The 280,000-nt window shown below is 42.5% G+C and overlaps 13 protein-coding genes across 24 annotated transcripts in view; 5 read left to right on the forward strand and 8 right to left on the reverse strand.

Annotated features, from left to right (window-relative positions):
- exoc6 (exocyst complex component 6) overlaps positions 1–22,523 on the reverse strand; it is a gene marked incomplete at its 3' end in the record, with an annotated part of 48,662 nt that extends 26,139 nt beyond the window's left edge. Inside the window, exons 1-5 of the mRNA XM_079233165.1 lie at positions 22,399–22,523; positions 6,878–7,049; positions 1,399–1,446; positions 1,108–1,198; positions 361–406 (exon numbers count right to left, since the gene is read on the reverse strand). Of these exons, the coding sequence (XP_079089291.1) occupies positions 361–406; positions 1,108–1,198; positions 1,399–1,446; positions 6,878–7,049; positions 22,399–22,496 (455 nt within the window). The 5' untranslated portion in view covers positions 22,497–22,523. The remainder of the gene's footprint in view (positions 1–360; positions 407–1,107; positions 1,199–1,398; positions 1,447–6,877; positions 7,050–22,398) is intronic.
- A 26,582-nt stretch (positions 22,524–49,105) lies between these two features.
- Positions 49,106–53,226, reverse strand: hhex (hematopoietically expressed homeobox; the record flags this gene model as incomplete). Its single annotated transcript, XM_079237785.1, has 4 exons — positions 49,106–49,387; positions 49,500–49,550; positions 50,168–50,346; positions 52,869–53,226. The coding sequence occupies 4 exons, from the start codon at positions 53,224–53,226 to the stop codon at positions 49,106–49,108; spliced, it is 870 nt and encodes a 289-aa protein (XP_079093911.1).
- Positions 53,227–57,052: 3,826 nt separating this feature from the next.
- trub1 (TruB pseudouridine (psi) synthase family member 1) lies at positions 57,053–63,663 on the reverse strand (the record flags this gene model as incomplete). The annotated part of the gene is made up of 8 exons (XM_079237469.1): positions 57,053–57,462; positions 57,593–57,649; positions 57,782–57,921; positions 61,394–61,466; positions 61,596–61,677; positions 62,421–62,476; positions 63,330–63,428; positions 63,516–63,663. The coding sequence occupies 8 exons, from the start codon at positions 63,661–63,663 to the stop codon at positions 57,278–57,280; spliced, it is 840 nt and encodes a 279-aa protein (XP_079093595.1). The 3' UTR covers positions 57,053–57,277.
- Positions 63,664–65,181: 1,518 nt separating this feature from the next.
- Positions 65,182–78,814, forward strand: lrrc45 (leucine rich repeat containing 45; the record flags this gene model as incomplete). The annotated part of the gene is made up of 17 exons (XM_079233633.1): positions 65,182–65,410; positions 68,060–68,121; positions 68,193–68,263; positions 68,593–68,771; positions 70,787–70,915; positions 71,209–71,321; positions 71,887–71,945; positions 72,070–72,147; positions 73,055–73,190; positions 73,855–73,932; positions 74,057–74,168; positions 74,270–74,340; positions 74,489–74,581; positions 75,590–75,682; positions 76,952–77,125; positions 78,105–78,252; positions 78,477–78,814. 17 exons carry the CDS (start codon positions 65,182–65,184, stop codon positions 78,674–78,676), a joined length of 2,025 nt encoding a protein of 674 aa, XP_079089759.1. The 3' UTR covers positions 78,677–78,814.
- A 2,394-nt stretch (positions 78,815–81,208) lies between these two features.
- Positions 81,209–87,942, forward strand: rac3b (Rac family small GTPase 3b; the record flags this gene model as incomplete). Its single annotated transcript, XM_079237512.1, has 6 exons — positions 81,209–81,243; positions 84,094–84,165; positions 85,223–85,340; positions 86,183–86,245; positions 86,814–86,973; positions 87,812–87,942. The coding sequence occupies 6 exons, from the start codon at positions 81,209–81,211 to the stop codon at positions 87,940–87,942; spliced, it is 579 nt and encodes a 192-aa protein (XP_079093638.1).
- Positions 87,943–91,941: 3,999 nt separating this feature from the next.
- On the reverse strand, positions 91,942–102,042 carry dcxr (dicarbonyl/L-xylulose reductase). Of its 3 annotated transcripts, none has more exons than XM_079236365.1 (8): positions 101,921–102,042; positions 99,808–99,905; positions 98,664–98,818; positions 98,492–98,534; positions 98,090–98,189; positions 96,968–97,032; positions 92,788–92,905; positions 91,942–92,099 (listed from the first exon to the last, which is right to left on the reverse strand). In XM_079236365.1, exons 1-8 carry the CDS (start codon positions 101,970–101,972, stop codon positions 91,996–91,998), a joined length of 735 nt encoding a protein of 244 aa, XP_079092491.1. In that variant the 5' UTR covers positions 101,973–102,042; the 3' UTR covers positions 91,942–91,995. The 3 variants fall into 3 exon arrangements, with proteins under 3 accessions (XP_079092491.1, XP_079092489.1, XP_079092490.1); XM_079236363.1 differs by having other exon boundaries at positions 96,968–97,080; XM_079236364.1 differs by lacking the exon at positions 101,921–102,042 and adding an exon at positions 101,126–101,168 and having other exon boundaries at positions 96,968–97,080.
- A 2,929-nt stretch (positions 102,043–104,971) lies between these two features.
- rfng (RFNG O-fucosylpeptide 3-beta-N-acetylglucosaminyltransferase) lies at positions 104,972–111,115 on the reverse strand (the record flags this gene model as incomplete). Its single annotated transcript, XM_079214221.1, has 8 exons — positions 104,972–105,132; positions 105,271–105,356; positions 106,154–106,319; positions 106,963–107,048; positions 107,189–107,342; positions 107,516–107,618; positions 107,758–107,806; positions 110,663–111,115. The coding sequence occupies 8 exons, from the start codon at positions 111,113–111,115 to the stop codon at positions 105,060–105,062; spliced, it is 1,170 nt and encodes a 389-aa protein (XP_079070347.1). The 3' UTR covers positions 104,972–105,059.
- Positions 111,116–116,601: 5,486 nt separating this feature from the next.
- Positions 116,602–140,921, reverse strand: atp6v0a1b (ATPase H+ transporting V0 subunit a1b; the record flags this gene model as incomplete). Of its 10 annotated transcripts, none has more annotated exons than XM_079237355.1 (21): positions 116,602–116,728; positions 122,360–122,531; positions 122,904–123,021; positions 125,531–125,548; positions 127,828–127,935; positions 129,055–129,162; positions 131,385–131,601; positions 132,652–132,770; positions 133,297–133,387; positions 134,074–134,237; positions 134,341–134,480; positions 134,829–134,979; positions 135,783–135,995; positions 136,759–136,852; positions 138,391–138,473; positions 138,624–138,750; positions 139,125–139,207; positions 139,309–139,437; positions 139,856–139,953; positions 140,572–140,650; positions 140,805–140,921. In XM_079237355.1, the coding sequence occupies 21 exons, from the start codon at positions 140,919–140,921 to the stop codon at positions 116,635–116,637; spliced, it is 2,523 nt and encodes an 840-aa protein (XP_079093481.1). In that variant the 3' UTR covers positions 116,602–116,634. The 10 variants fall into 10 exon arrangements, with proteins under 10 accessions (XP_079093481.1, XP_079093478.1, XP_079093483.1 ...); XM_079237352.1 differs by having other exon boundaries at positions 127,828–128,028; XM_079237357.1 differs by lacking the exon at positions 125,531–125,548.
- Positions 140,922–145,457: 4,536 nt separating this feature from the next.
- Positions 145,458–168,683, forward strand: cavin1b (caveolae associated protein 1b). The gene is made up of 2 exons (XM_079238064.1): positions 145,458–146,154; positions 166,653–168,683. The coding sequence occupies exons 1-2, from the start codon at positions 145,624–145,626 to the stop codon at positions 167,523–167,525; spliced, it is 1,404 nt and encodes a 467-aa protein (XP_079094190.1). The 5' UTR covers positions 145,458–145,623; the 3' UTR covers positions 167,526–168,683.
- A 13,349-nt stretch (positions 168,684–182,032) lies between these two features.
- On the forward strand, positions 182,033–211,522 carry LOC306733176 (signal transducer and activator of transcription 5B-like). Its single transcript, XM_079214376.1, has 19 exons — positions 182,033–182,145; positions 189,210–189,344; positions 190,376–190,532; positions 191,275–191,364; positions 191,592–191,769; positions 192,247–192,377; positions 194,864–195,015; positions 195,251–195,406; positions 198,255–198,434; positions 198,684–198,771; positions 199,285–199,407; positions 199,625–199,717; positions 200,077–200,283; positions 200,595–200,689; positions 200,980–201,122; positions 201,350–201,505; positions 207,074–207,125; positions 209,010–209,117; positions 209,416–211,522. Exons 2-19 carry the CDS (start codon positions 189,217–189,219, stop codon positions 209,537–209,539), a joined length of 2,361 nt encoding a protein of 786 aa, XP_079070502.1. The 5' UTR covers positions 182,033–182,145; positions 189,210–189,216; the 3' UTR covers positions 209,540–211,522.
- Positions 211,523–218,815: 7,293 nt separating this feature from the next.
- On the reverse strand, positions 218,816–239,958 carry LOC306753871 (glycerophosphodiester phosphodiesterase domain-containing protein 5-like; the record flags this gene model as incomplete). The annotated part of the gene is made up of 15 exons (XM_079237786.1): positions 218,816–218,967; positions 219,134–219,213; positions 220,732–220,814; positions 222,579–222,726; positions 222,814–222,971; positions 223,612–223,836; positions 224,540–224,690; positions 228,528–228,610; positions 230,560–230,705; positions 231,435–231,528; positions 232,011–232,109; positions 235,059–235,118; positions 235,430–235,523; positions 236,312–236,415; positions 239,785–239,958. The coding sequence occupies 15 exons, from the start codon at positions 239,956–239,958 to the stop codon at positions 218,816–218,818; spliced, it is 1,851 nt and encodes a 616-aa protein (XP_079093912.1).
- Positions 239,959–252,292: 12,334 nt separating this feature from the next.
- LOC306753872 (aquaporin-11-like) lies at positions 252,293–256,054 on the forward strand (the record flags this gene model as incomplete). Its single annotated transcript, XM_079237787.1, has 3 exons — positions 252,293–252,884; positions 255,718–255,834; positions 255,954–256,054. 3 exons carry the CDS (start codon positions 252,293–252,295, stop codon positions 256,052–256,054), a joined length of 810 nt encoding a protein of 269 aa, XP_079093913.1.
- Positions 256,055–266,604: 10,550 nt separating this feature from the next.
- The window catches only part of rsf1b.1 (remodeling and spacing factor 1b, tandem duplicate 1), a gene marked incomplete at its 5' end in the record, with an annotated part of 19,910 nt that continues 6,514 nt past the window's right edge, over positions 266,605–280,000 (reverse strand). The window contains 13 exons of the mRNA XM_079238002.1: positions 266,605–267,515; positions 269,331–269,510; positions 270,019–270,227; positions 270,322–270,535; positions 272,242–272,309; positions 272,681–272,793; positions 272,880–272,931; positions 273,867–273,946; positions 274,036–274,140; positions 274,870–275,163; positions 275,989–279,218; positions 279,727–279,818; positions 279,931–280,000. The exon at positions 279,931–280,000 is cut by the window's right edge and continues 136 nt beyond it. Of these exons, the coding sequence (XP_079094128.1) occupies positions 266,884–267,515; positions 269,331–269,510; positions 270,019–270,227; positions 270,322–270,535; positions 272,242–272,309; positions 272,681–272,793; positions 272,880–272,931; positions 273,867–273,946; positions 274,036–274,140; positions 274,870–275,163; positions 275,989–279,218; positions 279,727–279,818; positions 279,931–280,000 (5,339 nt within the window). The 3' untranslated portion in view covers positions 266,605–266,883. The remainder of the gene's footprint in view (positions 267,516–269,330; positions 269,511–270,018; positions 270,228–270,321; positions 270,536–272,241; positions 272,310–272,680; positions 272,794–272,879; positions 272,932–273,866; positions 273,947–274,035; positions 274,141–274,869; positions 275,164–275,988; positions 279,219–279,726; positions 279,819–279,930) is intronic.

Consider the following 280,000-nt stretch of genomic DNA (forward strand, 5'->3'; position numbering starts at 1 on the left):
CTTTGGAAGAACGGAAAACATAGCTGCACTAGCCTCTATAGGTTGAAAGGTCTGGTGAACCTCTGGCCACGCCCCCTGTGCAGCAGCAATGTACCGTAGCACCATAGCACCACACCACGCCACTCTATGGTCTGATGCACTTACAACCACACCTACCTGGGATGTAGCATGGCACTCTAGTGCTACGGGAAACAATGCCATCACCACTAGTAGGTGGGGCAAGTCTGATTATTTGACTGGATGAAGTTACACTTTCCGAATCTGGGATCCTTGAGAAATGCTAAATTCTTGTCAGTGGTTTTCAATATTTGGGATTTTATGTCAGTCACACTGTGGTGAGATGCTTTGTGAGATTGGTACCTTTTGGACTCGAGCTGCTCCTTTAGTTTGCTGTACATTTCTAGCACTGCAAAAGAAAGAGAAGATGGGAAACAGGACCGGTAAGTTTGCTGCTTGAAGCATTTCGCTCACTTTTGCTCAAAATTTACTGTGCATGAAAAGATACATAGGTGTAGAAAATAAAACATACTGCACGTAAATGTTCAACCAAATAATAATAATAATAATAATAATAATAATAATAATAATATCCTCAGTCCAACTGAAGAAAAAAAGAACACAAAATACTTCAGGTTACCGGTGGGTTGGAGTTGCAGGCTGTGACCAGTGCTTGACGCATCAATCCTGCAGCATATGGCTCCTTAAGGGCTCAATTATATTAATAAAACACATCATACTCAGCTTCTAAAGGTTACTTTAACTAATCTTCAATTAGTTCGGTAATAAGTGCCGTCGATGAGTACTTATATTACTTCTGCATTAAATACATATATTATATACGATACGCGACGTAAGAAATGAAGAACTAAAACAGCTGACCTCAGCTTAGATAAGCTTTTAACATGGCCACCGCCTTGAATCTAGTGAGTCTATTCACCAAGTTGGGGAGAGTTCTCACTCAAGACAGCCAAGATTTGAATAAGTGTGTTGAACTGGTCACATTCGAGGCACACGCACACGTGTGGCCTCCGGTGGCCCACTGAGGTACCGCCTCGTCAAACACGGAAATCAAAGCGACCCCCGCATTGTGACACAAGCAGCAGCTACCTGGTATACAGAGGTGGAGCTTTTCCACTGTGGTGGCCATGTTCCTCTGCTGGACCCGACAGCGGATCACCTCCTCCGTCTGAGCCGTCACCTGAGGGACGGAGCGCACAATGGGGAAGGAGACAATGAGAAAGAGGCCACCACCGTTAAGGACTGGGTTAAAGAACGGTCACGTCTAGTTCAGAACCGTCTTCGCAGTTGACAAGCAGGCATATGTCCTGAGGACACAATGCAAAGCAGCCCTTTTTGTCCCATGCACACTTATGCATACGCGTCAATACGTGGACTTACCTCCCTCCCAGCCTCCTGCAGTCTTCGATTAGTGTCCGTCACTTGACCCTTTCAAAACAAACAGACATCAGTGTAAACTTCAGAACTCTCCCTTTATTCTTATTTTCTCTACCTATGGCTAATGCACATTTCTTATTGTCAACAAATACCATGAGTCTTATTTCTCTGCTCCATTGTTGTCCAAAAACAATGAGCGACATGGTCCTTCATTACTATGAACACACACACTGAAGTATATTTTTGACTCCATCCCACTAGAGCACCAAATTTGGATTAATCCACCACTATAAATAGTCCCCAACACATGCACTATTTTGCCCTGTTTGAGTAACCTGTGTTGAAAACTACAGGGACCAGCGGTTTCAGGAGTTAGTGGAGCAATGTGTTACATATACAATAGATTGAGGTCTTCAGGAAGAATCAATGGGTCCAGGGTGAGAGCCTCAGACGGAGATGGATTAACACTCTAGATTTGACAACAGAAAAGAAAAACGTGTCATAAAATCAGCTGCAGTTTTTTTAAAGCTGTTTTGGGAACTGTTGCAGGTTGTAAACAAACACACAAGTTTAGATTTTGAGAACTGTAAAATGTAGATAACTTGCAAGTTTCCATCTATGAATGAAAGGTCTTCCTCTCAGTGTGATGCAAACAGCATATGAATGTTTCTGTGACTGAGCGCTCACTTGTTTCAGAGACTTTCAATACGTGTTCAGAAATGTAATCTAGAATTGGTCTTTAAGATTATTTCTTATCTTCTTTAAATTATATTTTTGAATGTAGGTGATTTTCTGACATATGTGATGATGAATATGACATAATGTATATAAATGGCACACAGTACCGGTATGTTGAATATTTGGAAGTCTGGCTTCTGTTTTTGATATGCACTTTATTTCATCGTGGATGTTTTTTTTGGTGAACATCATAGAGCTTGTCTGCCTTTTGGCGTTCATCATGCATAACCATGGGATGTTCAAAACATTTGGACCGGACGAAGATCCAAATAAGATCAAAACGCAGTTCTTCAGATTTTGTTGTCGTCAGTTGAATGCTTTTCTAGAAGGTATGAATGAGCCGGGCTCGTTGGCCCACACAAGCTGTCACGTGTCTGTCCGTCCGTCCTTCCTCTCTGTCTGTCTGCTCCCCCTCTTCATGCCCTCTCCTTTCCCTCGCTACCTCCCTCGCTGCAGCTGCTCAGCCTTGTAATCAGCTCATTGTCCATGAAGGGGCAAGGACAAAGGCAGGCAAATTCAGATTAACCAGGCAGCGAGGACCTGAACCCGTCGCCGGTGCACTGGGCCTTTCATGGGGTTTAATGGCTTGTGACAGGCTCTTTCTCACAGATTCAGTGACAAACTTCTCGATTCTGGATGGGGATTTTTGAACTCTCGGCTCTTGTCACACGGCTGAGAGCCATGACCCAATTGACCAGTCGGCTTTTTGATGACAGTCCTTTCAACAGCGAAGCTTCCAAACAAGGGGGAGGGGAGGGGGTACCAACTAAATAATCACTGCTTCTATTTTTTATTTATTTTTATATAATCGGCTACAGTGCAGCACTACGGTGAAAGCAAAGGACACATATCGAGAAACTTAACCAGGACTGTGATCCAAAACAACATCATGTTGCACTGGGCAGCTAGCAGGGAGTAGAACCTATGACCTTTCCATTCTGGGACAGCGTCTGTTCTCATCAGCTACCTTGTCCCATTACAGAGAACAGAAGTGCTGATTCAAAAGGCCATCAGATTTAATATCAATTCCTGAAAACGTTATAATTCTCATCCGTTGAGTTCGGATGAGGTGAAAAGTCTTTAAGAGTCGCCAGCAGAACCTGTCAGGCTTGATCCACGTAACAGTTGAGAATTATATTATCTTCTACGATCCTAAAATGATTCACAACTTCCAGAAAAAGATGTTTAACCTATTCCTAGATATTGCTACTAATCCTTCACACTAAATCCTAATTGAGTCAGTCAAGCATCATTGAGTGATTTGTTTTACATTGGTCTTTTGTGTGAAAATGTATTTTAAAAATTGGCAAGTTTCTGATAAATGAAATGGCATAATTTACACAACAGGAAGCAAGTATTATTTTGTGTGTATCGCTTGAACTTGTTATTCTTGAAGTCACAGAGAATGAAAAAAATACTAAAACATTTTCGTAAAAAACATGAATGGCACCTTGTGCCTTTGAGCGTTTACATTATTGTCCTCCATAACTTCACTGCTGTCATTTCATGGTGGCTCTACACTTGAGGACGGCGAGGACGGCGAGGATGGCAGGGGGCGTCCAGTGATTTGCTGTATTTCTTCATATGTCGCGGGGCCTCTTTCAGTGTCGCTAGTGTGGGGAAATGAGCGAAAGATCTGTCTGAAATTTGTCTTGAGAATAAAGACAACTTGGCTTTGAAGGCTTTCACATTTGTGTACATTTCATGTACAAATTGATCTTTTCCTTGGAGCTTCGTGTTCAGCTCATTCAGGTGTGTCAGTATGTCCACAGCAAAAGCAAAATCACAAAGCCAATCTGTGTCGTTCAACTCTGGAAAATCATCAGCTTTCCTGATTAACTCCAAAAATGAGCAAATCTCCCCTTTGAGCTCCCACACTCGTTGACACACTGTCCCCAAATTTAACCAGCGGACATGAGAGTGATACAGCAAGTCCTGGTGATTAGCATCAGTTTCCTCAAGGAACTTAATAAATTGCCGATGCTGAAGTCCCCTCGCTCGTATGCAGTTAACGAGTTTCACGACTGGCTTCACTAAGATAAGATAAGATAAGATAAGATAATCCTTTATTAGTCCCTCGTTGGGGAAATTACAGAATTACAGCAGCACTGCTCACAAGTGAATAAAGAGTAAAGAATAATAAAATAAAATCAAGTAATATAAATAAATATAAATAAGCAGTGAAACAGTAGAATATTAATATACAGACAGGATAGAAAAGTATATATAAAAAGTACTTAAACGTTAACGTATTGCACGTAATATTGCAGCAGGTGAATGATAAAGTGACCAAGTTCAGATCAAAGTGTTCGATTGTCAAGTGGTCTACTGTGAGCTCAGTTGGTTGTGCAGCCTGACCGCAGCGGGAAGAAAAGACTTTTGGTACCTCTCCCTCAGACACCGGGGATGAATCAGCCGGTGACTGAAGGAGCGGTGCAGCGCTGCCAGAGTGTCCTGCATTGGGTGGGAGGCGTGGCTTATCATGGACGAGATCTTAGTCATCATCCTCCTGTCCCCCACCACCTCCACGGTATCCAGAGGACGTCCCAGCACGCTGCTGGCCTTCCTCACCAGTTTGTTCAGTCTCCTCCTGTCAGCTGCAGTGATGCTGCTGCTCCAGAAGACCACTCCGTAAAAGATGGCTGATGCCACCACCGAGTCAAAGAAGGTCTTCAGGAGTGCTCCCTGCACCCCAAAAGACCTCAGTCTCCTCAGCAGAAAGAGAAAGAGAACTACGTGATCAAGCTGCAATACAGACTTGCACAGGGCTTCCTGATGGATAATGCAGTGTGGGGAAATGACATCCATCTCAGGGGTTTTCTCTTTCACCTTATCCTGGATTCTTTTCAGCAGACCAACATTTTTCCCAGTTAAGTTTGGTGATCCATCCGTGGTGACATTGGCAAGTTTAGACCAAGGTAGCTTCAGCCTCTCGATGACACCAGACACCGTGTCATAAATCCTCTCCTCGTGTTGTCCCCTTCAGAGATTCCATTGTCAAAAATTCCTCCGTAGACTCAAAATTTTCATTAATCCCTCTGATGAAAATCAAGAGCTGAGCAGTGTCTTTTACATCGTTACTTTCGTCCAGGGCTAACGAATATAACGTAAATTACTCAGCTTTTTTGTTCAACTCGCTGGTTAAATCTTCATCAATTTGTTCTACACGCCGAGTCACTGTTCTGCGTGATAAACTCAATTTTTCAAATTTGTTTTTGCTCTCTGGACATAAGAGACCTGCTGTTTCTACCATACATTCTTTCAAAAGCGCTCCTTTAGAGAAAGGCTTGCTGGCTTTTGCCAATTTGAATGCTAGCAAAAAACTTGCCTTGGTGCTTGATTCTTGTACAGTAGTTTGGCGGAGAAAAATATTTTGCTGACTCTTTAAATTGGCTGCCAACCTCTTAGCAGTAGCCGCCCGTTCTGTCGTTGACTGTTGGCTAGCATAGTTAGCATGCTTGGCGGAAAAGTGGCGGCTAATATTGTATTCTTTGAATACTGCAATGGTTTCTTGGCAAATAAGACATACTGCCTCTGATCGTACTTTGGTGAAAAAATACTTAGCAGTCCACTCATTAAAGACTCTGCACTCACTGTCGACTTGTCTTTTCTTGGGTCCACTCATTGTGACAGAAGGGATCTCTGCAGGAGGATGGCAGGAGGCTGGCAGACAGAACCCTATATGTCACATGACATGAGCGCGCAGGGTGGCGCAGTTCCGTGGGTCGAGTGTGGTTAGTTATGTTAGTTGTACTGAGGAAAAATACTCTGCATGTAGCTGTCAGTTCATTTTACAACTCTAAAACTGTTGTAGTACAAACCCTGTCTAAGGCGACAGAAAGGGATTCATATCACCGTAATTCTTCTAAAGTTAACGCTTTACGACATAATTAAAATGGATTCTGACCGCTAAGAAGTGGAGCTTTTCAGTGGTTTGCGGTCTATTACGGTAATAAAAAAATAAAAAAGTGTCGCCCTTGTCTGTGGGATCAGTGGGGGAGGGGTGGAATTGACCAGCGCAGCACAGCAAGTGTTGTGTGTCGCTCTAGTTCAGCAGAACACGACAGGCAGCGGTCCGCACGGCGCGTACAAACTGCTGTAACGCCTCTCTGTTCCCGACTTGATTTTCCCAAAGCACAATGATGGCAACAGACCAGCATCAATGTTTCTTCATGCTTATTTATTGCCCAGCGCTCTTTTAGGCTTTTCGTGTGTGTGTTCTTCTGCAGCAGAGCCGTGTGCGCAGCAGAAGGACAGCGGTCTTTCTGCTGCAGCAGAACACACACATGAAAAGCCTAAAAGAGCGCTGGGCAATAAATAAGCATGAAAAAACATCAACGCTGGACTGTTGTGGTCATCGTGCTTTGGGAAACTGAACTTGGGAACGGAGAAGCGCTACAGCAGTCTTTACTATAACTTATAATTATTTAAAATTAAAAAAACATTTTATTTTTTTTATGTTATAATAATTATAATGCTTGGCGGGCCGAATTAAAATATCCGTATCCGGCCCGCGGGCCGTAGTTTGCCCACCTCTGCTCTATAGTGATGAAATGGAATATTTCAGAACCAGTTCTAGTTGTCTCTCTAAAATACACTGTACCAGGCCCTATGAAAGAAGCACATATTTCATTTGATTCTTTAACAATCTAGCTGAGATTTGGCAGCGCACGTGGGTAGCAGAACAAAGTGTCCTGCTATCGGCTGGTCTGGCCAGTAGTCCTCTCTACATTATGTCTCCTACCATCAGTTTCTCAGCATCAGCGCGGACTTTGAGGAGCTCCGTGATGGCGTCCACAAAGCCCTGGTGGTGGAAATTGCACATCTTCTCAATCTCGCGGTCATGGTTCCTTATCCTGGCATCCAGCTTTTCCATGAAGCGCTTGTGGGCATTGGGCTGGTCATCGTAAATAGACCTGGGAGAGGCGAGGAAATGGGAGTTGATAAATTAAATGTTCATACTTTGTAAATGTCAATGATGGAGGTTAGTTAATTCTGGAAAAGCTGCATGTGTTGGTCAGTGTGTGTTATGGTGTGCATTTAAAGTATTTACAATAGGGCACAATTCATTTTCATACAAAAAAATACAAAATATTCATACAAAGATAAGCATTAAAAATCAAATGGCCCTTTCGTACTAAAGCTACACAAATAAATACTTTCTTAAATGTAGAAGGGGCCACTTACAGTGACAAACCCACAGAGGACCATCACCAGCTCCACAGTTCCCCTCAGGTCGACAGAGTTTCATCACCGTACAGTTCTCAGCAGCAGTTTTGAGTGATACATCCCACCAGCCCAGCACCAATCAACAGACAGACTAAGTTAGCAACCAGCCGCTGCCATAAAGGAGCATTGAGCGGTTAGCAGAGCCAGACACTTTTCTCAGGAGTTGGTGGAGTCCAAACGAGAGCAAAAAGGAGAGTGAATATATTTATTTATTTGCAGCCCCATCAGCCGCTGCCAAGGCAACGACTACTGTTCCCGTGGTTCCCGCTGAATGTTGGACTTCTCACCAGGGGGACCAAAACAGGACTCCACACTAACCCTAATGTTCCCCATGGAAGCAGAAAGCAGGTTTGTACTGATTTATGGCTGGAACAATGTGAGCGGTAATAAGGGAAACTGCTTTGGCGGAAACATTGTGTCAAAATCAATGAATCCCCAATTATTATCATTGTCTTGTGGTGCATTTATCACAACTTCATGGTTGTTGAAAATGAATCAGAGGCTACAAAAGGCTGTCTCGGGCTTTGTTAGAAGTAAGTTTGTGATGTAAAGAAAGGCAAATAACGAGCATAGAATGAGAAGTCAACCTTCTTCACATCCTCCCTATATGACACCATACATGGTCATGGGAAATGGACTGCCTTTACATGGTAGCGGCGACTCCACGCACGTCACAAGTGTGGCAACATAAACCATTTCCTGAAGACAATCTGTATTCAACAACCTAAACCCAAGAGATGTACTGTCAGAACCACATGTATTGTGAAACAGCTCCCTGCATCAGAAATTATACTCAAAACCTAAACTTTGCAAATGCATTTTTTTTCTCTTAGTTTCAGCTTGGGCTGGGCGGTATGGCCCAAAATATGTAACACGGTATCATTTTGAAGCACAGTTTATATCACAATATATATTGTTTTATTATTTTTTATCTATTAGTTTACATGTATTGTATTCTATTAGGGCTGCAACAACGAATCGATAAAATCAATAAAAATCGATTATCAAAAGTGTTGGCAACGAATTTCATTATCGATTCGTTGTGTCGCGCGATTATTACGCCAGTCAATAAGTCGCAGAGAAGAAAAAAAAAAAAAGCGGAGCAGAGCAACTGGCCAGCGTGTCTGAGATTGGAGTGAGACGAGGAGAAAAGTGTAGGTCTTGATCTTCACAATAGAACATCTTTGATGTGACGAGTCTTGGCCAATCAGAGTTAAGATGTCTACAGCGTCTTCATTTCTCTCAAACTTGTTTTTAATGGAAGCTAGTCAGCTTGCTATCACGTTAGCTAACGTGCTTGGGTTTTGTATTGTCGTTAAAGTTACTTTATGTTCCGTTACAGTTCAGTCTTGCTTGTAAAATTAAGTAACGTGATGAAACATGCCGTCACCCCCCGGTCTGGTTCAGTTCACGCTGTCACTCGTTAACGTTAAACCGGCACACCGGGGGATCTGGCTGCAGGTTTATTTTTTTACTCAAAGTAGAATGAAGCAAATCCCATAGTTGGGCTTAGCCAATAACGTGACGTTGTGGTCATAAGAGGCCCAGATATTGATCAGATGATGTGAATTAAATAGTTTAAGGAAGAGGACGCTCTATATGCAGCGCAGCTTGATGCAGGGCTGAGATGAAGTGGAGCTGGGCCTGAAGGTGGAGGTCAAAACAGACGTGAGAGGAGCAGTACAGCTTCCCACTGTCCCAGTGTTTCATACATATTGATAAAGCAGGGTATGCTCAATGCAGCCTCTGCTCCAAGGAGATCAATTACAGTCAATTACAGTCACCAAGATGGGGCCGCAGATGGCTGCCTCAGCGTGTCGGTGCTCATTGTTTCTTGTTGTTTTTGTGTTAAATGCTGCTTTCTGCTGCGATTCTCAGAGCTCTTTCACCAGAGATGAGCTCATGAACATCAGGGGAACAACTCCAGCGGACTTATTTCCAACTTTTTTAACTTCTGTGGAATTACTGGAAATTCTTGTGAAAGGTGCGCTCACCTTGGCTCATGCAGTGAAACGGCGTCGGAGAGGGAAACGTGCCGGCGCGCTCGTGCGTCTCCGTAAAGGGGATCTCGTACAGCGCTGCCGGGAATATTTCTCTCCAACGTCCGCTCATACTGCAACAAACAAACTCCAGCTCCTTGTTGGGAGAGACAGAGACTTTTCTACTTCCTCCATTTTGTGCTTCACGGAGACCTGGCTCAGTGGATCGATATCGGACTCCGCGTTCCAGCTGGCTGGCTTCCAGCTGTTCAGAGCGGACCGCGACACGAAGCTCTCTGGCAAGACGAAGGGCGAAGGAATCTGTTTCTACTTCAACAACGGCTGGTGTAACGACGTAACAGTGATTCTACAGTACTGTTCACCGGACCTGGAACCTCTCATCATTCACTGCAAACCCTTCTACTCCCCACGTGAGTTTGCTTCATTCATCCTGGTCGGTGTTTACATGGCGCCGCAGGGCAACGTGCATGAGGCACAGCGGACACTCAAAACTAAAGCTCTGCAAACCTGTGGTGAGGAAATTCAAGAAGTGGACCAGTGAGGCTCTGGAGGATCTTCGGGCGTGCCTGGACTGTACAGACTGGGATGTATTCAGGACTGCTAATAACAGTCTGGATGAGTTCACAGAGGCTGTAACTTCCTACATCAGCTTCTGTGAGGACAGCTGTGTTCCAACCAGCTCCAGGGTGAGTTATAACAACGACAAACCCTGGTTCACAGCGGAACTCAGGAAGCTACGGCTGCAAAAGGACCAGGCATTCAGGAGTGGGGACAAGGACTTGTATACAGAGTCAAAGTACAGGTTTAGCAAGGCGGTGAGAGATGCGAAACGACTGTACTCTGAGAAACTGCAACAACAGCTATAAGAGGTTAAAGGATCTTTGTTGAACTTCAATAAGGGGAGGTTATGACTGGTTCACTGGTTATGACTGATAATGATATATATAAAAAAATAAAAGTATCAAAGGTGTTTAGTCATTTCTCAGCAGGTACAACATTTAAGTGGAACTTCATTGAAAGAAAAATGCTAATGCAGTGCTTAACAATAATTATAGGCCTATTAAATTGACATGGTGTCATTTTTCCTAAAGGTAGCCTATATAAACAATTTCATAACTTCATATTCTTCATATTTAAATCTGTCTGAAAGTTTCATCCTACCTGTGTCAGTTTGGACTATTTCATCTAGCCACTCATGTTTGAACATTAGGCAGACCTTTTCCTGCCTTTCTTTTCGTCATGGTAGCCTATAGCTGCTGGAGCAGGGCCCGCCAAGAGGAGCCTAAAGAGCGCCGGCCCTAGCTCATGTGGCGCTCTGGGCGAGCTTCACTCCTGGCGCCGGGAGGAGGACAGCGGGGGCGGGGGTGCTAACGGAGGCAGAGCGCTAGCAGAGGTACAGAGAGCGCATGTCGAGAAACGGGACGCTGATTGGCCAAGAAGACTCGACACATCAAAGATCTTATTATTGTGGAGATGGCTCACTCCTATCTCAGAAACACTGGCGCAAAAAAGATTTTCAACCCCTGAAAAAAAATCGTTTGTGCGGTCTGAAAAATCTATTGCGCGGCCACTTCGACTGGCCTGCGCGGCCGCGCACGCACACAGCTTAGAGGGAACACTGGTTGCAGCCATATATTCTATGATGACATAAATGAATTTAACTATAATAACTGTCTGGTTAAATGAGGTGTTCCTCCACAGCTTATTTTGACTTGCATTTGAGGAACGGTCTCCTGTGTGGTCTTCTCTTACAGCTGTTAAACGTTTGAGCGGCAGATGGCAGCAGATTGATCGGTGCATCTCCCGGCTCTGCCAGGTATATATTAAAAATTTATACCGTAGGGCTACTTTCTGTAGCTTCCTTGCCATCCCTAGTTTCAGCCTTCTGTCCTGATTAAACCTACTGTTGTTCTTTCCCCATGAAACACGATTTCATACAGAGAAATGTGTGAATGAGAACAACTATATTGTTAACTTGGCTGCATTAAAACTAAGTATAGGTGACAGCAGAGAGCAGGAGGCCTGTGAGTTAATTATCTACACACTGTGGCAGAGTTGTCACCCTACAATGGGCAGACGTATGGAGAAGACCTCGACGAAGGTCAAATCGTTTCCAATACAATTCTGCTTAGTGGTGCCGTGTGCCGTCCACGATGCCTCATTATGTGTGTGCATGCTGAACAACAGCACTACAAAACCACTGAGAAGCAACATCCCTGTGCTAGTCGAGGTGGCCAGTTGTTTGCACATTATTGTAAAAGAACCCTGCTATGAATCACTGCCGGTCATCGCACGCACGCACACACGCACACGCACACACACACACACACACACACACACACACACACACACACACACACACCTGAGTGTGTGTGAGAAAGAGAAGAAGAGAGCTGGAGTGTGTAATAATTGGGTACCATTGGCATGGACCTTGGCCTAGAATCACAGTTTTGCTCCAAAGAAATATTACATCTCGAAATACTGGGATACTTGGTTTCAACACAAAACGTAGTCCAATCAGAAATGGTTTCGCATAAAATGATATTATCCCAATCAAACAACTTTAAAGTGAAGATGGACTATTTTCTGAAGCAAAAACTTGGTCCCAAAACAAACACACGTTGTGTGGTTATGATATTTTAGATATACTTTGAAAATAAAGGTCATTTTTCTCAAATGAACGGTTCATGGTTTTTGGCATGTTCCAAAATGGAATTAACAGAGAACTTCACTTTCTCGATAATATCCAACCACTAGGTGTTGTAACTTGCCACTTAAATGGCCAGATTCAAAAGCAGCGAAGACCTGAACTATTTCGAAAACTGTTTAATTGAACATGCTTCTAAAATAGGGACCGTGAGAAAGTGATGAAAGAGCTCAAAGCCTCACTACAACAACCAGCTGGAGTAACGGCTCCATCTAGTGATGAGGAAGTGAAACTGTTACATTCACAAATGAAGGATACACAATACACAGTTTATTGAAATGAATGTGGTTATTTTCTGTGAACTTCGCTGACATTAACATTTCTTTTCATTCAACCAGGACAAAACAGAGGTGGTAGCTAGGTAGGAAATCAGATTTCTACTATTGAGAAGATTGAGTAGATTAAAGGCGCAACAAAACACACATCATCCTGTCATTTGATTGTGATTAAGGTAAATCGGATCAAGGTAAATGAGATTAATGGGATTAAGGTAGAGCCTGTGAAAAGCAGATTACAGAGAGAGAGCCAAAGGATTTCACGCTTTCATGTAAATTTGGGTTATATTGCTCAAATTAATTATGTATTAATATATTTTTATATTTGAGGGAACCAGCAGAGTAAGTACACAGTTAGCATATCCTGCTAGCTAGCTGTTACCACGTGGGATGTGGCTTGATTTAACATGTTAACTGAGGAGTTTCAATTGATACATTTGTTCATTTTTATAAATGATTTATTCTATGAATTTGTTCACTTTTAAATCCTCACACTCAGCCCACGTCGTCTGCTTGACTGTTCAAATGAACTTTCCCCCTCAGTTAACTGCATGGCTAACTAACTCACAAAATGGCACAATTCACATTGTATGCATAACTTATTATCTACTTGATGATATGGTAACATGTTTGTTTCTGTTGTATTCCTGTAATTCACCTTACAATTCTGTTAATTCCCATGGAACGTTTTCACCTTGAGTATTCCTGGTACTAATTGTTCTTTATACGAGTCAATATCACAAACTCCTTCAACCCCACAGCAGACACTCGACGAGCAGATACGGTGTGTGGAGCGGACCTACCCGGACTCTTTAGTTATTGTCCTTGGGGACTTAAACAAAAGGTAAACTCAGCCATGAACTCCCTAAATACAGACAGTTAATTAAATGCCCTACTAGAGAGAAGAGCATTCTGGACCACTGTTACACCACAATCAGTGGGGCTTATCACGCCGTTCCTCGTGCTGCTCTGGGAAACTCTGACCACGCCATGGTTCACCTGCTTCCCTCATACAGGCAGAAACTAAAGCTCTGCAAACCTGTGGTGAGGAAGTTCAAGAAATGGATCAGTGAGGCTCTGGAGGATCTCCGGGCGTGCCTGGACTGTACAGACTGGGATGTATTCAGGACTGCCACTAACAGTCTGGATGAGTACACAGAGGCTGTAACTTCCTACATCAGCTTCTGTGAGGACAGCTGTGTTCCAACCAGCTCCAGGGTGAGTTATAACAACGACAAACCCTGGTTCACAGCGGAACTCAGGAAGCTACGGCTGCAAAAAGACCAGGCATTCAGGAGTGGGGACAAGGATTTGTATACAGTCAAAATACAGGTTTAGCAAGGCGGTGAGAGATGCTAAACGACTGTACTCTGAGAAACTGCAACAACAGCTATCAGCAAGTAAAGCCTCGTTTATGGTTCTCCGTCAGGTCGACGCCCTACCTACGCCGTACCTACGCCGTATCTACGCCGTACCTACGCCGTACCTACGCCGTCGACGTAGACCCCTACGCCGTAGCCTGACGCGCACCTCCAAAAAATCCTAACTACGCGTCGCATTGACGCGAACCGCAAGCGCTGTGATTGGTCCGCTCAGAACGTAATTTCCGGCAGTTGCTTTTTCCCAGCCTCGACCGGTTTAGTGGTCGTACAGACCACCTCCGCAAACGTCTTCTGTCGCCTGCGCTTCAACATTTGCAATATAAGCATTTGCTCTTCAATATTGATGAGCTCCAGCCGCTCCAACTTGGTCGCCATTGTTTATTGTGACCGGAATTCGGCTATAACCCCTGAAACCACACAGACACACAGGAACACCGCCCTGGCGGCATGGCGGTTAATTGCAGAGCAACGCGGTCCCTCGACACAGAACTTCGAATGCTCAACGACGGCGTGACGGAGAACCATAAACTAGGCTTAAGCCGAAAAACCCCCACGCCATGAACGACCTCCGCCTGGCAGACGAGCTGAACGAGTTCTACTGTCGGTTTGATGCCATCCCTCACAGGCCCATCAGCCAGCCACAGAGCATCAGCACACCCTCCCCCAATCCATCAGGGGCTTACGCCTCTCTACCACCGCCCTCGCCAGGGACGACCCTCACTATTCTGGAGAGGGACGTCACCAGTCAAAAACAAAACCCCCGCAAAGCAGTGGCCCCGGACTCAGTCTCCTCCTCCACCCTGAAGCACTGTGCTGATCAGCTGTCTCCGGTGTTCACTGAGATCTTCAACACCTCCCTGGAGACATGCCACATACCAGCCTGCTTCAAGGCCTCCACCATCATCCCCGTCCCCAAGAAACCCAGGATCACAGGACTCAATGACTACAGGCCCGTCGCCCTGACCTCTGTGGTCATGAAGTCCTTTGAGCGCCTGGTCCTGTCCCACCTCAAAACCCTGACTGACCCACTCCTGGACCCTCTGCAGTTCGCCTATAGGGCCAACAGGTCTGTAGACGATGCTGTTAACATGGCACTCCACTACATCCTCCAGCATCTGGACTCCCCAGGAACCTATGCCAGGATCCTGTTCGTGGACTTCAGCTCTGCCTTCAACACTATCATCCGGTCTCTGCTGCAGGACAGGCTCTCCCAGCTGCACGTGCCCGACTCCACCTGCAGGTGGATCACAGACTTCCTGACTGACAGGAAGCAGCACATGAAGCTGGGGAAACACGTCTCAGGCTCTCGGACCACCAGCACCGGTTCCCCCCAAGGCTGCGTTCTTTCCCCTCTGCTCTTCTTCCTGTACACCAACAGCTGCACCTCCAGTCACCAGTCCGTCAAGCTCCTGAAGTTCGTGGATGACACCACCCTCATCGGACTCATCGCTGGTGGGGACGAGTCCGCCTACAGGTGGGAGACTGACCACCTGGAGACCTGGTGCAGCCAAAATAACCTGGAGCTCAACGCTCTGAAGACAGTGGAGATGGTTGTGGACTTCAGAAGGAATGCAGCCCCACCCGCCCCTCTCATCCTGTGTGACTCCCCCGTCGACGCTGTGGAGTCCTTCCGCTTCCTGGGGTCCATCATTTCCCAGGACCTCAAGTGGGAGCTGAACATCAGCTCCATCACAAAGAAGGCCCAGCAGAGGATGTTTTTCCTGAGGCAGCTGAGGAAATTCAACCTGCCAAAGAAAATGATGGTGCAGTTCTACACTGCCATTGTTGAGTCCATCCTCTGCTCCTCCATCACCGTCTGGCATGCTGCAGCCACTACCAAGGACAAGGCCAGGCTGCAGCGCATCATCTGCTCTGCTGAGAGGGTGATTGGCTGCAATTTGCCGTCCCTCCAGGACTTGTTCGCTTCCAGGACTCTGAAGCAAGCAAGAAAGATCGTAGCTGACCCCTCTCACTCTGGACACAACCTGTTCGTGTCCCTCCCCTCTGGCAGGAGGTTGAGGTCCATCAGGACCAAGACCTCACGCCACACCAACAGTTTCTTCCTGACGGCAGTCGGGCTCATCAACAGAGCCCGGATTCCCCACTGACTGACTGACTGACTGATTCTCACCACAGGACTATTTCGGACAATTTTTTCAGACTATTTTTCTTTCTTTTCTCTCTTCTTACCGGTCACTCCACTGCACACTTCATATTTAAACACTCATGCCACTTAACATACATTTAACTTTAACCTAAACACACATGTCACTTTAACATACACTTACATTAACGTTATCCGTTTGTTTTATTATGTGTTATCTTATCTTATCTATCTTATAATTGATTTAAATGTCATTGCACTGTTGCTGTCGTTGGCTGTTGATTGTTGTTTGTCTCGTCTAATGTATGCACCTTCCGCCTAACAAAATTCCTCGTTTGTGTAAACATTCCTGGCAATAAACGGTTTCTGATTCTGACATGATAAAGGTGCGTTTTGTTTATGCTCTAAGCTAGGCTAAATACTAGCAGAGCGATGGTGAGGGCAGCTGAAGAGAAGTCTATATTATTTATTTGTGAATAACAGCACCTTATGTCATGTCAGATTATTTGAATTCAGTGTTTTTACTTCGAGGATGCTGCTGTTGGCCTATTTTATTTATTTTCTTGTTGGTTCTCTTTGCAATCCTGGAAATGTAACCCTTCAGTTGACATCTCTTCTATTGGTTAAATAATATTAAATTAATAAAAGGTAATGGAAGTAAATTAATCTGTTTTTAAAATGATGGATCATCACAAATATGCAGTGTTTCCATAAAAATTGCTGAAATAAAAAGTGAGGACAAAATAAATCATGTGCTGTAAATAAAAATGTTGATGCATCAAGATGAATCGATAATTGTTTTAATAATCGCATATTAGCCCTCTGAATCTGAATCGTGAGGTGCCAGGAGATTACTGCCCAATGACAAAGTGGGTCAATTTATTATCGATACGTTGCCCAGCTATCTGTAAGGGCTCTGTGCTGCACTGCAACTGCAGCCATAGATAATATATTAACATGAATATAGGTATGTTGACGAAGTTTTTTTTTTTTTAAAAAGACTATTTGTGACAGTCACGTGATTTCTGCCGTGCATGCCAGGTTTAATACTGCGATTGTAAACTAGGCTCAAGGCACTGCCCTTCTGAACAAGCCTAGACTGTATGTACTGTAAAAATGGATGACATGACAGTTCACCCAAATTGAAGCCATAACATCTCCATCATCCTCTTGGGACTGGCTGCAGTAGAGTTCATGAACCTCCACGTTCAAGGATGAGACGATGGATCAAAATCTAAGTACAAGTAAAACAATGTTTCACATTTTTGGCGGTGCTTCTCTTGTTCAAGTGTTCATTTTCATTGTTTTATTTACAAATGTAATGCTTTAAAAAGGGGAGTGTGACTACATGATTGACAGTAGGGGTGGACGGTATAAAAAGGTACAGAAAGTACACTGTGCATTCCGTTAGAGACGCACCGATCAAAACAGACAGAGCTTCAGCCAATAAGCTTCATATTGTTGATAGTTTGCCAGTTACATTTACACACGGCTATTGTACTGTGCCACAGCAGCACAGACAGTAACGCCACACACACACACACACACACACACACACACACACCACATGAACAACACATAAAGTTCACAACTGCATGTTACATCGACTTCGGGATGGTTGACATGATGCCATGCAGTTGCCATACCAGAGTTCAAACCTTTCAAAAGCAACTGTATTGACTTTTGTGAGAAAAACGAATACACCGTGACAAATACCTTTACCGTTCGTGCTTCAAAATTATACTGTGATACAAATTGTAGGCCACACTGCCCAGCCTTAATTGGCTGCTGTGATTGCTGAGTGAAGTAGTGGCAGAGCCGGAGGCTTGCAAATTGTATGTAGAGTAGAAAGATCTTTATAAACATCTGTATACCGTCTATGGTTCATACAGTCACAGACCATGTTGCTAGCTAGCTTAGTGGTACCGGTAGCCCTCACCTCCCATGTGATGAAGGTGCTGGAGAGGCTGGTCTTGGCCCACCTCCGACCGCAGGTGAAATCGTCGCTGGACCCTCTACAATTTGCTTACCAGCCTCATGTGGGTGTGGACGACACCATAATCTACCTGCTGCAACGAGCTCAGTCGCACCTGGATGGAACAGGTGTCTCTGTGAGAGTCACTTTCTTTGACTTCTCCAGTGCATTTAACACCATCCAACCACTGCTACTGGGTGAGAAGCTGCGGGTGGTGGGGGTAGACTCGTCCACCATCTCCTGGATCACTGACTACCTCACAGGCAGACCACAGTTTGTCAGACTGGGCCGTGTGCTGTCTGGGACGGTGGTCAGTAGGGTTGGGTACCGAGAACCGGTGCCAGTACCTACCGGACCGAAAAGCAACGCAGATTTCGGTGCTTTCTTCCGGTGCCTGAGCCGATTTAAATACTTGTTTTTTTACACTACTCTGTAATGTTGCACGATATATAGATACTAAAAAGGTAGCGCGGTGCCCGCACGCTAAGAACGATAAAATGTTGATGTATCGATACTATTAAAATAGCCCGGATCAGAGGACACTCCTCCGCTCTCTGTTGTCCGCCTGCATGCAGAGCGGGACTGGAGGGGGCGGGGCTTCCAGCGCTCACACACACAGCGCGCACACAGAGATCGCTGGAGACACGAGCACGAGCTTTTGAACGCCCGTCCTCGGCTTTCTGGAACAAATCTCTCCAGTTGATATTAATGATGACGTGTAGTCCAGTAAAGCAGCAGTTTTAGGATCAACAGTGTCTGAGTTCTGTTGCACACGGTCCCATCAGGCCACCTGATGCTTGTGTCTGTTCTTTTTTTAAATATATATTTTTATAGTTTGAAGTTAAAAGGTTTGAAGCTGTAGTTTGAAGTCAAGTGTTTTGTATGTACTTATTTATGTATATCTATAGCATACTTTAAACAGTTAATAATATTGTTCAATTTGAAGAAAAAAATTGCCTTGGCAATAAAAAAGTATCGGTTCAGGCACCGTTTAGGCACCGGTATCGTTTTAAAAGTATCGGTTTAGCACCGTTATCGGAAAATACCCAAACGATACCCATCCCTAGTTAAGAAGGCCGGCTCCATCAAGCAGGAGTTTCTAAAGCAGGTGGTGGAAAGGAGGACACTGAAGAAACTTTTGTCCATATTGGACAACCTGGACCACTCTCTCTACCACCTGCTGCAGGGCCAGAGGAGCACTTTCTCTAAGAGATTCCTCACGCTCCGCTGCAAGAAGGACCGTTACAGGAGAACATTCCTGCCGACAGTAATACGGCTTTACAACAAGTTACCGCTTGCTAGTTCCTCTGTGGATTAATTTATCACTGTACCATACATACTTTGCACTATCTACTGTTTATCTAATTTACTTAATTAATACACTCTGCGGCTGTAAATATAAATATATTCTCCAGTTAGTTGTATTCTATTCTATTGTGTATATTTAAATATATATGACTTTATTTTAATTTGTATGTATCTTTCATCCCTGTTGCTTCTTTATATATTTGATATTTTATCTTGTGTGTTTGTATCTTCAATTGTAAGGCGCTACTGATGACGACAAAAAAATGTCCCTTTGGGGATTAATAAAGTATATATTCATTCATTCATTCATTCATTCATTCATTCATTTATCTGCACTGACTTGGGCTGTGTCTCAATTCAGCGGCAGCCGCCTACCATTTTGAAGCCGAGAAACGAGGCCTTCTTTTCCCCGGTGCTACAATAAAGACCTGGGCCCTATTTCTCGTACCTGGCTTACTGAGTTAGCGGGCTAATTGTCAGGATCAGATGACGTAGGTCAGGCTTTCTCGGTTTCTCGAAGCAAGCTTAGATAAATCACCATAGAAACACAGCCAAAAATGTAAACCTGCTCCCGGGCAGGCTTACTGAAATTCACTGGATAAGCTGGCCACTCCCACGGACAAAAAAGGCAGCTCCCTTCCTCATTGATGAAGGAGCGATATTAGTGATATTAGTTTTATAGGGGGAGAGTTCTTTGAGATCGCCAGGATCCATCCTTTACATTATCATGACTTCCTGTACGCGGCGATATAGATTTTGCCGGCAAGAAATAATTTATTTACGAGAGCTTCTCGAGCCGCGGACATTGATCACCACAGGCGCAGCCGGTCGCCCGTCTCAGACATAGACTATCAGCCGCTGCATGCCGCTGTTCTTAAGTTTATTTAGCTCTTCAGAAACTTATGGATGTGTTGAAAGCACTCATAATTATTTGACAGTGTTATTAGTACACCATACATATCATTATTGTAGAACATGATTAAGGTGATCGTGATGAGAATACAGAGAATCACACACAATGTATTTTCACTGCTTCAATTGATTGAATTTCTGAATATGAATAATACATATATACTGATCCGCCCATACACATATTTAAACTCATATACACATATATAGTACATGATTCATACGTGCATACAGTACATATATCCTCATAAGTATATATTTATTCGTAAATATAATCTGATTGATTTGGGTGATGAAACACTTCAAATTAGCCGATACATTTTCCCAACACTGACGCATTTAACTTGTCTGATATATTTGCGACGCTTATGTCTCGCAGCGGGGGCGCTGTTAAAGTTGCGTTCACGGCAACAATGTTGCAAAAACGTTGGAATATTCGCAATGTGTTTGCTGTGAATGACTACGGTATTGACTTCCTCATATGCGTTCATGTTCATCTCCTGCTTCTCATCAAAAATAAAAAGAGGTTCCTCTGAGTTTATTTGCCATTGTACTGTTAGAACATCGTGGTGTCAGTGCTCGATTATTATCCCTTCTCAAGAGGAGCGGACGCGCGCATTTATCCAGATGACTGACGTCTGGCTAGAATTAACGAGACCGTTTCAGCGCGGATCAGCCGTGAAGAAACCCAGATAGCCTGATGTCAATCATCTCGCTCATTTAAGATGGAGATTAGGACATTTGCTTGACTTTGTTTAGCTAGGTACAAGAAATAGGGCCCTGGTCTGTCAGTGTTCACAAAAACACAGCGACCATCCCCTCCATCATAATATACAAATAAAGAACCAATGAGATAACGCGGCTACACCAACCGATCACTACTGCACAGACTTCAGCTCCAACAATGCAGTAACTGTATAATTTTGTGCAATGTGTGCAAGTGTCATCCGTCTTTATATATCATGCGTCTTTATATATAAACCATGGGTGCAAGCATTGTCCGCTTTTGCAACACTGGTTAAACTAAATAGATCGCTTTACGATTCCCCTCTTAGTTTATCCATTCACACATAGATGGTTTAAACATTATCAAGGCCAAATATAAAGCCAGAGGAAGTAGAACTTGCTTTGTGACACAGGCCGCAGGGATGTCAGTAACATGGCACAGCTTTTGGATGATTAACATACATCAAGGACAAGTGGCAGCAAGCATCACCATCCTCATGTTAACAAAAGTCAGTCAGTCATACTTTCCAACCCAGACACATACAGTATATGCATCAGGTAAATCTCTTTTGTAATCATTAGTCCGCACCCGGAAGGAGCTGTACACAGCTGCCTCACTGTATGAGCACAGTCACCTGCATGGAGGAGAGAAGGGAAATGGACACTCAAGCAGTCAAATGTATGCAGACATCATTGACTATTAGAAATGTGAGCAGATCTAATGTGAAGTTAACACTGAGGTAGAGGCGGAGAGGGGAAGTCATCAATCATAAAAGCGGCGTGATGGAGCATCAACTTAGACGGGCGCCATTTTTCACCAACCAAGCCAGACCATCTCAGGTCATCTGTTAACAAAGACTGGCAGCGGTAACTAACCGAGGCGTTGATGTAATGTTCCCTTCAGGGCACATATTCACTAGTTTACTCAGGTATGCGGCAAGACAACACGGCCTACGGGCATGACAACGAGACAGGTGTGTGAGGGAGAGGTGGAGCCACTCAGCTAATCGCTAGCTTGTCAAACTAATACCTGTAATTTGGGCCTTTGAAGCTAGCTCGCAGCTAACCTATAACTAACATAACCATCAATAACGTCCTGCGTGCGGCAGGGCGTTAGTTTGAGCCCCACGTCACCGCTACCAGGCTCATTGTGGACCACGTCACAACACCGTGTTTTCCAGATGACTCATCCAACCACTGTACCGTTATATTGATGTCAGCATCATACATTTCTCTAATGTCTTAACAATCGGCCCAAATCACCAGCACCGCTAGCTAACGTCAGCTCCATATTGATAACAAGATGTGGGGTGCCACACCCACAGCTGGTGTTTACGTCTTGACAGGTCACCAGCCGTCCACCAATACACACAACCTGGAACACGCGCGCACACAACGCGGTTTTGCTAAAGCTGCGTTCAAGTGACTGAGCCAGTGGCCACCGTTGGCCTGTTGGCTAACAAGACAGCGAGGCTCGCGCTTCATTTCAACACCGTGTAGCCTGTTGGCTAAAATAGCTAATGTTAGCCTGCCGGTGGCTCGGGCAGCCAAGCTAGCTCCTGAACAAAAGGTCTTATAACGCACGAGCTGCGGCAACACGCACGGACATTGTGACTAGTGAGGACGGTTTAAGAAGCCGCGTATGCTTACCTAAGAGTGGGACCAACACAAGCCGTGTCGGTGCTCTCAATTTCCTGTAAAATCCGCTCGTGCTCCGTTATACACTCCAGGGTTTCATTCTCCGCCATGATTGTTATGTGTGTATTCAGGCTATCGCTGCAGCGACAGTTCAGTTTGAGGGCTGGCCGGTGGGGGGCGCTCTGCAGCTGTACTGAATCCAACGTCAGCAGCTTTGTTTCCACACAGTGTCCTTACGTTACATGAAAGTTAGTCACAGGGACACAGTGGCACATCCCCAAACATTTAGCCCAAACACTGCGGCCATTGGCCGACATGGAAAACCATGTGGTTATTGGTTGCTGTCTGCATTGTTGAATTGTAGAGTGTATACAAATGCATTTCAACTTGTATGCAAATTGCATGTAGAGTAGGAAGGTCGAAAGGAGATGTAACCTTTATTCTACATACACCACGATTGTCTGGTTTAAACATAGTCTGTATATAAAGACGTCTTTATATAGAGACTGTACAGATTGTGTATACAAATGTCTTTATATACAGACTATGTAAAGATGTCTTTATATACATACTGTATAAAAAGATGTATTTATATGCAGACTCTGTAAAGATGTCGTTATATACAGACTGTATATAAAAAGTGTATATAAAGATGTCGTTATATACATACCGTATATAAAGATGTCGTTATGCAGACTGTATATAAAGATGTATTTATATACAGACTCTGTAAAGATGTCGTTATATACAGACTGTATATAAAAAGTGTATATAAAGATGTCGTTATATACATACCGTATATAAAGATGTCGTTATGCAGACTGTATAAAAAGATGTATTTATATACAGACTCTGTAAAGATGTCGTTATATACAGACTGTATATAAAGATGTCTTTGGTTCTTACAGTCCATATGACTGTATCGCAGCTTAGCAAGCAACATTATAATTAATTTGGCTATCGTGTTTTCCGTAAGAACAAAACACTGTATAAATTACATAAAATCACATTTAGTTTAATTGATTGAGAATGGATACCCACTTAAATATTTTTTTTTATATTCATCTTTAGTAAATAATAATAAATAAAAACGAGTTTTACTGCCTTTTCTTTGATTGATGTTCAATGCACTAAAAGCTCAATTAGACCTTTGGCAGTAAGCAAATATAATATATATGCTTGTTTCTTGGTTGTTTGCTCTTGATGTGAGTATAAAGGCCAATCAGCATTTCAAATCATTTATTTATGATTCGGGTTACCTCCCTGGTACCATCTTTGGTATCCAGCAGATGAAATTAAAAAAAGTCCTGAATATTGCACAGGTTTACCTTAAGGTTCCTAGAGGTAAGTCCACCAATTCTAACTCGGCAAAGAAATTCCCAAAAGCCCTCTCTTCTTCTTTGTTCTCCTCTTCACTTGGACTGGGAGGGTCGGGTAATGCAGCATGGACCTGGTCACCGGCCATTCTGTCTGCAGATCCAAGTATGATGCCTCAATTTCTGAATGTGTGAAAGAGAAGGAAACCAAGAAGTGTGTGCGTGTGTGTGTGTGTGTGTGTGTGTGTGTGTGTGTGTGTGTGTGTGTGTGTGTGTGTGTGTGTGTGTGTGTGTGTGTGTGTGCGTGTGTGTGTGTGTGTCATGCATTTCAAGGCACCTGCTATGGTCAGCAGAAAAAGGGAGCAACAGGAAAAAGAAACCTTGTGATTCGCCGGACTTTGAAGCCAACAAAAGAAATTGCAGCTGCTCCATGTGTGTACATTTGTCTCATCTAGGACTGTAAAACATGAAGAAACTCCACGACGAAGCCTATTCACCACTGCCGATACAAAGCACCAAGTCAGCAGTCAAACTCCAGGGCCCTATTTCTCGTACCTGGCTTACTGAGTTAGCGGGCTAATTGTCAGGATAAGATGACGTAGGTCAGGCTTTCTCGGTTTCTCGAAGCAAGCTTAGATAAATCACCATAGCAACACAGCCAAAAAGTTCTTCCAGATCGCCAGGATCCATCCTTTACATCATCATGACTTCCTGTACGCGGCGATATAGATTTTGCCGGCAAGGAATAATTTATTTACGAGAGCTTCTCGAGCCGCGGACATTGATCACCACAGGTGCAGCTGATCGCCCGTCTCAGACACAGACTATCACCCGCTGCAGGCCGCGCTGTTCTTAAGTTTATTTAGCTCTTATGAAACTTATGGATGTGTTGAAAGCACTCATAATTATTTGACAGTGTTATTAGTACACCATACATATCATTATTGTAGAACATGATTAAGGTGATCGTGATGAGAATACAGAGAATCACACACAATTTATTTTCACTGCTTCAATTGATTGAATTTCTGATTATGAATAATACATACATACTAATCCGCCCATACACATATTTAAACTCATATACACATATATAGTACATGATTCATACGTGCATACAGTACATATATCCTCATAAGTATATATTTATTCGTAAATATAATCTGATTGATTTGGGTGATGAAACACTTCAAATTAGCCGATACATTTTCCCAACACTGACGCATTTAACTTGTCTGATATATTTGCGACGCTTATGTCTCGCAGCGGGGGCGGAGTTAAAGTTGCGTTCACGGCAACAATGTTGCAAAAACGTTGGAATATTCGCAACGCGTTTGCTGTCAATTACTACGGTTAGACTTCCTCATATGCCTTCATGATGATCTCCTGCTTCTCATTAGAGAAATAAAAAGAGGTTCCTCTGAGTTTATTTGCCATTGTACTGTTAGAACACCGTGGTGTCAGTGCTCCATTATTATCCCTTCTGAAGAGGAGCGGGCGCGCGCATTTATCCAGATGACTGACGTCTGGTTAGAATTAACGAGACCGTTTCAGCGCGGATCAGCCGTGAAGAAACCCAGATAGCCTGATGTCAATCATCTCGCTAATTTAATTTGGAGATTAGGACATTTGCCTGACTTTGTTTAGCCAGGTACGAGAAATATGGGAGGGCCCAGGGCCCTATTTCTCGTTCCTGGCTAAACAAAGTCAAAGGCTAAACAGTCACTGACACCACGATGTTCTAACAGTAATCATCTCGCTAATTTAAGATGGATAATAGGACTTTTTATCGACTTTGTTGAACCAGGTACGAAGAATACCCCCCATATGTTAAGTTTTAGATCCATGCAATGAGTAAATAAACAAATGCATGCACAAGAGAGTGAGGACAGTGTGTGCTGAGATTCTTATTGTTGTAAAAACTCAGTAAAAGAACCAATGTCAAAGTACTAGTCCTGCATTTAAACATGTACTTCTTTACAGATTACCTACAATAATAACCTTGATAAAAAAATTATAGCATAATAATACATATATGCTAATATTGTGTAGACTCTCTCTACCTCCCTACACTTGTATTTTGACAAATTAATTTGCCAAAAAAAAGACAAAATGCACAGTAAACAAAGTTAAAGATGAATATGACGGATATCATTATTATTTTATTTTTCATATTTTCCAGATGTCGCAATAATTATCGTGAATTTTTAGGCCCCGATAATCTTGTGTAAAAATCTGATAATGCATTAACGTTGTTTGTTACCAGCTACTCTAAACCTTATATGGACAGTTCTAGTCAAATACTATCAGGTGTTTTATTATTGTTATTATTTGTATTATCATTATCATTATTATTATTATTATTATATTGTGAATGTGTGTATATTATGTGCATGTTTCGTTATAAACAGCACGGGCTTCCTCATATTCTCTACTTAATTGTTATAAGCTGAATGAATAACTATGTCGATGTGTCAGTGAGCCACTTGAGGGTGTGGTGGATCACAATAAATGGAACCACAGAAAGGTTACCACATTGTCTGAAACTATTTTTGAGTAAGGCAGCAGGCCTTGACCAACTTACACAACCACTTTCTATTTCCTGCTATTCTTCTCCAAATGGATTGGCCCATTCGGAGTGTGTGGTTGACAATAAGCTCCTTACAAAAGCCCTGACTATGAGTTTCCTTATTACTCCACCAAAAACAAGAAGTGGAGCACACACACAGACACACACACACACACACACACACACACACACACACACACACACACACACACACGCACACAGCAGTATAGGAAATGTGTCAGAGTTGCGGGAACAGATGGTATACAATGGAGGAAAGAGAGGCAGGACTGTAAACATATAAGATGACAGATACATGGATGGAAAAAATACATAAACGTCAATTACCTCTGACTCTCTCACACACACACACACACACACTCTCTCTCTCTCTCTCTGTCTCTCTGCTTTCTCTTTATACCTCTATATGACCAGACAATAGCATTGATGTTGCATCTCCCTGACTCTGCTCAAGATTAGTAAACAACAACAGTGCCAACGATGCTAACAGTGCTGACAGCAACCCTGCTGATAGAGCTAACAGCGCTTCTCTGCAGGCGAACCGGAGGGGGTTGCTATATGTTTCCGCGACAATGCCGCCTGTGATATTTAATTCCTACCGCGTGATAATCATGTGTGCACATGTCCCTTTTGAAAGAGGATACATGGATAACAGCACCGAGGGTCTGCTGTGAACTGTCCCTCCGCCTATTCTTCTGTCCGAGTGCTCTTCCTCTCAATGCTCCGCCAGCTTCCTGCCAGCTTCCTGCCAGCTTCCTGCCAGCTTCCTGTGTCTGTCCGGAGCACGGGCTGCTGTACGAGCGCTGACCTCCATTGTAAGTTACCCTCCTCACAAATACCACTGAAGGACATCCTGGAATGGAAACGGTCCATGGAGGTTGTCCAGATGTTTTCGGGCAAGGCCAGGGGCCCACTGGACCATGTTTAAAAGCTAAGTTCAACATTTTTGGGGAAAACACAAGTTCGATACAAACCAAATAGAAAACTGCCTCCTGGGTGTGTTTGCCCTATAGCAGCAAAGACTGGAAGCAGGGATAATATGAGAATGATACAGAGAGAGATCAGGGGAATCTGCTGCTTGCCTCGCCTTTACAGAGCTTTACAGAGCTTCATAGAGCTTTATATAGCCTTACAGAGCTTTATAGAGCTCTAACTTTATAGAGCTTTACAGAGTGTTACAGAGCTTTCCACGGCGTTATAGAGCTTTAAATATCTTTATAGAGCTTTACAGACCTTTGTACAACTTTACAGGGTTTTATATGGCTTTACAGAGCTTTATAGAGCTTTACAGAGTGCCTCAGCTCGCTGCTCAGCAGTACGGTCTGTGGCTTTACTGTCCTGGTTCACTCTCACCGCTCTCTCAGCGTCATTTTCGGACCGACCTGGCGGCTCCATAAACGTCTAGCAGCGGTATAGTGTTACATATTGTTGGTGAGATATGATTTGTGCTCATACAAACATCCTGGCCTAAACTGTGGAAACTGTCAGTTGAAAAAGTAATGTCTGTCATGTTTGTGTGTATCTATCTCATCCATAATATCTACATTTACATAAAACGATTTGATACCGGTGCAACACGTTTTTACTGAAGCACCCATAGAGATTGTTTGCAATGACACATGCTGGTGGGCTGTCATGTTAAATCACAGGCATTATACCTTCATAGCTTTTTTAACAAGTAATAAACTAATCAACTATGTGACGAAACCTTTAACCTTCGCTGAATTCTTGATAATCTTCCATTTTTCAACAATGTTTTCAGTCATTTTAGTGACCAATGAGGAAAATGGTTTAGTTTGTCATTTAGTGTGTCATTTAGACACAAAAACACTCAAATCGTCCCTGTGGAAAAATACCAAAGCTACTCTTTTACAGGCGCAGTGTCGTGGTGTATCAGCAGTACTGAGCCTTTACAGGACCACAACTACTCAGGTCTCTTTCCTGTGCACGGCTTCAATCGTGTCCAGCGGTAAGACATAGCAAATGCCTGTCAGTGGTATTTGTTTGTGTTTTTGTTTATTCTTTGAACTCATTGTTCCACCAGCCTCAGAGGACAGCACTAACCGATGCTGACCTGCAGAGGGAGCCACAGAGAGCTTTTCTCTCATGATCCTCATCGGATGTGATTTGCAGATTTGTCCCACCAAACTACATGTTTTAGTTTCCCCTGAAATGTCACATTTGAATTAAAATTGAAACGGGTTATATAAAAAAAATACATTTAATGTCACATTTTAATCTAATACATTCAATCCGTTACCCAAGATGCTCCTTCTCTCCTCAAATCTCTTTGTCCTTCATTTTTACCAACAGGGTTGTTTCTCTGTTGCTGCCTGGTTGTTTGTATCTTGTTGTGTTGCATGCAGTTATACAACTGACATGCATTAAATTACACGCGCAGTACAACATCTGGCAAAAGTAATAGCGTTATACTATACTACATTTCAAACTGAAAAAAAAAAGTTTACTAACTGTAGTACTGGAAATCAAAATGCAGCTCAGCAGTATGTGCCAAGTTGTTCTAATCCAAAATAACATACATATTCACATTCATCAATTAAAATACATTTTGAAATTGTCTAAGGGCTTAGAACTAATGGTGGTGGTATATGACAGACATTCCCATGCCAACTTATAGATCATAAGTTGTTTACTTAAAATTTGTTACACATATTTGGTGCTAAATTTGACCATTTCTGACCACTCGAGCATTGATCAAATAAAATAAAGAAATACAATTCAGCTAATTGGATCCACAAGAATGTTTAGGGACCCCAGTATGCAGAAATATTCAAATAAGACAAGTTTAGAATAGGCAAAGATATCACATGGATACTCTTAAAAACTCAAACAAAGTAATTTGCCCCAAACTAAAGTGGGCATGTCTGTAAAGTACCAATGGAAACCACTTTCATTCACATATCTTGGGGTCAGAGGTCAAGGGACCATTGTGAATGTGGCCATGCCTGTTTTTCTCTCGCCAAAATGCAGCCTAACTTGGGCGTGTTAGTCCCCCCCCCCCCCCCTTCTGGACGAGCTAGCAGGGCATGATGGTGAGTATTATCTAGCTTTATATGACACCAGCGCCTTCACTCAAGCTCTAAGACAAAGCATAAAGCCTGCCAGAGCATCTGGGAGGAGGAGAGGTTATAATAATGGAAAATGTTTTATTCAAGCAGACGTCGAGCTCTTGCTGTAGCTCTGCTGTTTGATGAGGTGGTATAGGGGAAAAATGTATGTAGTTCTTCGTAATTAATAAACGGTAATTTGCTGTGGCCGGTTCCCACCACACCTACCTGCATCAAAATAGGAAGTAAGTGGCCTTTTGCTAGTTTTGATCGGCTGCCTGGGCCAAGTGTGACATGTGAGCGGTGCGACTCCGCAGGTGGTGTTGAAAAGGATTGGAAAAAAAAGAGACTGCGAGAGAGAGAGGAGCCGAACCCATTTGATCTTCTCAGAGCCATTTCGGAGGCTAATGATCAGAGGTGATCTGTGGGTGGAAATCCTTCTAACAATCGATACTGTACAAACAGCCTCAGCGTGTTTTCATGGATGCAGCTTGTTTTGAAAGGAGCTGCCAGATTTTTGCCTGTCGGACGGAACAGTGGGCTTGGCTTTGAAAAAGTTGTTCTAGGTGGACGTCAGTCTCAGTGGAGAGCTCTTGTCAGCAGGACAAAGGGCTCTGATGGGTCTTGGAGTGTCTCTCACAGTGTTGAGTTGACTCAGCCACGTTCACCACTTACACTGTCACACTCACGCGCCATCATTGCTCAGCAGACGTAAACCTCTCAGAGGCTTGTCAACGGACTCTGTGTCTTCATCAAGTGGACAGGCACCAGGTGGAATGTACACCGATACTTTATCAATCCCTCGGTCTCGGCTTCTTTTTCTCCTTCACACGCTGCAAAAAAAAGTTCACTAGTTAATCAAAAGGAAGTCATTTCTTTCCTTGAGTTAATCCCAAGGTTTCAAGATGTCTGTCTGGTGAGCGATGGGGTTTCCAGACTGTGAACGTTCCTCGTGCTGGAAGTGTTCGGTGGCCATCGTGGAGGGGACTTAACTATGCTGCTTAATGTGTGGAGGTGAATGAATGCCAAACGCACTTGAAAATACAAAAGAAGAACCAAACGAATCCTGAAGCTCTCCGTGGAGAGGCAGTCTGAATCACAGGATTATTTGCAGTGCAGTCTCTCTGTCTGCACCGCTGTGGACTCTTCACCTCTGTTTTCTCTGAATGAAGAGGTCAAGATCATCCTGCCACGCAGATTCATCAAGCACGGAGGAGAGGAAGTCAAACAAAGATAAAAAAAAAAGTTGCAACGCCACCCACTATAACAAATACATGTTACAATTTAGAAGCCCTGAATTGAAAACGTGACTCAGTAATACGTAGTATTAGTATGTAAGTATAATTAGCAAAACACATTCTTTATTGTTTCTGTGAATGGTTGACCAAACTATTCAATAACCTAAAATGTATACTTATTATGATATTTGAGTAAATGTGACATCACATTGTTCAAAGACTGGGTTTTGGGGACACTAATAAAATATTAGAGAATTCAATTCAAAGAAAAAAATTATGTATTGTTGTATGACAAGACAAATAGCCATGTTGTTTCTTCAATAAAGTTGTAGCATTAAGACAAAACTTTATCTATTTAGGGAAAAGTTGTTACATTAGAGTTCAATCTAATGTGAACTGATCTTAACCTCATCAGTGTGTGTGTGTGTGAAAATATGTGCGCGCTAATCAAGTCTGTGTGTCACGGTTGGGAAAATGTCTTCTCTTTCATTTGGAATGGGGAAGTGAAAGAGAGGCAGAGATATACAAACACACACACACACACACACACACACACACATGCAGGGTGTTCAGTAAAGCAGCGCGGCGTACGCCCCGGCAGACAGTGTGTGTGCTCTTAGATAGCTTGTTTGTTTTTTTAACAGGAGAACATGTGCTGTTACTGATAGGCAAATCCTCTGGGTACTACCACTGACTTCAGACACAACTCAACAGACACACACATGCACGCGCACACACACACACACACACACACACACACACACACACGCACACACACACACACACACACACACACACAGACAGCGGCCTGAGGGAAGAAGAGGGACTAGGAGGAGAGATCGCATTACTCCTGTACTAGCTGCTCTCCACTGGCTTCCTGTGAGATCAAGAATCACATTTAAAATCCTTCTCCTTACCTACAAAGCCTTAACTGGTGATGCACCATCATATCTTAAGGAGCTTATAGTGCCATATTACCCCACTAGAGAGCTGCGCTTGTGGTTCCCAGAGTCTTAAAAATTATGTTGGGGGCTAGTTATCAAGCTCCTCTTCTGTGGAAGAGTCTGGGGAGCAGACACACCTCATTTAAGAGTAGACTTAAGACTTTCCTCTTTGATGGCGCTTATAGTTAGGGCTGTTTCAGGCTTATAGTTAGGGCTGCCTCAGGTTTGCCCTGGTCCAGCCCCTAGATATGCTACTATAGGCCTAGACTGCTGGGGGACATCTTAGGATACACTGAGCTCCTCTTCTCCTCTTCTCTCCTTCTTCTGGATGAATTCATGTCCCATCAATGCACATTGCTAACTTTACTTTTCTCTCCTCAGGTTTCCATGGATTGGGTTTATATTTGGACCCTGGTCCATATTATTATTAGTCACATTTCAATTAATATTTCTGATACCATTACTGCTTTTATTATCATTATTATTCTATTATATTTTTGCTCTTATTGTTAGTAGTCGTAATTCTCCATCTATTATTCTGCCTACTACTCATTATATAAATAATTTATGTCATATTCATTGAATGTACTGTACCTCTGTTACATTGTTCATTCTGTAAACATGACATCTATTGCTTCTATCCATCCGGAGAGAGGGATCCTTCTCTGTTGCTCTCCTGAAGGTTTCTTCCTTTTCTCCCCATTAAAAGTTTTTTGGGGGAGTTTGTCCTGATCCGATGTGAGGTCCCGGGACAGAGGATGTCATATGTGTACAGATTGTAAAGCCCTCCGAGGCAGATTTGTGATCTTGGGCTCTGCAAAATAAATTGAATTGAGAAAATATATATATGTATATATATATATATATATATATATATATATATATATATATATATATATATATATATATATATATAGTTAAATAAATGTACTCTTAAGCCTCGGTTATGCTTTCTGCACAGACATGAGCTTTCGATCTTCTGTGCAGGTTACTCGCTTCTACCAGCAGATCCTCAAAGTTCTCCGTTGTCTCACGAGATCTCAGACCTGCACAGACAGGTGAAACCATGCCGCATGGAAGTTGGCTCTTGGTTCTCCACCTTCAATATATGCTCTGTTACTGGCATGGGCTTTGTTAGTGAAACTACTCTTACACCAAATCCCTTACTTTATTATAAGATACTTCGTTAGTTTTACTGATTCATGCTATCCAGAGAAAAAGTCCTTTTCAATAAAGTGACTCCATATCTTGTGTCGTACACCACCGAACAGGAGTCCGGTACTTTTACGTACCAGGTGGCGAAGCTTTGAACTGAGCAGTCTGGACTCCATCTCTACTCAGCCCATGTCAAATCTCCCACAAGACAGTAAATGGGTGGATTTTCCATTTTAAATCTACTTTTCGGTGAAAGACAAATTTGTCACCATACTTCCTCTTCATCACTTCAGTTCTTTGGTTTCTCGCCACCTCCTTCTCTTTTCCTTCGCTCACTGTGATGCAGTCCTCGACAAAGTGGGACTGGGAGGAAGTGATAAAACAGCACATCCTGTTACCCTCATTGTCTCAGATAACCCTTTTCATGGATAACAAGAATGCAACAAGTCCATGGAGAGCTTGTTTTTTGACTCACTAGACTTACTGTAAACGGATCAACTTTAGTTCAAATGTTTAAAAGAGAAACAACAACAATAAGTAACCGAAAAGAAATGACACCCGCTGGTGACACTTTGTAAAAATGTGAATCTTGCGAATCATCATTTGAAACAATGTTTCCTTTACAGGGAATAAGGCGTGAATGATTAATGAAAGCGTTAGTGTTAAAAGTGTCAGAAACTATGTAAATTACGACATTAAATTCCACGTGCATTTGTTTTTCCACCAACAAAGACATCCCTGCAATGTGACTCAGACTGACTCATCACTGTTAAACCACAGCACACGTCAAAATATGATGAGAAATGTTACATGTTTACAGGCTTTTTATGGGGTTTCCATGCGGCCAGCCTCTACACATTTTACTTTTATTATAACAAATCCCGACACTCCCCTGTCATATTAATTGTCCATAAAGGCCACTGAAGTGAGCATCATGATAATTCACCATGTCATGAAATCATGAGCCCATCACACTTAAAGGTGCAGAATACAGAATTCTGAGCATATCTATTGCCTCCACATGGCTCTCAACATGGCAACAGGAGGAGGGGAGGGGGTGCTGCCGCCATCGGTCGGGATGGGCCGGGTTACCACCGGTTACCACCGTGTGAGAGCAGTGCAGAGCTAACCAGCTCACGTGCACAAAGAACTATGTACACAAAGCTAGGAGAGGCTCTTATAACAACACACACAGAGGGAGAGTGACTTCATTCTCTGCTCAGGTAGAAATGACTCCACTATATATATAGTAGTTGTTTGCTGCTATACCGTTAAACTTTGTGAAACGGTCACATTTGGTTTAAGCAAAAAATCTTCTCAGTTAAAATTTAAAAAAGATCATGGTTTGGCTTCGAATAAGTATGTCTGTTACGTTTTTTTCTCAGGTCACAAGGTACAAATCAAGAAAAAAATTGTATAAATCCCCCCCAAAAAACAAAAACATGTTAGGTATCAAATTAAACATACAAATCATGGCTACAATAATAAATAATCCCCATGTACAACCTCTAAACACAACTCAAACAATAAATAGGATTAGGGGTGAGGGTTAGGGTTTAGGGTTAGGGTTAGGACTTAAAGGGCTACGACTCTTAAAACATGCATTAGCTCTAATGGCCATCAGGGGGGCTACTACTCCGGTAGCAAAAAGAAGTCTAAAGAAAATGACTCTACTTCTCTCTTGATTTATTCCCTCAATAAACATTGTAAACATGAGTTTCAATCTAGTTGCAAGTCATTAGATCAAGTTATTTAGTAAATTATGGCCCATTTAGAGTCAAACAGACCATAAAGCAGAGTTTGAGTTCAGGCTCACTGTGTTTGACAGGTCGTTGCTACTACCAGAGACAGTATAAGGCGTCTCTATGACACTCCTCATTACAAACATCTAAGCGTCGGTGTTTGACGCCCTAGGAGAGAGACCAGCTGTCCTCAGATACGTTTTGTTTATTGACATGTGACAGGAGGAAAACACACAGCTGTAAATATGGTTGCGTTCCATGTAACTGTAGAGTTGCAGGGTCCTGGTATTGGTCATGCTGGCTCACAGGTACACTGTCATGACTTACTCGGACATTTGAGTACAACAGATCCATTATTAATGTTATTAAAACAACTGTGCTTTTTCCGACTATGACAAGTCAAAATGTCTGCTTCCCACAAAAAGTCCACAAAATACTGAAAACACAACCAGTCCTATTCCTAAACACCGGGGAGGTTTCTTCCCTTTTTCCCTGTGAAAGGGGTTTTCACAATCTGATGTGAGGTCCTGGGACAGGGATGTCGTATGTGTACTGTAAAGCCTCCTGAGGCAAATTTGTGATTCTGGGCTCTACAAAATAAACTGAATTGAATTGAATCGCTATATGCTAATGTTCGCTGTAACCTTCTCTTTCTCCGTCCAACATCCTCCTTCACTGAGGACATCGCCCAGCACCCCGCCATCTCGCCCCCCAGCATTCCTTCATCTATTAATGTCCTTTCCTGTCTCTGTGGCCATCACTGTTTTCACAGTCCTTTGCCGGAAACCAAACAAATTAACACCGCATTGTTCTGGCCAGTCACATTATAGCTGGAAACATCAGCGCAACAATAGTTTCCTGAACCACACATTAATAAGCAAAGGCCAGCGCTGATGCCTGTGTGTGTGTGTGTGTGTGTGTGTGTGTGTGTGTGTGTGTGTGTGTGTGTGTGTTTGTGTGTGTGTGTGTGTGTGTGTGTGTGTGTTGTGTGTGTGTGGCTCTCAATGCTCTGCTTCTTCCTTTGAATTCCACACCCTGTCTTTGGCTTTCCATTCCCTGCGTCTAATCTCACTTTCTTGGAATACATTTAGTTACCTTGTGCTTTTGTGTAAGTATATAGAATCAGTAACAAATGTCTTCAAACCATGAATTAAGGCCAAAGAACAGGTTGGTTAGCCTGGTTCCAACCCCCTGATTAACCTGCAATTTACTCGAAAATCCAGTTTTAACTAGTCCAGTTTAAACTGGACTTGGATCTGCTGGCTAGTAGTGGAGCAGGAGAAGGTTTGTGTGTTGGGACAAAGTGCCATGGTTGGTTATGGCCAGAAGGCTCAGCACAACAGCCAATCTGCCAGGGTGGAACATTGGTGGAAGGTATACTGGAAGGCTGGTGATGAAGTTTGGTTAGAGCGCATGGGGCTGTGGAGCACAAATGCTGTGTAAAGCTAATGTCAGTGTGCGGGGTCTCTAAACACATCAGCCAATTATTTGTCACTTGCAATGTTTGCACCAAAATGTCTTTTTAAAACCTACTAATGCCCAGCAGCTTTCATTCATTTCAAGTGCAAAACATCTGTTCACAAATATGAAGTGAGTGCGAGAGACTATTTTCTGCTGTAAATAACACAACCAGTCGGAGACGCAACAGGTTGTCTTTGCTTGTGTTTCTGGACCTAATTGGATCCTCTTTGGATCGATTTGGTCCAGTGCCTTTCATGAGAACCTGAATTAAAGCACATTGTCTGTCCTCTTCTTGGACATCTAGCCAAGTGTGTCGAGTTGTACGGGATCCCCCAGAATGCCACTGGGTATTTCGTAGGTTGGTGGGAAGACCCTGAGGCCAACGACTGAATGTGCAGTGAACGGCCTGCACTGAAAAGACATAAGTCTGTCTCCTCACCAGTGAATACACAGATGTTGTACATGTACACATGTAACATACTGTATAAGAAGCATAACTTTATTAATGTATCTATGTATGTATGTATGTAACAAATGAAGGCATTGCTCTTGCCATTGTTAATAAAATATTCATGTGGGATTTTTTTTGCTCTCAGTCTATCACCCAAACACTTCTAATAGTTTTTAATGACTACGTGTTCTCTTGACCAATGGGAGAGCAGAAGGAGGGCCCTCTAACATGAGCAGGAAGGAACAAGTAAAACACTATTCCGCTGCTTGTCAAGGCCCATTTGTCAGTAAGAGGAGTAGCACCCTGGAGCATTATCTCCCATTGATCTGGGATTATCACCATATCATTGAATCCAAACACACACCCACACACACACACACACACACACACACACACACACACACACACACACACACACACACACACACACACACACAGCCTGCCCAACACATTGCTGTGGACTGAGGCCCTTTTACAAGGGGGCCTGCTGTTGACACAGGCAGTAAAAATCAATGGTGTGGGATGGGAACAACAGCACAAGCATGTCGTAAAAGGACCGGCAGCCGATCGATAAAAGCTTATAACTGGATCATTTAGGTCTGTTTGTCTTTATGAGGGGACGATAAGAGCTGGCAGAAACAAGCTGCGTTTATCTGACCAGCACACATACCGCTGCACATACATGCACAGTGAATACAGATCTTACTCAGATATGAACCGACAATGCACTTCAAACTGATGTGAATTGCATCTGAACTGGAGCAGTAATATCAGTGTTCCCTGATATCACCATTGTTTCCACAAAGCTCTGTGGACTTATGCGAGTCAACCGGACGTAACAACAGGAAGTTAGCATTTTATGCTATGCTAACCTCCTGCGGATGGAGCGAGCTAATAACAGATTGATGGCTGTATTTAGCTTACGTTGGTGGCATTGGGGTTATATTATTGTATGTACCCTGTTATCATTTCATTTCCTTCCATACCATGTTAAATAATATGAATTCATATCACGAAAAGTGCAAAGACCTTAATTGCTGATCATGTTACAAAATATAGCATGGTCTACATTTGGGCTGTGTGAATTTAACATACCACTTTTTAAAGTGTAACTGCTGTAATCAGTGCTGGTAATAGAAGAGTGTCACTGTACAACAAAGACGGGGGCCAGGCTGATAAGACTTTTGATCTATTTCCTCTGACATTCAATGGCTCCACTCAGACGTTTCAATACTGGCTTTCTGTGTGCAGAGAGGCCGAGAGACATTGATGTTTCTGTGTTGTGACTTACTCTGCAAATAACAGCTTATCAAAATGATGGCAACGGATATGTCGCACACTATGTAGAACTATAAGTGCTGAAATCTAACATTGACCTGATGAAGCCAGAAGGAGAACATTTGAAAACCAACCCAGTCGCTCAATAAATGTTATTGGACGTTTTTGCGAAACCACAGGATACATTGAGAGTCAAAGTTTCCCAACTCATGAATAGGTTTCATGAACATGTTTCATGAATATGTTTCCTATTAGCCTCGTATCACTATTGCAGAAACGCACGTGGCCACGTAGTCATTGTGAAACGATTGGTTTGTTAAGGCCACAAAACTTCTTGGTTGAGGTTAGAAAAAACATCCACGTACTAAATAACTACCCTTCAGCAGACTTTCTTAGATAACAAACATAACAACATTTACATTTTGTTTCACACTGGACACTAACAGCTGTGTCCCAGGTGAAGGGCCTGTGTTTGTTGATGTTCAGTAGTGGACTTTCTCGCTTGTTATACTCGTTATTATGCCACTTAACTTCCAATAACGCCCGCTTAACGCCATCCAGTACATTGTTTCCTGGTGATTGTGCTGTGGAAACACACAGCCTCAACATGACTAAACCACAGGAAGGAAAATGAGGTGAATTTCCTAAATGAAACAGTGTAGACTGATAAATAATTCTTCTCAATCCTACCTGTATTTTATTATTTCTCTGTGTGGGACGTTTTCTGGCCATTAAACTCTGTAGAAACCTGTCAAACCAGGCGACTTTGGACAAGGTTGAGACTGAATAGCAAAATCATACAGTATGTAGGGGTTCCTTTAAACTAATTAAAAAGCCTGACTTGTATTATCTTATCACAACGGAAAATCCAACTAAACTATTTTCCAGTAGCCGCCCACCTTCCCTCAGGAGATATCCTTTCACATTGTTCCTAAAATGTCACTTGTGCCCTAATAGCAGCTTAATTCAGTCGGATGTTTGCAACATTTGCCCAGAACTATTTATTATCAGTGTGTGTGCTCTTCCAGGGCGCCCTGTTTGAGCAGCTAATCGTTCAGATGGACTCTATCTAAATTGGATGGTGAGGCAGAAAATCCTGAACTCTTTTAACTAGCATGTTAATACTTTTAAAACCTCCCTATCTTCCATTTGGATATGGCCTAATTGAAAAGCAAATAGTACACTTGAGTGCACCCATGAATCGGTGAGTGATATCTCCTTAGCTGCCGGAGGAATGAATCTCTTCTGCCGGGCCCCTCGCCCCCGCTCCTGTTTTCCATTGCTTCAAATGGCCTCCCTCACGCATTATCTATTGGATTATTGTTTTGGGGATTAATGTCTCGATGCGGCTCCTTTTCACTCACACAGTAAGTGGTTTCTGGGACAACTCCAGGCCTCTCTGTTGACTCACCAGATGGGACTCTGAACAAAGACAGGCTGATACACTCCACGCTCAAGGTGAATGTGAAGAGGATTTTTTCAAAATGAGAAATTGATAAAGAAAAAGAAAAGGGGATGGGCATCCGAAACTCATCTGAAACATCAACGATAATGATGAAAGTGTCAAAATAATAAAATAATGAGACTATTAATCAAGCGTTAATTTGTCTTATTAAATGGACATTAAAGTTTGGGGCCATTGTATGACCTTACTTTTGCAGTATTTTTACAAAATAGGTTTCGACTGAAGTCCTGACGTGAGCATTTTCTGTAAATGTACGTTTCTTTTGAATAGCCTGCAAGGCAAGGCATTCAACGTGCTTCACATAAAACCATTAAAAGCATCAAAACAAGATTTAAAAACAATTAAGAACATTCATTTTAAAACATAAAAAAACAGTCAAAAAGCAAAAAATAGAATACAGGTTGCAGTGCTTAAGAAATAAAATGCAGTAGTGAGATTCAGAACTTGATTAATATCCTTGAATCTGGTTCAATTAAAGTCAACAGCAAACAGAAAAGTCTTCCATCTGGATTTAAAGGAGCTGAGGGTCTCAGCAGACCTGCAGCTTTCAGGAACCTTGTTCCAGATCTATGGAGCAGAAAAGCTGAACGCTGCTTCTCCATGTTTAGTTCTGACTCTTGGAACAGAAAGTAGACTCGTCCCAGACGACCTGAGGGGCCGGGATGGTTCATAAGGTATCAGCAGATCACAAACATACTTAGGCCCTAAACCATTCAGTGCTTTATAAACCAGCAGCAGGATTTTAAAGTAAATTCTTTGTTGGACAGGAAGTCACTGCAAAGACCTCAGAACAGGAGTGATGCGATCCATGTATTTATTGATCAAGCAGCAAAAACAATAAGAATGATCTCACTAGAAATTGCTTCTTCATGAACAGGAATCAGTGATCCAAAATGAGCGGTGGACACTTATTCAAACAGCTGAGTGCCTCTATGTGCCTCCGCTTCATCCACATCGGGTCTTGCGAGGCAGCTGGTGGACCCCTGTGGCAGTATTGGGCAGCCTTGGAGTGTGTATAGAGTATGGCAAGAGTTTTGCCATGGACTGCTGCCCTGCTGACATGCACATTACTGTTTTCTACACTGGTTTCACTTCTTTGTTTTGAGCCCATGTCTGCAACGTCTAACTGTAAAGTCTGTCCACTCAGCTCGGCTGCTACACAGAGGTCAAGATCACAGGCTCACTCATGTCTCTGAGGAGGATTCCTCCATCGTTACACATGGGCGTCAGATTACTGCCAGATATCCGTCAACTTTGTGCCATCTCCCCTCGGTCTGTCTGACTAGACCGGCGATGGAGCAAATGTTCTATTATGGGGAAATATTGCTGTGTATGTCTGCTCTAATGTTGTCATAGAGGGTTACTATGCAATGCACTAAAGAAATATTAAATTCAGAGCATTGAAGATCACATTGTCTTGTTATTGTGGAGAACATTTGTCAGCTAAACATTCATTCTGTGAACTACCTCCAGCAGATTATAACAAAAAAAGCTTTAAAGTATAGTAATACGTTAAATTCCATAGTAAATAATACAGTATATACAGTATGTATGTTATGTAACTTAGAAATAGTGACTTCAGGAGTGACTTCAACATGTGTTGTGTTGGCTGTGGAATGATGAAGACCGTTCAGGATGTAGGCTGTACAGGAGGATTTATTTTTCCTTGGCAACTATCATATTTTACCAGTGGCGGGCCGTGCATTTTATACCTAGGCCTGCTGTCTGATATCGTATACATAAATACGCGCATGACGGGATGCTGTTCGGCGCCCAATTGATGGACAGACTTTTAGGCCTTCTGTGATCTCAAATTGCTTGGAAAATAGTTCATACAGCTGCCGTAAAAGGGGTAAACAAAACCTTTGGTTTGGGCTGAGCCTAAAATCCTAACTAATAGAAGTGCAATACTAAATCACACAAGTGCCACTTCAAAGGTCGCCCTTAAAGAGTGGGTAAGTGGGTGAAGTGATAGTCACTTCACTAAAAGATCCATGGTTAGTGGGGATGCAAAACAGACCAAGTACAAGCACTTACATTTGAGTACTTGCCTATACAGAGTACCAATATGAGTACTTAATAATACCATATGGTTATAATATAACTTTGAAAACCAGCTTTATTATCATCACATGTTCCTCACTTTTTGACTGTAATCAATTACACATACAACATGATGCTGTTGCTGACATCTTTACATTCAACATTGTGTTTTTTTCTGATAAAGAACAGAGCGTTGCAGTAAGGATGTTCAACAGTTGGAAAAAACATTATTAATCAAAGCAGGCACGGGAAGCAGGCGGCAACTGCCGGTTCTGCCTGTTGAAGCAAATGTGGACCTACATTCTCTCTACTGGCCACCAGGGGGCGACTCCTCTGGTTGTATAGAAGTCTATAGAAAATGTCTCTACTACTACTCTCTTGATTTATTCCCTCAGTAAACCTTGTGAACATGAGTTTAATCTCTAGTTTCAAGTCTTCTTAAACATTTAGAGTCAAATAGACCATAAAGCAGCTTTGGGGCGGGCTTACTGTGATTGACAGGTCGCTGCTGCTACCAGACCCGTATTTTGCATCTCTACGTCACTCCTCCGCATTTCAAATGTGGTAACTTCTGTTTATTTGTTGCAACAAAAAAAACATGGTGACGGTCATTTGATCTTCAGCCTCTATTATTTGTCCCGTGTTCTCTTCTAGAACCCTTCCTTCCGAAGCAGAGAGGAATGACTGCATGATGAAACCAGTTTGAAAACACCTTGAAGTACAGATGCCTGTTATCCTAAGATAAAGACACATAATGAGACATTTAATCTCAAGAAAACAATGATTGTTTTCTTGAGACAATGTTGTAATTGAACAATCGACTCAGGATAACTTGCTTTAAAAGAGTAAATATGAGCTTCTTTTGTCACGTTGAGATAACTTAAAGTGATGATGATGAAAAAGCTGTTATGTTGAGATAATTAGATAATGAGGATGTGGTCCGGAGGGAGCGGTTAAGAAAGCCAAAAATAGTCGAAGCCAATCATAGTACACAATGAAACACACAATGCAAACACTTAAATATAGTGTAAGAATATTCAATATTACTGAATGCAGTTGCAGTTCACTCGTACATGTACACCTTGCTCTTGGGTAATAAGGAGCTATGCTTTGAGTTCAATAACCATAAACTCAGAACAACACAAGGGAATTCAGTTCACTACAACTGTAGTTTGCCTATGAATAGCATAACAAATGCAACATTGACGTGGATATGAAAAATAAAAACTGGGGCCTTCAACCCAAAGAAAATTGTCATTAAATGAAGCTTGATTTGGTGTTCAAACTCAACTTTATAGTTCAGATCAGATAGAGGTCTGATTATGTATTATTAATGTATGATGATTCAGAGTGCAATAATAAGTGCAAAAAATAGGCCAGCAGGATCATACTAGACTAACTGCGGAATGAAACTAAACAAGGAAACTATTATGCTACTGTATTATTTAAATAATCATATTAAACATGTACTTTATGACTGTATTATGTTATGAATCTTGTGCTAGTAACCTACTTGAGCACTGGGTGCTGCATGGTGGAGCATCAGTGATGCTGCAGGTTTGAGTTGACCTTGTTGAGATGAAAACCATTACAAGGTATGTTTGAAATAAGACAGCCATGAGGAGTCATGCTCAATGTGTATCATCCTGCGATATGATGATATTCATACTGAATATGTACTGGAAGGTTATAAGGAATCCTACTGCAGTGATGCTACATGTCAGTGTCAGGAGTGCATCAGTGATGTAAAAAAGCAAACTAGTGATGTAAATATTATTGATGATCACAACTAATTAATTGTTTAATGGTTTTCCTCAGAAGAATGAGGACTGCAGATTAGCGTTACATAATTGCATGTCTTCAAATCAATAAAAAATGAAAAGTTCAAGCAAATCAGAGCTCATTGGACAGATGAACAATTGGACAATAACAGGTGAATCTGTATACTGAATACAGTACTGAAGTGTAAAAATGTACAAAACGTGACGCTGATAAAAAATAGTCAACATGAAACACAGGTGGACACAGATCAATTCCCTGGTACAAGTAGCACGCTGTCCTCATGGCAGGTTAATGGGAGAGGAAGCTCACTCTTTCCCTCATGGTACAACCACAAACATATTTGTCATCATTACAGGTCTTCAAAAGCTGTTTGGGCTTGTGTGCCACCCAACAGAGCACATGGGCTCTGTTTGTTCTCTTTCAACACAAATCAGTACATGGCCAATTTAACTCCTAGTTCCTCCGCACTGAGAGGCGTAGACATGACTAAATGGTCCCAGGCTGCAATAAGAACTCCTTAACTGCAGCGTTAATAGCTGGGTCCTGTGCGCACGTGTGCTTGTGTGCCCTTGTAAAAAAATATCTGTCACATTATGGGGATTTGTTTCGCTTTTGGAGACAAAAAAATGGTCCCAAGAACCATTCAATAAAACTTGGTGTATGCTTAAGACCAGTTATGTTAGCTTTATTCGAGTCAGACACGTTGTGAGTTGCAGTTGTCACCAACAAATCCTAACAAAATGAATGAGCATATTGAATCTACCTGAGCGCATCCGAGCAAGTGGATTCTCATTGCTGCCCTTTCCGACATCACTGCGCTCTATACTGTTTGAAAAAGTAACCATTATTTAAAGTTCTCTATCCCCTAGCTTTGTCATTATCTCCACCAGGAGATGATGTTTTTGATTGTGTGGATCAAAATGGCAAACAATTATGGACAATATATTTTCCATAATTTTTTGCCATTCTGATATTTTGATATTCTGATATTCGTGTTTCTCAATGTCTGGCTCTGTTTCCTCTTCTCCCATTCTCCCCCTCCCCCCTCTGCCTTCCTCGCTCCCCGTGTCTCTGTGGCTGCTGACGACACTAGTATCGATGTAAACAGTGTTTTCTCTCATTAATTTATCAGTTCAGCGGAGGGGGGGGGGGGGGGGGGTCTCAGTGTGGGGAGATAATGGCTTCCATTTGGCCAAGGTCAACAGTCAACACATTCCACAGTCGTTCAAATATAACCACACATTAACTTGTTACCACCAGTACCACAAGGGAACACACACGCACACACACATGGACACACAGCGCTAATAGATTGTTAGTGAGCGGTGTTGATACTGTCCTACCGGTTTATGGTGGTTTCATCCTATTAAAGAGGTGATACAAAGTCTCTGATCCCTGCTCAGAATATCCGCTCAATATCAGAAAGGTTAACTTTGATGATAACTCTTATGATAACAGCTACAGACAAATGAAGTACTTTGTCCCGCCGGATGACACCTGATGTCGCCATCGGTTTGGGAGCTGAAAAGTGTTTAATAGTTAAGAATTGTTTTGACTCAGTGTTTCATGGCTTTGATTAGGTTACAATGATTTGGTTAGGTTCACTTTCACTTCATTTATATAAAAAATAACATCCTGGGTGAGTCGAAGTGGTCTACATTTTTAAAACATATTATAGTGATTAAAAAAGTGGTATACTTTTATTTTCATATTTCTCAGAGCCATAAAGCTTCATCTTTTTCCAAAAGATATTACAAATACATCAATGAGCCACACTGTTGCACTGGGCGACAGACACACACACACACACACACACACACACACACACACACACACACACACACACACACACACACACACACACACACACTGTAGTTTATTTTCACTCAGTGCACACACACCGTGTCCAGCTACCTCAAATACTCAGTATGGATTAATCCACCGCTAAAAATAGTCCCCAATAAATGTAAATAAAACAACAGTGTTAAACTTTTTCACATTATTAAACCGTTTTGTGAGGTGTTTGTAAAGATCTTCAGCAGAAAGTATGAACTAAGGGGATTGTGGTTGAGTATCACAAACCAGTTGGTTTTGTTGTTTTGGGGGACACCAACCACATTTTTTTCCCAGTCCAGGAAGTGTAAAGAAAAGCGCAGGACATTAACACAGGCTTTCACAGTATGTTTCCAGCTCAGTGTCTGTTTGTTTTTGTTTGTAGCTCAGGATGAAAACAATGGAAATGGAAAGTCAATTAAAGTCAAGGCAGATACACAAATTAAACACATCCTGTGTCAAAAGTCAGAGGTAGTGACAAAGAATTAAATATCGACTACTGCTAATACCGGCCGGGTGGGGAGGACGGGATGGTGTGTGTTTATGTGTGTGTGTGTGTGTGTGTGTGTGTGTGTGTGTGTGTGTGCGTGTGTGTGTGTGTGTGTGTGTGTGTGTGTGTGTGTGTGTGTGTGTGTGTGTGTGTGTTAATTGACCAGATCAGACAGGTACTTTGGAATCAAACAGCTATCTTCTGAACATTTCACCCACCAACTGTGTGGGCTATTTCTCCAAATGTTGACTTTACCCTGCACAATTTGTGAACCATTACACAATACAGAGGCTGAGATCAATGTGCATACTGTTGGTTTTGGAAAAGTCTTGTATGTGTGCGGCCATTGAACCTCAGTAAAACAACACAAACAAACGTATAACACAAAGAGCTTTAATCCTGAAAAGAAATATCACAGTGTTATTTATTTTGTAATATTTCCAAATTCAGCCTCCAATTCGGTGTTTAGCTGTCAGCCTCCACAGCTGATCACGTGTTGTATTGAGAAGTACTGTGAGCATATTGTATAAACAATCAGTCCGTGGTATCTTTCTGCGGTCCCTGCTGTTCTGAGGCTTCACTCAATCATTAACCTAATCTACTTACTGAAAAACTCCCACAGTGTTTGCATGAGAACTCAATGATAAGCTATTTGAAGTTGAATGTGCTGATGGGACGACCATTGACATGCACTAAACTGTTTGCTAATCTGTGGCTGCCTTTGATTCCTCGGGGAAGCAGCAGAACGAAAAGCGACGACATGGGTTTGTTGGCCCTGTCTGTGTGCAGCGTTACTCTCAAACAATGAGCTGCATGTCCTTTACTCATGTGTTCACATAGTTCAACTGGTCGATTCCCAAAAGGCAACTGGAAAGGTTCTGTGAAGCATCTTGCAGAGCACATGAGGTGGTTCTTATTACAGATCTATGGCTCTTGTTCCCTGAGCAGTGAGGGTGTCGTCCACTAAACCAAAAACCTTACACGAATGAATTCAACGAATGAATGTTTTCAAAAACTTTTCTTCAGGATACACTTTGTCAGGTCAAATCAAAGTATAATGTTGACCTTCTTGAAAGTGCTAACAGGAGAGGACAGAGTATGAGCTTCCTGTCCGAACCCCCATTCTAGTTCTTCTGTTTAGGTTATAGATTTGTCTGGCAGACTATATTTAATAGACATACTATCCTGTTATAGATTATCTAAAGCAGGCAGGTTCCATATCAGTGGGACTGATAACTTTCCCTTTAAAAATTAATCCTAAACATATTAGACTTCACTATGAATATCAGTCTAAATGCTGATTACACATTAATGTGTCAGTTGTATTAAGCCATTATAAACTATAAAATAATACTTTACTTTTGGGGCGACTGTAGCTCAGGGGGGTGAGTGGTCGTCCCGAAACCGCAAGGTACCTGGTGTGATACCCAGTCCTCCCATAGCTCACATGTCGAAGTGTCCCTGAGCAAGACACCCAACCCCCAGCTCAAAGGGCTGCCCACTGCTCCCTAACCGGATGGGTCAAATGCAGAGAAGAATTTCCCCAAGGGGACTAATAAAGTGCATGTTTCTTTTCTGTTTCTTTTTCTCTTTACTCTGAAAGGGCCTGTCTCAGCTTTTGATTTTATTAAGTCCTTTTCTTCTGATATTTTTACATACTTTTTTACAAGGTTATAAGGACTCGTAAAAATTCATAATTCTTTCCAACAATAATTATAACACATTATCAAGCATTTTGTAATCCCTTATCAGGTCAAGTAATACTTTATAATGTATGTCATTCTTTTTAAAATAATCATAATAATTATGTAATATAATATATTCTTGATTTATAATGCATTAAACTCGGTTAAAATGCATTAAAATGTGATTAGAAATTACTTTAAGTGATTTTGTTTACTTTAATAGAATATCTTTAAATCTAGAACAGCACACGAAACGTATAAATTATTTTTACTTTACTCCAGGCCTGGCCAACCCGCGGCTCCTCTTTGCCTGGTTTCATGCGGCTCTTGCGTTCATATCGAAGTTTGTGTTTTTTTTGTTGTTTTTTTTCAATCTTTTTATTGATTTTGCAAATACTTTAGACCACTGGTGTCGAACTCAAGGCGCGACGGCTTGAAAGCCATGAAATCGCGACCCGTTTTCAGTCCGTCAGGACGGTCATTTTACATGGGCAAAAAAAAATAAAAAATCCTGTGCTTTTATTTTGAAGGGATTTTTTAATGCGGCAGAGTGCAATTTATTCAATTTCAGTCATATTGATGTAATGTGTTGTAACTCTGTTACGTTGTTCATTCTGGTCACATGACATCTATTGCTTCTGTCCATCTGGGGAGAGGGATCCTCCTCTGTTGCTCTCCTGAAGGGTTCTTCCTGTTTTCCCTGTGAAATAGTTTTTACTATCTTTATTTGGGGAGTTTTTCCTGATCTGATGTGAGGTCCCGGGACAGGATACGCATTTAAGAAACATTTAGGAGACAGGGTTGCCAGATCAGTTGAACCACTGCCCCAGACCACATGCATGTTCTTAGAGTTATGTCCTTCTCAACTGTGACAAAAAAGCTTTGAACAAAGTTAATATAATAACGTGTGTTTAATCTTTGTTATTTTCATCTCTTTTAAGTTTGATCTTCGATAGAGTAATGTTGGTTTCTTAACCCTAAATTAAATGGATTTATGTGATGTGATGTGGCTCTTTGCAGTAACACAGTAAAAAATGTGGCTCTTAGTCTCTGACTGGTTGGCCACCCCTGCTTTACTCAAAGCCAACAATGAGCAGATGATGTATCACATAATCATAATTAACATTGTAAGTGATTATAGTGAATTATAAAAAGATGATCATGTATTACAACCATAGCTAATCAGTGAGTGACCAGCAATTATTAAGTATTATGAAACTATCGTATATTGTTATAAAATGCTTTACAATGTGTTATGATTATTCTTATCAAGAAGTATTACTATTTGAGTGCTTACAACTATAATATAATAAATAATATAATATATATAGTGTAAGTATGTTTATAATGTATTATTGACATAAGTGTTACCGTTTATGATATGGTGTTACATATTAAAAGCCTGCTTAAATGTAGTATTATACGTCACTTCTTTACAACTTCTCCTTCATCCTTCATTATTTAAACGGATTTGACTGCGATTGTTACCAATTCGGGTTTACATTTATTATTTTTTAATTACAACATCAATTTCAGGTTTGTTTTCACTCTGTCGTTTATTTTTGCCGAATTGTGGTTCCAGCATGACGTCATTAATTGTTTTCCTTTTTCTTCCCGTGCAATTTTAAGAAATAATAAATAATAAATCACAGCCAATTCCATCTGAGCTCCATCCGAAAGTGACAGATATTATTCATACCACAACAAAATAGTTTATTAGATATCATCAACCGACAAAAAATTAATTTGCGCTACATTGATTATTTATTGTAATATCCCATTTTAGGCAACGATTTATGAACATACGACCACTCATCATCCCAGACGACACACACACACACACACACACACACACACACACACACACACACACACACACACACACACACGTACGTTACAGGAACTATCCTAAGCTTCTTTACAGTGATCGACAAACACATAAACGAACATCAGAATACAGCAGAGTGCTCTTAGAAGTGTACAGTTGAGGTGAGTCCCGCGTGAGAGGCTCTGGAATATTTCACCTGAATATTACAGCAGGAACTAGTCTGTCCACCTGTCTGGCGTTCTGGCGTGAACAAATAAAAAAGACTCCAGAGGAGTGAAGGTGAGTGTCAAAGTGATCTTCATCATCGGGCTCCATAAGTCTAGCAGACAGTGTCAGTGTGAAGCCACGTGGCTCTACGGGTGCAGCGTGAAATCATCGTCGTCCTCCTCGATGTCCAGCTCCTGGTCCGTGTCGTCCGACACGTCCGAGTTCAGCTCCGTGTGGGGGGGCTGCTGGTACGGGGACCCGGAGCGCATCACGCAGCGGCCCGTCTGCGCCGGCTCGGAGGCCGGAAGGGTATGTCTCTGCTCCGGGCTCCGGGTCCCGGAGGACTCGGTCGTCTCTCCTCCTTTGCTGCTCCTGCCGGCGCCGCCGTCCTCCTCCGCCGCCTCCCTCTTGACTCCCGGGACGTTTTCCTGAAGTGAACGGAAAGGTTATATGAGTTGAGAGGCCTCTGGTGCTTGATTCCGGACAGAAGGAACTCTGTCCTCATGAAAGGAACGTGTAACGGGACATAAAGCTGCTCACCTGCTTGAGTCTGCGCCACTTCGCTCGTCGGTTTTGGAACCAGGTTTTGACCTAAACGACAAAATGAAAATAAAGGTTTTATTTAAGCTTCATCATATAAATATATTAGACTCCATATCGGAATCGTTAGAATCGTGTTAGTCCAAAATTATGTGAAGCTGTTCAAATAGGTTCCAGTGGTTTTAGTTCTTAAATGTTTCTTAAATACTATTACAAAGTATTTGTATTACAGAGGAATCACACGCTTTGCGACCAGAACCACGAGGCCGTACAGCGCGGGTCACCACGTTAAAAGAAGTGTCATCAGAATCACAATCCGGGTTTATTATAAGCTTTTACACAAAATAAATAAATAAGCAATAAAAATTATGAAAATGTATTGCAAAAATGTGACTATTTTTTAATTTTTAACAAATAAATGTATTAGAAACAAATATTGAAGAAAATACAATATAAAGAAGAAAATAAATACTACAAAAATATGCACAATTTATCTGTATTAAAAATGAAAGAGCTGTGCACCTTTGGTAGTGTTGTTGCGTGCGGGTGTGTGTGTGTGTGTTTGTGTGTGTGTGTGTGTGTGTGTGTGTGTGTGTGTGTGTGTGTGTGTGTGTGTGTGTGTGTGTGTGTGTTATACATATTCTGTGTATCACAGGACCCGGTCTCACCTGTCTCTCGCTGAGCTGGAGCATCTTGGCCAGCCGCTTCCTCTCAGGGGGCGAGAGGTACTTCTGGGTCTCGAACTTCTTCTCCAGCTCGATGGTCTGGTCGTTGGAGAACCGGACCTGACCCCCCTTCCTCTTGTGTAAGGGCCGCTGCATGAAGGGGGTCCACAGCAGAGGTTTGCCTTTGGAGGAAGAGGGGATTCATTCAAGGTCCACTCATATAGCCTCATCATATATGTGTTTGTTTATTCACACAGAATGGCACAAGCACATATTATGTATCACATTATCCATAGCCCAAATACATAATGTCAGTTCAAAATAGCTACACGTTATTTAATTGAAGCAGCTGTGAAGTAATCTATGTGAGACTAATTATGATAATTATAATGATTGTTAGCATTAATAATTACTCGTATGATCATAATGATTATTAGTAAGATTGTTGTCATTAATAACGTTATTATCACTATCATTATTATTATATATTGTGATCAAATACACTGCCCAACTGAAATATTTGAAGAGAAAAAGAACAAATAATAAAGCTGTTCATTTGAGATAATCTAATGATGAAGAGTCATTATGTATCGCTCCCTATCGATCTGACTGATGAGAGAGAAACGTCTCTGCGTGTAATCAGGGCTTTTTGTGTGTGTGTGTGTGTGTGTGTGTGTGTGTGTGTGTGTGTGTGTGTGTGTGTGTGTGTGTGTGTGTGTGTGTGCGCGCGCGCGCGTGTGTGTGTGTCGTCTGGTTTCCTCTCGTCTTAATGGTCTGGAACAAACAATAGCGCAGGCTGCGGCCGCCACGCTGCTCTTTCTTTTCTTTTTGAGGAAGGTCGTGACAGAGTAAAAACTATGGCCAAATATCCGCTTCATGTGCTTCCTGCTCGCGGTGATAGAGGAGCTGCATCCAGCAGCTCGTGTCCTCTCGCACTGACACATAAATCTGTTGTAGTCGAAACGTCTTACTGCTGCTCTTTTTCCTCTAAGGAAGTTAGCTAACCAGCCCCCACGAGATCTAGTCTCAATAGATGTGTATTGATGTCCCGAAAGGAAACATTCGTAACATGAGTCCTTTTTATGATATTTATGCTAAAGAACATATTTTGTATGAATGGATACACGTTCAATTTCTCCTCCTGCTAACTGCTGCATTTCAATCTGTTGCCTAATGAAAGGCCACATTTATGGCGACAGTCAAACTATTTAGTGAGACGAAAATGCAAACAAAATAGACTGTTGTGTTAAAATAAATGCACGTTGTCTTGAAAATTCATATATTTTTATTCTGAACACATGGTCCCAAGAGGACACACCACATGTAATGAACTGTAGTCTTTGTGTTAATATTTGTGTGGGGTCAAACTGAAATGCAGTCTTGAAGAGATATTTTGCGCATTTTCCAGCACTTGTATTTGTCGCAGGACAAAAGAGAATTTGGTTTTCATGCAACATGGAAAATAAATCTTCCTATAATTTAAAACTCCTCTCAGGGGCCCTGGTAGGCCCCCGTTGGCCTCCCCTTCTCGCCTTCTCGCCGCCGCAACCAGAAAGAAAGTCGGCCACATCCTCGTGAGGCCCGGCAGAGGAAGTGCAACAATATGCGAAAAACGGATCCCGGGCTATCAGAGGCCGAGTGTTTCCTGAATGCGTCTGTATTGAGGATGTCGATAAAATAATCAGCAGCGCGCAGCGAGCTCCCGAGGAAGCGGCTGGCCGGGTGAGCCGGGAAACATTCAACAGCTTCTGAAAGCACATTTACTCCTCCGGGCTTCCGCCAGGGACGGAACACAGGAGGCCCGCTGGTTCAGTCAGACCCGCGAGGAACCAGAGTCTAGCAGCCGGTCTGATGTGGACTCAAGAACCAGAACCTCCAAAACGATTTCATGCATGTAAACAAATCTCAGGCCTACACGAGCCCTGATTCCCGTATGAAGGGTCACATACTCAATAGGTGCACTTTGACCCGACATGACATCTTCCAATGTATTTTGAATCATCAACGAAAAAACAAACAAACAAACGAATATTGCCATGCGCTTGGAATAATTGCCTTCACGTGCACACGGACACGCGCTCACAAAGCGAGTGAAATAACAAGTGATTTAGAGGTTTCAGTCACCGGCCGATTTGCTCTTGATGTGTCAGAACAATGGGAGTGAGGAAAAAGAGTCAAGGTTGCCATGACCCCCCCCCCCCCCCCCCCCCCCTCCCCCCCGACAGAATGATAAGCCTGCTGCCATTGTGCCCCCCTCCAAACACGTCTGTCACAATAACAACGTGACTCACGTTGTTAGACTTGAGATAGACATGGGGACACGTCCAGAGCCGCGCCGCTCAACTATGCAGACTGCCTGTTCGACACGCATGCACGACCAAGCGTGATATACTTATGCAAAAAATGAATGGTTTCGTTGGCACTGAAACGAAGCTTAAAGACACAACAGTTGGCCTGCAGAAGGATACAAAATAAATAAAAAAAGAAGCTCCATGGGGCCATACGAAACGAATTTCATTTTCTCACAGGAGGAAGCACAATAAACATGTACACTATATATAAACTAAATTATGTTGTTTTCATGCAGCTTGACTCCAGAAGCACTACAGATACCCACAGTGCCATAACCAGACCCAAAACAAACATGCGTGGTAGCACATGACACCCCATAAAGAAGACATATAATGGGACTCTAAACACTCACCGAGAGGGTCGTGCCTCAGCAGTGCGTGCGCGTACTCTCCCATGGAGCGGTGGTGCTGGTGGTGGAACGGGTAGATGGAGCCGGCGAAGGCCCCGGCGGACGCGTATGTCGCGGTGAGCGCTGCGGCGGCGTGGTGGGACAGCGCCGGGTGGATCGGCGTGGGCTCGTAGATGGGCGTCCGGTACGGAGAGATGAGGCTCGTGAAGGAGGAGTTGGGCGACGGGAGGGTCGGCGTGGGGGCGATCGGAGCGGAGCAGCGGGGGGAGGTGGTGGCGGTCCTCCCCAGGATGTCCTCGATGTAGAAGGGGGTCGGGTGAGCCGGCTGCATGGGGGTCGGTGCGTAAAGCGGGACGCTCATGGTGCCGTTAGCCGCCACGCGCGCTGGAGCTGACCTAACGGAGAGCTGCGTCCCTCTGTGTCTCCACGCAGCCTTCCTTTTTATCCGCAGTGTCTCAGAATAACTTCTTCACACACACTACCAAACATATGTAACCTGCCGCGCTGGTGATAAAATAACAAAGAGAGTCCGTTGGGCTGTTGTGTGTCCGTCAGGTGGTCTAGCTCGGCTCTCGGTCCAACTGTGGGCTGTTATCTGGCTGCAGGCGGAGAAGGGAGGAGATAAGCGGAGGCAAACTTCCTGCAGGTGGCTGCAGAGCTCCCTTCTGATTGGTTTACTGTGTCTCCGATCGAGCGCACAGTGATCAGATGACGGGAGGGAAGATATAGAGGTCTTCGGGAGAATCTGATCAGTGCAGCCGATCACCAACTGCAGTTTACGGGCACTTAAAAAAAAAGAAGCCAAAAAGTGTTTTTATGAGACCACCTAATACTTTAATCTCTCTTATAGAGCTCTGCAGAAAGAATTCTCATAAACAATCATATATTTAGGCAAAGTTGGAATTATGTCAGTACATGTATTCACTGGAAAAAACACACACATTCAAACACGATATAGTTATAGATTTAGTTATGTTGTCAGGGATCGGCAATCAAGAGGAAAGTCAGGGATGAGATTTGATCTCCCCACTGAGGATATTTGAACATGCATATGTGCAGATCGTCCTCATAAAGTATTTCCTGCTGCTCATGGCAGGCTTTTTTAAATTATTGTTTCCGATTGATTTTTAGATCTACATACATGTTATGTCTCGTGACACGTTTCTCAGTCTCCAAGCCTGTCCGGTGTCTGCTGATCGAGACCCCCTGCGGCTCACATCTAAAAGTACAAGCGTATTACAAGTAATTACTTGTAATAACTTTCACTATATATACTTTTATGATATACTTTCACTGCTATCTATTATTGGATTAGCATTACCAGTGCATTGTGTGAGCAGCAGCTGGTTGAGGTGGAGGTGTCGGACAGTTTATTCTGTAACAATACACAGTTCATAAAATGATCACGTGTCACATCTTAATCTGCAAACGAACCAACAGATAGACCAGAAGAGGCACTAAAAGGAAACCACTAAGTATCCCAACATGTAAACGTTCCACCACGAGTGATAAGGAGAACAATCCCCACTATATTCTAGCTATATTCTAAATGCAGAGTGTGCTAAGGTAATTATATTGATGTTCATTTAATGTTTATTTCTGCTTACTTTATCAATTAGAATAAAAGTTCCATATTATATGTAATCCGGTTTTTATGAGTCATTCTGCTACCTATTAAATCACACACACACACACACACACACACACACACACACACACACACACACACACACACACACACACACACACACACACACACACACACACACACACACACACACACACACACACAGAGAGAGAGCAGCAGACGGGCCTCCTTTCTACAACTCGTTGTTGCGCCTCTCTGCTGTTTATTCTTCGACTCTTCATCGGGCTGTGATGAAGAAGAGAAGCGGTCTGAAGTCAGAATACATGAATGCCCCATCAGTCATATACATACATACAAGTAACATGAGCAGAACATCGGATCTCTAGACTGAACCAGTTCACTTAATTGTTTATTTAAAACTTTGCTCATAATAATATTACTAAATAAAGACAAATCAAACATGGCTGGGTATCTATATATCTATATCATAGGTCTTATTTCTGCCCAATAACCCCCCCACTATTTTCCGGCATGCCTTTATTCTATGCCATTGCTGACTTTCTTTCATGAACTGAATCGGCCCTGAAGCCCTCCTCACACCGCAGGAGGACATGCACACCAGCTCGGTGTGTTATCACTCCGTTATGGGCTCCAGCCCCGCGCGCGAAGCGGCGACTGATTCACTCACAATTTGAATGTTCGGACAGTTCCTGTGAAATCCAGCGCGGCTATCAGGTGATACACTCAATGCAACGAGGCGGACGCAAATCGCTTTAACTGCTAGGGCTACGTTCACCCCTCACATACTTAGTCACACACACACACACGCACGCGCGTATCCTACAGACTATTAAACGATAACCTGGGGAGCTCCACCGTTTCGCGGCTACACCACGGACAGAACCCCCCTCGCGGGCTCCGGCTGCCCCGTGCGTGCTATGCTCGTGTTTACTCTAGTTTTATTATCATTATTTTATTATTTTATTACCTGGTGATTTCATTAGCGATACGGTCACGTGTCGTCGGGAGGAAGACGCGCGGCTCCTGATCGATAAATCCGAGCTGCGTCCAATCCGATGGGATCGATCTCCAAAGCGCGCGCCGCTAAACGCCAACTTTCTAACGGCTGTAATTTAGATAACAGTGGAGTCCGGGGTGCAAACAGGGATGCGGCCAGCCTTGAAGACATGAAAGGAAGCAGCCATCGGCTAATATTTGGACTGAGACAATCATTGCAGCGCATTGATCCGCAGCGGCTTAGCGCGGCGTCGGGCTCCTGTCCGGGACAACATGATCCCTCCTCGGCTGCTGCTGCTGCGGGGGGGGGGGGGGGTCTCTGGCGCCACGAGGGGTCCCGTCAGAGATACCCCCCACACAGGCCCCCACAGCGCCAAACATTAGCCAAGGAGTCGCTTTTACTGTTTGGAGATATAATATTACAACCAAGCGAATATGACAAACTTTTTGACGGATTGTACAGCGGTGACCAGCTGCTGCCTTTGATTCATGAAGGCCTCTGGTTTATGACAAACACAACAAGTAGCCTAGTGATGAAAAGTGACAATTGTGAGTCAGAATTATGAATATACTAAATCTGAATAAGAGATAATAACTTTGTATCTAGTAATGTTGACTTGAGAACATTATGTTGAACTAATAACGTCAGATAAATCCACATTTTGTAAGTATCACATTACATGAGCAGTATGGACCACAGCTGTATCACAGTAGGGCCTCATAACACCACATCTGGCACACAGGGGGCTTCAGTTGGTTGAAATCTTCAGCCTCACCTCTAGAGGCCGCCACAACCCTTCACGCTGGCCCTTTAAACCATTCTGCTCTCGCTGCTTCAGTGCATATGAAAGTTATTTTTGTCTGCTTAAGACAGGAAGACAGAATTTGTAGAGAAATATGAAACGAGACAATCATTAGAAAATCTCTCAACGCATCGACCAACCTGTCGGCGTAGCAACGGGCAGGACAATACGAAACATTGTTTCTTCGTGACCAGAAGCCACTCGGTTTGTTGTGAGTGATGTTAGAAATGAAAGTATTTAATAAAGAGGAGCCGTTTCACTTGAATGTTTATTTAATCTTCCACTGCAGGACAAATTCAAAACAGACATGCTGTATAAACACACCATGATGCACCAACACTTTCAGATGTGCAGTATGCCAATCTTTATTCAAACAAAACAAAATAAAAAAAACAGCTCTCCACTGTGTACTGGTAGAACAGAACGGTTCAGAGCAAACAGTATGAAAACCAGGAGAACTGAGGAATACGTTCTACCTGCTTTGGAAAAGTATTATCCAGCAGGGCTGCAGGAAGTGGACCTGCTAGTGGTGGTCTATATAGATATACTGTTATGTCACTGCATACATTGAGTTTATGTCTCTGATGATCTCAAAGATTCACCACAATCAAGACAAAAACTATTCTGACATGGGTATTGTCCAGCATCTTCTCCAACTGTGTGTGTGTGGGGAGGAGAGAGAAAAAAAAAAAAATATATATATATATATATTTTTTTTACATATGGTAGAGATGATTTTGGAAATTATGAAAACAGTTCTACAATACAAGGAGGGCTATGAACAGGTGGGGCTGTGGACCGTTACAGAATGATCTGAAAGTTATCTGCCAGCACGGTGTCGGGTAACCACGCTGCTCCATCGAGCTCCAGAACATCCCCTTCAGACGGGCGCTGGAGAAGCCCAGCGAGGAGAGTCGTGGCGAACCACGAAACGCTTTTCACCCCGTGGTCCCGTTCGGAGGCCCTAAGGTGTTGGCCTTTGGCGGGTCCACGCGGCGCACCCCCTACTTCGGCAATGGCTCCGGCAATGGCTCTGGCAATGGCTCCGGCTCCTGCTCGGGGCAGGGCTGCAGGGAGCGCAGGATGTGTTCCAGCGTCCACTTCTCCTCGTGCAAGACGTGCTCCTCCAGGGTGAACTGGCCCTGCTTGGTCCGGATCAGTTCCTTCACGTGGGCGCACGAGGACAGAGCTGCGGCACACAGGCAAACCCATTACCCTGACGTGGGCGGTAAAGCGTCAAGGCAGGGGGGATTTCGGATCGGCCAGTTCCCGCCATTGACCACTCCATCAACACAAGTGAAAGAACGCGTAAGTCTCACCTTTTCCCAGGTCATCCACCAAGCTCCGGACGTAAAACCCACCGCCACACTCGATATCTGTCATAGAAATAAAAAATATTTATCCTGTGGAATAGAAACAGCAGGAAGTGATGTGCAAACATGGCATTTTAAATGGCATGGAGTCAGAAGTGGAAGAGAGAAATGCTGTGCTATGCAGCGCATGCTCACCCAGGGTGAAGAGAGGAGGCGTGAACTCTTGCAGGGTCAGGTTGTACACGATGACTGGTCTGGCGGGTTTGGCCTCGACCTTGTGACCTTTCATCAGCATGACAGACATACGCTGGCCGTCTTTTTTCAGCGCAGAGTAGCTGAAATGACAGAGACTCAATAAATCACACCACGACACCACAGAGGGACGCTGTGACGCAGAAGCGTTCCCCAGTGTGAAATGTGGCAACCTCAGGCTGTCTGCCAACATGAAGTGCAATGGCCACTGGCAGGAAAGCGTCTTCACAAAGGAAGTGACAGTTGAACCATGCAGGTCTGGAGCAGCTACTCTCAAGCACTGGGCCTCAGAGCACCATCTAGTGGGAGTCCAATTCCCCCAAAAATGTCTTGGTCATTTACAAAGTGTGTTCTTGTTATTATACTGGAATGTGCTCAAGAGTTTAAAATAAATAAATGACATAATAATTCCAACAAAACACAATTTCAATACAAACAAAGCATGATTTATATTTTTGTCCAGTTGCAAGGTTAACTGCACCAAAGCAAAAAAAACAGCAGCATACTAGTGATGTGTCTGTTCTTAGAGATGAGAGAGAGTTCCAAACATTTAGGTTACTCTAGGCCAGGGATTCCCAAAGTGTGGTGCGCGCACCCTGCCTCTAGGGCGTGCGCGAGATGAAAAATGTAATAGTGGTCTAATGGTGTAATAATTAATATTAAACACAATTTTAAAAAAATAAAGTAGGATTTTTTTAATGATAAAAATTCCCTTTGTAAGATTTAAATATAAAATTAAAAACACTTACGGTCGCCAGACTGTCTTTTACTACACACTAGCTAGCCTAGCTTGTGCACCTAACGTCAATTCATTCATTCAGCAACATCCATGAAAATATGTTAAACTGGCTGAAATCGGGTAGCTGTCAGGTGGGACATCTGAAGCTATCAGTAATAAAAGAGGAGAAGGACAGAGAGAGAGGGAGGAACCGGAGGCGAGAGAAACGGAGAGGTGCGTTGGGGAGAGACCGGGAAAAGAAATTGACTGTGAGTCGGAGAAAGAGGACACGGAGGAGACCGAGAAGGAAGAAGGGATATCACAGACAAACCGGGAGCACAGAGGCCCATCGCGGAGTCAAGGTGAAAAAAGAGGAGACGAGAGTGAGCTTCAGACTGGGAAAAAAAAGAGGAAATATGATGACAATTATCTGGGTCTGGGCTTCACTTGGATTGGCAATGCAGATTGCCCGAAGCCACAGTGCGTGTTGTGCAGTGAGGTTCTGGCTAACAGCTGTCTGAAGCCTCTTATTTGCGCCGCCACCTGAACACCAAGCATGCCAGTGCAAGTCAGAAGCCCCTTACATTTTTTAGATCAAAATTGGAAGAGTTACAAAACAGCCAAAAACAATTGCAGTCTCATTCACGTGAGCTTTCTCCCTCTCCCTCTCTCTTGCTGCAGGCTGAGCCACCTGCGCTGCATGTGAAAATCCTCATATGGACTCCTCCTTTTTTTATTTATATCTGTTTCTGAGCCTATGCATGTGCCACTCTTTGTTCTTTACGTGGCTTACTGTGTTTAAGTAAATAAATGTGAAATGCAATCTGCCTCTGAGCCTGTGCGTGTGTCCTCGCCATCCTTATTGCTCTTTAAAAGTGACGCCTTGTGTAACTGAAATTTATACAGCGGACTAAATCTTGTAACAAACGCCACGCGCGAGCAAACAGTTCTCGCATTGGTCCGATTTTATGTGGCTATGAATAGGCTCTGTTGCGTTTTTTTTAAAGGTGTGGGGGATTGGAGGTGCGTGAACCCGGTCGGGATGTAGAAGGGGGTGCGTGGCCTAAAAAGTTTGGGAACCGCTGTTCTAGGCCTTTTACTTTGAAGCCCTTCTGGCTAAAGCAGAAGTGCTGAACCCGGTTAAGCAGCGAGCTGGAACGGAACATGATATTGAGTGTTTTATTGTGCTTTATGACCATCTATAGTGACATTTTTTCTGAACCTGTAAAAGATTAGTCGGATGCATTATTGTTGCATCAGGATGCTCATGTTGTCTTAGAGCAGTGGTTCTCAAACTGTGGGGCGCAGAGGTATTACAGGTGGGCGGGGGGGAAATGCTGTTTTTTTTAAATATATAAAATGAAAAAATAAATATTTTTTTATGTAATCCTTTATTAATCTCACAGTGGAGAAATTATTCTCTAAATTATGCTGTGAAGCACTGGGGCTTCAGTGTCTTGCTAAAGGACACTTCAACATGAAACTAGGGAGACCAGGGATCCAACCGGCTACCTTGTGGTTTCAGGACGAACACTCTCCATGAACATGATAACTTTACATAGTACAAAAGTACACAGACATAAAACGTCATTAATAAATACATGGAGAAATGCCTGTACTTTTGTGGAAATGTTTACGTTAACAGGTTACGATTGCGTGACTTGGCGATTCTTGCCGTTTTGCTAAAAGCCTCCGTGAGGTCATTTCTGCTGTTGCGTCTCTCAAAACAGAATATTGATCTAAGATCAACATTGAGCACAAATTGAGAGAGGTCATATCAAATCTACCATCTCATTTAAAAAATATTTATAGAGGAAAGCAGCTCACTGCAATACTGATACAAAGTGATGCTCACACATCTGCACTCATTTTGTTTTGCACAGGTTGAATGTTATTGTTATTATCTTGAAAATATATTCAGTGCAAAACAGGTTATTTGGAGCCACAATAAGTATTTTTTTTTTGCCAACATTAGTTATTTTTTGCAGAGATAGAACTTTATTTGCATTGTTCTAACAAAGTGATTGCACATATTTTTAGGTTTTGTCTGATAGAGCGATCTGGTTACTTGAAAGGGATTGTAATTTTCTTTATTCTATTATTTGAAAAGGCACGGATGGAGGAGTCACAAAAAGATTGACCATTTTGTTACAATTTTGTTGGGGCCCGAACATTTTCTTCCTCCAAAGTGGGGCGTGACAGAAAAAGTTTGAGAACCACTGTCTTAGAGGAAGTGGCTGGATTGCTTTGCTGTAATGGGATGCTAAAGCTAGAGTTCAGTCTTTACGTAGGCTTTTTTGAGAGGGATATAGGCGAGACAATGTTTTGATTAATGCTCATGAAGTATCGCTGAATGTCTGTACTTGGAAGAGCTTATTTGTGTATTTTTATCTGTTCCGTAGCTCTTGCTGTTTTTTCTGAAGATTGGTTATGAATAAGTGCTTTTGGAAACATCAATAAGCTTCACTGTTCAGGGGTTCGCTACACAAATTACTCCTGTTAAAAACAATTACTGCTGAGGTGTAGAGAAAATTCTATTTGTGTGAAATCTTAAATATCTTTAGCAGCAACGAGACAAAGTGAGCTCAAAGCCAGGTGGGTCTCCCTCTCTCCTCTAAAACAAGGATGAGTTCAGTCTCACTCAATTGTCCTTCCAGCTCGTACTAAGCTTAGTGCCTAACTTCAGTGGGTCACCACATACCGACTGTGGAAATACATCTGCAGTGGTTCAGAGGAGTCAGCAATCAATGGCTGTAGACATGTCATACATCAGCACAATAAATATTACGCACGGTACTTTGACGACAACATTTTCTCAGATCAGAGGCTTTACTTACAGCGGAGGAACTTGCATGATGTCACCAGTGAAGGCTTTCAGTTTCTCCTCGATGTCCAACCTGGTTATGTGTCCTGAAGGCAATAAATTAATTGTTAAATCACAGCGACATCATCCTGTAAAATGGACGCAGACAGAGCGGCAGACAGAGCGGCAGACAGAGCAGAGCGCTGAACGAGACCAGCTGTGACCTCTGTGTTTACCGAAGTCTTTCTCCAGAACCACACTGCCGGTGGCATCCAGGTTATCTGTTGCTTTCCCCAGTTGCCCCACAGCGACGTATTTCTGGAAAACAAACGGCACCAATCACATCGCTGTCTCCGTGTATTCATGACCACTGATACGGAACTGTGGAAACCTCACACTGCTCACTTTAAACCGCCACCATACTAAAACTATAACAGGAGCAAACACCAGTTTACACCCACGTCGGTCCAAAATGTCATCACTTCATTATTTTATCTTAATGTCATAACAATATGAATTCTTGAGTTATAGTCAGGTGGTCCAGGAGGATGTTTGTGCCAAATCTGAAGAAAACTCCCTCCAGGCATACCTGAGATATTGCTAATAGACCAGAAGTACGTACATACAACCCAGACATAATAAACAATAAAACCAAAAGGCACTGGTGAACCCAGTTTATCCTCATTTATCATGTAAAATATTCCTGTCATATCAAGTGTGTTAATGGTCTGATCCAAAAACAGAGTGTTGGGCTAATTGTGTTTTAGAGTTTGGAAAATTATGTTGTTTCTTCTGTGCACAAAAATGCAATTTAATGTCATAATGTAACATAGCATACATTACGTTGTAGCTGCTCACCAGGTCCTACTGTGATATAGTTGGTCCTAATGAATCTTAAGATCCACAAGTCTTATCCTTTTGTTTGGTATTATAATAAAGAGAATCGCACACAAATTCAGTTGCAGAAGAACACTTTGACAGTTTTGTTTTGTAAAGCTCTATTAGCTTCGTTGCATACATCAATTGGCTTGTACTGCTTACATAAGTGCAAATAAACTCACCTTAGAACCAGCCAACATTGTGCTGAGCATCTTTGTGCCACTCCCAACACCAACAACTGAAAGAGATGGAGACAGCCTTAGCAAAGACCTGGGAGCACCCCCTAGAGGTGGCAACGTCCATTACACCCAACACAGACCTAACAACACACTGATGATTACTGGGGCTGAGCTGCAACTAATCACTTTTATTTTCATTATTGATTAATCTACAGATGCATCTTTGATTTAGCAAGCATGTCAGCATGTAGTGAAAAATGTCCATCAGTAAGGGTTGCCAAACGTGCAACCGGAAATAAGAATATTTTCAATATTTGTTACATTGTTTCTGTTACAGCCAGAACCAGACAATGTTGCACATGTGTGCTGGTGAGTCTCGGTAACCAGAATCTGATGCCGGGTAGCCGGCCTGGTCACCCGCTTAAAAAGTTAGTGTTGAGCCCTGCGTCCACGGCCTTTAAATGTTTTATTTTATCTGACCAACCATCCAAAACCCAAAATATGTAGTTCCCTGTCGGAAGACCAAAGAAAACAAGATCATATTCTCATTTGAGAAGTTGGAATCAGTTTTTAATATCAAACTCATTGCCAAATATTTTCCAATATTGCCAATTGACTAATCGAGTGATTGACTAATGGTTGCAGATCTAAAGATCACTCCATTTGGGGGATGATTCTGACATTCTTTAGTCAGTAGTTTTTTAAGTGTCTCGATTCACTAGACAATGTTTCTCCTCCAGTTATATTGCTGGCAGATGGAGAATTATTTATAACAGTATTTAGACCTTCAAGTAGGGAGATAACATAGAAAGAAAGCCCATACTTGATGCACAGAGACCCCTTTCAAAAGACAGACAGGCGGCGGCGCGCACGCACGAACGCGCAAAAAGTGGCACGCGGACCAACACTCACCCAGCACCCCACTGGCAGAGCTGTCCAGTGTCCCTCCGTGCCCCATCTTCAGGCTCTGCTTCTTTCTCTTTCGCGGGTTTGGGTTCTTCACACCGGCTTCTGAAAACAGTGACACAAGAACCTTTCACTGTTAGCTTCAACAGATGACATTAGTTAATTTCCTGATTCCGACCCCTGTCGAATTACCCTTGAGTAACACTTCTTTGAGTGTATTTAACACGTCTGCGGATGTCGGCCCTTGTTTTTTATATATCGCAAACAATCCATTTATCGACTGTAGTTTAGATAAAGAACTAGTTATCGGAGCCGCAGTATTGTGTATGTTCCCGGCCATGCTTGTTTAATTCTTCTTCGGCCAAATTCAACGGCCCTTCTTCTTCTTCATCTGCTACTTGGTCTGTCACCAACTGCGGCAGGGTGAATCGTTTCGCCGTCTGCTGGTTCAATGTGTTAATAACTATTTCCTATTTGAGCTCCAAGGCGAAATAACACATTGTTAATTTATAAGACGTGATGATATATAATCATATACAAACCGTTGATTTTTTTGACTGGTTAAAGTTGATTAAGTACTGTTTTAGTTCGAGGGTAGATGCCTGAAAATGGCTCACGTTTTCGGAACTACGCTGACCATGATGCTTTGCGTTGTCATACACTTCCTAGTTACTTTGTCGCTGGGCTTCCTTTTGCCTGTCAGCTGGGCTGTCTACAACAACAATAACTGCAAGGAAGATATTGTAGTCGCTGAGGTTTGAGGTTTATTTTGTCTGAAGATATCATTGTTTTTATTTCAGGAAAAGTCCCGTAATTTACACGTTGGTTAGCCATTTGGTAGCCTTGCATGAGACTTTCACTCGCGTGGAGACACTCATTCAAAATTTGGCAAATTAAAATGTAGTTAGCTTAGTGCCAAGATACACTCCATGAACAATAATAACCATACACATGTATAATCTAATAGAAGCCGTTATTTGTATTCGGCTCACATATGATTCCACCAAGCAGCATTTATTTAATTGTATTTCGTTGCATTTTGTCATACGGCTTTCTTCCGCGCTAAGTAGCTAACATAACTAAGCTAAGCTAAAGTTCTAATTTCTCATTATATGCTCTTGTTTTTAGTTTCGATGTTGCCGAATTGAAGAAGAGGTTCTAGTGGTGTTGGGTAGATTTACATTTGTATGTTACGGCGTCTGTGTTTTTGTCAAACTCCTCACGCACTCGACACTGCTGCAGGTTGTCATAGTGGAGAACTTACAAGATCAGCTCATTCATTTGCAGCAGCAAGTTTATATTTTTGGGATTTGCCAGATATGTGAATTGGTGCTTGTAGCCAACTGATGCTAGTGGATGGGGGTTGGGCATCTCTAAGTCATAACCCTAACCCATCAACGTGGCTCGGGATACAGTCAGTGCCTAACAGTCAGTGCATTTGCAGTTCTATAACCACAATTATATTAAACACTGTGTTAATAATACGGCTACAAATAACAATTCATTTCTTATTATTAAGTAATCTGTTGATTTTTCAAATTCATGTATGACCTTTGGCCTGGGTGATGTCATCAAATGTCTTGTTACTACAACCAACAGTCCGAACCCAAAGATATATAGTTTATGACTACATGAATACATGATACAGATCTTCAGAATTCTAAAGCTACAAGGGAATGTTTGGCTTTCTGTGCATGACTGAAAAGATTAATAAATATAATCAGAATAGCACATTTTCAATCCATTTATAAATCCTCCAATCGTTTTTATCTGCAAATTAACTCTTTTCTTCTCCTGTCAGAGGAAAGAAAGACGGCGCTCTGCGTCTCGGATGACAAGGCGAGGCTGTTGACTCAGGATGGAAGACTTCAGGCGAACGTACCTGCGTCTGTGTAAGGAGGGCGGCGTGGAGCCTCAGGAGAGCGTTGTGGCTCAGCTCCAGGAGAGCAGGGGTGCTCCGGGCTCCAGACTGGACCTGAGCGGACAGAGCCTGTCTGCTGATACCTGCTCGGTGCTGGCCAGGGCCTTCCAAAAGGATACCGTCTTCACAGAGGTGTTGCTCAGTGACTGCATGCTCAGCGAGGAAGGTGTGTAGTAAGCCTTGAGATCCACAAACAGCCTACATATAACCTAGTGTAGTGTATTGTAAGATGATTAGTAGGTCTCAATTAGCATGGAAATATATGCTTTATGCATCTTTAGATGTTCCATATGAATCAGAATCAGAAACCGTTTATTTGCCAGGAATGTTTACACAGACGAGGAATTTTTCAAGGCGGAAGGTGCATACATTAGACATGAGACGTGAGACGAGACAAACAACAATCAACGACAACAATGCAATGATTTTAAATCAAGTATAAGATAAAGTGCTCAGACAAACAGATAACGTTTATGTAAGTGTATGTTAAAGTGACATGTGTGTTTAAGTTAAAGTGTATGTTAAGTGGCATTAGTGTTTAAATATGAAGTGTGCAGGGGAGTGGCCGGTAAGAAGAAAGAAAAGAAGAGGAAAGAAAAAATAGTCCGAAAAATAGTCCTGGGGGTGGCAGAATCAGTCAGTCGGGACCCGGGCTCTGTTGATGAGCCCGACTGCCGACGGGAAAAAACTGTTGGTGTGGCGTAAGGTCTTGGTCCTGATGGACCTCAACCTCCTGCCAGAAGGAACGGACTCAAACAGGTTGTGACCAGGTTGAGAGGGGTCAGCTACGATCTTCCTAGCTCGCTTCAGAGTCCTGGAAGCAAACAAGTCCTGGAGGGACGGCAAATTGCAGCCAATCACCCTCTCAGCAGAGCGGATGATGCGCTGCAGCCTGGCCTTGTCCTTGGCAGTAGCTGCAGCATGCCAGACGGAGATGGAGAAGCAGAGGATGTACTCAACAATGGCAGTGTAGAATTGCACCATCATTTTCTTTGGCAGGTTGAATTTCTTCAGCTGTCTCAGGAAGAACATCCTCTGCTGGGCCTTCTTTGTGATGGAGCTGATGTTCAGCTCCCACTTGAGGTCCTGGGAAATGATAGAGCCCAGGAAGCGTAAGGACTCCACAGCGTCGACGGGGGAGTCACACAGGATGAGAGGGGTGGGTGGGGCTGCATTCTTTCTGAAGTCCACAACCATCTCCACTGTCTTCAGGGATGTGGTGGTCAGTCTCCCACCTGTAGGCGGACTCGTCCCCACCAGAGATGAGTCCAATGAGGGTAGTGTCATCCGTGAACTTCAGGAGCTTGACGGACTGGTGACTGGAGGTGCAGCTGTTGGTGTACAGGAAGAAGAGCAGCGGGGAAAGAACGCAGCCTTTGGGGGAACCGGTGCTGATGGTCCGAGAGCCTGAGACGTGTTTCCCCAGCTTCACGTGCTGCTTCCTGTCAGTCAGGAAGTCTGTGATCCACCTGCAGGTGGAGTTGGGCACTTGCAGCTGGGAGAGCTTGTCCTGCAGCAGAGGCGGGATGATAGTGTTGAAGGCAGAGCTGAAGTCCACAAACAGGATCCTGGCATAGGTTCCTAGGGAGTCCAGATGCTGGAGGATGTAGTGGAGTGCCATGTTGACAGCATCGTCTACAGACCTGTTGGCCTTAAAGGCGAACTGCAGAGGGTCCAGGAGTGGGTCAGCCAGGGTTTTGAGGTGGGACAGGACCAGGCAAAAAAAGAAGAAAAAAAAGAATTCATGACCACAGAGGTCAGGGCGACAGGCCTGTAGTCATTAAGTCCTGTGATCCTGGGTTTCTTGGGGACGGGGATGATGGTGGAGGCCTTGAAGCAGGCTGGTACGTGGCATGTCTCCAGGGAGGTGTTGAAGATCTCAGTGAACACCGGAGACAGCTGATCAGCACAGTGCTTCAGGGTGGAGGAGGAGAGTCCGGGTCCGCTGCTTTGCAGGGGTTCTGTTTTTGGCTTGTAGCTGGTAATCTGCCTGAGCCCTCTCCAGACAGAAGCAGTCACTTGCTGATAGCTGTTGTTGCAGTTTCTCAGAGTAAAGTCGTTTAGCATCTCTCACCGCCTTGCTAAAACTGTATTTTGACTCTGTATACAAATCCTTGTCCCCACTCCTGAATGCCTGGTCCTTTTGCAGCCGTAGCTTCCTGAGTTCCGCTGTGAACCAGGGTTTGTCGTTGTTATAACTCACCCTGGAGCTGGTTGGAACACAGCTGTCCTCACAGAAACTGATGTAGGAAGTTACAGCCTCTGTGAACTCATCCAAACTGTTATTAGCAGTCCTGAATACATCCCAGTCTGTACAGTCCAGGCACGCCCGGAGATCCTCCAGAGCCTCACTGATCCACTTCTTGAATTTCCTCACCACAGGTTTGCAGAGCTTTAGTTTCTGCCTGTATGAGGGAATCAGGTGAACCATGGCATGGTCAGAATTTCCCAGAGCAGCACGAGGAATGGCGTGATAAGCCCCACTGATTGTGGTGTAGCAGTGGTCCAGAATGCTCTTCTCTCTAGTAGGGCATTTAATTAACTGTCTGTATTTAGGGAGTTCATGGCTGAGGTTAACTTTGTTAAAGTCCCCAAGGACAATAACTAAAGAGTCCGGTTTTTGAACAAACACTACTCAAACAGGAGTCAAGAATTCTTTTGGTTGGGGACTATTTTCTGCGGCGGATTTATCCACACTTGGTGCTCTACTGTAGGTGCGTGTTGGATTGAGTAAAAATCAACTCGTCATGGGAGAATGGAGCTCTGTAACCGACAGGAATATTCACTGTTGCTTTGATGCCTGTGTGACTCTCAGGTTCCAAAATACTGCTGAGTGGGCTGTTTGGCAACACGACCGTGAAAGTCCTGGATCTGAAGGTAACACCTGCAAAACTCGACAGTCCATTGTCTCAGAGAATAGGCGGTTGATGCAAAAGTATTGTTTCCAGGGGAATAACCTGCGATCGACAGGGGCTGAGGTGTTGGGAAAGCTGTTGGCACGTAACAAGACTCTACGTAGGTGAGAACAACGCTCTTCATTTGAGGCACCAGACATGCATTATACAGTGTCACAATGTGTAAATAATATCAGCTGAAGGCTGCTGTATGGGCTTATTTCAGCGTGCAATGGAATTGTGTATCAAATAATAGGATTTCGGATAAAATAATCTTTAGGTGGAGTTATCCACATTACATGGCCAACCGCAGTTGTAATGCATGTAATACATGCTTTTTATGTCCTTTAATCAAAATTGGACACTACTACATATTATCAGAATTAACAAAAATCTTTTCCTCGAAAGGCTTTTCGAACACACATAGCACACACTGCTTTCACCGTGTCTGCAGGCTGGTGTTGGAGTGGAATGCGTTGGGCGTGTGGGACGAAGCCTTCTCGCTCTTCTGTGAGGGTTTGGCCTCCAACGACGCGCTGACACAGCTGGACCTGCGCAACAATCAGATCAACCACCACGGCGCAGCAGAGCTCGCTCTGGCACTTAAACGCAACGCGGCTGTCCAAGCGCTGGGTGAGAAACATGACTTCTTCACTGTGGAGCTAACTGTTTACGTTTGTACGGATCTATTGAACATTAACCTCTTAGCGTTCCTGTAAAATTTGCCGAAAAACGCCTATCCAGGTATACCCAAAGTAAATTGCAAGCTGTACTTGAACTATTTGGAGTAAATGCATGGTCTTGGGTCTCTTTTGAAAGGTAGCAATCTGAAGCTTTTTTCCCTTAATAGTCAGAATCACTTTAAGTGCTGCTGACACTGAGTTATATAAGTTTGAACACACTAAAGTATAAGGTTTTTATTTCCGCCTGAACATGTCTTTACAAATAGATGCTTGCAGATGACTATAAATGGGACTTATGAACTGGAAAACACAATGGGACAATAGCCTGAAGCCTTATCTAGTCTAAGTAAAAAGCAGATAACAATATCACAGAAAATTAATATTTTACACATGTTTTTCTAATGAAATGTCTAGGCGTTTTTTCATTTTGAGACTGAAAATATTCATGATATATATATATATATATATATATATATATATATATATATACCTATTCAAAAGGCTTATAGTATTGCAAACTTATAGAGGTACTATTCATATTTACTACCAGAAAATGAAGTATACTGTAAATGCATTTTCATACTAATTCAATGACAAACTGAGGCTGTGTAAGCATCAGTCTCTTCTCATCAAACTGAAGGCTGTTGTGATTATCTCCACCCTCCCTTGTTTAGACCCGTTTTTTTAGGCAATTTCATTGGCTGTACGAAACGCCTGTCATCCGAGCCGTATGATGTGACAGACTTGATCCACGTAAGGAGAGAGAGGCTGATCTTGTTCTTCAACGTAGCTTCTAGTTGGGTAATGTAGCAGTCAGGACATACTGTCAGTCAGGACATGAAGCTCCTATTGGTTCAAGTGACGTTCCATTAGAAACGGGAGATTTCGGCGGCCATTTTTATGCGCTGTTTTCCACTGTGCTCTCATGCAAACTTGCTTTCTTCTAAAAACAAGAAGATATTCTTTCATATCTTCCAGCTGATATGAAATGATGCAACGCCAGTTTGTGAATATTTATGGATGTAATCACGTGTTTTGGACTAAATTTTTTATGGGATTTGTTTTTATTGGACCGTTAAAATGTAACAACGCCGTTGTTGTTGGAATGTTATGGATTTATGGATCAATATGAGGCGTTATCGGTGAGTTGCCTCGCTTTTGCTATCGTTTGTTTGTTTGTTGTTGTCTGACAAAAGTCTTGATTGTAGCTGCTGTGGTGGTCTGATCTTGAAACGGATTGCACAGCTGGAATCACAAGAATCGTAGGTTTCATATGGCACTCGTACCAAACTATTAATAGATGGACAGTGTACAATAGAATGTACAGTAAAGGACGCCCGCGGGACGACAGACCTGCTTGAAGTTTTTTTTGTCTGAACATCTTTTCAGCTGAGGTCTCAGTGGGTAGACAGACTGATGCTGGGAGATCACTTGTGTTTTACTGTCAAATAATACTAGTTTATAGATATGATAGTACCGAGCATAATGTGAAATGGTTTTTACTATATTTATTTGGGGGAGTTTTTCCTGATCCGATGTGAGGTGATGTTGAATTGAATAATCAAAGATTGTTTCTGCACGCGATCAAACAAGTAATTAGTTGCGTGTATTCAGAGATGGGCAGTATTTCTATTACTTGTATTTGAAATACATATTTCAATTACTTTTGAGTATTTTGTCATTTGTATTTGATAGGGCCGAAAAAAAAATCCAACGTAATGTGTAACAAAATACTTTAGAGTGGAGTAATTTTGTAATTTGTTACTCCCACGGGGATTGAGAGGGGGCTTGGCTAAGAAACCGTGCTTGTAGTCTCTACTGATCCAAAACAACTAAAAACATGCAGAATGATCAATCTAATCCACAACTTGGGGTGGTAGGGAATGGATCCTTGCTGTATTGCGGTGTACATGTGCTGTCTGACTGGTGGCCCGCTGTCACCTTCCTCTGTGACTGTATTTACAGATCTGAGGTGGAACAACATCGGTCTGTTGGGCGGCAGGACTTTGCTGGAGGCTCTGCAGAAGAACAATAGCATAATGCAGCTGGAGATGGCAGGGAACAACATACCCAGTGACACACTCAAAGCTCTTGGTAAGGGGTGTGTGTGTGCGTGTGCGTGTGCGTGTGCGTGTGCGTGTGTGTGTGTGTGTGTGTGACTAAGTACGTGGTTAAGTCTACTAGGTTACTCTATTTGTTTTCTATTCTTCATTATAAATAATACCTCAATACGTACCATCTGTGTTTGTTAATGTAACACTATGGCTTCAATTTAAAATTATTTACACTATTCTGATGGGGACTGACTTGAATGTGGTACAGTTGCTACCTGTGATAATCTGTTATCATGCCTACCGACCTCTGCTCTTTTCCCCCCACCCTTTCAGAGCAGACCACGGGGCACAACTCAAACAGACAGTCCACTCTGAGGGACAGCCGCAGCAGGACCCAGGTCCTCAGCAAGGAGATTCAGACACTGAAGGAGGAGAAGAGTCGGCAGGTAACCCTCACACTGAGGAATGACACAATTCTGAGGCAGAACGAGAACACTGGTAGGCTGTTTGAAGACTTTAAATGAATCACAGAAAGATCCCTTACCCCTGTGAGAATCCGATACATACAGAGGTTTTTAGGCCTGGTGGTCCGTCCACCTCTTTTGTCCAGATGAAAATATCTTAAACAACAATTAGATGGATGACCAACATATGTTCAAAGAGTCATGGTCCTCACAGGATGAATTCATCTGACTTTGACGATCCCCTGCCAATTCCTCTTGCACCACCATGTGGATGACATTTCAGATTTTAAATATCTCGACAATAAAGAGCAGGGATTGCTATAGATTTGGTACAGATGTTCATGGTCCCAAGAAGATGAATCCAAACTACTTTGAGGATCTAGGATGTTTTCAGTTATCAAATATCCTTCACACGTTCATGGTCACCGGATGATAAACCCTACATGACCTTTCCTCTATCAAACACCTTTTTTGCAGCTGCTTTCAGTGTGACCGATTTCGGATAAAGTGTGTGATAGAGGCTGTGGTTGTTCCTCCTCTCTTTTAGTTCCTCAGCCTGATGGAAACCATAGACAGGCAGAGGGAGGAGATGGGACGCTCGAACGGGTGAGTGGAGGTGTGACTGTGATCAGCCATTGGCCTTTGTTAATGCACATAACAATCTCTTCATCTCCCTCAAATATTACCATTTTGTCGCCATGGCCTCGTTGCCTCTTCTCCGTCTGATTAGGTCCACCTCCTGTCAGATAGGCCAACTCCAGGAAGCTCTGAATGAGAGGAAGTCAGCTGTCAACTCGCTCACTGCCAAGTAAGCATTTAATTTTCCTTTGTTCAATATTCCCAGTATGACGTCTGTTGTGTGTAATAGAAGTTGCTTCATTTAGTTACATAGTTTTCAGAGAAGTTTATGGTTGTATGAAGGCCTCTAGTAAGCTACAGGATGTACTTCTCCAGTGACTCAACCCTCCTGAAACCAAGTATTTAATCAGGCAGCTATAATTAGTGACTGGAGGTTCTCGGCTAAACAGATGAAGCTTATCTTCATTCACCTCGACACATTGTGATATAATGAGCTCCTTCTGCTGTGGCAAAGGTCAGTACAGTTTAAATACCCCACAAATAAATTATAGAGGATGAGTTATTGAGTGCTGTCGTTCTTAATAATACTTGTCATTTTTGAATGGATCCGATGTACGCTAATAAAAAATAAGACTCAATTTGACTCACAGCCAATCCAAAATGCTGTTAACCCGAGCAGACCCGATACAATCATTTTCATATTAATGACTTCACATTAAATGTAAATTCTTTTAAATACCGATTTAAACACATCTACCGGTTGACAAGAGAATTAGACTTTAAGCACATCCCTTGATTGCTGCACTTTTGCTCTTGTTTCCCTTGTTGATAAAATCTCCAGAAACAGACTGGATTCTGGGACGTCTGTTATCAGCGCGAAGTCTAACGGCAATCTGATGCCATTTCAATGTCATGTTCAAGCACTTGGACAAAAAAGGACACAATGTCACATTTCCGATGCAGGTTATAAATGAATAATGACCCTCTTGTTGGCAAGGTTCTAGTCCAGTGAAGATACAATAATGCGGCACACATGTCCGGCCTACTGTAGGGGCCTGCTTGCATGCAGAGGTCCATGTTATCTTCTCCTCTCCAAATAATCAACGTGCTGCTCACATGATGTGATGTTGTGCAAGACTACAGATGACAGAGGCGGCTCTCGCGCTCTCCGAGCAGAAAAACCACAACATGGGAGAGCTGCTGACACGAGTGAAGCTTGAGAAAGAAGAACAGAGGGAACGACAGAGCAGGGAGAGGAGGAAAGAGCAAGAGGTACGGTCACATTGTCATGAAGAGGAGAGAGGCTCAATCTCCATAGAGACATATAGGGACACGCTCGTTGATCTCATGATGATGGGTATTTTAAAATAGCCAATATTGCCTTTATATCATAACTCCAGCTGTTATTTACTGAACATATTTCTCCTTCATGGTTTCCCCAATATATTCAAATGTTACAGCACAGGGAATAATCTGTCATGTGATGTAGCACGTGATGTGACTTACATGTCTGGTCTGGTTCCTCTCCTCTCAGCGTTGAGTCGAGAAAATGTATAGATTTGGAGATTAGCATGGATTCTGTTTCAGATCTAAGATTGATAAGTGTATGGTGCACAGGACAGCTGTAGCAGTTCACACATGGACAGAACAGAAGAGACTAGTCTCTTACGGGATAGGATCCCTGCTGCACACCTTTGGTAACTGATAGGACTTCAGACAACTAGCTAGTTAGCCAGCAACTGTATGGAGGTAACATGTGCATTTTATTTCTCCATCCCAATTAATGAATTACAGATGTTAAATTCATGAATTTAACAAATTCGTGAACAAATTCATGAATTCAACATCTGTAATTCATTAAATTTGTTAGTTATTAAATTCGCATATGGACGTATCATCCAGGATGTCACTCACGTGTCATGTGTCCATCCTGTAGGACGGTGCACTCAAAGAAGGAAAACTCCTCAGAGAGATCCAAAACCTGACAGAAACCAATGCCCAACTCATGAATAAAGTAAGTTTTGCACTAATAATTGTTGGAACCGATGCTGAGGACACACACACACACACGCGCACACAAACTCACGTTGCATGGTGAGCACTGTTGTATGTGAGCCTCACTGCTGTGTGTGTCTCAGGTGGAGGAGATGGAGCGCAGGTGTAAGTCTCAGCAGCAGCAGATCTTTGAGCTGAAGCAGGAGCTGACCAACAGCACGGCAGAGCTCAAGCTGCAACTAGCGCAGGCAGAAGGTAACACACACACACACACACACACACTCACAGAACACACAAAGAAAATTTCTTTTTCTCCATGAAACCCAGCGGACGTCCTGTATGTCACCCTCTAACAGACCGCCTAGAGATAGAGAAGCGAAGGTCCAAGCAAGCTCTGCAAGACATGGACAGTCTCCGCCAGAAGGAGGTGCTCTCAAGACCTTTTATACATATACTATATGTATTCATGTTTATTGTTTATTTATATTTTGTAGGAATTACTAAAACTAAATTTTTTTATAAATGTCGACTAGACAGAAGAAGATTGGTTGCTAAAAGTTAAGGTTTCTTTCCAGGTGGAGCAGGTGAATCGACATCTAGAAGAGAGCGAGAGGGCTCTGCAGGAACGCATCTTCAAACTGGAGGGCCAGCGGATACAACTGGAAGAGGTCAGAGTCCAGAGTCTCCATGTTTTAAAAGACAAAAACACCAAATAACTGCTAGTAAGATTGCAGTTATTTATGAGCCAAAACACATTTAGATTAGTTTTTTCTTACATTAAGCGGTCAAGGTTGTCACTTCAGCCAGGCTTGTGAAGCTGTCCCCGATGGAGAACAGCATGATGCCAACCTCCATCAGGGACTTTGACACCTTTGTGCTGAGATCCTGAGACTGCACACATGAAAGCACACAGCTGCTGTCGCACACGTTTGTTTCCTCAAAAAAGTGACTGCACGTCGGGACTACAGAGATGCCACTTGTTTCTGATGCCGTTGGAGATCGTTGATAGACCGCATTTTACTCCTATCTCTTGCTGCTATAATCCTGCAATTTCCCCACTGCGTGACTAATTAAGGATTATCTTATTTCATCAATCTGCTTCTTTTCATGTCAGACACATCTGACAAAGACAGACATGCTCACCATGAAAACCGATCTGCCCAGTGAATGAAAGAATACAATGGAATATTATTATTATTATAATACTGAATTAATCCAATGCCAGGGGCACCACCACGGAGATACCAGTACACTCAGACCTAAGCGCATTCAAGCTTTGCATAATTCGCTAGAAGCGAATGAGGCAAGGACCGAGGGGAGGCTGTGTTTATTTAAGGGGCATGTTGTTCATTTCCCTAACTGTATCTTTCCAGGCAGTGCAGTTATTCAAATCCACACGTTGGCACCTTTCCAAGCTGGAAATTTCCCACTTCTCAGGCCAAGCTGTAGTGGAATGTAGAACATGGGAACACCTCGGTGCCGAAGGGTGTAGTAACAAAAACAAACTACGCTGCAGGTGGAGAGTTACGGTTGGGGGTCCTGGTGAAATGAGCATCCACGCACTGGGCTGTGATCCAATATCATGGCCCCGTACCATGGCCCAGGACAGTGGGAGAAGCTCTGCTCCAGTCTACCTGTGCTCTTAACACGATCTGTTCACTGTCCATCTGTTGCAGGAGCTGAGTAAAGCTAAAGCAGCGTGTGTGACGGAGAGGGCCCAGGCCGAGGAGGAGCTGGGAAGGGTGCGAGCTCAAGTGCGTTTGGAGGAGGTGGGTTTCACAAATCCGCACCCTTGATCGTTACAATGCAGTTATGAAGGCTTTTTATGAAGCCACAATAGTGCCACAAGTCGACTCCAGTACTAAATCCCCAATTTAATCTTTACCCCTCAAAACCAACGAGTAACTAAGTTTAACCTAACTCGCCACTCCGTTGGTCCCTGTTGAGCTCCAAGGGCACACAGCCACAGGTCTCTTCTCTCATTGAGAATCCGTATGTGAATACAGCACATCAATTGGTTTCATTTTACTCTCGTTTATTCGTGATTTAGTGGTAATTACCCTCAGGTGATCAGATCTCCCAGTTGTGATTGTAATCAGCGACAGTCTCGTTACAAGGAGAAGCCCGGCCTGTATGTTTTCCATTAATCTTTGCTGATTTAAAAAAAAGAGTGAGGAGAGATAAAAGGTTGAAAAGGGTGAAAAGGTTTTCTGTTGTATTTGCTCAAGCTGTCACTATTTCCTGACAGTAGTACACGAGACAGATAATCTGTGACTACAACCAGGTTCCTCCCGCGCTTATCTACAACTGTGAAGAACTTTACAATTCCGGCAACTCGGATGCTCCTGCAAGTTTTTTCATCGCCGTAGCGTCTTGAGAAGCTGCAGTGGCCGGTTGCAAAAACGTTGAGCCGTTGTCCTCTCAGACGGTGGCCTCAGCAACACAGCTGCTGGCATTATTACATTGGAAATGTCTGTGATCACCTGTCTATGATCACCTGTCTGTGATCACCTGTCTGTGATCACCTGTCTGTGATCACCTGTCTATGATCACCTGTCTGTGATCACCTGTACGACTAGAACTGTTTATGATTTGAAATGTTTCAGTGCCAGTAAGACTATCACTGAGGTTTAGTATACTTTATACTTCCCCCCCCCCTTACTTCAAGCAATACAAACACGTTTTCATTCGGCAATAAATTATTGTTAAAATAAATGTTTATTATTTTCACATTTACATGAATTTGGTCCAAATGGATGGCATCAAAACAGCATTGAGTTTTGAGACCCAGTCCGTGTTCTGACTAGATAGGAATCCTACTAAGACATCCTGTTTATTATGAAAGATTATTATATGTAATTATGACTTCTGAAAGGGAATTTGTAGGTATTTCAGACATTGCCATACAACACGCTTTTCTCTCTCTGGGACTCCCTGGAAAGCCGTATTGCTACCGAGTGGATCATGCAGGTGACATAAAGTCAGCTGCTCTCTGTTTGCCCATCATCCTTACTCTGCCTTTTATTTCTTCTGAGCAGCAGGAGCATGTGTCGTCCGTGGAGGAGAAGCTTCGCTCCGTGCGGTCCCTCCAGCAGGAGGTCCAGCTCCACTGCTCCCAGCAGAAGCAGAGCATCTCTGAACTGCAGGCCAAGAACAGCCAGCAGAGCATGGAGATAAACGGACTGCGGCGCAGGACGGAGGAGCTCCAGCAGGTCAGGACCCAGCAGACGGCCTCTTTTAGATTCACTGTGTGGAGGCCTCATTATATTCCACACGGAAATTGTATTATGAATGGTGTGCAAAACACTGTCTGATGTGTGCATTCAGTCACATCGTCAGATATGTGATTCTCTGCAGATATTTGTTGACATGAATGTGGGCCTGTGGGAACATGGGATTAAATGTGGCTCTCAGCCAGCCGAGCTTAGTGTGTGCGTGTGAGGAATGTGGGCACTGGAATGCAATTCAGCTGCAACTGATGGACTTTGGTGGTCGGAGCTGTCGCACACTCAGAACAACAAAACACTGGGCGTACATTTCATCAAACATTGATTCAGAATTTAAAGATGAATGGAATTCAACTGCAGTTTGAGCCTCTGCTTATTGTTATTGGCCCACAGAATGGAATTTGAAAAGGCTCACCCTAAAATCTTGATTATATATTTATCTCTTACCTGCCATGCTAATTATCAGTCTAATTTGTTTTGGTGCGAGTTTCCTTGTTTTACAGCTATCAGCCGTAGAAGACGTCTGCCCACCAAAAAAAATCCACTCGACAAACTCTAGAAATCCTAACACGGTTACTTTATATAATACAGACTAGTTGTGAGCAGTTCCATAACTATTAACCAGATATTCTCGAACACAGCTGTTTATCTTTTGTAATGATGATTCATCCGAGAGAGTTCCAAGAGGGAACTGTCAGTCCCCTCACGTTGTCTATGTGAGGGGTAGCGCCGTAGTAGCACTTTAGTAGAACTTAAATGGCACTTGCTGATAGCAATTTGTGGTTTGACTTTATTGAAGAAATTGTACTTTCTTGATTGTTGTTCTGAGTTTGTACTTGTGGTTGCATTGCACTTATTGTAAGTCGCTTTGGATAAAAGCGTCAGCTAAATGAAATGTAATGTCTTTGGGAAAAGGAATGGGACTTTTATTTGCAGACTGAAACTGATTGAGATGTTGTTGCAGGAGCTGTCGGGGAAGGACCAGGAGAAGATGGCTGAGGTAAGCCGGGTGAGGGTGGAACTGCAGGAGCAGATTGGACATTTACAGGCCGAGAGAACAGCACACGGGGGACTCAAGGAGAAGATCAGTGCTCTGGAGAGAGAGATTAAAGGTGCTCCCCACTGTTTTCTCACCACTTTAGTCTTTTTATGTTTTCCTTTTGCAAAACAAAGTACTGTATTCATACCAGTATCGTGATGTACCTCAATACAAGAATACAATATAATAATATTTTGTTTTGTAACCAGGTCGGAAGGCTTTTTGTTTGAAATATGAACTATTTTCTGTCGTCCTGTCTTTCATTCCATTCTGCCCCTGTGGCCCGCTCTCCTGCAGCGCTCAGCAGTAACCACAGAGAGGTGCTGCTCGACAAAGAGAGTGAGATGTCGTCCATGCTGGAGAAGCTGAGGCTGAAAGAGGCGGAGATCCAGCGGATGAGGGAGGACGAAGCCCACCGAGCCAGCTACCTGCAGAGCGCCATCCTCACCTACGTGCAGGGCTCACCCCTGGGGCACTACAGCAGCCCCAAGAAATAACAGCTCCGTTCCTCCGAGCCCTCACTCGCTCAGGACTGTCTGAAGAATACAAGTAAAAAAATAAAATCATGATTGTCTGGAGTGTGACGGAAGATACCAAACTCAATGTGCAGATCAGTCAAGAAATGACGGGTTGAAAAAGCCATTCATTGTCCCCAGAGGACGAATATTACCTGAGAGATATACTTTGATGCTTTTTTAGGTCTTCAGATACATGTTGCATGTTAATGCTCTTGCTGGGACAGACGCCCCTATGTACACCCCCCACCCCTCCTACCAGTGGAATAATGAACACTTCAGCCTTTAGTGGCTGCTTCCAGTCCAGTAGACTTTTTTTTTTCTTTACCCTTTTTTGGCTGGTTGTTTGTGTTTTAACAAAACATTTGCCTCATGGATAAGATTATTACCGGTTTTAAAACATGCTTCTTTTTCTGTATCTCTTCTATTGGTCACACGTCAGTTTTTAGTTAATGTAATAACAAGATGGTCCAAAACCTGTATTCTTTCAAAATCCTCCTCTCTTAAATGATAGAGCAACACAGTGCTCTAAACAACAATCAGGGAACTTAGCTCTACCATGCTCACAATGTCAACAAGTGCAAGATCTTTGATTTGAGATAAACTGCTGTTGAAAGGACATTGCATGTGCCTCGACCACAGCTCTGTCTGAACTCTTTACATCAGCATTGCCAAAGGCTTCCCTCTCTTGTGTCTTTAGCTCTCCATTAACTGAGATGCCCTGTGCTTTAAATGAACGCTATCGATTTTTTTGATCCACAAAATGTCTTCTGTTTTTATCAATCATTTTATGAAGAATGTCCGACTTAAACTCTGGAGGCAGTCTTTTATAATGTAAATTGCTGTTTTATATATTGATATTGTATCAGATATCTGATAGATATTTGTGTTTTATATTTTCAGGTGTGTTTTTAACATTTTTCCTGATTTTGATTACATGTGTGTTCTTTTTAATATATCAGTTAAATGTGCTCATTTCTTAAATAAATATTGTGATTTTTTTCTTGTGTAGATGATTTGACAGTTGATTTGGATTAGTCTATTATTCTACTTAAGAGATACAATGACAGTATTCAGTGTGTTGGTGGGGTGGGGATGTGTGAGGTCACTGGGTCTTGAAATTACAGCCAAAGAGCCTTAACTGTCGAGATGGTTTCCATATATGTGAACCCTATGACCGTCACTGTGGAGGAAACCTCACTGTCATTCCGACAGTATTGGTCTGATCTAAAATGAGACCATCTGTGATCAGCCACATATGTTTCCCTGACTTCCATGAGGTTATTAGAATGTTACCTGTAAGTGCAGGTTTCTAAATACTGACTGCAAAGACCACACCTGTTCCAGATGTGAACAATTGCACTGGAGGCTGCCTCAGACAGGCATGGCAACACATTTAAAACATTAAGAGGAAAATAATATTGATCAACGTTGAATAGAATTTAACAAGATAAATAGGAGTGCAGTTTCACTACAGTTAATGCAGCGATAAATGGCCCTTCATTTAATAAAGGACAAAAGCAGAGCAGTGAAAATTAATCAAAGGCACAGGGGAATGAAACTATGACTAAAGTGGCTTAAATTGAAGATCTAAGGGACCTTGGGAGTTTATATTCTTCAAATATAGGCTTCAATAAAAAATACTCATGGTAAATCAAAGATAAAGAAATATCAATTCCAAAATGTTGACTGTGTAAATATGATGAGACACTGAATCTGATTATAAGATGGCATAAACATCTTGACTCGTTGTTAGTTTTGTTTCCAAAAGTCATAATTCCGACCTACCAATGCGTATTTAGGCACATTTGTGTGATTCCTAACATCGTTTAGGTACTGAATTTATGTATTATAATCATTATTATTAGCAGCATAACTTTGATCATACTCATATTATCCATTAGCCATTCAGTGCGAAGACCTGTTCAATGTGTGGCGTTAGTAGTAGCAGCAGCAGCAGCAGCAGCAGCAGTAGTGGTGGTAGCAGTAGAAACGTCACGTAAGTAATACCTAGAATTATTGTAGGCTAGTAGTAGTAGTATTGTAGACTAATAGTTGTATTGTAGGCTTGTAACGTTAGTAGCGGTGGTGGTGGTAGGAGTAACGTCACGTTAGCTAGTAGTAGGCCTAGTAGTATTGTAGACGAGTCGTCGTAGTATTGTAGGCTAGTAGTATTGTAGGCTAGTCGTAGTAGTATTGTAGGTTAGTAGTAGTAGTAGTATCAATATTGTAGAGTAGTAGTAGTGTGCTCAGCTAAAGAGTTTCGGCGGAGACGGAAGTAGAAAACGTGAATCTTCTCTTCTTCTGCTAGGATTACGCCATTCCGTGCTCTGTCCCTTTAAAAGCACTCGGTGCTTTCCGGAGTTGCTCGGCACTGCTCGTCATCGACCTCTTTCACTGCGGCTCCATCGCCGAGCGGACTGGCCCGCTGCTCTCATCCGAGACCTCAGTGCAGACTGCCGGATCTATTAACCACCAACGCCGGCTCCCTGAAAGCCTCCAGCTCCAGTCAAAATGCAGGCTATCAAATGTGTGGTGGTGGGCGACGGGTAAGAGCACGCTTACACGAACACACCGCCCGTAACATTTTCTCGTGTGTGATTCGGCGACGCGTCCACGGATGGATGGGTGATGGGAGGATGCTATGGAGGTATAAGGGGCTGGGGCTCGCCGATTCGTCGGTCGCCCCGGTCTTCTGTGGTCGGCTCCACAATGGTGGAGGGGGACCCGCAGTGATATCTGCTCCGTGGGGTGCAGTGGGGTCGATCCCATCGTGGCCTCCGGTCCATTGTGACGCGGGGAGCGGATGCGGGAACACCTACACGCCTCGTAGGCCATTGGAGGCAGGCTGAAGTGCTGATGCACGCTAAGGAATTTGTGGCCCTGTCAGTGGCAAACAGGCCCCGATGCTTTCATTCTGCACACAGCGTGCCTTTCTTACTGCACCCAGATCACATTGGCTTCACGTGGACCGACGTTTGTAGCGAGCTCGTCTTAATTTTTCCTTTCAAACCGTGATGCTATTACCGGGGAGAGATTAAGCTGGGGGGAAATTTGCCATTAATGTCCTTTTTTTGACAAATTAACGATAGGCCCGAGTTATATATATTTTGTATGCTTAAAGTCGGAATGCTGTCACTAAATACTGTTGACTTTGAATTACGTGTTTCGGCTGCTGCGGTTTTCAGGATTGTGACTTTTCTCAGACTTCTGGTTTTGACGGTAATCACAGATGATCTGTGCAGAAAGAGGTTGTTGTTGGAATTCGAAGACGTCACAAATCACTTAAAGCAGCATCTGCCCCATTCAAGCTCAGTTCACCCTCAGCTTTCACCCCTGCATTACAAACTAGAGAAATGGGTGTTAACCAGGGGGGCGGGGTCTATAGGTGTTTTTACTTTGCATTATTTTCACAAATGTGTGTTTTTGTATCTGTGCGTGTGTGGAGCGTGCCTGCTCTGTGTTTGGTGAAGGTGTGTTCAGAAGGTACACGGTGCAAATTTGACCACTAGCCTAGTGCAGTTTATTTTTATTATCCCCAAAAGGCCTCTATATATATATATATATATATATATATATATATATATATATATATATATATATATATATATTTTTTTTTTTTTTTTTTTTTAACAGACTACACTTGTAGGAAAAACCCATGTGGAGGTAATAAAATTAAGGATGGCTGAATCCCATTTAGCTACTTCAGTTGAAGACTCCTGCTATTTCTCCTGTTGGCTCACTGTTGTAGGTTTATGTAGGTTGTATGGTTTAATGAGCCATGTTAATGTTTTTGTTGCACCTGTGTTTTGCTGTTAAAAAGGCCTGTGCACAGTACAGGGACTAGGAAGGAGCCAAAGTCTCATGGCGTCCCCCATTGGTTTGTGGACCCTTGTTTTGAATCCTTGAATTTGGCATTTTGTCCGTCGGCATCTTGTTTTTTCTCCGTCAACCATCTTGGCTTTTTGGCAACCAGAAATGACACGAACACTAAATACGACATTAATAAGCATTTAAAATGTTATAATTAACTTTCATGAACGAAAACACGTGGCCCCGCTCTAAAGCATCCTCTGCTTTATGGTCTGTTTGACTGTAAATGACCATAATTTACTAAATGAACATCATGCTGTATTGAAGAAGACTTGAAACTAGAGATTGAGACAAACTCATGTTTACAATGTTTACTGAGGGAATAAATCAAGAGAGAAGTAGAGTCATTTATATAAACGTCAATGCAACCAAAGGAGTCGCCCCTGGTGGTCAGGAGAGAGAATGCAGGTTTAATGCACTTCCGCATCGGCTTCAACACACTGAAAGTCCTGGATGGACATTGATTCATCAATACAAAAGACAAACAACTGTTAGAACATATCTAGTTTTTTGATGAAAACAAGTCAAAGATACAAGCATTTGGACATAAAAACGAAAGCGGAGAAGTTAACCACGACTCCCACGATGCTTTTCAGTAAGAAATGTCCAATCACAGAGCTTAAAATGTATTTATAGTTCCCTGCCAATGACAGGCAGACTACGCTTTTCAGAGAATTCACTTATGGGTGTTTTCTGCAGCTAATGGAGGAAGTGTTTTGTTCCAAAATTGTCTTACAGCTTTGATTTGTGCCTTCTCCATAGCAACAACAAGTGTGGTTCGTGGGAATTGTAGTCAGTACAACCAACCCCTGTGGGAAACGGATGGACAAAACATTTTTTTAAATCTAAAATCTAACGCTGAAATAATCCAAACTGACAGCCACGACATAAATCTACAGCATTGTTACGTTATCAGACTCAAACAGTGTTTCTTGGTTGGTATTCCAAAGGAAAGTGAGATAGAGGGCTGCGGCAGGGAGTCCTTAAACCAGGACATGAGATTGGCAAACAAAATGTGCAAGTATCACCAACAGAGCCTATTTTCTGCAATGATCCAAATCTTGACTCAGAAATATGTTACACAATATCCAGTTGCATTGTGGGAAGTGTAGGATTTTGTGTTTTTGGCGCTTGACCCAACATTAGGACTGAAGGTCGAGATATCTTGGTTTCTGCTGCAGCCGCGTTGTCAACTCTCTGAAAGTGGAACGCCACGCCTTGCACTTCTCTCCATACTGTGTGTGTGTGTGTGTGTGTGTGTGTGTGTGTGTGTGTGTGTGTGTGTGTGTGTGTGTGTGTGTGTGTGTGTGTGTGTGTGTGTGTGTGTGTGTGTGTGTGTGTCCTCAGGCGACATGAATGTAGGCCAGTGTGTGTGGCACAGTAACAGAATGGAGCAGCAGCCTGCTCTGACTCTTTCGCGCACACACACGGTCATGCGTACTCCAAGTCATCACAGAATGTGTGGAACTGTCCTCAAACTGGTTTTTGCACTCATGTGTCCTCTGTTGTCCCTCCTCTTTCCTCAGGGCGGTGGGTAAAACCTGTCTGCTGATTAGCTACACCACCAATGCCTTCCCCGGTGAATACATCCCCACCGTGTGAGTAAACCGCACACTGCGCTCGCTTGATTTGAGGCGCGGCTTCGTGCCGTCGTGTTGGCAAGAGCCTGGAGATACGATACACATGTCGTGATGCAGGGGTTAGCGTTCCATATATGGCAAAAAAAAAAAAAAAAATCTATCTTCAAGAAAACTGTCATTATCCAACATCACAGCACCAATGTTTTCATGTAAACTGTAAAGTAAAAGTCAATACAGTATCTCAAAATATGCTCATGTGTATTGATATTTCATCCCACCCCTACGTAACATCATTTAGGGCGGAGTGCTATGACGATACAGACTGTGAGACTGAGATTTTGCCATGGTGTTTGTACTACGGTAGCCATCAATTATATCTCTCTGGGTGTATTAACACAGCAGACAGTATTGCAAAGATATGACGAGGATTCTTTTATAGCGATATGTATGCATCGACACTTTGGTTTGGTGAAAGCAGACCTTTTCGACTGGTTATTTGACCTACAAACATGGAGCTACACCTTAAATTCATTACTACAGAAAAAACATGTTTTGGCTCAAGGTTGACTTATTAGCTATTTCCAGAAATGTCCACAGTGGGCTATTTCCCAGTCTTCAGCCAAGTTGTCACGCAAATGGCTCAGTTGTCATCAATGACCTGAATATGGAGAACGCTGTGACACTTTACCACGCGACCAAAGTTCAATACACATGTCACATGACGACAACTGAGTCAACGTCTGCTGATCAAGACCACGAGATGCGACTGAGCGCTCTGGAGAAAGCTAGTGGGCCGTTTCTCAATGATTTTTCCAGTGAATGTGCTACAGCATAACACACACGTATGTATGTGTATATGTTGATGTTGCACTGGCTGACTGCACACTAAGCTCAGATTTATTGTATTGTATCGTATGACTGTTTTGAGGGACCAGTTTGATATTTTGGTAAATACAATTCTTGACCCTCTGCTTCTGCCCGGATCAAACAAATAGGTATTGGAACAGAACTCAGATGTTCTGGTTCTCTCTCTCTCGCATGCATTTCCCTAAGTGTAGTATCTGCCTTCTTGCAGCTTTGACAACTACTCTGCCAATGTGATGGTGGATGGGAAACCAGTGAATCTGGGCCTTTGGGATACAGCAGGACAGGAGGACTACGATAGGCTCAGACCACTGTCTTACCCTCAGACGGTATCCAAACCCCTTCCTCCCAACACACACACACACACACACACACACACACACACACACACACACACACACACACACACACACACACACACACAGCTCTATCTGAAGCCACTAAAGGATAGGTAAAAACAATTTCAAGAGTAAAACACCAAGGCTTTCTGTGGGTTCAAACTCAGCCTTGTTACAACTTAAAGGCACAATGAGTTAGATTTTCTTTAAAAAACAAACTCCAATGTATTGACTCAAACAAAAGTAATCCCGCACAATCATCATCTTCCTCTCGATTAAAGTGTGAAGACGATCTCTCTTGTTTCATTGCTTAAGCATGAAACAACAGCTGGTTAACTGTTACTGATGCTCAAAGCTTGAAAATTGACTTGTGTATGTCCTGTATAGATGAATGAGTGATCAGGCATCAATGCAACCTGGTGGACATATAGTAGTTATATTATGCATGTTAACAGTCACCCCAATTCAAACAATCTAAAGTTAAACTTGGAAATATGTATGACATTTTTGTGACGCAACAAAATAAAGTGCTGTGTTCGAAATAATAATGTGAATAATCTTGTATGTAATTAACAGCCAAAAAAGTGCGTCATTTTGACATGAAGATGTCTGGTATTAGGATGAGATGACTCTTTGAGAACTATAGGGAAATAAAGGAGTGTTTTTGACTTAAATAATTCATAAATAGTAGACTGTAACTGTCAATTTAGAATGAAGACACACACACACACACACACACACACACACACACACACACACACACACACACACACACACACACACACACACACAGATCTCCTAATCAACTAGCCGTGTCTCTGGTTCTCTCCCAGGATGTGTTCTTGATATGCTTCTCCCTGGTCAGTCCGGCCTCCTTTGAGAACGTCCGAGCTAAGGTCAGTACGCTGACCCCCCCCATGCCGAGTCTGACCACAAGGAGGCACATCTATGGCTCCACCTGGCTTATCACACTGCTGCCCCGGCTCCTTCTGACCTCGGCTTACAACGGTCTGGACTTGACCCCTATCCCCCTCCAGGGGGCGTAGTACAGAGACCTGTTGTAAGGCGAGGCCTGAACGACTCCAACCACTCTACAGAGGGAGTGTGGCGGCCGGCCGTGGTTTGGTCTGCTGAGCGTCATGGGACGCTCTCATCTCAAACCACACTTTCCCTAAAGGTCCAACCTCCCTTTGTAGATTCTCTCACCACGGGATGTGATGGAAGCTGCCTTGCCTGACCAAGCTTTGTGTTCATACAACTATGCTTCCATTCAAATCTATTAATAAAAAATAAATAGAAACTGCTCCGAGCTCTACAACTCTCAGTCGGCGTTTTGAATGTCGCAGTGGAAAAGGCACTCTTTGCTCTGCTTCTGTCTGCTAACTGTTGTCTTTCTTCTCTCTCACTCACATTGTCCTTTGTATATACAAATGTGCACGTGTGTTTTTGCGTGCGGTGCCCCAGTGGTACCCTGAGGTGAGACACCACTGCCCCAACACGCCCATCATCCTCGTGGGCACCAAGCTGGATCTGCGAGATGACAAGGACACCATTGAGAGGCTGCGAGACAAGAAGCTTTCCCCCATCACCTACCCGCAGGGCCTGGCCATGGCCAGAGAGATTGGTGAGGCTGCGTGTGCTGCGGGCACGGCCATATACGCTTTGAATGACGAATCAGACATTAGCTACCTTTTTTGTTTTCGCAGCAAATTATCACATAGTGATCACACGTTTGTACATTTATCACACAGTACGTGTGCTGCATTTTAAACATCAGGGCTGTTTCAGTTGCTATTTAGGTATAAAGGATGAACTGAAGAGCATCCTAATCAACTACCGAAAGAAATGAAGTCCCGGAGTCAGGACTGGGTCAGCCTAGCTTAGCATAAAGACTACAAGCAGGGGTAAGCGGCTAGCCTGATTCTGTCCTGGGACCATAATTTATTGAAGAAGAAGAGATTGATACCATAAACTCATGTTTACAATGTTTTACTGAGGTAATAAATCAAGAGAGAAGCAGAGTCATTTTCTCATAGACTTCTATACAACCAGAGGTGTTGCCTCCTGCTGGCCATGAGAGAATGCAGGTTTCACTTTTCAGGTGAAGTCTGAGCTGACGGAGCTTCTGGTGAACCTGCATGATGTCATCTGATTTCACCAGAATCTGACCTATGGTGACGAGCATTAAGAATATCTAAATAAAAATAGAGTCTTCTCTCTGATTGTCTCGTTTACATATGTAGGTCCTATAAAGGCACCCGTCTCTTCCTGAGCACATTCAGCATCCTCTGCACATCGGGCCTTATCGCTCCGTGAAGTTACCGTTGGTCACAACCTCCCAATTCCAATGTTGGAAAGGTTTATGGGTCGGAGGTTTCAGACGCTGTTTCAGGATCCAACAAACACTTAGACTCATACTGACGCCCTAGTTTTTTCCCACCGTGCCCTCTTCCTTCCTTTAGGGGCCGTGAAGTACCTGGAGTGCTCCGCGCTGACCCAGCGAGGCCTGAAGACGGTATTCGACGAGGCCATCCGAGCCGTGCTCTGCCCTCCGCCTGTGAAGAAGAGAGGGAAGAGGTGCACCATGTTCTAAGGAGGAAACCCCGCCACCCCCAACACTACACTGCATCACCATGTACAACAACCACTACTTCTCTGAGAGGATGAGAGAGAAAACTAGCGAGAGTGAGTGTGCACTGCTGAGATTGCTTTCTTTATATTGATGTTTTTTCAAAGCGACATTGGTATACTTAATCCAGTTTTTTTACCATAACTGAATAGGCTCATAGTTTCTCTGTGAAAGACATTGACTGTCCACCTACTTTGTACTCATAGAACCACTTCAAGTTGCCATGAGGGCTGACAAAGGTCTCTATTTACTGCATTCTGCGACATCTCCTCTTTTTCAGCCATGCTTGCTTGAATTAATGCACTGTTGACGAAATGGAAAGGGAACTATGAATACGCCTTCAGGTCTGAAGTTACCCTCAGCTCCTGATCTAAGATCAGCATGCAATGCGTACTGCTGGCATGCACACACCAATCTGTTGCTACCGACATTGAAAGAAGTATACTACTGCCTGCGTTCACTAAACCTCATGACAAGAGCATGACGTCTTAAATGTTAAGTAATGGGGGGTTTCACAAGAAGTGAGAGGGATAAGTTAAAGGGAAATGCAGATATATTTTTTTTATAGTTTTAGCCCCTCATTCCAACCAGTAATTATGTAAATGCTGAGATTTCAGGAACCTGATGAGTCAAGAAACACAAGAAAGCGCTTTGGCGCGTTCTCCTTCGAGGGCCCCCGAGGTCTACATGTAGTTTAAAGGGGAACTTTTGGATTTTTCAGCCTGGCCCCTATTTTCCAATGTTTTCGTGTGTAAGTGACTAATGGGGCTAACTAAACAGTTCAGCCACCGAGCTGCGAGGGCAACTCACCGTCACAATACACGGCCACTAAAAGTAATTTGTGTCTCTTTTTAGAAGGTTCTTTCCATGATGCTGGAAAGAACCTTCTAAAAGACAATCGGAGCCTAAAAAGAGACATAATTTACTTTTAGTGGAGAGGGAAGATAGGGGCAGTCCCGTTCTGGAAAACTATCTATGAGCGATTATTTCTGTCTGAGACATGATTTGTGATGTAAGGAGAACATTTTGATAACGCGGAGGTGGCTTGTTGCCTGGAGACAGTGAGGGTTGGAGAGAGGTGTGTCCTGGGACGAGTTTGCTAAGAAAGCGTAGCTCAGTGTATTACTTAAAATGTCACGGCTGAATACTTAGAGGATGTGGATGCCGTGGACAAGGTCTTTGAACTCAATGGCATTTATGGCAAATGGTGTTCAATAGTCACACATACATGGGAGATTAGGGAGGAAAAATACCCAAGTTACCCCTCTCCGAAATCTCAGCACTTATGTGAAACGAGCACAGAGGAACTGCTACTGATAGGAATGATGGACAGAACTACGAGCGTGTTTCCTTTTGAAAGGACTGTACGAAAGAAAACTGAGCATGACATTGAGGGGGGGGGGGGAAGGGGAGCGAAAAAAATTAAATAAAAATAAAAAGCCGTGGAGTGAACCCTTTAGTGAAGATAATTTTATCAAATGAAGAAAAAAATTTTTTCGCTTCCTCACTCGATCTGTGCTCTCCTATCACGGTGGACAGAATGACCACAGTGGCGTTCTTACTGTGGACAAACATCTGATCTTATTCCAGTGTCTTTGGGTAACTTCATCTTAACTGTGAACACGTGACAGACAAGCATGCCAAACATGGGGGCTGTACACCCTTGCTGCCTGAGTTCTGCCTCTGGGGCTGGAGGAGCTTGCATGGGTCTTTAAAATATTCTGTCTTAATTTATCCCATTATTTTTGATCTTGTCTCTGTTCCTCTGTGTATGTGTGTGTGTGTGTGTGTGTGTGGATGTGCGTGCGTGCGTGGGTGAGTGCGCGCCAGCGTGTGGACGAGCATGTGTCGTATCAGTGAGACATCTTTGTTTCACGGGTTGGGGGCAGTGCATAAAAGACAGTATTGTTTTGAGCCAAGTTTTTTAGTGTCCAGTTTTTTGGTACTATTTCATATTGTATTGTAGTAATACACAAGACTTTTCAACAATCTGTGGACATAAAGAAAGAAAAGGAAAAAAAAAAAGAAAAAAGGATATTAATGACATCTAGTGATGTACAGAATAATCCTTAGAAAAGGAATGAGTTATGAATATCTACATGTACCTGAATATTTAGCTCTTAAAACTAAAACAATTCAAACTAAAGGGATTATAGTCGCTTGTGTTGAAGTTAGAAGTGTTGCTAACAGTGTACAATAATAATAATAAAGGGGCCGATCTTTGTGGAGTTTGTCGTTGCAGCAAGCGGTGCAGGTTGCGCCTTTTATGAAATGCATTTCTGTGGTCACAGGCCGGCAGTGTGTCTGTCTCCCTCTCGTGGCGAGACGCAGCACTGCGGTCCACTCCTTCACGCTGTCTTTGGTTGGCATAGCAAACTGTGTGGTTGAATCATGTCGTGTGGTCCCGCCTAGTGAGGTGTTGAACTGTAGAGGAGAAAAATAACGCAGCGAGACACTCTAATCTACTATTGCATGGAAGTTTTCTGGTAATTTGACCCACTGTAATTCTTAGGAGAGGTTGTATAATGAAATGCATTGGCCATGTACGTATGTAATGTAAGATGACTTGTATACTTGTTCCAACTGTTTGTCTTATTTTTTATTACTTCACATGTCTGTGTGGTGAAATATTTCAATTTTTTGTATACTAAATACAAATGTATATGTAAGGCACTCTGCGTTCTGTCATGATTTGTTTTTTGTTTCTCTTTTACGATACATGTAAGAAGATGAAAGAAATGAGTAAAGTCAGCGGACTCGATTAAAATACTAACACGATGAATGAGAAAAGGAAAAGTGAACGCCAACGAGCAATCTGGTAAATATGATCAAACAAGTGTCGTTAGACGCTGGGTGCAGAGCTTTAGGAACAACTGCAAAACAAGATGCTGGGCTCACGGGAAAAAAGCTCCATGGACAAGAAGTCTGTTTTTACTAAAGCAACATTTGTCAAATTTAGCAGTGCTTTGGGTAATGTGATATTATTGCTTAAAAAGGTGCTAAATGTTAAATTCAGGGCAATAATATAGCAGAAAACAACTACTTGCTGTGTAAAGAGTGAATAAATCTGTTATATATATATATATATATATATATATATATATATATATATATATATATATATATATATATATATATATATATATATATATATATATATATATATATCTCTCTCTCTCTCTGTGCTCTTCATCTTGATCCTCAGTCAAACAATCGATAAGTCAGGAAATTAACTGATACCTATTTTGATAATCACTCATTTAATAAATAAAAACGTTTTCTGCTTTCATCTTATCCAATGGGAGGATTCGTTACTTTTATTTTGCTTGTGTGACTGTTCCTGAAATAAAATGAGCTATTTGAAGACTGGAGGCTTTACAATATCAATTTATTGAATTTAATTGATTAATCCAGAAAGTTAGTATTATTAGCGGCCGCCAGCTGGTTCTGAATATTCACATCTTTAACTGAGATTCAATGTATTCTGAATTGAAGCCCACCTTTTGTATTATGCACATTTTCCCAACTGTCAGCTGAGATCTGCTCCCTCTGAGGATAAGAAGATGCAGATAATGGATGGACTTTTACAACTCCAACTGATTCTCACTGGTTCCCAACCTATCGGCTTGTTTTCCATTCAAACTAAAACGGTATTTCACAAAACTAAATTATTGGAGAGAAGTAAGAGGATAAACCCTATAATTGGTAACATATTTGGAGTGTTGTCCTGTTCTGTTCTACTTCTGGCTTATAATAGTGAAACACCACATTTTCAATGATACAGAATGCTGCTGATGCCTCGGCCATTATGATCGTATCATCTGTGTAAAGTAGCGCATGTAATCTTAAATAAACCCTGACATCCAATAATACTCATCCACATACAGTAAATAACAAAGAAACAGTCTCCCATGCACAATAAATAAGCACAAATAACAGACAAAAGAGAGGATAAGAGGGTGAGTTTAATCAGGGAATCTGTATAATGCAGTGTGTGTGTGTGTGGTGTGTGTCGGCTCAGCAGGCCAGGAACCCTCCGTCCACCGGCAGGGTGACTCCATTGATCATGTTGCTCTTGTCACTCAGCAGGAATAAGATGGCGTTCACCACGTCCTCCACCTCTGCACGGACACACAGGGAGCTCAGTTAGCACGCGGGTCAACACACTGGTGAAGTGTATGCACTGCACAATTGTGTGCGTTTAAAACCCCATCCAAGTCCACAAACACACAATGGAGGGGAACCCACATTCCTGAATCCACATTCCTGAATGTGAATTCAACATCAGCCTCCTTTTCAGCCCCCTGGTACGAACCCTCCAAGAGACTGAGCAGTGGGAGCCCCCCTCCATGTGTCTTTGTAAAGAAGAGGAGAAGCTCAACTTAAGAGGGCAGTTCAAGATTCAGGAGGGGGGGTTAAGTTATGTTATGCCTAAAACCATCTACTGTATCCATAACGGTATCTGTGCAGTGGAACATGCATTGATTTGGTGAGAAGTGTATTTATCATGATATCATGGCTAATACTGTGTCTTTGTAGCCAAACATCTAGCAGGGTGCTAACGTAGCAGCTAGGTAGCTCAGGCTAACTAGCTGTGGCTCGGCGCGTGTGTGTGTGGGGAGGAGAGGGCCCCATCCCCCAATTATTACTGTGCACCCCTGCCTTTCACTCAACGCATGCTGGGATAGGTCCAGCAGATAATAAATACATAAACAATGGATGGGGATATGCATCGTTAAACAGTGAGTGGAAGAATTAAAAGAGGCTGTGTGTCAGCCGTGTGGACCGGGCACACAGTCGGTGTCTGACCTGCGAAGCGGCCCAGGGGGATGCGGCACAGCACGGTCTTGGCTTTTTCGGGGTCGCTCCAGCCCAGACGACCCATGTCAGTCATCACCACTGTGGGGTTCACACTGTTCACGCAGATCTGATCAGAACAACACTGGTACTTCAGTTCAAGCCACTATGGGACTTTGATAACAAACTAAAATACCTTGTTATGTTGGCTCATACTGTCACTATATCCTGACAGTAGTACATGAGAGAGATAATCTGTAAAACTCGTCAATAACAACATTAAACATCACATTATTTAACGGCAGAGACCAGGGCCCTGTTTCTCGTACCTGGCTAAACAAAGTCAAGCAAATGTCCTAATCTCCAACTTAAATTAGCGAGATGATTGACATCAGGCTATCTGGGTTTCTTCACGGCTGATCCGCGCTGAAACGGTCTCGTTAATTCTAGCCAGACGTCAGTCATCTGGATAAATGCGCGCGCCCGCTCCTCTTCAGAAGGGATAATAATGGAGCACTGACACCACGATGTTCTAACAGTACAATGGCAAATAAACTCAGAGGAACCTCTTTTTATTTCTCTAATGAGAAGCAGGAGATGATCATGAAGGCATATGAGGAAGTAAATACCGTAGTCATTCACAGCAAACGCATTGCAAATATTCCAACGTTTTTGCAACATTGTTGCCGTGAACGCAACTTTAACATCGCCCCCGCTGCGAGACATAAGCGTCGCAAATATATCAGACAAGTTAAATGCGTCAGTGTTGGGAAAATGTATCGGCTAATTTGAAGTGTTTCATCACCCAAATCAATCAGATTATATTTACGAATAAGTATATACTTATGAGGATATATGTACTGTATGCACGTATGAAGGCGGAAGGCGAAGCTCTCCATTTACTGGTCGGTCTATGTTCCAACCCTCACCTATGGTCACGAACTCTGGGTCGTGACCGAAAGAACGAGATCTCGAATACAAGCGGCCGAAATGAGCTTCCTCCGCAGGGTGGCCGGGCTCAGCCTTAGAGATAGGGTAAGGAGCTCGGACATCAGGAGGGAGCTTGGAGTCGAGTCGCTGCTCCTTCGTGTCGAAAGGAGTCAGCTGAGGTGGTTCGGGCATCTAGTCAGGATGCCTCCTGGACGCCTCCCATTAGAGGTTTTCCAGGCACGTCCAACTGGTGGGGGTCACGGGGAAGACCAAGGACACGCTGGAGGGATTATATCTCCCGGCTGGCCTTGGAACGCCTCGGGATCCCCCAGAATGAGCTGGAAAGTGTTGCGGGTGAGAGGGAAGCCTGGGTCGGCCTGCTGAACCTGCTGCCACCGCGACCCGACCCCGGATAAGCGGCTGATAATGGATGGATGGATGGATGCACATATGAATCGTGTATGTGTATATACATGTATGTGTAGATTACCATATAACTAGGAGTTTGAATATGTGTATGGGCGGATCAGTACGTATGTATTATTCATAATCAGAAATTCAATCAATTGAAGCAGTGAAAATAAATTGTGTGTGATTCTCTGTATTCTCATCACGATCACCTTAATCATGTTCTACAATAATTAGATGTATGGTGTATTAATAACACTGACATATAATTATAAGTGCTTTCAACACATCCATAAGTTTCTAAAGCACTAAAACGCAGCTGATAGTCTCTGTCTGTGAGACGGCCGATCGGCTGCGTCTGTGCTGATCAATGTCCGCGGCTCGAGGAGCTCATTTAAATAAATGATTCCTTGACGGCAGATCATCTGCTGCTACTCTATTTTCTCGCGGCGTTTGTTCATCACCCCCTTAAGTGCACCCCCTTTTTGGCTGTGTTGCTATGGTGATTTATCTAACCTTGCTTCGAGAAACCGAAAAGCTTGACCTACGTCATTTTATCCTGACAATTAGCCCGCTAACTGAGTAAGACAGGTACGAGAAACAGGGCCCAGATAGAAAGATTAAATTGTGATCATATTTAATATTCTGTTTTAAATACCATTTCACTGTTCTGTCATCATAAAAGAGACATTATGTAACATATGCAGAGCAGTAATCACTGTGGCTACTTGTGACAATTTTTAAATGATGCTAAACTATGGTTTAAACGGTTGGTGGTGGAGTTAAGGGTGTTGACAGCTGAGTGGAAGAAACTGTTCCCGAGCCTGCTGGTCCTGGAACGGAGGTTTCTATAGCGCCTCCCAGAGGGGAGGAGGGCAAACAGTCTATGGCTGGGGTGAGTGCTGTCCCTGGCAATGCTGTGCGCCCTCCGCAGGCAGCACTTGAGGTGGATGGTCTCAATGGCAGGGAGTGGAGTACCGGTGATGCGTTGGGCGGTTTTCACCACCCTCTGTAGAGCTTCAAGCCTAATCTATGGTTCTCCGTCAGGTCGACGGCGTAGCTACGCCGTACCTACGCCGTACCTACGCCGTACCTACGCCGTACCTACGCCGTACCTACGCCGTACCTACACCGTACCTACGCCGTACCTACGCCGTACCTACGCCGTACCTACGCCGTACCTACGCCGTACCTACGCCGTACCTACGCCGTACCTACGCCGTACCTACCTATTGGTCCGCTCAGAACGTAATTTCCGGCAGTTGCTTTTTCCCCTTTTGAGGGTATTTACATCCAAATCAGGTGAACGGTGTAGGAACTACAACACATTAAAATGTGGCCACCCTCTTTTTAAGGGACCAAAAGTAATTGGACAAATTAATATAACGGTCATAAATTTAATTGTTACTTTTAATACTTTGTTGAAAATCCTTTGTAGTCAATGGAGTCTGGATTCTATAGACATCAACAGACGCTGGGTTTCGTCCCTGGTGATGCTCTGCCAGGGCTCTACTTCAACCGTCTTCAGTTCCTGCTGGTTCTTGGGGCATTGTCCCTTCAGTTTTGTCTCCAGCAAGTGAAATGCATGCTCAATTGGATTCAGGTCAGGTGGTTGACTTGGCCATTGCAGAACATTTCACTTCTTTGCCTTAAAAACCTCCTTGGTTACTTTCGCAGTATGCTTCGGGTCATTGTCCATCTGCACTGTGAAGCGCCGTCCAATGAGTTCTGAAGCATTTGGCTGAATATGAGCAGATAATATTGCCGAAACACTTTACCAAATTCATCCTGCTGCTTTTGTCAGCAGTCACATCATCAATAAATACAAGGGAACCAGTTCCATTGGCAGCCATACATGCCCACGCCATAACACTACCTCCACCATGCTTCACTGATGAGGTGGTATGCTTTGGATCATGAGCAGTTCCTTTCCTTCTCCATACTCTTCTCTTCCCATTCTGGTACAAGTGTATCTTTGTCTCATCTGTCCATAGGATGTTCTTCCAGAACTGTACAGGCTCTTTTAGATGTTTTTTGGCAAACTCTAATCTCGTCTTCCTGTTTTTGAGGCTCACCAATGGTTTATATATTGTGGTGAACCTTCTGTATTTACTTTGGTGAAGTCTTCTCTTGATTGTCGAGTTTGACACAGATACACCTACTTCCTGGAGAGTGTTCTTATATGGCCAACTGTTGTGAAGGGGTTTTTCTTCACCAGGGAAATGATTCTTCTGTCATCCAACACAGTTGTCTCCCGTGTCTTCCGGGTCTTTTGGTGTTGCTTAGCTCACCAGTCCGTTCTTTCTTCTTAAGAATGTACCAAACAGTTGATTTGGCCACACCAAATGTGTTTGCTATCTCTCTGATGGTTTTGTTTCGATTTTTCATCCTAATGATGGCTTGCTTCACTGATAGGGACAGCTCTTTGGACTTCATATTGATAGTTGACCACAACAGATTCCAAACACAAATACCACACCTGAAATGAACTCTAAACCTACTCCTTAGACCTAGATCTATTCCTTGTAAATGAAAAAACGAGGGAATTACACACACCTGACCTTGGAACAGCTGAGCAGCCAATTGTCCAATTACTTTTGGTCCCTTAAAAAGAGGGTGGCCACATTTGAATTTGTTGTAGTTCCTACACCGTTCACTAGATTTGGATGTAAATACCCTCAAATTAAAGCTGGAAGTCTGCACTTAAAGCACATCTTTACATTTCAACTCCATTGTTGTGGTGTACAGAGCCAAAATAATGACAAATGTGTCCAAATATTTATGGACCTGACTGTCAATTATTATAATGACCAAATAATCAAAGAAGGTGCCATGCTGTGAAGCTAGAGGGTACCTGGTGGGGTCCCAGCTCCAGAGCCATCACTTTAGTCAGTATGTCCAGGGCTCCTTTAGTGGCACCTGAACCAGGACAGGAACACAAAGAACACCTGGCTCTGTCGTGGAAAGCTGTAAGGGTCTCAGGAAATATTGATAAACTTGAGTATCCAGATATTATGTTTTCCCAATTGTGGTACTATTATGATTATCAAAACCCTATTGATTTTTAATGAGTAGTTTACATGAAAAGGTTGGATTTTAGAGGGCCTGTGATTAATGAAAAGCAGATCCTTGACTCAGATTCTATGCATATGGCAGAGTGTTTTTTATACTATGACAATGGATGTAAATTTTTTTTAAATATATCGCCTTGCTTACAATTGCGCAATATATTGCAATCTATTACACAGCTCTGTTGAATGCTTGATTCAGCAGCAGATACCTCTGCTATGGATAACAGACCGCTGCTATAGGCACAGTGCTGACCTTCTTACACAGCAAGAGGACTATTTCTTTGAGCAGATGCAATAAAAACATTTCTCAATATATATTTCTTTATATTGTCAATTTATTGATCTCTTCAGTAATAATAATGTACAGTGAGTGGGGCATTATGGGAAATGAACCCCTGCAGGGTGATTCAAGTCCTACTCATTTTGCAACAATGAGCGGCTTGCTGTGTATTATCCCTCACATGCTGAGCGTGACCCCTCTATTATGACACGTATCATATCACCAGACTCATGCCAGTACAAAGCGCTGGTTAGCAGGCTTATCCACTGGGACAAATGCATACCACTGAGGAGCTCCACAAGTTGTTAAACTTACAAGTTGTTAAACATTTACTCTGGCTCTCTGTACTTTGTAACCATTGTGGACTCAGGCTGCCTGAGGGGTGAATGAGTACCCCAGAGGGCAAGTAGGTTATAGCTACAACGCTCACAATGCAACATTGCACATAAAAAGTGCCGCCGCTCTGACCATCCTTAAATGGTGATTTGAATGGGAATGTCCATTCTACTCAGTCTATTTCTATGCATGGACCCAAGCTGTTGAAATGTACCGAACCCCTCCAACAGCTACTTCCATTAGGAAAGGCTGCAGGTGAATGCTGCACGGCGGCTCCTCTGTTACTCACAGTAGACGGCATGGTCTCTGAGGGCGCACTGCGAGGCCTGGCTGGACACGTTGACGATAGAGCCTCCTGACCCTCTGGCCTTCATCCCACGGGCCACTATCTTACCACAGAGACAGAGCTCCATTGGATTCAACAGGAGCAGTTTGACTAAGCAGACATTTAATCATTCATTCATTCATTCAATCATTCAATCATAAAACCATTGATACGCCGCTCGTCCATTACAGGAGATGTATTTTAAGTCTTGTTGAACATATTGTACTGTCCCTGAGTTAACCGTTAATGTTTAGCTCAGCAAAACATCTACTCACAAAAAAAAAGAAAAGACACCAAAGAACGAACTGAAAATCAAAAATGTAGGACATGCAGGTGCAGTGATGTGGATGTAAGCCATTTTTATACCTGGGAGACATGCAATACGGCTTTCACATTCACATTGAATGACCTGGAGATGAAAGACACCATAGAACATAAACATAACAGGTTGCCACGTGACAACAAAGTATTCAATGACTATTTTCCTGCTGCAGCTTCCTAGTTCAAAATCATCAAAGAATCCCGTATTTGGTCTTACTGGTCAAACTGGTCGGGCGTGACCTCCAGAAACGACTGCAGACTGGCGCAGGCAGCATTATTCACCAGCAGATCGATGGGGCCGACGTCCTGCAGAGCTGCTTCCGTGGCCCCCCAGTCTGCCAGGTCTACACACACCGGGGTGATGGACGCACACTGTGACAGGAAGTCAACGCCAGACATGTCGGTGCAGATAATAGAGGGGGGACATGAAGGAGAAGAGGAGGAAAAACTGTAACGTTTTAATGTGATTTCATTAGATTAAAAAGGACAAGAACACAACATATTGTCTAAACCCTACATGTCTTGTTTTTTTTATATTTATTTTGTCTATACTGACTCACAAAGCTGTATACAAAGGTTGACTAACACAACAAATCTACTTGAAAGGTTTAGGGAAAGTTGTGGTTTGAGATACAATATGTATATATCTTACATAAAATAACCACGTTTGTTACGTAACTGGAGTGAGCAAAGGTCGTATGAGGGTGTACACATAGGTTCTGTGAGGATGTCTGCATACCACCAATTTAGTGTGACCTCGGTTTTACTCCCAAAATGGTCGCAGAGTGTTTTTACTGTCTGCTTGGAGGAAGCCTTCCACACATGTGCAGTAGACCGCTATGCTATGCTACAAATTGGCAGTAAGCGGACGTCCGCGTCCCTCCGATGATGAAATGTACATCACACGGGGACCCTCGCGGACACGCTGAAGCCCAGTGCCGATCCTTCGGTTCTCCCTCAGGGAAGCGCTGTAAGCTCGGTCTGTACTGTTGTCGTTGTCGGCACTGTTAGCACCGTTAGCTTATAGTCGATGACACATTCTTTTTTAGTTTGATTAATTTTGACTATTTATAGATTAAATTGTTTCCAACTTCATCCAAGTTGTTACTGGGGACTCTCCTATTGACATCTCTGATGCATCAGATTGCTATCTGGAAACTAAACAATATGAAGGCTCATATCAGCCAAAGTCTGTTTCAGGTAATGAAACCCAGATGAAATATTTTATCCCTCAAACAACCAACTTTGTAGAAATAGAACTGTCTTGATTTGTCAGATGACGGGAAGGTTTTGGGTCTTAACACAGGAATCTCTACCACCCCATCACATGTAAAGTCAAAAGTCAAAAGTAAGCGCAGTACCTCCTGCAGCAGACTGTCGAGGTCGGCCTGCGTGCGTGTGACCGCCGTCACCTTTGCCCCGCAGTGTGCCAGAGCCAGAGCTGTGTCCCTGCCAATGCCTGAGACACAAAACATCCATAAACACAAATACTTATTACAGAGGGCGCTGCCGCTGTGACACACATTCCACACATGTCCAGGCTCCGCCACACTGCGCTCCAGGAACAAAGCACTTCGTTCTTTTCTGTGTTGGAGCTGACGAGACTCTTTGAGGGGAACTGAGATGCATCACAGACTGTAACAGTTTCACTTCACATTCGTTTTTATCAGCCCCGCTTTTATCAATTTTTTTTGTAACGGTCATGTTCACCTTTAAGTCATTTAGCATTTAATAAATGATTTATAACTCACTATAATGTTGTTGTAAGCAGATGTAAGGATGGTTAGCGCTTCAATTGTCCACAATTAGAACTTATATGAAGACATATTTGAAGTCATTACAAGTGTTTCACGTTATTGTCATTCCTTCTCTTTACACGTCATACTGGGTGTCTACAGAAGGAGTTATATTTATGAACACATACATTAATAAACACTTCTGCTCACAACTATATTATAGTGTTATAAAGCATGTATTTCATGTTTACTGCTCATAACAAGGTAAATAAGGGAGCACCATGTGTGAAACTCACCATGAGCAAGTCATGATACATTTTGCATGAAATTGTGAAAACTAATAAAAACATTTAGCTGCTTCTTATTCAGACCAAACTGTGTCTGGAGCACAATGTGATTTAGATGTCCTCGTCTGTTTGTCTGACTGCAGGACGAACTTCTCTTTATGGGCAGGGGTCCTAAACCTTTCCCCTAGAGGGCAAAACATTACTGGTGGGCCACGGGCCAAAAGAACACACCTGTTGTGTTGTTTAACGCAAAATAGTACGAGGATCCTGAGTTAAGTAACCTCACTCTCGCCAAATTGACATCCAGAGCAAACTTGAACTGCCATGATTGGATTATGAAACATAATGAATTAGGGATCCTACGCATAGAGCATTTTGACAAAAATCTCACAAAAATAAAACAGTGGTCCTATTCTACATATTTAAATTCCTGTTTTTTCTCACTAAAAACATCTGGTTGGCCAAATCGAACCTCTTAGCGAACCACTGTCCTGTCCGCGGTTACGTGCACGTACACTGCACGTGCACTGTACAGTGCACACTTGAGACAATCGCCTTCGATACTACGAGTGCGGCAAAGCGTTAGAAAGCTACGATTCTTGGGATTCTAACCATCTGAGCACCGAGTGTATTCAAAATGGAGGCTGAATTCTAACCTTTCAAATGAATCCCCACTTGAACCAATAGGCGCTTCATGTCCTGAATTACAGGCTACACTAGCCAACGAGAGTCCACGTTGAAGTACAGGGTCTGCCTCTTCTTCCACATATGGGTCAAGCCTGTCACGTCATACGGCTCGGATGACAGACGTTTCGTATAGCCAATGAAATTGCGCAAAAAAAACGAATACAAACTTGAGGGGGTGGGGATATGCAGAACAGGCTTCATGAGAACAGACAGCTGCAGACAGATTCAGCTGTTTGTCATTGAATAAGCACAACAATGCATTTATACTTAATTTACTCTGTCAGCAATACTGGTAAAAATATGAATTGTACCTCTATAAGTTTGCAAGACTATAAGCCTTTTTAATAGGTATATAGTATATACATCAGAAAAACATGTGTAAAATATTCATTTTCTGTGGGATTGTTATTGGCTTTTTACGGCGGAAATAAAAACCTTAAACGTTAGTATGTTCAAACTTATATAACTCAGTGTCCGCAGCACTTGAAGTGATTCTGACTATTGAGGGGGGAAAGCTTCAGAGTGTTACCTTTCAAAAGAGACTAAGACCATGCATTTACTCCAAATAGTTCAAGTACAGCTTGCAGTTTACTTTGGGTAGTACTGGATAGGCGTTTTAGGCAAATTGTACAGGAACGCTAAGAGGTTTTAAGATGGGCCAACTTTGGCTGCAGAGGATCTAGTTGTTACAGCAGCCTGCTGGTGTCGCTGCAGGCTCAGAATACACGTCTCGTGAGAGTGCTGATGTTTCGCGGAAATTTTACCTTTTCCCGCTCCGGTGACCAGAGCGCGTTTGCCCGCAAATGAGACGTCCATGGTCGGTCAAGTCCTCGGAGATCAGCTGCAGACTGACGCACAGTTAAAAACACACTGACGAGAGGCGACCAGTCACGTGGCAGGACAGGGCACTTCTTCTGCACAGTCGAGCTAAACTGCGCTGCAACTTCCTGATCTTTCTCCTATATCCGCCACGTGTTCTCTGCATCCAAGCCGATCATACGTGGTGTTTTGCGGCTGTAAAACTGCGAGGATCCGCTGGGCGGCGGACGCAGCGGTCGATCCGCGGTGCAGGGAGCAGGAAGCGACGTGTCTGTGTCCCTCCGCGGAAATAAGTTAAAGAATGAATGGTCTTCAACTCAGTCCTGCACAATCACTGTACACGCACACACCTAAAGTTCTGTACTACTTGAGGTACAATCACCAGGTACTTGTACTTTATTATTCTACTCTACATTCTTGCCTCTGTTCAGAGGGAAATACAAGTAAGTATATATATATACATACACACACATATGTTATATGTATATGCAGAGGTATTGAGGTATTATATGCGGAGGTATTGAGCTGATAATAGTTATATATATATATATATATATATATATATATATATATATATATATATATATATATATATATATATATATATACATACACACACACACGAACTACATTAATTTTAGTTTGAGCTCTTGATTGAGATTGTGAATAAAAAACATAACACATTTAATGTATCTTTAAAGGTGAAACTATCCAGCTGTATACAAAGTTATTAAAATGAGCTTCACCAGCGGTGATTAATGCATCAATAATTATGATCCGGTAATATAATATCTATCATTTTGTATTCATAATAATGATGCATCTGAAGATATTTAGATACTTATTGATCCGATTGTTCCTGGTTTTACTTAAACAGGTTATTGTTGCTTGTGTTTAGACATTTCATAACTACAGATTCTTTTGTTGAATACAAAAAGAAGGTTTTGGAGAATTTGTCTTTTAATATTCCCAAAAATAGGTTTGAGTTTGTGTATCATAAATCCAAATAAGCTCCCAGTTCTGATTCAGAACAAATACAACATTTTATCATGATTAACTCATCCCTTCTTTCATATTCCTGGTAAAAATTCTACAAATAGAAAACAGCTATAACAGTTTTATTGTTATTAAAACATAAAAATACATCTGTGGTAAAGGGTTTGCAAAAACACTCTCACTCAGTCTCACCCACTGACCTGCAGTGGAACATGTGCTCCGGGTTTTGGATCATAGTTTTGTGTGCAAAAAGGTGTTTCACACAACAAAAATTCCAGGCAGAAAAGGAGCGCCACAGGAGTGAGTCCTAAAACCCACGAATGAGTCAGCATGTCTTGCAGGTTTCCTCATCTTGGTCGTTAAAGACATTGGTAAATGTTTCTCCCATGAATAGAGAAGCTTTTCCGCGACTTAAAAAAAAACGGTGGTTTTATCTAAAAAAGAAAAAAATTATCTTACCGAGTAGAACATGTAAGCATTATAAAAGTGAATTTGCCACAAAGCTTATTTTCTGCAATAGTACAAACATTTTAATCGCCATTTGCTTTTTGTTGAGGGAACCAGTGGTAAGTGAACTGCAGCCTTGGATACCGTGTCTGGCTGGTGCCGGAGTCCTTGGAGCCAATGAACCAGCTTGAGGTCAGCAGACCAGCATAGCTACTCAGCTAGCAGTCATTGCTCCTCCCGAGAGTCTTCCGCACGCTGCCAGCTTCACAGCTATGAGTGCTAACAACAGCCATGTTTGTTGTTTATTCATAATGATAATTTTTAGGGGAGTGGCTTTGGCAGGAGGCCAGAAAGGGCTGTGTCTGGCTGCTAACGCTAGCCATGTTGCTAAAGCTAGCTATGCTAGCTAACACCAGCTGCCAGAAACAAACGTTGAAGAATCATGGTCCATTGTGCGGTCAACAGGAAACTTGACCTGGTGGCAGTACCAAACGAAAGGTAAGCGGTCACTCACATCATTGGCATCCCTCTTTGGGGACCATGGAAGTCCACACATAGTTTCATAACAAGGTGGTTGAGGCTCCAATAACTCCAACAAAACGAATCATCTCCTCCTTAAAGAAGCACGTGCAGAGCGAAGACTACAACTGATGCAAAGACAGAATACAAAAGACAGTTCACTCATATTCACGCCAACACTGTAACATGTAACTACGGCAACATACAGAAAGTGTCAAGATCAAAGTAGTGCAAAACCATAAAGATGGGCCTGTTAGAAATGGCCTAATACAAGGAAAAGGCATGGAAGAGTCAGAAATAAAAACGTCCGCTTAATGTTTGAGACCAAAGAATTCTGATCAACCCAATACATAATCAGACTCTTCAAAAAAATTAAATAAAGTAGCTCAACAATCTCTCATTCTAAAGAAACTATCTGTATTTCATATAGACTTTGGGGTGACACGCCAACAAAAAGAAAAAGTTTAAGTGTTTAAACACTCAAACATCCATGCCCTCACAAACAGAGTAGGGGACTCACAGCAATAATACTGTGGGGTCCTTCACATACTGTAACCGGGCCCATTCTGCTACTCTACAGGTGGAGTCAAACCACAGTGCACAGAGCCATATAATATAATAGTTCCTTCATTAAACCCATGACCAAGGTAGGAAGTAGAAAGCGAAGAAGTACCTCGAAATGTGGCACCTGAACTGTATACCGACGCATTCCTCAGCGCCTGGAAGAAACGCACTAGGCTTTTAGCTCACTGCGTAAACCCACACGCATCCAGTCAACGTGGATGGGTGGGAAATTCTCCTGGTTGAATCATTAACAAAAAAAAAAATGCAGCCGAACAGGAAACTATCCAATTATTAAACTCTAATTGCCTGCCTTGGAGTAACAGTAGGTGGGGTGGGGGTTGGGAGAGATGTGGCTCTGGACACTCCTGGCTTGACCAACCACCATGCCTTAGTAGGCAGAAAATAATCATTATTTGGATCCAGCTGTTTAGATTTAGATTGCATTCATAAAGCATGAGGTGTGTGGCGTGGCATTTTCCCAGCCAAACGTAGCATGATTCAGCCGTGGGCTGAACGATTAGCAGCTATCCGGGCTGCAGATTAAAAACACAGTGGCTTTCAGTTCAGGCTGTGTTCAAGCTTTGGACACCAGTTGGTGTCTGGGTAAAGAAGGCAGTGCACCGTCTTAAACCTGTAGGAGAGGAAGGGAGGAGCATCAGGTACATGTTGACTTCTCTCACAAGAGCAAAGTGTTTCCCAGAGGGCAGTGCAGTGTAGGAGGAGCAGAAGAGCCACATCACTCCCATCAGGGCTGGTTCTCATTCATTACCTTGTGGGGTCGTCGGCCAATGAAAAGCCTCCAACAATGCTGACCACATTTCTTCTGTTCTCAAAGCCTCCAAAGCTCAGAGTAACCTGTTACAAAGCCAACAGAGAACATACAGGAATCAACCTCCGTGCAGAGAAACACAAACAATAAGGATCCAAAAATTATACTTTTCACATGATCACGTTAGTAGCAATTAATTTGTTACATTTATATATTTTAATGGAAAGGATGACAGACTAACATTACAGTTGCTTTCATTGCAAAAATCATGTGTAGGACCTGATCAATAAATAATGTTTACATTCTGCTATATGATATTGCACTATATGGTTTTATCGTGCTTATTGTTGATATATAAAAGTAGCCCACTGAGCATATATTGAATACACTGTGTCACATCTATGCTGCATTATGTAATACAATAGGCCTTTTTTTTCATGTAATTGCAGGGTAAACACAGGTGTAATAGATGAAACGGATAAAGGTCCCATTCTATTTGGTGTCAGACATTACAGTGAGGCAGCATGCACAATACCAGAGTCCCTACACACCAAAATGGAACCGGGCCAAAATATATTTTTTTAAATCGCACCTGTGTTTACATATCAAAAGAGCTACTTTGAAAAGGGCCTATGACAAGCTGTGCTGATGCTGTTCGCATGTATTGTCTACCGTGGTGTCTGTTATTGGTGGAGGTCATGTAGCTTATTCAAACTAATGAACACATGCTAGCGCATCCTGGTGATCCTCTCTGGCGAACACGAGTTCAGACGGCACGTCGAGTGGCCTGAAGCTCTACAGCTTGACCATTCACCGTCCCCCGTTTCTCAAGGTCTCTCAAACGTAAGGCCATACTGAACACAAACCAAATACACACACACACCTGCTCCAGCACAGTGTCCGTGGCCAGCTTCTGAAGGTTCTCCAGGTGAGAGTGGAAGAGGTGCGTGTGCGTTAGGGTCACCTCCAGCAGCGCTTCGATGATGTAGCCGATGGTGCAGTCGTCCGGTAGTCGGATCTTCTCTGCCGTGCTGATGAAATTCCCCAAACTGAAACAGAGGACAGAGTTTCAGCCGACAAAGCGTGTTTCCACATTAACTGCAGCCTTTATTTCCCACTTCATTTTTCAAATTAAGTGGGAAATAATGACATATTTAGTAAACATTTTCTTTGTTCATTATTTTAAAGCACTATGTGTCTATCTGAACTGTAGATTCAACAGTGTGTCAACATTTAAGAATAGATGATAAGGAACCAGGCGGCAACCTCCGGTTCTGCAGAGTGAAGCCAACGCTGAAGTATCTTCAAACCTGCATTATCTCTACTGGCCATCAGGCGGCGACTCCTCCAGTTGCAAAAAGAAGTCTGGTTGTATAGAAGTCCATGAGAAAATGACTCTACTTCTCTCTTAAATGTATTCCCTCAGTAAACATGAGTTTTTATCTCAATCTCTAATTTCAAGTCTTCTTCAATACAGCATGATGTTCATTTAGTAAATGATGGTCCATTTAGAGTCAAACAAACTATAAAGCAGAGTTTGCTTTAGGGCGGGCTTACGGTGATTGACAGGAGGCTTATCTGAAGACTTTGTTCTTCTACACGTTGGCAGCTTAAAGACAGAGTGGCTCTAGCTGGACCTACAGAGTGAGTACCCTGGCTTCAGGAGGTGCGACAGGTGAGTCCATGACATACCTGGCCCATGGGCTCATTTTCAGCGCCAGGCCTCTGCTGATACAGAAACCTGCTCCACCTGTGGCAAACCAGAACTTGACAGACACCTGAAATGAGACCGCCAGATATTAGGAGTGGAATAGCCTTTTTTGCTTCACGGTTTTCTATAAGAACAAAGCAGCCTGGATTTGTGTTTGTCAGTCAGTGGAGCCAGAATCTCCTAATAAAAGGGTGAAAGCAGACTGACCGATCCATCACTCTTGACCCTCTCTGCAGCCTCGATAGGATGATCCAGACTGGGTCGGCCCAGGTAGACATCCTTGCTGTGGTGGTAGGAGGAGAGCAGCCCCAGCAGGCTGGGCAGGATGACGTAGTTATCATCATCCACGTGGCAGAACCACCTACAACACACAGTCAGCATTGTACCTTACTTTGAGCGAATACTTCCCCCGTGGAGGAAAAGTTCTCTGCAAGAAATCAGGGCAACACCGGACGAGGAGTTGACAGACAAATAGTCATGCCAAGGGTGAAACATATTCCCTCAACTAGTCGGTTCAGACCACTTTTCACTCACTTCTTCTGAGACTCAATGAATTTATCGTACTCCACCGACATCTTGCAGCACAGAGCCTGGCGGGTGTGAGCTGCTGAGCAGTTAGTGTTGATAAGGTTCGCTCCTGGTGGAGAGACAACAGAGGACCGCACAGTTCAACTCCATGTGCATACACCTTGGTAGCGGCTGATTCACGCGTTAACATTCATTTTTATTATGGAATTTCCCCCCTCACTTTCCCCCGCAACCGTCCAGCTTCCTACCCGTTCTCGTCTGCAGCTCCTTGTCCTCGCCGTCGGTGAATATGTATGTCTGAAACAGACAAAGGTGCAACTGTTAGAAGGTGCCAGCGTACGGTCACACTCTCCTCCTGGCACACAGTGAAGTGCTTCCATGGTCGTCTCTCGTAGGAGGAGCCATGTGCAGCTGCAGGAGGAAAGAGCAAAGATGAGAAAGGCAAAAGACACACAGATGCACATCAAGCGCCGGAGAGACAGAAGAGGTCTGAAGAGGTTTACTCGGTATGTTGACGAGAATCAGGCATAAATGTGCACGACACACACATGCGTGCACTCTGCGCACATTGGACACCGAAACCGACGTATTCTTTGTTTAACCGATAAAATCACTAGGGATCTACAAACCTGACTGACAGAGATGTTCCCAGACAAAACACACATAGGACAGCTGCTACACTGGTACAGGCAGCGTTTTCTACAGACCTCCATGTGGACAGTTGGGGATGTGAAGTCAGAGTACAGCACACAGAGTGTGGGGGAGCCTGTTCAGAGCCTCTTAACTTCACTTCACGGTTTAACTTGGCTTTCCTTTAAAAATCCATCGGCTGCCCCTTAATGTGAACACACCTTCTCCACACGACTGCTAAAGGGCAGAGCTACATCAACATGTTTAAAGCAGCAGTAAACTGACTTTACCGACCTAAGAGCAGTAAAATAAAACAGCAACAGGCCTGTAAAGTCTGCTGGTGTCTCAGTAATGCTTACAGCTGACACACAGCACAGACTCACAGGGGTGCCCTTTCACAACAGACCTGGACCCTGAGCGAGCTGACTGGAACTCCTCCATCCTCTCTGACGGGGACATTTCTGGGTGAAGTGGGAGCAGAGGGCCTCTGCAGTGAGAGCGCCTCCTCTCCACACTGGCGCTCTTTGTCCAGCAGTGGGACCCTACCGGTGGCTTTTAACAGCTCTCAGTACACAGCTGGTCACAGGGCTTCCTGTAAGATCCTTGGGACTACTTGACAACCAAAAGCCTCTCTTCATTCACATTTGACTTAGTGTGTTAAAGACCTTAAAGCAACCTTGAGAAATGCCACAGAAACGTAAAACCATGCCTTTGATTGGACAATACAATGATGTTGGTGCACGCCTCAGTCGGCGGTAAGGATGTTCTCATAGCACCTTTTTAAGACTTCTCCAATCTACACAATTCACATGGACAACATTGATACTAAAAAGTTCCACCCAACTTCAACCATCCGGTCTAAAGAAAACTCTCCACTACTTCTCTTGGTCTGGAGCTTCGGACTCCAGATGTTCAGGAGGCTTCTTGTTGACGCTGGCTTAAAAATGAAGTTTGACGACAAGTTTCCAGGATTGCAAATGAAATGTCGAGCTTTAGTATGAACTCTTCCGTCATACTGGGAGAGCCAGAGCTGCGGTGTAGCGAGTGATGGAGGGTGTGTGGATATGGTAGTGGTTGGTGGGGCAGAGACTCCTTTTAGCTGGTGCCCTCCAGTTTCAGGTTGCTGTGGTTCCCCTCCAGAGGCCCTGGCCAGGACATGCACAGTATGTGGTCCAGTATCTGGGGTCTTCAGAATCAGGAGTCGTCAGTATCAGGGTCTTCTCCAGAGCAAAGAGGAACAAACGTCTGTTTAAAGCAGGGGTGTCAAACATTCGGCCCGCCAGATCCGGCCCGCCAGGGCGTCCAGTCCGGCCCGCGTGCTAATTGTTAAAATTGCAGAAAGGAAAAAAAAAGAAAAAAAAACTATCCAAGTTGGGACTCGAACCACTGATCCTCTGATTGTAAGACGGGCATAATAATCATTGAGCCACAGTCACAATTGATTGATTGGTAAACAGTGGGCTGATGTCTGAATTTTTGGTCTTTAAGTTTCCAGTTTAGTAGAAAGACCTTAAAATAGGGTTTATCGTCCAAAAAGCTTCACCAATGATTTAAACATAGAGAAATATTGTCATTATGCATGCGTTATTATGCTATGATTTTACTGGTAAAGCCCACTTGAGATCAAAATGGGCAGCATGTGGCCCCTTCACTAAAATGAGTTTGACACCCCTGGTTTAAAGTGTAAAATCATTCAAAATTCTAATAACAAAAACAACCTATAAATAACTCCCAGGATTCACTAAGCAGAGGAGGGTCGGAGTCAAGATTTACCGTCTGATAAACGTCCTGCGGTTTCACTAAGTGTCAACAAGCACAAACTGACATCCCAGAGCAATCTCTGATGGTGATACGGCAACACCCTAAAAAACACCCGAACGACTGGCAAGGGCCAAACCATTAGCACCAATGAATTTTCACTGTGGAAGCAGAAATCCACACGTAAACCGGTGGACTCCACACTGCCAGGTTCTCGCCTCGCTCCGTCTCTACTGGAGCCACAGGAATGTGTGTGTGTGTGTGTGTGTGTGTGTGTGTGAGAGAGTTGCTTATTTATTCAAAGATGTGCACGCAACCTGCTGTCAGTGTGCGGCTGATATCATCAATGAGCACAACTCTGATTTGTTTTAGGAGGGCTTTTAGCTCATATACTGCATCCCCCACAACAAACAGTACTTATCTCAGTACACTAGAGGCTAAGTCGTCAACACTGACAGCTCGTCCTGTCAGGCCTCCGGCCAAAGCCACAATTTGCATTATGAACGTCAATCATAATCATAATTAATCCCTCAAAGTTGTCAAGCTAATAGCCTGTGGAAAACTCCAGTGACACGCAGTGAGTGCATGGGCAGAGGACACAAAGGTAGACAGGCGGGTGTGCAGGTAGATAGCAGCGTTCGGCCCGAATTAAATGACGAGTAAAATGAGACTTTTCATAATGTAAACAGAAGCGTCTCTCAAATAACTACCTCCCTTAACTCTAAAGCCCCATTCAAAAAAACTAACTAGTCAAGCTCTCCTCACCTGCTCTTTAGCTTGGGAAACCCAGGTTTGAATCAGCAGCTCCAGTCTGGACTTGTGGTACTTCCTGGTAGTCTTCACTGCAATAAAAATGTCCTTAAAGTCTAATGGGTCCCGTGATTTATACCCTGAATGTCTGCCACCTTTTCCTCCAGGGGCAGCTCCTCTTTCGGGGTCCATCTCCCTCTTGGGACTATGGACATCATCCCTGGTACCTTCAGCACTCTCTGCGGCAGAGTCCGTTTCCCCTCCATGGACAGACACTCCTGGTACCCTGACACGGTGCGGTCTGACTTGGGGTCGGGGCTGGGGCAGGTCCACCTGGCGTGCCGGGGGCTGGAGGGCAGGGATGAGCAGGAGCAGGAGGCCGCAGAACGCGAGGGAAAACAGGAAGCAGAACTTGCTGACACCCACCGGAGCTATGTGCATCCTGACTGGCCGACAGAGCCGTTTCATCAGCCTCCAGGGCTGCGGTCACTTCCGACACCACCCTGTTCCATCCTCACACCATCACACCATCATATGGGGTCCTACACGGAGAAAGGAGAGGAGTCAACAGTGTATGTGGCCTGCTCATGCTGTTCACTACAAGCAGAGTTTAGACACAAGCCTGATGGACCAACAATAAATTAGAAATGATTGGTATATTACAGACCCATAAAGTATTCACCTTACTTGATGTTATTCGTTTCAGAAGTTTTACACTGCGTCACACCCTGTTAATTAAAACTATAGATAGTAATATTTTCAAAGCATAGAGAGCAATAACTTATTATAATACAACACGTGACCACAGCTCTAACGCATGTTTAGAATAACTGGTCCACATAAAAAGGTGAGCTGGGCCATAATCCCATCATATAGACAAGTCTCTTTAACACACACACACACACACACACACACACACACACACACACACACACAGCTACTTTACTTCCTGTTGTTTTTCATTGTTTAATTCTAAAACAGCTAACATGATGCGACTTCCGTTTAAATATAAACACTAGATGGACTTCTTCGTACGCAATGTTAACATCCCGTTTAGTTCTGGCACAGACGGTGATGAAGACAGAGACACGCTGTTCAATTCGGCATTTATTTTTAATATGTGGAGCTTCTGGTCTGAGCTCCATGGGCGCAGAGCCGTCTGTACCGAGCCTCTGACCGGAGAGGTTCTGGTGGAGCCCGGCGCGGAGGAACTGCTCGGGGAAGAAGGGCAGCACTCACCGTGGCACGCGAGAGGACACATTTCACGCCTTTTCTCCCAGTATGGCGAGGGAAGACGCACGTAGCTTTCACAGGAACGCAGCCGCCGCTCGCTGACGGGCAGCCCGCCTCGACGGGGTTGTCGGACCTGGCGGAACGCGACTCGCCTCCTCCTTCTTGCTCCGACGTGACTTTAGGTTGGACGCACTAGTTTCTCTGGATGCTCTTCTGCCCTCCCGGAGCAGACCCCCGCTCTTCTGTTGTTGTTTAGGGTTCTGCAGGACCTGGAGGCTCCAGCACGAGCTACAGAGAACACAGCCCGACCACTTCTAGGTAACCAAACATTCCACAAACCACTGAAACCACCTCGGAAAGCTGTCCGCCATGATACACTTGCTATTCCGGTAAGATATTTCAAAATAAAAGATGACTGGTAGCAATGTATCGTCAGCATGGGGTAGGTAGGTAAAGAAAGAAGAGCTGGTGGACATTTGTGTGATTTTCATATTTAGGTTAAAAAAAATAAATGAAAATGCTTAAATGATTTAATTACACTGATTCATTCATAATGTATTCTTGTCTCAATTATTATGATTGATAAAAGCAACAATATCAATTTACTACAATGAGTTACATTCCAACCAGTCTCATTGCCCACTTATTGAATTATGATATTTTCCTTATTCTACAAGCCATTAACAGCCATGTAGGCCTATGAAAACCTAATAACGTTTGGTAATCATTTACAGTGGCGGGCCGCCAGGGCCTGCTAAGCCTTCTCTGCTGGCCTAAACAGAATCACAAAGTTGAAATTGAATTTTTGTATTATATATATATATTTATATATAATTAAAAGTTATAGCTATTTTATAATTTAATTGTTTTTCACAAATGCACGACATGTATTATAATATTTTTTCCCTATTAGCTTATTTTCTCATTGAACAGCTCCTGTGTTCCTCTGTTGCCTTGCCTTCAGCCTGCAGCATGGCGCGGCCGCTGTTTAATGATCTGGTTAACAGAGCTCATCTAATCACATTTCACTTCTGTTTCTCTATGGACTCGAAAGCTAATTAAACTATATGAGAAGGCCTTCTAGCATCTGTTTTACCCGCGTGACCATTAACGTGCGCTGTGATTGGTACACACTGTGGAACTGAAGCGTACCGATAAACTGTACAACCGCGTCGCTGAACTCTTTTTTTAAGGAGAGTGGTTGGACTTTGTCTTTAATGAACAGCATCTGGTAAGTTTCCTGCTTTTTGTGTTTTTTCATCTGCGGTGGCGTTGTGTTGATGTGTCTATGGTGCTGTTTTTACGGGGTTGGGCTGGTCAGGTGGGTCAGTCAGGACGCACAACATCGCCGAGGCGAGGTTGGAGGCGTCCGACCGAGAGGCGCTGCGTTACTGTGCGTTGCTCGGCGGGGGTGTCCGCTGGTGGTTGAAGTGGCTTCGTGGGTCGGTCCACGCGTCCCGTGTGAGCTCTCCCCGAGCCCAGAATGGCGCTGCGTAAAAGCGCATTGCTGAACGGGAGCGTCGGCTGTCTCTTTTTTTCTCTCTCAAAGTGGTGGCGCTCCGCAGGTCGGTCCCCACGCCCCGTGTGACCTCCCTCCATGCTCGTGGTGGTACCGTGTGGCGGAGTGGGTGTCTGCTGTCCACACATGGTGGTCTGTATGAACGCACCGTGTATTGAGTGGGTCGGTCTGTGACAGTAACTCCCAGGAAACTTTTTCCCCCCAGTCCGCCCCTGATGTGGACTATATGGCACTGAAAGGCTGAAGGCCTAGCTTGAAAACGCACGGCCCGCCACTGCATTTACACGTCAGACAACTTGGAGGGATCACGGTTTGCATGATCAACTTTTTGATGTTGCTGAAATGTGATGCATTCCTGCCAACTGCAATAAGACTTTATAATAAATCCCCTCTGGGCAGATCCTCCATCAATAACCCTAGCACCGCTTTTGTCGTTTAGTTAGTCACTGTATACACTTTATATATACACTTTTTTGCATTTGCTTTATTATTACATTTTCTGAAATGTAATATGTTCTGCCCTGCTATTTTATTGTTTTTTATATATTGAGTATTTTCATACCTAACATTTGTATGTTTACTCTGTAACTTGCTTGCTGCTGCTACAAACAAACACAGACCGTCAACTTGATGCAGCTCTCAGTCGCGGCACCATTCTGTGATTGTCGTTCGTTTCGGAAGTCCTTCAGTCAAAGCTCAGCGCCCTCTGCTGGTCGTCATGATGCAGTGCTTCACCAGCGCCCTTCGAAACTGACTAACACCCAAGTCTCTTATATACTCTGTATATGTATACTTAAGGCTTCTACTGGACACCTCTACTTCAAATCCTTTTTCCACTGATTAATATAAATAGGCATCCTTTCATATGCAATAACAAGAACGATGAAGATGTAACTTGCATATAAACACACTGGACTGATCATCATCATCACCAGCCAGTGCTGCCAACAGCTAATTTAATGATTCCTAATGTGGTTGGCTTGACAGTGTTCCATTTTTTTGGGGTATTTTCTTTAAAATCGTTACATTGAAAAATGTCAGTACACGGCTATCAACTAAGAAGTTCCTCTATATTTAGAAATAAAAGGTGACAGAAATGACCCAACATTTAAGGGTTGCAAAAGATTTTGATCGTGGTTAAAGAACAAAAAAAGACGGGGATAACCACTCACAGCTGCCAGCCTGACGGAGCTCCAAGCAGGAGGCATAAAGCGTGAGGGCAGCTCTGCACAAACTCCAGACATCTGCCAGCCATGAAGTACAGACATGCGATTCAGTGAGGAGAGAGCTTTTCACACCATCCTGTTCTGAAACTGTGGGACATAAAAACACCACCAATAAAGTTCAAATGAAACAGCTGACTTAATTAAACCTGGAAAAGAAACGCAATGTTTTTTCAGGTGTCAGTAGGGATTGGGGGGGTTATTAGGACGTTTGACCTCAGTGTTTTATAAAACTCCTGCTCCGGTCCTGGTGCTGCGTGTTACTGTTATCAATCAGTTTAATGCAAACTACTAACCACACAGGGATTGACCTGTTGAGTGAGTGAGTGAGTGAGTGAGTGAGTGAGAGAGAGAGAGAGAGAGAGAGAGAGAGAGAGAAAACAGGACACAAAATGAGTCCCCATGTCTCCGTTTATTATTGATCACAAACACATTACCAGTAACTGACCAACATTCGTAGCGTGTGTTGTTTCGAAAAGCTTCATGTAAATTGTAAACATGTCAAAAATCAAATGACTTTGATAATCAGACTCCCATGATTGCTTCTGTGAATCTTATCTGTGCCTCTGTTTGAACAGGAGAGCCTTGTTTAACCCTTCCTGGGTGTGGCGACATTTGTTGAAAATGTTGCACATTGTGATTATTAAAATCAAAGCTAAGATATGTTGAGAAAGTACTGAGGATGGACAGAGTTGTGACACAATTACTTCCCCAGTGATATTATTTCCTCACTTCTGAAGCAACTAGTGATTCCAAACAATTCACTTCCAGTTATTTTAGGCTTAAAACATCATTTCAGTTCTAGTTTACAACATCGATTCACACAGAGTGAGCACAGGGAAGTTACAGATCAACAGACAGCTCACCAAGGACACCTCTGAGCTCCTAATATAACACTGAGCCAATACATACATTTGATCCATATACTCTGATTCAATAAACTGGATTTTATAGTAAAATGAAGAAGAAAAAAAAAGTGATTTTTGCATACACGGATCAAATACTGGGAGGAATGACTTTGCTCTGTAATCACGATACAAATATTGCACAATGTTGAATCACGGCCTGACAACTCCACATTATTTAATGTCATGGGAAACTGCACTCAACACGCTGCATGGGCAGCAAATTAGAGGATGATTCCAGTTTATTACGGCTCTGGTCTTCATTTTAGTGACTCCAGAGGTGCAGTTGAGTAAACACTTCTGCCACAGCTGTGTGAAGACCCTCCGATGACCCAGGAGCAAGACGGCAGCTGGTCTTACAGCCATTTTCATGAGCAGGATGAATCTTCAAAGGTTTTTCCACTGCCTAACTGTTCCAAGCTGTACATATGCACCAGCTCACGTCTGTGTAACCTACGCTGCCACGTTCAATGCCACGTTACGCTGCCACTTAACACTGTCACGTTACGCTGTCAAGTTACGCTGTCAAGTTACGCTGTCAAGTTACGCTGTCAATTTATGCTGCCACTTAACACTGTCACGATGCGCTGTCAAGTCTCGCTGTCACTTAACATTGTCACGTTACGCTGCCACTTAACACTCACGTTACGCTGCCACTTAACACTGTCACGTTACGCTGGCTGTCACGTTATTCTGACAACTGGGTTAACAAGTGAGGTGCCACCGTAGTAAAAGCTGTTTGTCTACTTCTGCCTTCAAACCAGATTGGTCTACCATGAGACAGACCTCGCCCAATGTATTTGGTAATGGGTATCTTTGAAGGAAAGCTGGCAGAGGAGATGTTATTACAGCAGAGGTGAAGCGAGTGCTGAGTACAGTGACGGTACTGTGCCACAGCATAGGAGCTCCAGTATGGGTACACCTTGGCACGTGTGCACTGGAAAAAGCCTCTACAAGCACCACATTATAGCTCAAACACAATAAGAGTTTCACAAATGATCACTAGAGGGCGACAGAGGGCTGCACTTGGGCTCATGCACACACACAAACACATACATAGAGGAGAGAAGGGAAGGGGACTCCACTGTCTCATGCTGGAGGGGCCGGTCACTCGTCAAATCGTCCCTCCAGGATGCTCTCAAATGAGAAGGGGAAGAACTTGAAGCCCTGGCCCAAGTAGAACTTGTTCTGGAACTCCACCCTGAGAGAGGACAACAAGCAGGAGGAAAGTGGTGGTGAGAACTGGGGCTTAATAGGCATGGTTCAGAATATCAACACACAATGAAAATGGATGGCAGTGTTTCTTGTTGAAAGTTATCAGGGTGAAGTTTTCCTGTATTAGTCTGATATTTTTCCCTCTTTGGCCAACACATTGGACCCACAAATATTTCTAAACATTGAATAATGGTCTTACAACATTCCATTATTATTACTTTTGTTATTTACAAAGAACTGCCTTTTAGAAACTCTTCTTGTTTGCCTTTGGTTCGAGTTGAGCTTAACACCTGGACTTCATTTTTATTATTTTGATTTCTATTTATTTACTTGTAGCCCCGCCCTAAAAGCATACCCTGCTTTATGGTCTGTTTGACTCAAAATTACCATAATTTACTAAATGAACATCAAGCTGTATTGAAGAAGACTTGAAACTAGAGATTGAGACATAAACTCATGTTTACAATGTTTACTGAGGGAATAAATCAAGAGAGCAGTAGAGTAATTTATATAGACTTCATTACAACCAGAGGAGTCAACCCCTAATGGACAGTTGAGTGAATGCAGGTTTGAGACACATCTGCATTGGTTTCACTTTTCACAACCAGAGGTTGCCATATGGCAACTAATGTACAAAGGAAAATTTCCCCTGATGGAGGCACTGGACGAAAAGCCGGAGCATCACTAAAGCTATTCGAATGCTAACCGAGGGGAACATGAATGAGTGAGCGACATTTGAGGGTAACCCTCCGATTAGATATTTCATTCTGAACAGAATTATTAGACCAACCAACTGACCAGCAAGTGCTCTCCCCAAAACAATGCTGTATGATGGATGATGCCAGTAACCATGACTACAAGAGGACAAAACAGTATATCTAGACAACAAAAAATAAAGCATTTTTCTTGGTAGATCTTGGATACCGACAGCCTTCTTGTTCAGACCCTCAGTACCTTTCTGTGACATCCTAACTTCACTTCTCCGTCATACTAACTAACACACCACTCATGTGCCAATGATTATTTTTATTCAGAGAAGAAGTTAGGAACACGAGCAGGCGGTTCTCTAGAAACCAGGAGGGTTGGCAGCGTCTGACCTCAAGACTGACGTTCACCTTGAATGATTTTAATCTGGATGATGATAGAAATGAATGTGGCTGTTCCAGGATGTCTTTAAGGCAGGGCACATTCCATGAAGTAAGTCAAAGTGGAATCCTCCCACAGAGCAGTGGAATTATTCTCTCAAAATGGCTGCTAATGTATGAAAATGAAAGATAGTAATAAGAACAATAGTCTCTTGACGGTGACTGGCTGATAGGAGATCCATTATCAGCCTTGTTTGTCTCTCACACTGTAACTCTACCCAAAGCTTCTGTATCGACATAAACAACTCACACTGTACAGGAGGAACCACAGAGTTCTGGTTCTCTACAGCAGAAGTATTGTTTCCATGTGTTCCGGGGGTCTGAGGCTCTGAGCGCTTGTTATGCTGCTGAAGTTGGAACATATTTGGAGACTCGTACTGTACCGCACAAGTTAAAGTGCCACTCTGTAGTTGTAACTAATTACTTTTTTGATGGTTAATGAATCATAAATGATGTACTAAAACTTTGCCAACGCCATTGACGGATGTCAACCGTGAGTAGAGGAACCGTACAGAGGAACCGTGAGTAGAGGAACCGTACAGAGGAACTCTGAGTAGAGAGGAACCGTACAGAGGCACCGTGAGTAGAGAGGAACCGTAAGTAGAGAGGAACCGTACAGAGGCACCGTGAGTAGAGAGGAACCGTAAGTAGAGAGGAACCGTACAGAGGCACCGTGAGTAGAGAGGAACCGTACAGAGGAACTCTGAGTAGAGAGGAACCGTACAGAGGCACCGTGAGTAGAGAGGAACCCTGAGTACAGAAGAACCGTGACTAGAGAGGAATCGTGAGTAGAGAGGAACCCTGAGTATATATTACAGATTTTGAAGTAGTACGATCTGCAACGCGCTCAACATTGCTGGGTGACCAAATATGGCTGCTGAGAGCCAGACTCACTTCCTACTTCAGTCAGGAACAGTGAACATGTGACAAAGGTCATTTTTAGAAAAACTAAAATCCATATTCTGAGGGGCCCGGCGCTTCTGAGCAACACACGCCAACAACACTTATTAAAACACAGTTTCTGTTCATGTCTGCCCATTTACCCCAAATGTGATTGTGAGGTTTTTAAATGGAGGGGCTTAAAGTCTTAAAACACAGCATTCTTTGTGATACTAGCAATCTTTTATGAGAGCGTATCCACTGTTTTTGTCAAAAAACTTTCTCTAAAATAATTAATAAAGCTCACGATCAATATGATTCAGTCATCCTCCAGATAAAAGACACACCTCAATGTGTTTCTACTGCTCTTCATCTTCTGACTCATCTGCAGTAAAGTGAGCACCGAGTGCCATACTTTACTTCTTTTTCTTGAAAACATGGAAACTTAAAATCCACAGTTGGGACATTGTAATTCCCAAATCCTGACAACTTCCGATGTCTTCACTTGAGAGGAAGAAACTAAGAGTGGATGTTCAGTTCCCCGCTAGTTCCTGGCCTCTGCGGCCGAGGGGAGTGCCCAGGAATGTCTCCCAGTTGTGGCAAATATTTGGCCTGCCAGAGGGCAACACTTGAAAAGAGGAAAGAAATGAGAGATTCTCTCATCTGTACTGAGCTGTACCTTACACACACCAAATGCCACTAACTCTGGTGTTGGTGTGTGTTGTGTTGTGTTGTGTTGTGTGTGTGTGTGTGTGTGTGTGTGTGTGTGTGTGTGTGTGTGTGTGTGTGTGTGTGTGTGTGTGTGTGTGTGTGTGTGTGTGTGGATAACTCATCAGTATGTGCGTGTGAAAGTGGACAGAGTGCGGAGCGTCCACTCTGACTGCTGTTCACTTTGAACATGAATATTTCCATTCGCTCGCCTCTGTGAAAAATACTCCACTACTCTTCTTGAACCTTAGCGGAGAGCTGTTGTGCCGACACACTGCTGCTTTATTACCAAGCACGTTGGAGCCGGAGAGCCGCCCAGTACAACCACTGCCTGTTTCTGTGGGCCCACTGGAAGCTTATTCATTCACGAATGTGAGGGGAGATAGAAACACTGCGTTCGGGCTCCATTCTGTTCGTTTCACTTGAACTTTCTAATTTAAATTTGCAGCTGATTTGTTCCCTGTCCTCGACCAATACAGAATTGTTTTAATTGATTCTGATAAAAAAAATCCTATTTGAGCATTTAAAGGATGAGCCTGGCGATTCTTTGTAATTTATTTTGTAACCGTTACTCCGTCTCTCAATACTTCCTGATTTCTCCACGCTGTCTGTCTCATTTGTAGATATGGGTGTGTATCTTTAGCTTTTCCATCGACTGACTGTATTAATGTTGTCTGTGGTTCAACTCAGCTGCTTCCACAACAGCTCTGTGCAACAACACCTCCAGCCTGGAGCGCGCAGCCGGCCCATGTGTGAGGCAGATAGGTGGAGTTACACAACACACACTGTAGGTTTCTTGGAAGAACAACGCTGTCTGGATAAGAGACAGCTGGGCTCAGAATGTGCAAGGTGGTCAGATCGCTTTTCACAGGTTTACAGGAACGACGCACAGACGGGTCCTACTTAAACCTCCTTATAACAATCAGGCCGGAGAGCAGCAGTTAGATATCAACACCATACCTCTGTCCAACCAAAACACGCTGTATATTCTCTCCCTGTCTTTGTTTATCCGTCTCATAATCATGACGTGAGGCTCTGTGCTGCCAGCACAACCAGAGACCCGAAGCATTAAAGAAAACACCCGCTAGGCCTTCACTGATCCGGTCTGTCGAACAGAATGGCAGCAAGGTGTACCAGATCTGGATTCAGCCACAAATGAGCCGATGATAGATGCATGGTCTCTGAGAACAGACAGAGATGTTTCAATGCCAGGCAACAGACTAGGCCTCTTTAATTCAACTCTAATATACAACATTTACATTTTTTTGTGCAGTGTAAAGCGGCACCAAACACTGCTTGAAGTAAGTAAAATGGAATATCAGAAGCATTTTGTGTCGTCGGGGTCGCGTGCATTAGACACTAAATCAAAGCACCTCCATCACTGCCTAAAAGAAAAGAAAACCCATCCTCAACATTAGGAGCCCTGGGTCCACATGGGATCCCAGGGCTCAAACCGGCAACCTTGTGGTTTGAGGATGACCCATTGAGCCACAGCCACATTGTTATAATAGATGAGAGACTTATGTCTTCAAGTAATGAGTTTGTGTCCAGTACGCCAGAGCACGGACCAATCAGTGTCCCGTGAGGAGCTGCCAGCTGGCAGCTAGGGGCGTGGCTTAGGTCTGTGTGAGATGACGCAGAGAGGAGACTGTGGGTCTGAACAACTTTAAACTGCTTTTCAGCAGAAGTTTAAATTAGGCAATATATATATATATATATATATATATATATATATATATATATATATATATATATATATATATATATATATATATATATATCAATCAGTGACCAATTAAAACAATGGATGATTAATACATTCACGTGTCTTGGAAGCCGTTTGTAACAACGTGGCCTGGGACTACAGATGAAAAATAGCTCTTTGGCTAATTCTGACATTTTTTATAGCTTGTGTATTTATTAATTTGCAGTCTCTTCTCCACAACACACTAGCTGCATACATGTGTAATTATTTATTTTTCTTTTAAATTATTGTAGTGTAGTGAGAAATAAAAATGTAATTATTTTTACTATTTGGATGGGCCAAGCCTTTCGAGTCCCTCTTCCTCACAGTTTGCAGCTACTTTTTTTAACCCGATACATAAAAGTATCTGACCCCTGTGCTTGTTAATCACTGGATTCATACAATAATGTGCTCCGTACTTAAATGGATGTTTCCCTCTTGAGATACTGAACATTAATCATCCATCACTCTCACAACAACTGTCCATATCTCAAAACGTTGTTACTGAGAAAAGAATGTGCTATTTAATAGGATTCACAATTACAGCTGCTTCAAATGACTCCTTACAGCCGTTAATAAATACACACACATATACATACACATATATATATATATATATATATATATATATATATATATATAGATGAAGTATAATTACTGCATGGCTCTAACAATGCCTGCGTGTCAGTGTAGTTTACGCTGGTGCAGACTGGATCAGCAGGGTGGAGGTGGTGCCAGGAGGCGATGGAGCTGCAGGGTGGGAGGTTATCTGGAGGCCTGTGTGCTCAGTTTGGTAAACCACTCTGGGTCTGGAATGTTTCCTTTTGATAGCATTTCTCGTGTGTGTATGTAGAAATGAATAAGAGCAGCTTTAGCAGAGACACTTGGTTCAAGAGGTGAGCAATGACAGACAGACAGTTTGCTGTGTGATGTTTTCTATTAATATGGTATTAATTTAGGAGGCATGTGAGAGACCTTCTGCATGCGTTCGGTGCAAATGAGTGTGTCCATGTGCACACCTTGCAAATACGCACATATATTATACATTTAATAGCATGCATGTTGGCTGTATGTGAGTGGGCGTGTGTGTGTGTGTGTGTGTATATATATATACACTGTACATATCATGAGTGTGTCTAACCAGTGCAGCCGCAGGGCGTGCAGAAAGGCTGACAGCCCCTCCATGATGAGCAGGATGGCAACAGTGAGCGTGGCGAAGGCCGCGAAGATGATAGTCAGGCCAAAGAACCCGCCGCCGCTCCGGGAGGACAGACCAAGGTGCATCACCATGGACCAGAGCACCTCTGACAGCTCTGCGCGCACACACACACACACACACACACACACACACACACACACACACACACACACACACACACACACACACACACAGTTATGGCAACAGCAAAGTTCTCACATGTCAAGTATCTACAAGTTTACCGTTATTGAATCGATGTATCTATAGAGTGTTGCAGGGATGAGGTATTTTTGTAGACAAACGCGGAAGTAAAAAAAGGTTTATTGACTTTGAGGTTGTGCAATAATGCTGACTAATTGCTGGGTCTATTGTATATAGGCAAATATAAAATGGTCTTTATCCGCAACCTTTTTAAAAATAATATATGACAGAATTTGCATCAGAAAACTGAGCATGCTTGTGGTTGTGTATGCAGGCTTTTACTCACGTGCATGAGCCAGGCTGAGGGCCCAGAGACGCAGGTAGGAGGCCGTGTTGGAGATGCATCCCAGACAGTACTCTATGGTGTGGATGGCCTGGTGGACAGCTACGTCCCCAAAGTCAAACTGTGGTGGAAAGACAAGATGGTTAGCACACACTGCATGGTTATAGTAACATATTTTTAACATTATATTTTTAACATTATATATATATATATATATATATATATATATATATATATATATATATATACACACACACACACACACACACACACACACACACACACACACACACACACACACACACATATGTTATATGTTATATGTATGTTATATGTATATGCTTTTATATGCAGAGGTATTGAGCTGATAATAGTTATTATAACTCCACGTGTACATGCAGGGAATCAAGCACCTTGCAGGGGCTCAGGACCCTTTAATCACTGCAGAAAAGAATGGTCAAAACACCCCAAAACACTGAATCCTACGCTTCCCATAATGCACCTCACTAGCATCTCTCATTAGACCCTCTCTCCATCTTTCAGAAACTGTTTAATAAATGTGTTTCTAGTCTCCAAACTCAAAGCTAAATACCTGGTTCATGTCACTTCTCAGAGTGAACAAAGCGCCTGGAGAGCCACAGGAAACCGCATGCAACCGGTTTCACAACAACAACGTTAAGGAAATTGACTGTGAAAGCGGCAGAAAGCACCTTCCAGGATTATTGATTATTTCGTCTGCAGCTTTGGTCAATGACTAAGTATGAATATTGACTTCAGATCTGAGTTGCAGGAGTTCCTATTTACTACACTAGCAAACATCGCAGAAACATTCTTTTGAGACTTAAACAGAATCATTTTCCAGTATGTCATTACTGACACGTACGTCATCACAACTTATCACCTGAAGTGTGTCAAACAAACCCTTTCTACTTCGCTCTCACAGATGATTATCGCCCAGCTTTGCTTCTCAAACGGGGGCCAGTAATAACAACTGTACAGTCAGCATGGCATGAACCATGGAAATGACTTGGAATGGAAATTCCGCTATCATCCTAATGAGAGGCTGCTTTAACCTTTGACCCCTGCCCGGGCCTTCAGCTCGGACTAGGCAGAGATGGAGGACCAAAGGCGTCTGGCTCGTTTGAGTTTCTTTTCTCTTTTTTTTTTACCCTGGTGTGATCACAGCGCAGGGACTTGTTTGTGTGTTGTAAAGCCAACAGAGTTCCTCCGTTCTCTCCTTCATGGAACAAGACTAGCCTTTCCTGTATGGAGTGGGCCGGGAGGGGCGAGGGGGACATGGAAGCCTATTGCTCTGACTCGCTCTTGTTGGGTTTGGCTTTGCGCTGGCCCGGTTTCCTCTTTCCATGCTTCTCTTTTGTCCTTGGAGCCGTGAAATAGAGTTCATGCCAGCAGCGCTCATTGTTTCCATTCAAAGGGTCTCCGACATAAGTGGCTAATGAAAACAACCCTGGCTAACACGCCGTCCTGGCGAAACGAGGCCAGTGGCTCTGATCAGAAACGTTGTGGACGAACATGTCAGCTGAGCAGAGAGTGTGAGTTCAAAAATTTACATTCACAACGAATAGGCCTTCAGACTTGTGATGAAACTAACAGCTCAATTAAAACAACAACGCTTTAAGCATCCACACATTTCTTTCAGAGTCATTAGCCAGGATATGTTTCAAAAGATAGGCTGCACATGAAACAGAGACGACTTAAATTAAGGTAAATTTCAAGAGCAGAGATGTGTGAGTCTTGTTGGGCTGGAGATTATCTTTGAGCCGGCGTCCATGTTAAAGTGCAAAAATGTCTTCTTCAGCATCCGGTTGCATTTAGCTCCACCCTCTCGTGTCACATCTGTTTGTAAAAAACCAAGATGGCGACGGCCCAAACATCAAATTCAAGGCCTCAAAACCAAAGTCCACAACCCAAAGAGGGACGTCTCGGTGACTTCGACGTCTCAGAATACAGTACATGGGTTCTGACTCGTTGCCTAGTGGTTTTAACTCCGCCTTGTCTCTGTCTTGTGTGTTAGTCCTGACCTTGTGAGAGTTTCGACTCGTGAGGAAACACTCACGATAATTGGCCAATCTGACACAGTGACCGTCCCAAAAGGCAAAAACATTGTCTTGTATAATCCCGCCATGAGACAACAGTACTGACCACTGTTTTCTTTGTTTTGGATTAATTCCAATGGATTCTACTTAACAAGTCATTACGTCTCTCAGCAAGTCTTTTTTTGAGAGAGCATCTGCCAAAAATCGTAAGGTTTAAGGCTACTTACTGCAGCGATTGAACTGATTCGGCCTTTTTAAAACATTTGCCAAAAGAGGAAACTTGCAACCAATGAAAAACTGCACCGGAAAGAAACGGAACTGTTGCACCTCAGCAGTTCTTTATACCTTTAAGAAAGAGTAATGGACTAGATGATCTGCAGCAGGGCTTTTCACAGACAGACAATCACACACATAAACATGCCTGGTGCTGGGAGATGGACATCACAGGAGCACAGGAGGGTCACACAGAGCTGCCAGAGGACAGGAAGACCACCACTTGGTACGACAGACACAAACAGATCACGCTAGACATCCAAACATGCGAAGAAGAAGATACAAAATGGAGGTTCTTACCGGCTCTTCCTCTAAGTGCTTGAAAGTAAGCAAAGGGTAAAGGTTAGTGTCAGAATTCAGAAACTGCATCCATCCAACAGGTCCCATCCTACTTCAGCAAGTTATTTTCTGAGACTTCTCGAGGTTCTGGAACCTCATCCAAGCCGAACAGGCCCTGATAAAGGTGTTGCGGTTCAGGTTTGTTGGCTACAGGTCATTGAAGCTTTGGGCTAATGTTGGGTTTCACTTTGATGATTTGTGATGTAAATGTAATTTAATGAGACATCTCTCTCTATCTGACTGTGAAAAGCATCTGCTCTTATCATGTATTGTATATGAGACGTGCACTTTTCAGACGGGAAAGGGAAGGACACAGCGTATGCCTGGTCAATAATAGTCAATAATGGATGAAATAAAGCAAAATAGAACTTCTTCGGCTCTCATATCTCTAATTTGGCACCTCTTTGGTTCAGTCGGGTTGGCTCTTGAAGGATAGGTTCTGTTTTCTTGTTTATACGATAATCTCTCTTCATACGTATGATTTATGAGAAGCCTTACATTGAAGCCTTACATTAGCTTCAGCTGAACTTCAGAATGTGTTTTTGTGAGTTTGACCCCATCACTTCTGGGGCTACGGTGCTGATCTTATCCAGCACAACGACATCCAAACATGTTTAAATTTACAAATGAGCAGCGCTGGCAGTAACCAGCGATTACAAGTTCAAAGGTCAGTGTATGTTTGTGTCAGTGTACGCAATTCAAAAGAGCCAGAGAAAACACGAGAGAGAAGGAGAACAGCATCTATCAATGCATCTGTATGTTAACATTTAACAAGTTGTCCACTCCGAAAGCTAACGCGACATTATGCAATATTAAATTCCATAAGTCATGGCAACATGGAATATCAACATGGAATATTCCAACATGGAATATCATGTGGAATAATGAGGACAGAATGCAGTCTTATTACGTTACGGTTATGTAATATGTTATCGCTACGTAAACAACTCAGAGATGTATTATGTAGGAACCTGGGAGACACTGAGCCTCTGAGTCACACATAGAAAAAAATCTGTCTGGTATTTTGAGAAATTCCACCCGCAAGTTCTCATGAACACCACCTCGCTGTTTATGTTTCTGAAATGGAAAATCCATCTCTTATCTGCCCTGCCTCTCTCTGCACGCCGTGCCCACACTGTCCTCATCTCTGGCTTTGACACATGGAGGTACAACAGGGAGTGAAGCGCGGCGCTGGGGAATGAGCTGAGGCAGGAGATTTACATTTAGGATTGTGTTGGTTGGACGTTTTTCGACAGTCTGAAGCTGGAACTGCTGGAACTTCACAGCACTGAACTTACAGGTGTTCATTTGATATTCAAAACATGAATATATCATCAAACAACTATTGTCCATGTCAAGATATGGCAGAGTAATATCTCCCTGAGCAGAGAACGAAGCCACTCTCCCTCTGTGTTGTTATCTAGGCTTCTCTCGGCTCAGCTACACGTGCACTGACATGCTCGTGAGTCTCTGCTGTGCCCCGCTGGCTGGCTAGTGACGACCCGCTGCACCGCTCTCATGTGGCGGTGACAGCTCCACCCTCCGATTCCCCCTCAGGTTCACACCGCTAGCAGCCAGCCGGCGGCTAAGCCGTCTCCATGTTGAGAGCCAAGTTGAGGCAATGGCAATGCTCTGAATTGCGTATTGAGCACCTTGTACTATTGTCCTCATTTAACTAACATGATTGATCATAAAGCAGACTACATATTTGTTAGCGAGCCAAATACAAGTGATTGTGATGCAACGATAAACACTATTTTAGGTGTTTGAATCGCGTGGCCAAGAAACCAGAAAACACAATCACATGGTAAACATTTTGTAATGGCAAACTTTCAAATCAAGCATTTTAAATACATAAAAGTGCAATCTTACATTCAGGAATTATCAGAATCAGAGGTATTGCAATGTTTGGTTGATGTTTGATTACTATGCTGCATCATAATGTGCATACAAACAGGCACAGCAGGTAAAAGCACAATGCTGAGAGAGATGTCATGTTGTATATCAGGTGTATTGGCAAACAGAAAGTGACACATTAAGCAACTATCAAAAGGATTCCTATAATAAACTAAATTCATAATTTTCAGATACAAATATCTGATAAATATCTATATATGTTGTTCTTTCTCAGTGACTTCCTTCATTCGCAACATACACATAAAGGGTCCATAATGTAACAGTGAAAGCATCATAGTCCTACTAAACTCAAACGCAGGCCTGGGAGAGGATGGAAATTGAATCATATTTCATGAGCTCACCTCATCTCCTTCCTCTGAGTGCTGGGAGAGGTGGTCATGGTCCATGATGCCAGCCTCGTCCTCCGTGGGCCCGTTGCCCACCCGCACCGCTCCGAACTTCTGCGCGCCCTGTTGGGTGAGTCCGGAGCATGATGAGGACACGCCTGTTTGCTCTAAAGACTGCTCTAGATTCTCTGCAGGGGCTTCTTCCCTCTTCTGGGACTAGATACAAAAGCCACAAGAGCTGTGTCTTAAAGCCAGCCTTAGGTTGAACGCTTTCTTCTTCATTTAATTCATTTTTTGTTTACAGTAACAGGACACCCAGTACAGTGAGTTCAGGCTTCCATTCCAAAATGAAAAACATCCACCACTTGTGACACACGACGTTGCTCACTGGCCGAGTTAAAACTCAACTAACACAAAGGAAGATTTTTGTAAAGTACAGCTTTCAACTGTTGTAAAACACTTCCTGTTGGCTCATCATGCGACCAACAGCATCGTGATCCAGTCTAGTTAGCTCTGGTGGCTAACTTGGATTTGCAATGTCAGCTAGCCAATAACCTTTTGGTAACTTAAAGCCAGGCAAGCTTGTTAAACCTTTTAATAAATGCTAAAATGTCCCTGACCAAATGTCTTTCTATAGTTTTAACTAAGAAAAGCGTATACATGTTGGGCCATCTTAATGCCACAAAACCGCAACATCCCTGTTTCAATTCCAACCTTCGGACCGGCACTGTCCTATGACAAAAAGTCCCCCAAAAACTATTTAAAAAATGAATAGGTGCCAAAACTGACAAAGTTTATATGTCGGACCCTTGAACACGATAAACACATCGTAACTCTTTAAAGTTGCAACTGATCTCCGGTCGGATGTGACTGCATTTCTTTGAGTTTTAATTCAACCAGTGAGAGCAACGAGAGCTCCAGGCTCACATATCAGGTCAATTAAGAATTTTGGTCAGAACTCATCAAATCAACAGCTCGAGTAAGAGGATGGTGAGTAAGTGGTAGATCATCTGTTCGGGTGCCCTGAGTCTGTGAAGTATTTCTACCAAATTTCCCACCAAAATATAAGCGTTTCCAAGGCCGGCTTTAAGCATATTTCATGGCAACACAACCAACCACATTACACAATACAATGTGCATTGAAATGAATGGCAGAATAGGAGTGAAAAAAAACAACACAGGTTATACATGTTAATCATCAAAAGATGGCAGAAGGTCATAGGTGGGATCAGATCCACATACCAGGTGCATTTTCCACAGGTGCTGACGCCGAAGCACCATAGTTTTCACAATCAGCATACAGGGTACACATGCAAGGGCAATCAGCACCAACAAAATCTGGATCCCCATCTACAGATTCAAACAGAGAGAGGTTAGGAGGGTGTTGGTGATGTGTAGCAGTGAGCAGAAGACACTAATTAGCAGTGAGGCCTCACTCAGGCCTCCCTCGCACCGCTGGCACGTCTTTTTCTTCTTCTGTTCGACTAAAATACAAGCTGTCCTTTGCTTTCGTTATAGTCATTTGTTGTTTTAAATCTAACAATAGGAATATGCTGATTGAAGGACAAAATAGATTGATCTGATTTATGTAGAAACCAAGAGAAAAGGATGACTCTGGGTTTATACTAACTCAAGCTGTTAAAAAGTGAGTACAATCATGTTCTCTGTGGTTTCAATCTCCAATTACATATAATGTACATAACCTATCTATCTATTCTAATCTATTCCAGCTCTCATAGCACACTGTACCCTTGCAACTTGCACATTGACAATGCATGTTGCTGTCAATTGTTGCTTTTTATATATGTTTATAGCTGTATCTTTTTTTTTCACCCACTTGTATGTGCATTATATCTTATTATATCTTATTATCTTTTTTGATGTTACTTTTCATACCTATCTTTTTTGTTGTCCTTGGGAGTCAAATTCCTTGTATGTCGACAATATTTGGTAAATAAAGCTGATTCTGATTCTGAGGTTGAGCTCGCTGAACCCACCACGTGTTTTTGTTTTGGTATCATAACTAGTGTTGGGTTCCAACACGTCCGGTACCTACCGGACCGAAAAGCAACGCAGATTTTGGTGCTTCCTTCCGGTGCCTGAGCCGATTTAAATACTTTTTTTTTTTTACACTACTCTGTAAAGTTGCACGGTATATAGATACTAAAAAGGTAGCGCGGTACCCGCACGCTAAAAACGATTATTAAAATAGCGCGGACCAGAGCACACTCTGCTCTCTGTCTGCCTGCATGCAGAGCGGGGCTTAAATATATATTTTTATATTTTGAAGTTAAAAGGTTTGAAGCTGTAGTTTGAAGCGTGTTTTGTATGTACTTATTTATTTATATCTATAGTATACTTTAAACAGTTAATAATATTGTTCAATTTGAAGAAAAAAAATTGCCTTGGCAATAAAAAAGTATCGGTTCAGGCACCGTTTAGGCACCGGTATCGTTTTAAAAGTATCGGTTTAGCACCGGTATCGGAAAAAACCCAAACGATACCCATCCCTAGTCATAAGCCAGATGAGCACGTCAGCATAGAACGTGACGACTCAACAGTCACAACAACCTGAAATTGTCCGAGCTGCTGTAGGTAAACAATGTGTGCTCTCGACCTGGCAAGTGGGATACCAAACTAGGTAGACGGGTAACTCTGGGCAAATTAGGTCCAGATATCTCCATCGGGCACTATATGGAGCCAAAGCCATTTTTAGCTTAATTTAAAATCCAAGGGGTTGGAGTAGAGCATACAAATAAATGAACCATAACCCATTATTGTCCCGATACTTTGTAGCTACACTGTATATCTGGCTAGCAGAGTAAAGCGGCTGTCGCTGGGGCGGCTGTAGCTCATGGGGATGGGTGGTCGTTCTGCAACCACAGGTTGGCCGGCTCGATCCCCAGTCTCCCCAGAGTTCACATGTCGAAGTGTCCTGAGCAAGATACCCAACCCTAAATTGCTCCCCGGGCGCCTCACTAGGGGCTGCTCCTTCAAAATACTAAGGATGGGTCAAATGCAAAGAATACATTCCATGTATGTATGTACTATGACAAATAAAGTTTCTTCTAAAGGATACTAGTGAGAAAAAGTGATGATCTGAGTTCATGTCGGCAGGAACAACCCCTCCAGAAGTATCTCAGAGCGAAGCACCAAACCCCCCTCCAGCTGCTGTTCTGTAACTGAAATTGACCACTGACCAGAAGACTAATTCAACCTGTCCTTCCTCATAGCGACACCTGAACTTGCGTTTTGATCCAATACTAATTGCGTCAAAATACCAATGACGTTTTACTGGTGGGATTTTCCAGTGTTAAGATATTGCCAAATTCCACTCAACCTGAGACAGAAGCGAGACGCCTCTCTCGTTAGCTATTTCCATCATTGATTCCGGATAGTGGTATCACTACAACAATATGTTATATAGGTAATTACAACAAAATAAATATACTATTTATTATTATTGCTCACTATGAGCTGCTGTACACCTCCCTACCAGGGTACAACCACACCAGTGCATGAGCGAGGGGCAGGAGGCTGGGAGAGGCAGAGGGGTATGGGGGCGGGAGCACCTGTCCCCTGTAGAGGGGCTTGCTGGTGGTGTCGCTGTAGTTGAAGAGACACATGTTGATGAAGTGGATGAGCAGGCTGGGCGCGTCCTTGGAGGTGAAGACGTCATAGGCCGTCCACTTGTAGAAGACCAGCAGGGCGAGGTAGCCGAACAGACTCGCCATGAAGACGATCTCGGGGATGAAGCCCAGGAAGATGTTCAGCGGCTTCTTGAAGTACCTGCGTGCAGCAACATTCAGTCACCGACACAAACAACGCAGATTTTATAATAGCGCTGCTGCTGCATGTCGGCGATGGAGAATCTATCTGTGTTGGCCGACACTGAAAATCATACTCCATCAGTGTTATTGTGTCCATTCAGATGGAAATAATAACTGTGTTATCTATGGAGGCATCAGAAAAGTGCTTTAAAAAAGTGAAAACAAATGTTTGAAAACTTGAAACAGAGAAGGCTTGAACTTTGTTATTTCAGACCAATTTGGGTTGTTTGGATGTTTTTTGAAAGCTTCTCTTTCTCTCTTTTCTCTGGCCTCTCCTCTCCTCTCCTGCTTTTAGACTTTCCTCTCCTTGCCTCCTCATATGTCCCTCCTTGAGGTCTCTTGCCCTCCTCCCTCCCTATGTTCGATCAATGTCCCCTCTCTGTTTATCAAGGTACACAAACACTTAATAATCCTAAGAATTACTGGAATTCTACAGTGGGATCATACATACAAGTATCATACATACAAGTATACCACTGGAATCCATTCCTCAAATGTAAACGGTCCCTTCAGTATTAGCAGTAATCCAGGTGATTGCAATAAGGAACTGTAGGGTGATGGTGCAGATTCACCCAAATGTTTTTGACAATTTAGATATTGGCAATATGCTAAAACCGCAAATAAGTATTATAAACAGAACACATTTTTGTGCCAATTGCATGCCAATCGACGGCAGTTCAGAGTAGTTTTAGGGCCTCGGGAGTCAGATCGTCCTCAAATGGCTTCTGCCAGTTTATTGTAACAGACTGACTTCACTGGGTTTGGGTTGTCTCTCAAGCTTTTTTTTCATTCTTCACACCACTACTTCCATCACTTTCTGTGCAAACAACTGAGCAAAACACTGGCCAGAAGTGTGCCCCAGTATTACACCTGGTCCCTCGAGTTTTGCCATTCAACTCCGGCACGAACCCTTTGGCCTGTGGTGGCCGTATGCTGTACGCCTGTGGAGAACGGGAGTGAAAAGTGAAAGGTGCTCACTTCCTGCATTTTTGCTGAGCGTTTTACGTACAGGTGGTTGAAGAGACTGAGAGACACTCCAAACAGCATGTGGATGACGCCCAGGATCACGGACATCTTCATCTTGAAGGAGTTGAGGAAGGTCAGCTTATTGCTGGCAAGGTTCCAGATCTGCAGAGATCACACAAGGTGAAATGTTTGAGACCAACCAAGGTTTGGCTGTTCATGAGCGGTCTTAAAAATGTTGCATTTGGGTGCACTAACCTAAACCAAATATATTGGGAACTCTATATTCTAATTATTTTGGTGATTCAGCCAACTGGTTCCTACAGATGATGCTGATCGCTAAAAACAGCTCTCAGATACGCAGTTTCATTTTACATTTTATTATTTCCTAAAACAGCTGAGCAGTTGCCGTTAAACACATTACTCAGAAAAGAGTGAAGTGGTACAGTAAATTGGGTACTATTTTCAGTGGCGGATTAATCCACATTTGGTGCTGTATTTGTATCTGGGATTGAGTCAAAGTAATACACCACAGTGTGTGTGTGTTCATGTGTTTTTAACGCATCAGTGTTTGGACAACAATGGAGCTCTACGACATGGAGGAAGAAGACATATCACGCTGTGATTCTAACCAGTGAAAACAACGACTATCTACCTATTTTTGTTATTCTAGTGAGTGTACAGATTTTACCGGGTCGATTCCGAGTGGATAAGGCCCGTTGAACACACCAGGAACAGCTGGGTCCAACTGCAGAACTTTATTGGAATCAAGTGTCTCAATCCTAGAACAGATCAGCAGGAAAGTAATCCATGTTTCGAAAGGAAGCAGATTATATACAACCACCAGCAATACATTTTAGAAACATGAATCGACAACATTGAGTATAGTAGTGGGATGATGCAGTTAATTGCCAGCGTAGCCTTGAGAGTCTTTTCAACATAGTAGAACAACTTAATATACAAATCAGTGCATTATTTCTTGAGGAGCAACAGTTTATCCATGAACCCAGTTCTCTGTTGCTCTGGCTACAGCGCAGGTTAGTGGGCACATCAGTGAGCACAGTTTTTAGTCACGTTTCTGTACAGGTGGTGGTGCTCAGCAGGCCGTCCTCACTGTGACAGCAGGGCTGAAGAAAGTCTCTGCACCAGGCTGTTGTTCACCAACAAATGGTTCCTACTTCCCCAGAAGCACAAATTGTCGTTTTTTACACTTCTGTTTGTGTGGAGATGAGACGGTCATTCAATGTGTTAATTAGTGAGCTTTTAAGGTGTTGGTCTTTATGCTAAGCTAGACTAACCCCGTCCTGAATCCAGCTGTTCTTAACACACAGAAATGGGTTCAGATGTGGTTCATCTTTTCATCGCGCTCTCAGAAAGAAACCAAACATACGCATTACCCAAAATGTTGAACTATTCCTTTTAATTAGTGACAATCAAAGATGTGGGTCATCTGAGACAGCTGACTTACGTCCAGTTGGCTCCTTTGGGGCCAAACATGGGCCTGACGCTCCACCCAGAACCGAACATGTTGAGCGACTTGGAGAAGCAGTCGTTGTAAATGATCCCGGTGTATATAGAGAAAATCCCCATCAGCAGGATGATGTAGCGACCAGCAAACACCATGTTGAACATCTACAGACACACACACACAACAGCTCAGAAAATGTTGTCTGTCTGTAATGTGAGGCTAAACTGTAAAGCTTCTCACTTATTACATGTTTATGTCTCACTCTACCTCGTTGTCACTCTTCTGGGCCACGAGGCGACTCTCTCGGATGACCAGGTAGAGGGCAGCACAGGTCATCAGCGCGCCGTGTCCCATGTCGCCAAACATCACCGCAAACAGGAAGGGGAAAGTAATGATGGTGTACGGAGCTGGAACAGGAACAATAATATTATAGGAATCACACAAAATTACTGAAATATGAAAATATTATGAACAAAATTAAATGTTATTTTTGTCTACATCATCTATGTGAGGAAAGCGAGAGATAATTAGATGTTCCGTATAAAGGCCTTTAAACATTTTTCTCCGTGTGATTTATTTGCATGTCAATATATATATATTTTTCTATCTGTGGCAACTTAACCCACTCTGTTGACACTCAGCTGCTGCTGCACTTCCACAAGTTTCAGTGATCAATAATTCAAATTTGAACTAATAAGACAAGAGATAGATAAGAGTAATTAATTAAAATCAAGATAAAGGAACTCCTGAGTGACCTGGATTGATCTCCCGGTAGTTCCCGATGCCGTAGGCGTCCACGATGTTCTGGAAGCCTGACGTGAACTTGTTGGTCTTATTGAAGGTAGGTGGAGTTTGCTTTGTCTGCATCCTGTTGAGAATGGACGGCACCGTGGAGCCACTCCTCTCCTGTCAAATAAAGCCCCAATTTATCAGACACCTCCACACATTCTCATGACTTATATTATTATTATTATCAGTTTGAAAGTCCAACTTGTATTGGCTTTGCCACTTGTAATTTGATTTGACATCTTTCTGCAATGAAACCGCCCAGAAACGAGCGCTTAGGCGATTGAGACTTTAATGCTGTTTCAAAGTGCAAAAAAAGTTTGATCTTCTTTTGAAATGTGAGCAAAATATAGAGACAGAGCGTGGGATACACTACCAACGGGGCGAAGAACCCAGAACTACGTTTTTATAAGATGAATAACATGATGCTGATGTTTTTAGCTAGCAACAGGCATTTTGTTTGCATTCCAGCCATTGGGTTGTACATGCTGATTGTTTTACGCTCCAGTTTGAGTGCTTTTTCACAGGATGGGATGTCGTATCACAGCTTAACACTAGCAGAGATGTTCTGGCTGTATACTGATAATTCTCCAGCAGCAACCTTATTCCTGTTATTTCACAGCGCTGCAGGGGCCTGCATATGAACTGCTACTATCCATATAACCGAAACAATTTTTACTTTGTTTAATCATAAAATAAGAAAAGCCAATACTAGTGTATAAAAGTATCATAATATTGCTCTGTTTAGCAGCACTTCGTCCAATATAGTTCACAAGAACAAGAAGCAGAGCTTTCAGTGGAGAGAAAAACATTTGTAATTGTTTCCCATGGCGTTACTGATGCAATGTGTGAGCCAGAAAGAAAGAAACATGCGATACCGCAGCACTACACAACAAGAACAAGTACATGAAAAGCAAACTCACCGTCCCTCTGCGCAGAGCAAACTGGATGGAGTCCAGGTCTGAGACGGGACACCACACCTCAGCGATCAGACACTTCTGGGTGACGTCAATGTTGCACAGGTTGAGCGTGTGGTAGATGGCCTTCATCTTCCTCACCTTGATGAACCACACCCGCATGGTCTTGGAGGCGGCTTGCAGCACCCGCTGACGGTGGTCCTCGGTTTGATTCAGCACCTACAGCGGAAATGTGGGGAGATTTAGACTGCAGATCCTGGTCCAGGCAACACAGGATATTTGGTCTGGTAAGTATTTTAATTTGAATATAATTGATTTTCCTTTTTCTTTTATTGAACTGAAAGCTACTTTCCGTTCATGTTCCATATTGTTCCGTCATGTTTTTGTGAAATGAACAATTAGGAATGTGCAAGATTTGTGAAGTAAACATGCTTGGGAGTAAATGGTAAATGGTAGAGTTGAATTGCTTTTACTGTGCTGACTCCAAGACTCAGGTGCTGTTGATGCACAGGAATCAGATCTTCTGTGTAAACCTGAGTAAAATGCTCTCATGGTGGCGTGTAAAGCATTGTGTTTGGTTGGCAGGCTGAGACCAGGGCAGCCCTCTCGAGCAGAACCAGGACTTTTCTTTCCAGGCTGAATAAGGGCAAACTTTAGGGAACCACAACACTATGAGACAGGACAAAAGTCCCTCACAGATAAGAACAGAAAAAGAAAAAAGCCGACTACATGACGGGGGCTTTTGTGCTTTGATTGGAAGATACATTTTCTAAAGGAAAGCTGAACACATACATCCTGTTGTGCAACGTTTCTGACAGATTTCTTCTTGTTTACTGAGCAGCGTTATAACAAAGAGTTCAAAGACCCCTTTGAAAGAATTATTAAATAAAAAAAAACTGCACTGCTAATGGTAATGGTCTTTTAAACGATTTTGGCTTCTTGATGTGTGTGATGGGAGGGAAACATCTAGAGACAAACGTACCATCTGGAGGTCGTCGATGCGGCTGTTGACTCCAGCCAGCATCTCCTTCCTCTCCTGTGGGGTCTCTGGACACGGGTAGAGGGAGGCACGGAACCTGGGAAACAGCACCCACCAACAGAGTCAACTACATTGTCATAGTTAGCACATTAACGTGTTTCCTGAGGTCACAGTGACCACCAAATTAGAATCGGTTGAGTCAAAGTGGACGTCTGTGACAAATTTGAGGAAATTCCCTCAAGGCTTTCGCTTTTCACCTTGACCTAGGGCGGCTGTAGCTCAGGGGGATGAGTGGTCGTCCCACAAGGTAGCAGGCTCGATCCCCAGTCCCCCCATAGCTCACATGTCAAAGTGTCCCTGAGCAAGACAATGAACCCTCAACTGCTCCCCGGGCAGCACACTGCTCCCCATCCAGGGATGGGCCAAATGCAGAAAAGAATTTCCCAAAGGGGGTTAATAAAGTGCATGTTTCTTTCTTTTTTTGACCACCAAACAGACAGCGGACAGTCAACCCGAACAACGTAAGCGAGCTTCCATCCTTAAAAAAATAAAAGTCAAAACCGAAGCAGCAATTTATCAAATGTCCAAGACGATGCAGACCGCTTACCAATGTTGACCAGGCCTGTCCTACAGGCTAGTGTCCATGATGGCACCGTGCCCCCTTGTTTGCTAGTCTGGATAAACGGTGCTCTTACAGATCAGACTGGACAGATACAGTCCTGCCCATGTTCTTCCCTGTGTGCTATCAACATTGAACTCCAAATCCAAAAGTAGAACGCTAAACCTGAAATATGTGATGTCATCAGGTATGAAGTGTGGAGCTGCTGCATAGACAATGCATTGGGAGAGATGTTCTCGAACACCAGGGGGAGGTTCTGAGTTTATGCTACATTCTCTAACTATATATCTGACAACACTTGAATAGAATTAAAAAAGGAAACAGACATTCTGTATGTCTCCCATTCATTGTACTTATCACGGTGTTGGATGGCTTCCTGTTTTGTGTTGTAGTTTGTGTCTCTGGTGTACTGTGTCCCTGCATTTCCTGTTGTCTGCCTCCCACGTGTCTCCTGATTGCTCATTCCCTTCACCTGCCCGCATGGTTTTCACCTGTGCGTCGTTGCCTTCACTCTTTTGAAGCCTTGCCTTGTGTTTTGTTTGGAATAAATTATTATTTTGAACTGTTGCTGTGGCTCTTGGGTCCTAATTGCTACCAAACCGTAACAGAACCAACTGACCATACCTGGACCCAGCCTGCAACTGTTTTCCGGATCCTGCCATGTCAAGTCCACGGCCAGCGACTGTGCGTTTGTTTTTTTGTGACTCTAATGGCCTTAGCCTGGGCTATGTCGACCAGATCATGGATCAGAGCCCGGCACGTGTTACGAGCCATGCAGGGTTTCCGCTTCTGGTGGGTCCCGCAGCCTGAGGGGCAAGACTGATATTTCCATGGCCCAGGAATGGGCCATGGAAATAACACATTGGTTCCCCTTTAACGTTAATTTGCATTGCCATTTCCACGGTTATACCTACTCGTATCATGTAAGTCAAGATTAAACTTCACCATGACCACACAAGCTTAAACCATCTGGATGAGATAAGATGAGAAAAGACATGTTCCTCTGTAAAACCCACCCCTCACAGATCTTCTTCACCCTGTTCTTCAGCTGGTCTCCTTGAAAGAAGATAATGAACACGGATTTGTGGACTTGGTCTCCCTGTTGGAAAGAGAAGACTCTTTTAGAAAATGTACACAACTCACAGACGGTCTGTTTCTAATTTAAGTAAAAATATAAATGATGACATTGTATGGCATTTTGTGTGCTTCTTTGTCCTTGTCACTGTGATTGTATGTTGTGTGTGCTGACCGTGGCGGGGTCCTCCAGAGGGTCCTCAATCTCTGCCTTCCTCAGGAAGACGTTACCGCGACACACTCTCCACAGCATCCTCTCGAAGGTCGGGATCCTCTCCCTGCCGATCACTCCGGCCACAAAGCTGCGCAGACCAAAACAGACGAGCGCTCAGAAAGAAAGAAGGACCACAGTGTGGACTTAGTCAGCCTTTTTGAGTACCACTGAGAACTGAACATTACATTTTATTCTACAGATATCCCGATAATACTGTTATTGTGAATTATTTGGGCCCCAATAATTGTGCAGTGAAAATTTGATATGGTGACAGCCCTAGTCTGATCATATGACAATTTGACAGATTTTTCAAAATAAATGCCGAACTAATTAGTCCCAAAAACGACTTTGAGGACATTCTACTGTTCTCCAAAATATGTATGTTTTGTGTAAATTATGACTATTTGCCAAGACAAAGTGATAATGTACGTTAGAGAATATGATGCAGTCGTCGAGCTTTACCCCAGTCTGAGCGGGGCCCCGCGGCCCCCCTCGCTGCCCTCCATCAGGGACGATGACTCCTCTAGCAGGTTGGGATCCTCCATCTACAAAGATATTAAGAGAGACCGCAGATATTTAGTTTCCATCCGTTATCTATTGTGTGTCTGTGTGGTGTGCACGTCTGAGAGGGAGAAACAAGCAAAACCTCATCAAAGAACTGCTGTGTGCGACGGAGGATGTGCTTGAGCTCCGTCAGCTCCAGGAAGTTCTTCTTCAGGGCCTCCTGGTTGGTGTTGATTTCCTTCAGCTCGTTCTCCAGCTTCTCAAAGGTGGCCTGCCGGTCACAATCAACAGTATGAATACAAAATACACACACTGTGCGCATTGTCACTGTCAAATATGCATTCTGCACATTGTGCATAGACATGCACACATGCTGTACACAACCATTCGCTTCATGTGCTCATTTTCTTGTATTTTTGTCCACAATGTACATAAATACTTGTGTTTCTACTGGAACTGTGTGTCCAGTATGTGCACACATACTTAGCCAATAGAGCTGTTTCTGATGGAGAGTACATACAACTCACAATTCATCGAAATCCAGTTTGGAATTAAAGGGTGGGTGGGTTGGAGGGGTCCACCAAATATAGGATTTTCCCTATTTTCCTATTTTCACTTATTTTTTCATCTCTCAAAAATAATGATGAGATGATGATGGGGATGATGGTTACAGACGGCAGGCTGATTACCTCTAGGTCGATCATGTCTCTGGGAAAGGGCACCTCTGGATTTTCTCCAGTGTCAATATTTGGGATATTCGCTTTCTTGATCTCCTTCTCCACAAACCCTGTTCAGCAGAGAAGAGCCACGATTCAATAGCTTACCAGTGAAAACAAACAACAAGTTATTTATATGTATTTCTCCAGATGAAATGAAGAAAAAAGTGTCATCAAGTGTCATCGTCACAGGTTTGCTCCAGGTTTCATCAGAAAGTTAAGCAGGACTGAACATATGAATCAACACTAGCAAGACAACTTGATTAATCCATGTGCAACATCAATATCAATGTTTACCACTGTTCAACACTTCATATTTCCTACTTCATATGTGCAATAATGTGAACCAGTCCGAGTGTATTGTGTTTGTTTTTTTCTGCAGTTTTTTAAGGACTACACATTTATTATACTGTTTGATTACTTGTTTATTCTCCTTGTTTTGCTTTGGACTGATGCCTCTGGTTGCACTATCCACTTTGCTGCTGTTATACTGAAAATGTCCCTGCGGTGAGACTAATAAGTAATGACCTCATCTTATTTTTTGTAGGAACTACGCTGTGCCTTTGCCCTGATTTTCTCATTCAATTCAATTCAGTTTATTTAGTATAGCCCAGAATCACTAATTACAAATTTGCCTCGGAGGGCTTTACAATCTGTACACATACGACATCCCTGACTTCATGACTTACTCAGTTTCCTGTCCATCTCCTCACATCTCCTCACTTCATTCACAAACTTGCGCTGGAACACGTTTACGTCTGGATTCAGCTGCGGAGAAAGGAAATAGACAATTATGGAAATATAGCCAAAACTCAAACACCACAAGTCTTCCGTGGTCTCTCAAGTTTCCGTCTAATGCATGGGATTATTTGTGCCTTTCGGAGGAGCTGTCCCACCGACAAAACGATGCATGAATACTCACATCTCTAAACTGGACCATGCCCAGTTCTCCCAGCTCACTGACGCAGCAGTAGGCTGCCTCAGACTGGAGAAAGAGCTGGGCTAAGGTCATCTCCTCGCTCCTGAACAGTTCCCCCATGACGAGAACCACGCTCCACCACAGCTAGAAGGAAGAAACACCGCACCTATGGGACAGGGAGACACGTACAACTATTACATGAAAATATATTTTTTTATATATTCTGAGATTTTATTTTTTATACAGTGAAAAGGTCACCTGTTTTTTTTACCTAAAATAACTGTGGTAGTTATAGAATAAGAGTTAGAACAATATGCTGTACTGTCACAACAACTATACTATAAGACAGTACAGTAAAGTACAGTGAGAGCAGAATCACATACTGTACACAGCACCACACTATTGTACTACGCTATACTGCACTACATTGTGTTTGGTCTCACCAAATGGCATAGGAATGACAGCAACTTCACAAAATCACAACGCCTTTATCACTTTTGGCCCTTCATTTCAAGCAAAGTAGTCTGCACTGACCGGACCATCAAAGTGTGTTTTTTTTTTTAGGGGGGGGGGGGGGTTGTCCTTAGAAACAAGTCACACATTCTCTGGCTCCAGCTCATCAAATGTCAGAAAAAGATCAATCAATAATGAAAATAATATCCCTTTCAACACAGGCCTCGGGAAGGAATGCTCCAGCATGGAGGGCTTGGCCTACTGAATAACAGACAGCTAACAGACGGACAGATAGATTGATCGAGTATGCAATCAGTAAACACATTATTGGAATATTTCAGAAAAAGTGTTGTAGACATTCAATGTGGAGAATCTTGGGTCAGAAAATATAAATTACAAATATTTAACTCATACAAACCAGTCAATATACAGTAATTGAGACCGCTGTCATTACACAGCAGCCTGATTTTAATATACAAACATGACTCATAAGCAAGCTACTGTCCAGTCAGTATACATGAAGATGCTAAAGCTAAATACGGAAGTGAACTGCGCTGATTGGCCAAGGAGGGACGGGCCTGTATACCGACAGCTGGCACTAAACCAGTGGCCTAGCCTAAATGCAGGCCTCCTGAACGGCAAGTGGATAGATAGCGTCGTTAGATAAAACATTTTTCCTGTTTTTTAAAGCGACCTTTTGCTGCAAACCCCGCGCGAGCATTCAGCTGACGTCTCAGCATCTTCTCTGCGCGCGCTGCCCTTCACGGCTCAAGGGCGACATGACGCTGCTGCTGGTCCGGCCTCTCCGGCTCAGCGCGAGCATCTGTCCCCTCCTCTCACACGCTCGGTGCGTCCGCTTTTTTGAAGATCAGACCCTTATAACGACATATTATTATAATATGTATGCCCCGCCCCGTATTATACACCAACATGGGCCGCCAGTTACAGGCCCATTCATATGATTCAGGTGAACTCGTTTCCAGGCTGCAGTGCAGCATCAGGATGCTGAGGTGACGACTCGGTTCATGTGACAAATACACATTGAATTACGTAGAAATATACCAACCAAACGTCACTAAAAGAAGCAGTTGTCGCTGACACATGAACGACGTCGAAATATCAGCACATAAATCAATATATTATGGTTCGTGGAAATATGGTTAATAATTCCCTCACTGACACTAAGTCTAAAACACTGTGTTGGCTTAATTTGACATGAACGCCTTTCAAACCATCTATTGACTCACCTGTGTAGGATGCAGCTGCTCAGCTCTCTCCGGTCTGTATCTCTGCTGGATGATGAAGACCTGCGCGGTGCATCCAAGGGAGATGCGCTATTCCGGAAATATCCCCCCAAATAGACGATTTCAAAATAAAAGCATGGTGTATTTACTTGACAGACGTGTACTTTTTTGAATTGCCTCCGAAAACGACAACGAAAGAAATGTATTTCGAATAAATTAGATTCCGTTGCTCAAAATCAAGATAGAAGAATTATTGTCGTTTAATAACGAAAATCCCAACCGGAAGCTTTTTTTTTCTCCGTGAATTTGATTTGGGTGATCCAGGATTAAAGATGTCCACTCATCCATAGCAATGACATGGTGACTTAACTGGAGCATGCAATCCAAACGGTATGTATTTATACACCAAAAGGACTAATTTAATGAAATGATTAAAATGATTTTGCACAAATTATTATTTGAGTTTTCCTCCATTTAAATGTTTTTGTTTTCTCTGAACCGCAGGTCTAAGGACAGCTCCTGAACTAAATGGACCTAGGGTGAGTTTTCCTGACACTTCATTTTCATTTTCTGTTTGACTTAGATTTTATTCAAACAAGAACATCAGTCCTCTAAGGCTGCTGGGAGCTGCGTCTTTTGTAACTCCCCCCGACTGCAGCGAGATCAAGGAGTCTGAAGGTTTATCACAAAACACTGGACATAAGTTTGTCATATTATAAGAAAGATTTTACAACTCTAGGAAGTTATCATATTTCATCGCAAAAACATCCAGGTGGACAGCAGAAATATCAGCATCGGGATTATAAAAGTATGAAATTGGCCAATATGTACCAATACAAGGAATTATACTCATTTAAATTGTGCTTTTCTAGTCTAGCGACCACTCAAAGCCCTTTTCAACACAATTACCCTGTCTGAACGCAACCTGTCAAACACAAAGCTGGGCTTAACAATATAGTGATAGCTCTCTGTGGGTTCATCGCTAATAGTGACTCCTTTCACATCACACATCATCATTTGAGCCATTGTTTTAGAAATATTGATCATATGCCATTAAGATAGATAGATAGATAAATAGATAGATAGATAGAGAGAGTGAGAGAGAGAGAGAGAGAGAGAGAAAGAGAGAGAGATTAAGAAGTCAGGCTGTAGGGAGTCTGTACTGCATCGAACTCTGATTATTATGTACTAACTGCCTTATTACACCTCATTTCTTGTTACTACTACCTCAAATAAAGTGCTACCAAAACCACTCCTCTCAGCATCCTGAGAATAAGGTCTACCAGATGTGGTGGAATAGTCCCCAAGTGGCCAAGTGTTGAGTCAGTACTAACAAGATCCTGTAGAAGTTTTCCTCTTGCAAATAACCCCCCAACCCCCAGTTCCACATGGTGCAGGGTTTAAATCAGGACACTGGCTGACTGCCAGCGAGCAATTTTACAGGCATGGAACTCCCATAATGTACATAAATTACTGTGGCAGACTTGTTTGAGAAACAGCTTTTATAGCTTTCTGCCTCATTCCGGGGTGCCATGTGGTTTTCATATATGCAGATGTAGAAGTGTGTGCTTGCTGTGCAGAAGAGAGCAGAGCACGCCACTGAGATGCATATGGACTAAAATTCCAAGGTAATGACTGGAAGATGCTCTTTGGAAAATGTCTTTCCATGGATTCCAAATCAGAGATTGACTCTTTAAAATCTTATTCAGAAGACATTTCTCTCCTGCAGCCGTTGGACCTTGACCCTTGGTTTCTAAAAACACTGTGCTGATAACTTCTTTAGGATACAATCTGTTTTTACCATCCATACTTAAAATGTATAACGACACAGTTCAGTGCCGATGCAGGAGGAAGTGTTTTCTGGGTTGAGCAGGTGAACTGATTCAGTCGGCAGAAGACTGACTGAATATGGAGGCTGGGTCTGAAAAGAACAAACAACAAGACAGAAAGAAAGAACAAATACCTCAATCATTACATGTTGTGCGGATGGATAAAAGCAGATTGGGTTGCATTTGCATTTATATTTTCTGTTGCTAACATTGACAAAGCTAACAGGACATATTTAGCATTATAAAAACTCATAAGCAAGGGCGCTCGCCAACGTTGGCTGCCAGATCTCGTGAAAGTGTGTTCCTGATACGGTCTCCAACAAAGTTTCTATTAGTCTGTTATAAAAATACCATTGCAGTGCCAGAATGCTCAGAAGATATGTAGCGTGCAAAATAAATGGGTGCCAATATTGACTTTTGTGACTATGGACACTTTCACTTCTCCCATCGGAGTTGATAGAGTCAGGACCTGCCGCTCTTTGCTGACATTGGAAACAGCAGTTGGACAAAATCATTGAAGTTAACTTGAGGAAAGAGCTTTCAATGAAAGGCGTTTCAGCAACACTTCTTCAGGGCCCTTTTAAATTCCTGGTGTCTTTCATCTATTATGAATCAATAAACTGAGCATTCTCTGCGTAGACGGGGGAAAGGAGTGGAAACAGGAACAGATCCTGTCTGACATTCCTCCCTCTGCTGTGCCTGAGCTTGCATACAAGCAGATCGGTGCAGCTCTGCGATGACTATTCCAACCATGCTGATGGGACATAGCTAAACCGAAGGGGTGTGTTACTGAATCATCGCGGGGCTGGACCTATAAACTGGAGGTGGGGTCTTACTGATATGTCTGTGTGTGTGTGTGTGTGTGTGTGTGTGTGTGTGTGTGTGTGTGTGTGTGTGTGTGTGTGTGTGTGTGTTTAGGGAGGAGATGGGGAGGAGTTTGAAGAGAGGGGGAGAGTCCTATGGAAAATAAGGGGGGTGGAGAGGAAAAACCCTGCCAGCTGTAGCTTGACTGGAGGGTTTCTCCGCTTGGTGTGGCATTCACATCCCAACGCTCATGTGGTAACATCCAGCATCGCTTGGCTTCCCCTGCACACTGGCCTAACTCCAGGGATTTCAAGTAGACAGGGCGGACAGACAGAGAGAGAAAGAGTGCATATATGCTGGAGAAAAGTTAGTTTTAAAGTAGGAGGGGAAAAGAAAAGAGGTCCAGAGAAGAGAATAAAGGGAGAAGCAGGTGAGAAAGTATAGTGTCAAGTAAAGGTTGATTAGCTGACTGTACACAACAAATCCACTGATATGGCAGCCATGGAAGCACTAGAATCCACAAGCGCCCAGCTGGAGCCTCATACCTTCACTGAGATCTCAGACGATGAGGTCAACCTGCCGCCCTCGGACGACGAAGACGATGCCCTCGCTGCAGTCAAGAAAGAGCTGTCCATCATGGGCACCGAGGGCGACGCCATCGAAGACAAGGACGAGGCGGAAAAGCCGGACCAGCAGGTGAACGGGGTCATGGTGCTGACTTTGCTTGACAAGATCATCGGGGCGGTGGACCAGATCCAGCAGACCCAGAGCGGGCTGGAGGCCCGGCAGCAGGACATGGAGCGTTCGGTGAACGGCATTCAGGGCGAGCTCACCAAACTGAGCAAGAGCCACAGCACCACGTCCAACAGCGTCAACAAGATGATGGAGAAGGTGCGCAAGGTCAGCGTCAATGTCAAGACCGTGCGGGCCACCCTGGAGAAGCAAGGAGGCCAGATCAAGAAGCTTGAGAACAACGAGGCGGAGCTGCTCAAGAGACGCAACTTTAAAGTCATGATCTACCAGGTAGGAGAGTGCATGTGTGTATGAATACACTTATCAATGTGTGTTTATGACTTGTCTGCTCGAGGTGTGAGGCTGTGTATGTAAATGATACGGCACTTATTGGTTTAGGGATGGGTGTGGCCCACTGGTGAACCAAACAAATGTTTTGGGCTCATGCATGTGGGTGAAAAATGGTGGTGATGGTTGTTTAACACAAGGTTTAATACAAGCGAACAGGAAGAAGTGTTTGTTTCTCAATTTGCTGAGGGGCCGGAGGATTTCAGGGAGTGGTTAAAGGTCACCTCAAAGCATTGCTGGCAAGAGCTTAAGTGGCAGGTTGTATGAAATCTCATCCCTGAATCCGTTTCCCAGGATAATTCATATTTAATTAATAGAAAGGTTAAACCTTTCCCTCTCAATTTAGAATATTTAATACATTTAGTTTAATTAACCGAAACTCCAACCCTAACCTGAAGTATTTTTGTCGTATTAACCTGACCTAACCTCCTGCCTGTGATCAGTATCCAGGATGAAATTACATGCCTTCAAAACAAAGATGTACCTGCATTGACACACATCCACTCCTATGGAAACATCACCGGATACATTACTCACACTTGTTTATCGGAAAACGGCTTCCAGTCATTTTCCAGTTTGGCATGTGCTCCAATTTAACTGTTGAAAGTCGTAATTAAATGCAAATAACATCAAAGCATGATCCCTTTGTGGATCTATGATCGATGTACAAACATTTTCAATTCTTGTTTTTTCTGCCTTTAGCCTGCAGGCACCATTCGTTATGAACTTTAACAACATCAGTGGCCGTGGGTCTGTGGCTGAACCCCCCCCAGATGTTGCTCTGTACCAGCCCTGCCACACCCCGAATCTGGTTCAGTGCTCAGTCTCCACTAGATATTTTCCTTCGCACACTATATATAGGACTAAAGAAATACAAGCCAGTCATGCTGGCTGCCAAAATCCAACAGAATCCATTTGTAATGTAATTCTACTCTTTTTTCAAACAAAGCTGGAACACCACAAGCACGCTCACAAGTTTTTTCTGAAGAGACAAAGTTTTTTTATTTGAGAGGGAGCTGAGGGGAGCCCTGTTTCTTTTTTTAGCCTGTGAGGCTGCTGTGTGATGTGTAATAGCTTGCAGCTTTTTGCACAGTGGCGCGAGAACATTCAGAGTTTCCACCCTTGACTCAGACATCAGGGCTCGAACCGACCTCACTCTCTCTCTCTCTCTCTCTCTCTCTCTCTCTCTCTCCCTCTCTCTCTCTCTCTCTCTCTCTCTCCCTCTCTCTCTCTCTCTCTCTCTCTCTCTCTCTCTCTCTCTCTCTTTCCAGCTGCTGGACAGAGCTCCATCTTAAGCACGCCACGCGGTCTAACCGTGGACGCTCACGAGTTAACGCTATTCTAACACGCTTGTACAATAGATTTTGGCTTCCCTGTTCCGGCATACCAGCACAGGATTTTATACATAATGATGTGCAGATGAGCAGGTCACAGCTCTCAGCAAGAAAATCCTAATCTCCATCATCAAAGGAATCTGATGACAGATCTGTTTCTCAATCTGATAATAAATCAACATTTTAATTGGTATCTAATAAAGTCTTGAAGCTGAGGATTGAAAGTTTCCAGAGCCATGTACTAGAAACACCACACGGTGGGATTTATGCCTGCGTTGGCCAACTGCTTGGGCCCTGTGGCAAGACCGACTCCATCTGAAATGCCTATCTCTGGCTCCCTCTCTAACACAAAACACCAGCTCAGGTTATGGTTGCCAGCGATGACATAATGTCAGATTCATCTTCATTAAAAAAAGCAACCCACAATGTGTTATTCTGTTTTCTATTCTCTGTGCTCCTCTGTTGTTCTTCAAGCGCAGATTCTTTCAGGATCAGTGGTAGACGGAGAAAGCCTCCCCCTCCTCCCCCCCTCTAACTGTAACACTGTTTATTTGGCTACTTGCACAGTGTATCAACATAGAAATGCTTGGCCTTTGAAAGGATTCATCAGTACTCTTGACGAACAATCAGATCAGGGCCACCCACAACAAGAATGTGAACACCGTGGAAGTGCACATAGATCAACAGTTGGAGTAGCAAGAGTAAGAACTTCAGGGAAAGACAGAGGGATAAGAAGCACAGTCATAGTAATAATAGTAAAGAGTAATCTAGCTTCAAGAAAGGTTTTATTGAATGAAAAAGACGTTTCACACCGACCGGGTCTTCATCTGGCAGACGGCCAACACGACAATGAGAGCGAGTTCAAGTTGAAGCAAATGGGAAAATACATGTAAAGTGCAAACTACTCCCACTCTCAAACTCCATTTGTGTTATTCCTATGGTCTAAGACAGTGCAAGAACATAAGTATACGTGAACAACTCTAGAGAGCTCAAACTTAAATGGGTGATGTCATCAGGTATAAAGTGTGGAGCTGCTCCGTAGACAATGCATTGGGAGAGATGTTCGAGGAGTGCACCAGTTCTGACTATACGTTACATTTTCTGTTTCAAAGCTGCAACACTACAGTAGAATACTGCTCTTGATGTTGCTTCGGGGGCCCCCAGCAGAACAAGGATTAGTCCAAGGTTACATGGGTTTAATTTCACTGGTGTTATTAAAGAATGCACAAGTATGATATTGAATATATTTTCATTCATATGGCTAGGATCTACTTATTTACAGTGCTGACATTTCGATACGAAGTCAGCATCAACATTCCCATGAAGGTAATGGGAACTCCTATTTTCTGGGGCTTCATGAGCTAGTATGAGTCTATTAGCAGTTTCGGACACATGCCAATTAGCAACACATCTGATCTTTTCGGGATATTTATCCAAAATGCTTTTTTCCCTTTCCAGTTTGTCAGGTGGCAAAACGAGTTTAGATCCAGACATCCTTGATTTATGCTTGCGCCGTCTGTGCCCTGAGGAAAAGCTCTAAAAACACCCTGTTACTGAGTTGTGTTTAGCGTTATATAGGGTCAGCTCACATGGGGAGGAAGCAGCGGCAGCGCTTTGTAGTCCAGCACAGGGTGTTTAATCTCTGCTTTATTAGCGGCTGTTGAACCCCACCCCACCCCCGGACCCCCTTCACAAGTGTGCTCCCATTAAGGCTTTGACTGACATGATTTATTACTTTGTTCATCTTGTTTTTGTTTTTTTTATTAAAAACGAATGTCCCCAACCTCAGACTCGATAAATATATATGCATTTAAAACACGTTTTATGAAAGCTTACTGGTCGTCTGTAGAAAGACTGAGTGACCTGATTCCACACAAGCATGCATGGATATCTTCCTCTTTGGTTTCAATTCACTTTTTCCACAGTGGGAATGTTTGGCACAAGATGAGTCGGATTACATTATATTTCATTGTGGCATAGCTCATCGTGATCGTTCAAAGGCTATTGTCTGTCTAATGCAAATCAAAACCACCTGTGGCTGATGACAACATTGCAAACAATATCCCATAATGCCACTGGCATGCTGGACTAGCTCATGCTACTGTATGACGTGTGAAATCAGCGGTAGCTTTGTCAGCACAACTGTTGGAAGTGACTCCCTGTTAGCATGAGCAGCTGTCCTCCTCCCGGGTGTGTGTGTGTGTGTGTGTGTGTGTGTGTGTGTGTGTGTGTGTGTGTGTGTGTGTGTGTGTGTGTGTGTCTGTCTGTGTCTGTGTGTCTTTAGCTTATTTAAGCCAGAATATCCAGTAAGCCTCACAGTTGCTTCATTATGTGCATCCCCGCTGCCAAAGAACAGAGCTACACTTACTGGGGATCCAACCTAGAATTTGACGGCTCTACCACCCAGTGTGTGTATGTGAGCGAGCACGAGAGCAATGACAATACTCTGCGATTAAAGCCGCACTGATACAGGAACAATGGATTAAAGCGTCAAACAGAGTGCAACGCTATGAATGCCTCCAAAGAGAGCCCACACATCCTCTCTGTGACGGCAGGATTTTTAAACCTCTGTGTTTGAACATATGTGTGTAGACCATAGACGGTCTATAAACACTAACCCCGCTGCCCTATTAATGCCTGAGTGAAGTTACTCTGATTGTTGCTTGAGCCGCTACAATGTTAGCATAGCGTAGCACTGAATGATGAGAGCTCCATTCAGAAAACAAACATTTTAAAAGTAGTTTGCTCGCCTTCTTGGTGACAGACCTGACAAAGCATGAATTCTGACCTTTTATAAAAACAATATCCGTTTATTGCATGCACTTAGAATCTGTTTATTTTGGGGTTCATGTGACGCTTGAAGCACACTTTAATGCCCCACTGTTTGTTTTGTTCCTCAGTCCCTCAATGTGTGCGTGCAGACCGTTGGCTGAGAGCAATACCCACTGTGCAGTGAGAATGTGTGACCGATTGACCCGAGGACCTTCCTCCATCACTTTGAGGAGGGAGGAATAATATATGTGGGCGAGCGAGAGCAAAAGATAAACTTGAGGAAGAGATGTACAGGGAGTGGATGGGTGTGCTGCGATGAAGAGCAGGGACCATATTTAGACAGCTGATTCATAGCACAGGCATCCCCGGCTCTCCACACTAACCTCCTCCTGCCTCCTCCTCCCCGGGAACCGCCCTGTTCCTCCCTCTCCCTTGCTCCTCCATGCACTAGGATAATTCAGTCCACATCGTGTCCTCCTCACCTCGCCTTACACACCCTACCCTACTCCCTCACCACTTCGACTCCATCGTTTTTATCTCTCTCTCTCCTCTCACTGCATTCTTTGTTATCCAAGTTGTTTAACTCGGTCCTCTTGATTACACAGGTCAGTTAACTGAGATCAAAAAACATGAGTGCTGGAATAAAATATATGCTTGTGAGATGTTCAAAATCTGAAATATGATGGGTCCAATCAGCAAAACCATAGCGAGGAAGTATCACTGTTTTCTCTGAAGGAGTGTCTCAGTAATTTTGATAATTAGCGATGGCCTCATGACATTTTGTTTCTCCAGGAGCTCTTATTCCCTTGATTTTGGTAAATAGCCCTCATTCCAGCGCTGCACTCGTTGTGATGCTACTCTTTAAGAGCCATACCAGCAGTTATAGACATTTTTCAGAGCAATGCAACTTATTTCAATCACATTAAATCAGCAAATCCACTCAAAGAGCCCAAGTGTTGAGCACAACTAAAGAACAAAACAGAGGACTTTCACCCAGGGGACTGGTGTTTGTGTCCTGTGTGAAACCAAAGGTCAAGTTACTTAAAGTCACTTAATAACATAATTAATGAGTACTACTAACAAACATTCTTTTACTTTTTACTAGAGAGCTTTTTTTTTACCAGCTCTAACCCCATTTTCTATCAGCAAAGGGCCTTTTTTTATCTTTGTACCACAGCTTCATTCTTTCACTTACTTCTCCTGACATTCAAAGGAATTGGAATCTTGGACGTCAATGAACATCTTACAAACAATCTGTCAGAATATGCTCCTCTTTCTTTCTCTTTTATGCCATAGCTTCAATCAACACTACCCAAAACACATGTTGCCTCCACACTCACTACATTTCAATCAATAGCCACGTACCAAACTGCCCTCTTATGCAACAGTGATCATAGCTTCATCCAAATGATTTAAAAATATTCTGTTCTGGACACTGCACCCTCAAAGGAACAAGGTCTGCAACACTGTAAAGTACACATTTCACCAAGCAGCCTGGGAGCAATAAGAGTCCCAGTCAGGAATCGCATGTAAATTAATCAAGAGTGCACCCATTCTTCTCACACCGCTCGTTCCAGGTCCATATATGGACATGCAAGGCAAAAATGTTCCCAGCTCAGTTTTCAGGCCAGCTTGTGTGTAACATTGTTTCATCTGAGAGCAGTGCTTTTTGGTGGAGTGTTTTTGGCTTCGGGTCAGTACTGTAGGTAGGAGAGGTGTGAATGTCAGGAAAGATGTCCTGGCCATCTGACGAGAGCTTGTTGACAGAATGGGGAGGAAGGGAAAGAGGGAGGAAGGATAAAGGAGACAGATAGGGAGGTCGCAGAGGGCTTATAGAGATGGAGAAAGAGAAGGGGAGAGAGTCATCTAAAAATAGCAACTATCACATACTTGTTTGATTGTGAGAAGGAAAGGGCCTTTAGGAGAGTGTGTTCCTGTTTGGTTTTGAAGATCCGAGGCCGGGCCTGGACAAGTGGTGCTGACACTCACAGGCCACAACGTCAGCTTGTTTGTGAAACCATGACGTTCAGACGTTTGTCATCCGGTTATTGAGACTTGGGTGAGTTATGCTAGTAGAAGCTAATTTAGCGCCTCCAGCCCTCAGCAGAGAGGAGCAGCGGGCTACAGAGCACTTACCCCTGGCGGCAGGTCTCCAGGGTCTTTCACTTTTCAAACTTCTAGTCTTCAGCCTCAACTATTCTGACTCGAGTGACATCACTTGTGGACATTTGTCAGACTTCACACTGCTGCCTCTGGAGAGACTAAAAGCTTTTGTACTGTTTTTTTTCACATATGCTAGTACTCCCAAACATCTGTAAACACACTTTAATGGCCTACAATCGGTGAGGTAGCTCTCCAAGTGCATGTGTCTCAAGCTGCAGTTCCTCTCAATGGATGTTGCCGCCAAGGAAACAGTTGGGGCACGTTTTCTAGACAGGCAGGTATCCTAGCCCAGTGGTTCTCAACCTTGTTTCAGTGATGTACCCCATGTGTAATATTCTTTCAGCCAAGTACCTCCTAACCAGCGCAAAGCATCTTTGGTTGAAAAAATGATGTAATACACAGTGCTGTGCCATCAGTGTCTAATTTAATATAGAATATAGAAAATCCAGTTTATGAATTTACACTTATATTTCATTGAATATTTATTAAATAACTATTTTTAAAGGATTTTTGAATGGATGCTAATTTTTATTTATATTATTTTAATCTCACGTACCCTCTGGAGTGCTTTCACATACCCCCAGGGGTACACATACCCCCATTTGAGAACCACTGTCCTAGCCTAACATGTTTAGCTGTAGTGGTTGTAGTCTTGGACCAAACTTCTTCCTTTATAAACACATCTTATTGTTATTTTGCTACAAATATGTTTTTTTTACTTCTTCTCCCTGAATCCCACTGCTCTTCTGACAACAAAGAAACATTAAAATAGTCAAAATTCCTTGGCTTGGGAATTCATTTATCATGAAGGACCACGAGTGATGCACCATGGACAAAAGGGAACATTTCACATTCAGTACAGTGCTGCAGGTTGAGTTGCTATAAGATAAGACACATCCACAGAGTGACAGACCACAGAATCGAGCAGGCTGCAACAGTTTGAATCTTTTGTGCGGCCATCTCTCAGGCGGATTCCCTCTGCACAGTCTCCACACGACCAGACACTTCAAGGTTTAAAACTCTTCTTCTGTTCAAAAACAGCATCATCATTGTTCTGCCGTGGTGAAATGCATGACAAATATGTCCTAACGCAGCTCACTTGACATCAAAAGAGAAATTATCTTTCAGATCCTTGTTTCACTTTATTTATTTTTGTATTACATTTCTAAGTGGAGCTTTTCCACATGAGTCAGACATCGATGACTCACAGTCCGAAGCTGTTGTATTAGAACACATTAGTTTGTTTCCTCATGTGATTCACTGCATCATATGATTCTAGCTCTGAATCCTCACAAAGGAACAGAGGTACGTTTGTGATAAGTAACCAAATCCTCTTTGATTTGAATGTTAGGATGTCTTCCTAAAACTTTAGTGTGTACATTATTTCTAGTTTCTAAAGTGTCTGTGTGTATAAATCTGAGCCATCAACAGGCTCATTTCTTGAAATGTGCCTGTTGATTAAAACAGTGAATTTCACATCAGAGAAAGGGTTTACATCTTTAATATGTAGCTATCTAACCATTATTATCATTCATTATGTTATGCTCTCAAAATCACGACTCACATGACAAATAATCTCACGTAAATACATGGAATGACCACAACCTCTTAACATTGCATAACACATAAAAACACTTATGCCATATTAAGGTATGACGATATCTAAAATGTAAAACGATATGTAGTCTCATATCAGGATTTCAATATAATATTGCTATATTGCAGAGCCCTGCATGTACACTATGCCTGCTCAGCATCAAACAGACAGTTATAGACTTGCTGATATGGGGCCTTTAGCAGCTAAAGAGCCAGGTATCTCCCTCAGGAGTTGGTGGAGACCAAAATCAGAAGAAAGACCCCTTCAAACAAGTTCACCATTTTAACTTTAACAGTTCATGGTTGTGTTCACAACTTTTGCCCCCAAATGGCAAAACATATATGTTAATGCAGGTTTTGGTGAATGGAAGTGCAATAGAAAATCCCTGTGACCTTAAGCCCTACATCCCTGTTCGCTCCAAGCAGAGAGAAGGACAGGAGCAAACAGCAGAGGAAGAAACCACTTCTTCTGCAGCTACATAAATCTCTCCATAAACACCGACCTCCTCCATTGTTATTGGAAAGAGTAACACGGGGTGGCCATGGGAACGAACACGGTCATCCCTCGCTGTGCATCAAGCATGGGGACCTGTACATAGACCCAGAGAGGGCCAGAGAGGGACAGAGAGAAGGGAAGCAGGGCTGTGTAAAGTTGTCTTTGAATATGGTGTTGGAATAGTACATGGTGTCCAAATGGATGGTATCACTCAAGAAAAGGAATTATTAATGATGGGGCTCTGTGTTTACCCTCTACTAAGAATTGTGTGTGTCTGTGGGGGCTGCATTTGTATGTGCGTGTGTGTGTGTGTGTGTTCCTACATGAAAGTACATGATCAGAATACCGCAAACCAAAGTATGTCGTAAAAGCATCTTCCAGTGATAGTCGACAATGGCAAGCTGTGTCTTGCAGTGAGAGCTGAATGGGGAGAGAATGAGCTGCCTCGCACACACGCGTCTGCAGCCTTGGAAACACTTCAAGAAATCCTTATTTGTGTGTACATCCTTACAAAGCTCCTCTGTTGAAGTAGAAAGGAAGTTCATGCAAACTGTTGTGGCCCCTGAATACACAAAGAACTAGAGACCCTCTTGCAACAGGATCACACCAGCTGCGACGCCATAACGGACCAGGGGCGCAAAGCAGGGGGGGAGCAAAGGCCCCTTTCCTACTTTCCAGACCCCCTTACTGCTGGTGCCCTTGTTCAGCCCTAGAGGTCTTCACGGGTCCACCCGAACCTGAGGGCCGAGACCCCCCTATAGGACTTGTTCAAGTTCGGATCCATGTTTTCTCCGTGAAAGGTTTTTTTCTGATCCGATGTGAGGTCCCGGGACAGGGATGACGTATGTTTACAGATTGTAAAGCCATGCGAGGCAAATTTGTAATTTGTGGTTCTGGACTATACAAAATAAACTGAATTGAATTGAAATAAGCGCCTGTCCTAAAATGGTGAAGTATTCCTTTAAATCACTTCCATCACCTCCATCCCCTCTTCTGCTGCCCAGATGTGTTTTATTTACAACATTTCCCACAGTGCTTAAAGGCATCGCTTGTTGTTAACCGGCCACAGCAGCGTGTGTCCATTCCATTTGATTTCAGTCTCATCAGAGACATGAATTCATCCAGAAGGAGAGAGAGAAGAGGAAAAGAGGAGAGAGGAGCTCAGTGTATCCTAAGGTGTCCCCCAGCAGTCTAGGCCTATAGCAAAATATCTAGAGGCTGGACCAGGGCAAACCTGAGCCAGCCCCAACTATAAGCCTGAAACAGCCCTAACTATAAGTGCTATCAAAGAGGAAAGTCTTAAGTCTACTCTTAAATGAGGTGACTGTGTCTGCCCCGGGACTGAAAGAGGAAGCTGATTCCACAGGAGAGGAATATTTGCTTTCTTTTTGAGAGTGAAATGTTCAGATGCACATCTCTGTGTGTTAATGTACAGAGCTGGAGTCAGGACGTGGTTAGCCTAGCTTAGCATGAAGACTGGGTGAAAGTGGAGTTAAAACAAATAAACCTACCAAGTGATACATCTCATTTATTTAATTCATGCTCATTTATTTGAGACAATGAATCAGGGATGTTTCGATTCCTGATTAACCCAGAGAAGCGACTTCTTGAAGAACAACAGTTGATGCACGTTTTGGTTTTGGACTCTTCAGAGAGACGATTGTAGCAAACCTGGCAACTTCACTGTGACAACAAGAAGCTGTTGTTCACCAAGAAATATGTATATGATAGTATTGAAAAGGGTAAAAAAAAAAAAAAGTGATTCTAAAGTGATTTTATTACTTTCAAAATGACTTTATTGCCTTAAAATGTAAATAAATGAAGTACAGTAACAAAGTGAAAGGTCTGCCCATTCAATACAATATGGTAACCATTAAGCTAAAACATATTGTGTAATGTTGTGGTTAAAATAAACTAAACAATATAAGCCACATGATAAAAAAGGTTGACCTTTCACTCTTTCCCATACTCGTGACTCTTAACTCAGAGTTTACAGAGACCTTGAAGCAAAATTAACCGCCTCCTCTTTATTAGCCTGAAACAGTGGAGCCACACACTCTGTAAATAAAAAGGTGGCTAAACTGGATAGGGCTTGTTGTACGTTAATGAGCTTGTGATCAAGGGCCACGGCTACATGCGGATTCTTTACCTCCCCATCGAGGATGAATATATTGCTGAAGAAAAAGAAAACCCAGAACTTTAAAGCAAAACAAGTGACGTGCAAAGGCAGGGCTCACCCTGCACAGGTCGCCTATCACAGGGCCGACCAATAGAGACAGACTGAGAGCAGTATCCTCATTCAACCTCAGCTGTGTGTCTTTGCACTGTGGGAGGAAGCCAGAGAACCCGGGGAGAACCCACGCTGACACAGGTAGAACATGCAAACATGCGAACCTCTGGCCGGTGGCGGCCCCAGCGAGAGCGGCTGCAGCTGACAGCACAGAAGCAATCTGCCCTCCCTGCCTCGTTTTCTGCCATCGGTCACGGACTCTAAAAACTTTGTGGAACAATTGAACTGAACTGAATACAAAAAAAAAAGCCAGATTGTCTGGCACAGAACTGGCACAGGATATATTTTGGTTTCTCTGTGTTTGGTTGCTATGGAGCTGTGACGATCTGTCTCATTCCTCAGTGATCCAAGAATCTGAGCCTCCTCTCCTACCCACCGACTGCGAGGAGGGGAAGTGAAAAAGAGGCAAAAGTAAAAGAAAGGTTGTGGCTGTGCTCCAGTGCAACAACAGGCCTGGTGACTCATCCCCCCCCCTCTCTCCTCTCTCTCTTTCTCCCTCTCTCTCCCTTCAGGGACCTGCGGCATGCCATCACTTTATATAGCAATCTCTCTCTCTCTCTCTCTCTCTCTCTCTCTGGTTAAAGGGGACGAGTGGAAAACAGGGAAAGAGTATAGGGAGTTCTCTCCCCAGGGTTTTTTGCTGTGTTTGACCATCACAGTCTTTCCCATGGCACTCACATGAGAAACGTAGTGAAAAACAAACTCGCAGAGCAGTGTCCCAAAGGAGCCAGTTTGACAGGTTGACCAGTAGGACGACTGATGCGGTGGAAACTGCCTGTCCGGCTTGAATTGATTACCATAGACGGATGATGAAAATGTCTTTCCAGCAACTAACATGCATGTGAAATGTGTGTGTGTTTGATGTTAAACCCAATGTGCAAATTCAAATCACATTGCCCACAAACCCTTGTGGTCCATAGTAGCTTGGATGTGACTTCCGAGGTTGTCCTGCTCTAAACCTGGCTGTTTAGAGCAGTTTGTGCAGGAGAGGCCAGGGCCCTATTTCTCGTACCTGGCTAAACAAAGTCAAGCAAATGTCCTAATCTCCATCTTAAATTAGCGAGATGATTGACATCAAGCTATCTGGGTTTCTTCACGGCTGATCCGCGCTGAAACGTCTCGTTAATTCTAACCAGACGTCAGTCATCTGGATAAATGCGCGCGCCCGCTCCTCTTCAGAAGGGATAATAATGGAGCACTGACACCACGGTGTTCTAACAGTACAATGGCAAATAAACTCAGAGGAACCTCTTTTTATTTCTCTAATGAGAAGCAGGAGATCATCATGAAGGCATATGAGGAAGTCAATACCGTAGTAATTGACAGCAAACGCGTTGCGAATATTCCAACGTTTTTGCAACATTGTTGCCGTGAACGCAACTTTAACATCGCCCCCGCTGCCAGACATAAGCGTCGCAAATATATCAGACAAGTTAAATGCGTCAGTGTTGGGAAAATGTATCGGCTAATTTGAAGTGTTTCATCACCCAAATCAATCAGATTATATTTACGAAATATATACTTATGAGGATATATGTACTGTATGCACGTATGAATCATGTACTATATATGTGTATATGAGTTTGAATATGTGTATGGGCGGATCAGTATATATGCATTATTCATAATCAGAAATTCAATCAATTGAAGCAGTGAAAATAAATTGTGTGTGATTCTCTGTATTCTCATCACGATCACCTTAATCATGTTCTACAATAATGATATGCATGGTGTACTAATAGCACTGTCATCATAATTCTGAGTGCTTTCAACACATCCATAAGTTTCTTAAGAGCTAAATAAACTTAAGAACAGTACGGCCTGCAGCGGCGATCAGCTGCGCCTGTAGTAATCAATGTCCGCGGCTCGAGAAGCTCTCGTAAATAAATTATTTTTTGCCGGCAAAATCTATATCGCCGCGTACAGGAAGTCATGATGATGTAAAGGATGGATCCTGGCGATCTGAAAGAACTCTCTCCCTATAAAACTAATATAACTAATATCGCTCCTTCATCAATGAGGAAGTGAGCAGCCTTTTTTGTCCGTGGGAGTGTCCAGCTTATCCAGTGAATTTCAGTAAGCCTGCCCGGGAGCAGGTTTACATTTTTGGATGTGTTGCTATGGTGATTTATCTAAGCTTGCTTCGAGAAGCCGAGAAAGCCTGACCTACGTCATCTTATCCTGACAATTAGCCCGCTAACTCAGTAAACCAGGTACGAGAAATAGGGCCCTGGTGTCTAGTCCATTCTTCTTCATCTTTAGTCGTTTGTTATGTATGCCTTGATTTGACAAAGGACAGTGTATGAATAGGGAGAAAGAGAAAAAAGGGGTGTGCCCTGCAACTAAGGACCAAGACCAGATCTGTTCCCGGGATGTTGCGGTTAGCTTGTGTTGTGTGTAGTGCATTGTTTTTAAACAGCTTTATAGTGTGCTGTTTATAGAAAAGGTCTTTTATCTCAAATTTGGAAGTGTACCAGAGCATTTGGAGGTTTGCGTACTTGGTGGAGCTTGAGCACGGGCTAAAGGGCTGTGAGCTAAGTGAGCACAGGGTCAAAGATCATTCTTGACCTTGACAGCTGCCATTGAGAAACCAATCTCACCATGAGGTCCCTTCAGTGTAGCTCTTGCTCTATATCACACCCGCGATCTGCGTGATCCAGATGATATGTGCGTTTTCCCGACTACTTGGAAACCCCCATCAGCTGACGAGCATCATGTGGGCCGCTGCTTAATGAGCCTTGTGGTGAGCTTCTTCTCTCAAGTAGAGGAGTTGGTATTTGTGTTTCCAAAGCCCCAGAAAAAGAAATGCAGTGTCCTCATTTGCTTCTTCAACGGCCCCGGTTCCTCTTTACATCAGCAATTGTGTCATGAGGAATCCTCATTTTCCTGAATTTACTGGAAAAAAAACACTCAGTGTGTGAGTGTGTACACACACACACACACACACACACACACGCACACACACACACACACACACACACACACACACACGTCTGGCCCTTCCACAGCATGGGGGGGAGGGGTATTGAAAAAAAGAGACAGAGAGGAGTGTGTTGCAGTGGGATTCCTCTCTCTGGCTCTACCAGGCTGATGAGTGGTTGCAGTGTGGGCTGAGAGTGGAAAGCTTCCATGGCGAGCTGTGTGTCCCCCCACACACACACACACACACACACACACACACACACACACACACACACACACACACACACACACACACACACAGAAGTGCATGATTGCGCGCACACACATACAAAGACCTTCGTTACACAAACACACATACAAAGACCTTCGTTACACAAACACACATCATAACTATTCAAGCATATCAACACACACATATTCACACATCTGTATGAGCACATGTTCTGATACCAGTTAATGCACATGCACGCAGTCACACACACACACACACACACACACACACACACACACACACACACACACACACACACACACACACACACACACACATCTCTTTCCTTTCATCTGGAAACATTATAGTTCCAGTTAGGCTCACCACAGTTACTATGGAGACACAAGTACAACTCAATGTTTTTGTCTGCCAAAGGAGGCCGTAAAATTGAAAATGTTTGGTTCCGGCATGGTTTTTATTTGCAGACTTTAATACTAGCCTATAATACCAATGACACAAAGTACACAAGCTCAGAATTAGCTGAAAAACATATTTTCAGCCCGAGTCAAGAAGTGTATAAACACACTTGGCTGAGGTGACTGAGCGTTGTTGTCGCTGCCATGGTTTCTCTTGTACTGGTTGATCGTCCCAGTGATTCACCGCTGACTCCGCCCAGAAAATCCAAATATGCCCACATGAAACAGCTTTGAAAATGAGACTTTCAGGAAACACACAGGGACAGACAGGAATGAAAAAGGTTTAGGAAATGATATAAAACAATAATATCAGGATGCCAGTGTGGCAGTCCTGTTTATACATAGTGATAATTACCAGAAGAAATGTTTCTACAATAGCCCAGAACGGACAAACCAAACCAAAACCTCACCGCTAGATGCCGCTAAAATCCTTCAAGCTGGTCACCAGACCAACGTGGTGACGAGTTTAAGCTCCTTAATTTCATGTGAAGGCAACGAATACAGGACGCTTCTTAGGAATCAAGAATGAACTGATGTGAACTTCAGAGACGTAAACTGCAACTTGACTGGTTGGTGGAGGCATACAAGCGCAACGTTATGTATAATGACATAGTTGGTTGGAAATAGTTTCTTTTTTTTCTATTTATTACTGATTTCTGTACAGCAATAATGAAACAAAAAGTACACTTGAGGTCTGTAATCAATCAGTGAACACCAAATCTGCATTCCTTTTTTTCCAGCGTTGCAATATTGTCGCATAGTTATGCAACGCAAGCGCAGATTAATTACAAGTCTGCAAAGCATAACTTATAATAACAACATAACTGCAGACATATGGTCACTTTGATGGACGACACAAGTGTAGCAAGTTCCTTATTATACGGACAAGAAAGACAACCGTAGCGCTCAGAGAATCCAATTTCGCTTATACACTTTGCAAAGGGGGATGTTTTTTTCTTCTTTATTTAAGCAGCTTTATTTATAACACATTTGAGGACAATGAATTTGAGGACAATGAGTATCCACAATGTACAATTAAACGGGCGACAGCAGATGATACTGACGTGCGTCTCTTCTGTAAAGTAGATACGAAAGAACACATTGAAGCACCCTTAGTTTGCATCTAGGGAATTGGACCTGCTCTTATCAAGCTTGCCACAACAAGGTCGTCATACCCAGTTAGGAACCCTCATAAGCAAAAAAAAAAGAACCTGGTGGTCAGAGTGAAGAACTGAAGGCACTCATAATAAACGCCTGTTCTGCACCCTGAGCACTCACCATGAAAGAGAAACACTACGTTGTGCTGACAACACAGATCATCAGCAAGCTGATCTCAGCAACTGACACACGCACACACACACACACACACACACACACACACACACACACACACACACACAGACAGAAATCAACATGAAGGCATAACAAGCGATAAAGAGCAGGGAGTGCAGCCCAACATTGTACTGAAAGAAATCATGAGACGACTACTCCCATCGCTCAAGGTCTCTCTCACTCACTCACTCTCTCTCTCTCTCTCTCACACACACACACACACACACACACACACACACACACACACACACACACACACACACACACACACACACACACACAGTGGTTGAATTTGTTTTGCAACTTCCCTTGTGACTGTCATTTTGTAATTCAATTGCAAACCAGATATGGGAATTATCTCTGTGTGCATGTTTTGCAAGATCATAAGACAAAATATAGCCTCACTGCCCAAACACACACACACACACACACACACACACACACACACACACACACACACACACACACACACACACACACACACACACACACACTGTAACTCACAGAACCATCACATTCCTCATTGGTCTACTTTCCATGGCTCTGGGTGAACCTTCCTGTCTTTTGTGCAGCAGCCTCATGGAGAACAATGTCCCATTAAATTAGGAGGGTCAGGAAGTCAACACACTAAGGTGAATGCCTGAACTTCCCCATACACTCTTTCCATGCACTTCGACACGCACACACACACACACACACACACACACACACACACACACACACACACACACACACACACACACACACACACACACACACACGCAGCACAGAATTCCCTGTTGAAGCCTTCTTATGGAAACACATTAGCCGGTGACCTCCCACACTCTGATCTGGCGGACTGGGCTTTCCCCGAGCTCACACTGTTCTGTCCACAAAATGTCTTTTGTGTGCGCCATGGACCACAACAATATTGTTACGAGCCCCATCCCTCCCCCAGTAGTGCTGTACAGTCCTCACAAAACCTGTTCTCACCCCGACATACTGGTTCAGTGCCTTACTTATTATCTTACTTATCCCCACTTTTTAATTTGGGCTATTTATTTTATGCCACGACAAAATGAGAGAGATGAATTACTTTATATACTGACTATGTTGTCGTAAAGATAACTGTTGCTGCTCTACGAATAATATTTAGGTATATTTTAACTGTAAGTTAAAATATTTGTTAACTGCATTTGTTGTAAAACAAATGATATATAGGTTTTTAAAAGCATTTATTTAGCCATGTAGAAAAGCAGAGAATTAAGGTATTCATAGTTCTCCGACACGCTTGGAAAGGGAGGGGTTTAGTTGGTTGCAATCAGCTACCCCACCACTAGATGCCACTAAATCGTTGAACTATTCCTAATGGGAATAGTCTAATGGGAATCTATTCACCTTTAGAGCTGTGACATATTCCCACAAGAAAAAGCTGCACGCAAACATTCCACTCTAATGTCTGCTGTAACAACAGTAATTGCGACAAACTGTGAGGCCATGTCAGAGACTTGGACCACAAGTCGCTTAAGCGCTTTACAACACCCACGGCATTGTCCTTGAGAGCGAAACAAGATGGAATGAGCTTCGGCTCAGGTATTTTCCAGCAGTCCCGCCTGTCAACGCAGCTGTTCAGGAAAGCCAAGATTCCTCATCCGAGGTCAAGTTTACCCAAGATACTGCATCACAATACCTTCATAAAACCACCATCACGCTGCAACACAACACAATGGACAGGACCCCCCTCCCCAGCTCATATACCTCGTTGATGCTATCAGCTTCCTGCTGAGCAGATGGTTTTCCAAGACTCTGAAGCATTATCCCACTTGTGCTATTATTCCATCTGTACGACAGCAGAGAAGTATCTTCCCTTTCCACACCTTCACCCTCCCACCCCCCCCTGTCCTTTGTTCTGGCTCTGCTGTGTTCCTGTTTTGAACACAGAGGCGGTGTAGAGGGAGAGGAAAACACAATACATAAAACGGGTATGGGCCCTGATGCAGACATTCAGGAGCCCAATTGCAAAAGGATTTGCTGTAATGGAAAGAGGAAGAGCCCCCCGCCTCCGTCCCCCTCCTTCCATTCCTTCATTAACAAGCATTGTTTTTACGAGGTGAATGAGGCACACGATAGAAAGGGGGGAAAAGGTTCCCTCATCTGTGAGTAAACAGGACAAGGAAAATCAAATGTAAACGGGAGATGGAAGGATTACAGTGGTGGATGTAAACAGCACCTTGACTGGTTGGTGGAAGTGTACAACTGCAAAGCTGTGATATTAGCTGTGACATTGGACATAGCTAACAATTGAGCCTTTCGTGTGACGTTTCCATACCCGTAGTACACAATATGCATATAGACATAGGGCAGGCAGACAGACACACACACACACACACACACACACACACACACACACACACACACAACATTCCTCCTCATGTTGCACTGTCACTGTCACCCTGTCTACCCCTGCTGTAGTAGGCCGTAGGCAATAAATCAGTGTTTGTGGGTAAATACCAGATTTGAGAGAATCGAAGCATGTGTCAGCCTGCAGAGAGAAACACGACCGGACCCAAAAACTTAAATTATCTCTGATCCTGACGGGAACATCCAGGAGCTCTCTCCTCCCTTCTGCATCCAGCACTGTGTGTGTGTGTGTGTGTGTGTGTGTGTGTGTGTGTGTGTGTGTGTGTGTGTGTGTCCTGTGTATGTGTCCTGTGTATGTGTATATACCATTCACATCTTACCAATGTGTGTGCAGACTTGCACTTGCGGTGCTTTTGTTGCACAACTCTTCTACACTTTGCTTCCAGCTCCCAAAAAGCCCCCCGAACATATTTGCATTTCCATGTTTCCATTCCTTTGTTGCATTTTCCTCTGTTACGTGTCCCTCTGGTTTGACATACAGTAAGTGAGAGAACCCTGAAGTCTTGTTTCAGATTCAGCTTAGTCTTGGCCACACTTGCCTCTATTGTGTGGACTGTTGCATCATTCTCACCACAGTTAACCTGTGTGTACCTGTGCACATAGGAAAAGAATGGAAAGAAATGCACGAATAGTCATACGTGCATGTACACATTCATATACAGTGGCTTGCAAAGGTACTCATACCCCTTGAACGTTTCCACATTTTGTCACATTACACGCCACAAACATAAATATATTTTATTGGAATTTTATGTGAAAGACCAACACAAAGTGTCACACAATTGTGAAGTACAAAGAAAATTCTACATGTTTTAAAAAAAAAAAAATCACAAATAAAAAACTGAAAAGTGCAGTGTGTAAAATTATTCAGCCCCCCTGAGTGAATACTTTGTGGAACCGCCTTTTGCTGCAATTACAGCTGCAAGTCTTTTGGGGTATGTCTCTACCAGCTTTGCACATCTTTAGATTAGATCCATAGATTTTTGCCCATTCTTCTTTGCAAAACAGCTCAAGGTCAGTCAGATTAGATGGAGAGCGTTTGTGAACGGCGGTTTTCAGATCTTGGCACAGATTCTCGATGGGATTTAGGTCTGGACTTTGACTGGGCCATTCTAACACATGAATATGTTTTGTTTTAAACCATTCCATTGTAGCCCTGGCTTTATGTTTAGGGTCGTTGTCCTGCTGGAAGGTGAACCTCCGCCCCAGTCTCAAGTCTTTTGCAGACTCCAACAGGTTTTCTTCCAAGATTGCCCTGTGTTTGGCTCCATTCATCGTCCCATCAACTCTGACCAACTTCCCTGTCCCTGCTGAAGAGAAGCAACCCCAGAGCATCATGCTACCACCATGTTTGACAGTGGGGATGGTGTGTTCAGGGTGAGGTGCAGTGTTAGGTTTCCGCCACACATAACATTTTGCATTTAGGCCAAAAAGTTAAATTTTGGTCTCATCTGACCAGAGCACCTTCTTCCACATGTTTGCTGTGTCCCCCACATGGTTTCTGGCAAACTGCAAACGGGACTTCTTATGGTTTTCTTTTGACAATGGCTTTCTTCTTGCCACTCTTCCATAAAGGCCAGATTTGTGGAGTGCACGCCCAATAGTTGTCCTGTGGACAGATTCCCCCATCTGAGCTGTGGATCTCTGCAGTTCATCCAGAGTCACCATGGGCCTCTTGGCTGCATCTCTTGTCAGTGCTCTCCTTGTTCGGCCTGTAGTTTTAGGTGGACGGCCGTGTCTTGGTAGGTTTGCAGTTGTGCCATACTCTTTCCATTTCCGGATAATGGATTGAACAGTGCTCCGTGACATGTTCAAAGCTTGGGAAATCTTTGTATAGCCTAACTCTGCTTTAAACTTCTCCACAACTTTATCTCTGACCTGCCTGGTGTGTTCCTTGGACTTCATGGTCCTGTTTGCTCCCCAATATTATCTTAACAAACCTCTGAGGCCGTCACAGAACAGCTGTATTTGTACTGAGATTAGATTACACACAGGTGGACTCTATTTAGTCATTCGGTCAACATTCAATCATTCATCAGTCATCAGGCAACTTCTGAAGGCAATTGGTTGCACTCAGAGAAAAGGGGGCTGAATAATTTTGCACACTGCACTTTTCTGTTTTTTATTTGTGAAAAAAATTTAAAATCATGTATAATTTTCTTTGTACTTCACAATTGTGTGACACTTTGTCGTGGTCTTTCACATAAAATTCTAATAAAATATATTTACGTTTGTGGCGTGTAATGTGACAAAATGTGGAAACGTCCAAGGGGTATGAATACTTTTGCAAGCCACTGTATATTCATTGCACAAGTTCATCAACTTAACACACAACATGAGAATTAAAGGAACAGTGCGTAACATTTAAGGAGATTAATTGGCATAAATGTAATCACCTGAAAGTAACACTAGCAGTGCATTAACATTCCTTGTGTTCTCTTCTCCACAGGATGAAGTGAAGATTCCCTCAAAACTCAGCATCTCTAAATCCATGAAGGTTTCTGAGTCAGTGTCGGGAAGCAGAGGGGGCAGCCTGCTCGAGCTCAAGGAAACTGTGGAAGAGGAGGAGGGAGGAGAAGGAGAGAAGGAAGACAAGCCCCACATAGACCTCTCGTCGGATGAGGAGGGGGTAGAGATCGAGGAGACCATTGAGGAGTCCCGTGCCGAGCGCATCAAACGCAGCAGTCTGCAGCGTGTGCAAACCCTGAAGACGGTCTTCTCAAAGGAGAAGATGGACAAGACCAGAGCAAAGACCAAAGAGAAACTGGAAAAGACCAAACAAAAGACCAGGGACAACCTGGAGAAGACAAAGCAGAAGACGAAGGACAACCTGGAAAAAACCAAGCAGAAAACCAAGGATAACTTGGAGAAGACCAGACAGAAGACCAGGGACAACCTTGAAAAGACGCGTCACAACATTGAGAAGAAGATGGGCAAGCTTGGAACACAAATGAGTGTCAACCCTGAGCGCAAGCAGAAGATGCAGACGTCCCGTGACAAGGTGAAGAAGGCCTTCACGCCAGACCATGTTGTTTACGCTCGGTCCCAGACCGCGGTGTACAAGGTGCCCCCCTTCACCTTCCACGTCAAAAAGATCCGCGAGGGCACCACCGAGGTGGTCCAAGGCACCGAGATGGTGGAGGTGTCCCAGGAGGTGGATCCCTTCGGCGGAGTGGACGAGGAGATCGAGGAGGGCGCGGTGGAGGTTGAGATGGAGATGATGAATGGAGGTGGGGATGAGGAAGAGGCTGATGAGGATGAAGAGGAGGACAACCAAGATGCTCTGCAGGAGAATGAAGACAGAGATAGAGACAGCGACTAGATAAAGAGTTGGGAATTTGCCAAGATCCTAACATAATTCCTGAAGTTCTTTTGTAAAAGAAAAAAAAAGAATTCATTCGGGGAAATGGGAAGATTGCTTAAGAATAATTACTGTTGATAACAACTTGAGTCTAACTTTTTTTTTAAATATATCATTTTTGCCATTATTCCTATTAGTTACTATAACTTTTTACTAACAAGTTATTGCTGAGATCTGGGAACACGGCGGCATTGCTATGAGTGTGACGGTCAGGCGATCAGACAGCTGGTTAACAAACCAACACAGATTATCTAAACCACTTTATTTGAAGGGAACATTTAAAGGTTGCACACAAAAACTGTTAGTAATAATCCTTCAGCATAAAAGCACAGTATTGTAGGTCACATAAGTTTGGCAAACCTATGGGTTTGTTACCATCCTGCCTGATCGTCTGGCTGTTCTGGCAGCTTTCACACTACATGAGAAAGTAGCAGCCAAGCCAGATATTTTTTACCAGGAGTTGGTGGAGCCCAAAACCAGAGCTAAAAGGAGAGCAAATATAGGATTTATATATTTGCCAGGTGGTGCTAAATAGGCAACTGCTTGCCAACATGCTAATATGTCAGTGTTGTGTGTACAGCTTGTCGTGTTTCCCTTAAAGGAATAGTGTGTCGGATTTAGGAGGATACATTGGCAGAAATTGAATATTATATTCATAACTATGTTTTGATTAGAGTATATTGTTACCTTAGAACGAACCCTTTATATCCACATGTTGCACTGCCATGTTTCTACCCAGAACGGACAAACGAAACACTGGCTCTAGCAAGGGTAGTAGCAGCAAGTTCTACTGCATAGACAGCCTAGTTTCATGGAAAGATCCTTCCAGCGGCGAAATATACTTGTTTAAGTATTTTCACGTTACCGCCACAGGAGGAGTTAGCGGAAGGGTTTTTAAGTTGGATGCAATCTGCAACCTGACCACTAGATGCCACTAAATCCCACAAACTGCTCCTTTAAGTGGCCAAAACATGACCAAAGCGCAAAGCCAGGGCGAGCTAGTGTTCCAGCGGATACAAACTGTACAACATGCCAACAGAATGGTACCCAGCAGGTCAACCTGACCGGGTTACGATATTCCCACATCTCAGCAGTTACTTTGGTCAAGAAAATGTCATTATTACCAATAACAATGATGACCAAAACTATATATATATATATATATATATATATATATATATATATATATATATATATATATATATATATATATATATATATATATATACATATATATAAAAAGACCGAATTGGTAACAAAAATATGATTTAGCAACTTAGGTTTTCCTTTATTTGACTACAGGTTGTGTGCTTAAAATAAATCAGAAAGGGCTTAATGAAAATCTTCACATATTTGTGAAAGCACTTTTAGGGTTGTTTAGAACCCATTTGTGTTAGGACAAAGGATAGGAAAAAAAGAAGAAGCAAATAGGAAGAGGAAACCAAAAAAAACCTTTGCTAAGGCAAAGGAGGCGGAGCAATTGCAGAACTGACAAGATAAAGAAATTATTAGGAAGGAACACCATCATTCCCATTGTACTCAAGTTGTCAGTATTTTCTTTTTTATCTCAAAAACCTCAATCACTCACAACTAGTGGGATGAGCACATGGGAATGAATCATCTCCTTTCTAATGAATATCAGTAACATTTGTTGAACATAAAGAAAATGATCTCATGGACTGTTGAGAAGATTCCCAAGGGCCAAATTATTCATAAACACACTGAGTACACATCCGTGCTTAAAATGCTGACATTTAATTTGTATTGCAAACCACATACGCATAGTTTTCCTTCCACCCTGTTTGTTGTTCAGCTGTTTAAATACTGAAGTGTTATCTTACTCTGCTTAACTGATTATTTAGAGATTCTGGTGTCATTTATATGTTCATGATGAGCTAACAGTTACATATTGTGTATTACTTGTATATGTTCACATTTTACACTTGGCTGAATGTAGCCTAGTAGTTGTAGTTTTATCACACCTTGTTGCATGCAATGCTGTTACGCAACATTTTACTGCCAAAGAATAACCAGTGCCCATGAAAATGAAGGTCTGCAGAACACAAGGCAGAGACAGCTCCTCCCTAGGTCTAGTTTGTTTCACTCACCGATGTTATTCACTTTGATTATTCTCTTCTTACAACGTGCTACGTGTCATTCTAAAATGTGTTTCATAAATAAACTGAGATAAGGACAAATGCTTTCGGCTAGTTCTCACACACATCTGTTGGAACCAGTTTGGATTCTTATCAACACTGTGTACACTGGGACCTGACCCTTCTCAGGACTAGGTTTCAAAACCCTGCGGTCTGACACTGACCCCTAGTGTCCAGTCCTCCCACTGTAATTCCCTCTGCTCCAGATTCAAGGTGCATTTCACCACAGTTCTCTTGACAAATGACCATTTCACAGACATAATGCCACACTGGGCCCCTCTGTTTTCCACACTTACTTCTTTGCAATAAGGCTTTTATAAATGTGTTTTATATATTCTACACTACTGGTGTTTTTTCCATGAATGCTTAGCAATAATTAATTAGATCATTCATTAATCAACTAATACATTACAAATATATTCCGGATACATTTCCACCCACCTATGCACTAACTCTGGTCAGGGTAGCGGGGACACACACAAGGTGCATCTGTGAATCCAAAGTAAGAGAAAGTATAGAGTTTTACATAATTTTTGCCAAAGTTTACCACATTGCCACAGTATTTGTACGGTCAAAGTTTAGTTCGCAGCTCAGACACATCATAGTGTATTTGCTTTTTTTTGTATATAATGTGAATCACTGCGAATGCAGATCATAATGCGTTTAGATTTTATCTACCAGAGAGCCTTTTGCCTTTTGCATTCTGCTGCTTGCACTTCTTCTGCATTTAGAACAGCCTCTTGGGCCTAATCATTGTGATGGTTGCACACAATGATATGTAAGCAGAGATAAACTATTCTAGCCTTTTGATACAATGTAGGAGAGAATGTGATCAGCGTTTGAATACTAAGCCCTTCATAGTGGATCAACAAAGCCATGTCAGTCAGAGCAGTGACACCATTCAGGTGTGCTGAGGCTGACATGTCAATGGAACATATGTAGTTCACACTTAACTGTTTCCTTGCTTTTGTTTTGTTGGTAACTGATTCCTGTATGTTTCATTGCTTAACCACTAATGATTGAAATAATAAATGCTATTTGGTTCACAATCTCTGTGTTTTTATTGAATTTTAGCAGAAAAGTGAAGGACTGGACACTACAATACTTTTGATTACAACACTAGTTTACAATACAGCTCTAAGATCTAATATGATACGCTGTATGGCATAATGCTATGTGACATTTTATTTGGTCATTGTTTCTTTTATTGTATTTTCTATTTGATCATAACCCAAAGCAATTGTGTATTCATATTGTCTTAAGGACAGTCTTAAGGACAGCCTTTATTTATATTTGATATCATCTTTGAATAACACATCTGATGAAACTATGAGCCTACAGGCTGCATGTCACAATATTTTCCCATGATTTAATGGAAATCTTTGACTGAATGAATTGGAAAAATCAAAAATGAATCATAAATTGAAACATATATGTACTATATTCTATATAAAGCTATGAAGAAGGCATTTATCTTTCTATTTATCATTCCTACTTTTAAGATGTACCTAGTATCTGAGACATTACATAAAGTGCTATTTTTCATACTATCTTCACTCGCTGGTTCCCCGTTGACAGTATATCAACAGTGCACCACAGTAGTCGTAGACTGCATTCTAAATATCTCTAATGATGAGCTTTATTTTATGATACTAATCAGGGAAACATCATGAATGTAACATTCTAACCTTTGATCAATTAACCTCTTTTGTTTTCATTAATGTCAGCGATATCCACCAAGTGTTAGTGTTCCAATTGAACAGTTTATCTTTGAAATGTATCATATCTTATTTTACTTTTCATCTTAGGATGTCGTTACCATAGACTGTGTGTAGGAGAGGTTGTTACACTCATTCTCTTGTGCCTGCCCCCAGATACATCTCACATCCTCCAGCCTCTGGAAGGGTTTCTTCACGTTGAAAGCTAGGGCGTCGTAAGCTTGGACGATCAGTTTGTCCGTGTGGACAACGGTGCTCACCCTCTCCATAAGCACTGTAGCGACGGTGTCAGCGGTTGCGTTCTGGATGGTGATGTACTCGAAAAACCGCTCTTGTTTGTTACCGTTAGCATCGATGTAGCACAAGCACCAGCTGGCAGTGGGTGTCCATTGTCTCAGCGTTCTTTACTCTCGTATATGTCCATGCTGAATCTGACCCCGTCGACTTAAAAAGCATGCATGGAAAGCAAAATACAGCGTTAGCATGACTGCATCCAGCTAGCCAAGCCTTCCTTGTGTACCAGTCTATACAGCTTCTCACGTGCTGCTTCCCTTTCACGCTGGTCTGTTGTTTTCTGGTGAGTTCAGGCGGCTGATCTGGGACCAGTTGTTTCACCAGGAGTTTCTCCGCCCTAGTTCTTCTCTCAAACGGGTCTTGGAGGAGAGATTTGATCTCGTTAGGGTTGAGTCTTCTTGGAAGATAGCGCTGGTTCTGGGGTGTGCTATTGTCATGGTGTTAAAATGTCGCTGCGAGAAAAGAGAAGCCGACGAGAACACAAGAGACCGGCGTGACAAGAACACGCAAGATGAGAACGAGACACGAGCCCTGAGAGAACAGAGACACAGGAATGCGCACGGTGGGGAAAGATGACAATAGCCCTCCCGGAAGTCTTTTTTAAGGCGCTGATTGGATAAATTGTATGTCATTCATTTATTTATTTAATCAGTGATTGGCTAAACTGCATATTGACCCGTCTTCCTTGGGCAGAATTGATCTAGCCCCACGACGTGCACTAGCAGCAGAGAAGTAGTGTTTCCTCAGAACCCTCTTTCATCCGACCATTGCCTTATAACTTTTGAGTTTATACTACCGGATTGTACAGCATTAGGCAAAAGTTTTTACACCAGATGTCTAACTGACGGTGCTGTTGCTAGATTTAAGGAAGCGATTCCTTCTGTATTTGATTCATTACCATGTCTCAATATAACAGAGGACTCCTGTGCTAACTTTACTCCCTCCCAGATTCTCTTGAGCACTGTGGCCAGGCTGGCTGAGAGTCATAGCTCGGTGGATCCGTGTATTCCTATAGACCTCAGTAGTATGACTTCATGAACTTCTTCAATGGTAAGATTCTGGCAATTAGAGGCAGGATCGGTGATCTCCTGCCCTCGACTACTGCCGGTCCATCCTCAGGTGGGATGGTCATGGAGGAGGCTGTGGGCCCTGTTGTGTGTCTGGATGGATTTTTTACCATCAACCTCGACAAACTGTCTTCAATGGTTTCTACTTCTAAATCGTCTACCTGTCTCCTGGACCCTGTTCCGACTAAGCTGTTTAAGGAAGTTGTACCTTTAGTTAGTGCCTCTCTACTAGATATTATCAATGGGTCTTTACTAATGGGTCATATACCACAGTCTTTTAAAGTAGCTGTAATTAAACCTCTTCTTAAGAAGCCCACTCGGGATCCAGAGGTGTTGGCTAACTACAGACCTATCTCTAACCTTCCCTTTCTCTCTAAGATACTGGAGAAGGTAGTCGCAAACCAGTTGTGTGACTTTTTACATAACAATAGTTTATTTGAGAAGTTTCAGTCAGGATTTAGAAAGCATCATAGCACAGAGACAGCACTAGTGACAATTACTAATGACCTTCTAGTTGCATCAGATAGGGGACTTGTCTCTGTACTGGTCTTGTTAGACCTTAGTGCTGCGTTTGACACCATTGATCATGACATCTTATTACAGAGACTAGACCAGTTGATTGGTATTAAATGTACAGTACTAAGCTTAAGTTTAAGTCGTATTTATCAGATCGATCTAAGTTTGTATTTGTAAACGATGAGGCCTCAACTACCACTGCCGTTCGCCATGGAGTTCCACAGGGTTCTGTGCTCAGACCAATTTTTTTTTGTTTGGATCAATCTTATATATGCTTCCTTTAGGCAATATTATCAGAAAACACTCCATTAACTTTCACTGTTATGCCGATGATACCAGTGGTGTATAAAGTACCCAAAAGCCGTACTTGAATAAAAGTAAAGATATCTTACTGGAAAATTACTCCAGTAAAAGTAAAAGTCACCTATTAAAATACTACTTGAGTAAAAGTCTTAAAGTATCTGATATTTTCTGTACTTAAGTAACAAAAGTATTTTTCTGATATAAAATGTACTTAAGTATTGAAAGTAAAAGTACAAGTACATGATTTTAATAAAAAAGCAAAGGGTCTGAATTTTGAGAATTATGAAGTTTAGTCTTTTAAGTGCTGTGGCCACCATGACCAAGGACAAGGGGTTGTGTTGAAAATAACTGGGTTGGCTGTGATCCATCCACATATATTATGTTCAACATAATATATTGTACCTAAGTATACTTTTGCATCTACTATGAATGTATCATCATAATTCTCCAAAAAGCAATATGACACTATGAAGGAGTTGCAACAGTGTGGTTATAAGTATGCTCATTCCGCCCGGTTCCAGTCCGTGGGTCCCTTGATACCGGGCTGCACAGAAAGAATGAATGAAAAATTAAAAATAAATTTAAAAAAAATCAAGCCCGGAAAGATGTTTTATTGTGAAAAAGGACCGGATACATCCGTCTGAAGTTACCACAGACGGATGTATCCGGTCCTTTTTCACAATAAAACATCTATTGACGCATGTCAAGATGTTACATTACTCTAAAAATGAAACTTAAGTCTGTTTTAACTCTGTCGGTGTTCTGGATTAAAACCAAGGCAGAGTATCCTGAGATCGACAAAAAAGCACGAAAACATGCGTCCATTTCAACATCCTGTCTTTGTGCAGCGGGTTATAAGTTAAGCAGTAGACTGGACTAAAGGTTTAGTTAGGATTAGAGTCAGTAGACTGGACATAACGAATACACGTCGGGTCTCCCGTCTCTCCGAGGTCGGACCCGGTCCGTGAATATATTGTCTTCACGTAACCGGTCCGTGACGCATAAAGGTTTGTGACTGCTGGACTAGAGGATGTAGAAGGAAAATGCAGAATATTGTGATTCGCAAAACCTGCTTGGTGGAGTCTGTGTTCCACCACAGTCCCGGATGTGTTTTTTTTTTCTAAAGATAGATTTGATTTTGTAGCGAGTAAGGAAGGTTTCAGGGGAAATGTATCGGAGTAAAAGTACCAGTTTTCTTTGCAAAATGTGAAGTAAAAGTAAAAGTAAACAGAAATATAAATAGTAAAGTAGAGTACAGATATCCCAAAAAACTACTTAAGTACAGTAACAAAGTATTTCTACTTTGTTACTATACACCACTGGATGATACTGTTGAGTGTCCGAGGAAGAAGATGAAAGTAAAAGGGTCTAACTATTATAACCGTATAATCATTTTCTTTTTCTATATAACCATTTGAATATATATAAACTGTTTGGTTTTTATTTTCATTATAGTTTGTGATTAGACCACATAAAATTCATAGGACGCTATAATGTACTGTCTTCGCTAAAGATTGTTGTCAGAAACGTATTCTTCAGCTTTCCAGCCAGCTTGACATTTATATCCTCCAGCACCGTATTCTCCAAAGAACAGACAAGTTGTTGTAGTTGGCAGAATTTAATGTAGAAAATATGTAATAATATTGTAAAACTGAAAAGGAGCACAAACACAAGCCTTTGTAAGTACTACACAACAGCACATCCATATGTAGTTCACAGTAAATAAACACCAAACAATACTGTATTCAACAAACTAAATATTCAGCTAAACATGTTAATATAACTGTAAATAATGGATGACTTCCTGATGTGGCCGAATTTGTGGACTTTAAACCAAGGATTGCAAGGATTGTAATCTGAGATTACCTCTCTGTGACCTCATGGGCAAACTGAATTTCCTGTTACTTATTAGCTCACTTCCTCTTCAGTGCAGCTATACACGATCACCTCTAGGTGTTGCTATTGAACGCATAGCATGAATCTAATACATTCGTTCCAACACAGTTGCTATGTTATATACTCTTTTTGAATGAGATGTGTTAAATGTTCTCTCCTTTGTTAAGAGCATGCATTGGCAGTATTACCAAATAAGGTAGTGAAACCTCCTCTGTCCAACTCTGGTGACAGGATGACTTATGTACTCTGGTGTATAAAAGAGGGGGTAGGAATGCATGTTTTTTGGGGGTGCCTGGCAATTCTGTGCAGGAGTAGACAAGAGAGAAGAGGTGTTCACACACCAGCTCTAAACTTAACCCTTTCTCTTAGTTACTTAATATGCATCTTTACTAGAAAAGGAGAAAAATCAGATTGGAGTTTTTCCTGATCCGATGTGAGGTCCCGGGATAGGGATGTCATGTGTACAGATTGTAAAGCCCTCCGAGGCAAACTTGTATTTGTGATGTTGGGCTATATAAAATGAACTGAATTGAATTGAATTGAATAGAAGTGCATGTGAGCAGCTGAGAGGTGCACTAGCAGAGGGGACAAGCAGGAAAAGCATATATATTGCGCAGATATCCTATTTTAAAAATATTACTGAGTATATTCCGTAGCTCAAATACACAAATATTGACAATTTATTATTATTATAATTTTTATAATTAAAATATATATATATATATATATATATATATATATATATATATATATATATATATATATATATACATATATATATATATTTTTTTTTTTGGGTGGCCCTGCTTGTGAGCCCCGTGGTGCCCATTACCGGACAAGGAAATGAAAAAATAAGTCAAACAAGATGTTTCCTAAAGTATCTCCGGAACCACAACGTTGATTAACTTCATTTGAATTACTTAAATACAGTAAAGCCTTGTGTGAAGAGTTATAGATGAAAAGAAAAAATGTAACTTCACCCCGTAACCTTGCTGTCATTTCCGGGCGGCGGCCGTAACTGTTCACTAGATCAGCAATAAGTAAACTTCACAAAGTTGGATTTCAATAAATTAAACATCTTCGTAACTTTACGAGCTTGTAGGAGTCTAATAAAGTATGATATATTCTTGTGTGTAGTATATTAGTACCTGTAAGATCAAAATGCGGCCAGACTGTTTTTTCCCCACTACTCTCCTTCAACTTTTTCCACTCTGCAGGCTTCCGTGATCGAGGGGAGGTTTCTTAGAACGCGTCACACGTCTTAAGCAGAAATTTATGCCAAGATTAATACCCAGCATGCACCAATACGAGCATTTTTAGGCATTAAGGTTATAACTTTTCTATTTTTGAACCGAACGACACAGTTTTTTAACTAAAACTCCTTGGTAATTCCCCAAGGATTTGTTTTATTGTGACTTTTTAGGTCATTATCTTTACAAAGAGGTGTCTTACAACTCTGTAGGTTGTTGTTTAGGCCTTGAAGCATGGAGTTGGAAAAACCTGGGGCCGGCTCGAAAAGGCATTTTTGGGAAATCTTGCTCATATCATGCTGGATGTTTATAGTTATGATCAAAATATGTTCTACATTTATTTATTCATTTTTAAATATACTTTTTTTTCACAAATAAATTCTGAAAAAAATTATATAAAATAACACTTGCCCTGCATGTGTCGGGTCAGATCTCTCTGTCTGATCTGTGTGACACTGTACGTCTAACTGTGAAAAAGGAAGTAGTTTCTCTTTGCTGTTGCATCAAACTGTACACCAGATGTTTTGCAGTTGACCCCTGTCTTCTGACCTGTTGCCTTGGTTTCCACAGAAACAGAGAAAGTCTTTCTTCTGGCCATCATAACAGTGATGTGCAATATTTTGTGCACAACTTCCTCTTATGTGCACACTGCACTCGTCACTCTTTACTGCCACTCATATCAACTGAGCTACTGCACACCAACACACATGTTGTGTGCAGAGAAATAGTGTTTCCCATGTGTAAAATTAATTTGTAGTACACAGATCTCACAATACATTTACAAACATATGTATTATCATTCTTATTAGTCGTAATGGTGGCTTACTGCACAACATATCATAGGAGAAAACAAACTGTCATAATGAGGCCATCTTGTGGATAATTGCAGACCCTTTTTTTTTACATTTGGACATTTGGACGTTACTCATTTTATAAATCTCCATGTAATGTGCATTCATTACTCTTTGTATTGCAATCAGAGCCGGACCTCTGATTGTTGCAAAATAAAAACACAAATGTACCTTGTAGTTATTTTCTATGTATTTCTTTATTTTGTTATGCCTCGCCAGTGTTGGTAAGTTCTCTATGATCATTTTGAAATAAGCTACAGCAGTGTTATGAACATGATAATGATTGTATTAATTAATTAAGTTCCCAAATTGTTTCCCCCTTATATATTAAGGTCACATATTGTTCCCTTGCACCGACATGTATGTATCATTACCTTCTTTTCTGGTACATAATCAGTAAAGATTACAATTGTTTATGATTTAATTTGAATAGAATTGGGAGGAATTATACTGCACGTTGCTGACTGTTCCTCCATTTTATTTGTATCAACATGTAATATTACAAATATCAATACTTAACAGTAATAACAGTATTGACCTTGAGTCAAATGGAAATCAAAAAGATATTAAATTATAATTTGCACAATATTTATTGTATATAAAGTGTCATACATTTAATTATATCAGAAATATTATGATATTGTTTCTAATATAAAGATATCTAGAAGAACATTGAACATGTATTTAATTGTACAACTCAGTACATAAACGATATAAATACTGTACATACAGTTTACATGAACATGCTGTATTCTATGTGACAAATGAAATACTCTAAAGCTTTCAGAATGATTATTTCTCGTTCAGCCTGAACCGTCGGTCTCCTTCTTGATTTCTGAGCAGATGCAAACAGCTGCTGACAGCTTCCTGTGTGTGTGAGGAGCTTCCTGAACCCTCCAGCCCAAAAGAAGCAGATGGAGACAAACTACGTCCTCTGTGCTGGTGGGGACGGGGCGCTCCTCGTCCTCTCGGCTGGTGGTTGGGGTGGATGGCGTCAGGGTGGAGGGGCAGGAAGGACCGTACTCACTGGATCTTGGACTCTCTGGGGGTCTGAGAGGGGTTCAGAGGTCTGCTGTGGGTCTGGGTCGTCCTGGGATGACGGGTTGGTTGACCTCCACCCTCAGCTGCCCCAAGAGTGAGACCTGAGGAGTCCTGCCCTGTGAGATACAAACTTTTTAACTCAACTACACAACCTTTACATTGTTGTGTTGAATCTGGCCTCCAATAAGGGAATCGTATCACTGATACTTCTGTCGTCTTGGAGGGGTAATACTTACTCAACCCACTGAAAGAAAGGCGACCGCCGCTCTCCATCTGGTCCTGTAGTCCTCCATCCTTCTCATCTGCTCTGTCATCAAGGAGATCCTGGATGTTGCTTCCTGTATCACGGCTATCAATACCTGAGTAAAAGAGATTTGGAGACTTTTCTTAATGTTAGTAATCTTTATCAGCAGGATCCGCTCGCATGGCTTTTCCTACCATAGCTATGCCGATGACATACAACTGATCCTCTCGTTTCCACAATCTGAAACACAGGTAGCAGCACGAATCTCTGCCTGTTTGACTGACATCTCTCAGTGGATGTCCACTCACCACCTGAAAATTAACCCTGACAAAACTGAACTACTTTTCCTTCCAGGAAAAGGCTCTCCCACCACGACCTCACTATTACCTTCAACAACTCAGTGTTGGCACCGACCCCGAATCCAAGAATCTTGGTGTGACACTTGACAGTCAACTCTCCCTGACTGCCAACAGTATCGCAACAACACGTTCCTGTAGGTACATGCTGTACAACATCATGACAACATCATCAGCTGCAAGCAGGAGTTTCTGGACCAGGTGGTGGAGAGGAGGACACTGAAGAAACTTGTGTCCATATTGGACAACCCGGACCACCCTCTCCACCACCTACTGCAGGGCCAGCGGAGCACTTTCTCCAAGAGGTTCATCACGCTCCGCTGCAACAAGGACCGCTACAGGAGAACATTCCTGCCTACGGCATTACGGCTTTATAATAAGTCACCGCTTGCCAGATCCTCTGTGGAGTAATCACTGTACATGTTTATGTTTATCCACACTTCACATATTACATACATAACTTGCATTTTTGCACTCTCCTATTGTTTGTTATTGATTGTTTACACCTGACACACTTAATATACACATACATACATACTTGTACATTTGCACTTCTACTGTTTAAGTTTAATTTAATTCCTAAATGAATACTGTGCTTTTCTTTCATCCCAGCTATTTTTATTTTATTTTATTAGTATTATTATTATTGTATATATCTTTCATCCCTGCTGTTTTGATATCTTATTTTCTGTCTTTACATTGCTGCTACTCTACACCAAATTTCCCATTGGGGATTAATAAAGTATATATTCATTCATATTCATTCATTCAATACGTCCCCTTCTCACCCAGAAGGCGGCACAGGTTCTCATCCAGGCTCGAGGAAGACTTCTGAGGAAGGTCTTGTTTTCTGTATACTGAGTGATGACTCCATCTTTAACTGCAGTAACATTGGTGGCAAAGCTGCTTCCCTTTTTCCTTTGCTTCAAGTGACAAATATTAGAGTCGTTCAAGTTGGTGGGTTGTGAGTCCTGAATGTTGCCAAAAAGTGGATCTGAGGCAACTCTGACCTGCTTTTCAATGAAGGCAACAAGTTAATTAAACAGTGCTCTGCGGCCACTTTGCTCCAGCAGATCACAAGCAACATTCCTCCACCTTTTTCAGCAGAGAATATTTTCCATATGGGTAGATGCAGTTTTGTGGTATCCCTGCTCTAGAGATACATGTTGACCACTGCTCAGCAAGTCTCTTGGTGTATTGTTTGAGAAAATGTAAACAGTCACTCCAATTAGTTGTCTTCTCCTCCACTCCACTTTCAAAAGCTCTGATGAAAGACCTGATTGAAGAGGGTCTCCAATCAAACACAGGTATACGTTGTTCGGGAAGGACAAAGCACAGATTTTGCTGAACCAGCAAATCAGCAATGTCAGTTTGTCTTTGCATAACATTTACAATGTCCTTCTGATAGTTCTCAGACAGAGTTTGGATTTGAGGTTGCACAAGTCCTGCTCGATTTTCAGTCACAGTTTGTGTGACTGGAGCTGGATCATCAGTCTTTACTAGCACTGCATCAATTTGTGTTTCTGAGCTTTGTTTAGGTCTTACAACTTGTGGTTAAGTTATGGGCTCAGACACACAACAAACATGATCTTTTTCATCCATTTTAACTGGAACAAAGTTGGAGGCAGGGGGGTTTAATTGACTTGCTTTTTAAGAATTGTTCCTTTCAAAATCAGAGTTCATGCCATCCGAACATTTTGAACCACAGTGTGATGACTTGATTCCAAGACATGACGCTTTACATTTGTTACTGCCAATTCCGTTTCAAGCTCCAATTGTTCCTTCCCTTTCTCCAAGCGTTCCTCTTGGGAACATTCAATGCTTCCTTTGTAGAGCAGCAGCCTGCTCCATCAGAGCTGCCCTGTCGGCCTGAGCGTTAATGTCTGCAGATGATGTTGATGAAGTGCATGATAGCTGACTGTGTCCTCACAGAGTTAACTGGACACTTGACACGTTAGAAGCCCGATCTTCAGGGTTTATATCATGTGGACACTTTGCTCGTTGAGTTGGCTGCATTTGGCTTTACATATGGTTGACTCATTTCAGACAGTCAGCATTTGACCCTTTCAGTGGAATCAGAGAACATTGTCATTGTTTCAAATGTTTAATATCCCTAGTTGTTGTTTTTATTGACAATTGTATAAAACATTTTACGGCAAATAGTAAAAATGTAGGCTTCTCAAACGTTTCATCGATTTAAATATATATGGTAGAATATAACAAAACGGTATCTTTCTTCAGCCACAGGTCACAACAAATGGAATGCAAAGCAATTACAGCATATCATCTGCAGAGTCAGATGAAATCCGAAGTTAAAAAAAAAGCAATTTAAATGTGTACATTTGAAAAAGATATGATGATGTCACTCCTAACTCTTCCCATTCAACCTGTTGCCTCCTTTCATTCTGACTCATCCTCACATAGGTGGGGCTGTTGGCGGAAATAGCTATCTGAAGTGAGCATGAATTTGACCGGAAATGGCTGGTTTCTGTACCTAAATAAAAAAACGTGAAAACTATCATTATCATAAATATTGGATGAAAACACCAAACAAATCCTCTTCAGCAGACTTTATGGATGTGTCCTATTATAAACAAGGTACGTAGGAACAAAAATGCACATTAATCAACGGCTAGTACGCCGAATATAACATTATGGTTTAATAATAAGATCTTTATTCTGAAATTTAAAATCGGAAGCTGTCTTTGGCTTTCATCCGTGAATTCATGCTGGTCAACAACAGCTGCTTTGCCAGACACCAAGCGGCTGTAAGTAACGTTAGTCGGCGATGTGACGTGCACGTCAACCAGCCCGTGAGGTTTGAAAGTTGTTGAGTGTCCACCGCCCGTCCATGGTGTTGCTGTGAGGATTGCTGCCGCGTCTGAAGAGGTGAGCTCCAGACCTAACTAACTACTAACTTGCTCGTGGCGCATGCACGGGAAGTTTAGCTCGAGCGCTGCAACGTTCAAGTTACTTCATCGGGGAGCTTTCCCCACTTCGCGAGCTCGAAGACTAGCCCTCCCTCCCTCGCTCGCTAGCTTGTTAGCTCGCGCTGTGTTGTCTACCGAGGTGACAAACGTGACGTGGGTGCAACACATTCCCGCACATCACGTGAACATCTGTTTAGCGACACTCGGAGGTCGCCTTTTGCAAGTTTGCTGCGTTTCATGGTTGCCAAAAGAGCCGACCTCAACGTACGTTAATGTTAGCGAGCTAAGCTACCTCCTAAACTTTTTTAGAGCAAGCTTTCCTGCTGCGGACCGATGCGTCCTGCCCTCTAGTGTAGCCGAAGATAACATCAACACGTACTCACAGGCCGTGCAATATACGCACTTCTTACGGCTAAATGACAGGCTTCGTTTCTATGACTCATACACATCAGACACATCACCAATACATTCCTTATTTAGTCGTACTGCATATTAGAGAACACTTCTACTTTGAAGTCTTGACAGTTGCCAAAACGTGAGAGACGGCGCGTGTGGACCCCTGACAGCGGCGGGTGAGTGGCCGCGCCGGACGACGCTCGTCCGGTCGCCGGAGAGAAGCTGCCGAGCCGAGCGGCACCACGGTGTCGGTCCGTCGGCAGCTGAGCGCCTTCCCTCGACTCGTCTTCAACTAGGGAGGGGCCACAGCTCCGGGAAAACCTCCAGACTGTGGAGGGAAAGTGTGCATGTGTTGTTGTCACGGCAGGCCAGCAGCGTAAATCTGTTATGGGATAGCTGTTGAGCAAATATGTCTTTTTATTTTTATATATTTATATTATTTTTTTATTGACGAATTCATTAAAAAGTTACTTTATTTAGAATGCTAAGTATTATTATTATTAGGGCCCGAGTACTGACGTAGTCAGATCGAGGACCTATTGAAATGCTAAGTATTATTATTCCCGACCTATGCGCAGGGAAAAGAGGTGCTTGGGATAAACCTACATTCTTCAAACTTTGCACACCCATCAGACTCGGCGAACATTTTAATATAATTTGGGTGTCGACCAAAAGTCTGAGAAAATGTCTCTATAGCGCCCCCTTTAGGCAGAAAGGCTACGCTTTTTGCCAACTATGGCTGATTGACTTGAAATTTTACACACATGTCCGGGTGGGACTGCTCTACAAAAAACTCATCCGTGAAATTAAAATGCGCCTAATTAGATTTTCCGCCATTTTGAATTTTGTAAAAAACACATTTTTGCCCATTCCTCCTAAACGCTGGGTCCGTTTCTTACAAAATTTTCTGTGAATCATCATTGGCTCAATGTAATCAAACTGTATTGTCAACCGTGTTGATATCTCATTGCGTTCAGAAGTTATTAACCAATTAACCTCTTAGGGGCGTGGCTCAATATGTCAATACACATAACTTCCTAATTACTTGGCCTATCTTCACAAACTTTGTAGCATATGTCAACATCGTGTCCCTTAACATACCCAAATTGTTTCATAATATTCAAACACTAGAGGGCGCTGCAGTGAACCGATCAATTTTGTCATTTTCCTTGTTTTCAGGCGTTGTATTCTGACGAACTCCTCCTAGAGATTACACACGATTGATTTCACATTCGGGCAATATGATGAGACCTTTGCAGGGAAAAGTTATCAAAGGATTTTCAAAATATCGAACTATGTGAGCGCAGAGCAGCGGCAAAGAGACACCATTTTCCATGAAAATGGAAGTTGCTTTTACTCGGCCGTACATGATGTAATCTACTCCATATTTCTCATATGCCATGACCTCCTGACCCTGAAGACATCCATATGATCAATTTTCATCATAGTCATAGCGCCACCTAGAGGCAACAGGAAGTTACATGTTTTCTACTTGTACACCGTGCTCCTCACAGATTATTCAGATCCCTCTCAAAATGCGTCGGAACAGACTTAAGACATTGATAATGCATCACCTTGAAGATTGTAAGGATCCGTTGAACGGCGTCGCGTCGGTCCATCGCAGAAGTTCGATCCTTCGCCATGACCGAATAAACCGATGTAACTCGACTCCACATGATAAGATCCTTTCCAGGTTTCACATGTTTGATCAGCCTCCAGGCCTGAAGACATGTGCAGTCTAATTTTTAATTAGAGTCATAGCGCCACCTAATGGCAACATGAAGTAAATATTTCTATACTTTGGCTTGCTTCTCTTAGTCGGTCAATCAGATCAACTTCCAATTACTTCTAGACAAACATAAGACTTTCATGATGTCAGCCCCTAAAGCTTTTGATTTTTTGTGTAACGCTGTTGCCGTGGCGCCCCATCCTTCGCGGTCAACAACGAAGGTACTTTTGAGGGACTAAGCATGCTCGAAACGTAACGAAACTTGGCACACACATTTAAAGGCAAAGATGTAGTTGCCTGATATGACTTGAATGACTCAAAACTAGGAATATGTAACACATGTAAACTTAGAAATAACTCTCTTGGGACCATGCTTTAAACCGTACAGGAAGTCAGATAGCGCCCCCTAAAAAAACGTGTTTTTTTTGACAACCTGTGAGTTGTGAAAGCCCACAGTTTTTGCCCCCTATCACCAATTGACCTGAAATTTGGCACACATGTCCGGTTGTGTCTGCTCTACAAAAAAGTACGTGGTCGCACTATAGTCCGCCTACTTAGAATTTCCACCATTTTGAAATTTGATAAAAACAATTTTTTCCTCAAATCTTCCTAAACGCTGGCTTCGATTTTTACAAAATTCTCTGTGGATAATTAAAGGTTCAATTTCATGAAAAATATATCAAAAGCTTGTTTGTATCTCATTGTGTTCAAAAGAAAAGGACCCATTAACTTCTTAGGGGTAAATTCAACTAAATTCAACAAAGCAGCCCTTGCAGTACGTTCAACATAGATATACAATATTTGATAGGCGTATGTACCACATATAAACTTAAAAATTAAACTGCATCCCAGTGTCTTTGTTTATAACTGAACAATTACTGAATATGAATAATTTCCCATATAGATTGGCAAGAAGGATAATGATATTAACAATATTTAGAATGAATAACATAACAAGCAGTAGGTAGGGTAAGGGTTACTTTCAGAGTGTAAGATAACTTCATTAAGGTTCTTCTTTAAGATAGCACTACTGCAGACCTTTTAGAACCACGTGAGAACCAACTATCATTTACCACTGAATGAGACTTTGAGATTTCTGCTGTTTTGGAAAAATAAGTAATTGTTTTTCCTTCTTGTTATTTAGGTGGGTTACTTCCACCCAGAATGTTAGAGTTCGTCCCATTTTTTTTATAATTATTAATATAAATACGCTAATGTTATAGTAATTCATAACAATCAGCTATATTCTTTTAATTGTTTTGCATATGACATCTTGGCTACTTAATAGATAAATAACCGAAATGTTAAATGAAAAGAATAATTCATGTCGGTCGTGCCGCGAGGTGAACCAAACCAGGTGCTCCCTTCTCCGCCCACAAACTTACAAAAGACAGAACAAGGTCAAGGCACATCACAATTTACTTTTCTTCTCAATTGCTTTTTAAAAATGGGATCGCTTTTGTTCAGTTAAACAGGCCGACATCGGAGGTATTTTTATATAAAAGGAATGATAAGATGTATAATGGAACGTGGTTGCTCGACAATTACCCGAAAACAGTCTTATGTCCCAAGGTTCAAGGTTTTTATTTGGCCATTTGAGCCTAGACTAACAGTCCAGACTCATTGGAATTTTTTTCGCAGGGCTCTCTGAGTCAACAGTTTTGGAAGAAATAATAATAAGAAGAAAACACACTATACAGGAAAGAGACAAAATATAAAATACGTGGGGATCCTGTGCTGATTGTGAGCTCAGCAGACACCCGTCTTCCCATTCTTACCACTTGTGGTCTTTCTGTCAGGAAGTCCAGAATCCAGTTGCAGGTGGGGGTTGGGACGCCAAGGTCTGACAGCTTCTCGATCAGTTTTCCCGGGCGGATTGTGTTGAAGGCAGAACTGTAGTCCAGGAAAAGCATCCTGGCATACGTTCTGCTGCTTTCCAGGTGTTGCAGAGTGTGGTGTAGAGCTATTACTACCGCGTCGTCCACTGATCGGTTGGAGCGGTAGGCAAACTGGAGGGGGTCGATGTTGTCCGGGACCGTGTGGTTGATGTGTGTCTGCTGGCCTATCGAGACAACAAACTACACACACACACACACACACACACACACACACACACACACACACACACACACACACACACACACACAGAACCCCTTCCTGACCCCTGTCTGACATTTGCCACTGCAGCGCTGGTGGAAGGAGAGAGACCCCGGCCTTTTTGGAGACCGTTTTGCTCAGTTAATTACTGCATTTCAGCTCATGGACAGATAACGGTAACTTAGGACAAAACGTGTTTAGTTCCTTGCATGTATTTAGCTGTTGCACCTCATCCAAAGTGATGTAAAGAGATTAATGGGAACACATTCCTCTGATACTGCTCACTAGTTGGGCAGATACAGGTCCATATGATTTCCTGAATCCCTCTTTCCTCTTTCCTCTATCCTCTACCCCACGGGTGTCAAACTCATTTTCACCCCGGGCCACATCAGCATCATGGTCGTCCTCAAAGGGCCGGTTGTAACTGTAACACTGTATACATTTAACTCCTCCCGAACATAATGTTAACTGTCTTTGTATTAGATTATTGTTTATTCAAGTGAAAAAATATTGTACATGCATTTATATAAATGTAAAAATATATGGAAGCAAATTTCTCTGTTACTATGACAGAAGTCCATTTAATTTAGGGTTAAGAAACCCACATTGCTAAAGATCAAACTTAAAACGGAAGAAAATAACAAAGACAAAGATCAAACGCATGTTATTATATTAACTTTCTTTAAAGCTTTTTTGTCACAGTTGAGAAGGACATAACTGGTCCAACAAATAATTGTGAACAAATAAAGACATGCATGTGGTCTGGGGCAGTGGTTCAACTGGTCTGGCTGCAGGACCCACCTTGACCCCTTAATGACAAGCTGAGATACAATGCGAGGGACATTTTCAACTTCTCAAATTGATTTAATGATATGGTGCAGTTTGAACCTGAGACAGTACACAATATCACAGTATGCCAACACAATAAAAAATGTTTGAAATATTCCCTTTTACACTCAATTTAAAAAAAACAAAAAGTGCATCTTAACCCTTCGAGATCTTCGAGCGCGCGCACGCGCTATTCGATTCTGCTTTTTTGAAAATATTCACTCGGTCACGATTATTCTGCACAGAAATATGGTTCCACGTCTCCCAAGATTTAGTTAAACTTCAGCTTCCTCTGCCTTTTGTCCACGAGATCATATGAGATTCACACAGCAAGATAGAGCATTTTACACACCCAGACGTGTCATATGATGCGTACACAGCTTCACCGGGAGAGAGAGAAAAAGAGCAGGCAGGCTAAGCAAAGCTATACTGGAGAACAGTGCAGCTTCAACCATAAATAGATCCTGAAGGAGTCGATCCCTGAGATGTACAGGACAACGCCAAGCAAAGGGATCCATTGGAAGATGGGTATGTGTATTTACTGAACTTTGCAATAGCATATTTACGTTAGTAATGGGACTTGTAGCCAGATAGAGCCGCTGCTAACACAAAGCTAGCGGGTAGCGAGCTAACAATTGCTAACAGGGTTATATATGTCTACAGGCTGACTATAAGACTGAACGGTGGATGCTCAAATATTGTCACGATCCCCGTTAACTTCATTTCAGTGAACTTAGTACGCTTAGTAGTGTTGGATCTCTGTTAATCGTTACTGCCGTTGTGTTTACGTTAGCTGCTGCTCACACGGAGCTACCCACTGCAAAATGCACTAACTGTGCGCAGCTAACGTGCAGTAGCTAACGTGCAGTAGCTAAATGGGTACATGGTGGTTATGAGACTGAACGGGGCGTAATCAAATATTGTCACTATCCTGTTACTTTCTTTCAGTGAACTTATACTAACTATTAGTAATGTATTTTACAGAGAGGATTTGCAGCTGCCAGGGTCCAGAGGACAACATGCAGCATCGCTTTAGCAGCCTCCAGTCCGTCTCTGCCAAATCATCACTGCAGGCCACAACGCCAGCCACAGCTAATCACCTCACCATACAATAATAAATTTGATTTTAGACATTTATTTACATGTTTCTACCATTTTTGTATTCATATATTTCACTGCTTTTGTGAACCTAAGACCGTTGGTAAACTAATTTCAAGCACCAAAACAGTTCGACCTCCTGAGTAAAGCTATGTTTTCACAAGAGATATGAAGATTTTCCAAAATCTAGATTACATTTTTCAGCTTTAGAGTAATATTTCTCTTTACACTTTTGCCTTATGACAATAGTGCCTCATTATATAGAGAGCTGAGATTGTTCTGCAATTTTAGATGTAAAACACATGGGTATCTATCATATGCAAGTGACTTTAAAAAGTGAATTTAAGAAATTATGTAAAATCAAGAAAATGACCCCCGACTCCAAAGGGTTAAGGACATGAGGTAATACAACACACATAATATTTTTATAACTTCAGCCTTTTTTAACAGACTGTGTTTTCATGCACAAACATGGAATAAAAAAGTCAGTAATGAAGCTTAACTATCACAAATAGTCCAACGTGTAAACTCACGCAAGTAAAGCGTGTTGTGAACGCAGCATTGAAGAGTGAATAGATGGCACTCCGCTGCATTAAAAATCTCCTTCAAAATAAAAGCACATACAAAATCCCCTTCAAAATAAAAGCCCATGCAAAGGTCCGCAATTCACTGAAAACGGGTCCGTGAAGCCGTCGCGGGCCACATAAAATGACGCGGCGGGCTGGATTCGGCCTTGAGTTTGACATCTGTGCTCTACCCCATCGTCCTCTCTTGTCTCTTTACTCTTACTGGTCATCCTCCTGATTACTGCTCTTGCTTGTGGTTCCTTCCCCTCTTCCTTCATCCGTTCTCCTGCCATCCGCCTGCCTCCACAGGAGCATCATGGCAATGTGGATCCAGGCCCAGCAGCTGCAGGGTGAGGCCCTGCACCAGATGCAGGCGCTGTACGGCCAGCACTTCCCCATCGAGGTGCGACACTACCTGGCCCAGTGGATTGAATGCCAGCTCTGGTATGGAGAAGACTTTGATCTGTAGTTTTATTCCCATTTTTCAATGCCAATATCAATCCCTTTGGAGAGAAGCTACATGTGGCTGTATTTCTTTCTAATATACATTCCTTCATAAAAGAATATAATCAAAATATAATATAATCCTTTATAATTATGATATAATGTCCTTCAGTTTCTAAAAAACGATATAATATTTAAATCAAATTGACTAGAATTTCTGTCTGTTTAAACAAAGAGCTGTTGATTCAACTGTTTGATGTTTTTGGAGAATATCGTTTTTGGTTTCAATTTCTCTCAGTTATATAACAATGTGCTCAACAAGTTAACTTGGGAACATGGCAACATTAGTAAAAAGATGTCTGACAGGGCAAGGAACAGGTTTCAGGTTATAACATCGCCACTACACCTTCTAAAGACACTGTTTATATATGTAAGTTACAATTCAAAGTGTCTCTTGTGATTTGAAGAAAAAGGAAGAAAGGAAACCAATTAGTTGTTCATTAGAGACCTGTCTTATTTTCTCATTTCTATACAGGTATTTACTATTGCTCTAATGATAACGATAATTTTAATTATCCAATTAATCGATGGAATAAACGATGACTAAAATGACTAAAATGACATATAGCCATGACAACTGTACAGATGCTGAACAAAGGAAAAATATAGTTCAGATTTTTGGTTCAAACTGTCCCCAATTCCTGATGATGCTCTTTTATTTTATTATTTTTATGATGTAATTTGTTGCATTTGTAAAAACTATTTTAGGTAAAAACCTTTCCCTAAATATGTTTACCATGTATTTTTGTGAAGCACTTTGTGACATTTTTACAAAATGCGCTATAGAAGCAAAGTTTATGACGATAACAACTTCTGACTTCATTTCATAGTGAAGTCAGAGTTAGTCAAAGTTAATGAGAGATTTATGTCAATGATTTAGTCCTGAGCCAAAGTGGGCATCGCCGGCTCGTCTCAGTGAGGCGGCACTGAGCGTGATATGGATTGGTTGGTTAAAAAATGTGATCCCATAGGGATTCGGTGGATTTGGACAACCCAGCAGAGGAAGCTAAAGCCAAGCGTCTGCTGGAAAACCTGGTGGCTGAGCTGCAGAAGAAAGCCCAGTTACAGGGAGGAGAGGATGGCTTTCTGCTCAAGATCAAGCTGGGCCACTATGCCAACCAGCTCAAGGTACCGGCAGAAGGGAAACCTCACTGGAACATTAAGAAGCTATAGCACACGTAACACCAAGCTGGTCTTACTTTTCCGCTGTAGTGATACTCCTGTCAGCTCAGACAAACGTGTCCTGTGGGGTTCCTTTGTTAACGTCACTCTTGGATTTTCGCAAACATCCCGAAAGGAGTCTGTGTATTGGTACAACTCTTAATCCATAAGGGTGCGAACAATTAAAAAAGTCACAAAGAGCTGTATCAGTATGATGAAATGAATGGCGTTCATGTGTGTGGGGAGCCAGCAGGAAGTCAGCTGGGTATAGCCAGAGAAGCGCTGTAATGCTCTGTATACTCCGAATCACTACATCTGTGTATTACAGTCCTGCGACAGCCACAGATACCAGGTTTTAAACTTTTTTTTGTCAGAGCACTTGATTCAATTATTGCTGTAAAGGTTGTAACGAAAATTTCAGCAAACATCAAAAATGTTTTCGAAGAAGATGACTAACCGTGTCTTTAATCAGCTCTTCTGTCGCATAAGGGTTCTTCTGTACTGGCCCACGATTCACGGTTTGGGAACCTCTGGTTCGGGTAATATATGGGCACTAAGGAATAACCACGATGAAGTTTGTTTTCACACTGGCTCTTAATAAGAGCGAGACGGAAGGAGCTCTGACTCTAACATTGGCCAAATTGCTGGCATGGTATTGGATTAAATGAAGGAATCGTATTAATCATTGGTGTGTGTGACATCTCTGCAGAGCACTTATGACCGCTGTCCTTTGGAGCTGGTGCGCTGCATTAAACACATCCTGCACTCAGAGCAACGGCTGGTTCAAGAAGCTACAAATGTAAGTGTTCAAGGGTTTGTTGACATGTCATCATTTGCAGGAAACCTGTGACCCCGCCCCCAGTGCACAGCATTCCCCAGGTTGTGGCTGGGTTTGAGATGAACATGTCTGTAAGAGGATGGAGAAGTGCGGCCGTGCTCTATCTACGACCATCAACATTGGGACTCCAACATGTGTTATTTATTGGAGGCAAACTGACGGCACAGTTTTATAAATGCTGTGTTTAGGCCAGCTGTGGGAGCGGGGTGCAGGCCATGGACAGCCTGTCGCAGCGCCACCAGCAGATCAACCAGTCCTTTGAAGAGCTCCGCCTGAAAACGCAGGAGACGGAGAATGAACTTAGGAAGCTGCAGCACAGCCAGGAGTACTTCATTATCCAGTACCAGGAGAATCTGCGCATCCAGGGTAAGGATGAGCGATGCACATGCACACACAGGAGACGGAGACATGCTAAGATGTAGAAGGTCACAAACAGATACACTTACACTCCCAATCGCTATTGTTTGTATTTTTTTCCAGTGCTTTGCATAATCTAAGAAAATTAGTTTCTGATCAGAATAATTCTAAAGATACAACCGTAACCTTAAGCAGCACAGAACCTACTGGCCACTCATTGGCTCATATGGATGAAGGGTGAATTTACTAAATACAAAATGCAACAAAGTCCAACCAAAGAAAGCCAACTGAAGATGTAGCTCCAGCCGTTTTAGCTCCAGATGGGTGTTTTTGCGTCGCTGCCCTGCCAGTTTGAATCTCTATCTTTGTAGAAAAGCAACCTGCAGCCAGGGGCTGGCCAACAATTACCAAAGTTACCTTATTTACCCAGAAGGGTTTTGTGGTAGCAGGTGTTTGTAATGTTGTGCCTGTCTCCTGTTCCGTTAGCCCAGCTGAGCAGCCTGTCGTCACTGCCTCAAGCTGAGCGCACCCAGCGGGAGACAACCCTCCAGAGTAAGAGGACCACGGTGGAGGCCTGGCTCACCAGAGAGGCCAGCACATTACAGAAATACAGGCTTGTATGAAGAACACACACACACACACGCACACGCACGCGCACGCGCATGCACACATACTGTATACACATAAATGCCGAGGGGAGGGAAAGGTACCCACAGGGCTCCTGTCAATACTAGCTTCATGGATCGATGGCATAGCAACCACATAAAAGATGTTGTCAAGATATTTAGGCAGACCGGAGTTGTTCCGATGCACAACAAAGGTGGTACCAAAGATTATGGAAAGAGTTAAGCTGCGTTCACACCAAACGCGTTGCGAATATTTGCGACACGTTGGTTGCGTCAGTTTACTCGCTCGACAATAAGACTGCGTTCACACCAAACGTGACGCTTATCTCCGTAAAAACAGTTACCGTTTCCGCCATCCACCATGGAAATAACCACTAGTTCTGCTTTATTACCCTACTTGTCATTTTCTGATTAATTGTATTCTTGTAAACCAATTTACCGGTTGAACTTGCGTATCATTGATGTCTCACAAATGTGTTGAATTAATTTCCTTCCTCATAAAACATTTACCAAGTCCAAACGGTTTGAAACCTGCATTGTTTACTTCCCTATTTACTGTCACCCAGTCTTCTTCTTCACTGCATTTATTGCTGCATTGCTTTGTTTCTCGGCACCTCAGAGTGCGTTGTGTGCACGTGCAACTTGCTGCTTTCTTTGTTGCTTTCCTTAAAATGAACCCTTAGCTGTGCTGCCAATTAGGGCTGGTTCAACTGGTATACCGGTTTCAAATTTCCATACGGTATGAATTTTTTATATACCGTCATACTTAGCCGTAACAACTGTTGTCGCTCTTCGGCAGGCAGCAAAATATAATGTTCACTGCTGAGGGCGCAGCGGTCGAGCTACTTCCGTGTCATGGTTATAACTTTAGTCATTGTTATAACTTTATAACAACAATTAATAACCCACAACTAACGCTCTTTAACAGCGCAAAACACCACGACACAACAGTTTGTGACTCATAAACAATTTGTAACACTAATAATTGTAGATTAAAAATATTACACCGCCGAACTGCATGCTGGGTACAGCTCACCCACTTTCACAAGAAGAATCTCCGTCGCACAGGAAGAGACAGACTCTTCCGGTCTGTCTCTCTTTTTTTCACCTACATTCCCCTGGGTCCTAAGTCTCTCCATGTTTAGCTTCCTAACACCCTCTATGTACCAACGTACAAACAGCTGCTGGCCAGTTGCGAGTAGGAGTGGGTACCGAGAACCGGTGTCAATATGGCACCGGTTCCAACACGGGTGCCAACTACCGGACCGAAAAGCAACGCAGATTTCGGTGCTCCCTTTCGGTGCCTGAGCCGATTTAAAATATATATTTTTTACACTACAGTAATGTTGCACGGTATATAGATACTAAAAAGGTAGCGTGGTACCCGTACGTTAAAAACGCTAAGATTTTGATGTATTGATACTTTATTAAATAAAAATAGCTCGGATCAGAGGACACTCGCTGCTCTGCTCTCTGTTGTCCGCCTGCATGCAGAGCGGGGCTCAAGGGGGCGGTGCTTCCAGCGCTCACACACAGCGAGCGCACAGAGAGATCGCTGCAGACACGAGCACGAGCTTTTGAACGTCCGTCCTCGGCTTGCTGGAACAAATCTCTCCCAGTTGATATTAATGATGACGTGTAGTCCAGTAAAGCAGCAGTTTGTAGAATCCAACAGTTTATGAGTTCTGTTGCACACGGTCCCATCAGGCCACCTGATGCCTGTGTCTGTTCTCTTTTTAAGAAGTTAAAAGTTAAAAAGAAGTTTAAAGTTTTTAAGCTGTAGTTTAAAGGCAAGTGTTTTGTATGTATTTATTTATAGTATACTTTAAACAGTTAATATATTGTTCAATTTGAAGAAGAAAAATTGCCTTGGCAATAAAAAAGTATCGGTTTAGCACCGGTATCGGAAAAAACCCAAACGATACCCATCCCTAGTTGCGAGCGAGTTGGCCAGCGAGCGGTGAACGACGACGGCGGTCCTTTTCGGCGTCAATGAAGGAATGTGATATACTGTGAAACCAGAATCTTACAAAATACTGTGATAGGATTTTTTTGCCATACCGCCCAGCCCTACTGCCAATCACATAGCTTCTCTGGGCTATTTGCAGATATTTAAATGAGGTAATATGAAGACATTTGGTGCAATATTCCCAGTATTGAGAAATGCCTCTGCTTCTCGTCAGACTTACATTTTTCTTTTACTCCGTGCCATTGTTCTGCTGCAAAGTAAAACCTTATTCTTGGCCACATGGATGATTTCAATCAGGCACCAAAGAATATCAAAATTAAGAACTTGATGGCTGTTTTCGCTGTGCATCAGTGCAATCCCTTTCGTAAATCAGACCTCGAGACGGGGCAGATAGCATTTGCAAGTGATGAATTCATGCTGCTGCCAGCGGCTGCAATCCTTTCCCTTTTGCCCCCGCGTATCACAAATGCGAAGGTTTCTCAGCATGTGGTTGGCGGTGTGTTTGCAGGACCTGTCGGAACAACATCAGAAGACCCTGGCCCTGCTGAGGAAGCAGCAGACTCTGATCCTGGATGAGGAACTCATCCAGTGGAAGAGGAGGCAACAGCTGGCTGGCAACGGGGGTCCTCATGAGGGGGGACTGGATGTCCTGCAGTCCTGGTATATACTGCACTGTTCCAACCATTTTAACTGGCATATTATAGGATGGAGCTTTACATACCTCTTTTCTGACGTAGAGGGAAATTTTATTTTATTAATTTTTTACATAAAAAATGTCTATAGAAATCATAAAGTTATACACAGGCTGTATGCACTCACGCAGAGGAACGCAGCCTCATGTTCTTCTTCTTCCCTTTTACTTCTACACTGTGGCGGTGTGTCCACCGTCCACCAGGTGTGAGAAGCTTGCTGACCTGATCTGGCAGAATCGGCAGCAGATCCGACGCTGTGAACATCTCACCCAGCAGCTGCCTCTGCCAGGCCCAATGGAAGAGCTGCTAAGCAAACTGAACGCCGACATCACCGACATCATCTCTGCCCTGGTTACTAGGTGAGAACTAGACATCGCCGCTTCAGTAGTGTGGAGGTCCTGGGCAGTGCCTGTGGACTTGCAGAAAAAAACAATAATTGTTTACTTAATCCTCGTTTGCATTAGTAGCGTACACACACACAGAGCCAACACTCACGGCAATTTCCTTAAAACATACAGTTATTACATTTATTACAACTTTAACTAACCTTGTGCCTCTTCCGCCGAGTACTAATACCGTTACTGTTTCTAATTTGTATAAAAAAATGACCATATTTTCCGTAGGTTTTGACATGCAATGCGATTTCTTTTTTAACTTTGCGAGCCGCCTTCAAAATAAAAGCATCATCTTAAAACAGGAAACCAGATAAATGTAGCTTAACGCAGGCAAAACACGTGTAACAAAAACAACAACATTGATTGACAAACAGTTTCTAAAGCCAGAACACAAATTGGGTCACTTACATATCATATAATAACCGACAGCATGCTGTCAAACAGCTGATTTTGTGCCGTCTTTGACGTGCCTTTAAAAACGTTGGCTGTCTTACGGTGCTCCGCCAGCACTCCGAGAAGTCAGTTTCGTCATGCAAGGCCAACTAAAAAGCCCCACAAAACTTCACACAATCAATTATTTTGGATAAAATGTGCTTCATGTCCCTTACTCCCGTATCTGTCCATGCTGGATCGGTCCCCGAAGATTTAAAAAGCCAGCATGGAAAGCAAAATACGCCGTTGGCACGACTGCATCCAGCAGCTAGCTTAGCCAAACCGTCCTGGTGTAGTCGTCTTTACAGAAGCTGCTTCCCTTTCACGCCAGTCTGTTGTCTTATGGTGAGGTCCAGTTGATCTGGGACCAAGTGTTTTACCTGTAGTTTCTCCGCCAAAGTTCTTCTCTCAAACAGGTGTTGGAGGAGAGATTTTACCGAGTTTGGGTTTGGTCTTCTTTGAAGAGCAGGGCTTGCAATCGCCACTGTCATGTTGTTATAATGGCGCCTCGAGAGACTAGCCCTGACGAGAACGGGAGACGGGAACGCGCACCTTGGGGCCAAATGAGAGTGGCCCCACGGTGAGTCTTTTTTAGGGCTCTGATTGGCTAAATTGTATGTCACTCATTTATATCTTTAATCAGTGACTGGCTAAACTGTTTCTTAGACCGGTCTTTCTTGGGCCGAATCAATTCGGCCCTAGCACGTGCACGGCGCAGCATAGACGTGCACGGGAGCAGCTCAGAGGTGCACTAGCAGAGAGGACAAGCAGGAAAAGCATATATTTTGCGCAGATATCCTATTTTACAAATATTACTTGGTATATTCCATATCTCAAAAACACAAATATTGACAATTTTTATAATTTATTAATATTATAATTTTTATAATTAATAATATTATAAATATATATATTTTTTTTTTGGTGGCTCAAGGTGGGCCCAGGCCCCATGGCCTTTTATTGGCCGACCGCCACTGGTTGACACCATGATTGATGTCTTACTCATTCAGATCCTATGAACCCATTACTGACTTCTCATGCAGCCGGCATCCACCAAAGATGTTTTACTGAAGACTAAAGTTTGTGTTCAACCTCTCTCTTAATTAGAGACTTAGTCTGCAGTGTAGTTCCATATTTACGGTGCTACTTAACCACAGAATTACATTGCACAATTACTGAATCAAGTTTTTGTTTCACTTCTCTTCCAACGCTCATAACATGCTCACTTGCTGTTGAAAGTAGCAATTCCTTAATAAAATAAATTAACTAAATACCTTTCACACTATTGCAAAATTATTGTAAGTAGAATTACCTGGTCCCCAAGTACGTCACATTTAACCATAAGCTTTCACATTCAGTCGGCAGCATACAGCAAAAGGCAGGGGTCATGTTCATTTACGGTTATCTCCAGCAAGGAGAGGCTTTGTTTTAGACTTGGCTCCTAGACTGCCAGCTGTAAGTCCTCGTCTCTGTATACCAGAGGTGTAACTCTGACACTCTGCTGTTGTCGTTCTACTCGAGGTATCAAATTAGGGCTGCAACAACGAATCGATAAAATCGATTATCAAAAGAGTTGGCAACAAATTTCCTTATCGATTCGTTGTGTTACACGATTATTACACCAGTCAATAAGTCACGGAGAGGCTGCAAGTTTTATTTTTACTCAAAGTAGAATGAATCCAATCACGTAGTTGGGCTTAGCCAACAACGTGATGTTGTGGTCATACAAAGGGCTCACATTTGGCAGATGTAAAGCATACATGTGTATGTTTTTTGTGTTGTTTGTGTGTATTTTTTTAATTAAAAGGTCAGGGATGTTCAAGGAGCAACCTGTTTGTGCACTTTCTGAAGATGTTTTGCACTGTGAATTTGCACTTTTCTTTGTCACTTTTGTTTTTAAATAAAGGGTTGGAAATGAATGCTTTTTAGTTTTTTTTTTTTTTAATCCAATTAATCGAAAAAAATAATCAACCGATTAATCGATTTATTAAAATAATCATTAGTTGCAGCACTATATCAAATATAAGAGAACGTTTTTGCACGGTTACTGGAAACTGACCAATTGTTGACCCTCAGAGGAGAAATTCTGATTCAGTTTTTTTTACTGCTGCCTGGAAACTTTAGAGGCCAGTTTCTAGTTGACGTGTGCTTTGTGGACTTAAAAACGGCGTATTCTTGGTTTCTTGTGGGGTTTGCTGCAAGAGTGCCACAAGCAACTTTTGTCCTTCTGCTCACGGACAGAATCTCTGATCCTGAACCTTTTCACACTGAGCTGATGTCATGCATCAATATTTCTGCCCTTTGACAACTCAAATCCTCCCATGAGAGAAAATGTTGACCAGCCCATCCTGTCATTGTCTCCTCTCCCCCTTCTCTTCAGCACCTTCATCATTGAAAAGCAGCCGCCCCAGGTGTTGAAGACCCAGACCAAGTTTGCAGCCACGGTGCGCCTCCTGGTGGGTGGGAAGCTCAACGTCCACATGAATCCACCTCAGGTCAAGGCTGTCATTGTTAGCGAGCAGCAGGCCAAAGCTCTGCTGAAGAATGAGAGCACACACAGGTGATAATGATGAATGCACCGGTAACACACATTATGCGCTCCTAATCCTATGGTCAAATAATGGGTGATTAAAACGGGTACTCTGTTGGATATGGAAAGACAATTAATAATGAATTAGCAGCTATCAAACAAATATAAATAGTTCCATGGGTGTTTATTTATCATGTGATCATGTTAAAATCCTCATGTTGTAGAGTTGTCCAGCTATGTCTCTAAGAATGTGTCCAACTGCTTTCTTATCCTTGGTAGTGAAAGCAGTGGAGAAATCCTGAACAACAACTGTGTAATGGAGTATCAGCAGGCCACTGGCACTCTCAGTGCACACTTCAGAAACATGGTGAGTGTAAGAGTGATACATTATGGTGATTGTATTCTCATTCTACCAACACAACAAATTCCGTTCTCAAAGTTTCTTTTTCATTCAAACCAACGTATGCCTGGTGTTTTAGCTGCATGTCAAATGAATCCGAGCACACAAGGCCAGCCTGCCTCCCGAGTTACCCTTTCACCGGTTGCTGTCCGGCAATGGAGCATTTAAGGGCCATTTTCTCTGGCCGTGCATCATGTGCATGTTGGCTGCTTAGTGAGAGCCGAGGATAATAATAAGGATTCTCATGATTTAGGTTAGAATAGTAGAGCATGGTGTGTGTGTGTGTGTGTGTGTGTGTGTGTGTGTGTGTGTGTGTGTGTGTGTGTGTATAAAGTCTGACATATCTAGTAAATATATATCAAGTAAATTGGAGCATCTTCTGCCTGATGCCCAGCTATTGTCCATGGATTGAAAACACACTGGCTGTGTTAATTGTGATGAATGAATCTGTCTCTAATCTCCTCTTGTGTCTTCATACAGTCACTAAAGCGGATCAAGCGATCGGACCGTCGAGGTGCAGAGTCGGTGACGGAGGAGAAGTTCACAGTTCTGTTTGAATCACAGTTCAGCGTCGGGGGCAACGAGCTGGTCTTCCATGTCAAAGTAATCAGATGGAACATTTGACCTTTTTAAACATCTAAACTGGGTGTCTTGCTTGTTATTGACCGGTCAGCTATGCTCCTTGGCCATCAGCTACTGATGTCCTCTCCAGTGTCTCTGCCTCCTTTGCAAGGCTTAAGATACTTGTAGTGAAATGTCTACGATATATTACATTAGCTGTGTATTAATATATGATGTGTCCCTCGTCTGTAACCTGCAGACCTTATCGCTGCCTGTGGTCGTGATCGTCCATGGCAGTCAGGACAACAACGCCACAGCCACCGTCCTGTGGGACAATGCCTTTGCTGAGCCGGTGAGTTTCCCTATGATGGCCTTTTTTATACTTCACCATGCCAGGAGGGGGCTGCACCAAGTAATAGCTCCCCATAATCTCACACACAAGGTCTCATCTTGAAAATGGGCCGTCAAAGGCCTTGAATCATATCTGCATTTTGGCGGACTGCTTTTTTTGTGAAATCTTAGTCTGTTACCAATTTGGAGTATGTGAATGGGTATGCATTATTATTTAAAGTCCTGATGGGCAGGTGGCATCTTGCATGATAGCCTGCTGACATGTAGGGTTAAAGCACTTTGTGTGGTTGTAAGACTAGAAAAGCTTGATACAAGCACAAGTCCATTTATTATTTGCCGTTTACCATTTACCATCCTCAGGGCAGGGTGCCGTTCACCGTGCCAGACAAGGTGCTGTGGCCCCAGCTGTGTGACACCCTTGATATGAAGTACAAGGCAGAGATGCACAGTGGGCGTGGCCTGTCGGAGGACAACCTGGTCTTCCTGGCACAGAAAGCTTTCACAAGCAGCAGCAACAACCCCGAGGACTCCTGCAACATGACCATATCCTGGGCCCAGTTCAACCGGGTGAGGCCAGCTGCTTTCCACCGCTTAACAACTGCATGTCACATTCTGACGGAGACCGGAACTGAGACGGAGCCTGTCCCTCCATTGCACCTTTTCAATTGCTCTGACACACACGCTAGGGGTGGCAGATACGTCCTCAAATCAATATCACTGTACTCCGTCGGAGTCTGTCGCCTATGTTTGTACCAGCAGAAATAGCCAGTGAAAATGCTCGGATGAGGGCTGACGGTAGCAGGTGAACACAAGCCAGACTGGCCTGGCTTCTTGTGTGCATGTACACATACTGACGGGAGTACGTTTCATTTTTACAGGAGAGCTTACCGGGACGAAACTTCACCTTCTGGCAGTGGTTTGATGGGGTTGTGGAGCTTATGAAGAAACATCTCAAGCCTCACTGGAATGATGGGTAATGACTCATGCTGCCTTTTTTTTAATCCAATTTATGATAAACAAATGCTGTTATCTATTCTCTTGTAAATACCCATCGTAATGATGCTCGTAAGCTTCCAGTAATGTATACAGAACAAAAATACTCCCATATTTTACGAGTTAACAATTAAATATTGAAGACCTATGCTCACAAAAGCCTTATTGTTCCATCAGTAAGACTTGTGCTTTTGTCAGCTTTGAAGAATGGGCTTTTGACATAAGAAGCACAACTTTGTGTGAGTTGGTGTGTGAATGTGTGTTTTCTAGGGCCATCCTAGGCTTCGTTAACAAGCAGCAAGCACAGGACATGCTGCTGTCCAAACCCAACGGCACCTTCCTGCTGAGATTCAGCGACTCCGAGATCGGAGGCATCACCATCGCTTGGGTGGCTGAGAACCCCAACAAGCCAGGTTCTAACGGCTGGGCTTTCAAGGCCCCACTTACACGGAGTGGAAGTCTTATCTTTCATTCAAATAACAGATAATTATTAACTGCACTGTTGAAATGTAATATAAATATTTGTTTTACTTATTCATTTATTAATTCCACATATGTGCTTTTGTTTATCCATGCGTGACAAAGATTGTACATGTTAACCTCTGCAACAGTGTCATGTTAACCTGAGGTCTTTGGCTAGGTGAAAGGCTGGTCTGGAATCTGTTGCCCTATACAACCAAGGACTTCTCCATTCGTTCCCTGGCTGACCGCATCAGTGACCTGAACCACCTTCTGTTTCTCTACCCCGACCGGCCCAAAGACGAGGTCTTCGCCAAGTACTACACCCCTCCGCTCTGTAAGTATCAACATGTCAGCCAATAAGATCAATGAAATGAAAAATGCTTTTTTTCACATTAAAAGGTGCAAATATGTAATATGTCTGCTGCGATAAGTAGGGGGCAGCTTTTCAACTCAGTCCAAACAATCAATTTACAGTCATCAGTTCTTAAAAATAGACAACTACTAACTGACAACAGTGCAAGACTATGCAACATTCAACCGGTCAGAAATAACGCTGCTATCTGATCACCAGAGGTCCCACGATTCGATTCTATCACGATACTTGGGTCCCGATTCGATACTATCACGATACTGCGATATATTGAGTATTGCGATTTTATTCCCTTTTTTTCACCGCAAATTGTCCCCAAAGGAAAACTTTGTCAACATATTGTATCTAAGAAGATAATGTTTTCAGTCTGTTCATCTCACTTCAATAATTTTATCATTCACACATTTATCGTCACATCTATCGTGCTCTAGGTAAAGCAGTGATATTATCAATATCACTGCTTTACATATTCACACATTTACACAATAAGCGATTTCTTTTCAGCTGTCCGTCCTGCATTTGTCTGTGGCCGTCATTTTCTTGTTTCTGCCACATTGGATTGAATCCAATAAACAAACTAAACAAAAGGCACACGGACCATTGATGTGTTATTGACAAGCCCTTGGGGCAGCTCTACTTCCTGGTCTTCTCATGTTTGACGGACAGACTGGACTCTACAGTGACTCCCTATCACAGGCCTGGCCAACCCGCGGCTCCCGAGCCGCATGTGTCCCCGTTTTCAGTCCGTCACGGGCCTTTGCATGGGCAAAAAAGAAATATTGTGCTTTTATTTTGAAGGGATTTTTTTAATGCGGCAGAGTGCAATTTATTCAATTTCAGTCATATTGATGTAATGTGTTGTAACTCTGTTACGTTGTTCATTCTGGTCACATGACATCTATTGCTTCTGTCCATCTGGGGAGAGGGATCCTCCTCTGTTGCTCTCCTGAAGGGTTCTTCCTGTTTTCCCTGTGAAAGGGTTTTTACTATCTTTATTTGGGCAGTTATTCCTGATCTGATGTGAGGCCCCGGGACAGGATGTTATGTGTCCAGATTGGAAATTTTAATTTGTGATTTTGGGCTATATAAAATAAACTGAATTGAATTGAATATTCACACACACACTCCTAAATGCTGCGTTCACAACACTTTACTTGCAGGAGTTTACACATCGGACTATTTGTGATACTTCGCTTCATTCCCAACCTTTTTTTAATGTTCTGTTCAAAAAGGCTGAAGTTATAACATTATTATGTGTGTTGTATTACCTTGTGTCCTTAAGATGCACTCTTGGGTTTTTAATTGAGTGTGAAAGGGAATATTTCTGTGTTTGGCATACTATGATACTATCTCAGGTTCAAACGGCACCATATTTCCATTAAATCAAATTGAGAAGTTGAAAATGTTCCTCGCTTTGGTCGCGGCTCGTCATTCAGGGGTGATGGTGAGTCCTGCAGCCAGACCAGTTGAACCACTGCCCCAGACCACATGCATGTTCTTAGAGTTATGTCCTTCTCAACTGTGACAAAAAAGCTTTGAACAAAGTTAATATAATAACGTGTGTTTTTAATCAATTTCATCTGTTTTAAGTTTGATCTTTGATAGAGTAATGTGGGTTTCTTAACCCTAAATTAAATGGATTTATGTCATAGTGACAGAGACATTTAAATTGTTGGCTCACGGGGGGGGACCGGACTCCCAGTGCAAATGTGGCTCTTAATGCAGGGGTGGCCAACCAGTCAGAGACTATCGCCTCTCCAGTAGGGGTGGGGGGAAAAAATCGATTCAGCATAGTATCCCGATATTTTCCGTGTCAATATTGTATCGATACACGGAAGCCAAGTATCGATCTTTTACAGAGGTGTCAAAAGTATTCACATTCATTACTCAAGTAGAAGTATAGATACTAGGGTTTAAAAATACTTCTGTAAAAGTTGAAGTATCAACTCAAGCTTTTTACTTAAGTAAAAGTGTAAAAGTACTGGTTTCAAAACAAAAAAAAAGTATAAAAGTAATGTAAGGGGAAATTTTTTTCCATTAAGGACAAACTCTTAAGCCGTCTCAGGGGCCTATAGTGCACTAACCCACCTCCCCACAAAACAATAATTTTTCTAAAGGCCTTAATGACTATAATGTTTTAAAATGTTATGTTGAAAAATGTGGGATGCACAGGGCTACCCGTTTCAGCTGCATATATGCCCATTTAAAATGATCATTTTCTTACAATGCAAATACATTAAAGTACCATATGTGTACTACTTAAGCAATAAGGTACGAGAGGCAGTACTGTGTCGTGCAATAATGTACTGTTCAAGGGAGTTGTTAGGCCCGACGTGCAGCGGAGGGCCGGCAAACCCTTGAACTGTACATTATTGTAGACACAGTACTGCCTCTCGTACCTTATTGCTTTTATAATACGGGTACCTGCGACTTTATAAATAGTAATAGTAAGCTCCCTTTCAGCACAAAATAGTTGTAGCCACCAAACCTTGTGTATCGCATTTCAGCAACAGAGAAAATAGTCCCGTACGTGTATGGCGGTTGCATAGCAACGTACTGACAGACAACTGACAAATCTGCGATTTACTGACCAGGTCTGTTGGAAGCAGGGTGGAGGATGACACGCAGCCACCGATGTAAAGAAGTGCTCTTGCTGCTTCTGTCCGTCTTTTCTCCGTCATTTTTCTCCTCCATCATGTTTAGAGAACTTGCCTCGTGTCGGGAAATGACCGACGTAATTATCTCTCACTAGAAATTATCACGATTTTGTGGTCAAACCCTTTTCATTCCTCATCTCATTTTAGGGAGGAAGTGACGTTGTGTTGTCGTTCGTTATGCTAGTGTGGGGGATGCTAAGTGAGCTTGTTAGCTGTTCCGTTTGAGCTAACGTTACTGTTAGCGAAGAGCCCCGTTGCAATACTGTGAACACTCAAGCAATACACCTGCAAGTTAAGGAAACCAACGTCTGCGGGTCGTTACTGCGGACGTTACAATATCAAAGTTTACACGAACATGTTTGGTAAACTGTCAAGCTTGAAATGACAACTAACGGTCGCGCAATTTAAATCTACCTGTTGTTTTTAAGTGCGCACTGATATGGAACGCTCTAAATGTAAACAGGCTGTACAGTACTTTATGGCTGAATAAAGTACACCCCGTGACTCACTCTCAACCAATCAGAATGCTTGATTTGATCTACCCGTATTATAATGAGCATTAACATGGGTTTCATGGAGCGGAAGACATGATAACTAGTTGCCTATAAGTATTGTAATAGTGCAAAATAGGCGGCGGCGGCGACTCCGACACAAACACTTAAAGCTGTGGTTCTCAAACTTTTTCTGTAAATAACATAATTGTGTGACTCATCTGTGCTTTTACAAGTAACAGAATAAAGACAATTGCAATCACTTTCAAGTAAATCAGATTGCCCCATCAGACAATGTTTTGTGTAAGTTCTATCTGTGCGAAAAATAACTTGTATTTAGTTACTACTAAATAGCTCATTGTGGAAAGCAATAAGCTTTTAATTTTTTTTGCCAAACAGAATGAGTGCAGATATGTGAGCCATCACGTTGTATAGGTATTAGTGGCTGCAGTGAGCTGCTTTCCTCTCTACACATATGTTATAAACGGAGTTGTAGATTTGATACGGCCTCTCTCAATTCATGCTCAATATTGAGCTTAGATCTGTTTTTTATTTTGAGAAACGCAACAGCAGGAAAAGACGAGCTCACGGAGACTTCTGGCAAAACGACAAAAAAAATCGCGTCGAGTCGCGCATGCGCAAGCGTAACCTGTTAACGGCGTACCGTAACCATTTACCCAAAAGTACAGGCATTTGTCCATGTATTTATTAATGACTTTGTTTATGTTGGTGTACTTTGTACTTTTGCAATATGTGAAGCCAGCAGCTCATTGTTGGTAGAAGACACGAGCACTTTGGCTCGTTTCACCTGGAGCAGGAGAGCTGCTCCGGGTTCAGAGAGCTGCTCCGGTGCGAGGAGAACTCCGGTGCTCCTCACATGAGAGCTGCTGTTGCCATCTTCACCATGGGAGCGTTTAAAACGCAGATATAGCGATCTGCTTTTCACGCGACATATTTTTCGACGCTCTCTGTCCGTGTGTCCGTGTGTGTGTGTGTGTGTGTGTGTGTGCGTGTGCGTGCGTGCGTCGGGGCGGAGAGGGTTTTTTTTGTGTTTTTGAACGATGACAAACCGGAATGAAAACAAACCAAAATGAAAAAGTAACGAGGCTATTTTTAAAATGTAGGGAGCAGAAAGTACAGATATTTGCGTGAAAATGTAAGGAGTAGAAGTAAAAAGTCGTTGGAAAAATAAATACTCCAGTAAAGTATAGATACCCAAAATTTCTACTTAAGTAAAGTAACGAAATATTTGTACTTCGTTACTTGACACCTCTGATCTTTTATTTAATCAATTATAAACTTTTTGTTCCTCGAAAAATAAAATCAATTGCTTTTTCAGCCCACTAGATGGTGCTGTGTTGTTTTCTGGTGAGGTCAGCGGAGGTCCCGGATCAGCGTGATGATAGGAAGTTGGTAAAAACAAACATGGAGACACCAGAGAAAGAGATTAGAAATGCGCCGTCTGTGTTTAAAACAGACGTCTGGACTTCCTATCACTCATAGCGGCGCTGCTGCACAGCTGTTGCTCGACACACGGGACAACAAAAAGCATAAATCAAACTGGCTAAGGGTCCTCTAGCAGCGCTGGAAGCGGCCGCCATTCAGACGCACTTCCTCGCGTGAAATCCACCGATCTGTGTGCGGCTACGGATAATATTATGAACCCAGACACGAGGGTGTTTGTTGTTCCGACGTTTTGGGGATTTCCACAACAAGTATGAAGCAGAGAGTGGTTATTTCCATGGTGAATGGCGGAAATGAAAATGAAGTGACTATGTAGACTGTAATAATGACACTACTATGTAGACTGTAATACAAACTGTTAAGTTTGTCAGGTGCAACATCTATGACATGTTGGTCAGTTTGTCTGCTTGACAATCACATTTTGCTGCAATAAAAATGATTGAAGTGAGATGAACAGACTGAAAACGGTATCTTCTTAGATGCAATATGTTGACAACGTTTTCCTTTGGGAACAATTTGCGGTGGAAAAAAGGGAATAAATCGCAAAACTCAATAAATCGCAGTATCGTGATAGTGTCAAATCAGGACCCAAGTATCGTGATAAAATCGAATCGTGGGACCTCTGTTGATTCCCACCCCTACTCTCCAGGTACAAGTGGTGTTACCGGACGGGACTGGGCGGGGTTAGCGTGCTCATTTCACTGGATATCTCTGCTACACAATATGTAGAGATGTGTTGACATAACATGAACACAGTCACCGTTACATTCTGTTATGATCATTGCACCTTTAACGTATCCTCATATCATTAACTGGTGTCTTTAAAAGCCTCAGCTGGTGGAGTAAGCTCAGTACATGGATGGCACTGTAAAGTTGAAATAACAATGCCGTTTTTAAGCCAGTGTCTCTCTCCCTTGCAGCAAAAGCTGTGGACGGATATGTGAAACCGCAGATCAAACAAGTTGTGCCAGAGTAAGTTGTTTATTTTCTCTTCTCAATCACTTCAAACAGACAGGACTAAACAAGTAGAATGCTGCTGAAGTTTGATGAGGTTTTAGTATTTGAATCCCAAAAAGACGATGCAGAAAACCTCCATCTCCAGTGTTTCCCCTAGGTTTACAGCTTTAACTTTTTTTGTGATTCCATCTGTGCTTCTATAAGTAACAGAATAAAGAAAATTGCAATCACTTTCAAGTATTTAATGGTCTGCTTTTAACGCAACATATTTTTCGACGCTCTGTGTGCGCGTGCACAGAAGACAGAAATGACATGCTGTCGTGTGGATAAGATCAATAAAATATGGCCGTTTAGTTTGTTTAATAACAGAACAAGGTGTAGACCTGTTCTATAGGAAAGAGAACCTTAAATGACGACTTGTGATCTGGCGCTATCGAGAAAATTACAGGGGGGTTTCTTCAGGGGGGCGCCCTGCACCCCTATTATAACGGTAGGGGAAACACTGATCTCAGTTGATGAGGGCAGAGCATTCAGAAAGTAGCCAGACCCATGTCATGTACCTCAGGCAGGAGGTGGTGGGGGTAGGGGGCTACCTGCAGGGCTCAAAGACAGGATTGTGGGGAAGAAAACAAAAAACAAAAAACCATGATGTAGCTTAATGAGAGGAAACATGAATTGAAATAATTTAGCACGAGGCTGAATGATAATGTGGAAAGAAAGTGAAGGTGTCTGAATAGTCGCTGAAGCCACAGTATATGTGCCATTTTGTAACTGCACAATGTGCAGTTTTGATGAGTTTATATGTTGTTTAAAAGATGAAAGCAGCTGATTGTGATGCTATCAAGACAAGACCAACAACAAGGTTAACATTGGCTACTAATTTGAGATCTTGACACACCTGTAGCTTCTGAATTCAGTTTGTAGTCAGTGTAATCCATACTTTGGAATTGTAGGACCTGTAAGAGTTAACTGGTAAGATAGTGTGACACATACAGGTATAAGTGTTGTTACCTGTATCCAGTGTTGGGGGTAACGAGTTACAAAGTAACTGATTACAGTAACGATATTACTATTATAGGTAACGAAGTAAAGTAACGCATTACACTCAAAATATTGGTAACTACACTACTTTACTAGACCTCAGGAACGCGCTTTCCTGCGTTACCCAAGCCATTTTTACCAGTCCGAAAAGTTCTCTTTTAGTGGCGCACGAGTCACACGACACTTCCTGCATGAACAATAGCAACAAGCTGCTAGCTAGCGCTGCTGCTGCTACTGCCTGCGACCCATCTGCCCAAGTTGGGTGTCGAGCCTGGTCCCGCTACCTTCGGTGGTTTTCAGGGAGCTAGCGGAAGTTAACGGAGAGCTAGCGGAAGTTAGCGGGGAAGTGACGCAGCGCTAGCAGGAGCCCCAGCCGGCTACAGCGGGGAGCTAACGTGGACTCTGACCGAAGGCAGTAGCGGCTCGTAACCCGACGTTTACGGTAGATTGTTCATGCAGGAAGTGACGTGTGACTCGCGCGATTATTATTGGAAATTATATTAATTAATAATAAATTATTATTGAAAATGTATCTTTGCAGTTAATTTGCACATTTGCTTAAAACAATGGAAAGTAAAGTAACTAGTAGTGAAGTTACTTTTCAAATGCAGTAACTAGTAAAGTAATCTAGTTACAATTTTCAGAAGTAACTAGTAACGTGTAACTAGTTACTTTTTCTGAGCAACTACCCCAACACTGCCTGTATCAAAGGCGGCCCAATACAAGTTTTTGTAGCAACACCTTCCAGTCAATCAGAAATTAGAATTTTTCTTAGTGTAATCTACTTATTATAAGACGTGGTCAGTCGGCAGGATGGTTGTAGCTGCTGTCATAACGTGTGGCTCATGTCTCTGGCAGGTTTACCACCCCGAACCCTGAACCCAGTGGAGGAACTCCTACGTTCATGGACCACTCTGCTTCTCCCACTGTGAGCCTCCCCAACAACTTTGGTGTCTACCCTTCTATGTGAGCACACTCTTTTTATATCCTTGTACTCAGGATAAGACCCTGTATATGTATGTGTGTCAGCTGAGCTCCTAATAATAATAAATGATAATGTTGCTCCGCAACGGCTAGACGTGTAAATAAGCAGCTGTCAACAAGTTTACCATCCCTTTCTGTTAACACACGGTGATCTGAGAATATGACTAATGTTGCTTTGAGGTAGTTTTTTGTGTTATTTTGAATGTAGCTGATAGTAGTGAAGTAGGTCGTAGAACATCAAACGGTAATACAAAATGTATATTTATATATGTCCCGTCAGGAGTGACACCATTTTGGACACAGATGGAGACTTTGACTTGGAGGACACGATGGACGTGGCCCGCCATGTGGAGGAGCTGCTCCGCAGGCCGATGGCCAACCAGTGGAGCAGTCAGCAGTCCTGAACCTGCCGAACACCTTCAGGTCTCCTTCATCTTATCCAACAGAAACACCCACAAACGGCAACGTCAATGCTGAAAAAATGGAATCTCTTCTCTATTAATGGGAATCATTTTTATTAGTATCTAGTAAATCCAGAAAATTCCTTCAGAATTCAAGTGAGACTATGTAACTTTTGTGAGCCTCTGTGACCACAAGTGATATTTACAGGATAATGGCAAGTTGAATTCGCCTTCATTTCCCAAGATTCTCTTGGGTCAGTCTTCTTAAAGACTGACTCAGTGACATAGTGAGTGGACTGGGACAACGAGCAGGATCATTGGAGCTGTTGCTCTGTCAATTTAGCTGTGACTTAAACCTTAAAACAGGATTACATCTGTGTTGTTGTTTGGTCTAAACCCAGATGCTGCGTCATATGGAGGCTCAACTTAAACCTGGTTTAATGGAAACTTACCATAAAGGTATTCCGTGCAGTGTTTTGACCAACAGTAGCACTCATGTTTTAATGAATGGGAACCCATAAAGGGCAACACAACACACTAATGCGCCGGCAAAGGCAGGAAAGAAGAAGAGTGCTGCCGTGCCAGTAAGTCAACATGGAGGTAAACGATGCAGGTCTGCAGGAAATCTGGAAACAATTTATAAGGAAATGCATTCAACACCAGTTAGTCTCAGTTATGCACAGACTGTTTCGTTGAGTAACCATAAATTTAGAGAGAAACTTTCTTTATGTTTCTATTAAAGATACACAAGGATACATTATTTTGTGACAGTCAAAACTGTGACTAGCCTTTCATAAAACACTTGAGACCGTTTCAGTGGTGAGAGATAAATATACTGAGCTGAACTGTAAAATCACTCGTCGAAGCAGCTTTCTGCTGAGAGAATCTTAATAATTGACACAGCAGCCAGTTGCAGCTGAGCACACAGCTGGGTTTTAAACTTGCAGCAAGTTCTTGTTGAAGCCGTTCTAAGCTAAGCTAGTCAGATGCTAGGTGACACGGAAGCAGCTTTGAATCAAACCACCAGGAAGTGTTCGGTTACATTTCAGCCAACTGATTGGTGTGAGATGTGACCAACCAACATTAGCTCCAGGTCATACTCCACCAAGTAGACTGCAGCAAAATCATTTAGTGAGTGTGTATGTTGAACGGAACGAGGCTGAATTCATCACGGATGAACTCAACTCTTCTGAAGACTCATTTTTTTTATTCTTTCAAAAGGTTACATGGTCTGGTTTCAAGTACTGAAAAAGGAATTCTAAATTTCTCACCGCTGTTGTTTGGTTCTTTTTTGTATATTTTATAATATTTTATATTGCAGCCTTTCTCTGATGTTCTGGTACTACAGTGCCTTAAAGCAACATGTTCAAATATTCATAGTTTGATCTCATGAAGTCAATAAGTGCTTATTGATTTTGTTTTTTATTTTTGCCAGATTGAATTTTGAATACAAATATTGGTTTATTATAATCATTTTAACTGATATTCTGTCATTATTTTTTACCTTACAACATATCCTAATATCCATGAGAACATGAAATAAATGCATCTTGGGGTTTACCAGCCTAATAAAATTATGCTTCAGTTTTAAAAGCAGTAAATATTGTCACAAGAGCACGCTAGATTACAAACCAGAAAGCCAAGCCCAGTGTTGATGAATATTTTCCAATGAAAGCAGCTAGCAGCGCTGGCTGTAAAAGTCACTAAATCTCTTCAATCGGCAACAGTGACCCCCCCCCCCCCCCCCCAAAAAAAAAGATAATTAGGAACGTAAACGACAAACACGGCTGCTGTTGGAACTCACAGCTGGTGGAAGACTGGTGAAGAGCAAGGCGTGAACGGGCAAGCTGTCCAAACCCAGCAGAGCTCGACGCTTAACCCTCTGAGAGCCTGACGGTGAACTTTGAATCGTTTTCAACAACAGGCTGGCCCAATATTTGAGCACAGTCCGGAGCAGCTGAGCCTCGACCAAACGAATGTGCACAGGTGATGCGTCAACTCCAACATCTGATATTTCTTTTGTGGAGGTCGGACTGTGACCGTTGCCGTGTATGACTGATATGTTAGTAACATATTGCAAGTAATATACAGTATATGTTGTCAAATGGAACCTTAAAGTTACTGTGAGGAACTTTTAACTTCTTATGAAACCGTCTCCGTTTCAGAGAGAAGAGTGACTATTTCTATACAGCTAGTCTGAAAGCTTGTCGTCTGTGAAGAAATCCTGCAGGTTTACCAGAAACTCCTTCACTTCAGACTCCGGCTTCTCTGCAGCCTTCGACCTGCAGTATGAAGCTCTGGCAGGAGGTGGACAGCTCAGCTCCCGGCTGTAGCAGCGTCGCCTCCTCCGGTCCCTTTGAGAGCCATCACCAACACAAACGATTGCTGGAGACCCAGGCCCTATTGCTGGGCCCGCTGTAGAGAAGGGATGCTAGGGGGAACCAGCAGAACCTGGACTGTCAGACCCTGGCTTCAGTAAAATGAGAGGTTTTCTTAAGGGTGCTCAGAAACTACCACATTAGTCACAGGGATCACCAGAATAAACACATAAGTTCCTTGTAACTTGAGTCACTGTGTGCCTAGTCAGCGGATTCCACTGGGAGAATGCTCATACCTCATACTTTGTAATACTACTTTCAGTCAGAAGTGGTGTTGATTGTGTCTTCATCACTGTTGTGTCCTATCTAGATGAATTTCATGACCAGGCAGAATCCTGCTCTGTGTTTTAAAGCTTCTATTTTATTGCTAAATTCTTCAGTAATTACCTTCAGTAATTGTTTTGTATCTGACGCCTTAGTTTGGAGGTACAGAGGATCAGTCTGTGCCTTGTGGGTTGCTGAGGGACATTTTAAAGCCATCGCCATTCATTACCATACCAGCCTCAACCTAGGAACGTCTTAACCCTTCTAGAAAACCCAAATCGCCCCGGATGAAAGTTAAGACAGTAAACCTCAAGAAAACTCACTGTGAAGTAAACGGTCAAAATCAACCAAATAATACCTGACGACTGAAGTGTAGATGGGAGGCCTTTCTAGCTCTCACTTTTGCCTTCTGTGCTTTTTGTTATATATTGTTAAGAAAGAGAGAGAAAAAAAATTGCAACACAAACAAACTCAGCAAAACGTGAACAAGCGCGTTGATGCTCCCACCAGCAGTAAACTGGACGTTGATGCTAAAGCCGTACTTTGAATCAAGCGGATGTGTGTTGTTGGTCTTCTGTGCAGCCTGTTGGTCTGTTTGGGAACTGTATTTGCTTTACATTTTAGCTGGAATTTTGATGTTGGGATTTCAGACTTGCAAATAATATTATTTTTTTATGGATTGTATCCCACTGTGGTTGATTTGTTATTGTTTTGTATTGTTCCCCTGTTCCAATCACTGTACTGCGGAGTCCGATTTAATGTTTATTTCAGCTGGCCATCATGTTTTTATAATTACTTCAAGGTAATTCTAACTTAAAATAGCTTATTTTTCTTATCCTGCGTTCACCTGATTTCTGTTTACTTGAACCGATGAGTTGACTGAATGCAGAGCTGAGAGTTCACTCAACTCGTTAAATAAAGTTTCTAAACTTGATGAGTATATTCACAGATGTCTCGGCGTTCATTGTTTGAGTTAAACAATAAAGGCTCTCCGCAGAGTTTGAAGGAAACGCATACATGTATGATGGAAACTTGCTGTGTCTTCAACACATGCTAAGCCAGATCATGAGTTTTCATAGTCATTCAAACTGTAAACCATGGTGAAGGTTAGTATTGATTGATATTGATGAGTAGTGAAAGTATTCAGCTCCTTCACTTAAATATATTATAATTATTATTATATTAAATAACACAGGCTAAAAATACAAAGTCCTGCGTTCATATTTTTATGCAAAAGTGCAGAAGAACGGGCCCCTCAGATTTCTATGTCTAATGTATCTAATGTAATCTGTATTTACATTGTTAGTTATAACAATGAGGCTTTCCCCCCCCTCTGCATTTATTCAACAACTAGTCACTTTAAGATGCTACACAAATAAGATATGATACGAAGGTGTTCACAAACGAGGGTGTTCACACCAAACGCGAAAAATCGCGGCGCGAAGGGGGCGTGGCTTAGCTCTGTGAGAGACAAGCGACGAAGCTTTCATTTCCGCTATCGACCATGGAATAAATAACCACTAGTTCTGCTTTATATTTGTTGTGGAAGTCCCAAACATGTCGGAACATGAAACGCCCTCGTATTTGGGTTCATAACATCATCCGTAGCCGCACACAGCTCGGTGAATTTCACCGACTCCTCCAGGAACAGCGTCTCGCGTATCTCCGTAAAACGATACCGATTATGCCATCCACCATGGAAATAACCACCAGTTCTGCTTTATACTTTTTGTGTAAACTCCACATATGTCGGAACATCAAACTCCATGGTGTCTGGGTTCATAATATTATCCGTAGTCCCACAACAGTGTCTCAATGAAGCCGCTACCAGCGCTGGTTCAGGCGGAGCAGCAGCAGTTTCATTCAGAAACGGGGAGATGGTGGTGGTGACGGGCGGAGCTTCTCAACGCTGATTCTCAACGCTGATTGGCTGCCGCAACTTTGCGTCACACGATTTCTCCGCCAGAGTTGGGAGAATTCAACTCACGCGAATTCGCGCCGCGTCCTTCGCTTTGTTCGCCCCAGGTCAAACGTTCTGTTCGCGCCGCCTCAAACGCGTCTATCTCGCCGCGACGCGAATAAATCGCCAATTCGCGTCGCAGCGCGTCTGTGGATTGACTTTACATGTAATCTTGTCGCGCCGCAAATTCGCGCCGCGTCCGGTGTGAACACGGCATAAGGGAGTAACCCTTAAATCTGAGTTTACAAGCAAACATGTTCACCATTTGTCCTCGTTGGTGTTTTGAACCAGGAGTGAGCATCCAAAGAGGTTTCACAATGTGCTTTAACATGATCACATGACATTGAGCCTGTACCTGAAATCAGGCCCCTTCTGTAATATTACCATCACGTGACAGACTGGTCACATGCCAAACTGGCTTCCTTGGAGGATTTTTTTTCTTCTGGGAACTGTGTCCTCTGATTATTCCTGGTTATGTGCAAATGGAGAAATAAAGTTGTTTTTAAAACTGCGCTCCGGTGGGAAAGTCTGACACTTGACCGGGGAATTCGAAATGTCACCCAGAAGCAACTATGGCCTGGTTTTTAAAGGACCCTTTTCTTTTCAATTATCAGCTCAACCCAGTTATGTCATGTGCACAGTAGTTGGATTGAAAAAGCCAAGGCGAGCATGGCACACTTTAGTTTTCCCATGGCTATAACTTTTAAGCCGGTGGGAAGCTTCAGCCGTTTACCATCTGCAGGAAACTACAGTTTGGACTACAACAGTGTAACTATGTGCAGTGTTATATGACTATCAACCATCAACAAAACCATCAACCATCAAAGTCCATCAACCTCCCCTCACTTTCCTTCTCCTTGGCTGACATCGTCTCTGCCCCTATTTCGACTGCCTCTGGCCCTGGTCAATTACTATAATGGTACACTCTCCTCCGGTCTTGACCTCATCGCCCCCAAAAAATCCAAACTCGTCTCCTTCATCCACTCCGCCCCCTGGTACACAGACCAACTTCGCCACATCAAAGTGCAGGGCCATCAACTGGAACGTCTTGCCAACAAAACTGGACTTACTGTTCACCTTGATGCCTTCAAACTCCGCCAATAACAATACAAAGATGCCCTCAATGCCGCTCGCTCCTTACTACTCCTCCCATCATCCAATCTGGCTCCAACAACCACAAAACACTTTTCTCCACCATCAACAAACTCCTCAAGCCCATGGACACAATCTCCACCTCCTTTACCACCAGCAAATGCAACTAATTTCTCGCCTCACAAGGGTTTTCAAGGGTTTTCTAATCATCCATTAATCTTCTGGGATGAGCAAACACAATGTACCATTAGAACACTGGAGTGATAGTTACTGGAAATGGGCCTCTATACACCTATGTAGATATTTCATTAAAAACCAGACGTTTCCACCTAGAATAGTCATTTACCCCATTAACCTTAGCGTTCCTGTAAAATTTGATGAAAAACGCCTATCCAGTTATACCCAAAGTAAATTGGAAGCTGTACTTGAACTATTTGGAGTAAATGCATGGTCTTGGTCTCTTTTGAAAGGGAACAATCCAAAGTTTTTTTTCCCTCAATAGTCAGAATCACTTTAAGTGCTGCTGACACTGAGTTATATGAGTTTGAACACACTAAAGTATAAGGTTTTTATTTCCGCCTGAACATTTCTTTGTAAATAGATGCCTGTAGATGACTATAAATGGGACTTATGGACTGGAAAACACAATGGGACCATAGCCTGAAGCCTTTTCTAGTCTAAGTAAAAAGTTGACAATATCACAGAAAATGAATATTTTACACATGTTTTTCTAATGAAATGTCTAGGCGTTTTTTCATTTTGAGACTGAAAATATTCCTGATATATACACTATATACCTGATAAAAAGGCTTATAGTCTTGCAAACTTATAGAGGTACTATTCATATATACTACCAGTATTGGATGTAAATACCCTCAAATTAAAGCTGAAAGTCTACACTTAAAGCACATCTTGATTTTGTCATTTCAACCTCATTGTTGTGGTGTACAGAGCCAAAATAATGAAAACTGTGTCAATGTCCAAATATTTATGGACCTGACTGTATGTAGTTAGGTGTGGTAGGTGTAAACTGCCAGTGCCGCTGAGTCGCGCTCTCCTGGCTCCTGCCTGACACCACACATGTGTTTTCCGTGTCTCACTCCAATCTCAGAAACGCTGGGCGGCCAGTTGATCTCCCCCCCCCTCCTCCCGAAAACAAAAACTCTTCGGATCTACACGATTCACGTGGATGACATATTTTCATTTCAAAACAGTGAATTTCGCCGAAAGGTGACAAGTTTCAGGTCTGTATTTTACCATGACGCGTATACTGTTATACCACCATTATGAGACTCTACTTTGAGGAGACAGCACCGTTGGCCTAAGCTAAACACTGGAATATATTTTCCATCAGGTAAACCTGAACATGCACACCTCTCTTGAGTGTGACAGCGCTCAGTAGTAGCGTGCCAGTAGTTGTCAGACAACTGCAACCATGGTTTACATGGATCGTGGTTATATCTGGATCCTGGGCCCTGTTTCTCGTACCTGGCTAAACAAAGTCAAGCAAATGTCCTAATCTCCACCTTAAATTAGCGAGATGATTGACATCAGGCTATCTGGGTTTCTTCACGGCTGATCCGCGCTGAAACGGTCTCGTTAATTCTAGTCAGACGTCAGTCATCTGGATAAATGCGCGCGCCCGCTCCTCTTGAGAAGGGATAATAATCGAGCACTGACACCACGATGTTCTAACAGTACAATGGCAAATAAACTCAGAGGAACCTCTTTTTATTTTTGATGAGAAGCAGGAGATGAACATGAACGCATATGAGGAAGTCAATACCGTAGTCATTCACAGCAAACGCATTGCGAATATTCCAACGTTTTTGCAACATTGTTGCCGTGAACGCAACTTTAACAGCGCCCCGGCTGCCAGACATAAGCGTCGCAAATATATCAGACAAGTTAAGTACGTCAGTGCTGGGAAAATTATAGATTAGATTATATTTACGAATAAATATATATATACTTATGAGGATGTATGTACTGTATGCACGTATGAATCATGTACTATATATGTGTATATGAGTTTGAATATGTGTATGGGTGGATCATGGGTGTATGTATTATTCATAATCAGAAATTCAATCAATTGAAGCAGTGAAAATAAATTATGTGTGATTCTCTGTATTCTCATCACGATCACCTTAATCATGTTCTACAATAATGATATGTATGGTGTACTAATAACACTGTCATATAATTATGAGTGCTTTCAACACATCCATAAGTTTCATAAGAGCTAAATAAACTTAAGAACAGCGGCATGCAGCGGGTGATAGTCTATGTCTGAGACGGACGATCAGCTGCACCTGTGGTGATCAATGTCCGCGGCTCGAGAAGCTCTCGTAAATAAATTATTTCTTGCCGGCAAAATCTATATCGCCGCGTACAGGAAGTCATGATGATGTAAAGGATGGATCCTGGCGATCTGAAATAACTCTCTCCCTATAAAACTAATATAACTAATATCGCTCCTTCATCAATGAGGAAGTGAGCTGCCTTTTTTGTCCGTGGGAGTGTCCAGCTTATCCAGTGAATTTCAGTAAGCCTGCCCGGGAACAGGTTTACATTTTTGGATGTGTTGCTATGGTGATTTATCTAAGCTTGCTTCGAGAAACCGAGAAAGCCTGACCTACGTCATCTGATCCTGACAATTAGCCCGCTAACTCAGTAAGCCAGGTACGAGAAATAGGGCCCTGAGCTCCTGCACACATAACACTTCGACCCTGAGGTCGTAAACATAACATAATCAAAATCCTCCACCCTCACTTTGATTACGTGGTCGAGGTCTCTGCCGTGGCCATTTAAAACCATAAGCACCTGCCTCCTGTATGACACCACGTGCTTCAACAATGGCGACTTGAACCCAGAGGAAACCTTCCTCACCTGGGACATAATCTTACCATGCTTTCCCAGTTCCCTCACCAGCGCCTCGTCCCTGATAAACGGCGGCACGTTCGACACCGTAACCCGGACCGCCGGCGCGGAGAGCGGCATGACGGCCACGGATTTGCCGTTCACCTGCACCCCGCCCGCCACCACCATGTTGGCTTTTGCCACGCTGTCCACGAACAGCACCACCCCTCCGCTCATGCGGGCAGCGGAAACCACACTGCCGTGCCCCACCACCCGCCCCACGGCCAACCCGCACTCCTCTACGGAGCAGCGGAAGCCCGCTATTCTCACCCCGTGTCTCCGCGTCAGGCCGCTGTAGTCCATGCTGCGTGCCGCGCCGCCCGGCGTGAGCAGAGCAGCCGCAAACAAACAACCACGAACCCAACAAACCCCACGTACACACAAAACACACAACCCCACCGTGACACTACACTACACACTATATTAACCACTTTAGCTACGAAATACTATATAAATCACTTCCAACTCACACTCTCAGCTCTCCACCGCCATGCTTCCTCTCAGAGAGAGAGAGAGAGATTCTGTCCCTCGCCCTTCTATATCTAATCGATTTGTGTCGACAGTGTTGTTCTTTAGCTATTATACGCACACAGAACAGTAGTACAGTCTTATTGTCGTATTACATTTTTTTATTTCAGATTTGGAAGACAAAAAGAAAGACAACTAAAGCCTGGGGTCTCGTTGACCCGGCCGCGGTCCTCGGGTCTCGATGACCCAGCCGCCGTGCAGTCCCGGTCCTGGGGTCTCGTTGACCCACACTCCACAGCTGGGGGAAGCTCGGGTCTTCATGACCCAGCCGCCGTGCAGCCGCGGTCCTGCCGGAACAACGCGAGGGTTAAAAGAATTACATACTATACCATCATAAAAAAATGTCCTGAAAAAAGTCATAGTATACATCACATGTCGTACATCATTAAAAAGATCAAAATCATAGTATTTCATATAGTCACAGTAGGAGGCCGTGGAAGTGAGAAAGCCGACCTGGGGTGAACTTGCTGTAAGTTCCGTTGTCCAGTGTGACTTTGCTGCTCGAGCTGAAAGACATTCCTCGCTCTCGCCACCTTCGAGCAAACAAGTAAAATATATTTATATATTTATACATCTCTTATTCAGATCAGACTTTCCTGTGACCGTGCTCTGTGATCAGTGGTTGAATGTACATTAACTCAAGTACTTTTTCTTTTCATGCGACTTCATACTTCTACTCCACTAAATCAGAGACAAATATTGTACTATTATACTCGTTATGTTCATGTTTCTTTACTAATTCAGATGTATATTGTTTTACATTTAACGACCCAACAGTTTACTAAAGTAAATAAGTAAAATTAACTGGCAACCATTCTGATAATTGTCACTTTTCATGGAAATAAATTTCACGGTTCCAGCGTCACAAATGTGAAGATTTGTTGCATTTCCTTTTAATAATGTTAAATTAAAGTATTAATTATATCAGTGATTCTCAATTGGTCTGGCTCCAGGACCCACCATTACCCCTGAATGACATGCTGTGACCCCAATGGAGGGACAATTTTCAACTTCTCAAATTTATTTTATGAAAAGATGGTGTAGTTTGAACCTGAGATAGTACAAAATATGTATGCCAACACCAAAACAAGTTTAATGATAAACCAAAACGACCAGCTGGTGGCGATGCTATAGAGGGAACTATTCCTTTTTACACTCAATTAGCTGCATTTAATTAAAAACCCAAAAGTGCACGAGGTATTACAACATGCATAACATTTCAGAATCTTCAGCCATTTTTAAACAGACTCATCAACTTTCATGCACAAACAAAAAAGTCCAACAACTAAGAAGTAGTTTCAAAAAGACTCAAATGACCTACCTTTAACTGAGAATACACACTCACTGAATATATGACAAACACTTTACTATGGAAAAGTCACTGTCTTGAGGAGCAGCTTTTCCACAAATTAAAAATAAATTAAACAAAAAGTGCAATTCATAAGGATTCATATATACAAAATTAACTGTTCTTGAGATTATCTCATCAGTAGATAAATACTGAAAAACATTGTGCTTTACAGATTAAGCAGCACTCAATTCTCCTCACGACCCCAGAATTTTTTTCCTGTCATGCAGGCAGCGCCATCAGTCGTGAATTTTATATTCAGTAGGGTGTTTAATTTAATTATCCTAAAGAAATATTGATGTACTGTTGTTAACCTGCTGTTGCTCCGAGAGTGCCTGTTATATTGTTCGAAAATAAAAGCGTGCAATACACTAGTTTTTCATTCATTTTTGAATTTGGCGCCTAATGCAATAATTTGCAGTTAATCACAGATTAAAATAATTTCGACTAATATAAGCCCTAATATATATATATATACATGTGTGTATATATATATATATATATATATATATTATATAATATGTATTGTATATAATAAATATAATATGTATATATATCATATTTATAATATTTATTTTATATATATATAATATTATATGTATATTAGTACAGTCTCTGGGGACATTTATATACTTGTAATACTTAAACTGAAGGACTTCTACTTCTATTTTCACATTGTGTAGTTTTTAACCATCAGACTCACCAGTGAAAGATGAAGATGATGAAGATGAGCACGAGGGACACCAGGTCGGTGAGAATCCACATCATGTTGTACACGTCTGGACTCTGAGAGACACACGGAAATAAAAAAGGAAGTCAGTATTTCCCACCTAGATATCATCTACATGTACTTTTAAAAAAACAACCCAATTTTTGTACTTATATCTTATAATACATCATTTTGAGCCTCTTTTACTCTTACGGTATAACTCTCCTCATAAAGAGAAAACCTGGTTCACAGGTTTATTGATAGTTTCCTTCATTAATCCAGAGACATTCATTAATAAAGGATAATTTCTTCTTCTTCCTTATGAAAACAAGTTTAAATTGAGCTAGCATTTGTTTACATCAATACACACCTGCAGTATTAATCCACAAACATTGTGTATAAATAGTTAAAACACTAACAGGGAACATTTTACTGCAGCATGAGTACTTTTTGTAATACTTTTACTTGTAGTGTGATATTAGTACTTTCATTTCAGTAAAGGGAGCTGAATACTTGGGTTGTATAAAAGACTTTATTTAGCTGTCTAATATCTGGTGTTTCTGGATAAATATCACTGCTGCATTAATGTTCATGTTAATGTGCATGTTTTTAATTAGTTTATTCTATAAAATCATCATATGTTTGTATCTGTAAAAAGAACAAACAGCCTGTTTTCAGCGTTGCCACGATGCATTTTTCAGCTGATCCAAGTGGCTTTTTAAAGAGTGTATTTAGCTGAAGAGGATTTTCTCAACACATAAAGGAAACACTTCCTTCAGTTCATCACAAACAATCAGCATCAACACATCTGGAGATACAAGGTTTTCATCTGGACAGGAAGGGGATGAAAAACTGTCTTCTGAGATGAAACTCAAGATGTAGTGGAGTAAATAGTACAATATTTACCTAGGACAAGTATAAAGACATAAAATGGAAATACTCTAGAAAGTACAAGTTAGAGCCGTGTATAGTTCAGCATGATGATTTATTGGCTTTCAATGGAAACTGTATTGAGAAATCACGACCTTGTGATGTTTAAATTACGTTTTAATCATTCATAATCTCACTCAAATAAAAAAAATCTGATCAAACTATTGTCTTAGTCTGAAGTATTTGTGAGCCTGCATGTTTACATAGTCGGTGTGTAGCTGGAAATATACATATATATATATATATCAGCGGCGGGCCGTGGATTTTCTACCTGCGCCAGCTGTTTAAAAAAATAAAATTATAAAATATAACTTTGTGATTCTTTTTAGGCCAGCAGAGAAGGCTTAGCAGGCTCTGACGGCCCGCCACTGCTATATATATATATATATATATATATATATATATATATATATATATATATATATATACACACACACACACAGCGGGTAAAATAAGTATATATATATACACACAGCGGTATGTATTGAACGGTGATGTGTTCAGTATTGAACACGTCACCATTTTTCTTAGTAAATATATTTCTAAAAGAGCTGAAAGTATTAAATAAATTTGTTTGGTTTTCTTTGCATTTATGGATTACTTGGGTTGTTACCGACATCTGGTGAAAATATCATGTCAATAGCTCTTTTAGAAAGATGTTCAAGTGCTCAAAGATGTCGAAAGTGTTCAATACTTATTTTACCCGCTGTATATATATTTGTTTTTCCTCTAAAGTTCATTTTTCACTAAAGTTCTGAATAAAAACACACAAAACATTACCATTTAGTTATTTAATGTTAGACTATTTATTGAACTACCAGAAAACATCCTCCATCTGAAAAGAAGATTTTTGCCCTCGAGTGAGTACTTGAGTGCAGTACTTGAGTGAGTGTACCCAGCTGAAGTATTACCATGAGGAAGAGAGGCGCGCTCATGGTGCTGAGGAGCTGGGGGGCGTTGGTGGTGACCGATTGGACGCCGGCGCACCAGGCCAGAGAGAAGAGCCACGGCTGGTTTACCACGTACAGGTTGGTGCTGATGTTCACAGCGGCGTATGCGCTGCACATGAGGAGAAGAAGTAATGGTGGGTTGCAAAACCACCCAGAGTTGGGGGGGCAAGGGGTCCCATCTTTGATACTCACACACCTGGTGAGCTCGGGGGACATGGAGCTGTAGTGCAGGTTGAGTGTGACGATGCGGTTGCTCTGCAGCTCCTCCAGGGAGAGCCGAGTGCCCGATGTCTGCTGGAGCTCAGGATCCAGGTCCTGGACCAGAGCTCGCAGGTCTGAGGGCAGCCACAGCACCTGGTGAAACACACGCGCACACACACAATAATATCAATAAAGACGCATTAAACAACATTTAGTTGTGCAGAAAACGAACCTGTGCCAATTACGGCAAGCGATCCATCATTTTAACGGAGTGTCTATTTTCAACAGGGTGAAAACGCTACTTAATTAATTAATAATAATATTGGCAGAAATATTTAATAGTATTAGTACTTGTGGTATAAAGAGCGAAAAGGTGCGTTTACAGATCAGGTTGAATTGATTTTATTGCAGGAGACTAACATTTAGGAGAAGATTTTTACACTTCGTTAACTTGTTATTTTATACTTTTTATTATTAGTTCTAGTTTATGAGAAGCCCACAGTAGGACACAGTAGGATACATGTTTTACATTGTTGGCTACTGACACATGGCTGCTTTTCTCAGCCATGTTATAGACACCCGGGTGTAAATAATACTGTTGGCCTCTGACACCTTGGGGCTAATAGTGTCCAGATTATTTTTGTATTATCGCAGATTATCACTTTTTATTGCAATTGTTGCACAGCAATGTCCCTCAGGATATACTGTAAAGTTTCATGTTATCTTATATTTGTGGGACCAGACGGATAAACAGTGAGCTTAAACTCACTATAAAGCTCCATAAAGAGCTCACCTGCGAGGAGTGAATGGAGGACTCGTTCTGGATGACCTCCAGCGTGCGTTGGATCCAGCTGTCTCTGTACGGGTGACCTCTGGGCGGACGGTAGAGGTCAAAGATGACACATTTGTCGGTCCGAGCTGCCAGCTGGAGGAAGGCCTGCAGGCTGCAGACGGTTTGCTTTCCCGCCTGCAGCTGGTCGTCTGCTCCCAGAGTGCCGGCTGTACCGAACGGGTTGTGCTGAAAGGGACGACGATCAATACCCAATTAACACTGTGACATAACCAGCAGGTCAATGAGTTCTTCATCCGGCAGCTGATTTTTGTAGTACGCGTTGTCGTCCTGATGACGAATGAACTCCCACGTGTAAATGGTAAATGGACCCGTACTTGTATAGCGCTTTTCTAGTTTTTCGATCACTCAAAGTGCTTTAACACTACATGACATCATTCACCCATTCACAAACTGATGAGAGGAGCTACCATGCAAGGTGCCACACCAGAATTATCTACATTCATACACCAGAGGCGCAGCTACGAAAGCAATTTAGGGTCAAGTGACTTGCTCAAGGACATCGACATCGAAAGTGAAGTCAATGCTTCATGTGTTAAAGCTGCATTGTCTCTCCTGGCCACCAGGGGGCGACTCCTCTGATTGTATAGAAATCTATGCTTCATGTGTTAAAGCTGCATTATCTCTACTGACCACCAGGGTACGACTCCTCTGGTTGTATAGAAATCTATGCTTCATGTGTTAAAGCTGCATTCTCTCTCCTGACCACCAGGGGGTGACTCCTCTGGTTGTACAGAAGTCTATATAAATGACTCTACTTCTCTCTTCATTTATTTCCTCAGTAAACATTGTAAATATGAGTTTATGTCTCAATCTCTAGTTTCAAGTCAATAAAAGTACTGCAGTACATCTTCTACCCTTCGTGACTCACGGAGAGGAACCAGGCGCCGGCGTTCAGGTCCTCCAGCTCGGTCCAGGTGAACATGGCTGACGGAGCGTCCGTCCGATTGGGGAACACCTGGTGGACATCAGTGGTCCGTCGCAGCGTGTGGTCGTGCATCAGGAACGGGACCCCGTCAAAGCTGCAACCGAGATACGACGAGAAATCTTAACAGTATTATGTAATATCGATATCATTGAAGTCGGTGTACCGCCACTGATTATTTTTCACTTGCTGGGTGACAAAGGTGTAAAAAGTGAGCGAGAGTTGGGCCCAATCTCAGGTGAGGTGGGAGGTGGATCATGAGGAGGATTGTGAGGAGGATTATGAAGAGGATGAGGATCATAAGCAAGATCAATGAGGAGGAAGAGGATCATTAGGATCCTGAGGAGGATCATGAGAAAGAGGAGGCAACACTCCCCTAAACCCAGTGGCGACCGTCCAATAGAGGGTTCCCGTCTCTCCTTCTCCTCAGGGCAGACGAGGCGCACGCCACCCATTATAACAACTTGACAGCAGCGAGTGCGAGCACTGCTCTTCACAGAAAACCAAACATTAACTCTGTATAATCTCTCCTCCAACACCTGTTTGAGAGAAGACCTTTGGCGGAGAAACTACAGGTAAAACACCTGGTCCCAGATCAACCAGACCTCAGCATAAAACAACAGACTAGCGTGAAAGGGAGCAGCTTGAGCTTCTGTGCAGATGGCTAAGCTACAACAGGAAGGTTTGGCTAAGCTAGCTGCTGGATGCAGTCGTGCTAACACCATATTTGACTTTCCATGCTTGCTTTTTAAATCAAGTGGACCGATCCAACATGGACAGCTACGAGAGTAAGGGACATAAGCACTTGTCTGAATAATTAAGACACCAGGAGGACACGCATGGATTAACTCCATCAAGCTACTAAAATAGCATATCAGCAGTGGCGGCCGGCCAATAAAGGGCCACCTTGAGCCACCAAAAGGAAGAAGAAGAAAAAATATATATAATTTATAATTTTATTAATTATAAAAATATTAATAAATTATACAAATTGTCAATATTTGTGTTTTTGAGCTATGGAATATACCCAGTAATATTTGTAAAATAGGATATATGTGCAAAATATATGCTGTTCCTGCTTGTCTCCTCTGCTAGTGCACCTCTGAGCTGCCCCCATGCACGTGGTGGGGCCAGATCGATTTGGCCCAAGGAAGACTGGTCTTATACGCAGTTTAGCCAATCACTGATTCAAGATATAAATGAATGACATACAATTTATCCAATCAGCGCCCTAAAAAAGACTTCCGGAGGGGCTATTCTCAGTTGGCCCACAGTGCGTGTTCACAACTAGTCTCTCTTCTCATCTTGTGTGTTCTCTTCTACCCGTCTCTCGCTTTGGATGAGAAACTCCTGGTGAAATAACTGGGCTCAGATCAACCTCCTGAACTCAGCATAAGACAACAGACCGGCTCAGCACATGTGGACATGTCGGAGGTTATAAGGGATTACGCGTTTTTCCTGGCATTGCCCTCTGGAACCAAGCAGCGGCGAGGGGTTAGCTAGCGAGCTAACGTTAGCCCGCTAGCTAACCACTAACCTGCTACACAAAGAGGAAACGGTTGTTTAGTTACAGACGGGGCAAGATCATGTCAAATGTGGACATGCTATATAACCAGCTGCAGAATAGGAACATCGACCCTGTCTTCATTAAAGGACGTGTCCAGAGGTTCACAGACAGCATTCGAAAACTCTGGTAAATAACTATATTGTAACGGACTGAGTGACATGTAATGTTAACCTATTATATTTAAAGTGTTAGTGTTTACAGGAAGAAGTTTTTCTAGATAAGAATACTGGTTATTGTAATTACTGGGTTCAGGAGGTCAGTGAATGTCTCATGAGCTGTATAGCTTGTCAGTCATCGTAGCTACCTATGAGCAGCCTGTGATCGGCAGAGCGAGTGAGGTGGGATGTTGTTGTTGTTGTTGTTGTGGAGCCTGTGGAGAGGAGGCTATGACCGGGAGCAGAGTGTGAAGCATGTTACAAGGTTTTGAATGTTGTTTTGGCGTAGGCTACAGCCCACAGTAGCCTGTTCTGTTGTTACTGAATAAACACACAATAAGCAAGCAACGTCTCGTAGCTTTCCTGACCCAGGGTCGCTACAATATTTACTACTAGCTGATAAAGCTTTTGTTGTTAGAAAGATGAGGTGCTCACGTCCAACAGTCTGTAAAAGCCTACATGGGCCTAGTCATCAAAGTGAATGAATATGATAGAAAACATCACACTGATATTTGTTTAAATATTTTAAAAGGAAAAAGATCAGATTTCTATAAAAAATGCGGCTAATTAATACCATGCTTATTCAGGTGTCCACCAAGTCAATTTCTAGAAGAGGCCTAGTTGTTTTTGAAAATGGCAAGTTAGCAACTGTTCAATAACATAGTCGACTGTTTTCTGAAAAGGGGAGGACACGCTGGTAACTGACCGTCTGATACATTTTGATGATGTAGTTATAATTTCCCATCATCTAAAGTTATTTGTAAGATTTGACATGCATTGCATTTTTAAAATACTTGACTTGGACATAAGCATGTGTTCAATCAGAATCACTTTCATCAAAATATCTTTATTGCAAATTTAAGTTTATTTATCTTTTACAGGTATGTGATACCATCCTGATGCAAGCCAAAGAGCGGTTCTCCTTCACCCAGCACGTCGTCATGAGAACAGCGAGTTCAAGGCTTGCAGTGGTGCAGTGCCCATGTACCAGTTTTTCATGGAGAACAACCTTCAGAGCACCTTCACAGAGACTGTCAGTCTTCTCAGGATCCTCATCACCACACCCATGACAACAGCTGAATCCGAGAGGTGTTTCTGTACTTTGAAGAGGATCAAGACCTTCCTGAGAAACACCATGACACAGGATCGCCTTAATGCTCTGGCTATGCTCTCCATGGAGAAGAAACTTGTCAGGAACATGCCTGACTTCAATATGATATTTATATTGATATTTTATTATAATATATTCATGATATATTTATGATTTATATTATATGTTATTTATATAACATAAGCGCCTCAGCGAGGTTGGAGGCGTTTATGCCACCGCAGATGAGAAACACAAAAAGCTGGAAACTTACCAGATGCTGTTCATTAAAGACAAAGTCCATCTGCTCTCCTTAAAAAAAAAGTTCAGCGATGCGATTGTAGTTTATCAGTGCGCTTCAGTTCCAGGGTGTGTACTGACACACTGACCAATCACAGCGCACATTAATGGTCACGCGGGCCCTATGGCAAAACAGATGCTAGAAGGCCCTATCTCATATAGTTTAATCAGCTCTCGAGTTCATACAGAAACAGAAGTGAAATGTGATTGGATAAGCTCTGTTAACCAGATCATTAAACAGCGGCCGATCCATGCAGCAGGCTGAAGGCTACAGAGGAACACAGGGTCTGTGCAATGAGAAAATAAGCTAATAAGGAAAAATAATTGTAGTGCATTCGTGAAAAAAAAAAATATATATATATATATATATATATATATATATATATATATATATATATGAATTAGCTATAACCTTTAATTATTAAAAAAATGATTATCAACAAAATTTAATTACAATTTTATTAAATTTAAACTTTGTGATTCTGTTTAGGCCAGCAGAGAAGGCTTAGCAGGCCCTTATGGCCCGCCACTGATATATATATATATATATATATATATATATATATATATATATATATATATATATATATATATATATATATTCCATAGCTCAAAAACACAAATATTGACAATTTGTATAATTTATATATATATATATATATATATATAATAATATACTGAATTGTATTAATAAGATGTCCTTATTATGTCAAAGTGTTGGAATACATGTTAAATATTTAACTGCAAAGTAGTACTCAGAAATCAAAAAATCAGAAGCCAATAACGTTCCATACGTTCACCTCCAACATTGATCTACCGACTGACCTGATGGTGACATCCGTCTCCAGACCATCACTTCCAGCCTCAACGGCCCTCTCAAATGACATCAGGGTGTTTTCTGGAGCCAGCTGCTGACAGATTCACACGATAAATAATCAATAAACAGATCGTCTTTCAGCTCGTGGAGGAAACATTCTGCAGAGCTAAAGAGGGGAACGCACTGTCCTTGTGCTCCAAACAAACAGGGAGAGGAAGGAAGTTAAATATTTAATATCAAGTGTCATATGTGACACTGAATACAAATTCTTGAGCTAAGCACGCTACCTGAAGAGTCGTTATAAATAATGAAAATAATTATTAGTTGCAGCTCCGATCTTAATTCAGAACTTTATTTATCTCGAGGAAAAACAGCGGTGCAATACAACGTGGGAATAGTGCAAATTTGGTTCTTTAATTTCTGTATGTATTTCCATTTTCTTTATTCTCCTGATCTAGTTTAGTGGGGCTGGAGTCTTTCATCAAGCTGGATCAGCGCAGCCTTAAGCCCAACGCTCTTTTTTTCTCTTCTGCCGAAAATGAGAATTGTGTTTATTTCAAAACTAAAACTGTGCTATCTCCTCATCGACAGTTCTGATTTAATTAATTTGAATTTCTAAAGTACCGTAACCCTTGTGAGAAGAGGCTTGTGATTTTCCTTTTTTTTTTTTAAAGATCGTTAAGTTTGAATAATTCCGTAAACTCTTTAACATACCTAAACGATTATAAGGTTTCACTAAAACATTCATAAGTCCCCCTTACAACGGCGGATTTCAGTCAAAGACACATCCCTGTAATCGTACGGGCCTGATGGAGTCTGATAAATCAATCCAGATCATTTTCTGACCAGTATTAGTGTCTCCACATTGCGAAACGAGATGATAATATAAATCGTTATGTGCTGTAGATATTCTTCATTTCATTATTCTTATGTCTATGAGAGTTCAGGTTGTGCAAGGTCAGTTTAACAAATATTGTCTGTGAGAAACGTCCGGTGGTCTGTTCCTCAAGGTTCCACGCTTTGCACTACAACACCCACACATGTTATCAGTATATTGACATTAGGGAAGCAGACTTGTGAGAAAAGATGAGGACACGATTCTCCTCCTCTTAGAAATGTTAGAGCCAATTAAATGTTAGATGTTCATGACGGAAAACCGTGTATTAAAGAGCCGAACTTCCGGCTGTTCGGTGTGTTTTTGGACGCTAAACCTGCGTGTTGACTGGACGACCCCCTGCTTTTGCAACTGCAGCATTTATTACTTTGTTTGTGATCAGGGAAAATAAATTCCGAGAACGAGAGAAGTTGTTTGGCTAAGTTCTTCCGGAGGCTACAGCAGGCATCCACAAATTATGATGCGATAATAGAGACCAGGAGTTTATTTTTGCTTTTTTGGGGCGTTCCGAGATCCTTCGATCTCATTGGTCCTCAGACTCTTCTGAAAGCGTGTTAGATGGCAAATGCGGAAGTAGGGGGTCATTTTGGTATGCAGTTTAATATGGTGCAAGGAAGGATCAGGTCAAAGTAGGTCATTTTTCAATTTCTGAATATGAAAATCTCAATGCTTGTGATTATTGTGATTATTAGATTTAAATGCTTTAGGTCGTAATCTTTCTAAAGATGTGCAGTATTACTCTGGGTTGATGGGAAGGCACCGAACAATACAATTGAAAAAACTTGGGAGCAATCGAGGAGTCATTTTTGGGGAATCTTGCTCAGACTCTTGACTTTTGATCATATTTATGCTGAAAATAAGTTTAAACATTATTTTATTATTTATGTTTGTTTTTTAAAGGCAAGGAATTGCGGATTTGTTAGAGATCAATGACAATAGGGTCTGGTCTTCATATCGTGGTGATATGAGCTGTAGAAGGGGAACCTAGAGTGGAACAGGTTAAATCAACCAGACTTAAAACATCATAAACAACGTAAGAGTAAGAGAGTAAAAGTAAGAAAATTTCAAGAGAACAAATTAGCTGATTTAGTTATTTTATATCCTGTATATTTGTGTTCAGTGCCGTTAACGGCCCCCGTGCTCACCATCGGCGCTCCTCTGTGGCCGATGAGGGCCGGTGCCGGGCCGAGGGTGCCGTCCTCTTTGATACAAGGAGAATACAAACCGAGGGGCACCAGGTAGAGGGCAGACAGGATGGACAGGTAGACTCCCAGGATTAGGCCCCGCCTCCCTGAAACACAAACAGACTCTTGACTCCGATGTGGAGTTATTGTGGTTTTATTCTCATTTGCTTCAGGATTATTCTTTAGAAATATATATATATATATATACTGGTTCATTATAACTTGTTTCATTCTTAAAGGGAATAAATCAGCATTTTGGGTAATGTGTTTTCCTAAGAATGAAATGAAAAGATTGTCTAATTTGGAGATTTTGCTCTATTTTTCTTCCGCAACATGTCTTCTATAAGACAAGTGGGAAGAAAACATCCAAAATACACATTTCGCAGTTTATTTCACTACTTTGTCAGTTTGTAAAAACATTTAACTCTAATATGTCAATAATATGAAAAAATAATTTGGATATTTGCATATTTAAACAGTCATTTTCACAAAACGTGTAATAACGTTACAAATAATCGTACTGGGGAAGTTTCATGGTTATATATTCACCTGTTGTGTGTCTCCTTAAAGGAGAAGCAACGTCTTAATTATTGAGCTTTAGAGGTGCAGGTAGCAAGTTGTCTGTCTTTAGACAGAACCTGGCTAGCTGTTTCCAGTCTTTGTGCTAAGCTAAGCTAACTGTCTGCTGGCTGTATATTTAGCTAACAGACTCAAGGGTGGAACCCCTCTTCTCATCTAACACTCAGCAAGAAAGCAAATAAGATGTAACATTGAGGTTATTGATTCAGCATCACCACAACTTTTATGCAAATCAGATGAAACAAACTCCGCCTCACCTATGCTGCTCATACGGAAGAAATGCAACGCTATTGGCCAAGACAGCGCCGTCATCAGTAAGACTCCTCCCACATGAAGATACGGAGCAGTTACCTGGAGTCAGGACACAAAACATAGCCTGGTGTGGTGAGGGGGAGGTGTCACGGATTCCCCGTCATGTTAAGTGTTTTCATCCTGTCTGTCAGTTCTAACCACTCTCCTGTCATTCCAGATCCTGCCACTCACGCCTGATTACCCCTCATCACCGTCACCTGCAGCCCGTTCCCTCATTAGCTCACTATTTAGGTCCCCTCACTTGCATGTGTCCTCTGCCAGATTGTCTTGTCCATTGTGCCAAAACTCTCCAGCGTATCTCTGTACTTTCTGCCTACCTGTTCTGACCCCGTTTTTGCCTGTCTTGCCGACCTTGGATTTTGCCTGCCCCTTATCGGATTTGTTCGCCTGTTTGTTTGATCTCCTGGTTTTGACCCTTGCCTGAATACATGACTAAAGAACTTTGCCTGTCACCTGCCTCTGAGTTGTGCTTGTGAACTCGATTGTCCACTGTGCCTCACAGGAGGAGGAGGAGGAGTCACCTGAAAGGAAAGCAGCAGAGTTGTCCACTCTTTCCTCCACAGGTCGGTTAAGACGGCGGTGGCTGCGATGGAGAAAGTCAGACTCAGCAGGATGCCAATCTGAAAAAAGGAAACGTGTCATTTATCCACCAACATTTTCAGTCATGATTTGTAGCATTCTGATTGGTTGAGAGTGAGTCACAGGGTGTACTGTATTGAGCGTTCTGTATCAGCACTCAAAATAACAGGTAGATTTTGCGCGACCGTTAGTTGTCATTTCAAACAGACATGTTTCGTGTAAACTTTGATATTTTGGGGGGAATGACTTTAGATGAGACTGGCAGTGGTGAATAATGGGGGAGAGCAGATAACGCTCTGAGCAAGAGCGAGTAGACTAATTAGCGGGGAGCAAATGTATAAAACCGGGAAACTAAGAAAGGTTTGCTAGCTAATCACAAAATCGTGACGATTTCCAGTGAGAGATAATTACCGTCGGTAATTTCCCGACGCAAGGCACCCTGCTTTCAACCGGCCTGGTCAGTAAATCACAGAATCTCTCTCTCTCTCTGAGGGTGGTGGTGGAGAGCGTCGTGAGCGCGCTAAATGTTTTTTTTTTTTTTCCATCCATCCATTATCAGCCGCTTATCCGGGGTCGGGTCGCGGTGGCAGCAGGTTCAGCAGGCCGACCCAGGCTTCCCTCTCACCCGCAACACTTTCCAGCTCATTCTGGGGGATCCCGAGGCGTTCCAAGGCCAGCCGGGAGATATAATCCCTCCAGCGTGTCCTCGGTCTTCCCCGGGGTCTCCTACCAGTTGGACGTGCCTGGAAAACCTCTAATGGGAGGTTTTTTGTTTTTTTTTCTCAACTTTTATTCTCATTTCATTCATAGTTCACTGTGTGATTGAGTTGTTGCAATTTTTGGGTTGTTTATAGTTTTTTTGGAGACATAAAACCGTGTTTCTTGTCAGGGATGGCGTCTGAACGGCGTATACCTGCAGGTTTCCCCGCTGGCAGTGCCCTCCACCCGGGTCACCGTGTCCGGGGTCTTCTCCCCCTCCCCCCCGTTAACGTTTTAGACCATTTCCCTGATGCAGATACATTTGTAAAGAGTGTCTTAGCCATACAGAAAGGGGTGGGGAGATTAGATGATAAGAAAGTTTACGGCTGAGAAAACACCTGACGACTCTCAGGAAGACAATGCCTAGGAACAAAGGTTCCAAAAGGTTAAAAGGCCCAAGTGAGTCTGTGATGGATGTGCTGCACTTAGTTTGTCTGTTACTGATTGTTATCTACGTCACTGCTCTTTTCAATTTTCCAATGCACAAGGTGAGGGTAAATTCTTTAAATATTAATGGTGGGAGTGACCAGGAGAGGAGAGTGGTCACTGCAGTTATCATGAAGCAGAATGGACTTATTCTGGTCCGGGCTTCACTGGCTGAGAGCTGCAGTGCTGCACCTACCGGTACAGGAGGGAGGGCAGGACCTGGTCTCATCGCTTCACGCACCAAAGCCTTCAGACTGCTAATGGGTCTGCTGTACAGTTTGGGCCTGCCATGGACTGATGCTGCCTGTGTGCTGCTTAGGAGGACTGGACGCTTTGGGAGCAGCTACACTACATCCCAGGTCCTGCCGTCGGTCAGCCGGAGATCCAGACTGAGAGGCCGGCTGTGTGAAGCTGGGTCATATAATGAAGACTTCCATCCTGTATCTAGCGGAGCTGACCATCATCCGGTCCAGCAGGCTGCTGCTCGGGCTGCTGGAGGAGCTCTGTGCCAGACCCCTGGCTGTCTGTCCTGCGGTGGGACAGTGGAAGGATGAAGAGGAAATCCTGCTGTCGCTGAGGGCGGCCCAGTTGAATGACCCTAATGTTCTGGGGAGGAAAGCAGTGTACCAGGTTGGGAAGGCCTCTATCTTGCGTTCTCTGGCAGAGGTGAGGGTGTCAAGGTGGACTGAGGTTTTTGGCAGGGGATCCTCTCCAGGGGGCTGTTGGTCCCTGTACAGACCCCCGGTAGACAAAAGGACAGGTGACCCTAGTGGAGGGTTGTACATGGGGGCCATGCTGATTGCTCGGCTCAGGTTGCAGGCTGTTGTTTTTTTGAGACGGACAAAAAACACAGACTTCTGTGTGGACATTTGGGCTCTGAAGGACATTCTGTATGCAGTCAGAGACAATGCTATGGTTTTGAACTTGTGATTGGTGCTTTTTCCTTTTTTTTTACTATTTCTTTTTTTGTTTTGTAAGTTTGTGATAAACTGTAAATGAAATTGAGTAATAAAGATCTCTCTCTACACAACGTTTGGTGGCTACAACTATTTTGTGCTGAAAGGCAGCTTACTATTTATAATGTCGCAGGTAACTATTATAAAAGCAATAAGGTACTCGAGGCAGTACTTTATTTACAATGTACTGTTCAAGGGTTTGCCGTGCTTAAATATATTCACATTAACGAAGGCACTTATGCTCAAAGTAGACGTTCTATCGTCCCTTAGCAAATGTTAGCACGCTATAACGCGACACTTGATTTAATTTGAATAATCATCTGTTTGTTTGTGTGCCATCATTGTTAGCATGCTAACATAAGTGTCTGGTTCAAGATGGTGACAATAGTAGATATACTTCTTACACTTTATAATTTTTTGGGTACTGGGAGTGATATACTCCAAGGCGGGCCTACGCGTCGGGCCTAACAACACCCTTGAACTGTACATTATTGACGATACAGTATTGCCTCCTCTTGTACCTTATTGCTTAAGTAAAAGTACTAATACCACACGGTGAAAATACTCTGTTACAAGTCCTGAACTGAAAATGTAACTAAAAGTATTATATATATTCTCTCTTTAGAGTCGTTCTCCTACACGCTCGGCACACAGAAGATTCAGGCAGTTGCAACCTGGAACCTCACCGCTAGATGGCGCCAAATCTCAGTGCGCTACTCGAGTAAAATTTACCTAGCTGCATGCCAACGCTGAAACATGTCGTATTTAAGGTGAACACAATATTCATTGCAAGAGGACAATCAGACACAAAACTTTACTGTACAAAACTGTAAATAAAAACACAGGTACCTTGTGACTCCAGTGTAAATAAAGCTTCTGGCCCTCTGACAGCAAACACACAGCCAGCAGCTGCAATAAAATAATAATCGTGTATTAAATGTGATGTGTGATAAACTGAAGAAAGTCGTAGTATAAACATAAGCAGTATTCACAGACCGACAGTTGCATACACATATATATATAAAAGCTTAGAAATAAAATAGGAGTAGAAAGGACATTCCCATTCAAATGAACATGGCTTCATGCTTTATGTGAAGCGTTGTCTTGTTTTCTTTTAGGTGAAAGCCGCTTTAACATCTTTAAATATGAGGATTTACTCTCTATAGAAACTGGACTGTGTGGTGAAACTGGAATTAAACAAAGTTGTGTTGCAGCCTCACCATGAGCAAGGTGATGTAGGTGAAGAAGACTGCGGTGATGACCAGCAGCACCACAGACCAAGGAAACCAGAAGCCCAGGTTCCCAAAGTTAAACCTGCAAACAATAAATAATCAAGAGACGATTCAGACACACGAGTAAAAAAACAACTAAAAACATTTTAAAAAACGTGCTGTTCGTGATTTAAGTCAGTGCTGCACGTTTGATGTTATAGTAAAATCTTACTGGTGAAACACAAAGTTCTTCATGTCAAAATCTATCGTACCAATTTTGTGCTTTGAGCAAAACATGCATGTTTCAGATATTCTGTTCAATCAAATTATCAGTTTATTTATATTCGTATTCTGTTTTTAGTCTTAATTTACGAGTTTCTTTTTTTAATACATTTACTTATTATTTAGAGGACTTTCAGAGAAAGAGACTAAAAGCAACACCACTTTGTGCCCTTTTAAATTGTTAGAACACACTTGTGTGTCTCAGCTTTCGGTGTAATAATGTACACCGAAACAAACAAAAAATATATATATATGGGTTTGCCACCGAAACAATATATATGTTTTTTTTTAATTAAGGTTATTTATTTATTTATATTTTATTATAATCAAATGTATTTTATTTTAATATGTCACTTTAAAAATATATATATATATATATATAGTTGTGAATATTCATTGGTGTGCCTTTTTAAATGTCTGTGAAGGAAACAATACGAATAGTAATCGACTTTTTTATTTTATTTTGTATTAGCAAACTAAATCTGGACCCAGTCAGTATGAGTTAGTATATAAAGCCTATCGACACGATAAAGAACATAAACATAACAATAAACATAAACATAAAGAACCTATGGACACGCGGAGGGAGGAGGACTAAACTAAACCCACCAGTCAAAGTCGTTGTAGTCGTTCTTGGCTTGTCCCCAGAAGTATAGAAACACCAGCGTGAGGCAGAACGTCGCCACCAGCAGAGCAAAGCTGACTCCTTCCAGCTGCCGACAGCGGAAACAGAAAACATGAAACATGAAACACAAGTTGATTTATTGTTTTATTTAAACTGCCCTTTTTTCTTCTATTTATATATATCACCTTGTTTCCATGCAGACGGATGACTGATCTTTGACCTCCAGAGAGAGAGGACTTCAAACAATAAAAGTTTGGTTGTAAAAGAATAAAGATAAAGCTCTGTTCTCTGACAACAGTTAAATAACATGAACTATGAAATGGATTTAATTGTTCATTAATTGTCTATTTCTACTTGATATTGATCAGTAAACAATCCATAACAATAAAACAAGATTATCATTTTTTTTGTCAGTTGTTTGCCTGCATTATTGACTTGTATTCTAAATAGTTGTCCGGCCTTTGGTTGCAATCGGTGCTTCTTAAAAAAGAGGTCTGTGGACCCTCTGGAGGCTGCCAGGAGGTCCAGGAAAGGTTTTCAAAACTAAATTATTTAAAAAAATCATCGTGACATAAAATCTTTTTATTTTCACAGTTCAACAAATAACGCAGAAATTACTAAATTCTTTTAAATTCGAATACATTTACAAATAACTTTTCATTCTGAGACGGCTTCATCCAAAACACATGAACAGCTGCAACAATTGGATCCACTTTAATAGAAACTATTTAAATGAACTGCACCTGAATACGTTGAACAAATAAAATGTTGCTTATTGTGTCAAAGCATCAGTTGTAATAATCCAATGATATATGTACGTAGCGGATGTAACGGAGTTCTCTTTACGTTTTATATTATGGTATTTTGCTGATAATACCTCTGAAGTATTGGAGGCAGGATTTATACTTGTATTATTACCACTTAAAATAGTAAAACCTGTGAATATTTCCTTCACTACGCTTTCTTCTGGTGAGCTTCACTCAATATGAACTATTTATGACATGATTTATTATATAAAATCTTTGGAAAATCAGGTTTTTATGTAAAGAAAGATAGATAGATAGATAGATAGATAGATAGATAGATAGATAGATAGAAGCAGCGAGCAAAGTTACAGAGTAAACATACAAATATTAAGTATGACAAATATATACAATACAATAAAATAGCACGGCAGAACATATTAAATTTAAGAAAATTAAATAATAAAGAAAATGTAAAAATGCAAAGTATATACAGTGTATATAAACTACATACAGTGTCGAAATGAGTGAGGAGTCCTTACTTTAAATCCAAGCCGGATGTTTATTTCGTAAACTTGTAGAAACCATATGAACTTGAATACAACCGAGTATAACAGGCTAACATTTTAACTTGACAGGAGGTGCACGCACAGAACCCGAACCCCACTGCGCATGTGCACTTTCCCAAGTACGGTGTCCCGTAGCGTGCATACAGAGCGCGAACATAATCATTCACCAGAATGATCTACATCCCCTTTCTTTAGTTCGTGCCTTCCATAGAGAACAAATGGAAGGCTGGGCATTAACTAACAAGATAATAACATAGCTGTAATTTTTAACTTTGCGACATTGTTATATAGAATAGAAATTAGTAACAGTTTCAAACAACCATCTTTAAATATACTTGAACGGTAATTAACCAACTTATACATTCATATTGCAAGACATTCCAACATTCATCGCACTTCAACTAGACATACAACGTCCCATAGAGTACAGTGCGGATTCAGCTCTTTTTTTCTTTTTCTTTTTTTTTCTCCATAAGCCACGAGGTTGATATCTTTACCTTGTTCCACTGGTCGCATGCCATTCTCCAGCTGTCGGAAAGTGTCTATTGACATTACATTGCACTTTGCGCCCGTGTCAACCTTCATCTCGATTGGCCGGTCATGTATATAGTATAACAAATCCTTCATCTTGTCCTTCTGTTTGAGGATTGATAGTGTCCACTATGAGACCATCCACATAGAAAGTGTCGTCACTGGCACTGTCATCGGGTTCTTGTAGCTCTAACTGGTGCACTGATCTTCCGCAGTCCCCTCTCTTTACGTACCCTTGTCCGTATGACATGGACTTGCAGCATTTTTTGTAATGATTAAATTTCCTGCAGATATGGCATTGCTGCCCGAAGGCAGGACATTTGTCTCTCTGTGCGGCATGGCTGCCTCCACAGTTATTGCAGTTTGCAATGGATCTTGCCTCACGTTGGCCTGCTTGAGGTTTAGGTCTTGACCTGTTGTACCAACCACTGGAGTTTGGCTGAATTGCTTCAGCAGTAGTAGCTGTTTGGGGCTGGGCTAGAGCCTTATTACCCTCCTCAGTCATTTCATAGATGCGGCAGATTGGAATTTGTGTGTCTCCATAGTTTTGTTGCATTGAGGGTTACATACTTCCCGAAATTTCCGTTTCAAGCACTCTGGGTTTTCTCTGGATTCAGCCAGAACGATGACGGCTCCATCTTCACCAGGCGCTCTCACCTCTGCTGCGTAAACAAATGAACGCTCCCGTTCGAGTCCTTACTTTAAATCCAAGCCGGTTGTTTATTTCATAAACTTGTAGAAACCATATGAACTTGAATACAACCGAGTATAACAGGCTAACATTTTAACTTGACGGGAGGTGCGCGCACAGAACCCGAACCCCACTGCACATGTGCACTTTCCCGTAGCGTCCCGTAGCGTGCATACAGAGCGTGAACATAATCATTCACCAGAATGATCTACATACAGTATATACAGTATTACAGTATATACCATGAAATATGGGGTTAAATTAACTAACTAAACATAACTTAAATGTAAAGTTCTCCATCAGTTTCTGCAGACCTTTATTTTCTTAATGTAGCACCCTGTTGCCGCAAAGACCCGGTCCAGATAGTGTAAAGGTAAACACACACACAAAGAGTCAGTGTTCTTTATGCAGCTTTCTCGTTTTATTGAGACAAGCACTTATTGGGGTCGCCAGTGACAGCTGGTTTGACGAGCCGGAGGAGTTCACAAGCAATACGGGCTAAGAAATCAATAACAAAACGGAAATAAACAAAAGACCAAGGCAGTGGTTCACAAGCTGAAAAAGAAATAAAATAAAAACATAATTGAGAATCCGTAACCGCCCACCAGGGAAAGACCCCCCCCCCCCAACAGAAGCTCCGGTAACCCAGCTCACAAATACATACCAATGCATACAGTCACGTGTGACGCTGGAGGCAAGGAAAGACGCCTTGCTTACGCCGGCGAAGACACAGGAAGGAAGTCCTGCCTATCCCGGCTCCCCAGCGGGTGTACCCTTATAACCCCTTCGGTGGACCCCAGTCACCTCTTCATCAGTTCCACCTGGTTACAGTAAGACTCTAAAAACTAAAACTTTAGGATTCATGCACTCTGCACCAATTGGTGCCCCCCAGCATGTGGCCGGTGCGCATCTTGACCTCTGACCTTGTCGCAGCAGCAGCCTCCCGGCCGTGTGCAGCTCCTCTCGTCCCGGCCCCAGCGGCAGCCGTACAGGCCGGACAGGCACACGACCAGCGGCTGGTGGTCGCGGCGCCGCAGCAGTTTGGCCCGAAGACCCCGCAGCCCACCGAGCTGCAGCGTGGACAGTGTGGACGCCATGACTCACGCGCCGCGCATCCTGACGTCCCACACCTGCAACACAGGAATCTCTAATGAAGTACCGCCACAAGGTTGTACATCTGGGGGGTTGTACATCTACTCAAGTACACATTTGAGGTACTTGTACTTTACTCTGTACTTAAGTTCATTACTTTTCTCATGCCACTTTACTCCACCTCATGGAAAATTATTGTACTTTTTACTTTATAGTACTACATTTATCTGACAGCTTTAGTTACTTTACAAATTCATATTTTGGGAATAAAAAAATACCAAGATTTCATAGAATATTACATTTTGTCAGAAAGAGCAGAAAGAGAGGCATATGTGTGGAGGGATTCAGAAGTGAATACTATCAGATGTATATAATGACAATAAGTAGCCAAATTTGAGTTGATACGTTCTACATGATGTTGCACGATCGTTGCCAGATTACCAAGCGAACCCTCAGGACCACACAAAGGCTTCAGATGTTTGTTTGGACCCTGGGGTTATCAAAACAATATCAACAAAGGTTGTTGTATTTCCGTATAAGAGTACTTGTTGGTTTCTGGGCCTCGGGGCAAAATTAAAAAAAGAAACTGTTGCGTGTGCACCAGAACAGTAAATACACAGAGAGCGTGAGGAACTTCTTGGTATTGTTTTGTGCCCGGGCCCTGCTCTACCAGTCACGTAACATATTAGCCTCGTTCGAAAGAGCTGCTTCTCGCCTGGAATCCAGACGAGAGCAGGCGGCAGCAGCGGGGGGCGTTGACAAAAAACTGAGGTCAAATCGAACAGTTTTCGAACAGGAATGTTATAAGATATCCCAAAGCCCTGTTATATCATCTGTAACCAAATACTTCTGGTTTATTACTTTATTTGTGCTCTGCCTGTCATGGTCACGCCTGTTGTGAAAGATCATAAACTCATGACCAAAGAATTGACAAAAATAACCTTTTTTTGTTTGTTTAAACAGTAATGAAATACTACCATTATTAATGCATAACAGAGAACAACAAAGCTGCTAGTTGTGTAACAATTTGAAATGAAGGGGCTCTTAATAGAAACACGTCGAAGTCTAATCAATAATTCAACGCTTCAATGCTGCTTAGTTTATCGGCAAAACCAGAACATAATTCAGGATCAACATCATGTTGTTATGACGGTCAATTCCCCACACATACGATCGTCAAATGTTACATCTAATTGTAAACACTTGTTTGCTCATTTGTATTTGAGGCTTTATTTATGTCTAGTATGTGAGCCGAATTTAAGTCTGGATCAGAGTCATTCATAAATATATATGATATTAAATAATCAGCCATCCGCTTTGGTCGCAAAGCACGATAATGAAAAAATTGACGGATTTTTAAAATGAAGTCTGGTGTCACACTCAATATAAAAGAAAGAACGGGACCTATTGCTTCGAGAGAGCAATAAAGCATGCTCCATTATATCTGTTGTCAACGCATATTGTTATAATATCAACATGTAGCGTCGGTTATTCTACCTCCACGTAATCCTACGGGTCGGTTTTGCCTCCCGATGGACGGCAGAGAAGCAGCCGCAGTGCGCCGTTCTTCCTCAGTTACCCGATGGAGAGCAGCTGGCCTCGAATGAGGACGTTGAGTAAAGCTAACTTTTGTTAGCTCACACGGGTACCGGAAGTCAAACGCTAAACGCCTTCAAAATTACAGCACCACATTTTTACTTACACTTTATATTGGGAATTATGACGGCGAATACATAGATTTTTTTTTTAATTACCACAAAAACATCGGTATTAATGTTAAATAAGCTTCTGATTCTTGCTCAATCAATACATCGTCACATATTACAAGTTTAGATTCAAACCAAATGCCGCAACAATTTTTTTTATTTTGAAAAGTATTGCGGAAATGAACATATTGTAAATTATATCATACTTTACACAAGCTCCTGTCGATGCCCGACACCTCTGTATCACCGACTGCCACCTGTTGCCACAATGACGCAAAAACACTATAACGTCAGTGAAAAGTGACTTTTATAACTTTATTATCCTCAAGAAGGACATTTTCTTTACAGGCAGACATTAATACTAATGTAAAATCCATTCTTTTCAAATAAAAGTTTAATTATCAATGCTGCTTGGCATTTGCTGCTTCAAAACACTAATTGAAGGCAACAATTTAATTAAAAACAGATTTTACAAAGAATGTCAATATGGAAAAGATTATTTATTTTTTTAAACACGTTATACGAAAGCTTTAAATAAATCCATACAAATATCAAAAGTGTGAATCACTTAATTAATGGAAAAGGAATAAACTGGGGTTAGTGTATCTGGGTGTAGGGTTTTGCATCTTACTTGTTTTTTGTCCCCGCTTAATTAACTGTCAGTAGGCCTGTCATGAGAACTACCTTTGTGAGATGATATATTGTGCCATAAATAATTTGGATAAACAATATTATTGCCATTTAAAGACAATTTTATGCTGTTAATATAGTAATAACATTATAGCATATTAATGCAAGTATAAATCATTGCAAAGTGCAATGAACTTTCAAATCTTAAGAATATTTGGACATTGTAATGTGAATATGAGAATTAGATTATACAAAAATGAATAAAATAAAACCACACAACCAAAACAATACATCATGTCCCTTACTCCCGAATCAGTCCATGCTGGATCTGACCCCGTCGACTTAAAAAGCACGCAGGGAAAGCAAAATACAGCGTTAGCATGACTGCATCCAGCTAGCCAAGCCTTCCTCATGTACCAGTCTTTACAGAAGCTCCGCATGTGCGGCTTCCCCTTGACGCCAGTCTGTTGTCTTATGCTGAGTCCAGGAGGCTGATGTGGGCCCAGTTGTTTCACCAGTTTGTCCACCAATGTTCTTCTCTCAAACGGGTCTTGGAGGAGAGATTTGATCGAGTTAGGGTTGGGTCTTCTTGGCAGAGTAGCGCTCGTGCTGGGATGTTCCATTGTCATGACGTTAAAATGGCGCTGAGAGAGACAGGCAGACGAGAACACAAGTGACGAGAACACAAGTGACGAGAACACAAGCGACGAGAACACAAGCGACGAGAACGAGAGACTAGCCGTGAACGCGTACCGGGGCCTGGTCCCGTAGAAGTCCTTTTTAAAAGGCGCTGATTGGATAAATTATATGTCCATCATTTTATATCTTTATTCAGTGATTGGCTAAACTGCGTATTAGACCTGTCTTTCTTGGGCCAAATGCTTCAGGCCCGACATGTGCACGAGCATCAGAGACCAGAACAGAAGTGCTTGTGAGCAGCTCAGAGCACTGAGAGCAGAGGACGAGCAGGAAAAGCAGATATTTTGCGCAGATATCCTATTTTACAAATATTACTGGGTACATTCCATAGCTCAAACACGCAAATATTGTAAATTTAACACACAAATATTGACAATTTGTATAATTTATTTATATATTTTTATAATGAATAAAATTATAAATAATGTTTTTTATTTTAATTTTTTTGGTGGTGCAAGGTGGGTAGGGCCAGGCCCCACGGCCCTCTATTGGCCGGCCGCCACTGCATAAAATAGACTCAGGCTCAGTAAACAAAAATGTCCGATGTTTACGCAGTCGTATCATGGAAAGCAAAAACCTGCTGTTTTTCCTTTCCATGATAGGACGAGGATATTGTGTAAACGTCGGGCATTTTGTTGAAAGGAAAAACCTGCTGTTTATTCTAGGATTATGAGGGATAAAATGTTCTTATGTAAACAAATACACATTCAAACACAATGGGCAATATCGAGGTCTGATAAAATTATTGAGTTCTTGTCCATATATCGCACGATAAGTCGTTCACGGAAAAATAATTGTGGTTATGTCCACATATCATACGATAACTTAATATAAATATATTAGAGCGAGAGAGAGACCCAGGCGAAAAAATATACCAAGAATATTTAATCTTAGTATACTTGAGCATACTTGAAGCCCTACTCATCATAAGTATACATAAAGTGTGTTAAAAGTGTCACTTTTTTAAATAGTTGAAAGCGTGACTTTTGTATACTTTTTACATATTTGCGGAAAGTACAATTCTCAAATATCACGTAAAATATACAACAAATTTGGTATATTTAAAATCTGTATTCATCAAATGTGCTTTAAAAAAAAATGCTAATTTAGAGCATACATTTTGAAATATACCAAAAATGTTTGAAATTAAAGTTCAAAGAAATACATTTAAGTAATTGCATAGAACTTTCACTTAAAGTATATTTTTTTATAATATATTTATTGAAAGTACAGTACAATTATTTTAAAGTGTGTTAAAAGTGTAATTTTTTAAATAGGTGAAAGTGTGACTTTGGTATACTTTTTATATATATATTTGCAGAAAGTGCACTTCTTTGATAGTATATTTGCAATATACTATTGAAAATGTAAGTATATTTTAAATACAATAAAGACGACGGGCCGCTAACACCAGTCGACACTACAGTTTGTATACAAACTGAAGCTCTTCACCAAAACACCCTTCAAATACCAATAATTCCACACAGCAAAACTAAATGCTGCAGAAGAAAACCAGTGAGAGACAAACATTTAAACTGAGCTCCTTAAAGATCAAAATATGCCAACCAGTCGACTGAAATATCTCCAAAACTATCATGAAACCTGTTTGTGTGTCAAGATAATTACTTCATGCTTATGTCTATGATCGGTCATGTTTTCACGCTTTTTAAAAATCTTATAAACCCCCAGATCTTTTTTCCTGTCTCCCGGAAATGAGAAATGTGTTTTATTCCAAACTAAAACTGTGCCATCTCCTCATCCACAGTTCCGATTTAATTCATTTAAATCACAAAAGTGATACTCCCGATACTCAACTAGCTCAAAGGAAGGCCAGTTTTATAGCTTCTCTAACCAGCATAACTGTTTTAAGCTGTGCTAACATAATTGCACAAGGGTTTTCTAATCATCCATTAGTCTTCTATGTGATGAGCAAACACAATGTACCATTAGAACACTGGAGTGATAGTTGCTGGAAATGGGCCTCTATACACCTATATAGATATTTCATTAAAAACCAGACGTTTCCACCTAGAACAGTCATTAAGCACATTAACAATGTATAGTAGATTTCTGATTAATTTAATGTTATCTTCATTGAAAAAAACAGTGCTTTTCTTTGAAAAATAAAGACATTTCTAAGTGACCCCAAACTTTTGAACTGTAGTGTATATATATATATATATATATATATATATATATATATACATATACACACACACACACACACTCACCTAAAGGATTATTAGGAACACCTGTTCAATTTCTCATTAATGCAATTATCTAATCAACCAATCACATGGCAGTTGCTTCAATGCATTTAGGGGTGTGGTCCTGGTCAAGACAATAGGCTCGTTCGTTAGAGTAGCGCCTCGCCTGGAATCCAGACGAGAGCAGGCGGCCGCAGCAGGAGGCGTTGACAAAAAATTGCAATCAAGTCGGACAGTTGTCAGCTGTCAGCTGTGTATACGCAGGAAGTCACAGAAAAAAGTACTTCCTGTTAGTTCCGAACTTTTGTTTACTTGTAGTTTACAGATCACGTTTTGATTTATTATATGTGTTTATAAATATATATTTATGTAAAAATGAGTGTGTAGCTGCATCCTTTGGTCTTTTTATGTAGTTTTGATGTGTGTTGTATAAATACGATTTTGTATTAACAACCACACAATAAATGTTTTTAGATCAAACATGAGACTAATAGTCAACAATCCAGCGTTAAGTATTCCAACTACACATAAAATAAGAATTTTCTACAACACGTGGTGTTTGCTGTCGAGATCTAAGAGCCAATCAGCTCTCTGATGTGGCGAGAGCCAGGCGTTTCCCATCATGCACTGGGCCAAGCAGTCGGGGGAGAGCCACTGCAGCGCCTGCCTCTGAAATCCGCCGATCGATTCTGCGCAGAACTGGCTCGTCTCGAACGAGCCAAGTCTCCTGAACTCCAAACTGAATGTCAGAATGGGAAAGAAAGGTGGTTTAAGCAATTTTGAGCGTGGCATGGTTGTTGGTGCCAGATGGGCCGGCCTGAGTATTTCACAATCTGCTCAGTTACTGGGATTTTCACGCACAACCATTTCTAGGGTTTACAAAGAATGGTGTGAAAAGGGAAAAACATCCAGTATGCGGCAGTCCTGTGGGCGAAAATGCCTTGTTGATGCTAGAGGTCAGAGGAGAATGGGCCGACTGATTCAAGCTGATAGAAGAGCAACTTTGACTGAAATAACCACTCGTTACAACCGAGGTATGCAGCAAAGCATTTGTGAAGCCACAACACGCACAACCTTGAGGCGGATGGGCTACAACAGCAGAAGATCCCACCGGGTACCACTCATCTCCACTACAAATAGGAAAAAGAGGCTACAATTTGCAAGAGCTCACCAAAATTGGACAGTTGAAGACTGGAAAAATGTTGCCTGGTCTGATGAGTCTCGATTTCTGTTGAGACATTCAGATGGTAGAGTCAGAATTTGGCGTAAACAGAATGAGAACATGGATCCATCATGCCTTGTTACCACTGTGCAGGCTGGTGGTGGTAGTGTAATGGTGTGGGGGATGTTTTCTTGGCACACTTTAAACCCCTTAGTGCCAATTGAGCATCATTTAAATGCCACGGCCTACCTGAGCATTGTTTCTGACCATGTCCATCCCTTTATGGCCACCATGTACCCATGCTGTGATGGCTACTTCCAGCAGGATAATGCACCATGTCACAAAGCTCGAATCATTTCTAATTGGTTTCTTGAACATGACAATGAGTTCACTGTACTAAAATGGCCCCACAGTCACCAGATCTCAACCCAATAGAGCATCTTTGAGATGTGGTGGAACGGGAGCTTCGTGCCCTGGATGTGCATCCCACAAATCTCCATCAACTGCAAGATGCTATCCTATCAATATGGGCCAACATTTCTAAAGAATGCTTTCAGCACCTTGTTGAATCAATGCCACATAGAATTAAGGCAGTTCTGAAGGCGAAAGGGGGTCAAACACAGTATTAGTATGGTGTTCCTAATAATCCTTTAGGTGAGTGCATATGGATTGTCTACCTGCCCCTTCAGTGGATCGGCTGTTTAACAGCTGGGCGCGGTTTATGGGCGGTTTGGGAGGGGTGGGGGGGCATTGGGATCGGGCCTCCGAGTACTTCGACCACAATTGTAGGAGCTGCGATTCATGCTTGCGCTTGTATTTTGAAGGCGTAGCCCAGTGGCGTCCCTAGGCTAGTCCCTAGGGGCTTTAGCCCCGGATGTTTTTTAATTAGCCCCGAATATTAATTTAAAAAAATAAAAAATCTTTTTTTTTTTTAAATTTTTATTTTGGTGATGTCATTAAATTAAACTATTGTTTCTCACATGGACAACTTATTTATAACTAACATGCTACATATGTGCGTGTGTTCTGGTTTATATGTTTTCTCCCCTTAAAATTACAATCCAATAGCCTATCTGTGAACAACACGAGGGAGGTGTGGACCGGAATGAAGCAGATTACCGGCTTCAAGGTGGGAGGGAGACAACCAGGGGGCTCCCTGGAGAGGGCCAACGAGCTGAACTGTTTCTTCAATAGGTTTAGTTCACAGCCCTCATCCGTCTCCTCCTCTCACCACACCTCCACACCTCCCCTTCTGCCCCCCCTGTTGAGCTGCACTTTCGCTGAGCCCTCAACACCTGGTGGCTCTACAAATGGGCCCTCAACAACACTAGGCTCCTCCATCCTCCCCCCTCTCTCTGTGACGATTGACCAGGTGAGAAGACAGCTGGAGAAACTCCACCAAGGCAAAGCTGAAGGACCTGATGGCATCAGCCCCCAGGGTCCTAAAGACCTGCGCCACCCAGCTGTCTGGTGTCCTGCAGCACCTCTACAACCTCAGCCTGAGGCAAGAGGAGGTCCCGGTGCTGTGGAAGACGTCGTGCCTGGTCCCTGTCCCGAAGAAGTTGATTGGGTGCCAAAAGGAGGGCAAAAAAGAGGAAATACAAGCCCTTGGTACCGGTCATTATAACGGGGAACGTAAGGTCTTTGGCGAATAAGACGGACGAGCTAGGCGCGCTGGTATTGACTGAGAGGATCTTCCGTGAGTGCAGCATCTTGTGTTTCACGGAGACATGGCTGCACGCGGATTTTCCGGACCACAACGCGTCGGTACCCGGCTTCAGGACTGTACGGGCGGACAGAGACGCTACACTGAGCGGCAAATAGAGAGGGGGAGGGATTGCAGTGTACGTGAACGAGAGGTGGTGCAACCCCGACCATGTGTGTGTGAAGGAGCGTTTCTGCAGCCCGAACATTGAACTGTTAGCCGTGGGGATGCGCCCGTATTATTTGACGAGAGAGTTTACGTCTGCCATTGTTGTCGCCGTTTACGTGCCACCATCAGCTGACGCTGAGGAATCAGTGGACACCATCCACTTCACTGTATCTGGACTGCTGAGTCAACAGCCAGGTGCTTTTATGACAATAACTGGTGACTTCAATCACACAACACTGGACAAAGCTCTGCCTACTTTTATACAGTATGTTGACTGCCCCACAAGAAACAATAAAACTCTGGACCTCCTGTATGCAAATACTAAGGATGCATACAGGGCCACTGCCCTTCCCCCCCTTGGCAGGTCTGATCACGACCTGGTCCTGCTGACACCCAGGTATGTTCCTCTGGTGCAGAGGCTGCCTGCGACCTCCAGGACTGTTAGGAGGTGGTCTCAGGAGGCTAACGACGCCCTGCAGGACTGCTTTGAGTCGACTGACTGGGATGTGCTGTGTGGACCACATGGGGAGGACATCAACAGCATGACAGACTGCATCACAGAATACATCAAGTTCTGTGAACACACCACCATACCATCCCGGACTGTGCGCTGCTTCCCCAACAACAAGCCCTGGATCACCAGGGACCTGAAGGCTCTTCTTAATAAGAAGAAAGTTGCTTTCGGGTCTGGGGACAGGGATGAGCTCAGGAGAGTCCAGCGTGACCTGAAGGTGAAGATCAGAGAGGGCAAGGACTCCTACAGGAGGAAGCTGGAGGCCAAACTCCAGCAGAACAACATGAGGGAGGTGTGGAACGGGATGAAGCAGATTACCGGCTTCAAGGTGGGAGGGAGACATCCAGGGGCTCCCTGGAGAGGGCAATGAGCTGAACTGTTTCTTCAATAGGTTTAGTTCACAGCCCTCATCCGTTTCCTCCTCTCACCTCACCTCCACACCTTCCCCTTTGCCCCCCCTGTTGAGCTGCACTTTCGCTGAGCCCTCAACACCCAATGGCTCTTCCAATGAGCCCTCAACACCCGGTGGCTCTTCAAATGGGCCCTCAACAACAATAGGCTCCTCCACCCTCCCCCCTCTCTCTGTGACGACTGACCAGGTGAGAAGACAGCTGGAGAAACTCCACCAAAGCAAAGCTGAAGGACCTGATGGCATCAGCCCCCAGGGTCCTAAAGACCTGCGCCACCCAGCTGTCTGGTGTCCTGCAGCACCTCTACAACCTCAGCCTGAGGCAGGAGGAGGTCCCGGTGCTGTGGAAGACGTCGTGCCTGGTCCCTGTCCCGAAGAAGTCGATTCCATCCGTCCTCAACGACTACCGACCGGTAGCCCTCACCTCCCATGTGATGAAGGTGCTGGAGAGGCTGGTCTTGGCTCACCTCCGACCGCAGGTGAAATCGTCGCTGGACCCTCTACAATTTGCTTACCAGCCGCATGTGGGTGTGGACGACGCCATAATCTACCTGCTGCAACGAGCTCAGTCGCACCTGGATGGAACAGGTGTCTCTGTGAGAGTCACTTTCTTTGACTTCTCCAGTGCATTTAACACCATCCAACCACTGCTACTGGGTGAGAAGCTGCGGGTGGTGTGGGTAGACTCGTCCACCATCTTCTGGATCACTGACTACCTCACAGGCAGACCACAGTTTGTCAGACTAGGCCGTGTGCTGTCTGGGACGGTGGTCAGTGATGTTGGAGCCCCACAGGGAACTGTTCTGTCTCCCTTCCTGTTCACCCTGTACACCACTGACTTCCAGTACAACACGGAGTCATGGCATCTGCAAAAGTTCTCTGATGACTCTGCAGTGGTCGGGTGTATTAGGGATGGACAGGAGGAGGAGTACAGGGCAGTGGTGAGTGACTTTGTGAAGTGAGCCGGCGTGAATCACCTGCTTCTGAACGTGGTCAAGACCAGAGAGATGGTGGTCGACTTCAGGAGGAAGACAACAGCTCCTAGTCCTCTGAGTGTTCTGTGAGAGGACGTGGACATAGTGGAGGAGTACAGGTACCTGGGTGTTGCCATCGACAGCCGACTGAACTGGAAGGCCAACGTCAACGCTGTGTACAAGAAGGGGATGAGTCGACTCTTTTTCCTGAGGAAGCTTCGATCCTTCAATGTGTGCAGCAAGATGCTGGAGATGTTCTACAAGTCGGTTGTGGCCAGCGCCCTGTACTTCGCTATAGTCTGCTGGGGGAGCAGCATTGGAGCCGGTGACACCAATAGACTCAACAAACTAGTTAAGAAGGCCGGCTCCATCATCGGCTGGGGCAGGTGGTGGAGAGGAGGACGCTGAAGAAACTTTTGTCCATATTGGACAACCTGGACCACCCTCTCTACCACCTGCTGCAGGGCCAGAGGAGCACTTTCTCTAAGAGATTCCTCACGCTCCGCTGCAAGAAGGACCGTTACAGGAGAACATTCCTGCCGACAGCAATACGGCTTTACAACAAGTCACCGCTTGCTTGTTCCTCCGTGGATTAGTTCATCACTGTACCATATATATTTTTGCACTGTTTATCTAGTTTACTTATTTACTTAATTAATGAATACACTCTTCAGCTGTAAATATAAATATATTTCATTCCAGTTAGTTGTATTATATTCTATTGTATATATATATATATATATATATATATATATATATATATATATATATATATATATATATATATATATAGCTTTATTTTAATTTGTATATATCTCTCATCCCTGTTGCTTCTTTATATATTTTATCTTGTGTGTTTGTATTTCAAGTGGTAAGGCACTACTGATGACGACAAAAAAAATTCCCCTTGGGGATTAATAAAGTATATATTCATTCATTTATTCATCATCATACTTAACCATAGGGCACTAGGACCTTGGGGAGGCTGCTGCGCTGGCTTTCTCACTCTGTAATGTCTCATCAACCACAGCAGGATTACACCAAGGAGTTTATCTCATAGTAAACTATACCAAGGAGTTTATCTCATAGTAAACTATACCAAGGAGTTTCTCATAGTAAACTATACCAAGGAGTTTATCTCATAGTAAACTATACCAAGGAGTTTCTCATAGTAAACTATACCAAGGAGTTTATCTCATAGTAAACTATACCAAGGAGTTTATCTCATAGTAAACTATACCAAGGAGTTTATCTCATAGTAAACTATACCAAGGAGTTTATCTCATAGTAAACTATACCAAGGAGTTTATCTCATAGTAAACTATACCAAGGAGTTTATCTCATAGTAAACTACACCAAGGAGTTTATCTCGTAGTAAACTATACCAAGGACTTTAGCTCAACGTAAACTATACCAAGGAGTACCATCATACAATATTTATCATTCGATAACTAAGATGTACTTGAAATGTTTTTATTTTTGTTATTCATGTTTTTTTTTACTATTGAATGGTATATTTGACACTGAACTAGTTCATCTTTATCTCACTGATAGTGTCCAAATTAGCATAAAATATCATTGGTTTGTAAAAACTACACAGACAACAAAATAGATCAAAATCGTATTCCCTTCTGCTCAAAATAAAACAAGTAAACAACTCAAAAGTTGACACTGTCAGGTCCATTCTCCATCCATTGGATTTGGGAGTGACGTGGATATGAAAGCTAGTTTATCCGTCTTTCCTTTACAAGCAGGAAAAGTATTTCTCTCGTTATTTGAGAAAAGTTCATATTTGTGTTCACTGACCCTGACATTCTGTCTCTTCTACTATCATATACTGAATGAATGCAAGCAAAACTACAGAGCAAAATCACACTCTTTCTGATTGAACCAATCTATGAACTGTCTGAAATAATGGATAAATTAAATACAATGAAAAAAAATTGCTGCGCGAAGCGCGCACACATGCCAGTTCTGTAGGGGCCAAGCCCACCCTTTCCTTGAATCCTAGAAACGCCCCTGGCGAAGCCGCCTCGCTTCCTGTTTTGCAACCGCTGCGGCGTGGAGCAACTTTCTCGTCAAATAAAAAAAAAAGAGAGCAGCTTTCTAAAAGTTGAAGGCTGACGGATCGATACCGTGGGGTTCGGCGTGACCCAACCGGAGATATGACGGACCTGCACGTCTCCCTGGCGGCGGTGGGAGCTGCGGTGCTGCTCAGCGAGGCGCTCCGCCGGACGTCCGTGCGCCTTCTCCCGGGAGTGTACTGGGTCTACCTGCTGGAGGCGGCGGCCACCTTCCAGCTCTGCTCCTGCACCCACGAGCTCAAGCTGCTGGGCGAAACGACGCCGCTGGGGCCGCCGCTCGGACTCACCCTCACCTACGTCATGACGGTGGTCCACCTGTCCACTTTCCGCGGGGCCACGTGCAACCCCAGCGCGGCTCTGGAGAGCGTCTGCCGCGGCGCGCGCGGCGTCGGTGCGACCGCCGTCCTCGTCGCCTGCCAGTTCGCCGCTGCGGTCGCCGCGCAGTTCTTCGCAGCCGCCTTCTGGTCGCTCGGTCTCTCCGACGTCCACGTCCGTCACCAGAGATTCGGGTTCCGGTGCTTTGACCCCCTCGGCGGGACCCTGCTGGAGGCCGCGGCCGTGGAGCTCGGCTGCGCCTTCGCGGTCCAAGCCGCCGCCATGCACGTGCACAAACTGGAAGAAAAACTTCGCTTTCACTTCATCGCTGCCGTCATCACCGCTCTGGTTTACACAGGTGTGTTTGTTTACCTGGCGGTGTGTTTACCTGCGAAATCAAGGCTGAAAAAATAAACACTGTTTTGATTTGACTCAAATGTTCATAAAACTGGACCCCTAATATGATATAATACAAGTAAATAGCACAGGACATGGTAAAACCGTACACCCAAGCCCGTTCACTTCGCTCGGCTTCTGCCAATCGGCTTGTAGCTCCGGTGTTACACCCCAACTGGTTTTCAAACCTACTGGTTTCCCTACGCGTGCGTGCGTTGTCTTCACTTCACAGCTGCAGCGGTTTTCTGTCTGGTCACCAGATTCGTCACACATTCACAAACATATTGCTGGAGATCTTCAAGCCACATTTCATCTCCATTGCAGCGTTCGTGATTGTATAAGTGAGCGCTGCATCACAACCACGTATGAAGAAATACATTAAAGAAAATATATTTATAAAAAGATCGCAACGACCTGGATTCGATCCCTGTCGAGCAAAATGCAAATCTACTGAAAGACGGTGGCTCAACCTATAGAGTCACCTATTATTAAAACAACTCAAGTCATTTCAGGTATTATGTCACATCTCCTCTGTGTCCAGGGAACCTCTTGGTCTAGGTGAGCTGAAACAACTGGTTACCTCGGGCGGATATTAAACCACGTCTCAACATATTTAGCAATGCTTTTTCGCGAGGCTACGGCCAGACACCACTGACGCATTTTGACAAAAACAATTCTACTTTTGTGACGATCGTATTGTGAAAATACACTAAAACATTGCGAACACTGAGACACAGGAAGAGTGGAATACTAGTAATGTTCTACCCACAAAACAATGAAGAACATATATTGCTGGAGATCTTCACGCCACATGGCATATCCTTTGCGGCGACGCGCCACCAATCATTAAGCAAACTTAAGTCATTTGGGAATTTATTGATTAAGTCACATCTGCCTTCAGGGAACCTTTTGGTCTGGTGATCTGAAACAACTTGTTTCAGGCAGATATTAAAACACTGTGGTGGAACATCCACAAATATATTGTTGCCGATTCTGGAGTCAGCTATACTTTTGCAAGATGATGCTGCTGCTCATCTTGCTTCCTTCAGCACTCGTAATAAAGTTCCCCATCAAGGGATTACATTGACAGCTTTTTAAATGACATTTAAAAACTTGGTTAGGAAAAGATATCACAGTGTTGTGCGGCTTGCTGATTAGCTGCTAACTCTCTGCCGTCGTAAGCCTGCTTGTAGTCAAGTAGTGCTGACTGCAGAAGAGGCGACAACATGTTTGTGGAGTTCCACGACAGTGGTTTAATATCCGCCGAGGTAACCAGTTGTTTCAGCCCACCTAGACCAAGAGGTTCCCTGGACACAGAGGAGATGTGACATAAATGAGTGATACCTGAAATGACTTGAGTTGTTTTAATAATAGGTGACTCTATAGGTTGAGCCACCGTCTTTCAGTAGATTTGCATTTTGCTCGACAGGGATCGAATCCAGGTCGTTGCGATCTTTTTATAAATATATTTTCTTTAATGTATTTCTTCATACGTGGTTGTGATGCAGCGCTCACTTATACAATCACGATCGCTGCAATGGAGATGAAATGTGGCTTGAAGATCTCCAGCAATATGTTTGTGAATGTGTGACGAATCTGGTGACCAGACAGAAAACCGCTGCAGCTGTGAAGTGAAGACAACGCACGCACGCGTAGGGAAACCAGTAGGTTTGAAAACCAGTTGGGGTGTAACACCGTCACTGCGAGCTAAGCACTCAACAAAGTTACGACTGTTTCCTGTCCTGGCTCCTGGAATGAGCTCCCCATTGACATCAGGACAGCAGAAGCACTGTAGTAGCACTTTAGTCGCTTTGTAGTTTAACTTTCTTGAAGAAATTGTTCTTTCTTGATTCTTGTTGTTCTGAGTTTGTACTCATGGTTGACCGGTTTGAATAAAAGCGTCAGCTAAATGAAATGTAATGTAAATATAACAATAATTCTAAATCAAATAAATCTAATACATTACAATAAAATACAATACAATGTATGACATATTTTTAGATGGAATTAAATGATTAAATGAAGTAAAATAAATGGCATATAAAACATGCTAGAGCTTCACGTAACACTGATTTTCATTATTGATTAATGTGTCCATTATTTCCTTGAAAGTAAATAAAGTAAGAAAATACTGATAAAGGACAGTCACAAGTTTGCCAAAATGCTTGTTTTGTCCAACAAATTGTCCAAAACCAAAAAACATTTAATTTGCTCTCAAGCTGAAGAAAACCAGCAAAAGGCATATTGATTACCTGCAAAGGTAATCAATATTTGGTTCTTAAAACTATAAAAGAAGAGAAGAAAGCAGATTATGTCCATATTGGACATGCAAAGACAAAACATAATGAATTGCAGCATGTAACACAAATAGGGCTGCAAGTAAATGATGAATCTGTCAATTATTGTTCTAATGCAAGAAAATAAAAAGAATCGACGAATCAAAGTTCCCCAAATTGCTTATTTTGTTCAAAACATAAAAATGTAATTCACTATTATATAAGTCTGAAAGAACCTGCAAATATTCACAGTGGAGAAGCTGGAACCAGAGGACTTTAAGCATTTTTAAGGAGATTAAAACATCAGAATTGCTGCCAAGTATAACGTTTTGTAAATTGCGTTAACCTAAAAATAAACTAATTAACGATAACACATTTACGGTGTTGATAAATTTGCATTGTACCTGAACATACATCAATAAATACAATTACATAGTTTTTTCCGGCACCTTTTCTAGGAAATTATGAAGAAAATGCAAAAGAACTGTTGAATAAAGTTTTTTGTGTTGTCCTGTGCAGGTGGAAGTATTTCTGGAGCGATGTTTAACCCCGTCCTGGCCTTCTCCGTGCAGTTCCCCTGCAGCGGCCACACCTACCTGGAGTACTGCTTCGTCTACTGGCTGGGACCCGTCTTAGGTATGTCGTCTCCCATCTTTAATGAAATATACCCTCTTTTTCTGTCTATCTTTGCCTGATTGTCTCCTGTACGTCCACCAAAATGTGACCTCCTGGTCTTCCACATGTGTCCCACTCAGGCATGGCCAGCAGCATCCTGCTGTTTGAAAAGATCATCCCCTTCCTCTCTGGAAAGAGCACCATCGGGCCGGACATCCAGAAGCAGAAGAAGACGCAGTGACGTGAGGACCGGCTTTTAAAAAAAGAAAAGGGTGTATCTCTGCAACCACTAGGGCTATTTGAATAATTCTGATGTTATAACAAAAGGCTACACATGTGAGATTTTGTTCAGATGTGTAAATATCAGTCTATATGTTACTGGTTAAGTGTAAATGAAGATGACACACAGAAAAACATGAAAAGGTTTCAGGTCTGCCAAGAAAAAAAGCAATTTCAGGATGATTATTTCTTTGAAATGATGCAGCTGTAAGGTCCAACTCTAACCCAAATCATAGCACAATATGGTCTCCAAAATGTGACATTTGAATCTTTCCGTGTACCAAACCATATATTTCACTTGTATATCACTTATGGTGTTCAATACATCCAAATACAGCAGTTTTGGGCTTTTTTCTCATAAAACAAGCTATTGAAAGAGCGTACTAATCATTGGATGCCTGGTGTAGCCTCCGGAAGAACTTAGCCAAACAACTTCTCTCGTTCTCGTAATTTATTTTCCTTGATCACAAGTAAAGTAACAAGTGCTGCAATCGCGATGGCAGGGGGTCGTCCAGTCAACACGCACACTGTCCAAAACCCACCGAACAGCCGGAAGTTCGGCTCATACACGGTTTTCCGTCATGAACATCTAACATTTCTATTGGCTCTAACTTGTCAAAGAGGAGGAGAATCGTGTCCTCATCTTTTCTCACAAGGCTGGAACGTGCAACGACCAGTCTGCTTCCCTAAAGGTCAATATACTGATAAACAGGTGTGAGTGTTGTGGTGCAAAGCGTGGAACCTTGAGGAACGTTTCTCACAGAAACTTCTCACAGACAGTATCTGTTAAACTGACCTTGCATAACCTGAACTCTAATAGACATAAGAATAATGAAATGAAGAATATCTACAGACTATAATGATTTATATTATCACTATGATTTACAGTTTCATATAACAATCGCTCAGTCTGCCCCCATGGGGAGGGATGGGTTTAAGCTTTAACCATTTTCCTGCATGCCTAATGTTTGACTGATGATAATTTACGGTTTATCTCCAATTTGGGTAAAGAGTTGAAAGAATACTTGTGTAATATCTGTATTGAATATTGTTGAATCACTTTTATTTGGAACTGTTTTTGTGGATTTTCTTTCTGTCAAAACTACAGAAACTTCCATTTCTCTGTGAACCAAGTACAACTTGATTTAAATCATAAATACCTCTAATAATTAATTTAGTTTGTTGTATGATTATCTGAAGTAGGAATGTGAACAAGCATAAACAATTTTGACTCTGGTCAATCAGCAAAATGTACAGTATATGTTTTAGAGAACAGGCTTTGTATAGTGTTGTGATTTAAATTAATTGGTAATATTTCATATGAAATATTTTCAATAAAACATCTATTTAAAAAAAGTTACACATTGTATGGTTTTCATTTATTGTGTTTTTATAAAGATTGTTTTATCATCAATAAAAATGTATTTGTTTTATTTAAAGTATTGAAAGCAAAATGTCTATGTCCCATTTCAGAATAATCTATATCATATTATTATTATGCATTATTTGTGTACATTAATTGAATATTGCTGCTAGTAAACGTGACTTGACTTTGTCTATTTTTATATATTTGTATAAGGACTGGGCAAAGTTGAAAAAATTTAACTGATTAATCACATGATTTTTCTGTGATTAACTGCGATTAATCGTATTATGCGACAAATTCAATAATGAATGAAAAACTAGTGTATTGCACGCTTTTATTTTAAAGTAATGTTATCAGAACAATATAACAGGCACTCTCGGAGCAACAGCAAGTTAACAACAGTATAGGAATCTGTTTTCTTTTTTTTTTTCTGAACAGGTACCTGAAGAAACATTGTATTTTACCAGGGAACAACATAAACAGTCTGTTCAGTAGTGAGTGTCCCTGTTAAGAATCCTTCTTTTGTCCATGTTCAAACAGTAACGTTAAAAAAAATTCAGAAACAGTCAAAGCATGTTTGTTTGTTTGTGTGTTTTATTCAGTCAATCATTACAATACAATACAATACTCTATATAATATACAAAACAGAAAGACTGAAAAGGTATAGGTAGAAGCAAAAAATGCTTATATATTCCTATTCTAAATTATATTTATCAATTATATCGGATAATTAATTCGAAATAAAGAAAAAATAATATATATATATATATATATATATAGATATATATATATATATATATATATATATATATATATATATATATATATATATATATATATATATATATATATATACATTTCATTCACACTTGTAATCCTCAATTTAAAAAAAATAAATAATCCTTTTGAAGGAAGCACCCACAGTTCATCAATATAATGAACTGTGTAAGTAACTCAATATGTTCTAAAGTTAGAAACGGTTTGTCAATCACTTTTGTTGTTTTTGTTCATGTTTTTTGTCTGCCGTAAGCAAAATGTATCTGGTTTCCTGTTTTGAGATAAGGTGCTTTTATTTGTAATGCTAACAACGGTGTTGAAACGGAAGTCGCATAGTGCGCCGTTTAACGGCTAAAGCGGTACGCTACAAACTGTAACTCCGAGATAGCTGTGGTTACAGCGATGTCCAGTGGTCTCAGTGAGAGCAACAATTGTTGCTCGTTGTAACGCCGTTTCATACAACTTGTCAGGCACGTGCACAGATGCTCAAGCACCTGCCATTTTGCACTGGATGAGAAAAGTGCCCCTTCTGCTGGAGCCCAATTTTTTTCTTCATTCATCAGTATTTAAGAATAAAAAGTAATCTCTCTGTCATCAATTCCCCCCAAATATGTTTTGATCTGACAGGGCATTTATTTGAGTTATTGTGAGAATGTCGCCCCGACATGCTCCGCGGCGCTCACGAGCCCCCGCCGCGCCCCCACCGCACCCCTCCTCCTCCACGTAGTGCTCATGCAGTGCTGAGCGCCAGACGGGTGCAGCCTACTTCGTCTGACCCGCAACATCAGACAAACAGGTAATGACGGTGTTTGTGCAATCCCCGACGTTGTTTGGTGATAAATTAACCACAACATTAGCGCCGCTGAAAACATGATGTCGCAACTGGTCCGACGTTTCCTAAAAAAATAAACAAACAAAAAACTCACGAAATCCGTGATTTCAAAGCCTTGTCCAGCTGTTTACTGACATTTGTCATTTTTAATGTTGTTTGCGGAGCCATTTTCAGTCTTTTCACAGGCCTTTGCAAACCAAACCCTATGCTTTTATTTTGAAGAGGATTTTTAATGCAGTGCCGTTTATTCAATTCCTGTCATATTCATTGAATGTGCTGTAACTCCGTTACGTTATTCATTCTGGTCACATGACATCTATTGCTTCTGTCCATCCGGGGAGAGGGATCCTCCTCTGTTGCTCTCTTGAAGGGTTCTTCCTGTTTTCCCTGTGAAAGGGTTTTTACTATCTTTATTTAGGGAGTTTTTCCTGATCTGATGTGAGGTCTCGGGACAGGGATGTGGGCAGGTAGAAAATCCACAGCCCGCCACTGCACAGTTACAACCGGCCCTTTGAGGGGGACCATCATGCGTGTGGCCCGGGGTGAAAATGAGCTTGACACCCCTGCTTAAATTTATCCAGAACAGAGTTTTGATAAGTTTTAAGTTAGAATATGTTTTGATTGCATTTGGTGATACAATATGGCCTTGTTTTGTCTGTTTTTGCCTGTTATTCATTTATTTATTCTATTTGATAATTTGAGTTAGTTTGTTAAAAATATATATAAGTTGAAAATATCCTACTGTGTTTTTTATTTATTATTATAATTTTTAATTTCATAAATAATTTTGGCGATGGGTGCCCCTTTTTTTGGTTTTAGCACGTGCCCCCCAAAATGTCTGTGCACGTGCCTGCAACTTGTGTATTCTCCTGATGACGGACGGTGTTCATACGCGACGTCATTTGTTGCGATTCTAAGGACGCTGGTGGCTGTATCAATGCTGTGTGACGTTAAGCTCCTCCCAATGCAAAAACAAACAAACATGCAGTTAGCATGATAAAATAATTGTCGGCGTTAATGGATTGCTGTGTTAGCGCATTTATAACGCATTAGCGTGCCCAGCCCTAATTTTCTATAAATGCTACTTTAAAGTAAATCATAATATTTTGTATTAATCTGAATTTGGATAGTAAGTAAATTATAGAGAGAAAATTTACAATATTTGTGTATTTAATTGCTGCGCTAAGAACCTGCTTGGAATGCTTGTTATATGGATTTGGGACACACTGTTGTTCTCGTTAATACTTTTTGGGATGAAAGTCCATTTGTTATCAGTTCATTGTTCCTTTTGGTCTCTTCATTCAGTTTCTTGTCATTTAAAATGTTGCAGATTATTATATAATTCTTAACACTTAAACGATCAATCATCATCATCATCATCATCATCATTATCTATTACATCAACAAAAGACTAAGTTTGTCTCATTTGTGAGAGAGAGAGAGAGAGAGATTTCCGAAAAGGAAAAGCCCATAAAAGCTCATCCAGCTCCAGAGTGTTCGCCTGGTACTTTGACCTGCTTGGTATCCGTTACACAACCCGACCTTTGTGCCCTCACCTCCTCCCCCTTTCCTTCTCCTCTTCACGCTTGTGTGTGACTCAACTAAATCGGTGTTCTAACATTCAACACATGTTGACACATGAGCAACACGCTGTATTTGTGCTTCACGGCACATTCGGATTTACCGGAGTAAAAGTACCACACTGTAACAATACTCCACTACAAATCATGCACTCAAAACCTCACTGAAGTAAAAGTACTATCAGCTAAATGTACTCATGAAAAGTACTCATTTTGTTGTATTATTATGTATGATGTTTCTGGATTAATATTCCTGCTGCATTAATGAAAAAAGGGAAAAAAGAAGATGTATTTCTATTGTAGGAGTTTAATGATGGAACAACGCTAACATCATTGTAAAAATGGATTGAAAAAGGATTGTTTATAAAAACTATTTTTGAGGGTTACAAGTGTGAATTAAATGTATGTGTATATTTTTTTTTCTTCTTTATATCAAATTAATTATCTGATATAATTGATAAGAATTTAGGTTAGGAATATATAAGCATTGTGCTTCTACCTATACCTTTTCAGTCTTTGTTTTTTGTATATTAGATTGTAGCTTTACTTATTGTATTGTATGTAATGATTGACTGAATAAAACACATAGTACATATGACCGAATGTTGACCGAATGACTAAATAGAGTCCACCTGTGTGTAATCTAATCTCAGTACAAATACAGCTGTTCTGTGACGGCCTCAGAGGTTTGTTAAGAGAATATTGGGGATCAAACAGGACCATGAAGTCCAAGGAACACACCAGACAGGTCAGAGATAAAGTTGTGGAGAAGTTTAAAGCAGGGTTAGGCTATAAAAAGATTTGAACATGTCACGGAGCACTGTTCAATCCATTATCCGGAAATGGAAAGAGTATGGCACAACTGCAAACCTACCAAGACACGGCCGTCCACCTAAAACTACAGGCCGAATAAGGAGAGCACTGACAAGAGATGCAGCCAAGAGGCCCATGGTGACTCTGGACGAACTGCAGAGATCCACAGCTCAGGTGGGGGAATCTGTCCACAGGACAACTATTGGGCGTGCACTCCACAAATCTGGCCTTTATGGAAGAGTGGCAAGAAGAAAGCCATTGTTAAAAGAAAACCATAAGAAGTCCCGTTTGCAGTTTTTGGTCTAAATGCAAAACGTTATGTGTGGCAGAAACCTAACACTGCACCTCACCCTGAACACACCATCGCCACTGTCAAACATGATGGTGGTAGCATGATGCTCTGGGGGTGCTTCTCTTCAGCAGGTACAGGGAAGTTGGTCAGAGTTGATGGGACGATGGATGGAGCCAAATACAGGGCAATCTGGGAAGAAAACCTGTTGGAGTCTGCAAAAGACTTGAGACTGGGGCGGAGGTTTACCTTCCAGCAGGACAACGACCCTAAACATAAAGCCAGGGCTACAATGGAATGGTTTAAAACAAAACATATTCATGTGTTAGAATGGCCCAGTCAAAGTCCAGACCTAAATCCCATCGAGAATCTGTGGCAAGATCTGAAAACCGCCATTCACAAACGCTCTCCATCTAATCTGACTGACCTTGAGCTGTTTTGCAAAGAAGAATGGGCAAAAATCTATGGATCTAATCTAAAGATGTGCAAAGCTGGTAGAGACATACCCCAAAAGACTTGCAGCTGTAATTGCAGCAAAAGGCGGTTCCACAAAGTATTCACTCGGGGGCTGAATAATTTTGCACACAGCACTTTTCAGTTTTTCATTTGTGAATTTTTTTTAAAAACATGTATAATTTTCTTTGTACTTCACAATTGTGTGACACTTTGTGTTGGTCTTTCACATAAAATTCCAATAAAATATATTTATAATTATGGCGTGTAATGTGACAAAATGTGGAAACGTTCAAGGGGTATGAATACTTTTGCAAGCCACTGTACATCCTGCTCGGGTTCGGTTTGAGCCGTCGGCCTCTTCGCGGGTCAATCCGAGCTCATCTCACAAACGCAGGATTATTGCTGGCTTCACTATCTGTGATTAAAAACAAACAACAAAAAAAACATGGAAGCACTTGTGTTCACGAGTCTTTAAAGAAGTCACAATTGTAGCGTTCTTCTGCTTGTTTTGGTTGTTCCTGATAAGTTTGTTTAATTTTTAACAACATGAATCACTGTTAAAAATCTAGTAGAACAATAAACCATTAAATCAAGATGGAGATAGTTTAACAGTACTTTTACTTTTATCATTATCAGTACTATGATACATTAATAAATATTATAATACGGGTAGATGAAATCAAGCATTCTGATTGGTTGAGAGCGAGTCAGGGTGTACTGTATTGAGCCATAATGTCCTGTACACCTGTTTACACTTACCAGAGCGTTCCATATCAGTGCGCACTCAATAACAGGTAGATTTTGCGCGACCGTTAGTTGTCATTTCAAACAAACATGTTTCGTGTAAACTTTGACATTTTGGGGGGGAATGACTTTAGATGAGAATGGCAGCGGTGAATAATGGGAGCGAGGGGAGAGGAACACAGATAACGCTCTGAGCGGGTAGGCTAATTAGAGGGGAGGGAATGCGTAAAACCGGACACTAAGATGATGATTTCCAGTGAGAGATAATTACCGTCAGTAATTTCCCGATGCGAGGCACCCTGCTTTCAACCGGCCTGGTCAGTAAATCACAGACTCTCTCTCTCTCTCCCGTATGTGTGGCGGTTACATAACAACCGCCACACAAGCAGGACTATTTTCTCTAGTTTACTGAAATGCGATACACAACGTTTGGTGGCTATAACTATTTTGTGCTGAAAGGCAGCTTACTAGTTACTTACTATTTATAATGTCGCAGGTAACCGTATTATAAAAGCAATAAGGTACTTGAGGCAGTACTGCATCTACAATAATGCGTCGGGCCTAACAACACCCTTGAACTGTACATTATTGACGATACAGTACTGCCTCTCGTACCTTATTGCTTAATTATATTAACATTAACGAAGGCACTTATGCTCAAAGTAGACCTTCTATCGTCCCTTAGCAAATGTTAGCACGCTATAACGCTAAACTAAGATGGTGAAAATACATTAAAAATAATAAGTACCTCCTAAACTTGATTTAATTTGAAGATTACTTCTGTCAACACTCAGTTCGTTGTTACCTAAATATATTAGGTAATAATCATCGGTTTGTTCGTGTATCATCATTGTTAGCATGCTAACAATTGCTAACATAAGTGTCCGGTCGAAGATGCTGACAATAGTAAATATACTTCTTACACTTTATCATGTTTTGGGGACTTGGAGTGATATATCCCTCAGGGGGAACAAGGAACACATAAATATATTAAGATTGTGATATATAGCTAAATACATTTGATATTAGCCTCGCCATTGTGTCATGTTAGCATGCTACTGTTAGCATTTAGCTACAAAAAAACTCTGCCTGCCCGTTTTCATTTGTCCAATAAATAAATCTATTAACAGGGATTGCTTACACATAAAATGTTATATTTGTAAAATTATATATTAATCACTGATTAATTAAGTATATTAATGGAATTAGAGCACCTTTCCGTAAGCATTTAATTTTCACAGCAAAAGTCACGAAGACAGGATGACGTGAGGCTTGAAACCCATTTTATTATGACAAATGTACAAGATCAGATTCATATGAAATAACAGTAAAGTTTAACAAAAATGTAAGGAGCAGACAAAACACCAACAACCAGTCTAGTAGCATCTATACACAGGGGACAGGGCGTCTTTCCTCCCGGACTCGTCATGAGGTAAATAGGAAACTCTGTTAACACTTCACACATTGGCACCGACTTCCTCCTTTAATCCCATCGCAGCCTTTATTTATTTCCTCTCGCTCTTCAACACAGGACTCGCTACAGGTTATTTCATAACCGCGTGATGCACATTAATACGTTCTCCTCGTCTCGGTGTAGAAGTTAAAACAGGGATAAAAACAGCACATGGACATCCACGCTCCTCTACTCTCCACTCAACCCACCAGAACACATACCTCTATTATCACATTTGTAGAAATGTTTTTTCTTCCTATATTCTGTCCTGCTAATCTAAAAGCTAAATGTGTCTGTGTGTGTGGAGGCCAAAGGTGTGTGCACTGAAAGCAGCACATACAGGTTTCGTGGTGGAATTAATCGCCGGTTTTTAAAAGCGGTATGATAGAGTGGTTTTTCCTCTGTGAAGACCATGCGGAGACTAATTTACAAAATATTTTACAAACTGGCATGATTTCCTTGCTTAAATCAGATTCAGCTGTCCTAGATTATTTTCTACATAATCCTCTCTTTCTCCCCCGAGCTTCTGTAACATGCCTTTAGTAGGTCAGTGCATGCTTACATATGCAGTTTCACTGCAAAATGTCCTTCAGCACTAACACAAGCCAGGGGATCCTTAAAAACATGCCGAAGTTTTCTGGTTTCGTTACAAAAAAAAGAAAGAAAAAAACACAACAGTTGTGCCAATAATACCTCCCTACAAAAGAAAACTATTAAAAACTCATGCAATCCCAAAGAATTGCCCAATATATTGTTTTTTTTCCGTGATAAAAAAAAAGCCTCTAAATATATTACAGCAAGAAACTACAGATATACACACAGACTGGTTCCAGCAGGTCAGTGAAGTCATTGGTTTGCTTTTGTTTTTTTGTCTCCATTTCCCTCAGTCAAAAAACTGCATCCGCACTAAAAAAATAAAAAAAACAATAAGTTGGTTATTTTTGCACAATCTTGATTTGATGTTTTTTTTTTTAAGTCTGCAGTATACTGCAAACCGACCCAAAAAAACTCAAGATAGTGAAAATAGAGAATATGAACAGAAACAAGGGAAGATCCAGAGGAAGAGGAAAAGAAAGGAAGGAGGGTTTTTTGGAGCTTAGTGTCATTTTAGTTAATAAAAGCAACAGTTTTGCAGCTTTTTGAACCTTTCTATGAAGGACAATGTACAAATAAAAAATAAGACACTTTACATTTCGCTCAAAGAGACAACAAATAAAAGTGTAGATATATATATAAAAAAAAATACATAAATCACGAGTTAACATAATTGTAATAACTAGAAACTAGACTAGAGCTGGAGATTAGGAGGGCTGAGTTTTACATCTGATTTAAAACCCAAACAAACAGACTCAACAGAGGGTTCACCACTGATACCAAAGGCTGCGCACATAGTTAAAATAATTATATATGTATACAATATACAAAAGCTACTCTATCATTCAACAAAGAAAGTTGGAGCGGGTCGGCTGACAAATGAAGGCTAGTCGACTAGTTTTTAGTCTAGAAGGTTACTCGACATGAACAAATAATCTCATCTAACTCTTCCACAAATTATGTTAAAACGGAAAGAAAACGACAGAATCGCTTGATGCAATAGTTCGACATTTTGGGTTCGATATCGGTTTCATGTATCAAAACATTTTGGAGTGTTAAGTATTAGGCTCAGCTTTGTAGTTGGTTAGCTTAGCACAAAGACTGGAAACTGGAAAAGCTTTTTAATTAACTTTAATTAATTATGTCATCTCAACTAAAGTGTAAAAATACAGACGTCCTGGTTTTATGGAGGATTACGAGTCTACAAATCATGTTTTCATACGTGTTACAATCATGTTGTGGGTCGCTAATTAAAATAATTATTAAAAGACTGAGAATGGAACGGAATACCCATTAGCATAGCTAGAAGGAGACTTGATCGATAGAAACAGGCTCCCGTGTAGAGAAGCTAAGCAAACTAACTGGCTGCTGCTTTTCCCAAAATGTAAAACTATTCAAGGGATAAAAACATAGAACCAAGATTATTTTCCAAAGAAGGAACATGTTATTTTACTCTTAAAATATCTTAAAAAGTCCCAGTTTAGCATTCAGATCTTCTTCAACCACTTCCTACACTTTAAAATATTTCATTTTCCATCAATATGGACGAGAAGGTGAGATAACGTTTGTAGAAATCTTAATTTAAAAAAAAAGAAGAAAAACTGGATTATGTGAAATGACCTGTTTTGTATTTTTTTTAGAGGAGGGAGGTGGTTTGGCAGTAGAGCTGGATGATGATGAGCATTGACAGTTTGGTGCCCTTAGTAGGAGAACAATCCCACAGGGACAGACTGGTGACAGGGCTCCAGTTCTTTGCTGAGACTCGAGGTCCAGATGACACAAGTAAAAAGGACAAAAAAGGAAGTGTTGGTGGGGGAATAATAAAGTTAAGCAATATAAAAATACAATACCACAAAAAATGAAATAGTACACAGTTTTGTTTTTCTTTACAAATCTTCGTTACTGCAGACGTAATCCACAAGGTCTGTGACTCCCAACAGGTCGTCTTCGTCTTCGTCCTGTGGCGCCATCTCCTGGCCGTTGGGCGCAATGGCAGCGGCTGGTGTGGCGCTGATGTTTTTGGGTGGATCCGGATGCGCGGCGAGACCTGCAGCGGGGGCAGCGGCAGCAGGCCGGCTGGCGGGGCCCTCGGGGCTCTTCGCCGGGCTCTGTCCGTTGGTGGGCGGCAGCCGTGCCGGATCGCCGTCCACCGGGTTTGTTCCCTTTGACTCCTCGTCTGCTTTTTCAGCGGTTTTCTTCTCCTTTGTTTTCTCCTCCTTTTGTTCCCCATCCTGCTCCTCCTCCACCTCTTCCTCCTTCTTCTTCTTCTTCTCCTCCTCCTCCTTCTTCTCCTCCTCCTCACTGTCGTCAGAGTCGATGCGGTTCACGCGTTTGCGGATCGGGCGGTCCTCCTCCGACGAGTCGTCCGAGCTGTCGTCCGAGTCGTCGTCCTCGGAGGCTCTCCTGCGCTTCAGAGTGAGGCGTCGGCGCTGTTGCCGGGAATCCTCCTCCGAGGACTCGGCTTTCCTCTTCACCCGCCGATCCCTCGACTTCTCCTCGGAGCCTTTGGAGGAACTCTCTGTGGGAGGGGGGGGACAAACAGACGCCTTCAAACTAAACAAACTAACACCCTGCTGTCTTCTGTAGCTTTATGACCGACCCACTTTTTAGAGGTAGATTTAAATCCCTCCTGTAACGGTCCTCAAATATTCTTTATATCTCAAAAGACTTTACTGGCACTTTAGATTATCTGTGGTATTTTGCAGTTTCTTACTCTCTTGAATTGTATTGTTTTAGCTTCCTTTTCATCTTGATGTCATGCATGATGGATTTATTTACTATGTTAAATGTCGAAGCAAAATCCTAACATTTGTTGCAACGGTTGGGGGGTGACGAGCGTTGAGAAGCTGACAAACTATGATCATTATGGGTTTTATTTCTTCTTTTGTCAATACCCAAGTGTACAAATTAAAAATATATATATATATTTTTTTTTTTGCTCACTCTAAGATCACAACCTCAGCGTTTCTCAGTCTCTCGCTCCAATCTCAGACACACTGGCGGCTCCGCGCCGCTCATTTTTTTTTTTTCTTTATGACTGCCGTAATAATCGCGCGACACAACGAATCGATAATGAAATTCGTTGCCAACACTTTTGCTAATCGATTTTTATCGATAAAATCGATTCGTTGTTGCAGCCCTACTAGCAGCCCCACTCTAGCATAACATCAACAACACAACGTCACTTCCTCCGACGAGCGGCGAGAAATCTTTTACAAAAACTGGCCGCATGCGAAGAGCAACTTTTTCTCAAGTCTGCCAGTGGATCCTAACAGCGTGGAGCAGTGTCAAAGAATCCACCATCACCAACGGGTTCCGAAAGGCTGGACTGCTGCGTGATGAGGAGGACAGCGCAAGCGGATTTGCCTCGGGAGGAAAGTGACATTGAGAGCGCAAACGAAAGAGAGACTGAGTGCAACGAAGCAATTCTGAGGCTGTTCAACAGACACTGAAAAGGATTCAATGGTTTTAGTGCACAGGAGGACGATGGCGATAGTGATCAATTACTTTTTCTGGTAGGTTCCTATATTTTCGCCGAGAAAATGTGTGACGAAGTAATTACAAACCTTCAGGCTGTTCAATTCCGATACTGAAGAAGACAACTTTAGTACTGTTCTGAAAAAAAGCATTTGCCGTATGTATGTACTAGTTGTGGAAGTTGCCAGCATTTATTTAATTAAAAGTTTTAAAAAATCGTTCCTGTAACATCTTGTTGTGTTCATATCTCATGTTTCAACGGGGACACCTGCGGCTTATAGACAAGTGCGGCTTATTTATGTACAATTTCTTTTTTTCTTTACGGAGGAAACTCATTTCGTTTTTTTAATTAAAATACAAGTTGGATAAAATCTCCACTTGTCCTCTCCTTATATGTAGTCAGGTGTCGGTAGTTAGAACTGCAGCGCCGCTGACTCGCGTTCTCCTGGCTGACGTCACACGCTGTCTGTCTCTCCAACAATGTCAGCTAACATGTTAGCAAGCTGACTAGCTTGCCATTAAAAAACTGGTGGGAGGGAAATTAAGCCGGTGTAGACATCTTAATGCTGATTGGCCAAGACTCGACACATCAAAGATCTTCTTTTGGGAAGATCACAACATCAACTTTTTCCCGTGTCTCACTCCAATCTCAGAAACGCTGGGCGGCCGCCCCCCTCCCAAAAACAAAAACTCTTCGGATCTACACAATTCACGTGGATGACATATTTTCATTTCAAAACTGTGAATTTCGCTGAAAGGTGACAAGTTTGCAGGTATGTATGAGACAAAGGCATTATCCGTATTACTTCTAGCGTCGTGGTATCAAAACAAACGCATGCGTGGAAGTAGTACTGACCCTCGCTGTCGGAGCTCTCCCGGCGGCGACCGGGCCTCATTCTGGCCTGGTTGGTTTCCGCCCGCGAGCCTTCGGACTCTGACGTCTCGTGGTAGTTCACCCGCTTCTTCTGACTCCGCCGAGATCGGCGCCGACTCATGTCCAGATCGCTGTCGCTGTAGTCGCTGGAGCCTTCAGTCACTGGACACGGAAAATAATAATAATAAATAATGATAATAATGGGTTATAGATGTATGTGGATGAAATATCTCAGGTAAACTGTGCATTGGTGGAGAAGACTTGGAGATGTTTTATTTTGAGACGGCTGGAACTATTATTTTTATAATTAATTAATCAATTATTTGATTATTTTTCTGTTTAATTGTTTAGTTTATGAATGTAGAAAAACAGAAATGCTCGTTCCAAGTTCCCTGAGCCCAAAATGGTGTCAGCTTTGCCCAAGGTAAATAAATAAAAAGATATATTACATTTACAAAATTGACTTTGACAAAAGACATTCACACTTTTGTGCAAAAACAAAAAAAGTCTAATTAATTTGATATATCGATCAAGAAAATCCCCCTATGCATTATTTCTAACCACTTCTTCTAGTTAAGGTCAAATTATGTGCCAAATACAATAAATCCACCGTCAGATATTACATAATTTTGTAATAATAATTTGCTTAAAAACATATAATTAAATATACCTATTTCATCCTCGTCCTCCTCATCCGTTTCCTCCTCTTCGTCATCCGAGTAGCCTCTCGGTCTTCGCCGCTTTCTGGCGCTTCGCCGCCGCTTGAGCGGCTTCCTGCGCCGCGAAGAATTCCGTCGCTTGGCTTTGCCGTCCAATTCGCTGTTGGACTCCGAATCGCCCTCAGTTTCGTTTTCGGACACGACGAACTCTTCTTCCGAGCTGCATCGAGGAACGAACAAATGCATAAATAAACTCGACAATAGTTCAGTATTTAGCTATGAGCAAAGCAAACTCTTTTTTTTTATTAACTTACCTTTCACTGATGCGAAACTCTTCCTCACTTTCCTCCTCGTCCACGGTGCTGTCGCTGTCCAGGTCGTTAAGTCGGCGGCGTTTTTTCCTGCGTGGACCGACTGGGGGTGGAGGCGGGCGGACGTTCTCTTTGCCCTCATCCGATTGAAGGATGGTGGACATGTCCTTCCCTCGATGCCCGGTGATGTTTGCCATATCTTTACCCCGACCAGCTCCTGGGGAAAGAAAAACCCTGCTTCATTTTCTCAGCATCTTAAAAAAAAAAAAAGCTAACCTTTTCTAGCCAAGAGTTACATGAAGATTGATCATTTTATTTATTGCCCATTAAAGGTTTCTAATATCTGAATCGAGGGTCTGAGGAGATCGTCTGTATTGTAAAAACCCGTGAGATATATTTTTGATATTGAGCACAATTGAGTACAATGTCTGTACCAAGCTGGAACCTCCGTATCTCTCTACTGACCACCAGGGGGCGACTCCTGGTTGTATAGAAGTATATGCTTCATGTGTTAAAGCTGCATTATCTCTAATGTCCACCAGGGGGTGGCAACTCTGGTTGTATAGAAGCCTATGCTCCATGTCTTATAGCTGCATTCTCTCACTGACCACCAGGGGCTGATTGTATAGAAGTTAGGGTTGTCACGATACCAAAATTATAACTTCGATACGATACCTGCCATAAATATCACGATACTTGATACTTTCGATACGATACCAGAATACTGGTATATTTAAGCATTAAGGTACGAGAGGCAGTACTGTATCGTCAATAATGTACTGTTCAAGGGTGTTGTTAGGCCCGACACGCACTGACTGTCTGGTCAGTAAATCGCAGATTTATAGTCCCAGTCAGTTCCCGGTTGGAAGCAGGGTGGAGGAAGACACTCAGCCACCGATGTAAAGAAGTGCTCTCGCTGCTTCTGTCTGTCTTTTCTCCGTCATTTTTCTCCTCCATGATGTTTAGAGAACTTGCCTCACGTCGGGAAATTCCCAACGTAATTATCTCACTGGAAATGATCACGGTTTTGTGATCAAACCCTTTTCATTCCTCATCTTAGTTTCCAGTTTTATGCACTCGCTTCCCGCTAACTAGTCTGATCTCAGAGCGTTATCTGCTCTGCTCTCCTGATTGTGAGCCGTATCAACGATTGACTGTACAGCAGGAACAGGGACCACAAATACATTATTCACCGCTGACACTCATCAAAAGTCATTCCCCCCAAAATATCAAAGTTTACACGAAACATGTTTGGTAACTGTCAAGCTTGAAATGAGAACTAACGGTCACGCATTTTAAATCTACCTGTTATTTTAAGTGCACACTGATATGGAACGCTCTAAATGTAAACAAGCTGTACAGTACTTTGTGGCTGAATAAAGTACACCCCGTGACTCACTCTCAACCAATCAGAATGCTTCATTTGATCTACACGTATTATAAAATCGTATCGTTTTTAACGTACGGGTACCGCAGTACCTTTTTAGTATCGTATACTGTGCAACATTAATAGAAGTCTATATAAATTATTGTACTTCTCTCTTGATTCATTCCCTCAGTAAACATGAGTTTGTCGCAATCTCTAGTTTCAAGTGTTCTAAATTATGGTCATTTAGAGTCAAACGGACCATAAAGCAGGGGATGCTTTAGGTCGGGGCTACAGGGTGATTGACAGGTGGCTACCAGAGATGTACACGGCGTCTTTACGTCGCTCCTGCGCATTACAAATATGGTCACTTCCGTTTATTGGTTGCAAAAAAGAACAAATAAAAATAAAAACTCAAATCTGTCCACTACGTACACTTATATACAGCCTGTGGTCTGTAGTCCAAATATGAAGCCAGAAATAGCAGCCGTTTAGCTTAGCATTAAGACTGGAGGTAGTAGCACTACCACTAAGACTGATAACTCGTGTCCTCGTACCTCCGCCCTCCGCTTCTTTGATGTCTTCCTCGATGGCCTCCTCGATGGCTTCGTCGAATTCATCAAACCTGGAAAAAGAACGTCAACAAAGACAATAAATACATTTGATGTGGTATAAAACATTCTACTTCATCAGCTAAATAAAACTTCCAACAGCATCAACTAAGATGCATTCAATGGCAAACAAAAACTATCAAACACGACATTCAATACTACTATATTAATATTTATTGTATTTTCATAATTTATGCTGCATCATACAGTATTCTTAGTATTGTACTATTACTGTACACTGCACGTATATTAAATATATTTTGACTACACAGTAGGGCTGTGAAGTATACCGGTAAAAACAAAAAAAATCAAGAACCATTATTGTAAAAACAAAAACAGAATACTTTAATTTATTTACTGTATTTAAATACATCAGTGCACAGACCTGTAGCTGATGGATTTCTTAGTCCTCGTTGACCTTCGACCCCAGCTCTTGCTCCGCTTCGTTTCTTTCTTCTCCTTGATGATGATCTCCGGCTTCTCTTCCTCCACCTCCCCCTGTGAGGAGCGAGCGTTAGTCGTCCACTGTTACAAACATCAACTGCTTAATATGGAAAATGCACAATTTCCCACGATGCACTTACTGCCGCGATGATGTTCTCGAGGCTTATGCCGACGTAGATGAGACGCTCTTTCCTGGAGGAGATAATACACATGAAGAAAGCTTTTCAATGACAATTAGGAGAACACCAAAACAATGCTTAGTAGCATGTGTGCTGGTGTTCAAATGTTGGAAAAGCTTTTACTGTGAAGGAGCTGAAATTTCACAATAAAAAAAAAAAGGTACGATTTATTAATCCCGGATGAAATTAGTGTGCCAGAGTTTGATCAAAGATTACAACAAAAGAAGAATTATTATTAAGTGTGAAAGAAGCAAAACTGACACCAGAGAATGAGTAGGGTTGGGTACTGAAAACCGGTGCCTATACGGCCAGTGCCTATCGAAACGCAACGCAGATTTCGGTGCTTCCTTTTGGTGGCTGAGCCGACTGAAATACTTTTTTTACACTACTCTGATAACTCCGTCCAGCAGCTAACGATAGCCTACCGTTTGTGTAGCTACAGTAGCTAGCTAGCATCAACCTTTTAACTGAGAAAATGCCGAAAGGGAAACGGTCAAAAGTGTGGCTATATTTCGCAAAAAAAGATTTGAACAACGCAGCGTGCGGCAAATGCAATAAAATAATTGTGTGTAAAGAAGAAGAGCCGAACTCCGAGAGAGAAACGCTGTTATATTTTTTTATATATTGTTCATGGTTTAAAGTGAAAGTGTTTTGTATTTATTTATATTCATAGTATACTTTAAACAGTTAATATATTGTTCAATTTGAAGAAGAAAATTTGCCTTGGCAATAAAAAAATCCTTTCTTTATTAATGTAGTCAATCACTGTTTTATGCTTCTTTTTTTAAGTATCGGTTCAGGCACCGTTTAAGCACCGGCATCGTTTTAGCTCCGATATCGGAAATCCCTCATCCCTAAGTATAAGTAAGGTAAATGACAAATTAAACTAGGCTGTGTTTAGAGAACATCTAGATCCGTTGAAGATAAAGAACAGTAGGGACGTCTCACCTTCTCTCTGCCCGCTCCTTCTTTTTCAAAGCGGCGTCGAGGTTCGTGAGCTGTTCTTCCAATTTGTCGCAGAGCAGCTTCTGCAGAGGGGATTAACGAGGACGTTAGGACACGTTTGCTTCATCTTTGTGTACAATCTTTGGTGTGTGGTGCTCTGACGGGCACGTACGTGTTGGCAGGGGGAGCAGAACCACTCCCCGTCGGGGATGATCATGAGCGGCGGCCTCAGGCAGGCGGTGTGGTACCCGCTGTCACAGGAGTCACACAGCAAGATCTAGAAGGGGAGATGTTGGCAGACGTTTACTCAATAAACCGCTTACATCATCATTATCATCTTAAAAGCAAAAAAAAAAAAAAACACCAAACTCTTCACCAATGCCTGAATTTTGTGCATTGTATATTGGTCACTGAACCAGGGTTCATATACATTTTGACCAATGAATTTTCATGACCAAACATTTTGTGAAATCTCGGTGTATACATGAAAGGGAGAAAATTTAGTATTTAAACTAACAATGAGAATTCCAAAGCATACAGTATACCTTAAATGACAAATCAATGAGACAATAGTTTGATTAAAAGAATAAACATTTATAGATAGAGCGTATGCCTGCTTATATTTTGAACGTCTTTCTTTTAAAAGCATATTAATTATTTCAAACTCAGCGTAAATGAACGTCATGAACATATGACTTTTCCAAAACTTTTGGGATTTAATTTTTTTCACAGACTTTTCCAGGCCTATAAATAACCATTTTAAAATTCCATGACTTTTCCAGGTTTTCCATGACCGTAAGTTATTTGGAGATTTGGTCGAACAAAACAAGATAATGAAAGATTGTTTGTCGCCACTTCTGATTGCCTGTACAGTCAACCGTCATGTTAAATAGACTTTATACAACGTCTTCAGTCTCTTCCATCTCCCTCTTTCCTTTTGCCTCAGAATCTCTTTTAAATCTGGTTAATTGATAATAATAAAAAAGTAAAATTAGTGAGAACCCACCAGCTCGGGGTGGTTCGGAAGACCACAATGTTTGCAGGGGTCGTCGTTGGGCGGTAGGTCGTCGTCCGTGGACGTCGAGGAGTCCGAGCTTCGTCTTTCTCTGTGACGGTTCCGCCTCTTCTTGCTTCGCTCGACCTTGTAGTCTTCGTCACTGTCGTCCTCGCTCTCCTCCTCCTCCTCGCTGGACTCCTCGCTGGACTCCTCGCTGGACTCCTCGCTGTCGTCGTTTTCGGAGCCTTTCTTTTTGCGCCGCGTTCGCGTGTTGGACCACCTGACCCTCCGTCTCTTCCTCCCCTTTAAGAAGCACACCGTGATGACGTTAAGCGGAGCAGAAGGGCGAAGGAGATCTTGCAGAAATTACTGATTTACCAACTCATGCTATCATGCTTCAAAATGATGAAAACGGCTGCATGTTTTGGGAAGTTAAGGCTGACCATTTCTATTCAATCTTTCATTCCAACGTGCAAAAAATAATTTACTTTGCAAATTTAAAAAAAAAGACTAAAAGTGCAACAGACCGTTTGACTGAGTTTACCTTCTGGTCCCGCAGAGGGTGCTCTTTTAAAATTCACTATTATGAAGCGTTCACCCCAAAACATGAAGCGATTACATACAAATACGTGAATTTGCATCATTTGAATAGTAATAATACTTCCAATAGTACATCCTATTTGTACAGCGATGAAAAATCGACGTGTATGAATGTTTGTGTACAGACCGTAGATTGTTTATGCTGCAAACAATAACATATTTATGCTCAGATGAAGTAATTCAGTGTTGATGGAGCCAGACTCCGTCCAGAAAACAAGCATTTTTAAGGTTCTTTGCTTGGCGTCTTGTGGACAGACTTGACAAAAACGAGAGTTCCGACCTTTTACAGTCTGAACCACCACGTCGTTATTTCGGCATCCTTTTAGTCCGTTTGTTGCGATTCATTTTTAATTTAGTTTGTGTTCACACTGCTGTAGATTGCTAAATACAGCTGTTCTGACTTTTTTGGGACTTCCACAACACGTACAAAGCAGCAACGCTGGTTGTTTTGGACATGGCAGTCCTTCTATTTGATAAAACGTTCATAAAAGACGCTTTGAAACAGACGTAAAGAGTGAAACATCTTACCTTAGGTTTGGGCTGACCCTCCGGATAAACCTTTTTCTCTCTTGGTTTCTTCTGAACAGCTTTCACCTCGTTCTCTTCCTCCTCTTTTTCCTTCTCATCCGCATCGTCCTCCTTCTCCTCGGCCGGCGGGACAGCTTGCGATCTCTCCAGCTTCCTGTCGTGGATCACCACCGCCTTCGCCGTCGGTCTGGAGATCCTCGGTGATCTCCGGAGAGATCTCCCCGTGTTCGTGTCGGACTCGGATTCCTCTTGTCTCGCCTCTCTCTGAAGTCGGACTTTTCGCCGGTGGCCTCGGGGCCGGGTTTTCCGACAGGAAGTCAGAGTTTCCCCGCCGTTTGCCACCTCTTCTTTCTTTGCTGCAGAGTCCTCATCCTCACTTTTGCTTTTACCGTCCTCGCTGGCGGGCTTTTCGGTTCCCGGTTCTGCGTTTGGTAGGCCACCTTTCTCCGCTTCCGTTGAGGATTTGCCGTCAAGTTCTTTGCTCACCTTTTGGGGAGCAGATTTTCCCGATTTGGTCGAAGTTTCAGTCTCTTTATGAGGATGTTTATTCTCGTTTGTTTTATCTGTTTTTGTAAGTTTATCCGTGGTGGAATCCTTTTGATTCTCCTCTTCTTGACACATTTTCTCACTGTCATTTTTTTGTTTTTCCTTGTCTGTGTCCTTTTCCTTGTCTGTGTCCTTTTTCTGTTCAATGTCTATGTCCCTTTTCATTTCCTTGTCTGTGTCCTTTTCCTTGTCTGTGACCTTTTTCTGTGTAATGTCGGTGTCCTTTTCATTGTCTGTGACCTTTTTCTGTGTAATGTCTGTGTCCTTTTTCTGTTCAACGTCTGTGTCCTTTTTCTGTTCAACGTCTGTGTCCTTTTTCTGTTCAACGTCTGTGTCCTTTTTCTGTTCAACGTCTGTGTCCTTTTTCTGTTCAACGCCTGTGTCCTTTTTCTGTGTAACGTCTGTGTCCTTTTTCTGTTCAACGTCTGTGTCCTTTTTCTGTTCAACGTCTGTGTCCTTTTTCTGTTCAACGCCTGTGTCCTTTTCCTTGTCTGTATCCTTTTTCTGTTCAATGTCTGTGTCCTTTTTCTTTTCCTTGTCTGTATCCTTTTTCTGTTCAACGCCTGTATCCTTTTCCTTGTCTGTATCCTTTTTCTGTTCAACGCCTGTATCCTTTTCCTTGTCTGTGTCCTTTTTCTGTTCAATGCCTGTGTCCTTTTCCTTGTCTGTATCCCTTTTCTGTTCAATGTCTGTGTCCTTTTTCTTTTCCTTGTCTGTATCCTTTTTCTGTTCAACGCCTGTATCCTTTTCCTTGTCTGTGTCCTTTTTCTGTTCAACGCCTGTATCCTTTTCCTTGTCTGTGTCCTTTTTCTGTTCAACGCCTGTGTCATTTTCCTTGTCTGTATCCTTTTTCTGTGAAATGTCTGTGTCCTTTTTCTTTTCAACGTCCGTGTCCTTTTTCTTTTCAATATTTATGTCATTTTCTTTGTACGTGTCCTTTTCCTTGTTTGCATCCTTCTTACTCTCTGATGACGGACGCTCTGACTCTGTTTTTTTACTTTCCCGGTCTGGTCTTTCAGTTTTTTTATCACTTTCTTTGGAGGCGTTTGTCTTAGCAGCTTTCTCTCCAGAAGCTTCCTCCGTCCTCTTACCTACAACCGAGTTCTCAGCTTTGTCGCTGTCGTCGTCTCGAGGCTTCGGATCGTGTTTCAGCACAGCTGCTTCTATCTCCACGGGCTTAGCAGCACTCGTCTTGGAAACATTGCGTATTATACCGGCCTCACAGTCGACAGTCTTCTTTCCATCTCCAGTCTTTCTACTCTTCTCTGCCTCTTCAGCGCCGTCTTTCTTTGTCTTAGTCTCTTCATCTTTGACGCCGTCATGCTTCTCCGCGAGTTTACGTGATCCGCCGAACTTCTTAATAACAGAAGGCCCAACGCTCTCTCCTCCCGATTTCTCACAGACCGCCGGTCCGTCTGCCTTTCCGAGGACCTTTCGGACCGCATCGTCACCGTCTTTTAGGACGTCCGTCTTCTTGATGACAGACACCGAGTCAGTGGATTTCTTTTCAGCGCCTTTGTCTTCGCGCTCCATTGTTTTGATGACGCCTGGGTTCCCTTTAGCCGCAGATCTGTCCGCCTCGCGTGCCGCCGACATTTCCGTTGGCTTCGCGGCCGTTACATTCTCCGGCGTCTCGTTTTCTTTCTTCTCGCCCGACTGCGACGCGTTTCCCTCTGAATCTTTTGACCCGACTTCTTTGGATTTGACTTTCTCCGAGTCTCCAGTTTTCTTTGACATCTCGTCTACTGTACGAGACTCTTCTGCGGTTCCTTTTATCTTCCCTTGATCTTCGCGATTAGGCGGCTTCTCTGCTGCGTTACTTACGTCTTTAGGTAAAAACGCCGGTTCTTTCAGAGAATCAGTCTTTCCTTTCGGTGCGGTGCATTCTGGTTCTACCTGCATGCCAAGGTTCTTTTTGCCCGAGTCTTCTTTGTTCTTCTCTGCACCGCAAGCTTCATCCTTTTGACCCATCGTCGCCTCCTCCTCATCTGGTAATGGAGAGTCCTTGTCTCTCTTTTCTACAGATTTACCCGCAGCGGGTTCGGTCGGCGGCTCTTTGTCGCTGTCTTTTAGTGGCAGACGACTCTCGAGGCCTTTCTCCAATGCCGGCTGAACTTCTCCATTAACGTTCACGACCTTCGCTTTCTTCGTCTGCTCGGGAGTCGGCTCCGCTTTCGGAGCTTCCTTGACCTGGGACACCGACGGGTTTTGCACTATGATGCTACTGTTTTTTTCAAAGTCTTCACTGAACTTCATCCCCCGTTTCTTCAAGGGGATTTTGGCCTGCTGATCGTTCTTCAGAGCCTGTTGAATCTCCTCTGTGCTGCTCTTCTTGGCCTCGTCTCTTTTCTCCACCTTTACCGATAAAGACGACGTCTCGGAGACGGGTTCACTCGTTGCAGTGTTCGTTCGGGCGTCTGACACCTCCATCGGCTCTTCTTTGATGTTCTGGGCTTTCGCGCCGATATTCAGATCCACCACAGACTTTTGTGAATTGAGCTCGGTTCGACTTTCACCCTCAACGACGCCGTTCAGGGACAATTTGGTGCCAGAAGCTTCGGATTTCAAGTCGTCTTTCTGCGTTACTTTCTCACTGTTCTCCGTCTTTGGGGAGACCGGGCCGACAGCCTTGGCGGAGTCTTTGCAATCTTCATCCGATGTGTCCTCGACCTTTTTTACTTCACCTGTAATGTACACATGAAAACAAATCACATGGCTGCTTTTAAATAATAGAGATAGGAAACTAGAACACAAAACTGGGAAATACGGGTTTTATAAGGTGGTGAAGTGTGTTGGTTGGCTTATTTGTGAGAGCTTTGATCAATCTAGATTGTTTTGTCTAGTTTTAGAGATGTCGGGTGTAGAGGTGTTTGTTTTATCCCCAATATGATGGGACTGTAATTCACTCGGCTCGTGGTCCTTCATAGAAAACCACGACCCGGTTAGTCCAGATACTCCATAGACCTCGTTGGGAGTAGTTTCATGTCGGAACTATATTATTTCAACCATACGTCTGTTACTTTTTAATATTTATAAAGCAGCAGTAGTCTAAACATAATACAAATGCTATCATTACATTTTCTTTGCCAAAATAAAATCAAGGGGGTTATTGTAAAAAAAGAAATTAAAAAAAACAGCAAACTGACAGAAATAAAAATCTGTAAACAAGAAATGTAAAAGTATTCTCCTCACCCTCAGGTTTGTTTTCTTGATCTTTTTTTAACAGCTCGGGGTCAATTTGTGTCTTCAGCAGAGCCAAAACCTCAGCCAAGTCGTTTCTATCTCTACAGGAAGAAAAGAGAGGATAAATGTAATCACTTATCACACACACACACACACACACACACACACACACACACACACACACACACACACACACACACACACACGGCTTACTTGGCGATGCATTTCCAGGACGAGCCGTCCAGGTCGTCCTGCTCCTCTAGGTAAACACGCACGTTGTCGT

The sequence above is a fragment of the Taurulus bubalis genome, assembly GCF_910589615.1.
Source record: "Taurulus bubalis genome assembly, chromosome: 2".
Classification (NCBI taxonomy): Eukaryota; Metazoa; Chordata; class Actinopteri; order Perciformes; family Cottidae; genus Taurulus; species Taurulus bubalis.

What these genes read in the sequence shown, in the direction of transcription:
- LOC306733176 (XM_079214376.1), top strand. Translation starts at nt 189,217, where the DNA reads ATGGCAATGTGGATCCAGGCCCAGCAGCTGCAGGGTGAGGCCCTGCAC. An exon ending in GGAGAATCTGCGCATCCAGG is followed by an intron (nt 191,770 to 192,246) that starts GTAAGGATGAGC and finishes CTGTTCCGTTAG; the next exon opens with CCCAGCTGAGCAGCCTGTCG. An exon ending in ACAATGCCTTTGCTGAGCCG is followed by an intron (nt 199,718 to 200,076) that starts GTGAGTTTCCCT and finishes TACCATCCTCAG; the next exon opens with GGCAGGGTGCCGTTCACCGT.
- cavin1b (XM_079238064.1), top strand. Translation starts at nt 145,624, where the DNA reads ATGGCAGCCATGGAAGCACTAGAATCCACAAGCGCCCAGCTGGAGCCT. An exon ending in TTAAAGTCATGATCTACCAG is followed by an intron (nt 146,155 to 166,652) that starts GTAGGAGAGTGC and finishes TCTTCTCCACAG; the next exon opens with GATGAAGTGAAGATTCCCTC.
- dcxr (XM_079236363.1), bottom strand. Translation starts at nt 101,972, where the DNA reads ATGGACGTCTCATTTGCGGGCAAACGCGCTCTGGTCACCGGAGCGGGA. An exon ending in CCGTATTGCATGTCTCCCAG is followed by an intron (nt 98,190 to 98,491) that starts GTATAAAAATGG and finishes CTCTGTGGTAAG; the next exon opens with ATAGTGGCCCGTGGGATGAA. An exon ending in CAGAGACCATGCCGTCTACT is followed by an intron (nt 97,081 to 98,089) that starts GTGAGTAACAGA and finishes AGACCCTTACAG; the next exon opens with CTTTCCACGACAGAGCCAGG.